The 221,148-nt window shown below is 42.0% G+C and overlaps 3 protein-coding genes and 2 long non-coding RNA genes across 10 annotated transcripts; 4 read left to right on the top strand and 1 right to left on the bottom strand.

Moving 5' to 3' along the window:
- Positions 1-4,298: 4,298 nt before the first annotated feature.
- Positions 4,299-15,482, bottom strand: LOC110491794. 3 transcript variants are annotated; one of them, XR_002468901.2, is made up of 7 exons: positions 15,238-15,482; positions 8,182-8,292; positions 7,526-7,633; positions 6,840-6,934; positions 5,059-5,230; positions 4,800-4,954; positions 4,299-4,681 (listed from the first exon to the last, which is right to left on the bottom strand). It is a non-coding gene; the product is annotated as an uncharacterized LOC110491794 (long non-coding RNA). The 3 variants fall into 3 exon arrangements; XR_002468903.2 differs by having other exon boundaries at positions 4,300-4,681; positions 4,804-4,954; XR_002468900.2 differs by having other exon boundaries at positions 4,299-4,954.
- Positions 15,483-16,169: 687 nt separating this feature from the next.
- On the top strand, positions 16,170-71,943 carry LOC110491795 (proline-rich protein 12). The gene is made up of 15 exons (XM_036946708.1): positions 16,170-17,048; positions 29,152-29,306; positions 43,140-43,304; positions 43,648-48,053; positions 48,288-48,518; positions 48,685-49,372; positions 53,922-54,433; positions 54,613-54,729; positions 55,273-55,403; positions 55,862-56,298; positions 57,003-57,122; positions 62,017-62,114; positions 69,708-69,839; positions 70,045-70,140; positions 70,596-71,943. The coding sequence occupies exons 1-15, from the start codon at positions 16,972-16,974 to the stop codon at positions 70,728-70,730; spliced, it is 7,500 nt and encodes a 2,499-aa protein (XP_036802603.1). The 5' UTR covers positions 16,170-16,971; the 3' UTR covers positions 70,731-71,943.
- A 1,529-nt stretch (positions 71,944-73,472) lies between these two features.
- irf3 (interferon regulatory factor 3) lies at positions 73,473-84,731 on the top strand. Of its 2 annotated transcripts, none has more exons than XM_021564413.2 (11): positions 73,473-73,703; positions 74,407-74,579; positions 74,781-74,949; positions 75,227-75,279; positions 75,384-75,444; positions 75,611-75,685; positions 76,032-76,277; positions 76,725-76,815; positions 76,926-77,227; positions 80,687-80,808; positions 83,605-84,731. In XM_021564413.2, the coding sequence occupies exons 2-11, from the start codon at positions 74,415-74,417 to the stop codon at positions 83,728-83,730; spliced, it is 1,410 nt and encodes a 469-aa protein (XP_021420088.2). In that variant the 5' UTR covers positions 73,473-73,703; positions 74,407-74,414; the 3' UTR covers positions 83,731-84,731.
- A 10,506-nt stretch (positions 84,732-95,237) lies between these two features.
- Positions 95,238-103,438, top strand: LOC110491796. 2 transcript variants are annotated; one of them, XR_005036501.1, is made up of 4 exons: positions 95,238-95,523; positions 100,841-100,969; positions 102,045-102,188; positions 103,230-103,438. It is a non-coding gene; the product is annotated as an uncharacterized LOC110491796 (long non-coding RNA). The 2 variants fall into 2 exon arrangements; XR_002468904.2 differs by lacking the exon at positions 95,238-95,523 and having other exon boundaries at positions 95,539-100,969.
- Positions 103,439-125,870: 22,432 nt separating this feature from the next.
- Positions 125,871-220,840, top strand: LOC110491797 (transient receptor potential cation channel subfamily M member 4). 2 transcript variants are annotated; one of them, XM_021565561.2, is made up of 27 exons: positions 125,871-126,129; positions 131,845-131,906; positions 132,116-132,293; positions 144,490-144,670; positions 147,182-147,351; positions 148,030-148,207; positions 150,336-150,400; positions 150,550-150,783; positions 151,043-151,145; positions 163,586-163,707; positions 165,414-165,710; positions 168,461-168,562; positions 168,807-169,065; positions 170,363-170,508; positions 170,741-170,853; positions 171,114-171,215; positions 173,214-173,260; positions 173,670-173,902; positions 178,210-178,325; positions 191,042-191,174; positions 200,009-200,183; positions 200,363-200,528; positions 200,766-200,947; positions 206,599-206,731; positions 208,785-208,857; positions 213,033-213,126; positions 220,537-220,840. In XM_021565561.2, exons 1-27 carry the CDS (start codon positions 126,073-126,075, stop codon positions 220,566-220,568), a joined length of 3,753 nt encoding a protein of 1,250 aa, XP_021421236.2. In that variant the 5' UTR covers positions 125,871-126,072; the 3' UTR covers positions 220,569-220,840. The 2 variants fall into 2 exon arrangements, 1 of the variants encoding a protein (XP_021421236.2); XR_005036502.1 differs by lacking the exons at positions 213,033-213,126; positions 220,537-220,840 and having other exon boundaries at positions 200,766-200,964.
- The last annotated feature ends 308 nt before the right edge of the window (positions 220,841-221,148 follow it).

Consider the following 221,148-nt stretch of genomic DNA (forward strand, 5'->3'; position numbering starts at 1 on the left):
TAGGCACACTTCAACTATGACAGACAAAATGAGGGAAAAGTATTCGGCCCCCTTGAACTTTGCGACCTTTTGCCACATTTCAGGCTTCAAACATAAAGATATAAAACTGTATTTTTTTGTGAAGAATCAACAACAAGTGGGACACAATCATGAAGTGGAACGACATTTATTGGATATTTCAAACTTTTTTCACAAATAAAAAAACTGAAAAATTGGGCGTGCAAAATTATTCAGCCCCTTTACTTTCAGTGCAGCAAACTCTCTCCAGAAGTTCAGTGAGGATCTCTGAATGATCCAATGTTGACCTAAATGACTAATGATGATAAATAAAATCCACCTGTGTGTAATCAAGTCTCCGTATAAATGCACCTGCACTGTGATAGTCTCAGAGGTCCGTTAAAGGCGCAGAGAGCATCATGAAGAACAAGGAACACACCAGGCAGGTCCAAGATACTGTTGTGAAGAAGTTTAAAGCCGGATTTGGATACAAAAAGATTTCCCAAGCTTTAAACATCCCAAGGAGCACTGTGCAAGCGATAATATTGAAATCGAAGGAGTATCAGACCACTGCAAATCTACCAAGACCTGGCCGTCCCTCTAAACTTTCAGCTCATACAAGGAGAAGACTGATCAGAGATGCAGCCAAGAGGCCCATGATCACTCTGGATGAACTGCAGAGATCTACAGCTGAGGTGGGAGACTCTGTCCATAGGACAACAATCAGTCGTATATTGCACAAATCTGGCCTTTATGGAAGAGTGGCAAGAAGAAAGCCATTTCTTAAAGATATCCATAAAAAGTGTCGTTTAAAGTTTGCCACAAGCCACCTGGGAGACACACCAAACATGTGGAAGAAGGTGCTCTGGTCAGATGAAACCAAAATTGAACTTTTTGGCAACAATGCAAAACGTTATGTTTGGCGTAAAAGCAACACAGCTCATCACCCTGAACACACCATCCCCACTGTCAAACATGGTGGTGGCAGCATCATGGTTTGGGCCTGCTTTTCTTCAGCAGGGACAGGGAAGATGGTTAAAATTGATGGGAAGACGGATGGAGCAAACTACAGGACCATTCTGGAAGAAAACCTGATGGAGTCTGCAAAAGACCTGAGACTGGGACGGAGATTTGTCTTCCAACAAGACAATGATCCAAAACATAAACCAAAATCTACAATGGAATGGTTCAAAAATAAACATATCCGGGTGTTAGAATGGCCAAGTCAAAGTCCAGACCTGAATCCAATCGAGAATCTGTGGAAAGAACTGAAAACTGCTGTTCACAAATGCTCTCCATCCAACCTCACTGAGCTCGAGCTGTTTTGCAAGGAGGAATGGGAAAAAAATTCAGTCTCTCGATGTGCAAAACTGATAGAGACATACCCCAAGCGACTTACAGCTGTAATCGCAGCAAAAGGTGGCGCTACAAAGTATTAACCTAAGGGGGCTGAATAATTTTGCACGCCCAATTTTTCAGTTTTTGATTTGTTAAAAAAGTTTGAAATATCCAATAAATGTTGTTCCACTTCATGATTGTGTCCCACTTGTTGATTCTTCACAAAAAAATACAGTTTTATATCTTTATGTTTGAAGCCTGAAATGTGGCAAAAGGTCGCAAAGTTCAAGGGGGCCGAATACGTTCGCAAGGCACTGTATTTGCAAATTATGGTGGAAAATAAGTACGTTATTGTCATTCATCAGCCAGTAAACTTTAGCATTAACAGGACACGTCTTACCATTTGAAATTAATGCACTGCTGAAATATGGGTTGGGCACCAGTACATTCAACTCAATATCAAATTAGAAAGATGATGTTGTACTTACAATGTTGCAAGGGGCAGCAATGGCTTACTGTGACGACCCTCCCACTCTGCCTGATGAATTATTTCTGGGTGGGTGGAGCCGGGAGGGTCGTCAGTGAAATGAGACACACCTGGGCTCGGGTGTGTCCCAGGATAAATGCACCTCTTCCCCTTTCATTGAGGAGACTCTCTCCATGCAGACACACAAATTTTGGTTGTGGCATTTTTTGTGGCTATTTGGTTTGTTTGCGTTGGCACCTTTCAACATCCCTCATTATCACATGTATACACGTGACCACTCACTTACACTACTGACTAAACACGCACCACTGTTAATTGTATTTACTTTACTTCAGTTAATAAACATATTTTGTTATTCTTTATCTCCACATTATCTCCCTTTTTGTTACGGGCTTCGAGCCGATTCGTGACACTTACAACATCAAATCAAATGTTATTTGTCACATACACGTGTTTATCAGATGTTATTGCAGGTATTGTGAAATGCTTGTGTTTCTAGCTCTAACAGTGCAGTAAAACCTAACAATTCCACAACAATACACACAAATCTTAAGTAAAGGAATTAAGAATATATAAATATTGGCCGAGCAATGTCAGATGAGTAATGCAAAATATGTAAAGATTATTAAAGTGTCCAGTGATTACAAGTCTAGGGCAGCAGCCTCTAATGTGATGGTTATTTAACATAATTTAAGTCTGAGAGCCTTGAGATAGAAGCTGTTTTTCAGTCTCTTGGTCCCAGCTTTGATGCACCTGTACTGACCTCACCTTCTGGATGATAGCGGGGTGAACAGGCAGTGGCTCGGGTGGTTGTTGTCCTTGATCTTTTTGACCTTCCTGTGACATCAGGTGCTGTAGGTGTCCTGTAGGACAGGTAGTTTGCCCCTGGTGAAGCTATGGGCAGACCGAACCACCCTCTGGAGAGCCCTGCGGTTGCGGGCGGTGCAGTTGCCTTACCAGGCGGAGATACAGCCTGACAGGATGCTCTCAATTGTGCATCTGTAAAAGTTTGTGGGTTTTAGGTGTCAAGCTACATTTCTTCAACCTCCTGAGATTGAAGAGGTGCTGTTGTGCTCTCTTCACCACACTGTCTGTGTGGGTGGACCATTTCAGTTCGTCGGGGATGTGTACGCCGAGGAACTTGAAGCTTTCCACCTGCTCCACTGTGGTCCCGTCGATGTGGACAGGTGGGTGCTCCCTCTGCTGTTTCCTAAAGTACACGATCAATTCCTTTTGACATTGGGAATTTGTCTTTTTTTGTTGTATTTTATTAGGATCCCCATTAGCTGTTGCAAAAGCAGCAGCTACTCTTCCTGGGGTCCACACAAAACATGAAACATAATACAGAATGACATAATACAGAATATCAATAGACAAGAACAGCTCAAAGACAGAAAATACATGTTTTTTAAAGGCACACGTAGCCTACATGTCAATGCATACACAAACTCTCTAGGTCAAATAGGGGAGAGGCGTTGTGCTGCGAGGTGAAGTCCAGGACCAAATTGCACAGGATGGGGTTCAGACCCAGGGCCTCAAGCTTGATAAGCTTGGAGATTACTATGGTGTTGAATGCTGAGCTATAGTCAATGAACAGCATTCTTACATAGGTATTCCTCTTGTCCAGATGAGATAGGGCAGTGTGATGGCAATTGCATCGTCTGTGGATATATTTGGGTAAGCTAATAGTCATTTAGTTCAGTTACCTTTGCTTTCTTGGGTACAGGAAGAATAGTGGACATCTTGAAGCATGTGGAGACAGTAGACTGAGATAGGGAGAGATTGAATATGTCCGTAAACACTCCAGCCAGCTGGTCTGTGCACGCTCTGAGGATGCGGATAGGGATGCCACCTGGGCCGGCGGCCTTGCGAGGGTTAACATGTTTAAATGTCTTATGGTGGCCATGGAGAAGGAGAGCCCACAGTCCTTGGTAAGGGGCCGCGTCGGTGACGCTGTATTATCCTCTGAGCGAGCGAAGATGTTTAACTTCCCGGAAGCAAGATGTCGTTGTCTGACATGGCTGGTTTCCCCTTTGTTGTCCGTGATTGTCTAAAGAACCTGCCACAAGTTGTGTCTGAGCCATTGAGTTGAGACTCCACTTTGTCTCCGATGTTTTGCCTGTTTGATTGCCTTATGGCGGGAATAACTACACTTTTTGGATTTGTCACCTTGCTATGGTTAAATGCGATGTTTGCGCTTTCAGTTCTGCGCGAATTCTGCCATTTTCATAGTCACAGTGGGTACAACATCTCCTATACACTTCCTGATAACCTTAAATCAGCGTATACACATTGATATTAATCTCGGCTACCCGGAAAATATCCCAGTCCAGGTGATCAAAACATTCTTGAAGCGTGAATTCCGATTGGTCAGACCAGAGTTGAATAATCCTTAGCACGGGTACTTCCTGAAGTGGGTCTGAACCAACACTTTATTACATCAAAATAACTTCATACTATGTAACTGATTGAAACACACACAGTGCTTAATGCATTTATTTATTTGTTAAGACCTTTATTTATTTTAGCAGTCCCATTGAGATCAAGGACTCTTTTGCAACTCACAAAAACCCCAATCATGGCAGCATAGAAAATACTTGAAGTAAATACAAATAAATAATAATGAAGAACCACATTCCTCAGTAAGAGGTCCTCAACCAACAGTATGAGTTGCAGATGATGTTGCCATAGTCTAGGACCGGAAGAGAGGTGGTGAGGAGAGGAAACATGACAGATTCCTTCTCCACTAGCACATCATCAGGCAAATTACATTTCCCTGGATGGGTTCAGAAGGTGAGGGGTCAACGTCAGGAGACCAGGCTGCTCCCAAGGGAGGTGGTTGGCGACCTTCTCCCTCTCCTGTGGGAGAAAGTGAGACAGAGAGAAAGAGGCAGGGGTGGTGTAGGATTTCAGAAAGTATAGCAGTTGTCATCTGAGCTCTCAGCAATAGAACTTCTATCTTCATCGGAGTTCTCACCTACATCAGTCATAAAAAAATATCCCCTTCTCCCAGAATCAGCTTGAGGTAGGTATTCCTGGTGTCAACTTGGTCTTGTGTCAGTTCACTCAATCTTTTCTTCAGGTGGCAGAGAAGGCCATTCTTCCCTCCCTCTGAAAACTCCACTGCATTACCTAAAAGTCACATGTAAAGCAGTACATTTACAATTCCATTACACAAAATAGTGTGGAGGGTATTTGTAAAGCAAGACAAAGTTCAGTCCAAAAATAGTATAAACCTCAACTCGCTTTCTGATCTTGTAGGTACAGTGCCGCCACAGTTCCCACTGCTCTTTGTAGGCTCCCCCAGTGCCTCTTCATCTCCCGGACCAGGATCCTCTCTTCCTCCTGCAGTCTGTTCACTAACATCAGTCTGTTGAAGATTGCCTTTTGATGGCAGGTGCCTGTGAGCTGTAAACCCAGAGGTATATAACAGAACAGCAATGATTGCAGCCTACGCTGAAGGTAAACATTCAATCACAAAAGATACTTTCTGCAATCATATATTTACTGGTGCCAAGTCTCTCCCATGGCCACACAAAGTTATCAGTATTGAGCAGCTCATCCACTGTGGGGAGCCTAAACTCTGCCTGCTGCTCGTGAAGTTGAACAATGGCAGCTGTCAAGGCTGCTTTGTCCTCAATTTCTCAGAATCAGATGCCGCCTCTTGTTGCCGTCAAAATAAAAAGGGTGATTAGATGGACTGTATATTCAGATATACAGTGCCTTGCGAAAGTATTCGGCCCCCTTGAACTTTGCGACCTTTTGCCACATTTCAGGCTTCAAACATAAAGATATAAAACTGTATTTTTTTTTGTGAAGAATCAACATCAAGTGGGACACAATCATGAAGTGGAACGACATTTATTGGATATTTCAAACTTTTTTAACAAATCAAAATGTGTGGAAGAAGGTACTCTGGTCAGATGAAACCAAAATTGAACTTTTTGGCAACAATGCAAAACGTTATGTTTGGCGTAAAAGCAACACAGCTGAACACACCATCCCCACTGTCAAACATGGTGGTGGCAGCATCATGGTTTGGGCCTGCTTTTCTTCAGCAGGGACAGGGAAGATGGTAAAAATTGATGTGAAGATGGATGGAGCCAAATACAGGACCATTCTGGAAGAAAACCTGATGGAGTCTGCAAAAGACCTGAGACTGGGACGGAGATTTGTCTTCCAACAAGACAATGATCCAAAACATAAAGCAAAATCTACAATGGAATGGTTCAAAAATAAACATATCCAGGTGTTAGAATGGCCAAGTCAAAGTCCAGACCTGAATCCAATCGAGAATCTGTGGAAAGAACTGAAAACTGCTGTTCACAAATGCTCTCCATCCAACCTCACTGAGCTCGAGCTGTTTTGCAAGGAGGAATGGGAAAACATTTCAGTCTCTCGATGTGCAAAACTGATAGAGACATACCCCAAGCGACTTACAGCTGTAATCGCAGCAAAAGGTGGCGCTACAAAGTATTAACTTAAAGGGGCTGAATAATTTTGCACGGCCAATTTTTCAGTTTTTGATTTGTTAAAAAAGTTTGAAATATCCAATAAATGTCGTTCCACTTCATGATTGTGTCCCACTTGTTGTTGATTCTTCACAAAAAATACAGTTTTATATCTTTATGTTTGAAGCCTGAAATGTGGCAAAAGTTCGCAAAGTTCAAGGGGGCCGAATACTTTCGCAAGGCACTGTATTACATGACTATAAGTTAGAGATACTATAGAGGCACAAACAAAGAATACAAAGAAAGCAACTCATTTCTAAAGCATTTGTCGTCATGTAGTTAACATTACACAAGGCATGCAGAGGTGTGGCTCACAAGAGGTTCATGGTCACATCATTTCTCAGTTTAATTACATGTTTTGCATTAGATCAATTAATAACATAGGTCATACCTACATTTGATCATTAACATGGTCTGATGTGAAAGAGAATGCATTAGTCATACACAACTCACTTTTACTGCTTGATTAATAATGTGTTTGAGGTCATACTGTTGTTGGGGCTTACCTGTCAAATGGTAGAGGTAGTTTCCTCTTTCACACTGTGGTAAAGCCCTTCAAGCTTCTTCTGGAGATGCCCCGTCTGACGATCCTGAAGTGTGTCTGTCAAACATGACTCCACTGACATTAATGCAATTATGAAGTTGAGACAGAAGCTGTCATTTTTCTACCTGTTGGATTCTGGCTTGACATACTTATTCCTGTCATCATATTAGAACGTATTGATTACTTTACATGTTAGGTGTCAATGAAGGGTGAATAGGAACTTTGGGTATGGAAAGTTACTGAGTGAGACAAGGGAAGTGCAGAAAGTTCATATTCTATTCAAACATGTTATTGCTGAATATTAATATTTCTAAGTAAGGAGGCAAAGGGTAGCAGTTAGGTTTCAGTTACTGATAAGGCAGGCCAGTTGCTGTGGAATTAGGACAATGAGGGATGTGGAACTCAATTCAAGATAAGGTCAGCAGTTGGAGAGAAGACACTGCTGGGGGGGGGGGGGGGGGCACCCCGAAAACCATCTGACTACAGTCCTATCCCATACACACTTCCACGCCCATGAGGTTCCTAGACTTAGGCAACTCCCACCTAGTCGGAAGGTATAAATATATGCTTGTGGCTAGAATAAACTTGGTTTGAGATTTCTGGTTGTCTGTTTCAGTTGTTGTTCTATTTGTTCAGAACCTAACATACCATCAGGCCACTGCTGGACCTCAGTAATCCACTCCTGTAGCACAGCGGTGTTGATATCTAGCTCTTCCCGCTTTTCGCAAAGCTGGTCTCCTCCAGTCTTTTGACATTCTGAAAAAATGCAATTCAATTAATGAACAACATGGGTGAAGGTATAGGTTCTACTTTTTCAAGTGAATTACACTAAGATATTTGACTTTAATGTATACAGTCATCTTGATGTTTTCATACATCAAGATGACTAATAAAATAAAACGCTGAGCAAGGGTTGAAGACATGTAGAAAAATAATGAGAAAGCAGATACAGGTAAAAAATAATAATAATGTTCACATCTTTGCCAACATGCGATGTCACGCCCTGACCTTAGAGAGCCTTTTTATGTCTCTATTTGGTTTGGTCAGGGTGTGATTTGGGTGGGCATTCTATGTTTTCTATTTCTTTGTGTTTGGCCGAGTGTGGTTCCCAATCAGAGGCAGCCGGCTATCGTTGTCTCTGATTGGGAGTCATACTTAGGTAGCCTTTTTTCCCCACCTATGTTGTGGGATCTTGTCCTTGTATTGTTGCTGTTGAGCCCTTCAAGGCTGTACGTTTCGTTGGTTCTCTCTCTCTCTCTCTCTCTTCTTTTTGTGGTTATCATTAAAGAATATGATTAACCTACCCCACGCTGCATCTTGGTCCACCTCTTCAGACGAGTATTACATGCGATCCATGTTGGTGAACTTCCTCTTATTCCAGTCCATTGACAGTAGTGTGATAATCTCTGTCCGTACTGTTGGAAAAACATCTTCAGTCAGTGATTCTAATAATTTACTACTGTGTGCCTAACCAATCAACATAAAGATTCATCATCATCAGTTATGCCCAAAAAGTAAATGTCCTTCACTGTCTGCTTCTCCCTTCAGCAGTAACATGTGTCCAAAAAAAATGTCCTGCTTTGGGACAATTTATTTGGTTTCCATTCGGCAATGTTTCTGTTTTTTTTCTGGGATGGGGTAGCATTCCCAGAAAGGCTTGACAGGAGCATCCTGGGGCCAACACCTTCATGTCTTCAAAAGACTTGAAGTGGTCCACTGTGAAGATGGTCTGGTGAGTCACGGAGCCTGGCCGGTAGCCACTCTTTACAAAATTCATCCAGCCCCACTGTCCAATGTCTCAGACACCCAGGTAACATTTTTCAGGAGAAGACCCAGATGCAAACAGTGTCAAAGTAACACAAGTTTACTAGAACAGGGGGCAGGCAAAATGACAGGTCAAGGGCAGGCAGAGGTCAGTAATCCAGATCAGAGTCCATACGGTACAGAACGGCTGGCAGTCTCGGGGTCAGCGCAGGGAGAGGTCAAAAATCCAGGCTGGTGTGACAAGGTACAGAATGGCAGGCAGGCTCAGGGAAGGTAGAATGGTCAAAACCGGGAAACAGGAACTAGAAAAAGACAGGCGCAAGGGCGAAACCGCTGGTAAGCTTGACGAACAAAATGAACTGGCAACAAACAAACAGAGAATACAGATATAAATACACTGAGGATAATGGGGAAGATGGGTGGCACCTGGAGGGGGGTGGAGACAAGCACAAAGACAGGTGAAACAGATCAGGGTGTGCCACCCGGAGCAGTTCAGAGCAGGAAGGGACAGGTTGTAGCACCCTGAATCAGGAGTAATTATTAGGAAGTAATTAATTACATTCTTTAAAAATGTGAATAGAAGTAAAGTCCTTAAAAAACACACACTTACCAATTATACCAATCAGGATGACCTGCTTGCCACTTGCCACTGTCAGGGTGCAACCACACAACTGTGGCACAGCCATGGGCAAAAGACAAAGTGGAAACCAAATTGTGACGCCAAAGAATCCCAAATAAATGTTTCTATATATTTGGACTGTAAATACTTGTGGGCGCAGGTAGCCTAGTGGTTACAGCGTTGGGCCACTAACCAAAAGGTTGCTGGATCGAATCCTCGAGCTGACAAGGTAAAAATATGTTGTTCTGCAACCTGACCAAGGCAATTAACCCACCGTTCCGGGGTAGGCCGTCATTGTAAATAAGAATTTGTTCTTAACTGACTTGCCTAGTTAAATGTGGTTCAATCAATACTGATGCATTGAAAATTGTGCAGCATGACTAAAAAGTTGGTATTGCAGGATGTACTATCAGATTTAATTTGAAACACCAAATCAATAAACACACCGTGCTCCTGGAAGGATGAGTTACGGTGGTTCGGGACAAGGGGCGATAAAACCATTCAAACCGAGACTCCCTGTTGTGCAAAACCTTGGTGCTATGGGTGGCCAAGTCACATGCGGAACAGAGAAGATGCCTGGGCAGGCAATCTCTCTACACCGCACAACCGCATCCTCACTGTTGTAATACTGACACTGGCCCAACACAGTACCTGTGAGAGCATGCCTCACTCTTTTCAACCACCCTTTTATGCACACAAGGTCTGCATCTCTGCCTAAGTCACCTTTGGGGTTACATGACAATCTGGTCCCGTGAAACTCCCCATCAGCTCCTGTAGGTCCTGCATCAGGGAGTCGTGTGGAGATAAAAAAAATAATGATACTAAAAAAACATGACAGAACTCATGAAAAGAATAGCTGTATGAACATTATTTAAGGTTGGCATGGTATTTGTTTGACATTCTAGGATACTGTAGCTGTATCTTGTGGGGATAGGTGCAGGAACATGGGTACTGCAGGAGGATGGGTACTGGTACTGGAAACTATTACCTAAAAAATGAGTTATATTTCTTCATCAATGCAACTTAAGTATAACTTACTATAACTGTGTTTTTTGGGTGAATAGATGAGAATCCACTCTGACAGATATGTCATAAAATTATGATATATATCTCAAATAATAACATACAGTATAAGTCAGAAGTTTACATACACCTTAGCCAAATACATTTAAACTCAGTTTTTCACAATTACTGACATTTAATCCTAGTACAAATCCCTGTCTTAGGTCAGTTAGGATCACTGCTTTATTTTAAGAATGTGAAATGACAGAATAATAGTAGAGAGAATGATTTATTTCAGCTTGTATTTCTTTCATCACATTCCCAGTAGGTCAGAAGTTTACATACACTCAATTAGTATTTGGTAGCATTGCTTTAAATAGTTTAACTTGGGTCAAACGTTTCGGGTAGCCTTCCACAAGTTTCCCACAATAAGTTGGGTGAATTTTGGCCCATTCGTCCTGACAGCACGAACCCCTCGGGATATAGCTCTCAAAAGTGCATCGAACTTATAAAGCAGCTGCTTCGTCTTGCTGTTCTTCTTTATCAAAGGCTACCGCGATGCTTTTCCATTTCAAACAAGTGTGCTCTTCCAACCAAAATACAAAATACATTTAGAAATCTATATTATTCAATTATTGCATCCACACTGCTCGTGCGCGCCAACGAGCATCTGCGTTGACAAGGGCTAAAATAGAAGTCAGTTCCATTTGTGACGCAGATCGCGCTGCAAGTCCTGCCTCCATCTCCTCATTGGTTTATAGAAGTAGGTACCAACGTGTCATCTCCTCATTGGTTATACCCACATGGGTGACTGAAGAGGAACGAGGTCAGTGGCGGTAATGCACCTAATTTATGAATGTTGCATTTCTGTATATATCAATGATGTTGCTCTTGCTGCGGGCAATTCCCTGATCCACCTCTACGCAGACGACACCATTCTGTATACTTCTGGCCCTTCCTTGGACACTGTGCTATCTAACCTCCAAATGAGCTTCAATGCCATACAACACTCCTTCCATGGCCTCCAACTGCTCTTAAACGCTAGTAAAACCAAATGCATGCTTTTCAACCCTTCGCTGCCTGCACCCGCACGCCCGACTAGCATCACCACCCTGGATGGTTCCGACCTAGAATATGTGGACATCTATAAGTACCTAGGTGTCTGGCTAGACTGTAAACTCTCCTTCCAGACTCATATCAAACATCTCCAATCTAAAATAAAATCTAGAGTCGGCTTTCTATTTCGCAACAAAGCCTCCTTCACTCACGCCGCCAAACTTACCCCAGTAAAACTGACTATCCTACCGATCCTCGACTTCAGCAATGTCATCTACAAAATAGCTTCCAATACTCTACTCAGCAAACTGGATGCAGTTTATTACAGTGCCATCCGTTTTGTTTCTAAAGCACCTTATACCACCCACCACTGCGACCTGTATGCTCTAGTTGGCTGGCCCAACGGTCCTCTACTCTGACAATTAATCCACACATAAAAACGGTCAACCAAGTCATTTCTAGTCATCTCTCCTCCTTCCAGGCTTTTTCATCGTTTAACTTATATGGTGATTGTCATCTAAACTTTCATAGTATTACCACGACAACCGGCAACAATTCGTCTGTCAATCACCCACGTGGGTATAACCAATGAGGAGATGGCACATGGGTACCTGCTTCTATAAACCAATGAGGAGATGGGAGAGGCAGGACTTGCAGTGCGATCTGCGTCAGAAATAGGAATTACTTCTATTCTCTTGGCTACACAGACGCTTGTTGGTGCACACGAGCAGTGTGGGTGCAATAATTGAATAACATAGATTTCTAAATATATTTTGCAAAACTTGTGCATGCGAGGGGTGTGGGCAGCCTATTAGACCACAGCCTGTCGTTTCCAATGGGAACAGATGAGCCATATTGGGCAGAACAAGCAAGCTGGGAGGGCAAAGCCAAGCATGAGCTAGCAAGATCCTATTGGTTCGTTCCTGTCTCATTGTTCTATCGGTGATAATACTGTTGGCCAGAGCGAAAAATCACTTCCTGTTTACAAGATTAGCCAATATACGTAACTGATTAAAATACAATACATTAGAATTATGGTGGCCGAAATACAGAAAATACTAGATTATGTGTCATTTCTTGTCCAATAACGTACCTCATTCTCACTGTAAAATAGCTCGCTAGCATCAACTAAATAAGCAGTTGTGTTTATTTGTACTAATAGCACAAACTCAGGGCGCATCCAGTTTAAATAGATTCAGAAGGGACGTGGCATCAGATGTATCTGGCGTTATTGAGTATGATTCGCCATACGTTTGTGCTATTAGTACATAAAAACATTGTGCTTATTTGTACATACTTAATAATGATAGACTGGGTTGAAAATAAGGACATTTTCCGCTATTACTTCAAAACTACGGCAAGCAGCAGGGGTACATGGTAACGTTATGAAACTGGGCTACATGGCGGATGCAATGAACTAGTTATCAGAAAAAAGCGTTGTTAAAAATGTGATGTGTCCAGCCTACCAAGAGGGCAGATAACTAATACGGTGCTTGGCTAAGTAATCTATTTTTCCTGCAAGCCACCTAGCTAGTTGACTTTAGTATATCTACTGAAACATATATTGCTAACATACTAATGTGTTACAATGTGGAGGGAAACCGAGTAATTGTTCTGTTTGCTAACTTATCTAGCGAACTAAGTTGGCTAAACAACTACCGCCCGGTAGTCATATCTATGACTAAAAATAAAATCGTTTTTATAATTTGAGATCTTCTGTTTCTCGATTGTAAAACCCATTCTCTTTTTAGTCATAGATATGGCTACTAAACAGCAAGCTATAACCAGCCACCTAAGCTAGGTTTACCAGGAAACATTACACATGAGTGATGGATGACTTGATTTTGCTAGCAAGTTAGCTTGTAAATGTAATATCTGTGCCTATGTATGCATGTAAACTAGTCTACCCTGATGTTGATGTTATGCTGGAACAGTTCAACTATCGTTCAAACTGTACAATAGACTAATTTATTACATAATGTTGTCTTACAGATAATAAGTACTGTGTGGTACCTTTCTGGAGTGGATTCCAGAGACAGAATTCCTTTGCCTGCATATGTCATTGTAGCAGAACTGTATTCCTGTCGAGGAATTAGACATTGTTTGATTTTAAGCAGATGACTCCTGAGCTGAATGGCAGTTTGATCATGACAACACTCCTCCCACAACTTTACAAGTATTCCCTGAACCATACTATATGTTTCTTTACAAGTACACTGACCATACTATATGTTTCTTTGTGAGTGGCATTTTAATCATGACCACCAGTTATCTTAACTACAGTACAAGTTGTTACCCCCAGATAATGTGATTTAACCAAAGATTTTTGGTATCCATTATTGGGAGTTACAGAATAGATCATGTTTGGTGTAGCGCAGAGAATTTGACCAACCTTAGCGAGGCGAAGAAAGAGGAGTCTCAAAATGTCTGTGTCCAGTTGCAAGGGTCAGTTTTTAAATTGAGAAAATGCTCCGTTATTAAAATAAAAACAGTTTTTGCATCATGAAGTAATACAACAATATGTGTGCCGCCATGTTGTCTATTTCAAGTCTTCTCTCACGGATCGAGACAGTTCTCTATCATCATGACATGCAGCACTTTGGGGTGGAAACCCACCTGTCTTGATCAATGAGAGAAGACTTGAAATAGACAAGATGTCAGCTAAAATCTTTGGGTAAATCACATCTGGTGTAACAATCTGTAGCTACAGTACTCTACACTTGGGTGTACACCTCCGACACACTGAACTTTACTACACTGTTCATGCTATATTTTTCTGTATGCTACTTTTACCATTAACATTTGCCTGCAAAACATAGTTTTGAGAATTCACAGAGAGAAGAATGAGTTGATTGTGTCATCACTGTTGTAGTCTTGATTTCATTATCCCTTGCTAGCTTTTGTCACACAATCTTGTTGTGCTCCATAACCACAATGTGCGTCCACTCCCTCTTGCTCGTGTACCCAAAATGCTGCCGCTTTGAGGTATTTTTCATAAGGGCACTACTTTCAGAAAGGGTAAAGCCAAAGCAGTGTCTGTATTCTTGGAACTTATATTTTAACATGTTGGGTGGGACAGACATTCAAAAATGAAATGTAGCTATTTATTTCCTACCTATAACATTTATTTACTATTTGGTATTATCAGAGTGGAAGAGGGGCCAAACTCGATGGAAAATATGTCTCCCTCCAGCAGGTGGCGGTTTTTCTTTGTTTTGCCCACCAAGCAAGGAGTTTTTGTATGGAGGTCAATGAGTGTTGAATTTGGCCAACAAAAACATATGGCTAATTTTCTGAGTGAGGTTTATTTGATCGAATAGAAGTTTCGTAATGCTACAGTTGTTACGAGTATGCTGATATAAGTAGGCCACGTGACATCTCGGCAACTTTGAGAAAAAACACTATATCAACATTGTCTCGAGATGGCTATGCATATTCATGTAATGAAGCAAGTAGCATAGCGTCACTCTCCATTGAATACCGACGGTTGATGTCAACAACCCTTATCGATATTAAAAAATATGACAATAATTAGATATATCCACTAATCCAAGTAAAGGATAGGCGGAGCTAGACAGCCCGCGGTGCCGCTTTGTGGACAACTACTAACATTGTTAGGGCACGGTCTTTCGTGTCATGGAATCAGTTGTCCTATATCCCATGGCATTTATGAGTGTGTTTGTAAATACAATTTGGAGTGCCAGAGTACGCTCTGGGAGTTCGTAAATTCAGTGTTGTCAGATTATCGTTTCGTAAATTCAGAGCGTTTCGCGTTCAGCGCGCACACGCGACGCTCTTGCAGAAAGTAGAGTTGATACGAGCGTTCTGACCTCACAACGACAGTCGAGCACCCAAGCTAATTGGCTAGCTACTTTCAGATACAAATAAGAGTCCACCTCACTCTGAACATTTTACTCACCCTGCCAAGTAGAGCTGATTAGGCTGTTTTCGTGTTATCCAGAGCGTTGGTGACTGTAACTGTGCTATTGGCAACAATATAATTACGCATTTTGCCAACGTTTACTGACACCGGCCATATTCAACTGGTGTTGAGCATTCTTAAATTCAGCAGTTATACTGTGGTCTGGCGAGAGTGCTCTGAAATCGGAGTAGATAGCCAGAGTGAATTTATGAACGCACCCTATGTCTCCCATTGTTCCAACCATAGGGTTCCAACAAATTTAGAGTACCATCTGCTGGTCTCATGTCAAAATGCAGGGAAGCTGTTGTACAATATTAAAATGGTAATATATATATATATATATATATATATATATATATATATATACACATTTGATTTCCAGGGCTATCTGACATGCAGGCTATTCAATTAATTAAATAAGTATCTATTTTCACAGGGTTAGTAGAGGAATTGGACATAACATTTAGCTGACAAGGTAAAAATCTGTCATTCTGCCCCTGAACAAGGCAGTTAACCCACTGTTCTTAGGCTGTCATTGAAAATAAGAATTTGTTCTTAACTGACTTGCCTAGTTAAATAAAGGTAAAATAAATACAATAAAAATTGTAAGTACAACACCGATGAGGCCTGGTAAAAAAATGACTTAATACATTTTAAGTTTGAGTAATAACATTATTGTTCACCTATAAAACAAAGGTTTTGAACAATATCTGCCCAACAGTCTGGGTGAATAGGTATCTGGATTTTTAGACTATACACATATTAAATTGTAGAGTTTGAATGGCAAGTATCAATTTTAAATCTATGAGCTTTGTTTTTTGTTTATTATGATATGTTCATTTGTAACGAACAAAACAGAAACAATATGGTTTGCTAGGCCGAAACAGAACCGGTGAATGGAGGACAGAAAAAAACAGATTGCGCGTGTGCTTGAGAGATGTGAGTGAGGGGAGGGAGAAAAGAGAGCGAGCCAGCCGCCTTCAAACATGGCGTCTTCATAGGAAAATAACAAAAAAATATAAAAAAGAGGCCTACTTCTACCGTCTTCATTGATTTTCGGAATGTAGATTATGGTTTCCAGACCTCGCGATATCGTCGTTATCACTATTTTCTAATGTAAAAAGAGAAGGCAGCATAGCAGGCTTTATAAATAGTAATTCCGTTTTATTTAGATGCGTCGACAGGGCTAGCTAGCATCTGCTAATGTAGCCCACAACAGTTTTAGGGTGGGAAGGTATTTTGCATGCTAAAAAAATTCACGATAATATGATCTCTTATCGTTTGATACATTTTGCAACAATCGTGAGATATCGATGGTAATTTTATAAATCTCGGAATATGTTCAGTAGATAAAATAAAGGGGTTGAGACACGGCAGGAAAGGACGCGTTTGATCAAATGTTTCTCTGCAACTTATCGATGATTGACAAATACAAAAGTGTTATCATGATCATGCATAACTTCGTTGCAAATTTGCAATTGTGGAAATGATATTTGGAGAAAGTGTAGGAAAGGACAGACTGATTTGAGGTGGTTAGAGTACACCCCCAGACCCCCCTTTTTTCATCCAGATTTCTTCTCCCCTTCATTTCTCTTTCAATATGCTGTTTTCCATGGCCAATGACTTGTTTATGACAAGGGGGGAAATAGTCTAAAGTCGATCACGGGAAGACGGATACCCCACTTCTGTCATAATTGCTTTCGTCCTTGTCACACACCTCGTAAATTCAAAATGGATAGAAATTACCCGGGAACAGGGTTCGGTGATTTGGGCGCAGGATGGAGTTACGAAAGATCCGCGAAAGCAAGGTAAGCCACTGATTTAGTCCATATAATGTTTACACACTAGCTAATATATTACATTATCGTTGCTTTTTTTGTAATTCATTGGGCGTTAATTTGGTACATTGACGTCGAAATGTATCCTGCCTATTGGCAGCATCGCGATGTTGTTACTATTGTAAACAGCAGGGAATGGAACAAGCGGGGTGGAAAGACTAGCAAGTAGAACTCTTAACAATGCGATTGACAGACAAGATGCGTGGTTTTAGGTATACAGAGAGGGAGGGAACGGGAGCAAAATGGGATGGGTTGGAACTAGCTGCTCTTAGCAACGCAGGTGTATTTACATACACTAGCGTTGCTTTCAATTATATTGGGTTGCACCAAACAGTCCACGAGAAGGCAGAAATGTAATACAATTCCATTTCAATTTACTGTGCCGGTGGGCAGGGAATTTGGTCATTATGACGGGGAAATCTGAGAAAATATCTTTGATCGTATTATTAAACAGACATTCCAAACGTGGATCTGTTGTAGGGTCACTTCCTATCTGATTACCTCATGTCAAAATAAAAGTCCTGTACGTGCGCAATGTGTACAAAAAAACAATAACTTGTGTGGGACGTTTATTTTGAATAGCTTGATGCCCAATTTGTATCTAACCAGTTTTCTCCTGTGACATTGCATGAGACCATGTTTCACATAGTAAGAGAGGTCCCTCAGCCTGTGAAGTATCAAAAGTTTACAATTAACATTTTTGAGTGGTAAGTAATTACCATTAGGGAGATTACCTAAAAACACACCACTTCGACACAGTTATGACCGGAAGTGACATTTTCATAGCAGATTAGAAGAGCATTTTTGCTAACCTTAACCTTTCCTAATTCTCCTAAAGTTAGCGAAAATGCTCTTCTAATCTGCTATGAAAAGTCACTTCTGGTCGTAGCTTGCTTTTAGGGAGTCACAGCACGAGGTGCCAGTGGTCGAATGTTGGCAACTCTTATGCTATGAAGTATGATAATGAGAGTCAACACATTGACTCCTTAAATAACACCACAAATTTAGGTTATTGTGGTTAAGTAAATTACAATGCATTACACACAGTCTTGCTAGTGACCAAAATACGTTAGTTAAGTCTTTATTTAAATTTCTCTTATCAGTGTTTTCAACATATTGCCATCAATCTGATAGACCATATGACTGGACAGGAAAAGGACAAAGCATCAACTGAATGTTAAATGTGTTTCCTGTCAGGTATTTTAATTGCCTGTACTGTCTACTTGTTGAATGTTTGTGAAGACTTGATTTGTGGTTGTTTGTAATGTCTTGTTAATTGGTGTTGGACCCCAGGAAGATTAGCTAGCGTTACAGTGTTATCTAATGGGGGTCCTAAATAAAAATTACCAAAAAATGATAATAATCCATAGGGATATCTACTATGATTTGGATTGCTAGCTAGGCTACCTAATGACTATGGCTGACCCCATTTAGTGGACTGGTCAATTGTTTGGTCGATAGGTTGTTGGTCGGCAGGGTAGCCTAGTGGTTAGAGCGTTGGACTAGCAGCCGAAAGGTTGCACGTTCAAATCCCCGAGCTGTCGTTCTGCCCCTGAACAGGCAGTTAACCCACTGTTCCTAGGTCGTCATTGAAAATAAGAATGTGTTCTTAACTGACTTGCCTAGTTAAATAAAGATAAAAAATATATATAGATTTCTTTAGTCGAGCAGTAGCAAAAAAGACACCTGTACAAGACATCTGTCTGATTTGTGCCTGTCTGTGCCTGTCTAAGTGGACCTTGGAGACCTTGGGGATGGCACAGTCCATCAGTTTAAGACATGTGCTACTGAAATTGTATATGATTATATTATGTAAGAACAATGGAGCAACACAAATACAAATATTATTTTATAACAAATGCGCTTTCTCCAGTTGGATAGTGGTCGCAGTTCTGAAACACATCAATGCACTGTTGTATTGGTGCCTTTTTCTAGACCATGTTGCTATGTGCATAATAGCAAAGTTAACCAGCATGTTGGTGTTGAGAACAATGTGGTGGAGGTGGCAGCAGCAGCGTTAGGCAATGAGAAAACAGCCCTTTGCTTAATTTTCTAAGAAAAGTGAGAAGAGAGGAAACCACAATTTAATTAGGTCTATAATCAATAGCCTAACTGTTAAATGTGCCTGATTTTATAAATCATCCAAATACACTACCGTTCAAAAGTTTGGGGTCAGTTCCTTGTTTTTTTTGAAAGAAAAGCAAAAAATGTTGTCCATTTAAAAGGACATCAAATTGATCAGAAAAGTTGATAGTCATCACGAGGTCTGTTGCGTTGACCATATTACCGGCAGTCATGACTGAAGTAAAATTCTACATGACCGCTGAGTCATGGTAGTCTCCTCTTATGCACTCTGGACAAACATTAGTAGCACCCAACTCGCCTGGTACTCAGGCCAGATTGTCTTTCTAACCAGTCTGACATCAATGCAAATGCAATTAAAAATCAAATCAAACACTTATCATCAAAACAGTATGTGTTTTTAAAACTCACCTCACTGTGATTGATCAATTTAAAGAAAGAAGTTAAACAACAGGTTGCAACTGAGTGGAAAACATGGTCGTTATGGATGTTGTTTCAAAGCCTAACACAAGAAATGGACAGCACTTTCTAAGGTGAAGGTTAATTCAAAACACCCATATGCATGCATATTAGAGCTGTTCTGAACAAAAAGAGTAAAAACTCAGGGACAACTAGAAAAAGCTCAAACCAAGTTTATTCACCCACTGGGTCATACAGCTACAATAACAGTTTTACACAAGCACATATATTTATACCCTCCTACTAGGTGCAGTCAACTCCTTACACATCTAGACAGCCAATAACCAACTCTGTTGCTAGTCAGGGACTTAATTGGTTCCTCTCACTAGCGACGTTAGTGCTGACTAGTTTCTATGGAGTGAAGCTGGCCCCTTTTCCCAACGAGGTGGATGTTTTTACTGACCCACATTGGCAAATGAAACAGTTGCCCTTGACAACAGTTTGCCCCGGCAACAAAACTGCTCACACAGACTGTGAACAAGCGATTCGGTGGCATTCTCTCTTTGTGTCGCCACCATGCTCGATGCTATGTACAAGGACCGCTACTTCGATGCAGACAAGAAAAAGGGTTTATGTGAAATGTTACATGCACAACTGGACAAGATGGAAACGGACACAGCGACAGTGCGCACCGAGGAAGAGGCCACGACATGACCATGGTGGTGGCAGCATCGTGCTGTTGGGATGTTTTTCAGGTGCAGGGACTGGGAGACCAGTCAGGATTGAGGGAAAGATTAACGGTGCAAAGTACAGAGATACTTGATAAACATCTGCTCAGGACCTCAGACTGGGGCGAAGGTTCACCTTCCAACAGGACAACGACCCTAAGCACACAGCCAAGACAACACAGGAGTGGCTTCGGGACAAGTCTCTGAATGTCCTTGAGTGGCCCAGCTATAGCCTGTAATTGAACCTGATCAAACATCTCTTGTGAGACCTCAAAATAGCTGTGCAATGACACTCCCCATCCAACCTGACGGAGCTTGGGGATCTACAAAGAAGAATGGGAGAAACTCCCCAAAATACAGGTGTGCAAAGCGTGTAGCGTCATACCCAAGAAGACTCGAGGTTGTAATCGCTGCCAACAGCCATTGAAATTGCAGGGCGCCAAATACAAATCAACAGAAATCTCAAAAAATCAAATTTCTCAAACATACAAGTATTAGGCACCATTTTAAAGATAATATTCTCGTTAATCCAGCCACAGTGTCTGATTTAAAAAATGCTTTACAGCAAAAGCTCCACAAACGATTGTTGGGTCACCACCAAGTCACAGAAAAACCCAGCCATTTTTCCAGCCAAAGAGAGGAGTCACAAAAAGCACAAATATAGATGCAATTAATCACTAACCTTTGATCTTCATCAGATGACACTCATAGGACTTCATGTTACACAATACATGTATGTTTTGTTCGATAAAGTTAATACTTGTATCCAAAAATCTCATTTTATGTTCAGTAGTTCAAAAACATGCTGTGATTTTGCAGAGAGCCACATCTATTCACAGAAATACTCATTATAAATGTTGATGAAAATTCAAGTTTTATGCATGGAACTTTAGATCCACTTCTCCTTAATGCAACCGCTGTGTCAGATTTCAAAAAAGCATTACGGAAAAAGCATAATCTGAGTACGCCGCTCAGAGCCCAAACCAGCCAAAGAAATATCCGCCATGTTGCGCAGTCAACGTTAGTCAGAAATAGCATTATAAATATTAACTTGCCTTTGATGATCTTCATCAGAATGCACTCCCAGGAATCGCAGTTCCACAATAAATGTTTGTTTTGTTCGATATTGTCCATCATTTATGTCCAAATAGCTTCTTTTGTTAGGGCGTTTTGAAAGCAAATCCAAACGCGCGTTCAGGTCCGGCCGAACGTCGGACAAAAGTTCAAAAAGTTATATTACAGGTCATAGAAACTTGTCAAACTAAGTACAGAATCAATCTTTAGGATGCTTTTAACATAAATCCTCAATGTTCCAACCGGAGAATTCCATTGTCTGTTGAAAAGCAATGGAACGAGCGCAACCTCATGTGAAATGCGTGTGACTGAGATCGAGGCTGCTCCACGACCCCTTAGTCAAACAGCTCTCATTCGCTCCCCCTTCGCTGTAGAAGCCTTAAACAACGTTCTAAAGACGGTTGACATATAGTGGAAGCCTTAGGAAGTGCAAAATGACCAATATCCCACTGTGTATTCGATAGGGGCCGAGTTCAAAAACTACACTTCCTGTTTTGATTTTTTTCTCAGGTTTTTGCCTGCCATATGAGTTCTGTTATACTCACAGACATCATTCAATCAGTTTTAGTGTTGCACGTCCTAAGGCTTCCACTAGATGTCAACCGTCTTTAGAAACATGTTTAAGGCTTCTACTGTAAAGGAGAGGCTCATAAGGGCTGTTTGAGTCAGTGGTCTGGCAGAGTGCCACAGGCTCGTGACGCGCGGTCATGAGAGAGTTAGCTCTCGTTCCATTGCTTTTCTACAGACAAAGGAATTGTCTGGTTGGAACATTATTGAAGATTTATGTTAAATTAATCTTCTGATGAACATCATCAAAGGTAAGTGAATATTTATAATGCTATTTCTGACTAATGTAGACTACACAACATGGCGGATCTTTCTTTGGCTGATTTGGGCTCTGAACGCCGTACTCAGATTATTGCATGGAGTGCTTTCAAATCAAATGTATTTATATAGCCCTTCGTACATCAGCTGATATCTCAAAGTGCTGTACAGAAACCCAGCCTAAAACCCCAAACAGCAAGCAATGCAGGTGTAGAAGCACGGTGGCTAGGAAAAACTCCCTAGAAAGGCCAAAACCTAGGAAGAAACCTAGAGAGGAACCAGGCTATGTGGGGTGGCCAGTCCTCTTCTGGCTGTGCCGGGTGGAGATTATAACAGAACATGGTCAAGATGTTCAAATGTTCATAAATGACCAGCATGGTCGAATAATAATAAGGCAGAACAGTTGAAACTGGAGCAGCAGCAAGGAGTCATCATGTCAGGTATTCCTGGGACATGGTCCTAGGGCTCAGGTCCTCCGAGAGAGAGAAAGAAAGAGAGAATTAGAGAGAGCATATGTGGGATGGCCAGTCCTCTTCTGGCTGTGCCGGGTGGAGATTATAACAGAACATGGCTAGCTAGCTAAACTTTCTCCGTAAAGTTTTTTTTTTAAATCTGACACAGCGGTTGCATTAAGGAGAAGTTTATCTAAAGTTCCATGTATAATAGTTGTATCTTTTATCAATGTTTATTATGAGTATTTCTGTGAATTGATGTCGCTCTCTGCAAAATCACTGCATGTTTTGGAACTATTGAACATAACACGCCAATGTAAAATGAGATTTTTGGATATAAATATGCACTTTATCGAACAAAACACATGTATTGTGTAACATGAAGTCCTATGAGTGTCATCTGATGAAGATCATCAAAGGTTAGTGATTCATTTTCTCTATTTGTGCTTTTTGTGACTCCTCTTTGGCTGGAAAAATGGCTGAGTTTTTCTTTGGCTGTAAAGCCTTTTTGAAATCAGACACTGTGGCTGGATTAATGATAATTGTATCTTTAAAATGGTGTAAAATACTTGTATGCTTGAGGAATTTTAATTATAAGATTTTTGTTGTTTTGAATTGGCGCCCTGCACTTTCACTGGCTGTTGGCGGGGTGGGACGCTACCGTCCCGAATATCCCAGAGAGGTTTCTAACACACACACATTGACGCAGCAGACTAAGGCACTGCATCTCAGTGCAAGAGACATCGCTACAGTCCCTGTTTTGAATCCAGGTTGTATCACATCCGGTCGTGATTGGGAGTCCCATAGGGCAGTGCACAATTGGCCCAGCGTCATCCGGGTTTGGCCGGGGTAGGCAGTCATTGTAAATAAGAAGAATTTGTTCTTAACTGACTTGCCTAGTTAATTAATGGTTACACACACACACACACTGAGCAAAAAGTTATTTTGTTGGCATTTACGTATGTCCCCATTACCAGTAAAACACAATCAAACCTATGTCTTTCACTTACTTGCTGTGCTCTTTCGTTGTTCATTTGTTCAGTTGTTTCATTATCAACCAGGATTTCTCATACTATGAAACGCCGTTTGGGTCTTTGTGTCAAAAAAGATACACGTCAAATGAGTATCTTTTTTGACCCTCAAATTATCTTGTTGACCAATCAGGACCTGAATATGACTGCACGTCACATAATTGAACACGTTCATACGTTTTTTTTAACGTAGTTATTACACATTGATTACACCATCACTCGTATTTAATATGTCACAACGATTCATCGATACGTATGCTATGACGCTGGTAAGGTTGTCTCACGCACCTACAGTGCTGGTCATAAAAAAAGCTAGCTAGCTCATGGATGCAAACATTGTTCTTCCCCAAAAACACATTAGCTAGCTAACTATATAGCTCGCAAATGACATCTGTTTTGCGAGCTATATAGTTAGCTAGCTAATGTGTCATTTAAAATAACCCTAATTTATGACAGTTCTTATTTGATTAATTGTGGTCGGAGCCATCTGTGATGCTAGCCACATTAAGGATTAGCCGAACAGTGGACTTTGCGGTTAGCCTTCAAAATTAAAGTACGTCATTGACAGTGATGCAAATGAATACAAATAGTAGAAGTATGCCATTGAATAGATCATGCTAAACAAGGTTGGAATGTTTTATATAAAATCAACAATTTGTCAATCTGTTGAAATCACACTGGATGTATTATACTTTAGAATTGCATTGGGGTCATACTTTTTTCACTGTACAGCCTTACCTACGGATTGTGGATCAATGACAAGGGGGTAAGTCTACTCAGTGACACCCAGAGAACATTAGGGTCGTAGCTCTTATTGCGGGACTCCGAAACAACTGTAAATTGAGCCACATTTGTCAACCTATATGTATTGAACACTATTCCCAAGGAAAAACAATACTGCGTGGATGTTTTAGAGTCTGATAACTCTGAGGAGGACGTTGGGAAAAAATATATATTGTGTATTGATTAGACCGTTACCACATTTCATTGATCCCTAATCCTTAGGTAAAGCTGTACAGTGCAATATGGATGTCAATACACACAATAGGCTGACTGGGGAGGTGATTTGTCACAGTCCCGCAATAAGAGCAACAACGCTAATATTTGTGTAAACTCTTCACAGTTGTCTTCTGTGGGTGTCACCGAGTAGACTCATACCCCATTTCATTGCATCACATTCCAACCTTGTTTAGTGTGTACCGGTGCTCGACCAGTCGGCGAAAGCCAACATCACCCACGACGGAGAATGGTTGATTGTCAAGGGCAATGAATTCCATTGTCTTGGCGTTAGTTTATTTCGCCTTTTGAGTTGTCTCGCTGAAATACTCTTACTCTTTCAAATGACTGCTCAACTTGTTGACTGCTCGATCCACACGGCAGACATTGTGGGATAGGTTAGGAATGCTGTGCAGCTCAATTTTACATGGCGTAATTACGTCATGTACCTACCTACACTACCATTCAAAAGTTTGGGATCAATTTCCTTGTTTTGTCCATTTGAAATAACATCAAATTGATCAGAAATACAGTGTAGACATTGTTAATGTTGTAAATTACTATTGAAGCTGAAATGATTTTTTTGTAGAATATATACAGTCGTACAGAGGTCCATTATCAGTAACCCTCACTCCTGTGTTCCAATGGCACGTTGTGTTAGTTAATCCAAGTTTATCATTTTAAAAGGATAATTGATCATTAGAAACCCTTTTGCAATTATGTTAGCACAGCTGAAAACTGTTGTTCTGATTAAAGAAGCAATACAACTGGCCTTCTTTCGACTAGTTGAGTATCAGGAGCATCAGCATTTGTGGGTTCGATTACAGGCTCAAAATGGCCAGAAACAAAGACCTTTCTTCTGAAACTCGTCAGTCTATTCTTGTTCTGAGAAATGAAGGCTATCCCATGCGAGAAATTGCAAAGAAACTGAAGATCTCGTACAACGCTGTGTACTACTCCCTTCACAGAACAGCGCAAACTGTCTCAAACCAGAATAGAAAGAGGAGTAGGAGGCCCCGGTGCACAACTGAGCAAGAGGACATTAGAGTGTCTAGTTTGAGAAACAGACTCCTCACAAGTCCTCAACAGGCAGCTTCATTAAATAGTACCCGTAAAACCCGTCTCAACGTCAGCAGTGAAGAGGTGACTCCAGGATGCTGGCCTTCTAGGTAGAGTTGCAAAGAAAAAGCCATATCTCAGACAGGCCAATAAAAATAAAAGATTAAGATGGGGAAAAGAACACAGACACTGGACAGACGAAGATGGGAAATGTTCGGATCACAAAGAAGAACATTCGTGAGACGCAGAACAAATTAAAAGATGCTGGAGGAGTGCTTGACGCCATCTGTCATGCATGGTGGAGGCAATGTAATGGTCTGGGGGTGCTTTGGTGGTGGTAAAGTGGAAGATTTGTACATGGTAGAAGGAATCTTGAAGAAGGGAGGCTATCACTCCATTATGCAACACCATGCCATACCTTGTGGACGGCGCTTAATTGCAGCCAATTTCCTCCTACAACAGGACAATGACCCAAATCACAGCTCCAAACTATGCAACAACTCTTCAGGGAAGAAGCAGTCAGCTGATATTCTGTCTATAATGGAGTGGCCAGCACAGTCACCGAATCTCAACCCTATTGAGCTGTTGTGGGAGCAGCTTGAACGTATGGTAAGAAGTGCCCATCAAGCCAATCCAACTTGTGGGAGGTGCTTCAGGAAGCATGGTGTGAAATCTCTTCAGATTACCTCAACAAATTGACAACTAGAATGTCAAAGGTCTGCAAGGCTGTAATTGCTGCAAATGGAGGATACTTTGACGAAAGAAAAGTTTGAAGGACACTTATTTCAGTTAAAAATCATTATAAATTTGTCGAACGTCTTGACTATTTCCTATTGATTTTGCAAATACTTTTATGTATGTTTTCATGGAAAACAAGGACATTTGTAAGTGACCCCCAAACTTTTTAACGATAGTGGGTGTCATTTACGTCATGTACCTGCGTTTATATGTATGCACGTCAGCTTTGACATTGGTTTTGCACGTAGGCATTAAACTAGACATCGGGCCAATACCGATGTTGGTATTTTTAGCTAATATCGGCTGATTACGATATGTTCACATATGTATTGTGTATCCCTAATTAATATGCAGTTGGTCCCCACTTTGCTTCTATAACAGCCTCCAATATTTTTGGAAGACTCTCCACTAGATGTTGGATCATTGCTGAAGGGACTTGCTTCCATTCAGCCATGAGCATTAGTGAGGTCGGCCACTGATGTTAGGCAGTCGGTGTAACAATTCATCCCAAAGGTGTTTGATGGGGTAGATGTCAGGGCTCTGTGCAGGCCAGTCAAGATCTTCCACGCCGATCCCTGCCAACCATTTCTGTATAGACCTCGCTTTGTGAATAGGGGTATTATCGTGCTGAAACAGGAAAGGGCCTTCTCCCAACTCTTGCCACAAAGTTGGAAGCACAGAATTGTCATTGTAGTGTTAATATTTCCCTTCACTGGAACTAAGGGGCCTAGCCTGAACGATGAAAAACAGTGCCAGACCATTATTCCTCCTCTACCAAACTTTACAGTTGGTACTATGCATTGGGGAAGGTAACGTTCTCCTGGCATCTGCCAAACCCAGATTTGTCAGTCAGACTGCCAGATAGTGAAGTGTGATTCATCACTCCAGAGAAGGCGTTTCCACTGTTCCAGAGTTCAACGGCAGCGAGCTTTACACCACTCCAGCCGACGTTTGGCATTGCGCATGGTGATCTTAAGCTTGTGTGCAGCTGCTCGGCCATGGAAACCCATTTCATGAAGCTCCCGACAAACCGTTGTGTTGACGTTGCTTCCAGAGGCAGTTTTGAACTCGGTAGTGAGTGTTGCAATCAAGGAGAGACGATTTTTAGGTGCTACACGCATCAGCACTCTGTGGTCCCATTCTGTGAGCTTGTGTGTGCCTACCACTTCGTGGCTGAGCCGTTGTTGCTCCTAGACATTTCCACTTGACAATAACAGCACTTACAGTTGACCGGGGCAGTATTAGCAGGGTGGAAATTTGACCAATTGACTTGTTGGAAAGGTGCCATCCTATGATGGTGCCATCATAGGAATGTCACTGATCTCTTCAGTAAAGCCATGGAGATTGCATGGCAGTGTGCTCGATTTTATACACCTGACAGCAACGGGTGTGCTGAAATAGCCAAATCCACAAATTTGAATGGGTGTCCACATACGTTTGTGTTAATATATAGTGTACATTTTATACACCAGACTCCAATATTGCTTGTTCTAATATTTCTTAATTCCATTCTTTTACTTTAAGATTTGTGTGTATTAGATATTACTGCACTGTTGGAGCTTGGAACAAGTGTTTCACCACACCCGCAATAACATCTGCTAAATATGTGTATGGGTCCAATAAAATTTGATTTGAATGCACAGAGATACTGTGACGTGCCATTCATCACTGCATGTTTCAGCATGACAATGCACAGCCCTGTTTCGCAAGGATCTGTATACAATTTCTGTAAGCTGAAAATGACCAATTCTTCCATGGCTTGCATTGCCACCAGACATGTCATGTCATGACCCCAGGAAGAGTAGCTGTTGCCTTGGCAGCAGCTAATGGGCATCCATAACAAATACAAATCAACAGCCTGATCAACTCTATGCGAAGGCGAATGGTGGTAACACCAGATACTGACTGGTTTAATGATCCACGTGCCTACCTTTTTTTTTTTAAAGGCATCTTTGACCAATAGATGCATATCTGTATTCCCAGTCATGTGAAATCCATAGATTACGGCCTAATGAATTTATTTCAACTGACTGATTTCCTTCTGTGAATAGTAACACAGTAAACATTTGAAATTGTGGCATGTTGCGTTTTTATATTTTTATGTTTGTTCTAGCTTATAGGCTTGGATGTTTTAACAAGAATGCGCCATTCTATCGATCTATTTTAATTCTTGAAATGTGCTTGTTTAGCCCACACTTAAAATTAGGTATTATGCGTCATAATAATAATTATAACATCCCTAGGAGGGGGTACAGGCATAAAGTAGTGTTGGTCAAATATCAAAGATAGGAATTGTGAATGAATAAAGAAGTCTACAACAGGCTTTAAGATCTTTTTGATGTTGTTGATTAAGCTAATTGATTATCTTGTTACTGATTTTGTATAATCCATAGCCACATTTTTTACAATGCCAAGAATGGTGACCTAAAGTAATTATGCCATATTCATTTTTATTAGGATGGAGATGCACTCTAAGTTGACTGATGTATTAAAAGTTATTCAGATACGATTGCAAGGTTTTCTGAACAGAGTGTTGTACTTTGTCATGACAAACAATCCACTTAGTATTTACATAGTCGTTGAATACATTTCAATTTCACAGCCTCTCCCTAAGGACACCCGTTGGAAAATTTTAATATGAAAATGGACTTGAACAGTTAAATTAATTACCTCTTCTCCTCTTCCCCAGTCTCGTCTATGGGAGCTCCAGATCATCACACCCTGAGTCGGAGCTTCTCCATCGACAAGCCTACGGCACTCCTCACCCTCTGCAGGGCTATGCCACCAATCACCACCCGGGCAGCTCTGGCCAAGGAGGTGCTTGGGGTGCAGGACGGAGTTTGGGTGAGAGACGTCACACACCTTACTATTTTGTCGCCACTTGCCACAGTACAGGGCTTTCGGAATGATATGACAGGCCATGCTTTTGGTAGTAAGGTTGCAGCCACTGACAAATGCATTTCACCAAATTCTATTGGAGGCAGTTTCTATGGAAGCCACTTGTGTGGGGGGAAAAAACTGTATTTGTTTTTACAGAGTAACATATAGGGCCACATTTTATTTATAACATCTGTTAGGCCTACGTATTATGGTGAAATGGACACTCCTTGACCTATTCAGTACAGTTATACAATTCTATAACATAGGTATATTAACATATTTTGTTAATGCCCTGTGCCCAGTTTCCTGATAGAGGTGGAACTTAGGCTTACAAGTGTTTTAACGATGCATCATTCCTACAATGTCTGAAGATGTAACATGCATTTCCCAAATCACCCCGCAGAGAGAACGTTCGCTAAGTACGTTGCTGGAGCATGTGTCGATACTGATAGGATCGAAAGAAGGCAGCACTGCTCTCGGATCAGCTTTCTCCATTCAAATCTTACCTTAAAGTGGCAGTGCATTTAATGAGATGTTCCTGTTTTTTTATATATTTTTAATGGTATTTCCAAACTGAGGTCAAAATAACACTGAAATTATGATAATACCCTTTTTGTGTCAGAGCTGTTTGCAAAAATGGCTTGGAATTTCTGTCTGTTCAGGTGGGATGAAGTTTTTGTGCTGCCACATAACATCATAAGCGATCTGATTCTAATAGACCAATTCATTTGTTATTTGCATATCCTCCTACACTGCTGTTGGCCCCGCCCGGTCATATTGACATTCCATTCCTCAATGTTGGCACCGTGTAGAGATAATTCCTACTTCAAAGCAATGAGCAAAAGGAAGAGAAATTGTGCAGTAGCTGGCTGCAAGGCAGCAAATGTTTCTTTGTACTGTCTTCCACCTGAAAAGTCAATTTGTCTGATTTGGCGAGAGAAGTTCAATCCATTGTTATGAGAACACTTTACATTGGACTGCATCATTGGGAAAGTATTCAAACCCCATGACTTTTTCCACATTTTGTTACGTTACAGCCGTATTCTAAAATGAATTATAATTTTTTTTCTCATCAATCTCCTCACCATACCCCATAATGACAAAACAAATACAGGTTTTTAGAAAATAAATGCAATCACATTTACATAAGTATTCAGACTTGGGGCTCCCAAGTGGCGCAGTGGTCTAAGATATTGCATCTCAGTGCTAGAGGCGTCACTACAGACAACCTGTATCACAATCCAGGCTGTATCACAACCGGCCGTGACTGGGAGTACCATAGGGCGGCGCACAATTGGCCCAGCGTCGTCCGAGTTTGGCCGGTGTAGGCCGTCATTGTAAATAAGTGACTTGCCTAGTTAAAAACAAAAATACCTTTTACTCTACTTTATTGAAGCACCCATGGCAGTGATTACAGCCTCAAGTTTTCTTTGGCACACCTGTATTTAGGGAGTCAAGCTGCCAGGTTGGATGGGGAGCGTCGCTGCACAGTTATTTTTAGGCCTCTCCAGAGATGTTCAATTGGGTTCAACTCCGGGCTCTGGCTGGGCCACTCAAGGGCACTCCTGTGTTGTTTTACAATGTGCGTAGGGTCGTTGTCCTGTTGGAAGGTGAACGTTCACCCCAGTCTTAGTTCCTGAGCGCTCTGGAGCAGGTTTTTATGAAGGATCTCTGTACTTTGCTCCATTCATCTTTGCCTCGATCCTGCCTAGTCTCCCAGTCCCTGCCGATGAAAACTATCCACACAGCATGATGCTGCTGCCACCATGCTTCACCATAGGGATGATGCCAGGTTTCCTCCAGACTCGACACTTGGCATTTAGGCCAAAGAGTTCTATCTTGGTTTCATCACACCAGAGAATCTTTTTTCTCATGGTCAGAATCCTTTAGGTGCCTTTTGGCAAACTCCAAGCGGGCTGTCATGTGCCTTTTACTAAGGAGTGGCTTCAGTCTGGCCACTTTCCAAATCGTGTCCAATCAATTGAATTTACCACAGGTGGACTCCAATGATGTTGTAGCAATATCTCAAGGATGATCAATGAAAACCGGATGCACCTGAGCTCAATTTCGAGTCTCATAGCAAAGGGTCTGAATACTTATTTAAATAATGTATTTCTCTGCAAACATTTCTGAAAACCTGTTTTCACTTTGTCATTATGGGGTATTGAGTGTAGATTGATGAGGTGAACAATTAATTTAATACATTTTAGAATAATGCTGTAACAACATAATGTGGGAAAGGTCAAGGGGTCTGAATACTTTTCGATTGCAATGTACACACATGGATTTGCCATCAGCTTGTTCCTCCACTCCCATGCATCTTGCACCTGGCAGCGGCAGCAACCATTCAAGAAGTGTCTAGATAGAAGACTAACTATTATTAAAAGGACATGCTAATCACGGATTGCACGTTTCGTTTTGAATGTTCTTTTGAAGACTGACTGAAAGCTAACTTTAGCATCGCTAACCTCAGCTTTTTTTTTACAAACTTGGCTAGTTAATGGTAACATTGTCATCTCTCTAAAGTAAATTTGATGACATCATAATGATGGAATAGTTGTTTCCTATTCATTATTTGACTACTTTAGCAATCTCATCCTGTTTCCAGGTCACTATAGTGTAATTTAGGCGAAACAGTCATTAGCTAGCAGCAGCAAAACGGGCTAGTTAGCTAGCTATGTTTTAGCAGCAGCATCATCAATGCTAAATTGACAACTTGATGAAAAGTTAATTTACAGTTGCTGTAACTTAGTTATAACTTGTTTACTACTTACAGTACCAGTCAGAAGTTTGACATACCTACTCATTCTGTTTTTTGTGTTTTTTTTTACTGTTTTCTACATTGTATAATAATAGTGAAGACATCAAAACTATGAAGTAACACATATTGAATCATGTAGTAACCAGAAAAGTGTTAAACAAATCAAAATATATTTGAGATTTGAGATTCTTCCAAGTAGCCCTTTGCGTTGATGACAGCTTTGCACAGTCTTGGCATTCTCTCAACCAGCTTCGTGAGGTAGTCACCTGGAATGCATTTCAATTAACAGGAGTGCCTTGTTAAAAATTAATTTGTGGGATTTTTTTCCTTAATGGGGTTGAGCCAACCAGTTGTGTTGTGACAAGATAGGGATGGTATACAGAAGATAGCCCTATTTGGTAAAAGACCAAGTCCATATTTTGGAAAGAACAGCTCAAATAGAGTTGAAGTCAGAAGTTTACATACATTTAGGTTGGAGTTATTAAAACTTGTTTTTCAACCACCCCACAAATTTCTTGTTAATAAACTATAGTTTTAACAAGTCGGTTAGGACATCTACTTTGTGCACGACACAAGTAATTGTTCCAACAACTGTTTACAGACTTGTTGGAATCTGTTTACAGATTATTTCACTTATAATTCACTGTACCGCAATTCCAGTGGGTCAGAAGGTTACATACTCTAAGTTGACTGTGCTTTTAAACAGCTTGGAAATTCCAGAAAATGTAATGGCTTTAGAAGCTAATTCACATAATTTGAGTCAATTGGAGGTGTACCTGTGGATGTATTTCAAGGCCTACATTTACCTTGCTTGACATCATGGGAAAATCAAAAGAATTCAGCCAAGACCTCAGAAAAAAATTGTAGACCTTCACAAGTCTGGTTCATCCTTGGAAGCAATTTCCAAATGCCTGAAGGTACCACGTTCATCTGTACAAACAATAGTACGCAAGTATAAACACCATGGGACCACGCAGCCGTCATACCGCTCAGGAAGGAGCGGAGTTCTGTCTCAATCCCAGAACAACAGCAAAGGACCTTGTGAAGATGCTGGAGGAAACAGGTACAGAAGTATCTAAATCCACAGTACAACGAGTCCTATATCAACATAACCTGAAAGGCCACTCAGCAAGGAAGAAGCCACTGCTCCAAAACCGCCATAAAAAAGCCAGACTACGGTTTGCAACTGCACATGGGGAGAAAGATTGTACTTTTTGGAGAAATGTCCTCTACTCTGATGAAAGAAAAATAGAACTGTTTGGCCATAATGACCATCGTTATGTTTGGAGGAAAAATGGGGGGGCTTGCAAGCCGAAGAACACCATCCCAGAACCAGGAACACATCGACAACAGCCACCCTCGAAGCATCGTTACCCATTGCTCCACAAAAGCCGCGGCCCTTGCTGAGCAAGGGGAACAACTACTCCAAGTCTCAAAGTGAGTGACTTTTGAAACTCTATTAGCGCGCACCCCGCTAACTAGCTAGCCATTTCACATTGGTTACAACAGCCTAATCTCGGGAGTTGATGGGCTTGAAGTCATAAACAGCTCAATGCTTGAAGCATTGCGAATAGCTGCTGGCAAACGCACAAAAGTGCTGTTTGAATGAATGCTTACGAGCCTGCTGGTGCCTACCATCGCTCAGTCAGACTGCTCTATCAAATCATAGACTTAATTATAACATAATAACACACAGAAATACGAGCTTTAGGTCATTAATATGGTCGAATCCGGGAAACTATCATCTCGAAAACAAAACGTTTATTTCAGTGAAATACGGAACCATTCCGTATTTTATCTAACGGGTGGCATCCATAAGTCTAAATATTCCTGTTACATTGCACAACCTTCAATGTTATGTGATAATTACGTAAAATTCTGCCAAACTGCTGCATATACCCGGACTCTGTTGCAAGAGAAGTGACACAATTTACCTAGTTAAGAGAAATTCATGTTAGCAGGCAATATTAACTAAATATGCAGGTTTAAAAATATGTACTTGTGTATTGATTTTAAGATAGGTAAGGTTGCAAGATTGAATCCCCGAGCTGACAAGGTAAAACCTCTAATTCCTACCGCAAGCTTTGAACCTTTTCACCTGGATCATCGCAGCTAGCTAGCTGCTAACCGAGTGGCCACTCCTGGCTAACGTCTCTGTCCCGGTGCAAGAACCAATTAGCCTGGAGCTAGCCCTGCTAGGCCCATCTCCCAGCTAGCCGAAGAGGTCCATCAGCCACTCCTTGGGGTATAATACCTATTTTGCCAATCGGCCTGGACCCCCGCCGACCCATCATAACTGGACTACCGAGGGGGGTTATCAACTGGCTCCTCCGTTGCGATGTCCCCTGAATACACATCTGCTAGCCGCGGCCCACTAGCTGTCTTGAGCATATCGGACTGTTAAGCTTAAGAGGCTCATAGGACAAATTCTATACCTATTCTGCCAATTGGCTTGGACCCTTTTACCACACAGAGCCCTGTTGATCCACAGCGACTGTTCTGCAGATGTAACAGCACGAGGGGGCTACAACAGACTTTCTTCCGTCGCGATGTCCCTCTAAGGCCCTTCTGCTAGCTTGCTAGCCCCGGCCCGCTAGCTGCCTGAATTGCCTTGTCTCCGGCCTGAGCCACTTACTGGACCCCTATGATGACTTGGCTACGCATGCCTCTCCCTCATATCAGTATGCCTTGTTCATTGCTGTCTTGGTTAGTAATTATTACCTTATTTCACTGTAGAGCCTCTAACCCTGCTCAATACGCCTTAATTAACCCTTTAGTTCCACCTCCCACACATGCAGTGACCTCACCTGGTTTTAATTATGTTTCTAGGGACATTATCCCTCTCATTGTCAGTCAGTGCATAGGTTTACCTCCACTATATTCACATCCTACCATAACTTTGTCTGTACATTATGCCTTGAATCTTTTCTACTGTGCCCAGAAACCTGCTCCTTTTACTCTCTGTTCCGAACGTACTAGACGAGCAGTTCTTATAGCCTTTAGCCGTACCCTTATCCTACTCCTCCTCTGATGATGTGGAGGTTGATCCAGGCCCTGCAGTGACAAGCTCCACTCCCATTCCCCAGGCGTTCTCATTTCTTGACTTCTGTAACCGTAAAAGCCTTGGTTTCATGCATGTTAACATTAGAAGCCTCCTCCCTAAGTTTGTTTTATTCATTGCCTTAGCACACTCTGCCAACCCAGATGTCCTAGCCGTGTCTGAATCCTGGCTTAGGAAGACCACCAAAACTCCTGAAATTTCCATCCCTAACTATAACATTTTCTGACAAGATAGAACTGCTAAAGGGGGAAGTGTTGCAATCTACTGCTGAGAGAGCCTGCAGAGTGCTGTCTTACTATCCAGGTCTGTGCCCAAATTCAAGCTCCTACTTTTAAAAATGCACCTTTCCAGAAACAAGTCTCTCACTCACCGTTACCGCTTGCTATAAACCACCCTCATATACAGTGCCTTGCGAAAGTATTCGGCCCCCTTGAACTTTGCGACCTTTTGCCACATTTCAGGCCTCAAACATAAAGATATAAAACTGTATTTTTTTTTGTGAAGAATCAACAACAAGTGGGACACAATCATGAAGTGGAACGACATTTATTGGATATTTCAAACATTTTTAACAAATCAAAAACTGAAATTGGGCGTGCAAAATTATTCAGCCCCTTTACTTCCAGTGCAGCAAACTCTCTCCAGACGTTCAGTGAGGATCTCTGAATGATCCAATGTTGACCTAAATGACTAATGATGATAAATACAATCCACCTGTGTGTAATCAAGTCTCCGTATAAATGCACCTGCACTGTGATAGTCTCAGAGGTCCGTTAAAAGCGCAGAGAGCATCATGAAGAACAAGGAACACACCAGGCAGGTCCGAGATACTGTTGTGAAGAAGTTTAAAGCCGGATTTGGATACAAAAAGATTTCCCAAGCTTTAAACATCCCAAGGAGCACTGTGCAAGCGATAATATTGAAATGGAAGGAGTATCAGACCACTGCAAATCTACCAAGACCTGGCCGTCCCTCTAAACTTTCAGCTCATACAAGGAGAAGACTGATCAGAGATGCATCCAAGAGGCCCATGATCACTCTGGATGAACTGCAGAGATCTACAGCTGAGGTGGGAGACTCTGTCCATAGGACAACAATCAGTCGTATATTGCACAAATCTGGCCTTTATGGAAGAGTGGCAAGAAGAAAGCCATTTCTTAAAGATATCCATAAAAAGTGTTGTTTAAAGTTTGCCACAAGCCACCTGGGAGACACACCAAACATGTGGAAGAAGGTGCTCTGGTCAGATGAAACCAAAATTGAACTTTTTGGCAACAATGCAAAACGTTATGTTTGGCGTAAAAGCAACACAGCTGAACACACCATCCCCACTGTCAAACATGGTGGTGGCAGCATCATGGTTTGGGCCTGCTTTTCTTCAGCAGGGACAGGGAAGATGGTTAAAATTGATGGGAAGATGGATGGAGCCAAATACAGGACCATTCTGGAAGAGAACCTGATGGAGTCTGCAAAAGACCTGAGACTGGGACGGAGATTTGTCTTCCAACAAGACAATGATCCAAAACATAAAGCAAAATCTACAATGGAATGGTTCAAAAATAAACATATCCAGGTGTTAGAATGGCCAAGTCAAAGTCCAGACCTGAATCCAATCGAGAATCTGTGGAAAGAACTGAAAACTGCTGTTCACAAATGCTCTCCATCCAACCTCACTGAGCTCGAGCTGTTTTGCAAGGAGGAATGGGAAAAAAATTCAAAATTCTCGATGTGCAAAACTGATAGAGACATACCCCAAGCGACTTACAGCTGTAATCGCAGCAAAAGGTGGCGCTACAAAGTATTAACTTAAGGGGGCTGTATAATTTTGCACGCCCAATTTTTCAGTTTTTGATTTGTTAAAAAAGTTTGAAATATCCTATAAATGTTGTTCCACTTCATGATTGTGTCCCACTTGTTGTTGATTCTTCACAAAAAAAATACAGTTTTATATCTTTGTTTGAAGCCTGAAATGTGGCAAAAGGTTGCAAAGTTCAAGGGGGCCGAATAATTTCGCAAGGCACTGTATATCATCCTAACCAACTTGCCCTCCAAATACCTCTGCTGTCTTCAACCAGGATCTCAGCAATCACTGCCTCATTGCCTGTGTCCGTAATGGGTCTGCGGTCAAATGACCACCGCTCATCGCTGTCAAGCGCTCCCTAAATCACTTCAGCGAGCAGGCCTTTCTAATCGACCTGGCCCGGGTATCCTGGAAGGACATTGACCTCATTCCATCAGTAGAGGATGCCTTGATATTCTTTAAAAGTGCTTTCCTCACCATCTTAAATAAGCTTTCCCCGTTCAAAAAATTTTGAACCAGAAACAGATATAGCCCCTGGTTCACTCCAGACCTGACCGTCCTAGACAAGCACAAAAATATTCTGTGGTGTACTGCATTAGCTTCAAATAGGCCCCGCAATATACAACTTTTCAGGGAAGTTAGGAACCAATATACACAGGCAGTTAGGATAGCGAAGGCTAGCTTTTTCAAACATAAATTTGTGTCTTGTAGCACAAACTCCAAAAAGTTCTGGGACACTGTAAAGTCTATGGAGAATAAGAGCACCTCCTCCCAGCTGGCCACTGCACTGAAGCTAGGAAACACTGTCACCACCGATAAATCCGCGATAATTGAGAAATTCAATAGACATGCTTTCCACCTAGCTACCCCTACACCGGTCAACAGCCCTGCACCCCCCCACAGCAACTTGCCCAAGCCGCCCCATTTCTCCTTTACCTTTATCCAGATAGCTGATGTTCTGAAAGAGATGCAAAAGCTGGACCCCCTACAAATCAGCCGGTCGCTGAAATTGTTGCAACCCCTATTACTAGCCTGTTCAACCTCTCTTTCATATCGTCTGAGATCCCCAAAGATAGGAAAGCTGCCGCGGTTATCCCCCTCTTCAAAGGGGGAGACACTCTAAACCCAAACTGCTACTGACCTATATCTATCCTTCCCTGCCTTTCTAAAATCTTTGAAATCCAAGTTAACAAACAGATCACTGACCATTTCGAATCCCACTGTACCTTCTCCGCTATGCAATCTGGTTTCCGAGCTGGTCAAGGGTGCACCTCAGCCACTCTCAAGGTCCTAAAAGATATCAAAACCGCCATTGATAAAAGACAATACTGTGCAGCCGTCTTTATCGACCTGGCCAAGGCTTTCGACTCTGTCAATCACCACATTCTTATCGGTAGACTCAACAGCCTTGGTTTCTTAAATGACTGCCTCGCCTGGTTCACCAACTACTTCTCAGACAGAGCTCAGTGTGTCAAATCGGAGGGCCTGTTGTCTGGACCTCTGGCAGTCTCTATGGGGGTGCCACAGGGTTCAATTCTCGGGCTGACTCTTTTCTCTGTATATATCAATGATGTTACTGCTGGTGATTCTCCGACCCACCTCTACGCAGACGACACCATTCTGTATACTTGTGTCCCTTCTTTTGACTCTGTGTTAACTCACCTCCAGACAATCTTCAATGCCATACAACTCTCCTTCCGTGGCCTCCAACTGCTCTTAAATGCAGGTAAAACTAAATGCATGCTCTTCAACCGATTGCTGCCCACACCTGCCTGCCCGCCCGCCCAGCATCACTACTCTAAACGGTTCTGACTTAGAATATGTGGACAACTACAAATACATAGGTGTCTGGTTAGACTTTAAACTCTCCTTCCAGACTCATATTAAGCATATCCAATCTAAAATTACATCTAGAATCAGCTTCCTATTTCGCAACAAAACATCCTTCACTCATGCTGCCAAACATACCCTCGTAAAACTGACTATGCTACCGATCCTTGACTTCGGCGATTTAATTTACAAAATAGTCTCCAACACTCTACTCAGACAATTGGATGCAGTGTATCACAGTGCCATCCGTTTTGTCACCAAAGCCCCATATACTACTCACCACTGCAACCTGTATGCTCTCGTTGGCTGGCCCTCGCTTCATATTCATCGCCAAAGACACTGGCTCCTGGTCATCTATAAGTCTTTGCTAGGTAAAGTCCCACCTTATCTCAGCTCACTGGTCACCATAGCAGCACCCACCTGTAGCACGCGCTCCAGCAGGTATGTTTCACTGGTCACCCCCAAAGCAAATTCCTCCTTTGGCCGCCTTTCATTCCAGTTCTCTGCTGCCAATGACTGGAAACCAACTGCTAAAATCACTGAAGCTGGAGTCTCATATCTCCCTCACTAGCTTTAAGCACCAGCTGTCAGAGCAGCTCACATATCACTGCACCTGTTCATATCCTATCTGTAAATAGCCCATCCAACTACCTCATCCCCATACTGTTATCTATTTTATTTATTTTTGCTCCTTTGCACCCCAGTATCTCTACTTGTACACTCATCTTCTGCACAGTTATCACTCCAGTGTTTAATTGCTATATTGTAATTATTTTACCACTATGGCCAATCTATGGCCTTTCCATCGGTATACTACCTCATTTGCACACACTGAATATAGACTTTTTTTCTACTGTATTATTGACTGCATGTTTGTTTATTCCATATGTAACTCCGTGTTGTTGTTTGTGCTGCGCTGATTTGCTTTATCCTGGCCAGGTCGCACTTGTTCTCAACTAGCCTTCCTGGTTCAATAAAGGTGAAATAAATAAATACATAATTAATTGGACATGATCTGGAAAGGCACTTCTGTCTATATAAGGTCCCACAGTTGACAGTGCATGTCAGAGAAAAAAAACAAGCCATGAGGTCGAAGGACTTGTCCGAAGAGCTCCGAGACAGGATAGTGTTGGTGCACAGATCTGGGGAAGGGTACCAAAACATTAATCACTCTGACAGAGCTTCAGAGTTCCTCTGTGGAGATGGGAGAACCTTCCAGAAGGACAACCATCTCTGCAGCACGCCACCAATCAGGCGTTTATTGTACAGTGGCCAGACTGAAGCCACTCTTCAGTGAACGGCACATGACTGCCCGCTTGGCACCTAAGGCACCTAAACGACTCTGACCATGAGAAACAAGATTCTCTGGTCTGATGAAACCAAGATTGAACACTTTGGCCTGAATGCCAAGCGTCATGTCTGGAGGAAACCTGGCACCATTCCTGCGGTGAAGCATGGTGGTGGCCGCATCATGCTATCGGGAGGTTTTTCAGCGGCATGGACTGGGAGACAAGTCAGGACCGGGGGAAAGATGAATGGAGCAAAGTACAGAGATCCTTCATATGAACCTGCTCCAGAGCGCTCAAGACCTCAGACTGGGGCGACGGTTCACCTTCCAACAGGACATCAACCCTAAGCACACAGCCAAGACAACGCAGGAGTGGCTTCGGGACAAGTCTTTGAATGTCCTTCCAGAGCCCAGACTTTAATCTGATCAATCTCTGGAGAGACCTGAAAATTGCTGTGCAGCGACTCTCCCCATCCAACCTGATAGAGTTTGAGAGGATCTGCAGAGAAAAAATGTGAGAAACTCTCCAAAAACAGGTGTGCCAATCTTGTAGCTACATACCCAATAAGACTTGTGGCTGTAATCATTCCCATAGGTGCTTCAACAAAGTACTGAGTAAAGGGTCTAAATACGTATGTAAATGTGTTATTTTTTTTAATGAATTTTCAAGAAAAATACATTTTAGAATAAGGCTATAATATAACAATGTGGAAAAAGTGAAGGGGCCCGACGACTTTCCAAATGCACTGTAAATTGGGGTAAAAATTAGACCGTAGCCTTCAATTAGCAAAATTGAACATGAAAGTGTTTTTATATGATTTTAAATATATAGGCCTATATGCCTAATGTATTTTATTATGCGGTCGTCTCGTTTTTTTATTTGAAGCATGTTTTTATCCTTTAACTTCATGCTCAAGTTATCAGCGGTGACAGAGAACATGTTGATCCTATGTTTTAGCGGAGATCTTCTTTGTATAAAGTGATGAGGAAAGGTGGCAAAAAAGCATCTAAACGACGCATTTCTACGAATGGTCTGTGGCAGTCGGTAAATAATAAACGTTTTCAACTCCAACTTCAGTCACAATGGTTTTGGGGAAACAGCTCTTTGTTTTAACGATGCTTCTTTGACAGTTCTAACGATATACTTACAGTGCCTTGCGAAAGTATTCGGCCCCCTTGAACTTTGCGACCTTTTGCCACATTTCAGGCTTCAAACATAAAGATATAAAAACTGTATATTTTTGTGAAGAATCAACAACAAGTGGGACACAATCATGAAGTGGAACGACATTTATTGGATATTTCAAACTTTTTTAACAAATCAAAAACTGAAAAATTGGACGTGCAAAATTATTCAGCCCCTTTACTTTCAGTGCAGCAAACTCTCTCCAGAAGTTCAGTGAGGATCTCTGAATGATCCAATGTTGACCTAAATGACTAATGATGATAAATACAATCCACCTGTGTGTAATCAAGTCTCCGTATAAATGCACCTGCACTGTGATAGTCTCAGAGGTCCGTTAAAAGCGCAGAGAGCATCATGAAGAACAAGGAACACACCAGGCAGGTCCGAGATACTGTTGTGAAGACGTTTAAAGCCGGATTTGGATACAAAAAGATTTCCCAAGCATTAAACAACCCAAGGAGCACTGTGCAAGCGATAATATTGAAATGGAAGGAGTATCAGACCACTGCAAATCTACCAAGACCTGGCCGTCCCTCTAAACTTTCAGCTCATACAAGGAGAAGACTGATCAGAGATGCAGCCAAGAGGCCCATGATCACTCTGGATGAACTATATTGCACAAATATTGCACAAGTCGTATATTGCACAAATCTGGCCTTTACGGAAGAGTGGCAAGAAAGCCATTTCTTAAAGATATCCATAAAAAGTGTCGTTTAAAGTTTTTTTATTTATTTATTTTTTATTTTACCTTTATTTAACTAGGCAAGTCAGTTAAGAACAAATTCTTATTTTCAATGATGGCCTAGGAACAGTGGGTTAACTGCCTGTTCAGGGCCAGAACGACAGATTTGTACCTTGTCAGCTCGGGGGGTTGAACTTGCAACCTTCCAGTTACTAGTCCAACGCTCTAACCACTAGGCTACCCTGCCGCCACAAGCCACCTGGGAGACACACCAAACATGTGGAAGAAGGTGCTCTGGTCAGATGAAACCAAAATTGAACTTTTTGGCAACAATGCAAAACGTTATGTTTGGCGTAAAAGCAACACAGCTCATCACCCTGAATACACCATCCCCACTGTCAAACATGGTGGTGGCAGCATCATGGTTTGGGCCTGCTTTTCTTCAGCAGGGACAGGGAAGATGGTTAAAATTGATGGGAAGATGGATGGAGCCAAATACAGGACCATTCTGGAAGAGAACCTGATGGAGTCTGCAAAAGACCTGAGACTGGGACGGAGATTTGTCTTCCAACAAGACAATGATCCAAAACATAAAGCAAAATCTACAATGGAATGGTTCAAAAATAAACATATCCAGGTGTTAGAATGGCCAAGTCAAAGTCCAGACCTGAATCCAATCGAGAATCTGTGGAAAGAACTGAAAACTGCTGTTCACAAATGCTCTCCATCCAACCTCACTGAGCTCGAGCTGTTTTGCAAGGAGGAATGGGAAAAAAATTCAAAATTCTCGATGTGCAAAACTGATAGAGACATACCCCAAGCGACTTACAGCTGTAATCGCAGCAAAAATTGGCGCTACAAAGTATTAACTTAAGGGGGCTGAATAATTTTGCACGCCCAATTTTTCAGTTTTTGATTTGTTAAAAAAGTTTGAAATATCCTATAAATGTTGTTCCACTTCATGATTGTGTCCCACTTGTTGTTGATTCTTCACAAAAAAATACAGTTTTATATCTTTATGTTTGAAGCCTGCAATGTGGCAAAAGGTCGCAAAGTTCAAGGGGGCCGAATACTTTCGCAAGGCACTGTAGCCTTAAGATGCTTTTGAGAAAGTGGGTCCTGTTGAGTTTGCTGTCAAATAAGGACATGGTCATCACGGTTTACTCATGGTTGTATTTGTCTCATCAGGTCTCTCTGGACTATTTGACACAGGTCTGCACCACGCCAGCCCCTCTGGCCCAGATGCCTCAGTCATGAATCTGATCTCTGCTCTTGAGTCCCAGCGGGGTCCCCAGCCTCAACCCTCCGCCTCCTCCCTGCTTTCCCAGTTCCGCACTCCGTCCTGGCAGACAGGTAGGCATGTGACCAGGCATGTGACCAGACCTGTGTTGTTAATGTGTTGACATTCAAAACGGGGTTGCAAAAAACAATATGACATTTCCAACGCCAAACAATGTCGAATTGTTATTCCTCTCTTATGTCGGCATTGTCGCGCCTCGCCTTATTATGAACGGTGAATACTGTCAGTGATTTGCATTGAGGTTATGCTGGTGTCATTTGGATATTGGTTTGTCTTATCTGTTTAAATTTTACAGGAGGGGAGTAGGTTACAATTTATTTACTCATGCTTGTCAGTTTTTTTCAGTTGACGGGTGTTGAATAATCGTCCTCTTGTCTCTTTATCTGACCCTGACAGCGATGCACACCCCTGCCCCTGCCGAGCTCTTCATCTCCGGCTCGGGCTCCTTCCCCTCTTCCTCTGCCCTCTCGGCCTATCAGCACCCAGCCTCCTTCTCCAGCCGCTCCTTCCCCACCCTCCAGGACACTCCCACGTTCAGCCCTACCTCCAATGGACTCCTCTCCCCCCACGACCCTCTGCTACACATTAAGGGTCCCGCCCAGTCCAGCCTGGGCTTCGACCGCCTCCTGTCCTCTCAGGGCGCCGCCGCAGCCTACCGTGGTGCCCAGGACTCCACAGGCGCCGCCTCCTCGGCCCAAGCTTCGTCGGCGCTACACATCCAGTCCCACCAGTTCAACCTGCTGTCCTCCCAGCTGCAGGACCAGTCCTCCCAGTTGTACAATGCCTCAGTGTTCTCCTCAGCCCAAGCTCAGGCTCAGGCCCAAGCTCAGGCCCAATCTAACTCGGTCCAGGAGAGGGCTGTGCCCCGGCAGGACAGCGTAATCAAGCACTACCAGCGGCCCACGCCGTCCCAGTCACAGCTCTCCTCCTCGGCAGCCCACTCCCTACAGCAGTACCTCAGCTGCGGAGGAGCCGGGTACCAGCAGATAGCCCACCCCCGGCATGCCGGCCTCTCCTGCAGCCCCCTGGGTGACCAGAGTCCCTCCTCGGACCACAAGGCCTCTTCCCGGACAGAACAGGTTTATCGGCCAATCATCCAGCCCCCTTACTCGTCCTCCTCCTCTTCAGCAGTGGGGAAGGGCGCCAAGAGCAACTCTAGCAGCGGCTACTCCTCGGCCAGCTCGGTGTCCTCCTCCCGCACCCCTCACACGCCCCCTTCTGCATCCTCCACTTCTTCGACCTCCTCTTCTTCTTCCTCCTCTGCCTCGGGAGCCCACCCCTCCAACTCCATTCCCCCCTCCAGCTCTAGCTCGGGCCCCTCTAGACAGCAGCCTCCCACCCAGAGCGCTCCCCCAGCTCCCCAGCAGCAACAGCCCCCTCCAACCTCATCCTCGTCTGCCCAGCAGCCCTTACCCAAGCACAGGCTCTCGAGCTACAGCTCACCCGCACCCCTTGTGAAACCCCCCACCGCTGCCCTCGCAGGCCAAACCCCGCCGCAACCGCAGACCCAGTCATACTCACCCAGTCAGCCCCCTCTCTCCCACCTCCCCCAGTCATATGGCGGCTTCAGCTCCCCTCAGGCCCAAGACCTGAGCTCATCCGGGGTAAGAAAAGGTTATGGGAGCCTTGGAGGGCAAAGCCAGTCGTACTCTGCGGATGTGGTATACGGGACTGACTCTGCTTACGGTTCCCTCCCCTCCTCTCTAGGCGGAGAGGGAAGTCCGTCAATAGGTTACGGCCCAGGCCACTCCCCCGCCCTGTTACGGTCGGGTGGGCCGTCTGGGGGTGGAACCTCAGGAGGCGGTGGTAGTAGCAGCTCAGGAGGTGGGACTTCTGGCTCAGGAGGAGGAGGAGGAGCCACGAGCAGTATGGTAAATGAGAGAGGAGGTGGCGGAGGAGGGTCTTACCATATCCCTGAGTCGATCCCCTCCCCGTCAGCCAACTCTGGGATCATCCGTCCAGGGTTGCACTCCCCTGCCCCTGCCTGCCCCACCAAGACCCCAGGAGGAACGGGCTCCAACAAATACATCTCCTCTGTCCTTTCCCCCACCTTCATGTCCTCCCCTCAGGGCTACCCTGACACCAGAGGCCCTCGGCCCCAGTCCTACCACCCCAACTCCAGCAAGACCAAATCTGACCCCAGCAGCATGCTAGGTGTGGGCTCTCAGAGGTCTCAAGAGGACGTGGATGACGACTTCTTGATCCAGCACCTTTTCCAAGCCCAGGCCAGTCCAGCGTCCCAGGAGTCCCATCACCACTCCCAGCAGCAACAATCTCAACAGACGGCCCAACAGCAGGCACCTCCACAGCCCGTCTCCTCCACCACAGATGGCGGCAAAGGGCTGTCTTCCTATGAGCTGGGAAAGAGCTCTGAGGAGAGGTGCCACCTCCAGAGCGTTATCCGCACTCACAGCGCCACCTCCAGCACCGAATCGGGCGGGGGGGTTACTGGCCTAGACAGGCAGCTGGAGATGTCTCTCAAGAAACAGCAACAACAACAACAGAGGAATGACAGACGAGGTGGTGGCAGGATTGGAGGAAGAGGAAGTGCTGAGCAAAGTCACCCCCTCCTCCACCACTCTCTGGGATCAGTGGTGCACTACGGCCGTGGCGACCCATACTCCCTGGGCCCCCAACACACCTCCCACCCGCAGCAACAGCACACCGCCTCCCATGCCCACCTTCAATCCCTCACTCACATGGACCCGCAGAAGAAGCCACAAGAGCGCTCGGAGCTGGTGTACCCACGCAAGACCCCCGAGGTCCAGCAGCAACAACACTCTCAGTCTCAAGCCTCAGCCACCCTCATGGATTCCCCCACACACCAGTCTCGCCAAACGCCCCACCTGCTCCAGTCTGTGCTGTCCCACACCACCCGCAACAAGATGGAACCCCATCAGCAGCAGCAGCATTCGGTGAGCCAACAACAAGGTATGATGGATGGAGCCGGAGGGCGAATGGGCCCGAATAAACACCAGACTCCGACCCAGCAGGCTTCCCAGCTTCAGCTACAACTCCAGTCCCAGGCTTTGGAGGCCGCAGTGGCGGCCACTCACTACAGCCACGGACCTCCTCAGCAGGACCAGAGCCAGTCCAAGCAACAACAGCAGAGCTCGGTGGTGTCCTCCCTGGACATGCTGGAGTGCTCGCTCTCCCAGACCTCCAGTACGGATGGAGGGGGAGTGGAGGGGAGGAGAGGAGGAGGGAGTGGTGGAGGGAGCGGTGGAGGGAGCGGAGAGTGCCGCATGCAACAAGAGCAGCAGAGGCTCTCGTCCCACCACCCTCAACACTCAGAGGTCCACTCATTACTCTCTGAGCCTGACATGGGCTTATCCGCCTCCTCGCAAGTGCACCACCTCCCCCAGCACCATCAACAACAGCAACACCCCAACTCACACCACCAGCAAAGCCACTCAGGGCACCACTCCCAAGGCCATGCTCACCCCCTGTCCAACCACTTGCCCCCTCCCTCAGCTTCCACCCACTCACAGCAACAGAAGTCCCAGTCCCACCCTTCCCAGCTCACCCTGGGCCAGCAGGTCCAATTGGACCAGCAACAGCGCTCTGAGCAGCACCCATTTGACACGGTCAGCCCTGTGGAGAAAAGCGGCGGCCAGAGCCAGAATCACTTCGTCCCACTCACCTCCATCTGCTTCCCGGACTCGCTCCTGCAAGACGAGGACCGCTCCTTCTTCCCTGGCATGGAGGACATGTTCTGCTCAGACGACTACTCCAAGTCGAGCTGCACCGGAGGAAGCGCAGGCCCAATGCAGGGGGAGATGAACAAAGAGGGACCAGGAGATGGCCATGAGGAGGCCATGAAGGCTAATTCAGGTGGAGGAAGTGGAGGGGGAAGCGGAAGAGCCAGCTACGACATGCATGGCCACCACGGCGGCGACCAGGGCTACGTGCAGTACTGCCACGGTCTCTCCGAGTCAGGCAGCAGCACCATGGACCTGGACTCCCTTAAGACCCACGAGCTGCCCTCCACCGTTAATACGGAGCAGCTGGGCCTGATCCAGTTGCAGGGCCCCGGAGGCGTGGGTGTCACTGGCCCGGGGAAATTGTCCTCGAGTCCAGGCGGGGGCGCTGGCGGTACTGGTGTCAGTCCTGGAGGCCTCACCTCACCCATCTTCTGCTCTTCGCGCCCCAAGAAGCTACTCAAGTCGAGCTCGTTCCATCTGCTCAAAGAGCGCCGGGACCCCAACACGCTGCCCAAGAAGAGCTACGCGCAGGAGTACGAGTTCGAGGATGACGAGGACAAGGACAACCAGCCGGCAGACATCCGCCTGAACAGCCGCCGGCTCCCCGACCTCCTCCCTGACCTGGTCTCCAGTTGCCGTAAGACAGGAGTTGGGGCTGGAGGAGGAGGCACGCTCAGCCCCCTCATGGGAGACCTTAACTTCTACCACACGACAGGCTACCCCCCCCTCGGCCCCCCTCCCCAGCTCATGTCGCAGGACATGGTCAAGAAGAGGGGCCGTAAGCCCACCAAGCAAAAGAGAGAGGGGCCTCCCAGGCCCAGGGGTAGGCCTCGCATTCGCCCGCAGCCAGAGCAGCACACGCCCTGCGAAATGTTGACCGGTGAGATGGGAGGAGGAACCGGAGTAGGAGGGGGTAATGGAGGAGGAATGGAGGGTAAACTGGGCAGGGATCGTGGTGGTGGATGCCGGGTGAGGAGAAATGACATGTTTATGGAGATGTCTAGGAAGGACCACATGCAGCAACACCACCATCAGCAACAACAGCATCAGCTCCACCACCAGGCTCCACAGCATCAGGAGCCCATACCACCTCTCAAGGTGAGTGATTGAATTGAACTTTATTAATCCCCAGGGGGAAATATAGATGTCATAGCAGGCCTATACTTAAAGGGACATTACACTTTCAAATCAAAGATTGTCAAACAGTTTCAGATCTCTAAAGTAGTCGAATGTCAAGATTTAACCACGTTTTACTTTACTCTGTACAGTTTACTGTACTCTGTACTCTATTGGCGTTTTAACAAAACTTTTCCCGTTTTTTTCCTGTCGTAGATCAAACTGCCCATCGGCTCCATGTCCTCTTCCGACGACCTGCTGAGGATAGACTCTCTGTCTGGTACAGACCCCGCTCTGTCGGACGGCTCTGTGGGCTCGGCACCCTCCCTTGGCCTGAGTCCCGGACCCCCGTGCGGAGGGACAGACTCCAACAGGACCCAGAACAAGAGCAAGCAGAACAGCCAGATGCTGAGTGATGGAGTGGATGGAGAGGGGATGGATGGAAGGGTAAAGGACTTTTACATTTGTTTGTCCACTGAATCAGTTTAAATTGTTTTATCCTTTGTGTTGTATGTGACAATATTACCCTTCTTAGTTGGTAAAATGAAGAGTGGAAAGCAGTATTTCCCCTCTAATCTATTCCCGACCCACTCTCTCTCTGTCTCTCTCTCAGGTGGATGAGAAGGATTCGGAATCCAAGGCGGGCTTCATGGCCTCCTTCATGGACTTCCTCAAGTCGGGAAAGAGACCTCAGGGCTTGGGAATGGAATCAGGACATGGTGACACCTCACCTCTCAAATGTGGCGGTCTCTGTCCCTTGTCCCCAGTGCCGCCTCCATTCGGGGAGGGTGAGGGCAACGGCGGCCTGGCCCTGGTTGGCTGCCCCAGCCCCTGCAAGCGCACCCTGGATGACGAGCTGAAGAGGAACCTGGAGACGCTGCCCTCGTTCTCCTCGGATGAGGAGGATTCGGTGGGCAAGAACCAGGACCTGCAGAAGAGCATCTCCTCAGCCATCTCGGCTCTCTATGATACACCGCAGCTGGCCTTCCAGCCGCCCCCTCCTCCTCCCCCACCCCAGTCCCAACCCCAACCCAGGCAGGCCCAGCACACATCGACCCCTCTGCAGCCCCCCACCCTCAGCCCCCAGACCCCCTCACACACCCCTCACACCCAGCTCCAGGCGGCCGAGCCGGCTGTACTACAGCGAGAGGACCGGGAGATGGAGGAGAATGATGATGATGATGATGATGATGATGATGAGGAAGAGAAGAAGATGGGAGGAGGGGGTAATGAGAGTGAAGTGAAGGTTATGGAAGAGGAGGCGCCAGAGTTTGAAACACTTGGTGCCCACAAATTAGAAGGTAAGGGAAATACCGGGCCGATACAGATCATATTGATGATATTTTGTTGTCGATGATTGCCAATGCCAGTATGGCAAGAGGAGAAAAAAAAAACATGATGTCCTTGCGAGGTGAGGGGATCAACTGAGATTGCAAACGAAAACTGTCATATTTGGATGTCAAGTTTTTAATAAAAGTTGCACAGTGCAGCATAAAATGTGGCAAGCGACCACTTAGTAGTAGTTTCCCACATATTTACTATTTTGGCTCAGATGTAATAGTATAAAATATTGTACCATAATATCTGAGCCCCTTGACTTTTTCCATATTTTGTTGTGTTCTAAATTGGATTAAATTGTTGTTTTTCTCAGCAATCTACACACAATACCTAATAATGACAAAGCCCCAGAATACCCCAGACATTTCTGCAAATGTATTGAAAATAAAAAACGATCACATTTACCTAATTATTCAGACCCTTTACTCAGTACTTTGTTGAAGCACCTTTGGCATCGATTACAGCCTTGAGTCTTCTTGCATGCTTGGCACAGCTGTATTTGGAGAGTTTCTCCCATTGTTCTCTGCAGATCCTCTCAAGCTCTGTCAGGTTGGATGGGGTGCGTCGCTGCACAGCTATGTTCAGGTCTCTCCAGAGATGTTCGATCGGGTTCAAGTCCGGGCTCTGGGTGGGCCACTCAAGGACATTCAGTGACTTGTCCCGTAGCTACTCCTGCATTGTCTGTGCTGTGTGCTTAGGGTCGTTGTCCTATTGGAAGATGAACCTTCGCCCCCAGTCTGAGGTCCTGAGTGCTTTGTGTACTTTGTGCTTTCTGTACTTTGCTCCGTTCATCTTTCCCTTAATCCTGACTAGTCTCCCAGTCCCTGCTGCTGAAAAACATCCCGACAGCATGATGCTGCCACAACCATGCTAAACATAGGGATTCAGGCCAGAGAGTTCAATCTTGGTTTCATCAAACCATAGAATGCAGTTTCTCATGGTTTGAGAGTCCTTTAGGTGCCTTTTGGGAAAACTCCAATCAGGCTGTCATGTGCCTCTTACTGAGGAGTGGCTTCCGTCTGGCCACTCTACCATAAAGGCCTGATTGGTGGAGTTCTGCAGAGATGGTTGTCCTTCTGGAAGGTTCTCCCATCTCCACAGATGACCTTTGGAGCTCTGATAGTGACCATTGGGTCTTGGTCACCTCCCTGACCCAAGGCCCTTCTCTCCCAATTGCTTAGTTTGGCCAGGCGGCCAGCCTTAGAAAGGGTTGGTTGTTCCGAACTTCTTCCATTTATGAATGATGGAGACCACTGTGTTCTTGGGAACCTTCAATGCTGCAGACATTTTTTTGGTACCCTTCCCCAGATCTGTGACTCGACACATTCCAGTCTCGGAGTGCAACAGACAATTCCTTCGTCCTCGTGGCTTGGTTTTTGCTCTGACATGCACTGTCAACTGTGGGACCTTATATAGACGGGTGTGCCTTTCCAAATCATGTCCAATCAATTGAATTTCCCACAGGTGGACTCCAATCAAGTGAAATGGAACAGGACATACTTGAGCTCAATTTCAAGTCTCATAATAAAGGGTCTGAATACCTACAGTTGAAGTCAGAAGTTTACATACACCTTAGCCAAATACATTTAAACTCAGTTTTTCACAATTCCTGACATTTAATCCTAGTAAAAATCCCTGTCTTAGGTCAGTTAGGATCACCAATTTATTTTAAGAATGTGAAATGTCAGAATAATAGTAGAGAGAATGATTTATTTCAGCTTTTATTTATTTCATTACATTCCCAGTGGGTCAGAAGTTTACATACATTCAATTAGTATTTGGTAGCATTGCCTTTAAATGGTTTAACTTGGGTGAACTGTTTTGGGTAGCCTTCCACAAGCTTCCCACAATAAGTTGGGTGAATTTTAGCCCATTCCTCCTGACAGAGCTGGTGTAACTGAGTCAGGTTTGTAGGCCTCCTTGCTCGCACACGCTTTTTCAGTTCTGCCCACAAATGTTTAATAGGACTGAGGTCAGGGCGTTGTGATGGCCACTCCAATACCTTGACTTTGTTGTCCTTAAGGAACCACAACATGATGCTGCCACCCCCGTGCTTCACAGTTGGGAAGGTGTTCTTCAACTTGCAAGCGTTCCCCTTTTCCCTCCAAATATAACGATGGTCATTATGACAAAACAGTTCTAGGACATTTCTCCAAAAGTACGATCTTTGTCCCCATGTCCAGTTGCAAACCATAGTCTGGCTTTTTTATGGCTGTTTTGAAGCAGTGGCTTCTTCCTTGCTGAGCGGCCATTCAGGTTATGTCAACATAGGACTCGTTTTACCCTGGATATAGATACTTTTGTACCTGTTTCGTCCAGCATCTTCACAAGGTAATTTGCTGTTGTTCTGGGATTGATTTGCACTATTCACACCAAAGTACATTCATCTCTAGGAGACTGCATGGTCCCATGGTGTTTATACTTGCGTACTATTGTTTGTACAGGCATTTGGAAATTGCTCCCAAGGATGAACCAGACTTGTGGAGGTCTACAATTTTTTTTCTGAGGTCTTGGCTGATTTCTTTTGATTTTCCCATGATGTCAAGCAAAGAGGCACTGAGTTTGAAGGTAGGCCTTGAAATACATCCACAGGTACACCTCCAATTGACTCAAATTATGTAAATTAGCCTGTCAGACGTTTCTAAAGCCATGACATAATTTTCTGGAATTTTCCAAGCTGTTTAAAGGCAAAGTCAACTTTAGTGTATGTAAACTTCTGACCCACTGGAATTGTGATACAGTGAAACAACCTGTCTGTAAACAATTGTTGGAAAATTTACTTGTGTCATGCACAAAGTAGATGTCCTAACCGACTTGACAAAGCTATAGTTTGTTAACAAACATTTGTGGAGTGGTTGAAAAACTAGTTTTAATGACTCCATCCTAAGTGTATGTAAACTTCTGACTTCAACTGTATAAGGATAAGGTATTTATTTTTATATTTAATAGATTTGCAAACAAGAACCTAAGAACCTGTTTTCACTGTGTCATTAAGGGGTATTGTGTGTAGATTGAGGAATAATAAAAAAATATATATATTTCAGAATAAGGCTGTAACGTAACAAAATGAGAAATGTCAAGGGGTCTGGATATTTTCCGAATGCACTGTATATAGTGAATATAAATACATTTCAAAGATTATACTGAATTACAATTCATCAGTCAATAAAAATAAATTCCTTAGTCCTTAATCTATGGATTTCTCATGACTGCGAGTACAGATCTGTTGGTCACAAATAACTTAAAAAGGTCGGGGTGTGGATCAGAAAACCAGTCAGTATTGGGTGTGACCACCATTTGCCTCATGCAGTGCGACACATCTCCTTCGGATAGAGTTAATCAGGCTGTTGATTGCGGCTTGTGGAATGTTGTCCCACTCTTCAATTGCTGTGCGAAGTTGCTGGGTATTGGCAGGAACTGGAATACGCTGTCGTACATGTCGATCCAGAGCATCCCAAACGTGCTCAATGGGTGACCTGTCTAGTGAGTATACAGTTCATGGAAGAACTGGGAAATTTTCAGCTTCCAGGAATTGTGTACAGATCCTTGCGACACGGCCGCACATTATCATGCTGAAAAATGAGGTGATGGTGGCGAGTGAATGGCAGGATCTCATCATGGTATCTCTGTGCGTTGAAATTGCCATTGATAAAATGCAATTGTGTTCATTGTCCGTAGCTTATGCTTGCCCACACCATAACCCCACCACCACCATGGGCACTCTGTTCACAACGTTGACATCAGCAAACCGCTCTCCCACACTACGCCATACATGGTCTGCAGTTTGAGGCCGGTTGGACGTACTGCTAAATTTCAAACGGCTTATGGTAGAGAAATTAACATTCAACAGCTCTTGTGGACATTCCTGCAGTCAGCATGCCAATTGCACTCTTCATCAAAACTTGAGATGTGGGGTTGTGTGACAAAATTGCACATTTTAGAGTGGCCTTTTATTGTCCCCAACACATGATGCACCTGTATAATCATCATGCTGTTTAATCAGATTCTTGAAATGCCACACCTTTTAGCTGAATGGATTATCTTGACAAAAGAGAAATGCTCACTAACATGGATGCAAACAAATTTGGGCACACTTTACATCTTGCGTTTATGTTTTTGTTCAGTGTAGATAATATATCTATTTTTGGAACCAGGAAAAAATGTTCCCCTTCTCATATCTTACAAGACTTTTCTTCATATTCTTGTTGGTTCAGCTCATGCCCCATTTTTCTTCAAATTTATTTTCAGGAGTTAGCTCATGGCAAATAATTATTTTAGCCTGTGGCTGTGCTGTTGCTGTAAAATTCTGTCCTTGAATCGATTTCCTATTGCACACAAAGTAAAGAACTGAGTAATAGAAACGTTATGATGATAGTTCTAAAAGTTTGAACTGAATGATATTAAAGGCCCACAACTGTGATCTTTACAGCTGTTTTGTTTCATTTAAATTAAACCGTATATACCTATTGATTCTTGAAGAAAATTACATGAGCACTTCTCTCCATTTTCCAGCTTCCCTCCCAGAGTCCCAGGAGGCACCAGTCGCACCCCCACCTCCCTCTGCCTCCCCCGCTCAATCCTTCTCTCCCTCTCCCCCGCCTTCCCCCTTACCTCCCCTCTCTCTCCCTTCATCACCCCTGCCGCCACAAGAAGCAGCACAACAGCAGAAGTCCCAACCTCTGAGCCCCCTCCCTCCTTTCAATCCCTCCCCTCTTCATCCTGTTCACGCAACCCTCCCTCTCTATCCCTCCCCTCTTCATCCTGCTTCTGCCACTCTCCCTCTCTCCTCCCCGCTTCCTCAGTCATCCCCGGCCACGGATATCCCCAAGTACTCACCGGAGCCCCGCGCGTCCCCGGAAGAAGCCCCTGCCTCTCAGGTCACCTCGCTGCACGTGGCTCAGAAGCAGGAGGATGCCGCCATCGCCGGAGAGAGCGAGGAGGATGAGAGCGAGAGCGGAGGTGAAGGCATTTTCCGAGAGAGGGACGAGTTTGTGGTGCGTGTGGAAGACATTGCAACTATGAAGGTATTTGTGTGTGTATGTGTGAGTAAAAAATACATTACTAATCAACAGTCGCTAGGTTTGATGGTTTGTCAAAATAGTCCATCTATTCTGTTAAGTGTGTGAGAGTATGTGTGTGTTCATATATGGTAGGTGAGTGTTCAGTATGTGATGTATTGACTCCCTCACCCCTCAAACCCTAGCTGGCCCTGAAGACCGGTCGAGAGCCTCCCCCCATCTGGAGGGTGCAGAAAGCCCTGCTGCAGAAGTTCAGCCCTGAGATCAAGGACGGAGAGAGGCAGTTCTGTGCCACCAGCAACGTGAGTCAGTCCGTCTGTCCACCAAACACATGACTGTCACTGCTCAATGTCAACACAGCATGTATGTTACTGTCTATCAACAGGGCACGCAACGGAAAAAGTTTTAAAACATTTTGTTAAAATGAAATAAAAATTCTCTACCTGATTCAGTACCTTTTCCTCCATTTAATGAACACGACCCTGATGATGTCTGTCTATGTGTGGTTGTTTGTTGCATTACAGGTCGTCTTAGTTCTCAGAAGAGTGCTTATATCATATTAATGTGATTCCTGAGATCTAAAATGCCCAAACTGTTTCTAGATCAGCACTCGTACTACTTTGCCTTTTTAGATTCTAACAAATGGACAGTGTGGTCCTGGTCCTAGATCAACACTTCTAAAGTGAGACACTTTATGACTGTGGAACCTGATAAACTGTGCAGCACAACTGCAATAAAGATTAACCTGGAACAGGCCCATTGATTTGTGTGGATCCCAAGATAGGTACTAATTGAACAGCTACTCATCAGGTATCCAAATAAACAAAATGGCTACTCTTCCTCAGTATCTGGGCTATTTTGGAGATGCCAAGAGGCGGTACCAGCGCCTGTACGTCAAGTTCCTGGAGAACGTTAACAAGAAGGACTACGTGAGAGTGTGCTCTCGACGACCCTGGCACAGACCATCTGGACTGAGGTACCCATTAGGGGATTTATTCAATTCTAATCTAGACATGTCCAGTGTTTTTTATGCCTTCACTTCTCAAAGTTATTCTTCCACCTTGTCATTGAACAATCCATAAGACAGTACTGTCCGAAAGATATGCTTGGAAGGTTTATTACTTGCACCTCTCAAATATACATTTCGGAGAGTGCTGTCCTGTTGAATGTCCATGGACAATGTTTAAGAGGAAAATACTAGCCTAAAGAGCTAACATGGTGTTTGCACTTTGATCTAGCCATCCAGAGTGTTCCAGAAAATCTGAAGTAGCCAGCATACTGAAAAATGTAGCAAGCTAGAGGGTGCGAGGGCATAACCCCCCACAAAATGAGGGTTAGTAGTCAGCTATTTTGCTGGCAGAGGGTGCTTATGGAACTGGCCATCTGAAATATTGTTCCGTTCTCTTTATTCAAATCTCCACTCGTCTTCAACAGGCGACAGGCCCTCCCCAAAATAGCGTCCCCGCCTCCCACCACCCTGACCCCGCCTCGAGCCGAGAGGGAACAGCGAGTAGCAACGCTGCGTGAGCCAGTGCAGCGCGAACCGAGGGAGAGAACAAGGGCAAAGAACGAACAGCGAGAAAAGGCGACCGCGGGGTTGAAAGAGAAGCAGAGGGAGAAGGAGAGGAGGGTGCAACTATCTCAGGAGAAGCCTGAGAAACGGGCCGCCGCGGTGGCAACGATGGAACGAGGGAAGGGGAAAGAGGAGAAGAAAGGAGGAGTGGAGAAAGAGAAGATGGAGTGCCCTCCCAAGTCAAAGCCAGCCAAGGTCAAGGCAGAGCCTCCTCTGAAAAAGAGGAAGAAGTGGCTGAAGGAGGTCCCCTCTTCATCTGATTCAGACTCGTCCGAGGAGGCAGCCAGTGAGGATGAGAGTGAGAAACCATTTTGTGCCTATAGGGCCAGTTTCCCAGACACGGATTAAGCCAAGTCCAGGACTAAAAAGCATTCTCAATGGAGATTCTCATTTGAAATAGCTTTTTAGTCAAAGACTAGGCATAAACTGTGTCCATGAAAGTAGCCCATAGTGTTTTTGATACTTTGTGAACCCATTTTGTACAGATTTATTGATAGCTACACCATACATACTATATAGTGCACTACTTTTGACCAGAGCCCCGTGTGCCCTGGTCAAAAAGTAGTGCACTATAAAGGGAATAGGGTGCCAATTGGAATGTAGACCATATCTGTTTAGCCTATACGTATGTGTTTGTGCATTCAAACTGGGTGGAGGGTTTATGAGATGTTCGGGGGAGTAATAGGTGTCTGTGTCTGCCCTCAATGAATGGAATAGAATGACCCAGGAGGGGAGACAAAAAGAAAATCTGTCAGGAATGTATTTGGCAATTAGGTACAGATGCTGTGTGTGTAGTGTTGTCACGATAGGAACACACAATGCAGACTACACAATTTTTTTTTTTTTTACTTTGAGTTACAACATAAGATAACATTATGCCCATCTTCCTCAGTTTCCATACCATTCCATACGCCTGAGTATTTTGATACAGGTGGTTTGCCAACCCTATGTATGTGTGTGTGTTGTGTCTAAACCCTGTATGTGTGTGTAACCTCTGTGCAGTGCCAGTGCGAGGTGGGGTGAACAACCGGGCCATGCGCGAGATGTTCAGGAGCTATGTGGAGATGCTGGTCAGCACGGCCCTGGACCCCGACATGATCCAAGCCCTGGAGGATACAGACGGTGAGAGCCCAGAACACACACACAAACACATGACCCGGGACCTCGACATGATCCAAACCCTGGAGGCCAGACATTGATTAAAGTGTGGCACTGACTCACCCATGGCTTGATGATTTACCATTGTCTCAATGAAGAGTTCGACGAGCTTGTGCGACATGCACATACAGATACAATTCAGCTAGAGTTAGCGGTTGGTGGTCAAGAAATATCCACCTCGTAGTACGGATGAAGCCTGAGCTGTAATGTACACCTAACTAAAGCTGACTAGCGTTAGAAAACCCTGAGTGTAGATCTAGCTTCCTTCGTTGTACTGCCCCTTCCCATTTCAGCCATTGAAGTTCAAGGCCGACCGCAGTACTACAGGCATTGTTTGCAGAAAACAGGATCTGCTTCGTGGTCAATCTTCGTGTAAATAAAATAAAAATTCAAAGATGATTTTTGTACCAAACATTGCTTCTAATACACAACCTGTATACTATGTCCTTGAACTGATTTATTTAAAAATGGCACCCAGAAGAAGTTAATAATAGTTGCTAATGGAAGCCTGCAGTACCCCAGTCAGCCTTCAACTTGAGTTACTCAAAGAGAAGGGGCAGCACTGAGCAAGTCTGCAACGTCACTTCCTGGAGTAGCTCAAACTGCGGATGTTATGTCTCCATGAGACGCCATCTTAACCGTCTTCATTTGGCTTCAATGCACGATTGAGTCTTCAAATAGGAATGAATGGTGTCACGTGATCGATGGTTTTGTCCATTCATATACTGAACAAAAATATAAATGCAACAATTTCAACGATTTTACTGAGCTACAGTTCATATAAGGAAATCAGTTGAAGAACCCGAATGCGGAGGTCGTGCACTGGCGTGGTTAGACTTGGTCTGTGTTTGTGAGGCCGGTTGGACGTACTGCAAAAATGGCCTGAAACTATGTTGGAGGCAGCTTATGGTAGAGAAATGGAATTCTCTGGCAACAACTCTGGTGGACATTCCTGCAGTCAGCATGCCAATTGCACGCTCCCTCAACTTGAGACATCTGTGGCATTGTGCAGTTTTGTCACACGACACATTTTAGTGGCCTTTTATTGTCCCCAGCACAAGGTGCACCTGTGTAATGACCATGCTGTTTACTCAGCTTCTTAATATGCCACACCTGTCAGGTGGATGGATTATCTTGGCAAAGGAGAAATGCTCACTAAAAGTGAAACAAATTTGTGCACAAAATTTGAGAGAAATAACCTTTTTTTGCATATGGACATTTCTGGGATCTTTTATTTAATCTCATGAAACATGGGATCAACATTTTATATATTTTTGTTCAGTGTTTGTGTATATATGTAATCATTGCAAGAGATGGCCTGTCTTTTGTTGACCAATAAGAAGGCTGCACCATTAGAATACAATTTTGTGTGGGCCCAATAAGCATTTTGGGGAAACAGTGTTTCACAGTACTATCATTCCACTATTACTGTAGACATATAAAGGATGTTTTCTGAAATTGCAATGCAAAAATATTACATAGCTCCTTTAATCAAATGTTATTTTGCGTTAAATAGTGATATTCTAATGCATATCACAGTACACATTTAGTAATGACAGGATGCATTTGAAACTTCACAAGCAGTAAAACTTTTCTATGACTTAATGCGTTTACATTTTTTGGATGGGAGTGGGGGAAAATGGCTTGTGCATTGATAAGCACACGAAAGACGACACTTCTAATAGCCTAGTTCCCACCATAGCCAGCTGTATTTGCAGGACAACCTTTTAATTTTGATTTCGGCAAAAATGTAAATGTGGCATGGATTACTATTTCAGCGTTGTCTCAATGAAGACTTTGGCGTTCGACTATCCACTTTCAACACGAATGCGCAGTTACAAGCTGGCTCGAGTTAATGGTGGTTGCATGATACATTTCCACCTTCGTAACATGGATGAAGCCTGAGCTGGAATTTTAAAGCTAACTGAAGCTGGCTAGGTTTAGAAAATCATGAAAAGATCTAACTATCGTCATAGAACACCCCTCTGGACCCAACATGACACAACACACACACGTACTCGGCCCTGGAGGACACTGACAGTGAGAGCAGAACACACTCACTCACACAGCCCTGGACCCCGACATGATCCAAACCCTGGAGGACACAGAAGTTGAGTGCAGAACACACTCATTCACAAACACACACACATACACACACTACCAATATTTTGTAAGAACAGCTGTATCTAACATACAATGCACACCAGTTGACCTGGGTCGTATTCATTAAACAGCAAATGGAAGAAATTGGACTGAAACAGGGTGGGACTCTTTGGAAGTTGTTCAATAGGAAATGCTGATTTGCATTTTCTGTTACAAAACATTTAACTTTTTCCATTATGTGTCCTAATGAACAGGGCCCTGATCAGGAGTGTGAAAAGTTACGGAATGTCCAGATAGACATATATTGTGTAGAACAGATAAGATTATCTATCATGATAAAATTGGGAATCATGTCTGATATATTCATAACATTCAGAATGTTTCACCTCACTGAATTATACCCCAGTAGCATCTAGGGAGTTGGAGTTTGTCTTTCTGCCTCCCTTAGGGACGAATCATAACTTACCCGCCATTCTTTGGGACAAATCATAACTTTACTGTGCCCCTTGGGGCAGAGAAATGTTCGCAAATCTGAAGGAATGGACATACAGTTGAAGTCGGAAGTTTACATTCACCTTAGCCAAATACATTTAAGCTGTTTTTCACAATTCCTGACATTTAATCCTAGTAAAAATTCCCTTTCTTTAGGTTAGTTAGGATCACCACTTTATTTTAAGAATGTGAAATGTCAGAACAATAGGAGAGTGATTTATTTCAGCTTTTATTTCTTTCATAACATTCCCAGTGGGTCAGAAGTTTACATGCACTCAATTAGTATTTTGTAGCATTGCCTTTAAATTGTTTAATTTGGGTCAAATGTTTTGGGAAGCCTTCCACAAGCTTCCCACAGTAAGTGAATGTTGGCCCATTTCTGCTGACAGAGCTGGTGTAACTGAGTCAGGTTTGTAGGCCTCCTTGCGCACACACACTTTTTCAGTTCTGCCCACAGGTTTTCTAAAGGACTGAGGTCAGGGCTTTGTGATGGCCACTCCAATACCTTGACTTTGTTGTCCTTAAGCCATTTTGCCACAACTTTGGAAGTATGCTTGGTGTCATTGTCCATTTGGAAGACCCATTTGCTTCAATATATCCATGTAATTTTCCTACCTCGTGATGCCATCTATTTTGTGAAGTGCACCAGTCCCTCCTGCAGCAAAGCACCCCCACAACATGATGCTGCCACCCCCGTGCTTCACAGTTTGGATGGTGTTCTTCGGCTTGCAAGTCTCCCCCTTTTTCCTCCAAACATAACGATGGTAATTATGGCCAAACAGTTCTATTTTTGTTTCATCAGACCAGAGGACATTTCTCCAAAAAGTACAATCTTTGCCCCCATGTGCAGTTGCAAACCGTAGTCTGGCTTTTCTATGGTGGTTTTGGAGCAGTGGCTTATTCCTTGCTGAGCGGCCATTCAAGTTATGTCGACATAGGACTCGTTTTACTGTGGATATAGATACTTTTGTACCTGTTTCGTCCAGCATCTTCACAATTTCCTTTTCTGTTCTGGGCTTGATTTGCACTTTTCGCACCAAAGTATGTCCCATGGTCCCATGGTGTTTGTACTTGCGTACTATTGTTTGTACAGATGAACGTGGTACCTTCAGGCATTTGGAAATTGCTCCCAATGATGAACCAGACTTGTGGAGGTCTACAATTTTTTTTCTGATGTCTTGGCTGATTTCTTTTGATTTTCCTATGATGTCAAGTAAAGAGGCACTGAGTTAGAAGGTAGGCCTTGAAATACATCCACAGGTACACCTCCAATTGACTCAAATTATGTCAATTAGCCTATCAGAAGCTTCTAAAACCGTGACGGAATTTTCTGGAATTTTCCAAGCTGTTTAAAGGCACAGTCAACTTAGTGTATGTAAACTTCTGACCCACTGGAATTGTGATACAATGAGAAATAATCTGCCTGTAAACAATTGTTGGAAAAATTACCTGTCATGCACAAAGTAGATGTCTTAACCGACTTGCCAAAACTATAGTTTGTCGACAAGAACTTGAGGAGTAGTTGAAAAATGGGTTTTAATGGCTCCCAACTTAAGTTTATGTAATTTTCCCAACTTCTGTAGGTCTTGCATTATGCCAATGCTTTGTGAGAAAGTACAAGTTGCCTCATGGTTATCCCAAGTTGAGGACTTGGCCCTAAATCATTCTGATTATGAGTTAGATGTATTTGATAGAAAGGGTCACTGTTGCATGATTTACACAATTGGTCCAGGCCGCGCTGAACTTGGTTGGCCTGGTTATGCATTCACCTTTAATTGCAGGAACAAGGTTATTAGAAAGTGTCTGATTCAGCAGTTGCTCTGTGCTCATTTGTGAAAAGCAGCTAGTGTGGTCATGTCAGCTGTAATATGTCAGTAAAGAGTTTTGTAAGGGCCCAACGCTTAACGTTAACTTGAACGTAAACTGTACTGTTCTGAATGACCAGTTGAAGAAAGTTGTGGTTATGGTGGCTGAGAGATCAATTGTTTGGTATTTTGAGATTGCAAATGGTCAAACCCCTATTGATCAGGCTACGCCATGCCACACACACCAAACAAGAGCAAACATACCTTTAGGAATGTTGAAGAGCAGTGCACACTGTTGTAGGAAAGTGTGTCGTTCAGTACAAACCTTTTGAGCATTGTATTAAAATATTTCATCAACTGAATATGCCCCTGGTTAGCCTCCCCAAGGTTTGGAATGATTGAGAGCCGTGTGAAACATATCCATTTAATAATGTTTTGCTCTCCATTGGTTCCCTCAGATGAGCTGTACCTCCCCGGGATGAGGAAGATTGACGGCATCATTGTGGAGCAGAAGAGGAGGCTGATGAGGAGAGTTAACATGGGTACTCAGCACCAGGTAACCTGCTTTGAATGTACTCTGTGTGTGTATATACAGTACCAGTCAAATGTTTGGACACACTTACTCATTTCAAGGTTTTTCTTTATTTTTACTATTTTTCTACATTGTAGAATAACATTGAAGACATCAAAACTATGAAATATCACATATGGAATCATGTAACCAAAAAAGCGTTAAACAAATCAAAATATATTTGAGATTCTTCAAGGTAGCCACCCTTAGCCTTTTTTTCCCACCTTTATTTAACCAGGTTGGCAAGTTGAGAACAAGTTCTCATTTACAGTTGCGACCTGGCCAAGATAAAGCAAAGCAGTTCGACACATACAACAACACAGAGTTACCCATGGAGTAAAACAAACATACAGTCAATAATACAGTAGAAAAATAAGTCTATATACAATGTGAGAAAATGAGGTGAGATAAGGCAGGTAAAGGCAAAAAAAAGGCCATGGTGGCGAAGTAAATACAATATAGCAAGTTAAACACTGGCTGACTTGATAGATTTGCAGTGGAAGAATGTGCAAAGTAGAGATAGAAATAATGGGGTGCAAAGGTGCCTTGATATCAGCTTTGTACACTCTTGGCATTCTCTCAACCAGCTTCACTTGGAATTCTTTTCCAACATTCTTGAAGAGTTCCCACATTTACAGAGTGCTTGTTGGCTGTTTTTCCTTCACTCTGCAGTCCAACTCATCCCAAACCATCTCAATTAGGGTGAGGTCGGGTGATTGTGGATGCCAGGTCATCTGATGTAGCACTCCATCACTCTCCTTATTGGTCAAATAGCCCTACCACAGCCTGGAGGTGTGTTGGGTCATTGTCCTGTTGAAAAACAAATGATAGTCCCACTAAGCGCAATCCAGACGGGTTGGCGTGTTTCTGCAGAATGCTGTGGTAGCCATACTGTTTAAGTGTGCCTTGAATTCTAAATAAATCACAGACTAAGCACCATCACACCACCACTTCCAAGCTTCATGGTTGGAACCACACATTCGGAGATCGTCCGTTAACCTACACAAAGACAAGTTGGTTGGAACCAAAAATCTCAAATTTGGACTCATCAGACCAAAAGACAGATTTCCACCAGTTTTATGTCCATTGCTTGTGCTTCTTGGCCCAAGCAAGTCTCTTCTTTTATTGTTGTCCTTTAGTAGTGGTTTCTTTGCAGAAATGTCACCATGAAGGCCTGATTCATGCAGTCTCCTCTGAACAGTTGATGTTGAGATGTGTCTGAACTCTGTGGAGCATTTACTTGGGCTGCAATCTGAGGTGCAATTAACTCTAATGAACTTTTCTGCAGCAGATGTAACTTTAGGTCTTCCTTTCCTGTGGCGGTCCTCATGTGAACCAATTTCATCATAGCACTTGGTTTTTTCAACTGCACTTGAAGAAACTTGTTAAAAGTTCTTGAAATTATCCGGATTGACGGACCTTCATGTCTTAATAAAGTAATGATGGACTATCGTTTCTCTTTGCTTATTTCAGCTGTTTTTGTCATAATATGGACTTAGACCTATTTGGTAAAAGACCATCTTCTGTATTAGAGGTTGACCGATTAATCAGCATGGCCGATTTCAAGTTTTCATAACAATCGGTCATCGGCATTTTTGGGCGCCGATTACATTGCATTCCACTAGGAAACTGCGTGGCATGCTTGACCACCTATTACACAAGTGCAGCAAGGAGCCAAGATAAGTTGCTAGCTAGCATTAAACTGATCTTATAAAAAACAATCAATCTTCATATAATCACTATTTAACTATACATAGTTGATGATATTACTAGTTTATCTAGCTTGTCCTGCGTTGCATATAATCAATGCGGTGCCTGTTAATTTATCATTCAATCACAGCCTACTTCGCCAAACGGGTGCCGATTTCACAAAAGCATATTTGATGCGGGAATGTACCTAACCATAAACATCAATGCCTCTCTTAAAATCAATACACAAGTATATCTTTTTTTAAACCTGCATATTTAGTTAAAAGAAATTCATGTTAGCAGGCAATATTAACTAGGGAAATTGTGTCGCTTCTCTTGCATTCATTTCACACAGAGTCAGGGTATATGAAACAGTTTGGGCTTGCTTGGCTCGTTGCAAACTAATTTGCCAGAATTTTACATAATTATGACCTAACATTGAAGGTTGTGCAATGTAGCAGCAATATTTAGACTTAGGGTTGCCACCCGTTCAATAAAATACGGAACAGTTCTGCATTTCACTGAAAGAATAAACGTTTTGTTTTAAAAATTAGATTTGACCATATTAATGACCAAAGGCTCGTATTTCTGTGTTTATTCTATTATAATTAAGCCTATGATTTGATAGAGCAGTCTGACTGAGCGGTGGTAGGCAGCTGCAGACTCGTAAGCATTCATTCCAACTTTCCTGCATTTGCCAGCAGCTCTTAGCAATGCTTGAGGCACAGCGCTGTTAATGACTTCAAGCCTTTCAACTCCTGAGATTAGGCTGGCAATACTAAAGTGGCTATAAGAACATCTAATAGTCAAAGGTATATGAAATACAAATGGTATAGAGAGAAATAGTCGATGCATCATGATTCCTATAGTAACTACAACCTAAAACTTCTTAACTGGGAATATTGAAGAACTGGGAATATTGAACCACCAGCTTTCATATGTTCTGAGCAAGGAACTTCAACATTAGCTTTCTTACATGACATATTGCACTTTTACTTTCTTCTCCAACACTGTGTTTTTGCATTATTTAAACCAAGTTCAGCATGTTTCATTATTTATTTGAGACTAAATAGATTTTTATTTATTATATTAAGTTAAAATAAGTGTATATTCAGTGTTGTAATTATCATTATTACAAATATATCAACCAATTTCTAAAGACTACTGACATCTTGTGGAAGTGATAGTAACTGCAAGCAAGTCCCTTAGAAATCTGGATTCCCAATGAAAACGCATTGAAAAGAGTGACCTAAAAAAAACTATCTGAATTGTTTGTCCTCGGGGTTTCGCCTGCCAAATAAGTTCTGTTATACTCACAGACATAATTCAAACCGTTTTAGAAACTTCAGAGTGTTTTCAATCCAAATCTACTAATAATATGCATATCTTCGCTTCTGGGCCTGAGGAAGCAGGCAGTTTACTTTGAACACGCTTTTCATCCGGATGTGAAAATACTGCCCACTATCCCAAATATTTTTTTTTAACTTGGGTCAAAACATTTCGGGTAGCTTCCCACAATAAGCTGGGGGAATTTCGGCCCATTCCTCCTGACAGAGCTGGTGTAACTGAATCAGGCTTGTAGGCCTCCTTGCTAGCACATGCTTTTTCAGTTCTGACAACAAATTTTCTATAAGTCTGAGGTCAGGGCTTTGTGATGGCCACTCCAATACCTTGACTTTGTTGTCCTTAAGGCATTTTGCCACCTCTTTGGAAGTATGCTTGGGGTCATTGTCCATTTGGAAGACCCATTTGCGACCAAGCTTTAACTTCCTGACTTTATGCCAGCAGCATATCAGCAGTGGTATGCAGTGGCATCCTAAAGACGGCACCCTCCACAGGGCAGTGTCCCCAATCACTGCCCTGGGGCATTGGGATATTTTTTAGACCAGAGGAAAGAGTGCCTCCTATTGGCTTGCTTCTGAAGCTAAGCAGGGTTGGTACTGGTCTGTTCCTGGATGGGAGACCAGAGGCTGCTGGAAGTGGTGTTGGAGGGCCAGTAGGAGGCACTCTTTCCTCTGGTCTAAAAAATATCCCAATGCCCCAGGGCAGTGATTGGGGACACTGCCCTGTGGAGGGTGCCGTCTTTCAGATGGGACGTTAAACGGATGTCCTGACTCTCTGAGGTCATTAAAGATCCCATGGCACTTATCGTAAGAGTAGGGGTGTTAACCCCGGTGTCCTGGCTAAATTCCCAATCTGGCCCTCAAACCATCACGGTCACCTAATGATCCCCAGTTTACAATTGGCTCATTAATCCCCCTCCTCTCCCCTGTAACTATTCCCCAGGTCGTTGCTGCTAATGAGAACGTGTTCTCAGTCAACTTACCTGGTAAAATAACAAATAAATAAATGTCTTGAGATGTTGCTTCAATATATCCACATAATTTTCCATCCTCATGATGCCATCTATTTTGTGAAGTGCACCAGTCCCTCCTGCAGCAAAGCACCCCTACAACATGATGCTGCCAACCCCGTGCTTCATGGTTGGGATGGTGTTCTTCGACTTGCAAGTCTCCCCCTTTTTCCTCCAAACATAACGATGGTCATTATGGCCAAACAGTTCTATTTTTTTTTTCATCAGACCAGGGGGCATTTCTCCAAAAAGTATGATCTTCGCCCCCATGTACAGTTGCATACCGTAGTCTGGCTTTTTTATGGCGGTTTTGGAGCAGTGGCTTCTTCCTTGCTGAGCGGCCTTTCAGGTTATGTCGATATAGGACTTTTTTTTACTGTGGATATAGATACTTTGTGAAGATGCTGGAGGAAACAGGTACAAGGTCCTTTTCTGTTGGTCTGGGATTGATTTAAACTTCACACCAAAGTACGTTCATCTCTAGGAGACAGAACTCGTCTCCTTCAGCAGCTGCTTGGTCCCATGGTGTTTTTACTTGCATACTATTGTTTGTTTGTTCGTTCAGATGAACATGGCGTTTGGAAATTGCTCCAAAGTACAAACCAGATTTGTGGAGGTCTACAATTTTTTTCTGAGGTGTTTGCTGATTTCTTTTGATTTTCCCAAGCAAAGATGCACAGAGTTTGAAGGTAGGCCTTCATACATCCACAGGTACACCTCCAATTGACTCAAATTATGTAAATTAGCCTATCAGACGTTTCTAAAGCCATGACATAATTTTCTGGAATTTTCCAAGCTGTTTAAAGGCACAGTCAACTTAGTGTATGTTAACTTCTGACCCACTGGAATTGTGATACAGTGAATTCTAAGTGAAATAATCTGTCTGTAAACAATTTTTGGAAACAAAATGAGTTTGTGACTCTTAACCTAAGTGTATGTGAACTTCTGTATAAAAATCGTCTGATTAAAATCGGTATCAGCTTTTTTTGTTCCTCCAATAATCGGTATCGGCGTTGAAAAATCACTATGTCCACCTCTATTCTGTATACCCACCCCTACCTTTTCACAACACAACTTATTGGCTCAAACACATTTAGAAGGAAAGAAATTCCACAAATTAACTTTTAACTGGGCACACCTGTTAATTAAAATGCATTCCAGGTTACCTTATGAAGCTGGTTGAGAGAATGCCAAGTGTGCAAAGCTGTCATCCAGGCAAAAGGTGGCTACTTTGAAGAATCTCAAATATGAAATACATTTTGATTTAACAATTTTTTGTTACATGACTCCATATGTGTTATTTCATAGTTTTGATGTCTTCACTTTTATTCTACAATGTAGAAAATTAAGAAAAACCCTGGAATGAGTTGTTTTCCAAACTTTTGACTGGTACTGTGTATATACAGTGCATTCGGAAAGTATTCAGACCCCTTGACTTTTTCTAAGTTTGGTTACGTTACAGCCGTCTTCTAAAATGTATTTAATCGTTTTCCCCCTAATCAATCTACACACAATACCCCATAATGACAAAGCATGAACAGGTTATTTTTTATATATTTTTTATTTTATAAAAAATAAACTGAAATCACGTAAGTATTCAGACCCTTTACTCAGTACTTTGTTGAAGCACCTTTGGCAGCGATTACAGCCTTGAGACTTTTTTTGAGACTTTTCTTCCTAACTCTGGCTGGGCCACTCAAGTGCATTCAGGGACTTGTCCCGAAGCCACTTCTGCATTTTTTTTATTGTGTGTGCTCAAGGTTGTTGTCCTGTTGGAAGCTAAACCTTCGCCCCAGTCTGAGATCCTGAGCTCTCTGGCGCAGGTTTTCGTCAAGGATCTATCTGTACTTTTCTCCGTTCATCTTTCCCTCTATCCTGACTAGTCTCCCAGTCCCTGCCGCTGAAAAACATTGGGCTGTCGTGCCTTTTTCTGAGCACTGGTTTCCGTCTGGCCGCTCTACCAAGACCTGATTGGTTGAGTGCTGCAGAGATGGTTGTCCTTCTGGAAAGTTCTCCCATCCCCACATAGGAACTCTGTCAGAGTGACCATTGGGTTCTTGGTCACCTCCCTAACCAAGGCCCATCTCTCCCGGTTGCTCAGTTTGGCCGGGTGGCCAGCTTTAGGAAGTCTCGATGGTCCCGAACTTCTTCCATTTTAGAATAATGGAGGCTACTGTGTTCTTGAGACCTTCAATGCTGCAGAAATGTTTTGGTACCCTTCCCCAGATCTGTGCCTCTACACAATCCTGTCTCGGAGCTCTATGGACAATCCCTTTTGACCTCATGGCTTGGTTTTTGCTCTGATATGCACTCTCAACTATGGGACCTTTATGTAAACTAGAGGTCGACCAATTATGATTTTTCAATGCCGATACCGATTTAGTGGAGGACCAAAAAAAGCCGATACCGATTAATCTGCCTATTTTTTTTAAAACTCGTAATAATGACAATTACAACAATACTGGATGAACACTTATTTTAACTTTTGACTGGACTCCAATCAACATTTTATTCATTTTAGAATAGTGTTTTTGTAAAATGGTTAAATTAAAATATCCATCTACACACAATACCCCATAAAGACAAAGCGAAAACAGGTTTTTGAAATGTTTGCAAATTTATTAAAAATCAAAAACTGAAATGTTATAAGTATTCAGACCTTTTGCTATGAGATTAGGTGTTTGCGCGTACAAAACATTAGGAACACCTAGTTGCACCCCAATTTCCCCTCAGAACAGCCTTAATTCGTAGCGCAAGCTGTTGAAAGCATTCCGCAGGGATGCTGGCCCATGTTGACTCCAATGCTTTCCGCAGTTGTCAAGTTGGCTGGATGTCCTTTTTGAGGGTGAAAAACCCAGCAGCGTTGCAGTTCTTGACACACCCTTATACCGGGTATGCCTGGCACCTACTACCATACCCCGTTCAAGGGCACTTAAATCGTTTTGCTTGCCCATTCACCCTCTGAATGGCACACATACACAATCAATGTCTCAATTGCCTAAATGCTTAAACATTATTCTTTAACCTGTCTCCTCCCTTTCATCAACACTGATTTTAAAGTAGATTAATTAAGTGACATCAATAATTATATTTGTATTTGACCTTTATTTAACTAGGCAAGTCAGTTAAGAACAAGTTCTTATTTTCAATGACGGCCTAGTGGGTTAACTATCTGTTCGGGGGCAGAACGACAGATTTGTACCTTGTCAGCTCGGCGGTTTGAACTTGCAACCTTCTGGTTACTAGTCCAACGCTCTAACCACTCGGCTACCCTGCCGCCCCAATAAGGGATCATAGCTTTCACCTGGTCAGTCTGTCATGGCAAGATCATGTGTTCCTAATGTATTCTTCACTCTGTGTATGCTTCTCTGGCCATCTGTTGTATGTATTTGTTTGCAGGATTCTCATGAATTTACATTTTATATTTGTTTATAGAATATTATGTTTCTATTTAACCTCAAACATTCTAGCCTTTTCAATATTCAAGGTCTACCTTTCATTCTGTCCTTCCTATTTTTCTCTCTCCACCCGTTTAGGATGCCCTGCACACGTACCCTCAGATGGCGGGGGACCCCCTGGACTCAGGAACTGTGAGGGTGCGGTTCAGTGGGGAGGGCTACAACCGCAAGACTCTCAACCGAGTCAAGAAGAGCCTGCCCAAACCACAGGTGTGTGTTTGTTGGTAATTCTGTGTGTGTGTTTGGAGGGAGGGGGGGGGGGTGGGGGGGGAGGGGTTGGTTGTCCATCTCTTATAAGTTGATAAAGTGTGTGTGTATTCCCATGTCGTGCTGTTGAACCTTGATTAGATGTGGGGGGGTGGGGGGGGTTCATATGTTTTTATACTATTAGAATAACCTCTCTGTCTTCCGCCAGGACCTTAAACTGTCAACAGAGTCATGTCGGATCTACAGCCTCTATCACTCCCTGCATCATTATAAATATCATACTTTCTTACATTGTAAGAAAGAGGTAAGGACATCCAACCTGTATTTTATACTATTGTAATAGGTATTTAAATATATTGTGATATTTAAAGAGCATCGAGAACAGTTCTTTAAAAAAAAAAAAATTTACCCAGCAGAAATATTAGTCCATCTTGTTTCATTCCCGAACCACTGCTTAAAGACACAAGCTTATATTGTTCCAATCAACACACAAGAGTTGTAATATATAGTGTTTTATATGTCCCATGCTGACATAGTCAACTAAATTAAATTCATACTTCATTGCCAATCAACAATAGTTGATAGGAATTCTAAATATTTTGTTTATATTAATATTGTGTTTCCCCAGCATACATCAAATATAGTTTATTCCTTGGGTAGATACGTCATAGCCTAGACATGAACTTCTATTTTTCAAATAGACATACTATTACCATAGTCAAAACATATATTGTGCTTATATTCTGTCTTCCCTGGCAGACCAACACTATAGAGCAGGCAGCTGAGGACCCTGGGCAGGAGGAGGTGGTGCAGCAGTGTATGGCCAACCATGGCTGGCTGGACACCCTCTTCAACTCCTTCATCGAGCTGCTCACACTCAGCACCAAGGCCTGAGGGACAGACCAAGGGGAAAGAATACAGAAAGAAAGAGGGAAAGCCAAAGAACATAAGGCACAAGAAACTAGGACCCCAGAAACAGAGGTTGGTGAACGAGTGGAAACGAGGGAATAGAGTTGTATAGAGGCCCCATCCCACCTGGAGTCGTGTGGGTCTGAGGGACAACTTGAAAGGCCACTCTAGGAACAAGAGGGTTGGTAGGTGTGACCTTGGAGAGTGACCTCTCCTTAGTTGCTCAATTACTAAAATATAGAATTACTTGACCTTGAGAATGGATGATGACCCCACAGGTGCTGGGGTCGTTCCTGATGGGCCAAGAGAGGAGACTGACCAATCAGGAGACAAAGACTGACATTAGGGTCACAGAGAAAAGACAAGGCAGATGGATGAGGTATTGCACCAAGTTACAGAGGATTGTCATACTGACATTGTAAAACGGTGTCAGTCCCAAACAGTTCAAAGAGAATCTATTACTGTTTCGTTTTTACATAAATTATCTTTTAAAGACTCTAACGGCTTTTAACGAGTGGACGTGGGCGAGAATGCTTTTTAAAACATTGTGTTAGAGGAGTGCAGTGAGCAGTGTGACTATATGGGAACGGATGCAACATAAAGGTGTTAATTCTCGCTCGCTCTATGCGACAGTAGTCGGCAGTACCGGCGCGCTATGTGGTAGTATATAAACACATTTGTATTATTTATGAGGTTTTTAATATAAACTCTCACAAGCGCTGGGATGCCGCCTTAGCATTTTAAGTAACATTTTTCACAGGATATACATAAAATCGTGCACCCACATATCCGAGCTGTCTTCCTTTTTTTTTCTATACAAAAGATTTGAGGAGGAGACGAAACCATGTTATCAACTATGTCTGTAAAAGGGGAGAATGGGAGAGTATATTTGAAATGTAGACATTGTAGTGCATTAGTTCATTCATCAGAATCATGCAGGTTAAAAATGAAAGAAACTAATAACCATATCCAGTTCCCTATACACGAGTGGTTATAAATAAGTAATATTTAAAAAGGAAATAGTAATTTCAATTTTATTAGTTTGATATTTGGGCATATTACTATGTTTCCAAAAAAAAGTCAATCAAATTTTCCTTCGAAAGAAAGTCTTTGTAAATATTGTACAGTTCTTGACACATTGTTTTCTTCTGTACATTAACCCTGTATTTGAAAAACAAATAAAACCGGCAAAGAACAATTTGTTGTTGAAATCAATGTATATGAAATGCAACAACTCCTCCACTATGCTGATCCTCAACACTGGAGCATAACAAGGGTGCCTGCTCAGCCCCCTCCTGTACTCCCTGTTCGCCCATGGCTGTGTGTCCACGCATGTCTCCAATTCAATCATCAAGATTGCAGACAACAACAGTGGTAGGCCTGTTTAACAACAACGATGAGACAGCCTACAGGGAGGAGGTGAAGGCCCTGGCAGAGTGGTGCCAGGAAATTAACCCCTCCATCAACATCAACAAAACGAAGGAGCTGATTGTGGACTTCAAGAGACAGCAGGGAGCAGGTGAACAGATTTAAGTTCCTCAGCGTACACGTCACTGACAGCCTGAAATAGTCCATCCACACAGACAGTGTGGTGAAGAAGTTGTAACAAGAGCACCTCTTCAACCTCAGGAGGCCTGTTCACCCCACTACCTTCTAGAACACAGGTGTCAAACCCTTTCTACGGAGGGCAGAGTGTCTGCGGGTTTTCGCTCCCTTGTACTTGATTGATTGAATTAAGTTCACTGATTAGTAAGGGAACTCCTTACCTGGTTGTCTAGGTCTTACTTGAAAGTAAAATACAAAAACCAGCAGACATTAAGCCCTGGTCTAGAAGGCAGAGATAGTACAGGTGCATCAAAGCTGGGACTTAGACTGAAAAGCAGCTTCTATGCGCTAACACTCAGACATCAGTTACAAAAGAAGCATGTGTTGAGTGAGTCCACCAGATCATAGGCAGTAGGGACGACCAGGGATGTTATCTTGTAAGTGTGTGAATTAGACAGTTTTCCTGTCCTGCTAAGTGTTCCAAATGTAATGAGTACTTTTCGATGTCAGGGAAAATGTATGGAGTAAAAAGTACATGATTGTCTTTAGAAATGTAGTGAAGTAAAAGTTGTCAAAAATATAAATAGTAAAGTACAGATACCCCCAAAAAATAATTAAGTAAAAATAGTTGAAAGTACTACTTGAAAATACTTTACAACCTGTAAATAGTCACCAATAGCCAGCCTACGCCCAGTACCCTGCCCTGAATTTAGTCACTGTTACTAGACAGTTACAACCTGGTACTCTACCCTGCACCTTTAGAGACTGCTGACCAATGTACTGCACATAGTCATTGAACACTGGTCACTTTAATGTTTACATACAGTTGTTTTACCCACTTCACATGTATTTTACTGTATTCTAGTCATGGCTCATCCTGTACAACTACTGCTGTACACACCTTTTAAATTCCTATACTGTCCATATACTCTATATACACACACACCATCATATATATTTATATTCCAGAATCATTGCTTGTTCAGGTATTTGCTTAAAATGTCTGATTTATTTTTTGGGATTTGTGTGTATTGTTCGGTATTACTGCACCTATGATAACATCTGCAAAATATGTTTAGGCGACCAATAAAATGTGATTTGATTTTGAAATAGTGTGACTACGCCACCTAGTGGCATTGGATAGATCACAAAAAGGAAGTTACCTCAGAGCTGTTTGTGACGTATAAACTGGAAAACGAAACTGAAGACACTGGATTTCCCAAGAAAGCATTCGCTTGATAGGACATACAGAGAGAGATACATCGGTTTTAATTTGATGCGAGTTTCTGTAGTCACGGTCGACACACTTTACATTTTTTGCATAATATATGTTAAGGATAATTACCAGACGGAGCTTTACTTTAATCCAGACAATACTGATTCGTGAACTTCGGCACACTGTCCGAAGACGAGGTAAGATAACCTTTAAATGTGCCATTCTTTGCTAGCACTATAGCGTTACTCAATCTAATGCAAATGTCAATTACCTGTGTGTGTGGGAAAGTGACACAATCAAATCCAAGTCTGTTATTACACACTACAATCTCTGGGAATGATTCATTGCGGTCCTGAACTAGCAAAGAGTATTTAGGATTACCCATAACATGCACAATTAATACATTTATGATACAGATACAGTGGAGTTGCATTTCTTTGAAATCCATAATCTACGATGATACACAGCCTAAACCAGAATCCTAACAGTTTTAAAATACATGGATAGATCCATAGATGTGTAATTTGTGTTGCATTGCTCAAATAATTTTTTTACACAAAGTATACTCAACCTGTTTTATCATTTCCAGTGTTTATGTACCGTCTAATCTGAATACTAGGCTATATTTTGATTATCTCTGATTTTAAAACGCGTGTATTTTTGTAATATGATGACCCCTATGACTGTTACTTTAACTTTTATTCATTCTATCGCTTTTATCATTTTGCAGTCTGTGAATGTAAATGCATGTCTGGTTTTTTCATCTTTTTTTAAAGGGAGTATTCAAAAATAAATCTGTGATTTACAGAAAGATATTGACTATACTGACCACAATTTATTTTATACATATTGTTCCCAGTTTACACAGGCTGTCACAATGCTCTTCTTTAACTCTTTTAGATTAAGACATGTCTCAATCCAAACCGCTCCTCATCCCATGGCTGCGCGAACAGATAAATAGTGGCCGGTATCCCGGGGTTACCTGGACCAATCAGGAGCAAACAGAGTTCTGCATCCCTTGGAAACATGCTTTGAGGCAGGATTCCTGCAGCGATGATGTACTTATTTTCAAGGTAAAGTCAATATCTCGCTCCTCACTTAAAAAATAAAGAAGAACAGTGTTCTTCTTTAAAAACTATATTTTGGTACAGTATTTGTTTCATTAGTCCATTGTTTATAGTCCCAAAATGTGTTGCATGTCAGCAATCAAGTTTTCAAGATAAATAACTTTCAAAAATACGATATGGTATGATACAGCCCCCACTTCTCCTTAGGCGTGGGCTGAGGTTAGCAATGGTAGGGTTCAAGGCGACCACTCCATTTGGAAGAGAAACTTCCGTTCTGCCCTCCGAGCCAAGGGGTTCAAAATGCTCCATGACAACAAAAATGATGCAGCCAACCCCAACAAACTGTTCCAGTGGCCAGATGAGGCACCCACAGGAGGTAAAGCACCAACCAAAAAAATACAAAGGAAAACAATTCAATGCTTGGTTTATTATTAAAACAATGACATATGGGTGTGACATAGGAGTTAAATATGAGTCAAATAGAACACGTTCTCTTTAATATACAGTAAATGGCCAAGAGATAAACATTTACTGAAAGTTGCAAAAATATTACATATCTAAATGGAGACATACGTTAGTAGCAGAACTTTAGTTCTGAAACAACATGAAATGACACTCAATCATTTTGTTTTCAAACTTGTGCATCTCTAAAGGATCTCAGCAACCAGAACATGATCTGTATCAAGATCCCAGTCCATTACAAGAAGTGAGTGTGCTTATAAGAATTCTCACTTGTGAATCGAATGCAGTACCTGTACTGTAAAATCTTTTTTAAACACCACTTCTTTTTCCCCAACTCTGCTCTTTTAGAGTCATGGTCTACCATGTTTTAATGACCTTTACCTTGCAGCAGAAGAAACTGTATACACAGGTAATGCAGATAAAAGTTTGTGACAATTTAACGACAATCTTTCAGGAAATGGATGATATTTAATGCAATCTAAAAGTAGGGTAAATGTACATTTATGAAATTTACTATGTCTCTTTTGTTATCTCATGTTATGTCTTCACTCATCTTTCCCACAACTACTCACCAGCGGAGGGGATCTCAACCACTATCAACCAGGATTTACTTCAGAAATGTCTGCAAGGGTTGAACATTGAACAAACAGGTGGGAACCACCGTTCCAATGTGGCACTCTTGACCAGCAACAGGTCAATCGCGAGCTACCAGTAGTTATGAAAAATATATTTCACAGCAGTTGCGTCGGTGCAACGATTCTATACACTATACCTGATTGTTTCGTCACCTAAACTGAAATTAGGTGAACTATTAGAATTTTATCAACCAGGAAATAACGGAGTGGTTTCAGCATAGTGCATCTTTTAAGCCTTTTTCTGGACTAGGAAGCCCTAGACCTAGGCTTAATCTGTGTCCGGGAAACCGGCCCATAATGATTATCATAATATAGGCTATTATCCAAGTCTTTCTCTTCACTCTTCCAACCTCTTCTGCAGAAGCTATTCGGGGTTATGAACTCCCCGTCGAGGAACTGCAATATCCAATGGAGGGCACGATTGGAGGGCATGGTTTGCTAGGGCAACAGCAGAATCCGGTTGTAATGGAGGATGCTGTGGGTGGAGCCGTGTTGCCCCCGCAACCGGTGTATCCAATGGATGGAGCCGTCGGTGGTGCCCATGAACAGCGGATGGTGGAGCAGTTAACAAATGAATTGTCCAGAACCATGGTGGACGAAAATTTTAGTAAGTTATGAATATTATTAGATTTCTACTTGTGGGTGCTAGGATTGAAGTTAATGCCAATTGGCTTCTCTTCACACAGTAGTTGGTGTCAATAGTCTGTCTTTGAAAAACATATAATTATAAATTATAATGTAGGCGTGCCAATGTTAATAGTTTAAATGCTTATAGGGCTGCTCAAGATTTTGTTCAGCTGGCATTGTTCATGTAGAACACAATCTGTGTTCTACATGAACAAGTTGAACATCCTTCTTCCCTCCATTTCAAAATGTTTTTTTTGCTACTGAAACAACCCTGTTTTGTTATGGGAGTGCCACTCTCGTTGGGTTACCCATGATTTCAATGTTGTATCTAGACAGTATATGGTCATGCACAGAACACTATCTTTCCCCAGGTTTAGTTGTTCCTCTCATCTTGACAACAATCTATTATTTTCCTTTCTTCCCCTAGAAACTCACTTCAGGGTTTCTGTGTACTACCGGGGAGTGAAGATGCCTGAGCAGCTGGTTGAGAACGAGGCAGGGTTCAGATTAGTCTACAGGTAAGATGGCATATAGCACAGCTAGGCTACATGTTTGTAATTTTTGTTGTTGTCTATTGTGTGTTTGGTTATGAACCCAGGACGATTAGCCCTGATGGAATAATTGGTAGCTCTGTCTCTACTAGACCTGAACTTACACAACCGCTTCTGGACCCAGATTCTGGCCTGAATCTGGTCTCTCTGCCCAGTCCACCGCCTGTCCGGGACGAAACTCAGGCCAAACTGACCCAAGATATCCTGGCTCTCCTGGGAGAGGGCCTGGAGGTGGGTGCCTCCGGGTCCATCATCTACGGACTCCGTAAGGGTGAAATTAAGGCCTTCTGGAGCCTTGACAAGTTTGACAATAGCAGGAGGCCCCAGGGAGTGTCCAAATGCCCGGAACCACTATATCAGGCCAAGGACTTCTATGGAGGTGAAAGAGGAAAATATATACTGAGACTGATAAATTTTTTTAGGAAGGTGGCATGATAAAATGTTTTAAAAAATCATTTCAGAGAAATGTATTAAAGGGGAAGTTTAGTATTTACTAAATGTAAGATGGTTCCTCAACCTTAAAGTAGTCTATGGGCCAGGAGAAAGTGTAGTCCGTGTTTTGGATTCACCCACTATAAACTTCAGCTAACTTTAGCCACCGCTAGCTAAAGATCAATGGGAGTGATGGGAGCAACCTTGCAATCTTCTAAACGGATTGGCTGCGTGACCAGATTATCTGGACACCTCTTCCAGATAGCTAAACAGCCGTCCCTACCTTCTGCGCATATGCTACTTCACAAACAATTTTTCTACGTAGCTCCTCTGCTCCCTCCGCTGCTGCTTCCGGCGCTCTTCCTGTTCTCATCCAATTATTTTCTCTGCTGTAACTATAAATTACATGATTGACATGTTGTAAAAACTCAACAGAGCACGCCACTAGGCAAAATATGTGCTTTGTTTGAAACAAAACACAGATAGGCAACAGTTTAACACCATCTGCTAAAAAAATTGGTCACGAAACAACACTACGTAATTCAAGAAGATCTAAATGCATATTCCCATAAAACTGAATGAGATTATATGGTTGCCATGCAGATGCTACATGGAGATTTCACTGGTAAAACGTAAATAATTATCGCTCACGATTGACAATGAGAAAGGGGAAGGGGGAGCAGCGACTATGTCGTTTTTGTTAGCCTAAAGTAACATGCGCAGAACGGGATACGGTTGTTTAGCTCTGGAAAAGTCATCCCCCCCCCCCCTGGGCGGGAAACCGTACCTGGTTGCTGCTATACATCGATCTTAAGTTAGCTGAAGTTTTCAGTGAAGAAAACCCAACCACGGATTAAGTCCAAATCACACGGGTAGTGTTTCATAAAAAATAATTATGCGCATGAATGAGTGTGTTTACGCTGGAAATAGAATGGATGGGAGTGAATAAGAGAAAACAAATAGCCGTGAGCATCAACTGCGTCACGAGCTGAATTGTGTTTCGGAATTATATATCACATTGTCAATGTCATTCCTTGTCGATATCACTGTTGCTGACAGACAAGTCGATTGATACATTTCAATGTGCATGGTTATTGAGTGCCTTGGTTCAAATTAATCATATCTGGTCTAGAGTTTGTGTGGGTCGTTTGTAGAAAGGGAATTCAAGGAATTGTTCCTACTTCCCTACTTAGCTACAGTTGAAGTCAGAAGTGTACATACACTTAGGTTGGAGTCATTAACTTGTTTTTCAACCACTGCACAAAATGATTGTTAACAAACTATAGTTTTGGCAATTCGGTTAGGACATGTACTTTGTGCATGACACACATTTTTCCAACAATTGTTTGAAGACAGATTAAATTATTTATAATTCACTGTATCACAATTCCAGTGGGTCAGAAGTTTACATACACTAAGTTGACTGTGCCTTTAAACAGCTTGGAAAATTCCAGAAAATGATGTCATGGCTTTACAAGCTTCTGATTAGGCTAATTGACATCATTTGAGTCAATTGGAGGTGTATCTGTGGATATATTTCAAGGCCTACCTTCAAACTCAGTGCCTCTTTGCTTGACATCATGGGAAAATCAAAAGAAATCAGCCAAGACCTCAGAAAAAAAATTGTAGACCTCCACAAGTCTGGTTCATCCTTGGGAGCAATTTCCAAATGCCTGTACAAACAATAGTACGCAAGTATAAACACCATGGGACCATGCAGCTGTCATACCGCTCAGGAAGGAGACGCATTCTGTCTCCTAGAGATGAATGTACTTTGGTGCGAAAAGTGCAAATCAATCCCAGAACAACAGCAAAGGACCTTGTGAAGATACTGGAGGAAACGGGTACAAAAGCATCTATATCCACAGTAAAACGAGTCCTATATCGACATAACCTGAAAGGCCACTCAGAAAGGAAGGAGCCACTGCTCCGAAACCACCATAAAAAAGCCAGACTACGGTTTGCAACTGCACATGGGGACAAAGATCTTAGTTTTTGGAGAAATGTCCTCTGGTCTGATGAAACAAAAATATAACTGTTTGGCCATAATGACCATCATTATGTTTGGAGGAAAAAGGGGGAGGCTTGCAAGCTGAAGAACCCCATCCCAACTGTGAAGCACGGTGGTAGCAGCATCATGTTGTGGGGGTGCTTTGCTGAAGGAGAGACTGGTGCACTTCACAAAATAGATGGTATCATGAGGATGGAAAATTATGTGGATATATTGAAGCAACATCTCACGACATCAGTCAGGATGTTAAAACTTGGTCGCAAATGGGTCTTCCAAAAGGACAATGACCCCAAGCATACTTCCAAAGTTGTGTCAAAATGGCTTAAGGACAACAAAGTCAAGGTATTGGAGTGGCCACCACAAATCCCTGACCTTAATCCCATAGAACATTTTTGGGAAGAACTGAAAAAGCATGTGCGAGCAAGGAGGCCTACAAACCTGACTCAGTTACACCAGCTCTGTCAGTAGGAATGGGCCAAAATTCACCCAACTTATTATGGGAAGCTTGTGGAAGGCTACCCAAAACGTTTGACCCAAGTTAAACAATTTCAAGGCAATGCTACCAAATACTAATTGAGTGTATGTAAACTTCTGACCCACTGTGAATGTGATGAAATAAATAAAAGCTGAAATAAATCATTCTCTACTATTATTCTGACATTTCACATGCTTAAAATAAAGTGATGATCCTGACCTAAGACAGGGAATTTTTACTCTGATTAATTGTCAGGAATTGTGAAGTACTGAGTTAAAATCTATTTGGCTAAGGACTTCAACGTTAAGTAAAGTTCTATGGTTAAAAAATATTTTGGTCTGTAGGCTGTGGTTTAGGCCTATCTGACAAATAGGCTACAGATTTGAAAACAATGCAGCAGCCTACCTATGTTAATTTTGATCATGGGGATGTATGTAGCCCAGGCTACTGCTGGAAAACTTGAGGAATGCGAGAGAGAGTACAACTGTTTAGAATTACTTTTCATGATAACGCAGGTGAACACAATGCTGTGTATTTGAATTAATGCTCGTGATTCTCTCACTTGCAAATTCACACGATCGACGGACGTCCCCTGTGTGATTTTGTCTTTACAGTTTCTCCTGGCCCATAGACAACTTTCAGGGTTGGAAACTTTTTTTGTTTTCATTTTTTTCGTTAACTTTTAATCAACTAGGCAAGTCAGTTAAGAACAAATTCTTATTTACAATGATGGCCTAACCCGGACTCTGTGCCTCTGCGTCACCCGGGAGCCCTGTTAGGAACATCTAACAATAAGTTGTAAAATACTGAACTTCCCCTTTTTATAGGTTTGAGAGGGAGTGATTCAGTCTTTCAGGTAGATGTGTAGTTCTCTGGCATAGACCTTCAAATCCCTTCACCCTCTTTCCTTCTTTCTCCAGGGCTGTTGAAGTTCATAAACAATGAAGGAAAATGTCCCCCCTTTTCTCTATTCTTCTGTCTGGGAGAGAAGTGGCCAGACCCGGACAACAGACCCTGGGAGAAGAAACTGGTCATGGTCGAGGTAAGACACACACAGTCATGAGCAGGCCTTGTGAACTTGGCATCATTTTGTTTAGTAATACATCATTTTTGTTATCTTGCCTTCTTCCTCTGCTCGAGGTTCACCTACGCTTGTTAGTTACCTACGATGTGCACTATTAGCGGTTGTGACAAGCAGAATGGTTTCTGTTTTCTCACAGACATGATTCAAACAGTTTTAGAAACTAGTGAAAACTAGTGTTTTCTATCCAAATCTATGAATAATATGCATATCTTATATTCTTGGCATGAGTAGCAGGAAGTTTAAATTGGGCACGCTATTTATCCAAAAGTGAAAATTCTTCCCCCTAGCCCCAAGAGGTTTTAACCAAGGTAGTCAGTCGTCTTGACTATTTGTCTTTTTCTCTCTTGCATCAAAGGTTAAGTCTCCTCCCTCTATATCTCACTGGGTTGGGGTTTTTTAGTCTTCAAATAGTCACTATTTCTAATGTGTCCATAATATTTGTGATTTCAGTAAGGGCACGGTGATGATAGTTTTTGGAGTGATTTCCTTTATGGTCCATTGAAGTACTTAGCACTGTGTTATAGACTCTTACCATAATGATTTGATCATTTGTTGCCTGTAAGTTCAATGAATTGGTATAAATATTTTAGATGAAGTATGGATCATCCTGATTTGGATCATATAGATTAATGAGCCAAATCTATTTTTCGTCCACTTTCGTATTCAAAAATATCCACCTTACTTGCAAATCATTCTTAATTATTTGTACATTCAGATCGACATTTTTGATAATTAATATCATCATACCTTTTGAGTTACTTTGTCCATGACAGAATATTATTTCACCACCCCATTCCTTTTTCCACACAACTTCATCTAAGGATGTGGCTAAAGGATTTTTCCTTTAGCCACGTTTATAACCTGCTAAACCATTACAATCATAACTGGCTATACTTATTTCACCCCTTACCATAACTCAATACTATTCTCAGTCTAAATTGACCATAATTAGTGCTTGTGAAGTTACTGCCATAAGAGGTATTTTGACGGTCAAAATTAGAGCTTTCAAATGTCTTATTTAGAATTCAAGAAATAGGTTCTAGCAATATTTGTTTTATTCCCTTGCCTGATGCCTTGCTCAAACAATTATTGCCTGATGGTCTTCCCTGATGTTTTCCCGAACTTACCAGTACCTTTTTGATGCAGTGTTTGTTTTTACACCTTTTAAAATATCCAAGTCATTTGACATCTTTTCTTAACATAGGGGCTGCAGGGTAGTCTAGTGGTTAGAGCGTTGGACTAGTAACTGGAAGGTTGCAAGTTCAAATCCCAGAGCTGACAAGGTACAAATCTGTCGTTCTGCCCCTGAACAGGCAGTTAAACCACTGTTCCTAGGCCGTCATTGAAAATAAGAATTTGTTCTTAACTGACTTGCCTAGTTAAAAAAAGGTAAAATAAATGTAAAAAATAAATAGAAACTTGGTTGCTGTTTGTATCTGCGCTAAGAAAGGTTAAAAAGGCAAAAAATATATCGGTATTGGTCGATATCGCAAATTGTTTTACTGATATACACTACATGACCAAAAGCTATGTTGACACTTGCTCGTCGGACATCTCATTCCAAAATCATGGGTTGCTGCAGGGACTTGCTTCCATTCAGCCAAAAGAGCATTACTGAGGTCGGGGCACTGATGTTGGGCAATTAGGCCTGGCTCGAGGCCAGCGTTCCAATTCATCCCAAAAGTATTCAGTGGGGTTGAGGTCAGTGCTCTGTGCAGGCCAGTCAAGTTCTTCCACACTAATTACGACAAACCATTTCTGTATGGCCCTCGCTTTGTGCATGGGGGGCATTGTCATGCTGAATAGAAAAGGGCCTTCTCCAAACTGTTGCAACAAATTTGGAACACAGAATTGTCTAGAATGTCATTGTATGCTGTATCGTTAAGATTTCCCTTCACTGGAACTAAAGGGCCCAGCCCTAGACCATTATTCCTCCTCCATCAAACTTTACCGTTGGCACTATGCATTCGGGCAGGTAGTGTTCTCCTGGCATCCGCCAAAACCAGATTCATCAGTCAGACTGCCAGATGGTGAAGTGTGATTCATCACTCCAAATAATGCTTTTCCACTGCTCCGAGTCCAATGGCGGTGAGCTTTACACCACTCCAGCCGACGCTTGGCATTGCGCATAGTGGTCTTAGGCTTGTGTGCGGATGCTCGGCCATGGAAACCCATTTCATAATGCTCTGCCGACGAACAGTTATTGTGATGAAGTTGCTTCCAGAGGCAGTTTGGAACTTGGTAGTGAGTGTTGCAACCAAGGACAGACTATTTTTACGCTGTTAGGTTCTAATTATTGTAGTAAGAACTCAACGGACACTGTGAAACCTTAAACCAACTTTATTCTTCCCAGAGGATCAAAGAGCTGAATCGACAAAGACGTGATTCCACCCGTGATAGTATACGTACCCCACTTTAGGTTGAGTCTCCTCCTTATCGCTAAACATTGCGTCATTATTGCTAGGCAGGGAGCTGAGTGACATGGGCAATAAACGGTTCCTCCCCTTATCAGTACTGCCACATGTGACCGTTTTCCCTGCACCCATCCCCTCCCAAGTTTAAGTACAGCACCTCTCATGTCTCTATTATCAGAAATAATAGAAATCCAAACTCATCAACGTGCTACACGTTTCAGCACTCGGCGGTCGCGTACTGTGAGTCCGCCTCTGCACACACTCCATTAGGTGTTTGGAAGTGAGATTCTGTTTGTTTTCCTCTGCATGTTTTTTTTAAAACTCATACTCTTTCTATCAGGTGGTGTTAACCTCTCTGGAGCTACTGAAGTCAATGGCGGTGGAAGGTGGTGCCTCCTCTCTGCAGTCTGTGGAACTGCAGCTGTCCTTGCAGGAGTATCTGCAGGAGATGATGGACTTGTGCTAAAGAGGGACTGATCCACCTACTGTAAAATACTGAGTATCCATTCTGTCATAACGTTTACTATTTTGTATGACCATATTTGATCAACTGTTCAGAACCAAAACAACAGTATGTGAGGGGGAATGGGTTAAATAAGCATTTAAGTTGAATGTCTAATAGGGAACCTCACTCTGTTTTGGGTTTTTTCAATGATACTGTAATCAACAAGGCATGCAGGGTTCTAAATTGCAACTATTTTGGTCACATATGCTCCTTAATATTTTGCTGTGCGACCTGGATTTTGTATTTGGGAGCACCAGTGTGCTGGTACTGATTGCACACGTTGACTACAGAAACACCGCTAACCAAACAACAATCTATGTATTGCTGTTGGTTGCTACACTCAAAATGTGCCCTCAAAGGTGCCGTCATGATGTGGTTTAATTTAGGACAAAACGGAATTAGCCAACAAAAATGCCCAAACTATGTAGAAGCCTAATATTCTACTCATGTAGTTTCAATGACAGGTATTTGTATCAATTTTAGCTTTTTATAATAAACAAATGTGTTTACAGGGTTACCTATTCGTTTCTAGGGCACAACATGTGCTTCAGAAGTTGTTTGAATTCATATAGGCTATATCCACTTTTCTGGTGCTCTTAAATGTTATGTTGTGCTCCTAACTTTTTCAAGTTGTGAGCACCAGTTCAGGATTATTAATTGAGGATAAATATCAAATCAAGCACAGTTATTATCCATCTAAACTGGAGAGGTAATGCATAGGCATGGCATCTATTTCACTTAAGTCTTAATAAATAATAACTGTAATATGGTACAATGGATTTCACACCTTTATTTAAAGGTCGACTGGCCAATAGCATGTATGTATGAGATTGAATGCATCACTCATCATAACTATCTCATCTCGTTTTCAAAACCACTCTTTCATAAGTCAAGACTTAACTGTATGCTGCGGTGAGACTAATTCAGACTACAATAAATAAAAAAAATACCTTTAAAATGTGTTTTAATCTACATCACTTTCTTCACTCTGTCATTGTAGCTGACCAAAAATACAATTTACGGAATATTGATATATTTGCACACAGCTTCCCTTCAGCATTTACTCCGTGCTGGATAATGTTGTCCCTGTGGACCAATGAGAAGAAACCATGATCGAGAACAGTTTTCAAAAACAGTAGTGCTTGTAGATTTGAGAGGATTGGTAAAGCATTATGATAAAAGGCTGGGTTGAGATGTCGCCATATTGCTTACACCTATCCAATCCTCTCAGATCTATAAGTGTGGTAGGGAGTAGGGTCAAGGGATCGATTTTGGGATTCAGAAAGTATGTCCAAGAAAAATGTGGCTGACTTGACTGAAAGGTAGACAAAATGAAGCTGCTGGGTAGGGTATAGACCTGTGTAATGGTGTACTACAGTGCCTTCATAAAGTATTCACACCCCTTGACTTTTTTTCACATTTTGTTGTTAGAAAGTGGGATTATAAAGTATGTCATTTTTTTGTCAAATATCTAGACAAAATATTCTGTCAAAGTGCAAGAAAATTCAAACATTTAAAAATGGAAAATAAAACTATCCTGATTTAGATAAGTATTCAACCCCTGAGTCAATACATGTTTGAATCACTCTGATAGCGATTACAGCTGTGAGTCTTTCTGTGTAAGTTTCTTCAAACTTTTGAACACCTAGATTGTTCAATATTTAGTTGTTGATCGTTGCTAGACAGCCATTTTCATGTCTTGCCATATATTTTCAAGCCAAATTTAAGTCAACTGTAGCCAGGCCACTCACGAACATTCAGTGTTGTCTTGGTAAGGAACTCCAGTGTATATTTGGCCTTGTGTTTTAGGACAAAAATGTGTTTCTTTGCAAATGTTTTGCAGTATTACTTTAGTGCCTTTTATTGCATTTTTTTGAATATTTTTATTTACAGGATTCCTTTTCACTCTGTCAATTAGTTTGTATTGTGGAGTAACTACAATTTTGTTGATCCATCTTCAGTTCTCTTATCACAGCCATTAACCCTCTAGAGATGCTACTCCTCTTGCACTGTTTAAACTAGAAAGGCCATTCAAACTTTAAAACATGTGAACTGATCTGGATTAGATTGCTTGCATACAACCTTTTGATACTATTTATACTTAAAAGTATTCAAAAGTATGAATACTTTCTGAAGGGATGTAAACACTTATTGCAAGCAGTGAGTCCATGCAACTTATTATGTAACTTATTAAGCACTCCTGAACTTATTTAGGCTTATTGAGTCAAGACATTTGTGTTTCATTTTAAATTTTTGAAAACATCATTCCACTTTGACATTATTGGGTACAGTGTGTAGATCAATGACACAAAATCACAACATCTCTATACTGTATCCAGTGAACCGTATATCTCTATGGGCCCACTCCTATTCTGTTCAGAATGCTTTGCTTATACGTGGAGCCAAGGGATGGTATTGGCCAGGTGATGAGCGGTGCATGGTTTCCTCCAGACGTGATGCTTGGCATCCAGTCAAATAGTTCAATCTTTCATAATTCCAGAAAATCTTGTATTTCATTGTGTGAGAGATAGGTGCCTTTTGGCAAACTTCAATTGGGCTGTCGTGCCTTTTACTGAGGAGTGGTTCCGCCTGGTCACTCTACCATAAAGGCCTGGTTGATGCAGAGATGGTTGTCCTTCTGGAACAGGCCTGGGCAATTATTTTCCATGGAGGGCCACATTAGAATATATTTTTGCCTTCGCTGGCCAGAATCATATTACAGGATTATACATCATATGTATGACTGTTGACAGATATATCTACCGTAAATCACATCCCGATATGCTACATATTGAACTTTAACATGCACAGAAAAAAACATAATGTTCTCCTTTTGGTATGTATTTTCATTATTAAACATGCAATGAACTACACGAAGGGGAATGTACACTGTGCATTCAGCACCATGGACAGAACTCTTGTTAATGGATATGCACAAAAACACAGAGAGAGAGCTCAACATTACATTTAAACTACTCAATCAGTGTGAGGACTGAAGTCTCATGTTATATTTCATCACTGAAAATGTCTGTTCAGATACATAGGTTAACCCAAACCATACAAACATCTTCTGAGCATGACTCCTAATCTTTGGAAATCCTCAAAGCAACGAGAAAACTAACCGTTCATGGCACGCAGCAAATTTAATCAAATCAAATGTTATTTGTCACATGCTGAATATAACAACCTTACAGTGAAATGCTTACTTACAAGCCCTTAACCAACAATGCAGTTAAGAAAAATACCAAAATAAGATAATAATTAAAGAGCAGCAAGCAGTAAGATAACAATAGCGAAGTTATATACAAGGGGTACCAGTACAGAGTTAATGTGTCGAGGTAATATGTACATGTAGGTAGAGTTATTAAAGTGACTATGCATAGATGATAACAGAGTAGCAGCAGCATAAAATAGGTGGTGGTGAGGGGGTAATGCAAATGCAAATAATTTGATTAGATGTTCGGGTGTTTTATGGCTTGGGGGTAGAAGCTGTTTAGAAGCCTCTTGGACCTAGACTTGGCACTCTGGTACTGTTTGTTGTGCGTTAGCAGAGAGAACAGTCTATGACTAGGGGGGGCTGAAGTCTTTGACAATTTTTAGATCCTTCCTCTGACACCGCCTGGTATAGAGGTCCTGGATGGCAGGAAGCTTGGCCCTGGTGATGTACTGGGCTGTACGCACTACCCTCTGTAGTGCCTTGCTGTCGGAGGCTGAGCAGTTGCCATACCAGACAGTGATGCAACCCGCCAGGATGCTCTCTGGTGCAACTGTAGAACCTTTTGAGGATCTGAGGACCCATGCCAAATCTTTTCACGCTCCAGCGATGTATACTTCTCCCTCTGGTCATCTGATAGGGAACAGACTAGTCGGACGGTGGGTAAGATTGTTGGCTTCTCAATTTCCCTTGAAGGCTTTGACAAGGCTGTTCATCTGATGTGCAAATTGGCCCTTCCCTTGTAGTTTGGAATTCAGTTCATTCATTAGGGCCATGATGTCCATGGTGAAGGCAAAATCAGCCAACCATTCTTTCTTGCAGTTGAGGGAAATCCACACACATTTCCTTTCATTTGCAAAAACTCGGCAATCTCTGACTTCAGGTCCCACACCCTTTTAAGCACCTTCCCCAAACTAATCTCACATGTGTGTGGTAGGGGAGATCTGTATGATCCGACTGCCTCTTCCAACAGTGAGACAAACGGCCTGTGGTTTAAAGATTTTGCTCTTATGAAGTTTACCAGTTCAGTGACTGTATCCACAACATGGCCAATTTTCAGAACACATTTACAGTGCACCTCTTGATGAATAATGCCATGCAGGAAAATCATTTTCTGATCTGGGTTCAGCTCAGCTACTTGATCTTGTGTCCTTTTCAAAAGGCCAACGTTTTTGCCTGTCAAGTTTGGGCACCATCAGTGGTCACACTGGGTAACTTCAAAACTCACTCCCAGCTTTGCCACACACTTATGAACCTCCTCCAATAAATATTTCCCTGTGGTTGTTCTCTTCATTGACTGCACTGAAGTTATCTCCTCTGTAATTTCAAAGCCAGACTTTAAATATCAACAACTGCGCCGTGTCATGTGCATCACTGCTCTCATCCAGGGCCAAGGAGAAATAGGTGAAATCCTTTACCTTGTCTTTCAACTGTTGTTCCATATTCTCTGCGATGTCCCCAACACGCCATGTCACTTCATCTTGACAGGGAAACATTTTCAAACAGATCTTTCTTGTCGGAGCAAAGTATTGCTGAAGAATCAGTTAAACATTCTTTAATGAATTCGCCCTCAGTGAATGGCTTGCTAAGTTTAGCAATTTTGTGGGACAGTAGATAGCTAGCTCTTACAATTCCGTTGTTTGCTGAATGCAGTTTTGTGAAAAGTCCTTGCTGCGTTTGCAACTGAGAAAAAAACTTTTGATGCACTTGCCCTCTTCTCAGCAGACATACATTCCTATATTTTTCTGCATGCTTCGTCTGGAAGTGTCGGGACAAGTTTTAGTCTTTCAAGACAGCGATGCTCTCTTTCCACACTAAGCACACATCTTTCCCTGATACCTCAATAAAGAAATATTTCGATGTCCACTCTTGCTGGAACACCCTATATTCGTTGCCTACTTTTCTTTGAAAAACGTATTTTTGCGCAATTTCTAGCTAGCTACTATTTGTGACTGTGACCAGCCTTTGCCCAGGCCTGTTCTGGGAGGTTCTCCCATCTCAACAGATGAGCTCTGTCAGAGTTACCTCCCTGACCAAGGCCCTTCTCCCTGTATTGCTCTGTTTGGCCGGGTGTTCCAAACTTCTTCCATTTAAGAATGATGTAGGCCAATGCTGCAGAATCTTTTAGTACTCTTCCCCAGATCTGTGCCTCGACACAATCCTGTCTCAGAGCTCTACGGACAATTCCTTTGACCTCATGGCTTGGTTTTTGCTCTGACATGCACATTCAACTGTGGGACCTTATTTAGACAGTTGTGTGCCTTTCCAAATAATGTCCAATCAATTAAATTTACCACAGGTGGACTCCAATCAAGTTGTAGAAACATCTCATGCATGATCTATGGAAACAGGATGCTAAATGTTGAGTCTCATAGCAAAGGGTCTGAATACTTATGTAAATAAAGTATTTCTGTTTTTATTTTTATAAATGTGCAATAATTTCTAAAAACCTGTTTACACATTGTCATTATGGGGTATTGTACAGTGCCTTGCGAAAGTATTCGGCCCCCTTGAACTTTGTGACCTTTCGCCACATTTCAGGCTTCAAACATAAAGATATAAAACTGTATTTTTTTGTGAAGAATCAACAACAAGTGGGACACAATCATGAAGTGGAACGACATTTATTGGATATTTCAAACTTTTTTAACAAATCAAAAACTGAAAAATTAGGCGTGCAAAATTATTCAGCCCCCTTAAATTAATACTTTGTAGCACCACCTTTTGCTGCGATTACAGCTGTAAGTCGCTTGGGGTATGTCTCTATCAGTTTTGCACATCGAGAGACTGACATTTTTTCCCATTCCTCCTTGCAAAACAGCTCGAGCTCAGTGACGTTGGATGGAGAGCATTCGTGAACAGCAGTTCAGTTCAGTTCTTTCCACAGATTCTTGATTGGATTCAGGTCTGGACTTTGACTTGGCCATTCTAACACCTGGATATGTTTATTTTTGAACCATTCCATTGTAGATTTTGCTTTATGTTTTGGATCATTGTCTTGTTGGAAGACAAATCTCTGTCCCAGTCTCAGGTCTTTTGCAGACTCCATCAGGTTTTCTTCCAGAATGGTCCTGTATTTGGCTCCATCCATCTTCCCATCAATTTTAACCATCTTCCCTGTCCCTGCTGAAGAAAAGCAGGCCCAAACCATGATGCTGCCACCACCATGTTTGACAGTGGGGATGGTGTGAGCTGTGTTGCTTTTACGCCAAACATAACGTTTTGCATTGTTGCCAAAAAGTTCAATTTTGGTTTCATCTGACCAGAGCACCTTCTTCCACATGTTTGGTGTGTCTCCCAGGTGGCTTGTGGCAAACTTTAAACAACACTTTTTATGGATATCTTTAAGAAATGGCTTTCTTCTTGCCACTCTTCCATAAAGTCAGTCTTCTCCTTGTATGAGCTGAAAGTTTAGAGGGACGGCAAGGTCTTGGTAGATTTGCAGTTGTCTGATACTCCTTCCATTTCAATATTATCGCTCCTTGGGATGTTTAAAGCTTGGGGAATCTTTTTGTATCCAAATCCGTCTTTAAACTTCTTCACAACAGTATCTCGGACCTGCCTGGTGTGTTCCTTGTTCTTCATGATGCTCTCTGCGCTTTTAACGGACCTCTGAGACTATCACAGTGCAGGTGCATTTATACGGAGACTTGAGTACACACAGGTGGATTGTATTTATCATCATTAGTCATTTAGGTAAACATTGGATCATTCAGAGATCCTCACTGAACTTCTGGAGAGAGTTTGCTGCACTGAAAGTAAAGGGGCTGAATAATTTTGCACGCCCAATTTTTCAGTTTTTGATTTGTTAAAAAAGTTTGAAATATCCAATAAATGTCGTTCCACTTCATGATTGTGTCCCACTTGTTGTTGATTCTTCACAAAAAAATACAGTTTTATATCTTTATGTTTGAAGCCTGAAATGTGGCAAAAGGTCGCAAAGTTCAAGGGGGCCGAATACTTTCGCAAGGCACTGTAGTTGCTGTCAGACTCTGAGCAAAACAAAGTGTGTTGAATTAAAATGATTAACAATTGAATCACCAAAACATATTGTAAAATAATTGATCTGTTTGGGGTAATTGTTCATTGGGGGGAAAAAACAGTTAATTGCAGCGGGTGCACAATGTTGCACCAGGCTCGTGTTACGTTTTCCACAGTGAAAGTGCTTTGGGTAAGACGGACAGACAAGTGTCAGAGAAAGTCTAGGAGACGTGAAAAGGAATTATGAAGAAACAAAACATGTGATCTGAGACCAGCACTGAAGCGTAGAGGTATTGGTGGCTCCATAACAGCAAACCACCCCTAGTCCACTTTAAAAAATGTAGGCCTACTTTTACCCTACAATGTTTTGTTGAATTGTAACAGGGAAATAAGTCAAGCTTTTTATATAGTCAATTTACTTTCAAATGCAGAGATATATAATGCACAAATCGCACATCTTCATAGCGAAGTTAATTTGTCTGTCTAGGCCTATACCGGTGAATAGGCTGATTTGACTTATGTCTAAACTCAGCAAAAAAGAAACATCTGCGCACTGTCAACTACGTTTATTTTCAGCAAACTTAACTTGTAAATATTTGTATGAACATAACAAGATTCAACAACTGAGACATAAACTGAACAAGTTCCACAGACATGTGACTAACATAAATGGAATAATGTGTCCCTGAACAAAGGAGGGGTCAAAATCAAAAGTAACAGGCGGTATCTGGTGTGGCCACCAGCTGCATTAAGTACTGCAGTGCATCTCCTCCTCATGGACTGCACCAGATTTGCCAGTTCTTGCTGTGAGATGTTACCCCACTCTTCCACCAAAGGCACCTGCAAGTTCCCAGACACTTCTGGGGGGAATGGCCCTCACCCTCCGATCCAAAAGGTCCCAGACGTGCTCAATGGGATTGAGATCGTTGCTGACCATGGCAGAACACTGACATTCCTGTCTTGCAGGAAATCACACACAGAACGAGCAGTATGGCTGGTGGCATTGTCATGCTGGAGGGTCATGTCAGGATGAGCCTGCAGGAAGGGTAACACATGAGGGAAGAGGATGTCTTCCCTGCAACGCAGTGTTGTGATTGCCTAAAATGACAACAAGCTGAGTCCGATGATGCTGTGACACACCGCCCCAGACCATGACGGACCCTCCACCTCCAAATTGATCCCGCTCCAGAGTACAGGCCTCTATGTAATGCTCATTCCTTTGACGATAAACACGAATCTGACCATCACCCCTGTTGAGACAAAACCGCAACTCATCAGTGAAGAGCTCTTTTTGCCAGTCCTGTCTGGTCCAGCGACGATGGGTTTGTGCCCATAGGCGACGGTGATATCTGGTGAGGACCTGCCTTTACAACAGGCCTACAAGCCCTCAATCCAGCTTCCCTCAGCCTATTGTGGACAGTCTGAGCGCTGATGGAGGGATTGTGCGTTCCTGGTGTAACTCGGGCAGTTGTTGCAATCCTGTACCACAGGTGTGATGTTCAGATGTACCGATCCTGTGCAGGTCTTGTTACGTGGTCTGCCACTGTGAGTATGATCAGCTGTCCTTCCTGTCTCCCTGTAGTGCGGTCTTAGGCGTCTCACAGTACAGACATTGCAATTTATTGCCCTGGCCACATCTTCAGTCCTCATGCCTCCTTGCAGCACGTTCACGCAGATGAGCAGGGACCCTTAACGATCGTTCCACAGGTGCATATTCATTAACTGGTTCATTGAACTAGCATGGGAAACAGTGTTTAAACACTTTACAATGAAGATCTGTGAAGTTATTTGGATTTTTACTAATTATCTTTGAAAGACAGGGTCCTGAAAAAGGGACATTTCTTTTTATGCTGAGTTTGTCAACATAGCCTATATAAAAACTATACAAATAAGTATATGAACTTACATTTATTCTCTCCGGTAGGCTTTTGTGTTTGCATCATATTGCAAGATTGACATATCATAACATAGCTGCACACAAAGGGACCCTTATAAAATATTGTATGCCCCACATTTCAAGCTTGTATATTAATGACCGGAAAACACCTTTTAGAAAAGTGCACCATTTAAAACTTTGAATTAGCATGTGCTGGTGCAGTATAGCTTTATTAGGGTTCCAATTAATGTACATATCCTTTTACAAGTCAATTACAGTGATATTGGGAAGTATATTTATCTATTAGAAACCAATTAGGCGTATTGAAGGGGAAAAAACTACTACATGGCGACATACTGTACCTGCAGTTAACTTTTACGGTTTAGGGAATGTAATTTAAATTATTATATTCACATTAATTATTTAATAGTTTCATTTGAATCACAGTTTCTAAGTGTTAAATCAATGAAAGTTAGACGGGGCAACAATAATGTATGAATATCAAAAATAAATAATACAATTCCGACTTCTGAGACATGAACTACACCACCCGGTTGCGCCGTACCCGGCCGGAAGACCACAGCACCAAATCAAGAGCTGTGTTCGAATACCCATACTAACATACTGTATACTACATACTTGAGTGTGTGTATATATATATATATATATATATATATATATATATATATATATATATATATATATATATATATATACACACACACTATAAGTTCAATTTAGTATACTGTAAATTAACGGTATTGTTTCAGTTGAGCGCACTAGTGCTTCGCCTGTCTAACGGAAGTTGATGCTGTTGCTTTGCAACCTCTTGCTAGCTTGTTAGCATAACAAATGACGAGAGACATTGATTTCGGGTGCGTTTGTAAATTCAAATCTGGATTGCCAGAGTACATTGTCAGATGTCAGATTGTCCGTTAGTAAATTCAATCTTACAACGCTCTGGATTTAGGAATGTCCAGAGTGCACTCTGGCACTCCTGAATTTAGAGCGATTCGCTCTCGGAGCGTTCAGAGCGCACACTGGACGCTCTGGACGAGGAGTAGGGTTGAGCCGAGCGTTCAACAGCAGTCAAGCACCCAAGTTAAAACCTGTTAAGGATATGGCAGACTTATGCCCCCTTTGGAGGAATTGGGTACCCCTAGTAAACTGAAAAAAAAATCTGTCAAAAATTGCTAATATATGCATATAATAATTATTATTGGATAGAAAACACTCTAAAGGTTCTAAAACCGTTGGAATTATGTCTGTAAGTATAGCAGAACTCACAGGGCAGGCATTCTTCCAAACTAGTTTTTGTGGTCATGAAAGTTGGAGCAACTTTGACGTCATCGCCCCCACCCTTCCCAACCAGTAATGATTCTGGGGAGACTTTCTATGTCTTCCACTAGATGTCCTCATTCAGTAGAGCTTTTAATCGTTCAAATCCCGCGAGAATTGGCCCTATGGGAGAAAATATGTTGTGCGTTGTGGCGCGAATTGGTCCCAGCCATTCCTTTGTTCCAGCACTCAAGAGAAGGACAGACGATGACCGATTGAATTGAAATTTGTTTTGTGTGTTTAAAACATCATAAAGCTTGCTTCTGCACTTAGTTTGACCTGTTTAGTCGACATATAATATGTAATTTTGAAGTTTTGATGCGCAACTTTTCCGGACCAGAGGACAGTTTGGGTGCATTTCAGCTGATGTTATTAGCAGTAGCTAATACAAAGACGCAAGACTTGAAACCAAACGATGTATTGGGTAAGTATGAAGCCTTCCAGAACATTCTGAACGAAGACCATCGAAGGTAAGGGAATATTTATGCTGAAATCTGTGTTTCTGTTGACTCCAACATTACGGAGAAATGTAGCTTGTATCTGAGCGCCGTCTCAGAATATTGAATAGTGTGCGATTTCTGTAACGTTAAAAATAATTGTAACAAAGCGATTGCATAAAGAAGCAGTGTATCTTTCTAACTATATGTAGAACATGTATATTTAGTCAACGTTTATGATGTCTATTTACGTTATCTTGCCGCGCTACCTAGATTTCCTGCGGACATTTTTGAGTAATTTCTGAACATGAACTCAATGTAAATGGACATTTATGGATATAAATGGCATATTATTGAGAAAAAAAAATGTACTGTGTAACATGTCCTCTTACTGTCATCTGATGAAGATTTTCAAAAGGTTAGTGAATGATTTATTTTTTAATCCTGCGTTTGTTGATTGCATGTTTTGGCTATTCAAATGAGCTGTGTCTGGTGGTGGTTTGACATATATATGTGCTATGTTTTCGCCGTAAAACATTTTAGAAATCTGACTTGCTGGCTAGATGAACAAGGTGTTTATCTTTCATTTGAGCTATTGGACTTGTTAATGTGTGGAGGTTAAATATTTCTAAGAATATTTTTGCGTTCCATGCGCCACCGTTCCATCTGAACGTGTGGGGGTAGAGTCCCAAATGGGAACCAATATCTTAGAAAGGTTAACTGGCTAACTTTGACTAGCTACTTCCAGACACAAACGAGAGAACACCTCACTCTGATAATTTTACTTGCCATAGCAGAGCTGGTTAGGCTGTTTTCCTGTTATCCAGAGTGTTGGTGACTGTAACTGTGCTGCTGGCAACAATTTATTGAAGCTTTTTTTTGCCAACGTTTTCTGACATATTCAACAGGTTCGTAAATTCATAAATTATTCTGTGCTCTGGCACTCAGATAAAGTGCTCTGAAATCGGAGTAGATAGTTAATTCTGGCTATGTCCATTGAAATACAAAATGACTATACCACTTAGCTAAGAATGATGTGAATAATCAAGTCAATAAACGTTGGGTAGTAAGTTAGATAGTTAATATACTGCCTGGTAAGTTCGATGTATTAGTAGTCAGCTAATGTTAGGTAACTAGCTAACATACTGGTACATAAATGCTGTAATGCTATGCTGTTCGTAAGGATAGCGTAGCCAACAAAATGTCAGCCAACATAACGTGTAACGTAACTTATTTGAGAAGTCATTACTTTATTACATTGCTAAACATTTGTCATAATTAGTGAAAGCAATGAATTTGTATCCGCTCTGGTCGGACTTCGGCTGCAAATTTTCCGCCATTTTCTTCAAATCTGAGAACTTTGAAGCCACGCTCATTTTCTGAAGAATTGCATTATGGGACCTAAAAATAACAAATAGTGTCAACTGCTTGTATACTTCATATTTTGTTGAATTTAGTACGACATCCGGGAACTTTTGGCATACTAACTATATCCATACTATGACCAATAAGCATACTATATACTCAATTGACGTCACAAATAGTGCAGTTAGTATGAGTATTCGAACACAGCTAAAGACATAAACCAAACACTGACACAACACAGAGGTGTCTGTTCAAAGTGCCTGTTGAACGTTCTCTCTCTTTATGTTGCTTTGGTTACATGCACAAGTGCCATTTGTTTCCTCTAATTGTAATACAAACAAATTAAAACAGGATCTACTGCCGCTAACAAACAGTCACATTAAACATACTTAATTTTCCTGTAAATGACTGATTTGGGACCGGGACCTGTTCAGGAGGAGATAACGTTCATATGAAAATGTTTTGTCGAGAGTGAACCGTGTCAGGTTTACTTATTACATAGAATTATTATTTTCCCCCTAATAAGAATAATGCTAAGATTTCCACATTTGCAGCATATAGTTTTTTTTCAATATGATTGTATGGGTCATTTTGAGGTCAGAATAATGCAATAATCCTGTGTCAATACTTTCGTTGATGAAGTGTGAGTGATTGCTGAAGGTAGGCAACGTTATTTTTCAAGTAACATTTAATCTGCAGCAAATGGCCCAAGCATTGCTGAGGCCTGGGTATGTATTTTACCACATATGTTATAGCAATCTGTCAGTTGATGGCACAGTCAATGACGTGGCACACATCGATTGGTTGATGCATGCAATGTCTGATGCGCTCGAGAAAATACGAGACCTGACTGAGAAAATTGTTTTGAATGAGCATCAAACTCTAAATTCTAATTTGGAAACTCTGGCATCATTCTAGCGCTCAAATTTTCTGACCTGAAGATCACTAACATCATGATTTGAACTTGTTTTTTCCCCAAGTTTCCAGTTGTCTTGAAAGCACCATTAGCAGGGGAACACCACCAAAATTAAATAAATGTTTATTGGTCGCATACACATATTTTGCAGAGGTTATTGCAGGTGTAGCTAAATGCTTGTGTTCCTAGCTCCAACAGTGCAGTAATATCTAACAATACACACATCTAAAGTAAAAGACTGGAATTAAGAAATATATACATTTTGGGACGAGCAGTGTAGGAGTCGAGTTTATACATGTGTAAATATGATCCTTAACGGTCCTCAAAGCACTTAATGATGACAGAAGTGAGTGCTACGGGGCGATAGTCATTTAGTTCAGTTACTTTCGCTTTCTTGGGTACAGGAACAATGGTGCACATTTGAAGTAAGTGGGGACAGCAGACTGGGATAGGGAGAGATTGAATATGTTCGTAAACACTCTAGCCAGCTGGTCTACGCATGCTCTGAGGACGTGGCTAAGGATGCCGTCTGGGATGGCAGCCTTACGAGGGTTAACACTCTTAAATATCTAACTCACGTCGGCCACGGATAACGAGAGCTCACAGTCCCCGGGAGTGGCCAGCGATGGTGGCACTGTGTTATCCTCAAAGTGGGCGAAGGTGGTGTTTAGCTTGTCTGGGATCAAGACGACAATCGTGGCTGGTTTTCCCTTTGTAATCCGTGAATGTCTCTGTACTGATGTGTTGCCTGTTTGATTGCCTTATGGAGGGCATGACTGGACTGTTTGTATTCAACCATATTCCCAGTCATTTTGTCGTGGTTAAATACGGTGGTTTGTGCTTTCAGTTTTGCACGAATGCTGCCATCTACCCATGGTTTTAGGTTTGGATAGGTTTTAAATCATCACAGTGGGAACAACATCCCCTATACACTTCCTGATAAACTCAGTCACCGTGTCAGTGTATACGTCAATTCTTAAAGGCAACCCGGAACATATCCCAGTCCGCGTGATCAAAACAATCCTGAAGCATGTATTCCGATTGATCAGATCAGCGTTGAATAGACCTTAGCTTGGGTACTATGGTGTCATCAGGTGCACCTACCTTTGACACTAAACTGTGCATATGGAGCCGTTTACCCTCTTTAATTCCATTGAAAGACAGACATCAGACACACCTAAATAGTGTACTATAATTAACTTGAAAGAAATCTGTGAATGCATAGTTCAAAACAGTAAAAGAAATGTCAAGCAATGTCAGTGTTATGTCATGCTTAGTGTTGGACTCTGGGGATCTCCGCATTATTCTTTATCCACGCTGTCATCTGCTCTTTGAGGGTGAATCTCTCTGGGTGAATCTGGAAGAGTGGTGCTTGTCCATTTAAAAAAAAAAAACGTGTTCCTCTGCTGAGACTTAGGGTTCTATTCAGTCTGTAAACTGAAGCGTAACAGATTCTGCGATTAGACATTTAAAGGTCATTTCTGGTTGAGCCGTCATATGCAGCTTTTACCATGAATGCAACCACCACTAATGCGGGAACATTTCCTTTACATTTCAATCACGCTGTAAAGCTGAACATCTGCAATGCGGAATGAATAGTGCCGTGAAGCTCACTGTAAAGTCTGGTATACAGTAGGTCTATTGACATGTCTGTAGAGAGTTGTCGCAATGACATCATGAACATTCTATTGTCGTCCGACATAAAAGTTGTCATTAGTATAATGTATTAACACAAAAACGACAGCCTGGTGGTCTAAAATAGCATAACTGCGGTATTTTAATATCAATAAACCCATCGGTTTTATGAATTTAGTATATGTCAATCTAGCAATCCAAGCAACTACTGTAAAAGCAACTTTCTAAACAATGTTTTTGTTCGTTTCTAGCTTATCTGGCTAGCCAGTTCAAATAATGACCATATCATAGCTTTAGCTCATTGTTATTCATTATTACAGGAAAAATGAACTCACAACAAGATAATTATTGAATTTTGATTCATTTTTTATTTAACCTTCCCTATCTGACTGAGTGCCTGGGGACAGTTCATGTCAGAACATGTTCATAGGCTTGAGCAGTGCATGCCTCACTCCAAGCCTTTTATGCAACTCCCTGACAGATCTCAGCCAGTGTTTCTTGGCTGTGCTCGCCTTTTCGGTCACACTTTATTTAGATGTTCCATCAGTAAATGCTCTACAGATGGTCATACTATACAAAATAATACAGTATATGGCATGTGTCCAAAAGCGATAATCTATTTTTTGTGTCACATGTCTATGCCCTTTTATGGACTTCCTGTCTGGATGTTCTCACGCTATCGAGTGAGTGCTTTTGGGTAAAGCAAATGTTTGCAATAAAAATGTCCTGGCTATTATGTGTAGTGACCTTGAACTGAAATAAAATGTGAAACAGTTGGGAAATGTTGTACTGAACCTATGGATCTGCTGTTTATGGAGCTTGTATATGAAAAAGTAATTTCCGGGGTAGATCTGCCTGAGTATAATTCATCTTACCTGTCCTGTGCCATGTCTAACACAGAAACCACAGAAGACCTGTATCCTAGACCAATTCTAGGTGTACTTCATGTCTTTGACACAATGACAAAACCATCTTAAGCCATTTTCTCCTGCGTTTCGCTTGAGAGAGTGGCTTAAGATAAGACTTGCTCCATGTTAGATCAAACAGGCCCTGAGTGGAACATCCCTGCCTGGGTACACATTGGAAGAGGAAGTCTGTGGGTGAGATGATTTGAAAGCCATAAGAATTTCTTCAGTGGTATATAGTCCAGACTCCAAAGTGACAATTTTAGGTTGTGCCGAATTCAATAGCTCAAATGCAACCAAATCTGTTTGTGCATGCTTTGGAAAATACATACGAACTGAGGTCAACTATTTTGTACCTGTCTTTAGCTTTAGGAGGGGAGATTATTTTCAAGTGCTTGCTTGATATGATAAAACAAGTACAGCAGTTTTTTCACCATTGTGAACATTTACAACGATGGGCTCTTCTGTCCTCAAGACATAATTTGGGTTTAAAGGCAAGAAGGAATAGAAAACATACGAAACCTGGAAGGCCCTGGAGATCCAGCGTGGAAGAGACATTGTCTGACGCGCTTACAGCTTGTAGATGGGGATTTAGACTAATGGGGGTGTTGGTTTACAATAGATCCTTGCCAAGGCCTTTTTCTCTAAGAAAGGAATTAAAGAATAATTTAAAATAAACATAAGGTATAGTTTCAGAATGCATAGTACACTTTTTAATAATTGTAACATGTAGGCATTCATGTATTAACATTTTAGACAAAAATAAAAGGATTTAAAAAGATAATTGTATTTACCTTCAATGAAATATCAGGCTCTGTCTCTCCGCAAGGTTGTGTGTGAGGCAAGGTGTTAGGTCACAAGCTATGGGTTTACACACAGAGGAAAATACTCAATGACTTTTTTCTATGAACAAAATACATTTAAAAGTAATTGTAATGTATGTTTAAATGTGGGTCATAACATTTTGAAGGAAAAAATAAAGGGTTTTAAAAAGCAGCGTGTATTTACATTAATGGAATTATATATATCTTCCTCTGGCCTTCTGTCTCTTGTCCTCGGGCCCTGAGAGAGAGAGAACCCTGATCAAGGAGCAAAGGCCTTATTTTCTATGAATACATTTTTAAAAAGTCTTTCCTAAAACAAAATTACTATACATAAACATTTAATGGGTATTAAATGTAGCATTGTTTAATAATATGTATGATTTATATACATTTAGTAAAAAAATGTTTTTTTAAAAAAGAGGTATAGTTTTATATTGTATAGTAAACTTTTAATAATATGTATATGTTTAAAGGTCTGTACTAAATATTTAGAATTAAATTAAGTGGTTTAAAAATGTATTTACCTTCATAGAGGTTTCATTGTCTGTCTGTCTCCCCAATCTGTTTCTCTCTACACAAGAGAAAGTTGTTCGTAGGGGTGTCTGTGTGTCTTTCAAAACAACTGTCCAGTGGGCCTCCGAGGATGTCCGGACCCCCAAACAGTTGTGACCATCCTGGGCGTCCGGATCTCTGTCTCTCACCGCAGCAGGTATGTACATAAGGGTACCCCCAAACAACTGTTGTTTATTCCCCTGAGGATGTCCGAGGATGTCCAAGGATGGAATGTACTTTGTATGTCTCTGTCAAGCACACCCTCTTTGAAATGGTTATTATTTTTAAAGATCGCCCCATTTCAATGCTGACCTAACAGATCCCCTGAATAACATTTTAGTGGGTTAAATCAGGGGCAGTTGGCAGTTGGTCTGTGCTACATGAGTGTTTCACTCAAGTTGAGCTATTAGACAATTCTTAGCTGCTGTTTGGTCGGTAAGACACGCGTATTTTACTCTGAAAAGAGAGCTGTTAGTATACAGTATTTAGCGGCAGGCAGGTCGATGCAACACATGTGTTTTACTCTAAACCGAGCACTGCTCTCTAGTAATTTGTGAATATTTGTGTTAATGCGATTTAAATTAACTTTTTTCTTGTCATCAAGGATGCAGGCTGTACACGTGAAATACAGGGATTGTCAGAAGTACATTTGTTATGAGGGGCAACTGACCTTCAAATCCTTTTTGGATTGTGATGAGTGAAAAGTTTCACATAATATCCTATGGAACAACATACTTACACTTTAAATATACTTTATGACATAACACTTTATATTTACTGTCAAATTGATTGCAGATTTCCTTGCTGATAATCAATACAAAGCAAACTTGCGCCTCCCCAAATCACAGATCAGTCAAAGATTGGTTTATGTTTGGGAGTTGTCTAATTATGCTCATCTGTAGCTGTGCTCAATGTATTTGCCGGTCAATTAATGGTTTTAAAGAATAGGTGATACTAACATTTGTATGTCACTTCAATCTGTTGATAGCTATCTGTGGTGTATTGCTATAATACTCAGACTGCTGTTATAATAATTCAGTATGTGGCAGTAGTAGACAGGTTGTAGACTGCATATAATTGGAATTGACATGGAAAGGAGCACTAAGTCAGTTTTGGTTCCGATGTTCACGTAAAGATGACCTTAATTTCTGTCTTCTGTTCTGTTTTTTTTCCTAAAAAATACACAACATATTTAATCAATAAGGTTGTGCAATCTTATTTTGTCTTCACAGTTGCCAATAAATTTGACATTCCAACCTTAAAAGTCTAAGTCCATGATGAATCGAAGACTGAAGTTGATGAGGTGTTTGAGTTTCTTCTTAAGAAACAAGACCTTGGTGTGCTGGAAATTTGTTTACACCAAGATAATCCTGATGGTGAGTTGCTTATTAGCTTAGAGCTTCACATTCATCCATACAGTCCTGGCTAGCCTAACACATGTTCTGAATATGTGAGACAAGCAGATATATCTACTGATTTCTTTTCTCATTTTGATATTTAAAAATTATTTGTTTCTGTGCTCACCTCTCCCACCCCTTTTAGAACAGTAGTGGGCCTAATCAATTCAAAATGTTACATTTTTGCATTCCGCTTGTCATTAGCAAAATTCCTCTAATCATGATAATGGATGTTTCCACCTAAATGTATTAGAATTAGTGTTAATCACACCAGTTAAATGTTAACATGATTGCTAGATTTGTTGAGCTCCTCCTGCAAGCAGCTCCTTATCAAAATACAGTAGAGACAATGAGGGGGACTCCAATGACACCATTATATTGCAGCAGAGTCCTGCTACAAGAAAGACAGCCGAGGATAATTGTCTCTCATAAGTACTGCAAATTTCCTGTTTAAACAAATGCCAAACTTGAAGATTGAGTGATAAAGGACATCAATGAAAGGGTGATCATGGTGTGTTTTATTATACTAGCTATGTCATTTGTTTTAAAAGTGTTAGTGTTCCTTTTTTAAATTACTCCAAGTTAGATGATTGAAGACATTCTGAAGAACAAACCTGGAGGAGAGAGGATCATGAATGAGTATGCTCGGACAAAAATCCTAACAGATAGCGGAAGACGTGATATGGTCAAGATATTGGTTGCACAAATGACAAGGGAACATGTGTCATATACTCATTACATACCTTACCACCTAACACAACATGCCAATATTTAAATTGTTTTTTACTGTTGGGTGATGTTATTTAAACTATAGATCTGTTAACATGTCTGTATGCCCACCATCTCTGCCATCTATCCTAAGCTCAACTCTGGTGTTCTAAAAGCCCAGTTAAGTTTTGGACTGCGAGGGTCAGACCTGTTGAATGAGCAAATCTTCATCTATGGGCGCATCTGTAGTTAAGGATAAAAATGAATATGAAGAAATTTTAACCTGCTCACTCAAACTGAATTATACTTTAGGAGCATTATTACAATGCAGAAGATGGGAGTGGATATCTAGCATGGAGACTGAAATCAGAGGGACGACAGAAGACCATTTGATTGTAGTTAGTCTCATTCATGACACATTCATTCACATAATTGTATGCAAACAATTGTATAAGCAAGTGTTTTAGTCTTTTAGTGTGAATTGCTGGAGTCAAATAAATCATACTTTTCACCTGGTGACATAACTGCATGCATGGTCATCCTTGCAGAGTTTCCGAGCCTTTTTTATATCTTATGACGCAATATTGTATACTTGTATAGAGCAGACAAACCCAGTAATCTGTAAAGGTTTCACCGTGTTACAGGTGGTCCAAAAGCTGATAGAGACCCCTTCAGAGAGGAAAACTGTCCAACAACAGAAAGCCTGTGTTGTGAGGCCAGACGAATGCTAATTCCTTGACAAAACACTTCAAGTTGGTCCACAGACATTGTCCAGGAAAGAAATCCGCATTTAAGAAGTCTTAAATGCGGTCAGGCTGGTTGTTCACAAGTTGATGGCACCTTTTTCTGGGTTCAGAAAGCATCTTAAAAAGCACATGAACCTTCTGATCATGAAGGCCCCTCTACAGCTGAATATGTAGCAGTAATTTTGATTCCTTGCCATCAACTAGTTCCCCTTCTGCCTCAGTCCTTGTCAATAAGAGTCTTGTAGACAGCTGAGCTGCAACCATAACTGAACTTAGTGGCAGGTGTAGGGGAAACAACCATTAACTCTTTGGTCATTTCCATGGGCGAGATAGTTGATGATATTCATAATCAAGCTAAAGAATCTGTGAAGAAGTGTATGTCTATACAGGAGCCTATTAAAAAGTGACATTGAGTGTAAAATGTATCAGTGTTTTGAAAAAATTGAAAATCCTTTTGGTGTATTAAATTCTGAAAGTAAGAGAAGGCAGTATTTTACAGAAAAGTGGGGAAGGGTAGACCCAGTGAATACGTTCTTGGGACAAGATTTGATACACAATGCAATCGGACTACTGGAGGCTATGATCAAATTGTTGTTACTGATAAATTTGTTAACATCCCAATTTTGAAAACATTAGTTTATTTACAAACAACCTAAAGGAGATGCAGACCTGATTCCAGTTCAAGAAAACGTTTACTTATGTGATGGAGATCTGTTCAAGAGCCATGATCTATTTTCAAAACAGAAGCATGCAATTCAGATACACCTTTTCTATGATGATTTTGAAACAGTAAATCCTCTTGGATCAAAACGGGGAATACATAAAATAGGAGCAATCTATTTCACCTTACAGAATTTCTCCAAAGTTCAACTAATTTCTGCTTAATATTCATTTGGTTGCTTTATTTCATGCCCAAGACGTTAAAACATATGGTATGGCTTTTCTAAAATACTTGATCCAATTGTGCAGGATATTCAAGTACTTGAGAGGGATGGAATTATGGTCCCCTTGTATGATCAACCAGTGTATGGAACTATTGTCCAAGTTACAGGTGACAACCTTGGTCTTCACTGTGTATTTGGTTTTGTTGAATCATTCAGTGCCACATATTGTTGCCGCGTTTGCCTTGCTGAGAAAGAGGACTCAGACTGAATTTGATGAAGATTCACCCAAGATAGTAATGTGAACTCGAGCACTTCATGCAGAACAATGCCAAAAAAAAAGACAAATCCCAGTCTTCTCTATGTGATTGCAAGAACGTTTAACACCAATCTAAACTCCTTGCAGTACTTCAATACATGTGAAAACTTGTCTGTCAATATTATGCATGATATCTTGGAGTGGCACAATATGAAATGAAACTGCTAATACTGCACTTGTCTATCAAGTACACAACATCGGGCCTCCCGGGTGGCGCAGTGGTTAAGGGCGCTGTACTGCAGCGCCAGCTGTGCCGTCAGAGTCCCTGGATTCGCGCCCAGGCTCTGTCGTAACCGGCCGCGACCGGGAGGTCCGTGGGGCGACGCACAATTGGCCTAGCGTCGTCCGGGTTAGGGAGGGATTGGTCGGTAGGGATCTCCTTGTCTCATCGTGCACCAGCGACTCCTGTGGCGGGCCGGGCGCAGTGCGCGCTAGCCAAGGTTGCGCCAGGTGCACTGTGTAACCTCCGACACATTGGTGCGGCTGGCTTCCGGGTTGGATGCGCGCTGTGTTAAGAAGCAGTACGGCTGGTTGGGTTGTGTATCGGAGGACGCATGACATTCAGCGTCTCTCCCGAGCCCGTACGGGAGTTGTAGCAATGAGACAAGATAGTAGCTACTACAACAATTGGATACCACGAAATTGGGGAGAAAAAGGGGTAAAATTCAACAACAAAAAAAAGTACACAACATCAAATGAAATAGACAGGAGAATAAAGAGCTTTAAACTATGGTTACATGGAGCAAAACAACAAGCCTCCTGCTGTGAAGTTAGGAAAGGACTAATGACTTGGGGTTAAATGCTATCCAGTCCTGGTGTTTACTTCGCAATCTACCACTTATCTTTGGAGACTTTGTTTGTCCAAATGATCTACACTGTAGTATGTACTGTTGCTTCAGATAATACACTGCTCAAAAAAATAAAGGGAACACTTAAACAACACAATGTAACTCCAAGTCAATCACACTTCTGTGAAATCAAACTGATTGACAATAAATTTCACATGCTGTTTGTTGTGCAAATGGAATAGACAACAGGTGGATATTATAGGCAATTAGCAAGACACTCCCAATAAAAAGGAGTGGTTCTACAGGTGGTGACCACAGACCACTTCTCAGTTCCTATGCTTCCTGGCTTTGGTCACTTTTGAATGCTGGCGGTGCTTTCACTCTAGTGGTAGCATGAGGTGGAGTCTACAACCCACACAAGTGGCTCAGGTAGTGCAGCTCATCCATGATGGCACATCAAAGCTGTGGCAAGAAGGTTTGCTGTGTCTGTCAGCGTAGTGTCCAGAGAGTGGAGGCGCTACCAGGAGACAGGCCAGTACATCAGGAGACGTGGAGGAGGCCGTAGGAGGGCAACAACCCAGCAGCAGGACCGCTACCTCCGCCTTTGTGCAAGGAGGAGCACTGCCAGAGCCCTGCAAAATGACCTCCAGCAGGCCACAAATGTGCATGTGTCTGCTCAAACGGTCAGAAACAGACTCCATGAGGGTGGTATGAGGGCCCGACGTCCACAGGTGGGGGTTGTGCTTACAGCCCAACATGCAGGACGTTAGGCATTTGCCAGAGAACACCAAGATTGGCAAATTCGCCACTGGAGCCCTGTGCTCTTCACAGATGAAAGCAGGTTCACACTGAGCACATGTGACAGAGTCTGGAGACGCCGTGGAGAACGTTCTGCTGCCTGCAACATCCTCCAGCATGACCGGTTTGGCGGTGGGTCAGTCATGGTGTGGGGAGGCATTTTTTGGGGGGCCGCCGCCATGTGCTCGCCAGAGGTAGCCTGACTGCCATTAGGTACCGAGATGAGATCCTCAGACCCCTTGTGAGACCATATGCTGGTGCGGTTGGCCCTGGGTTCCTCCTAATGCAAGACAATGCTAGACCTCATGTGGCTGGAGTGTGTCAGCAGTTCCTGCAAGAGGAAGGCATTGATGCTATGGACTAGCCCGCCCGTTCCCCAGACCTGAATCCAATTGAGCACATCTGGGACATCATGTCTCGCTCCATCCACCAACGCCACGTTGCACCACAGACTGTCCAGGAGTTGGCGGATGCTTTAGTCCAGGTCTGGGAGGAGATCCCTCCGGAGACCATCCGCCACCTCATGTCCAGGCGTTGTAGGGAGGTCATACAGGCACGTGGAGGCCACACACACACTACTGAGCCTCGTTTTGACTTGTTTTAAGGATATTACATAAAAGTTGGATCAGCCTGTAGTGTGGTTTTCCACTTTAATTTTGAGTGTGACTCCAAATCCAGACCTCCATGGGTTGATAAATTTGATTTCCATTGATAATTTGTGTGATTTTGTTGTCAGCACATTCAACTATGTAAAGAAAAAAGTATTTCATAATAATATTTCTTTCAGATCAAGGATGTGTTATTTTAGTGTTCCCTTTATTTTTTTGAGCAGTGTATATGATCCCATTTCAGATGCATTAGCTAGCTCCAACACATACTAGGTTGTTGTGTGGCTTGGTCTTGTGGGGTTAGTTAACCACCACACAGTTCAAATGTTTGCAACTGCACATGGGGACAAAGATTGTACTTTTTGGAGAAATGTCATCTGGTCTGATGAAACAAAAATATAACTGTTTGGCCATAATGACCATTTATGTTTGGAGGGTGAAGGGAGGCTTGCAAGCTGAAAAACACCATCCCAAACGTGAAGCACGAGGGTGGCAGCATCATGTTGTGTGGGTGCTTTGCAGCAGGAGGAACTGGTGCACATCACAAAATAAATGGCATCATGAGGTAGGAAAATTATGTGGATATATTGAAGCAACATATCTAGGCATCAGTCAGGAAGTTAAAGCTTGGTCAAAAATGAGTCTTCCAAATGGACAATGACCCCAAGCATACTTCCAAAGTTGTGTCAAAATGGCTTCAGGACAACAAAGTCAAGGTATTGGAGTGGCCATCAAAGCTCTGACCTCAATCCTATAGAATATTTTTGCGCAGAACTGAAAAAGCTTGTCCGAGCAAGGAGGCCTACAAACCTGACTCAGTTACACCAGCACTGTCAGGAGAAATGGGCCAAAATTCCCCCAACTTATTGTGGGAAGCTTGTGGAAGGCTACCCAAAAAACATTTGACCTATTTTAAACCATTTAAAGGCAATGCTACCAAATACTAATTGAGTGTATGTAAACTTCTGAACCACTGGGAATGTGATGAAAGAAATAGGAGCTGAAATACATTGTTCTGACATTTCACATTCTTAAAATAAAGTGGTGATCCTAACTAACCTAAAACAGGGAATTTTTACTAGGATTAAATGTCAGGAATTGTGAAAAACTGAGTTTAGATGTTTGGCTAAGGTGCATATAAACTTTGAGTATGAATCAAGTCGACCATAGGACAAACATTACACAAGTTGGAAATCGCAATTCAACAATAAGTGGTTTGAAAGGACTCAATGACAGTGGCTTTTATCAAGCATTTATCGAGCCACACAAAGCGATAACTAGCTGAGTCACTAGTTGACATGAATGTTTTCTAAAGTTATTGTGATCCTCATCTCCCTGACACACACGCAGAGAACACACATACCTGTTTTGTTAATGATAGTAAATGTGTGTGTATCAAAATTTCAGCTAGATACAACCAATGCCTACAACAGGTAAAAATGAAAACTTACCATGTCCATGGAGGATTAGCCATTGAGCTAACATTACCCAACTAAGTTAGCTGGCTAGCAAATTTTTCCTTGACGTTCTTCTCCCCAACAAACCACCTGTTACGCTCATCGTTGTAAGAATGGTCGGACCAAGATGCAGCGTGGGGTAGGTTAATCATATTTATTAATGCTAACCAGCAAGAAACCCACCGAACCGTACAGCCTTGTCGGGCTCAATAGCAACAATACAAAAACAAGATCCCACAAACAACAGGTGGGAAAGGCTGCCTAAATATGATCCTCAATCAGAGACAACAATAGACAGCTGCTTCTGATTGGGAACCATACCAGGCAAACAAAGAAATAGAAAACATAGATTGCCCACCCTAGTCACACCCTGACCTTACCAAATAGAGAATTAAAAGGCCTCTGTCCAAACTGCTTTTGAAATAACCACAGAGCATGTAAAGATCTATTACTGCGCTATGCACAGATTCCATTCCAAGTTTTAGCTGGAACTGATATGCCTACCTCCTCATTTAAAATAACATTATGTTTATTGTTTAAAAGCTCATCATGTATGCATAGTCACCTTAACCATACCCACATGTACATACTACCTCAATAAGCCTGACTAACCGGTGTCTGTATATAGCCTTGCTACTCTTATTTTTAAATGTATTTTTACTGTTGTCTTATTATTTCTTATTACTTCTTATTTCACACACACACACACACACACACACACACACACACACAATTGGTTAGTAAGTAAGCATTTTGGCGCACGTGACATATAAACTTTGATTTGACACTAATTATTCATAGAAATAAATGTGATGAAAATAGGGTTTTGTAAATCCTGGTGGATTTTAGTATGATATTGAAGTAAAAGACAGTGTTATTTATTACATTCTGAAAATGGTTTAGTTATTCATAATTGTCACGACTTCTGCCGAAGTCAGCCCCTCTCCTTGTTCGGGCGACGTTGCATGTAGAGGTCTGTAATTTTTGGTACACTTCAATTTCATAGGTACACTTCAACTGTGAGAGACGGAATCTAAAACAAAAATCCAGAAAATCACATTGTATGATTTTTAAGTAATGAATTAGCATTTTATTGCATGACATAAGTATTTGATACTTCAGGAAAGCAGAACTTAATATTTGGTACAGAAACCTTTGTTTGCAATTACAGAGATCATACGTTTCCTGTAGTTCTTGACCAGGTTTGCAGACACTGCAGCAGGGATTTGGCCCACTTCTCCATACAGACCTTCTCCAGATCCTTCAGGTTTCGGGGCTGTCGCTGGGCAATACGGACTTTCAGCTCCGTCCAAAGATTTTCTATTGGGTTCAGGTCTGGTCAAATTTCAACTAAATGTACCATCTTACTACCCCTTCTAATCTGTCTAAATAAAGCAGAGAAAAAAAACATTCTCCATAGGACCTTATCATCAATCAATATTTAGGCTATAAACCATTTGCATTTCTAAACCATTGATTGTGTGAGAAAAAAAGTTGTGTTTTGATCCCTTTTTCATGCACTGAAACCCCCAAAAGTGTTTTTACAACACTCTCAAAAACACCAATATTCAGGTTGAAGAACCACTTTGGGTGTTTCAGAGTACTTAATTTCTGTTTTAAAAAACATTCTGTTTATTAATACAATTACATTGAGTTACATTCAATCACCATCCAAACACCAGATCTCAGCATAAGTGCACTACTTTACATGATTTCAGTTCACAATCATGGTGTTCTGAGACTTTCTAGTTTTACTGTGTAGGGTAAATGAGATCAAATTAAATAGACAGAACAGAACTACTAGTTACTTTTGTACCTGCCGGCGGGGTGGGAATAATACAGCCTTGGACGAAAGTAACAGCTGTCAAGAAATGCACAATATCTGTCTTATTTCCATGTTACTGGTTTGTAATGCTTGTTACTTTCAACAAATGTACAATCAGCCATCATTTCATGATCGTGTCGATTTGAATAAGTCATGCTATAGGTTCTAATTGTAAATGAACTATGTGTCAACATCACGCAAACACAACATTTTGACTTACAATATTCATCGGACTAAAATGGATCACATAACCATATTTTTCAAATGTCATTTCAATTGGCATTTAGTCCGATGTTTTTCACAATTTTCAATTACTATTCATGCTTAGATCTACCAATCAGGTAAACTCTAGCTGTCCTCATCATGCACACTCCTCGTGTCTTGATAGAATAAACATTTTTATTCTCTTCACGAACGGCAAACTCATCATGCTTATCACATTTCCATGGCTTGACACAAGGTAATTTACCTCCAGATTCATAAAGATATATATTTTTAACCACTAACCTGTCAATAAAAGCTTATGTGACAACCTGATCCATCAAGTCTGTTGATTAAGGCATAATTCTAATGATGTCATAATTTTCAGACATTGTCACATAATTTTGCTAAGATTATAAAGCAATATGAATTAGAGGAGACACTGGCCTGTGCTTAAAAATTATGTAATTTTATTCTAGGTCATCAGTTACTTTCATTTAAAAAAATAATAATAATTTTACCCCTTTTTCTCCCCAATTTCGTGGTATCCAATTGTTGTAGTAGCTACTATCTTGTCTCATCGCTACAACTCCCATACGGGCTCCGATACACAACCCAGCCAGCCGTACTGCTTCTTAACACAGCGCGCATCCAACCCGGAAGCCAGCCGCACCAATGTGTCGGAGGCTACATTCCTTTTGTAGCAAGTATTTGATATAGCTTAAATTGAAACGAACGGATTGATGTGTCAATTGTTGTTTTCTACTGTGTGGAGGGCTGGCTGAGGCTTAGAGCTGGGGCAGAATGCTGTCCTTCAGGGGTGCAAAGCAGGCTGGGTGATGGAGACCGGTTGACTGGGTGACTGACTGTCCTTCTGGGGGGCAGAGCAGGGTCCCTGGGGTGGCCCCATTCCTCCCTGGCCCTTTCACTGGGGCAGAGAGCTGGCTAGACTGAGTGGTGTCCCCTGGCAGCCGTGTAGTGGGTAATATTTGATATATACACCTCGTAATAAGACTATGCAATTAGCCCATTAAATGAAACATAGAATAAATGGATGCAGTGGCGCCACCTGGAACCCCAGCCCTCACTGGCCCTCCGGAGCTCTCTCATTCAATTCAATAAAGTGCGGATAAAGGGAGGGAGTAACTGTAGATAGCCAAATGATGACACAGAGCTCTAAAATGGCCAGTGGACTCTGTAATTGTTTTATTCATATGGAAGTAATTAAAGTTAAGGAAGTATTTGTCATGTACAGTGCCTTGCGAAAGTATTCGGCCCCCTTGAACTTTGCGACCTTTTGCCACATTTCAGGCTTCAAACATAAAGATATAAAACTGTATTTTTTTGTGAAGAATCAACAACAAGTGGGACACAATCATGAAGTGGAACGACATTTATTGGATATTTCAAACTTTTTTAACAAATCAAAAACTGAAAAATTGGGCGTGCAAAATTATTCAGCCCCTTTACTTTCAGTGCAGCAAACTCTCTCCGGAAGTTCAATGAGGATCTCTGAATGATCCAATGTTGACCTAAATGACTGATGATAAATACAATCCACCTGTGTGTAATCAAGTCTCCATATAAATGCACCTGCACTGTGATAGTCTCAGAGGTCCGTTAAAAGCGCAGAGAGCATCATGAAGAACAAGGAACACACCAGGCAGGTCCGAGATACTGTTGTGAAGAAGTTTAAAGCCGGATTTGGATACAAAAAGATTTCCCAAGCTTTAAACATCCCAAGGAGCACTGTGCACGCGATAATATTGAAATGGAAGGAGTATCAGACCACTGCAAATCTACCAAGACCTGGCCATCCCTCTAAACTTTCAGCTCATACAAGGAGAAGACTGGCCCAGGGTCATGTTTTGGAGGAAGCATGACTCTACCGTTGCCTTTCCCGAGCCCGTTAGGGAGTTGAAGTTGTAGCGGTATTTATTAGAGAGAGGTAAAGAAAGCTTTTGTTCGGGCGCCAGGCAGGTATTAACCATGCCGAAAGGAAAAGAGTAGAATAGAGAGAACCACTACCAGACCCACACACATCAGCAGAAGAGACTGCCTAGAGTGTAGCCTGTTTACCAGATAGCCAGTGGAGAGAAAAGAGAATACACACCATATAAAACCCACATCACAGCACAGGGGTAACCCAAACAAGAATACCTCATACAATAATACTAATACTAATAATGGCAGAGCAATTCAACAGCAACTTCATACAAGAACGAACCCAGTCATCAACATAGGATTTGCAATAATCTGTATTATTTTCTAGTAGATGAGTGCAGAGGGTATGAATGTGGGGGGTGTTCATCGACACAACAAAGGCCTTAAAAATGTCCAGTCTTCTCGGCCACATGTCATTAGTACATCTCAATACAGTTCACATAACAATACACAATTGGCAAGCAAACTCCCTTTTAACTAAAATGTCCAAATACTTCAGGCAGGGCAATAATAGTCCAGCTCTAATGCACTTCAATGGGAAGTGCATTGGAAAAATAGAGAGTCTGTTTCAGGGTAAAGCACTGGAACGATAGAGGGAAGAGAAAAAGAGAAAGAGAACAAGAGAGATCTTAGCTGTGGTCTTCAGGCGTGCAGGTGTACTGTCTGACTGTCCGATGGTTTGTTGGTTTGTATGTTAAAGCTTCGCAACAATGTTGCTACTAATCCATGCGATCCATAACGGGCGTGGTTCCAAACTAAAACAACCACGACCTAGAGCGATTACACCGATGATTGAGTTAAATACTCTATAAACTACACACGCTGAACACAAACAAAACTTCTGCAGCACAGCACACACAATCAAACTGTCGCGCCACCAAAGAGCCCCTCCCCAAAGAGCTGAACGAGCTCTCTTTATATTCTTCTTCCTTACTGCTCATGCGCTCTTAAAGTGGCAGTGCACGGTGAAGGCTCTGTGCAGATTTCGCCACACTCCTCCCCCCATGAAAAAACAATGCCTGTAGAAACAGAGAGGATGCAGGCTTTGACAGGTTCATGTTCCTGCTACACAAAACCAGGGAAGTCCTCCTCATCAGAGTCCTCCACGAAGAGGTCCTGCAGGTGTTGCTTTTGCCTGCGATCCAGCTCTTCTGCCGTAGGGTAGCAGGGCTTTAGGTCAACAACATGCACTGTCCTGACATCTTCCCCAGTGTCCTCCAAACAGACCAAGTAGTTCACTGGTCCCAACTGCTGCACTACACGGTATGGACCTTTCCATCTCGAAGCTAGCTTGGCAGTGAACTTCTTAGATGCCTTTGACAGATGATGTGAACGTACCCAGACACGAGACTGGGGTGGAAAACACACGTCTCGTCTATGTTTGTCATAGTTTCTCAGCTGTCGTTGTTTGGCTTTGGTTTTGCTGGCCTCCACTCTGGCTAGCAAGGTGTGGTGGTGTTGTACGGCATCAAACGCTGGGCAGTCAGGTGAAACATTCAAACTTTGCAAGACCCTGTCCATCGGACCTTTTAGTGGTCTTCCCAGGTGGAGTTCGGCGGGAGTGACCCCAGAAGTCTCCTGCACGGCAGAGTTCAGTGCAAAGCGAAATTCTGGAAGATGCTGATCCCACCTTGTGTGCTGATCCCCCACGAATGAAGCAATCATCCCCTTCAGGGTTCGGTTTACCCTCTCGGTCAGGTTGGTCTGAGGATGGTAGGCTGTGGTCAGCTTGGCAATTACACCCCAGTAGGTACAGAGCTCTTTGTATATTCCTGATATGAACTGCGGACCTCGGTCAGAGAGGATTTGGTCCGGAATTCCGAATCTGGTAAAAACCTCCCTTCGCAGAATTAGAGCAATGGCTGATGCAGTGGCTTTGCGGAGTGGAAACAACTCCACCCAGTGTGTGTAGTAGTCCACTACCACCAATAAAAAATCATTCCGTGTCCCCCGGCTGGGAGGAAAAGGTCCCATGAGGTCAATTCCCAACATTTCATTTGGATGGTTCACCACGGTCTGCTGCATTTTCCCAGCAGGTCTGCCAATGTCTGGTTTGTATTTCTGGCAGACTTCACACTGCTGTACAAACTTCCGGGTATCAACCCACATGCCTGGCCAGTAAACCACCTCTTGTAGTCTTCGATAAGTTTTAAAAACTCCAAGATGGCCACTCATGGGATTGGCATGATAAGCTTGGATTATCTGGTCACACAATGTAGAGGGAATGAAGACGCGATAATGGGTGCTGTGTATTCCATCTCCTCTTGGAGTTTTTCGATACACTTTATCCTGAATTATGCTATACTTATCATTGAAGCGACTCTTGGAGTCTTCTTCAGACAGACTCTTGTGGATCACCATGATGGCAGCATCCTTCCGCTGTGCTCTCCATACACTCTCATCATCCAGAGGAAAGGAATCATCCAGACATTTAGCGGTAGTATAGGTACTGCACAAGGGAGGACAAACATTGGCAGTCTCTGTAATCCGAGAAAGGGCATCTGGTACAACGTTCAGTTTTCCTTTGCGATACTCAATGATGAAGTCAAACTTCTGCAGTCTGATAGACCAGCGAATAAGACGGCTGTTGGTCTTGCCTGATGCCAGAACCCACTGCAGAGCAGCATGGTCTGTGACAACGGTGAAGATCTTTGCCTCCAAGTAGTAGCTCCATTTCTCCAAAGCCCAGACCACAGCGAGGTATTCCCTTTCAGTCGTTGAATAATTCCTCTCGGCTGAATTAAGGGTGCGACTTGCATAGGCAAGAACTTCTTCTGTTCCAAGTCCTGTTTGTTGAGCCAAGACTGCTCCAAGTCCTGTTTGACTTGCATCCGTGTACACAATGAAATGAGCATTCAGGTTAGGATGTCCAAGCACTGGAGGAGTAATTAGACTGTTTTTGAGTGCTTCAAATGCACCTTGGCATGCAGGGGTCCATTGGAATTTCACACCTTTCTTCTTAAGGTGATTGAGGGGTTCGGCTACCTTTGAAAAGTCAGGCACAAACCTGTGGTACCATCCAGCCATACCCAGAAACCGCTGAACAGCCTTGAGGGATGTGGGAATTGGGAATTCCTGCACGGCTGCAACTTTGGCTGGATCTGCATGGATACCTTCAGCATTAACCACATGACCAAGGAACTTGAGTTCTGGCAGACAGAAACGACACTTCTTCAAGTTCAAGGTCAAACCTGCAGCCTTTAGTCTGTCGAAGACGGACTGAATGTCTTGCAGATGATCCGCAACAGAGGAGGAGTAGATTATGATGTCATCCAGATAAACAAGACAATTTTTACCCCTCAGATCTCCCAGGACAGTCTCCATCAACCTTTGGAAGGTTGCTGGAGCATTCTTCAAACCAAAAGGCATGACTTTGAAGGAGTACAAACCAGCAGGGGTGACAAAGGCCGTCTTGTCTTGACTAGCGTGATCCATTGACACCTGCCAATAGCCACTGTTCAGATCCAGATTACTAAAGATGGATGCTCCTGCCAGAGATTCCAGTATGTCATTTATGTTTGGTAGAGGGTAGGCATCGCTTTCTGTTATGGCATTCGGCTTCCTGTAGTCCACACAGAATCGATATCCACCATCTTTCTTAGGAATCAGGACAACCGGAGAAGCCCATCCGGAAAAAGAAGGTTCCACAATTCCATTCTCCAACATGCTTTTGAGCTGTTCATTGAGAATTGCCAGTTTGGCGGGGGACAGCCTGTAGGGACGCTGCTTAATGGGGACCTCATGCCGGGTATAGATTTTGTGTTTGAAGACGGTTGTACGGCCGAGTGTAAGAGTACAGACCTCACTGTTCACGTCCAACATCTGGGATAGCTGCCACCTTTCATCATCCGACAGACATGCCTGTTGCACCGCTTGTTTGATGTAGAAATCAGCATCAGGGTTGCTTTTGCTCTCTGATAGAAGGGGGGGTACGGCGGTAATCAGGGTGATAGTTGGGTTCTCAGACTTCACTGATGGAACATGTTTTTGTCTTTGTCTCTTTATATTTTCTCTGTCTCTGACTTGACCTTGTCCGGACTCTGCATAATGTAGCAGGCTCCAACCTGAAATCAGTGCATTACCAGGTTGAAATGGATGAGGCTGAGAATAGTCAGAGTGCAGCCGATAGGAGGGTTCGGACATCGAGATGGTCAGTCCACTGAAGAACAGGAAGTCTAGGCCAAGGACTACAGCAAATGCAAGGCTTGAATCTGCAAGAATTGCCACAGGAAGGTTAACAGTCTCACCATGCAGTTGTATTATTATACTAATCCAGCCCAAGGGAGTGGTAGGTTCTCCATTGGCCAAGTACAATGGTCCCTCCTCCCATGTTCGTAGCTCCTCATGAGGTAATGCCATGTTCTGCCACAGGGCCTCTTGCATCAGGGTGTAAGATGCCCCTGTGTCGATTATGGCCTTCCCTCTCCAGTTCCTAACAGTCAGAGGAACCAATAGTTGTTGCGGAATAGGAATAAGACCGCTAGCTGTGCTGTCTAAAGGCTTCATGGTGGGCATTAAGGCTGACCCAATTGTATGCAAGCCACCACGCCTGTCTAGACTTTCAGTCTTCGGTCCTTTCCGACCTTTTCCTGAATCCTGACGCTGGACAGAGCGGGCAAGAATCTGGAGGATGTTGGACTTTACACCTCCAACACATAACTGGACTTTTGTCCTGGATCTTGGGTACAAATATCTGAGACGGTTTAGCCCCAGGAGAGTTATTGGTATACTGGGATGAGGGAACCGGGTTTTTAGTTTGGAGGTGGCGCTTCCAGTCCTTCTCAAACTGAGTCCCAAGCCGCACCAGATCATCCACATTTTGCACACGTTCTCGAAGTTGACTAGCAAGGCGGGGAACCATGTTCTTAAGAAGGAGTTTGACCATCTCCTGCTCAGTAATGTCAGCCTTCCATCTTCTACATAGAACTCGATAGGAGAAGGCAAAGTCCCGTATTGGCTCTGCTTCACCCTGGACTCTGTTACGAACACGTTCCGCCAGTTCATCCCCATAGTCCTCTGAGAGGAAGGCTAAGAGGAATATTTTTTGAAACTCCTCCCAGGTTGACACATGTTCACGGGCTATCTCCCACCAGTCTCTTGCTGTACCATGGAGAACACTGCGGAGGGTGGCCAGAACCTCCAAGTCAGTAAGGGGCCGGATAGAAAGAAAATCATTACACTTAGATAAGAAAAACAGTGGATCAACATCATCTTCTGGGCTGCCAAAAGTGGGGAAAAGTAGTTTGATAGGGAGGGAGCGCTCTAGAGGAGGCATGACAGTGGCAGCGGGAGTTCTGTTGTTTAACAGTATCTTCAGAGGGGTTTTTGTAGTACTACCTGTTCCTATTACCTTACTGGCCAAGCCAGTGGCAGAGATAAAACCTGAGGGCGGTGCAGAAGATTTGTCCAGAAGGGAAAGCACTGCATTACCTCCTGGTGCAGCCCTTCCAGTTGAAGGTCTGTGGCCTTCTGTGCTTTTTCCATCTCATTAACGGTGTCCTTTTGAGTCTGTTCAATCAAAAATCGTAGTTCCCCTGTGAGAGAGTTCTTCATGTCCTCCATAACTTCCTTCAGATAAGAACACACTCCCTTCACAACAGAGGCTGACTCCTCTGCTCTCCGTTTTTGTTCGTCCTCAAGAAAGAGTATGACTTGATGATGGTTAGTTTCCATTTGTGTTTTGAACCGGTGCAGTTTTCCTTGAATATCCTGCTTCAGAGAATCTTGTAAATATTTCTGTCTCTGAACAATTTGTTGTTGGTTTTCCTCCATTTGACAGGGAAGGTAATCCAACCTCCTCTGCATATCTGTCTGATGAGCCTCCACACATTCACTGAGTTTGCGAATGGCATTCTCCTGCATTGTCAAACTATGATTGGTGTGTGTCCATTGATGTTCCAGTTGTCCAGGGATCACAGAGACACCTCTCCCAGTCTCTCTGGACAGGGTAACCGGAAGGGTTTGAGGGGAGGGTAATGGTGGAGATGTTATAGGTGAGCCAGAAACCTGGGAATTAGGGTCAGTGCTATCCAACTCCATTAGTTCATTAAGTCCTTCCACAATGAAAGAATCCCGAACATGATTACCATCAGGTGTGTCCACATTGACACAGTATGGGGTTCCAACAAAAGACATGATTCAACCTTGTGTGGATGGTGTCATGGGTGTTTCTCTTCAAGTCCCTGTTCGGGTGCCAATTCTGTAGCGGTATTTATTAGAGAGGGGTAAAGAAAGCTTTTGTTCGGGCGCCAGGCAGGTATTAACCATGCCGAAAGGAAAAGAGTAGAATAGAGAGAACCACTACCAGACCCACACACATCAGCAGAAGAGACTGCCTAGAGTGTAGCCTGTTTACCAGATAGCCAGTGGAGAGAAAAGAGAATACACACCATATAAAACCCACATCACAGCACAGGGGTAACCCAAACAAGAATACCTCATACAATAATACTAATACTAATAATGGCAGAGCAATTCAACAGCAACTTCATACAAGAACGAACCCAGTCATCAACATAGGATTTGCAATAATCTGTATTATTTTCTAGTAGATGAGTGCAGAGGGTATGAATGTGGGGGGTGTTCATCGACACAACAAAGGCCTTAAAAATGTCCAGTCTTCTCGGCCACATGTCATTAGTACATCTCAATACAGTTCACATAACAATACACAATTGGCAAGCAAACTCCCTTTTAACTAAAATGTCCAAATACTTCAGGCAGGGCAATAATAGTCCAGCTCTAATGCACTTCAATGGGAAGTGCATTGGAAAAATAGAGAGTCTGTTTCAGGGTAAAGCACTGGAACGATAGAGGGAAGAGAAAAAGAGAAAGAGAACAAGAGAGATCTTAGCTGTGGTCTTCAGGCGTGCAGGTGTACTGTCTGACTGTCCGATGGTTTGTTGGTTTGTATGTTAAAGCTTCGCAACAATGTTGCTACTAATCCATGCGATCCATAACGGGCGTGGTTCCAAACTAAAACAACCACGACCTAGAGCGATTACACCGATGATTGAGTTAAATACTCTATAAACTACACACGCTGAACACAAACAAAACTTCTGCAGCACAGCACACACAATCAAACTGTCGCGCCACCAAAGAGCCCCTCCCCAAAGAGCTGAACGAGCTCTCTTTATATTCTTCTTCCTTACTGCTCATGCGCTCTTAAAGTGGCAGTGCACGGTGAAGGCTCTGTGCAGATTTCGCCACAAAGTGATGAGACAAGACAGAAATTGTGGAGAAAAAGTGGGGTAAAATACATTTAAAAAATATATATATAATCCTCCGCCCCCATTGCTGTGAACGTCACAGAGCTCTAGCTTGACTTCCTGAACTCCTTAGGAACTCGCCTTTCATCGCATATTAATGTTGTCCGTCTATGACCAAAATAAATAAAGTTTTCATTTAAATTGAATTATTTTAGACGACTGGGTATAAATCTGAATGTGCTAAAGTGATTAAACCATTCTCCTGCTGCGCTACGATGTTAGGATTGCAGGCATGTGCTTTATCAGTGGCTTTGACATAGGGTTCAGCTAGGAGTTTGACAGTCGAAAGCGCAAATTAAGTGGTATTAGGGACATCCCGGCTTCAAGTGGTTACAGATTTCAAATCCTACATCAAACAGGCTCAGAAAATATTATACTGTGTCCATAGGAACCAGGGCTTTTGCTCAATGCAAGCCATTCCGATCTACGGTATTCACAGCGATTCATACGCAAACATGTCAGTCGAAATCGGTACCAGAACCACACAGGTCTCCTAAAAAGGGGACTTGGGTTGTGCCATGGCGGAGATCTTTGTGGGCTATGCTCGGCCTTGTCTCAGGATGGTAAATTGGTGGTTGAAGACATCCCTCTAGTGGTGTGGGGGCTGTGCTTTGGCAAAATGGGTGGGGTTATATCCTGCCTGTTTGGCCATGTCCGGGGGTATCGTCGGACGGGGCCACAGTGTCTCCCAACCCCTCCTGTCTCAGCCTCCAGTATTTATGCTGCAGTAGTTTATGTGTCGGGAGGCTAGGGTCAGTCTGTTATATCTGGAGTATTTCTCCTGTCTTATCTGGTGTCCTGTGTGAATTTAAGTATGCTCTCTCTAATTCTTTCTTTCTCTCAGAGGACCTGAGCCCTAGGACCATGCCTCAGGTCTACCTGGCCTGATAACTCCTTGCTGTCCCCAATCCACCTGGCCGTGCTGCTGCTCCAGTTTCAACTGTTCTGCCCGCGGCTATGGAACCCCTGACGTGCTACCTGTCCCAGACCTGCTGTTTTCAACTCTTTAGAGACAGTAGGAGCGGTAGAGATACTCTGAATGATCGGCTATGAAAAGCCAACTGATATTTACTCCTGAGGTGATGACCTGTTGCACCCTCAACACTGATTATTATTTGACCCTGCTGGTCATCTATGAACATTTGAACATCTTGGCCATGTTCTGTTATAATCTCCACCCGGCACAGCCAGAAAAGGACTGGCCACCCCTCATAGCCTGGTTCTTCTCTAGGTTTCTTCCTAGGTTCTGGACTTTCTAGGGAGTTGCCAAATTGCCATTTGTATTCACGCAAGTGATAAAGGGTTGAAGTTAAGTATTTGTTTTTTACATTTGAGCTATTTCATTTAAAAAAAAAAAAAGGTTATTGCCACAGTGTACAGAGAAGGTCTATGAGCCAATAATGTTTGGTAGTATACTGTGTTTTTAATTTAAAGTCCATTATTATTTTTATTCATGAAAGTCCTTAGTGGAAGATAGAAATTAAGCAATTATTGACAAAAAACACAAAAGTAAATGCTATAGCTCGGAAATGGCCGAGACCTCCGCAGTAGAGGCAGCAGCGTCAAAAAGGCGCTCACGCGTTCTGAGGCAGTTGTTGATCCTGATTGCCAGCATTAAAATCAGGGCCTCAAGGTCCTCTCCCAGTTCATCCATGGAGTTAGACAAACACTGGTGGAAAGCGGTGACCAGGACCTCCGTATTACACCCACACTCAGAGGCGAGGGTGCAGAACTCAGCCACTGGTCTGACCCCTTGGCGGATGTAGAACAGTTGGCTGGCTGCTTCTCATCTGCCGACTGGGTGTTAAAGGAATTTCATTCCTATATGTTCATCAACCAATTCAATTAAAACACTCTGCCCAGTTCTAAGAATTTGTAAGATACTTATTTGCATAAAATGGACAGAGACCAGTCTCAAAATCAATCAATAGCGTTTATTCGTGAGAGTACTGATCATAGTACAATATACATCAGGTTATATACTAAAAATGACATCATAGGTTTTAAAATTTCCTTCCTCCACTCCGATACAATGGCAGTATAATTCACAAGCCTTCCCATTGTCTACCACCTGTTAAATAATCTACTACTAGCCCAAGGTCTATCCCCTCCCTGGGTAGAGACAGGATGTCCTGTAAAGGAACACAATATTCCAGCCGGTCTGACGATAACTCCATTAGTTTCTAACAAGGAACAGACAGTCCTTGTTCTAATTACACACATAAATATAATACGATTCATACAGTAACAGTAGTATTCTGTTTAGTTATAGTTTTAAGCTAAATGTATACATAATTGAGTCATTATTCATCAAAATCCCATAACACTGGGTGGTCGAAGACTCGTTGCAGCTCGGCAGTGAAGGCTAATGTGGAGCTGCAGGATGGTGGCAGCTGTTCCCACATAGCCGTTGCCCACGCCAGGGCCTTGCTTGAGAGTAGAGAGATGTAGGTGATCATGGCCCAATCTGTGTAGAACGAGGAGGACTGTAGCCCGAACACCAGAGAACACTGAGTGAGGAACCCCTTGCATCCTCCCGGGTGGCCGTCATATCGCTCGGGGGCTGAGATCTTGGGTTCCCTGGAGGAACTACAGCGACATCTGTAGCACTGGGCGATGAGACTTGGCAGCTCCTGGTTTGAAGTTGGAGTGTGGTTGGAGGGAGTAGGTAAGTGCCCGGAGGGTCTCATATTTGTGAGAGTTGTTCTTGCTGTCGCCCCAGCAGTGCTCCTTGATCTGGGTGATCTCTGCTGGGTCCATGGTTTGGCAAAAGCTTGCTGTGACATGGTGAAGTTGGACCCAGGCACAGAGAAGAGACCAGACAAGGAATCAGTGGTTAAGGATAAACATAATACTTTACTGAGAAACAGTAAACAAAGGATCACAGTAACATTGTGAAACCACCAAATACTTAGTCTCAAAAACTCACTCAGGAGACACCCGCGCACACAGCAAACAATTCAAGCTTCTGCAAATGAAACCAGAACACAAACCTCTTTTAACAGGGAAATCATAATGAGTAGCAGGACACACCTGAGTGTCATTATTGTCTCTAGGACAGTCTCTGCCACCCACTGGTGACAGGTGGAACCATGACATCAGGAGGGAAGCAGTGAGTGACAGAGAGTGGGAGAGGGAAATGGGGAGGGATTGGGGTATTGTGAGAAACACTAAATTACAATATTGCCTCCCTGTGTAATTGGAGAGATTAAACGATAACCTCCAATAAGATTATTTTCTGCAAGACTGGGTTATACTATGACATGAAAATAATTCTGAAACTGAAATTAATCTCTTTATAATTATTATAAATTCTCTCCTTTCTCCTTTGGGATGTATTGAGGGGGAAATCTTGGGCAACTGGTCATGAGGGAGTTTTCTGGTGAGATGTGTTTGAAGGATATTTCAGAAATAAACATGGTAATGTAAAACTTGACTCAAGGGAAATATGGCATGAAAAATGGGATTATAAAGAAAGCGTGAGAGGAGACTGAGTTATTTTGAGCCGTTGGGATTCCTGCAGGTGAAGAAATTAAACAATGTTTTTGGGAACAATCGCTCCACTGCGAACGGGGCGGGGGGAGAGGAGGAGTAGGAAAGGGAGGAGGGAAGTGTATAAGAAGATGAGTGATTATAGCACAAACACATAAACAAAATAATATCCAATATAAACATTTATGATGTTGACTTGGCTACATTATAAGAAGTGTTTATATTTAAAATGTAGCTATTACTAAATGTACAATAATTGATTGATTATATTAATCATATTATAGGAGGAGAATTTGGCTTGTGAGTATAGTAACCCTTGGACACACCTCCCCTCATCCCATCTCTCCAGCTTATAAAAGAAGAGAGAAGGAGAAGAATATAACAAAAATAATTTCAGGATTAATGGTTTACCTAAAAAGGCATAACACGATTTTCAGTTTTCTTAGTGGTGAGTTTTTATTCATGTATCCACTTGTATTAATTCATTCAAAGTATGTTGCATTTGTATGTATAAATATGAGGGTGTATCAGTACTAAAAAACATTATTTTTTTTACATTTGTTTTATATAACCTCCCAAGAGAAATTATAAATGTATGAAAATATAAAAATGTATTCCATGTTATTCTAGTGATAGCATGGATAATCATGTCACGAAAGGTGCAATATATTACTCTATGCTATGTATGCAGTGTAATATTACAGTATATAATGCAATGTTATCGTCATTTCTATGTAACAATCATATCATCTTCCTTATAGGCAGTATTGAGATGGCTGTACTGCTGCTTTTGACTGTGCCTCTGACTGTAGCCTCACCTCTCAGATCAACACACAGGCGACTTATTGATCCCTTATAGACTGCATCTATGACCATAACCCTCAGACTTAACACGGGCAGAGCTACACTTTAAAAAAATGAGCAGGATAGGGTTATACTAAGAAACGTTTTCATCTGAAGAACCCTTTTTGGAAGAGAAGGGTATTTTGTAAGGCAAAGAGTTCTACCTAAAACCCTTTTCATTCTTTGATTGTTTGGAAGGCAAGAAGGGTTCTACAAAGAACCCTTCTGAATCTGAATGAGCTTTTTTACTGTATATTTTCTTATTTCTTTTAAATAGTGCCTGAGCATTAGTGTTGACTGCAGTGTTTAAACTTTAACTTCAGGAGTTAATCTGATAATCTGATACGTTTGAAAAGATATGTGTGAGAATGTTTTAAACTGTACCTATAATATTTGCGCATGTCACTTGTTAAATCCACTCAATCAGTGTAGATGAAGGGGAGGAGAAGGCAGTCATTCTGAATGCAATTTGTGTGTGATTGATAGTTCTAATTGTTGGATAAACACATTCTGGCTAAATTCCAATAAGAATTACACATCACTCTGCTAGTGATGGGAAACCGAGGCTTTCTGAAGGCGTTGGCGCTTTCATCATATTATACTGAAAAACGTTTCATTACTTTGCGCTTCATTATCTGTTCACAATGCACATTAGGGACCTCTGCCAGCCAGCAATACTTTTTTTTCTCCACTGTTTTTATCAGAACTCCGTGGCTCAGTGGTAAGTCGTTGGCTTCAGTAGCCTATAATCAGTTGGAATACCAGGTTTGAATTTTACATTTTGCTTACCTTTCTTGCCTTCCAGATGAATATTTTTTTTAAATAAAAAATAAAAAAATCTATGCATGGAAGCTTATACTATACCAAATAAAACAAATTATTTGAACAACAGTGCAGAAAGTGTCTCTGAATGTTCCATAGTTCCCTACTCTACCTGCTAAGTTACCAGTACAAAATCCAGTCGAGGTCGATGTTTGAAAGCAGCATGGGATCGAAGAAAGCACTGAAACCACAGCGAAATCAATGGGATCTCACATTTTGCAACACACGGTTTGAAAAAGCATGTGATCAAACGTGTGTTATGTGACAAAACAGCACATTTTAGAGTGGCCTTTTATTGTGCTTTAATTAATGCTAAATTGTATTTATTTTGGCTCTATGGCCTATTTATTGCCTTTACCTCCCTACTCTTCTACATTTGCACACACTGTATATAGATTTTTCTATTGTGTTATTGACTGTACGTTTGTTTATGTGTAACTCTGGGTTGTTGTTTGTGTCGCACTGCTTTGCTTTATCTTGGCCAGGTCGCAATTGTAAATGAGAACTTGTTCTCAACTGGCCTACCTGGTTAAATAAAGGTTAAATAAAATTGTCCCCAGCACAAGGTGCACCTGTGTAATGCTCATGCTGTTTAATGAGCTTCTTGATATGCCACACCTGTCAAGTGGATGGATTGTCTTGGCAACAGAGAAATGCTCACCAACAGGAATGTAAAAAAAAGTGTGCACAACATTTTAGAGAAATAAGCTTTTTGTGCATATGGAACATTTCTAGGATATTTTTTATTTCAGCTCAATAAACATGGGACCAACACTTTACATGTTGCATTTATATTTTTGTTCGTGTTATTATGAAATATTAAAGGTGGATAGTTTGGCGCATATTCAACGTTACTATCCGCATTATTAAGTCATGCCATGCCTCAATTGTCTGTCTAGACTTGACTTGTTATCCATATGCTGCATTGGTCTTACCCCATTTTCGCAATAAACTTTTTTCAGATTTCCTTCTACATACCCTTTCTTGATTCTAACCACACCTACCTAGCAGACGTGTCGCCGAATGTAACCACAACGAAACTGGATTTTCATACTCAATTCTGAACGCTCACGTCATGGCCAGTAATTTAGAAAAGGTTCAGACAAATGGATAATTTATCTGTTCATAGTTTTTCGGGAATAAAACAATAGGTATTTGAGATGAGCGATACGGAAGGAGAAGGCGGCGGCGAAATGTCAAAGACCGAGAAAGATCAGGTGGGAATGCTTCCAACAAAATTTGTGAGAAATTGTATTCCGTTGTAACCTAAAGTTGACTGTAATATACAGTATTGATTTTTCTGCATGTGGGGCTATTTATTATGTGGGGGCTAGACTACGATTAAAAAAGGCTGAGAGTACCGTTTGTGGCGCGGCAGCAACACGCTTTTAACACGGCTTCAATCAACATTTTGAAACTTGTCTTTCGAGTAGCCTAGTTATGCACTACTGTAGAATGTGGGATAACAACATACTTATGGTATTATTCGTTTGTAAAATAAATGTTGGCTATTCTTCCTGGTATCACATTATTTTACAATTGGTCAATTGTAAATCTGAGTGGTTTTTACGCATTGTGATATTGCATACACTGTGTTCCAAGCATCGCCAAAAGTATGCTGCATGACCATGAGTTTTTAAATACACAGCAAAGTCCCCTGTATTAAATCCACACAGTGTTACATCTACCACTGGTCTGATTTAACACCGGTCCAGTGTATAGGGGTGCACACTTTTCAGTGTTAAATTAACACACTGCTTAGTGTAAATTCCTTGAGTGCCTTGCCTTTCGAGCATAGCGGGTTGAAGTACCCCCTGATAAATCACATTTAAAAAAAAATAAAAATAAAAGTAATCCGTACCAAATTAGTGCACTAGGCCTAGTGCACTAGGCCTGTATTACTAGTTTAATAGTTTAAAGAGCTGAGAAAAATACTCAAATCAAATCAAATTTTATTTGTCACATACACATGGTTAGCAGATGTTAATGCGAGTGTAGCGAAATGCTTGTGCTTCTAGTTCTGACAATGCAGTAATAACCAACGAGTAATCTAGCTAACAATTCCAAAACTACTACCTTATACACACAAGTGTAAAGGGATAAAGAATATGTACATAAAGATATATGAATGAGTGATGGTACAGAGCGGCTTAGGCAAGATGCAGTAGATGGTATCGAGTACAGAATATACATATGAGATGAGTATGTAAACAAAGTGGCATAGTTTAAAGTGGCTAGTGATACATGTATTACATAAAGATGCAGTAGATGATATAGAGTACAGTATATATGTATACATATGAGATAAATAATGTAGGGTATGTAAACATTATATTAAGTAGCATGGTTTAAAGTGGCTAGTGATATATTTTACATCAATTCCCATCAATTCCCATTATTAAAGTGTCAGTCAGTGTGTTGGCAGCAGCCACTCAATCTTAGTGGTGGCTGTTTAACAGTCTGATGGCCTTGAGATAGAAGCTGTTTTTCAGTCTCGGTCCCCGCTTTGATGCACCTGTACTGACCTCGCCTTCTGGATAATAGCGGGGTGAACAGGCAGTGGCTCGGGTGGTGACAACAACATTGATGACCTTGATGATCTTTATGGCCTTCCAGTGACATCGGGTGGTGTAGGTGTCCTGGAGGGCAGGTAGTTTGCCCCCGGTGATGCGTTGTGCAGACCTCACTACCCTCTGGAGAGCCTTACGGTTGTGGGCGGAGCAGTTGCCGTACCAGGCGGTGATACAGCCCGACAGGATGCTCTCGATTGTGCATCTGTAGAAGTTTGTGAGTGCTTTTGGTGACAAGACAAATTTCTTCAGCCTCCTGAGGTTGAAGAGGCGCTGCTGCGCCTTCTTCACGATGCTGTCTGTGTGGTTGGACCAATTCAGTTTGTCTGTGATGTGTACGCAGAGGAACTTAAAACTTACTACCCTCTCCACTACTGTTCCATCGATGTGGATAGGGGGGTGTTCCCTCTGTTGTTTCCTGAAGTCCACAATCATCTCCTTAGTTTTGTTGACGTTGAGTGTGAGGTTATTTTCCTGACACCACACTCCGAGGGCCCTCACCTCCTCCCTGTAGGCCGTCTCGTCGTTGTTGGTAATCAAGCCTACCACTGTTGTGTCGTCCGCAAACTTGATGATTGAGTTGGAGGCGTGCGTGGCCACGCAGTCGTGGGTGAACAGGGAGTACAGGAGAGGGCTCAGAACGCACCCAGTGTTGAGGATCAGCGGGGTGGAGATGTTGTTACCTACCCTCACCACCTGGGGGTGGCCCGTCAGGAAGTCCAGTACCCAGTTGCACAGGGCGGGGTCGAGACCCAGGGTCTCGAGCTTGATGACGAGTTTGGAGGGTACTATGGTGTTAAATGCTGAGCTGTAGTCGATGAACAGCATTCTCACAAAGGTATTCCTCTTGTCCAGATGGGTTAGGGCAGTGTGCAGTGTGGTTGAGATTGCATCGTCTGTGGACCTATTTGGGCGGTAAGCAAATTTGATTTGGGCGAAGGGTGTCAGGTAGGGTGGAGGTGATATGGTCCTTGACTAGTCTCTCAAAGCACTTCATGATGACGGAAGTGGTAGTCGTTTAGCTCAATTACCTTAGCTTTCTTGGGAACAGGAACAATGGTGGCCCTCTTGAAGCATGTGGGAACAGCAGACTGGGATAGGGATCGACTGAATATGTCCGTAAACACACCAGCCAGCTGGTCTGCCAATGCTCTGAGGTCGCGGCTGGGGATGCCGTCTGGGCCTGCAGCCTTGCGAGGGTTATCACGTTTAAATGTTTTACTCACCTCGGCTGCAGTGAAGGAGAGTCTGCATGTTTTGGTTACGGGCCGTGTCAGTAGCACTGTATTGTCCTCAAAGCGGGCAAAAAAGTTATTTAGTCTGCCTGGGAGCAAGGCATCCTGGTCCGTGACTGGGCTGGTTTTCTTTTTGTAATCCCTGATTGACTGTAGACCCTGCCACATACCTCTTGTGTCTGAGCCGTTGAATTGTGATTCTACTTTGTCTCTATACTGACGCTTAGCTTGTTTGATTGCCTTGCGGAGGGAATAGCTACACTGTTTGTATTCGGTCATGTTTCCGGTCACCTTGCCCTGATTAAAAGCAGTGGTTCGCGCTTTCAGTTTCACGCGAATGCTGCCATCAATCAATCCACGGTGTCTGGTTTGGGAATGTTTTAATCGTTGCTATGGGAACGACATCTTCAACGCACGTTCTAATGAACTCGCTCACCGAATCAGCGTATTTGTCAATGTTGTTGTCTGACGCAATACGAAACATATCCCAGTCCACGTGATGGAAGCAGTCTTGGAGCGTGGAATCAGATTGGTCGGACCAACGTTCAACAGACCTCAGCGTGGGAGCTTCTTGTTTTAGCTTCTGTCTGTAGGCAGGGAGCAACAAAATGGAGTCGTGGTCAGTTTTTCCGAAGGGAGTGCGGGGGAGGGCCTTATATGCATCACGGAAGTTAGAATAGCAATGATCCAAAGTTTTACCAGCCCTGGTTGCGCAATCGATATGCTGATACAATTTAGGGAGTCTTGTTTTCAGGTTAACCTTGTTAAAATCAGCAGAGCATTGAGAAAAATACACATTTTCCATTTCAGTCCTGTGGCCTTCACCAAGCTAGATCCTAAGATAATATTATTTAATGTATAAAGTAAACTCACACCATTCCGTACAAATGTGCGCCACCGCAACATTCAAACGAGGCTACAAAGAAAACTAATGGGACTGTAGCGACTGTGTTGACTTCAAAATCGAGGGTGTGAACTAGGTTTCTATTCATGCGTTGATCGACATGGTGATGGCTCTATAGTATTGGAGAAAAGTTGAAAAAACGGACCCTCCGTTACATCATGGCGTGTCATGTCGTAACGTACAGCACGCATAAAGCAACTATTTCTGTCTTATAATCTCGGCGGGGGTAAGGGGGATACCAAGTCATTTTTTTGCGTCATCATTGCATGCGATCATCATTCTCAATGCCGCTGTTTACTTCAAAGATCACTTGAGCACTGCCCTAAAAAATAATTAAAATTCATACACAAACCTTCAAATAGGTATGTAATGACATATAAACTCTTTAAATTGTTTTATTAACATTTTAGAGGCGATATTGTGATAAGTTGGACAGATCGAGTGATCATTTATTTTGTTGGAAAGGGGAGAAATTGTGCTCTACAATGGTATTGACATTACAGTTGATCTGGAAGTATTACGTTTTGGGGCGCTAAAATAAGAGCAATTGTACGGACCAAGGCGATGTACGAGTTTATGTGAGTTTGTTATTCTTTAACACAATACCACACATATTTTATAAAGGGCCTAGCTTTACCCTAATACAGTGGCCTGAACTCATGGTTTTACAGGTAACAGGACTGCAAGTCACATTATGCAGGCTTGGGATTCAGCAAGAGTGGACTGAATTTTTATTCACCCACAATATGAGACTACCTAAACCATGGGCCCGTCGGGCACTTCAAGCCCGCGAGACAAAATATATATATATTTTTTTATTGTCCTTTTTTGTCCCCAATTTTGTGGTATCCAATTGGTAGTTACAGTCTTGTCCCATCGCAGCAACTCTCGTATTGACGCAGGAAAGGCGAAGGTCGAGAGCCTTGCGTCCTCCGAAACATGGCCCAGCAAAGCCGCACTGCTTCTAGACACAATGCCCGCTGCAGCAATGTGTCAGAGGAAACACCTGGCAACCGTGTCAGCGTGCATGCGCCCGGCCTGCCAAACCCTTTCCTAACCCAGTTGACCAGTTGACGCTGGGCCAATTGTGCACTGCCTCATAGGTCTCCCAGTCACAGCCAGCTGTGACACAGCCTGGGATCAAACCCGGTGACGCCTCAAGCACTGCAGTGCCTTAAAGCGCTACGCCAATCAAGAGGCACCCGCAAACTGCTAAAATAAATAAATAATTGGGTCTCCCAAAAAATGCGACCCTCTGTAGAATTTCAAAATCCCGTTTTGGCTCGAGAGCCAAAAATCTGCCCACCCCTGACCTAAACCATCTAAACTGGAACAACCATTTCAGTAATGGGTGCAATAAATCCAAGTAACAAATTGTATGTTATTTATATTTGAGTAGCACAAGATTAATGAATCAATCAATGTACATGCAAAGACATAGATATTAAAACAAACAATTCTAAAAATCAACCTGCAATAGAGCATGTTGGGAAATATGATAATGGTGGGCGTGGATTTTAATACTTGAATCAACACAAGAAATGTTACACTGAAGATCAACACTAGGTAAGACTGGCCTATTTGCTATGTAGGAGTAATAATATGGCAAACCGGTGGCAGAGTAATGCTTTTTTCATTAGCTATTTTCTCTTGAATAATATGGCTATCCACTATAAACTCATGACATGGACAATATGGACACAGATGTACATTTGAAGAAAAAAATGAATATATTAATACATTTTTTAAATATTATTTAAGTATAAATTACCACATTTTCCATAGATTACCTGTTAATTACAGAAACTTCAGGTAACTTAGGTAAATTACTGGTAGTTTTCCAACACTACATGGCACTTATTTCAAAGCACCTATTACTTTCAACCTTTGGGGGCATCGGTGAGGTTTCAAGGTGTCCCAGAAAAAGCTGGAGAAAAACTAGCAAACAGAAAACAGCAGCAAGATCAATATTTTTCACATGTAATGCATGAGCACAGTTTGACAGGGTTGAAATATAAAAAAACAGTGTCATAGTTTGGATTTAATATTACAGGAGGCCTAACAGTTAGGCCTACTCTTAATTTAGTGAGGCACCCTGAAAGTCTCAGGGTGGAAACCGAACACCTGCAATAACGCACCAAATCATGTGTATTTTGCTTCTTGAATCAATCAAATATCAGCAATCTTGATGGTTATAAACTAACCTTCTAATTATAATTTCAGAGCTGGATACCCAAAATTATCAAGAAACGAGTGTGCACAACTTTCGTAGAGGATTCTTTCAGGTAAAGTCTAATCGCATTCCCAGTTTCCCACATTCTCAAATTCAAATTTTTCACCTATTGCTCAAAATAATGCAAGCTCAGGAGGCCAATAACTGTGTAAAGCTTGAATATAGTAATGATGAATATGTTATTCTTATAATGTAAATGATCAAAGTAATAATGAATATTTTCGTATGCTGCTGCTGATTGTCCCATTTCCTCTCCTTTAGTAATGGCAGGCTGTGTCAGTGTGGGGGTACGCGGGACACCCATGAGTCAGTGGCTCTGGGGGACTATTTCAGCACAGCCATCGTCAGCCACTGGGACAGCTCCCAGCATTCCTCAGAGTACCCCACCGACGCCTTCGGAGAGCTGGAGTTCGCCGGTGCCAGCAAGAGACACAGCAAAGTAGGTGTCTGTCTTTCTCTCTGTCTGTATGCTTCTCCCTCTCTCTACAGTGTTTCCTCCTTTAAAAGTTGCGAGCTTACACCGCTGGACTTAGAGGTACCCAGCGTCACGGCTGCATTGCTCCAGACCACCGCAAGGGGGAGTGAAAACACTCATTATGTATTTGGGTCCCAAGGTTTTTATATGACCAATCACTCCGAGTGGTTCTAATGACGAATTTGACGCGAGCCACCCATCCCTGGTGACTTTCAAAGATGGCTGACAAAACACTATGGTGGAAGCAAATGTAAGTAATTATAACGTCATAACGAGTCAAGCAAAAAATGTACAATTGAGAGGAATATGTTAGTTAATGTAGAGACAAACGATTGTGCATATTGTTTTGTTATAGAGTACATTTATGAAAATCGCTATTTAGGATGTTTTTTTTCAGTCATATCCAATACCAGGTGTATCAAACTCCATTCTTTGAATGATGCTGTGTCTGCATGTATGTATTACAATTATACACTTCAACAGTGTTTACCACTCCTGCTCCTGGGACATCAATGATTACACATTGTAACTATGCAAAAAACTAGAAACCTTGGTTTAAGTAAAGGCTGATTTGTAATTCATATATACAGTGGGGCAAAAAAAGATTTAGTCAGCCACCAATTGTGCAAGTTCTCCCACTTAAAAAGATGAGAGGCATGTAATATCATCATAGGTACACTTCAACTATGACAGACAAAATTAGAAAAAAAATCCAGAAAATCACATTGTAGGATTTTTAATGAATTTATTTGCAAATTATGGTGGAAAATAAGTATTTGGTCACCTACAAACAAGCAATATTTCTGGCTCTCACAGACCTGTAACTTCTTTAAGAGGCTCATCTGTCCTCCACTTGTTACCTGTATTAATGGCACCTGTTTGAACTTGTTATCAGTATAAAAGACACCTGTCCACAACCTCAAACAGTCACACTCCAAACTCCACTATGGCCAAGACCAAAGAGCTGTCAAAGGACACCAGAAACAAAATTGTATACCTGCACCAGGCTGGGAAGACTGAATCTGAAATAGGTAAGCAGCTTGGTTTGAAGAAATCAACTGTGGGAGCAATTATTAGGAAATGGAAGACATACAATCCCAGAACCACACGGGGGGACCTAGTGAATGACCTGCAGAGAGCTGGGACCAAAGTAACAAAGCCTACCATCAGTAACACACTACGCCGCCAGGGACTCAAATCCTGCAGTGCCAGACGTGTCCCCCTGCTTAAGCCAGTACATGTCCAGGCCCGTCTGAAGTTTGCTAGAGAGCATTTGGATGATCCAGAAGAAGATTGGGAGAATGTCATATGGTCAGATGAAACCAAAATAGAACTTTTTGGTAAAAACTCAACTCGTCGTGTTTGGAGGACAAAGAATGCTGAGTTGCATCCAAAGAACACCATACCTACTGTGAAGCATGGGGGTGGAAACATCATGCTTTGGGGCTGTTTTTCTGCAAAGGGACCAGGATGACTGATCCGTGTAAAGGAAAGAATGAATGGGGCCATGTATCGTGAGATTTTGAGTGAAAACCTCCTTCCATCAGCAAGGGCATTGAAGATGAAACGTGGCTGGGTATTTCAGCATGACAACGATCCCAAACGAAGGAGTGGCTTCGTAAGTAGCATTTCAAGGTCCTGGAGTGGCCTAGCCAGTCTCCAGATCTCAACCCCTTAGAAAATCTTTGGAGGGAGTTGAAAGTCTGTGTTGCCCAGCAACAGCCCCACAACATCACTGCTCTAGAGGAGATCTGCATGGAGGAATGGGCCAAAATACCAGCAACAGTGTGTGAAATCCTTGTGAAGACTTACAGAAAATGTTTGACCTCTGTCATTGCCAACAAAGGGTATATAACAAAGCATTGAAACTTTTGTTATTGACCAAATAGGCCTCTCTCATCTTTTAAAGTGGGAGAACTTGCACAATTGGTGGCTGACTAAATACTCTTTTGCCCCACTGTATAGAATAAAACACAGTCCATCCTGCCAGCATGCCCACAAGAGAGCCACTCAGGAAAAGAATGACGCGAGGAACGAGATGGGAGTTTTTTTGCTCTGAGACCGGCATAATAATGTAATGAAACAAGGAGGGAGCAGGTTTTGAACCCTCAACATTTTGGCCCGAAGTCCAGCACGCTATCGCCTGTGCCCAAATGTATTAATTGGGGTTGGGGCCGATTGTGGCCAAAAACACTTTATCAACTGTAGTCTTCAACATGTCTTCAAAGGGGGAAAAGTATTATTATTAGTTTTTCACAAGCATAGTAGCAGGATGAGCTATTAGCTGAACAATAGTCTATTCAACCTTTACTAAAGAATTGTCTAATAGCCGAGCTAGGTGTGAAGCCCCTGCCCAACTTGAGCTAGGTGAAAATCCCCCCCCCCCAACTAATCATTTGTATCTATCGTTCCACATCTACAGTGGTTTCCGAAAGTATTCACCCCCCTTGGCATTTTTCCTATTTTGTTACTTTACAACCTGGAATTAAAATATATTTTGGGGGGGGTTTGTATTATTTTATTTACCAAACATGCCTACCACTTTGAAGATGCAAAATATATTTTTTGTGAAACAAGCAAGTAATAAAACAAACTATTCACCCCCCAGTCAATAATTTGTTGAGCCACCTTTTGCAGGAATTATAGCTGCAAGTCTCTTCGGGTATGTCTCTATAAGCTTGGCACATCTAGCCACTGGGATGTTTGCCCATTTTTCAAGGCAAAACTGCTCCAGCTCCTTCAAGTTGGATGGGTTCCACTGGTGTACAGCAAAACAGTCATACCACAGATTCTCAATTGGATTGAGGTCTGGTCTTTGACTAGGCCATTTCAAGACATTTAAATGTTTCCCAATAAACATCTCAATTGTTGCTTTAGCAGTATGCTTGGGATCATTGTCCTGCTCGAAGGTGAACCTCGGTCCCAGTCTCAAATCACTGGAAGACTGAAACAGGTTTCTCTCAAGAATTTCCCTGTATTTAGCACCATCCATCATTCCTTAAATTCTGACCAGTGACCACCTGCCAATGAAAAACATCCCTACAGCATGATGCTGCCACCACCATGCTTCACTGTGGGGATGATATTCTCAGGGTGATGAGAGGTGTTGGGTTTGCGCCAGACATAGTGTTTATCTTGATGGCCAAAAAGCTCAATTTATTCTCATCTGACCAGAATACCTTCTTCCATATGTTTGGGGAGTCTCCCACATGCCGTTTGGCTAACACTTTAAGCAATGGCTTTTTCCTGGCCACTCTTCTGTAAAGCCCAGCTCTGTGGAGTGTACGGCTTAAAGTGGTTCTATGGACAAATACTCCAATCTCCGCTGTGAAGCTTTGGAGCTCCTTCAGGGTTATCTCTGGTCTCTTTGTTGCCTCTCTGATTAATGCCCTCCTTGCCTGGTCCGTGAGTTTTGGTGGGCGGCCCTCTCTTGGCAGGTTTGTTGTGGTGACATTCTTTATTTAATGGTGCTCCGTGGAATGATCAAAGTTTCAGATATTTTTTTAATAACCCAACCCTGATCTGTACTTCTTTACAACTTTATCCCTGACCTGTTTGGAGCGCTCATTGGTCTTCATGGTGCCCCTTGCTGAGTGGTGTTGCAGACTCTGGGGCATTTCATAACAGGTGTATATATACTGAGATCACGTGACACTTAGATTGCACACAGGTGGAATTTATTGTACTAATTATGTGACTTCTGAAGGTAATTGGTTGCACCAGATCTTATTTAGGGGTTTCATAGCAAAGGGGGTGAATACATATGCACGCACCACTTTTCCGTTTGAATTTTTTTATCATTTTTTTGAAAGAAGTAATTATTTTCATTTCACTTCACCTATTTGGACTATTTTGTGTATGTCTATTACATGAAAAAAAATACAAATAATTACAGGTTGTAATGCAACAAAATAGGAAAAACGCCAAGGGGGATGAATACTTTTGCAAGGCAAAATACCTACATGTATCTACCTACACACAGTTAGTGTTCTGAAATAAATAAATAAATATGTATTTATTTATTGGTCATGGCTCCCGAGTGGTGCAGCAGTCTAAGTCATTGCATCTCGGTGCAAGAGGCTTTACTACAGTCCCTTGTTCGAATTCAGGCTGTATCACATCCGACCATGATTGGGAGTTCCATAGGGCGGCGCACAATTGGCCCAGCGTCATCCGGGTTTGGGCGGAGTAGGCCGCCATTTGTAAATACGTTTTTTTTCTTACCTGACTTGCCTAGTTAAATAAAGGTTCAATTTAAAAAACAACTGGCGGCAATCAATAGGAGGTGAACAGAGGCTGGTGCTGAAAATATAGCTAACTTGTTATGCAAGTGTTGCACACCAACAGATGGAGAGAACCTACACCAGTCAAGCAATTCATTTCAACAATAATATTCATTTTAATTTGACTTTACAAACAACAAGAGGGCTTAATTGGAGTCTATTTCTTCAGAGCCTAGACCTATATACAATTACTTAACTGGATGAGGTAGGCTATTAGGCTTAACAGCCTAATAGAAGTAGGATTTATTTTATTAGCCCTACTTACAATTGCAACTGGTCAGAAATGTAGCATACTACATAAAACAATAGTTTAAAGAAAAAAATGTCTGCACGTTCTAACTAAAACAATGTAACTAATATTGAAAAGTGCACATTTGTAAATCCCAAACTCTAAAAGTAATTGGAAAGTTAGATACAAATTATGTGTGACACAATAAAGAATGTAAACAAGATGTTATGTTTTTATTTACAGTAGTATGGACAACTGGAGGCATTTTGAAAACAGGTTTTCAAACTTGTTTTTCACAACTGTAGCAGGTGTAGCCCATCATGCAAATGTTTCCTATTAGCAGGACAATAGACTTTTTATAACCCGGCCACTGTTGTGAAAATCCCTCAACTTGCAATGTATTCGATGCTTAAGCACTCTAAAGTGTTACATTTCTAACTCAAAACAGCAGTACAGTATTTCTTCATCAACATCTTTATGCTTTCGTTAATAAAATAATGAGAAAAATGCATTCAAATGGGGATGTTTATATAAACTACATTTTAGTCGCACTTCCACCCAGCTCCACGACCACAGGTAAAACCTTGCTGAGATGAATGTATTTGTTGCATTGTTCTGTCGTCAATTTCTCTTGCCAAAACATCTTGATGGCCTTGACTAGTTCATCTTTGCTTGTCGGCTTGGCAGAGTTACGGATGAATGTTTTCAGTTGATGCCAAACAAGTTCGATCATGTTTAAATCAGGAAACCAACATGTATAGATTAATTATTATTATTGTTTTTTAAATTTTAGCCCTTTTTCTCCCCAATTTCGTGGTATCCAATTGTTTTTAGTATCTACTATCTTGTCTCATCGCTACAACTCCCGTACGGGCTCGGGAGAGACGAAGGTTGAAAGTCATGCGTCCTCCGATACACAACCCAATCAAGCCGCACTGCTTCTTAACACAGCGCGCATCCAACCTGGAAGCCAGCCGCACCAATGTGTCGGAGGAAACACCGTTCACCTGGCAACCTTGGTTAGCGTGCACTGCGCCCGGCCCGCCACAGGAGTCGCTGGCGCGCGGAGACAAGGATATCACTACCGGCAAAGCCCTCCCTAACCCGGACGACGCTGGGCCAATTGTGCGTCGCCCCACGGACCTCCCGGTTGCGACAGAGCCTGGGCACGAACCCAGAGTCTCTGGTGGCACAGCTGGCGCTGCAGTACAGAGCAATTTTTTTTTTTTTAAACATACCGTAGGCCTACCGAAGGTTTTGTAGGTCTTTTACTTATTTGTATTTAACCTTTATTTTACTACATAAAGGTCTACTTACTCTGCTGGCGTCTTGACCCAGTTTATGCCCTCATTTGCAATGCAAAACCTTGCGGCAGTGTGTTTTGGGTCATTGTCTGCATTTGGAGAAGAAAAAATACATTTAGGTACAATAATAGAAATATACAGGTAAATAGGCCTTAAACGTAACAAAATATTGCTATAATCCTACATAGAAATAAGTGATGTGTACCCAGAAACACCTCTCTGACAGGGTCCAGCATATCTCTGATTTCTTCATCGTTTTCATCAAGCCAGCTTCTTTCTATGGTGCTATCCGTTCCAGAGTTAGGACTGTAACCACCAGAGGACTTGAAAATGAGCCGGTGCTGAGAGGATACCCAAAACTAAAGGTATTTTGGTTTCAGAGCATTTTATATAAAAAAGAAGGTATATAGCCAATCAATGTGTAGGCATACTGTGTAATAAAATCGATAATTGTGTACTTTAAACCTGTTATCAAATAACCGTAAGGTATGCTTTCGCCGTAAAGCATTTCTTAAATCTGACATCGTGGTTGGATTCACAAGAAGTTAATCTTTAAACCTGTGTAAAATATGTTTTGTTTTCTGAATTTTTATAATGAGTATTTCTGTATTTGAATTTGGCGCTCTGCAATCTCACTGGCTGTTGGCCAGAATCTATAGCCTTAATCGCTATTTGTGATTTTATGAAGCCTGTGCTGGTTTAAAAATATGTTGATCTGGGACGCTGTCCTCAAAGAATCGCATGGCATGCTTTCGCTGTAAAGCCTATTGTAAATCGGACAATGCAGTAAGATTAACAAGAATTTAAGCTTTTAACTTCTGGATGCACCCATCCCTTTAGCGGGATCCTTTTCATCAACATCCGCTCAATTGCAGAGTGCCAAATTCAAATTAAATTACTAAAAATATACATTTATAATAATTTTCATGAAATCACACATGCAATATAGCAAAACACAGGTTGTTGATAATCCACCTGGCGTGTCAGATTTCAATAAAGCTTTTCGGCGAAAGCATAACAAGCGTTTATGTAAGAACATCTCTCTCAGTCGACAAAATATTACAAACAGCTAGCAGCCAAGTAGATTGGTCATGAAAGTAAGAAAAGCAATAAATTAAATCACTTACCTTTGATGATCTTCGGATGTTTGCACTCACGAGACTCCCAGTTACACAATAAATGTTCCTTTTGTTCCATAAAGATTATTTTTATATCCAAAATACCTCCATTTGTTTGGCGCGTTATGTTCAGAAATCCACAGGCTTGAGCGGTCACGACATCACAGACTAAAATTCCAAATAGTATCCGTAAAGTGCGTCGAAAGATGTTAAATGTTTTTTATAATCAATCCTCAGGTTGTTTTTACAGTATTTAATCGATAATATGTTAACCGGAATGTAGCTTCTTCCATAGGCGAAAGAGAGAAAATGGCTGTTGCGCATGAAAAACTCTGCTGGGACACAGCCATCGCTCATTATTCAAAATAAAAACCTGAAACTATGTCTAAAGACTTCCCAGCTTGAGGAAGCCATAGGAAAATGAATCTGCTTGATATCCCTTTAAATGGAGGCAAGGCTCCATTGGAACAGAGCGCTTTCAGCACCTCCTTGTTGGATTTTCCTCAGGTTTTTGCCTGCAATAGCAGTTCTGTTATACTCACAAGCAATATTTTGACAGTTTTGGAAACTTTGGAGTGTTTTCTATCCTAATCTGACAATTATATGCATATTCTATTTTCTGGGCCTGAGAAATAGGCTGTATGTTTTTTTTGTTGCCAAAAACGAAAATACTGCCCCCTACACTCAAGAAGTTAACCGATAAAAGACAATTGTATGTACCTAGATGTTTAATATCCATAATCTTTAAGATTATTTATTTGAATTACACGCCCTCCAATTTCACCAGAAATTGTTGACAGGTGTCCCGCTGACGGGACACCTAGCCCAAAGATTAAGCTAGATTCTTAAAATGTGTACGCCTCATTTGTATGTTGGAGTCACTTTTCATTCTCAATTGATCTACCGTTTCTATCACAGGTCACTGTAATCTATGGGGGCTCAGGGCGGTACCATTCTGCTCATCTGATGAAGGTGCTCATGGGCGAGGAACGAGATGGAGTCACAATCCATGCCATGCCATGCACACTTGTGAGCTCTGGAGCTCCACCTCCGACAGGCAGAGTCAACATACGTTGCGGGTTCGTCAGGTCATCGGTTCACCCTGACATTTCCATTCCTCTTCTGATAACATAACTTGACCAACTGCTCACCAGGCACAGCATGGGCTGCCCAGACCGTTATGCTGTTCTTGTTATGCTGTTCTTGTTATGCTGTTCTGCTATTCCAAGGATGTGTAACTGAAGAATATAGATTAAAAATACTCTTTCAAAATGCTGATGTTTATTTAGTTATGGATCCATAAGAAATTAATTTGTCAAATATTCCATGATATTCTTAAGATATGTGTTGACTGAATATAAGCTAGTGATGCCTGCTAAAAAATAATTCTAAATAACAAACTGGCTTTATTTACAAATTAGTGATGTTCAAGAATTGCCTTTTTCTCACTCACTCTAGGTTAAATAAAAACAAAATCTTCAAAATATTGTTACTTTTTAAACAAAGCGATTTATTATTAATTCCTTTAGAATTATAAAAGTATCTTATCTAATGGAAATGCCGCTTAGATATTAGTTTAGAGTCCTCCAATCCTCTAAATGTAATTATCGGCGGAGAGTTAAGTTATTGAAAAATATTTTTTTTTAGGCCTACCATAGGCGAAATGAGTGTCACTAGTGTTGAATAATGTTCTGTTAAAAATGGTGTAGGTCTTATTTATTTCAAGAGCAAATTGAAGTTAGAAGCAAAAGCCTGCAACTGTTTTAGTACTGTTTTACGCTGCTCTGAGGCAAGCATGGGGACTGGTCTTGATAAATCAATGAGTTTTTTTACTTTCACTTAATCTCTGTTTGGGTATTGGTTAGACAATAATTTTAAAATTCGGGTGCAGAAATGTTATGCTCTTAGTGCAAACTTTATTTAACTAGGCAAGTCAAGGACAGCCTACTCCTTCCTGTCGGGGAATTGAACCCCGGTCACGCACGTGCCCTGCGGGGATTCTTTAGCTAAATAGCCCAGTACTGTACTGCCAGCATATTTTCCGTTCCATCCTAATGGAAACCCAGAAGGTTTTTAGTTTTTCTTGGAATATAAAAAAATATAATATTAATCAAATGAATTAAGCAAGTACCAGTTAAAAGTTTGGACCCACCTACTAATTCCAGGATATTTCTTTATTTTTTACTATTTTCTACATTGTAGAATAATAGTGAAGACATCACAACTATGAAATAATACATATGGAATCAGTTAAAAACAAATTCTTATTTACAAGGACAGCTTACTCCTTCCTCCCCATCGGGGATTTGAATCCCGGTCTTCCGGGATGTAAGGAATTAGGCACGTTCCCATGTTTACTACAGTATGTATTGTAGACTGCACAGAAGCATAATAAACACATTTTGTTAATAATATAATGATAAAAATACTCTTTCAAATTGCAGATGTTGATTTAGTTATGGATCCATAACGAATTACTATGGAATAAATATCACTGATTTACAGAAATATTGGAAAAAAGTTGTCTAATGAAGGCAAACAATTTAGAATGCACCAATCCTGTAGCCTTCTCCTGACTGTCACATTGTACAGCGCCATATTTTCCATTCCATGAGGGTTTTGTTTTTTGTTTTTCTCTGAATAGAAACATCATAATATTAATCAAATTAATTAAGCCAAATTTCTTATCAATCCCATATACTATGTTATTACAAAAAGGTTTTAAATTCTCTGATAATGCCAATGCAGAAGACTATCAAATGCTTCTCAAAGATGTCCTCTGGTGGTCAAACTAGCAATAAGTTACATTAACCTCTCTGCGCACGGAAATTCGACAAAATACGGTGATCGCTTCATAAATAGTCATATATTAAACATTCATGAAAATACAAGTGTCACATGCTTTGAAAGCCTAGAATCTTGCTAATCCAACTGCGTTGTCAGATTTAAAAAAGGATTTATTGCGAAAGAATACGATGCGATTATCTGAGGATAGAGCCCCATAAAAAAACAACGATTTCAACCAGCACAGGTGTAACAAAATCACAAACTGCAATAAAATAAATAGTTTACCTTTGACGATCTTCCTCTGTTTGCAATCCCAATGCTCATTGTTTGATCAAATCCATTTTTATAGCCTAACACAAAACATTTTGTGAACCGCTTGTGTCGTGAATTCCGTCTCATTCCATTTTCGATGACACACTCGAGGTAAATACACACACAGAACGTGACTTTTCCAGTCATGTTTGGTTTCATTGCAATTAACTGGTTTGTTTGTAACACAACCAAACCTGATGGGTCATTTCGCGGGACGTATTGACTGTAAGAAACCGATTTGAAGACAACAAGTAATGACATCATTGTGCACCAATGATTTGCCCGCTGTTTCGTTGATTGACTGTATTTTAACCCAATGACCACTGATCGTCTTGAAATCTAGCTGGGTAGATAGCCAATGAGCTGAGGTAAACGGCAATATGTAATGTTTATGTGTTGGAAGACCAACCCATGGAGTAAACTCCGGCGTAAAGAGGGTCATTCGCCAATGAAGTTTCATTACGGAAAGAGCAACGCATGTTGCGCACAGCGGTGTTTTGGTAAAGCGCATATTCAGCTGTTTATATATCAATCAGTATGGTGACTAAGTCAGGGAAATCTAAGTCTAGATATACAGATGTACACACAATTTGGACTGGTAAGTTCTTCTCATGCTAATGCCGTTGTTTGAAATTAATAATATAAAATATTATTTGTGAAATGAAATTGCCTATTTGAGGCTGTTGAGGGGAGGGCAGGCCCACAACAATGGCCAAAGTGAAATGGAGACAGTAGATACAGCTGGTCTGTTGTAATATAATAAAGACAGTAGATCTAGCTAGTCTGTCATAATATAATGGAGACAGATCTAGCTGAAATGTCATAATATAAAATAGACAGTAGATCTAGCTGGTCTGTCATAATATAAATGAGACAGTAGATCTAGCAGGTCTATAATAATATATCCAACCTTATGTTCCCTGTACTCTATATATATCTGTTTATTATACCTGTTGATACAGGGCTCATATGTGAAACTATTCTAACTGGACATTTTCTTTCACAGTGACACTGACTCCGAATGGGAGCCCCCAGTGCCAAGGTGTCCATTCCCCACAGAAGCTGGTTCATCCAGCTCCTGCCACAAGTGGTGTTCATCTGCGCAAATGTATTTCTGCAGGCATGGATGTGCTATGGCACCTGGCATCAGCAGCATAATATTGTGTCGAGGACTGAGAAAGTGTTATTTTGTAAATGTATATCTTTTTTCTTCATGTTTTTTCTCTCTTTTGGGGGGGGGGGTGTTAGAATACCATTTTGGTATTTTGTATATAGTTATTCCATTTCAAAATGTATAACTTCACCAATTTGGCCATTTGGGTACATTTTGGCTACTTGAGTGGGACACCTGGGTCACTTCATGTCATGTAGCACACTCATTTTGGAAGTTATCATTCTGAAACTTTGCACAAGTACTGTTGCCCTCCAATGTTTTTCACTGAAATTGTCCCCATCATCCTATCTGAATGTTTGTTTTATCTTGTTCATTTTAAAGATAATAACAATATCAATAAAAAACATGTTTTTTTTCATTGTATTATCTAAACCAGATATATTGTGTTATATTCTCCTACATTCAATTCACATTTACACAAACTTCAGAGTGTTTTCTTTCAAATGGTACCAAGAATATGCATATCCTTGGTTCTGTGCCTGAGCTACAGGCTGTTAGATTTGGGTATGTCTTCAGGCGGGAATTGAAAAAAGTAGGGGGTAGCTCTAAGGATTTATTAACAGAAAAAATGGCTGACAAATAGATAACATGCCACAGAATGCTGCAGCAGCACCAGGGTGTGCCGCAGTATGACACAACTTTTAAAGGAGGAACCACTATAGATCTATTTGCTTTCTCTCACTATGTATGTGCTTGTCTGACTGTTTCCCTCTCTGCTGCTTCCATCTTTCATGCTGCTTTCTTTCTCCTGTCAACATTCATTTTGTTCTTGAATTGATTAATCATCATTACTATGGCTTTATGGTAGTAATGATAGAGCAGAGACACAGATCTTTTACATTAGTGCAGATGAAGGGAAGGAGATGAAGAGAGTATACTATACTATATACTTTATACAATATTATTGTATAGACTGTCTACTATTGGCATGTACTATTCTTTCTCTCCCCTAGTTCCTGCGTCTCTCGTGGGACACCCCTCCTTCCATCGTCTACACCCTGATGATGGCCCACTGGGGGCTACCTCCGCCCAACCTGGTGGTGTCAGTGGTGAGCGGGGAGGGGAGAGCAAAGGTCAAGACGTGGGTACGGGAGGTCCTGAGGCAGGGATTGGTCAAAGCCTCCCAGAGCACAGGTACTGATGGAACCGCCTCCTCTCCTTACTCAATGGCACTTTCTGAACACGCATGTGCATAAAGATGGCAGAATACAGATATGACGCAATAGTGCTAAAACAATCTACAGAGTTTTTAAACTATGGCGCACAACATTGTTCAATTGGGATCATGTATACTGGGCTAAATACAGATATAAAAAGAGGGTAACGTTGAGAAAGCTACAATACAGAAAACGTATTAAGTCCATGGAGGCCGCCACCTTTGTGCACATCCGCTTTTGCAAATCATAATGAGTAGGGGGAGATTTTTGATATACTGTGGTCAGTAGCGGCGATTTAAGATGACGGATGTCAGTTATTATAATTTTTTTATGAGCATACCTTATATTATTTTTATTATTTCTATTACATCATGTCATTTATATTCCATTCAGTCATGTCAATGTAACATTGACAGGTTTAAGCTACGACATGATACTCAAATTTTCCCTAACCCATCATGAGGTTGCTACAACCTAGCCTGTAACTGAAACTGTAACTGAAGACAATTCTCACATTACTGTATGACCTCTGCCTTGCACAACCGCTATACAACTCTCTCGCCGTGCAATACCACAGTGAGTGTGAGCATATTTATTGTTTTGTCTTGAACTCTTAGGCCTCAGAGGGACTTCTGAAGAACGACAAGTAGCTGGTGGCCTTGTCACTTCAGGAGAGAGGAAATGGTCATTGTACTCCAAATTAGTCCCATACCCCGAGGGGTGATAGGGAATCGTGGAAATCCACTACTGTTCTCAGCTGTCCCGCCCTCTACACTCTGACCCAGTGGTTACCAAAGTTGTACAAGCTGTGACCCACCTTTCTGATCCTTTTTGAATTTTCCCGTGACCCTTTGAATATACTAGGATGACTGAATATTTGGAAAACCTTGCTCTCAAACCTGTCATTATCATAAGAAGAAGAGGGGTCTTTCAAGACATACAATCGCATGAATTGTCTCCCCCCAAGGGGTTCATATCTCTAGGTATTCTGCTCCATCTAGCTTATTAGTAAGTGGGTTTATTATTATTTTTAAATTCACCTTTGCTGTGTTTCAGCCTCCTATGTTATGCAATATATAACGTTCCTTTAATATATATATATATATATTTTACATTTAACCTTTATTTAACTAGGCAAGTCAGTTAAGAACAAATTCTTATTTACAATGATGGCCTACACCGCCAAACCCGGACGACGCTGGGGATTTGTGCGCCACTCTATGGGACTCCCAATCACGGGCCAGTTGTGACACAGCCTGGATTCAAACCAGGGTGTCTGTAGTGACACCTCAACCTCTGAGATGCAGTGCCTTAGACTACTGCGCCACTCAGGAGCCCTTTATATGAGACGCTCTGGATTTTAGCACTTCATTGAGAAGCTCTACTCCCACTACTACCACTCCCACACTCCAGCTTCACATACGACACCCACCATTATCTTGGTTAAAAGCTACTGCTGATGCAAGCACAAATAACTTTGAACTTAAGAGTGGGAGGAAAGAGAGAGTAATTGGCTCAGTACGGAGAAGTACGAGGAGAGGACAGATGTATTTAGACAATCAATAATCCTGAATTAAATATTGAAAATTATGACTAAAGAACCAGTGATAATGAGTGAGTGAGTTGCCATGACTTGTTTTTTGTAACATTTGGTCTCTATAAAAGTTGCCTCACCGTTCTACAAAATTGTTAAAGGAATTATATTCCTATTTGTTCATCAACCAATTCAATTATAACACTCTGTGCATTTCTAAGAATTTGTAAGATACTTATTTGCATAAAATGGACAGAGACCAGTCTCAAAATCAATCAATAGCGTTTATTCTCGAGAGTACTGATCATAATACAATGTACATTGGTTTATATCACATTTCGTCATAGTGTTTTGAAGTCTGCTCCTCCTTCTCTCCGATATAATGGCGAAATAGTTCACAAGCCTTCCCACATTGTCTGCCACCTGTTAAACAATCTACTACAAGCCCAAAGTCTCTCCCCACCCTGGGTAGAGACAGGAAGTCCTGTAAGGAACACAGCATTCCAGCCAGTCTGACGATAGCTCCATTCGTTGCTAACAAGGAACAGATAGTCCTTCTAATTCTGGACGAAAACTACACACATTACATTCAGTATTATGATTATAATAAGATTCATACATCCATACAGTAACATAGTAGTATTCTGTTTAGTCATAGTTCTGATTTCTGATTGCATACATAATTTAGTCATTATTCATAAAAATCCCTTAACAAAAATCTACAACATTAGGCCTACTCAGTTGTTTTCCTAGAAAGCAACTGACAATGACAGAATCGTCTGCTAACTTTATTAGCTATTTCTCTTGAATCATATTTGCTCCAAGTAACCATCATTACTTGTCAATGTAATACCATCTTACCACTTTGAACTGGAAATATACTAGATCATGTAATAACATCCCATGATATTCTCCCCTCTCTTTCTTTCTCTCTCTCACACACACCTACTACAGGAGCGTGGATACTGACTGGAGGCCTGCGTGAGGGTGTAGGGAGGTGTGTAGGGGAAGCGGTAAGGGACCATGCCACCGCTGCCTCATCTGTCTCCCTGAACAAGGTGGTGGCTCTGGGCATCGCTCCATGGGGCCTGGTCCACAACCGCCAGCAGCTGGTCAATCCGCAGGTAATGCACGCTATCGTGCCGAACCAAACTGCTAACTCAGATATTTCCTTTTCACATTGTCTTTTTCAGCATAGTTTAAGAAACTATGGTGGAAATGATGGTGGATATCTTGGCTTGGCTCGGTTTTATTTTTTAATTTTTTTATTTCATCTTTATTTAACCAGGTAGGCCAGTTGAGAACAAGTTCTAATTTACAACTGCGAACTGGCCAAGATAAAGCAAAGCAGTGCGACACAAACAACAACACAGAGTTACACATGGAATAAACAAACGTACAGTCAATAACACAATAGGAAAAAAGTATATATACAGTGTGTGCAAATGGCATGAGGAGGTAAGGCAATAAATAGGCCATAGTATATAGGCCAAGTAATTACAATTCAGCAAATTAAGACTGGAGTGATAGATGTGCAGATGATGATGTGCAAGTAGAAATACTGGTGGGCAAAAGAGCAAAAAAGTCAATAAGAACAATATGGGGATGAGGTAGGTAGATTGGATGGACTATTTACAGATGGGCTGTGTACAGCTGCAGCGATCGGTTAGCTGCTCAGATAGCTGATGTTTAAAGTTAGTGAGGGAGATACGTCTCCAACTTCAGCAATTTTTGCAATTCGTTCCAGTCACAGTATGAAAAGCCCTCATGTTCTGACCATGTCTTGTTTCCCCCTCTTCCAGGGTAGCTTCCCTGCTAGGTACTACTTCCAGAACACGTCCCGTGACTCATGTTGCCTGGACAACAACTACCAGGCCTTTCTTCTGGTGGATGATGGGAGTGTAGGCCGCAGAGGGGGCGAGGCAAGCTTCAGGGCCCGGCTGGAGGATTATATTTCCCATCAGCGCACAGGCATCTGGGGTGAGAGACGTTGGATTCAAATACGTCAATTTAGTCTATGTAATTCAGGCTAAACAAAAGCACGTGCCTCAGGTAAACCATGTGAGAAATAAGGGCACTACTTCCGTTGGAGGGCATCTTTATTTGAATCCATACTAGTATATGGTTTTAGCTTGTTGTTGCCACCTGACTGCGTGGCTTCATCCTATCCAAAATTCATCCTTTCCTCCTCCTTTCTTGAAGTAATCACTCATCAGAATGACTGGACAATCATGTTAGATCAGTGATCACCTCATTGAAAGGGCCTCCTTTTGTCTCTGTTGGTTCTGGTTGAACTGGATAGGTTAAAGCCAGGCTGTCAGGTGGCAACACCAAGCTATTACCATATTACTTATACTAGTATTCATTTGAATTCTAGAGGATGATTAATCTTGCGTTACCACAGGGATTCTAAATACTTCTGGCCCTTCTTTGGACACTGTGTTAACTAACCTCCAGACGAGCTTCAATGCCATACAACTCTCCTTCCGTGGCCTCCAACTGCTCTTAAATGCAAGTAAAACTAAATGCATGCTCTTCAACCGATCGCTGCCCGCACCTGCCCGCCCGTCCAGCATCACTACTCTGGACGGTTCTGACTTAGAATATGTGGACAACTACAAATACCTAGGTGTCTGGTTAGACTTTAAACTCTCCTTCCAGACTAACATTAAGCATCTCCAATCCAAAATGAAATCTAGTATCGACTTCCTATTTTGCAACAAAGCATCCTTCACTCATGCTGCCAAACATACCCTCGTAAAACTGACTATCCTACCGATCCTTGACTTCGGCGATGTCATTTACAAAATAGCCTCCAACACTTTACTCAGCAAATTGGATGCAGTCTATCATAGTGCCATCCATTTTGTCACCAAAGCCCCATATACTACCCACCACTGCGACCTGTATGCTCTCGTTGGCTGGCTCTCGGTGGCTGGCCCTCGCTTCATATTCGTCGCCAAACCCATTGGCTCCAGGTCATCTGTAAGTCTTTGCTAGGTAAAGCCCCACCTTATCTCAGCTCACTGGTCACCATAGCAGCACCCACCCGTAGCACACGCTCCAGCAGGTATATTTCACTGGTCACCCCCAAAGCCAATTCGACTTTTGGCCGCCTTTCCTTTCAGTTCTCTGCTGCCAATGACTGGAACGAATTGCAAAAATCACTGAAGCTGGAGACTCATATCTCCCTCACTAACTTCTGCACATCTATCACTCCAGTGTTTAATTGCTAAATTGTAATTATTTTGCCACTATGGCCTATTTATTGCCTTACCTCCCTTATCTTACCTCATTTGCACACACTGTATATAGACTTTTTCTATTGTGTTATTGACTGTATTCCATGTGTAACTCTGTGTTATTGTTTGTGTCGCACTGCTTTGCATTATCTTGTCCAGGTCGCAGTTGTAAATGAGAACTTGTTCTCAACTGGCCTACCTGGTGAATTAAAATAAATAAATAAAAAGGTCCCCCCCAAAAAATGTATTGAAAAAGATATGTATATAGTAACTTAAAAAAATTAAATAATCAATGGCATTATAACCATTCAATGCTGTTATTATAGTCTATGACCTCTGACATCACCTAGTTGTCTACTGAAATGCCTAGAGTAGCTATTGCATTTTCAGGTTGACATCGTGAAAGTGCACACTATGCCATCCTGTGGTGATAGAACAGCACTGCATGCATGATAATACGATTTTACAACTATGGCATCTGTTGGACCTCAGCCATGGCATAGTCTAGTTCTTCTGCCAAGTGTAGGAGAGCATGCCGGGCTAGCCATTACATGTCACATCATGTCTTTTCAATGAGCTTATCAAAAAGTAAATGCAAGCACACAGAGTTGAAAAGGTCATCTTAGACGATTAATTCTTTGAGTGCAGTGACACACATTAACAAAACGCATTGCGCTAAAAACTTTGGTATTCTTAACATTATGTTTCTCTTATCTGTGTAGGAACCCTGTAATACACTAGTGCTTTCTTAGTTTACCTGCCACAAATAGTCATGTATAGCCAACAGAAACTTTTGAGAAATTTCAAGCTGTTACTCAGTTGTTTTTGTTGGAAGTTGTAATCATTTCTGAACGTCTGTCTGTCAGGCAGTGGAAGCATTGACATCCCCGTCCTGTGCATGCTGATATCAGGAGAGACAACCATGCTGGAGGTACAATCACATGACTTAATTTCTTATAGTCTGAGTAGTTTTATTTACAAACCCTTTTTGATGATCAATCTATTAGTTGCTCATTGCTATCTGTGTATATTGCAAGGCTTGTATATCACCCTCCCCTCTTCCCTCTCTCTCCTTCCCAGCGGTTGGATCTCTCTCTGAGGAACTCCATGCCCTGGCTGGTGCTGGCGGGGTCGGGTGGTGTGGCCGACCTCGTCAGTGACGTCCTGGAGAGCCTATCGTCTGCGCCCCCTGTCCTGTCCTCCACCGAGGGGGAGGGTGAGGCGGGACCTAGTGTGGACCTTAAAGACAGAGTGGCCGAGAGGGTTAGGAAGCACTTTCCGTCCGAAACAGAGATAGACAAACTGGTAGAACGGGTAAGAGCAGGGGAGAATGTGTGACAGTATTTTGCTGCACAGGGTAATTTTCTCAGCTAAGCATGGTCTTTCACGGCTTCCTCTCTTCATCTCCTTTCCCTCATTACCACAAACAGGTGAAAGGATTGGATAGGTTTTGAAAAGCCCGACCACAATAAAGAGCCTCTCAAATATTGCCCTTGAACAGTGTTTGCCAAACTGGTCATCATACTATTTTCACCTACACCTCAGCATCTCTCCTCCTATCCCATGTTCACAGGTTCTGAGCATCTACCTGAACAGGGATCTGATCACTGTCTACCATGGAGAGCAGGAGGGACCAGATGACTTTGACACGGTCTTGCTCAAAGCCTTGGTTAGAGGTATGATACACCGTATCACCCCTGTTTCGCGAATGCAAGCATTGCATGAGTGGAATAATTTGACTTCAGCCCATATGTATCCACAGTTCACACTGCTGATCCATACTGTATAAGCTGATGCAGGACATAATTCCAAATCAAATCAAATGTTATTTGTCACATGAACCGAATAAAACAGGTGTAGACCTTACAGTGAAATGCTTCCAAGCCCTTAACCAACAATCCAGTTTTAAGAAAAATACAAAAAAAGTAAGAAATAATAGAAACAAATTATTAAAGTGCAGCAGTAAAATACCAATAGCGAGGCTATATACCTGTATACCATCACGTGTACCGGTACAGAGTCAATGTGCTCCGGTTAGTCAAGTTAATAGAGGTAATATGTACATGTAGGTAGAATTATTAAAGTGACTATGCATAGATAATAACAGAGAGTATTTTTAGAGCATTCCTCTGACACTGTCTGGTATAGAGGTCCGGGATGGCAGGAAGCTTGGCCCCGGTGATGTACTGGGCCGTACACACTACCCTCTGTAGTGCCTTGCGGCCGGAAGCCAAGCAGTTGCCATACCAGAAAGTGATGCATCCTATCAGGATGCTCTTGATGGTGCAGCTGTAGAATATTTTGAGGATCTGAGGACCCATACCAAATCTTTTCAGTCTCCTGAGGGGGAATAGGTGTTGTTGTGCCCTCTTCACGACTGTCTTGGTGTGCTTGGACCATGTTAGTTTGTTGGTGATGTGGACCTGCTCTACTACAGCCCGTCGATGAGAATGGGGTCGTGCTCGGTCCTCCTTTTCCTGTAGTCCAATATCATCTCCTTTGTCTTGATCACGTTGAGGGAGAGGTTGTTGTCCTTGCACCACATGGTCAAGTCTCTGACCTGCTCACTATAGGCTGTCTCATCGTTGTCGGTGATCAGGCCTACAACTGTTGTGTCATCGGCAAATTTAATGATGGTGTTGGAGTCGTGCCTGGCCATGCAGTTATGAGTGAACAGGGTGTACAGGAGGGGACTGAGCCCGCACCCCTGAGGGGCCCCCGTGTTGAGGATCACCGTGGCGGATGTGTTGTTACCAACCCTTACCACCTGGGGGCGGCCTGTTAGGAAGTCCAGGGTCCAGTTGCAGAGGGAGGTGTTTAGTCCCAGGGTCCGTAGCGTAGTGATGAGCTTTGAGGGCACTATGGTGTTGGAATGCTGAGCTGTAGTCAATGAATAATATTCTCACATAGGTGTTCCTTTTGTCCAGGTGTGAAAGGACAGTGCAATAGAGATTGCATCATCTGTGGATCTGTTGGGGCGGTATGCAAATTTGAGTGGGTCTAGGGTTTCTGGGATAATGGTGTTGTGAGCCATGACCAGCCTTTCAATGCACTTCATGGCTACAGATGTGAGTGCTACGGGTTGGTAGTCATTTAGGCAGGGTACAGAGTGGCATAGGCAAGATGCAGTAGATGGTATCGAGTACAGTATATACATATGAGATGAGTATGTAAACAAAGTGGCATAGTTTAAAGTGGCTAGTGATACATGTATTACATAAAGATGCAGTAGATGATATAGAGTACAGTATATACGTATACATATGAGAAATAATGTAGGGTATGTAAACATGATATTAAGTAGCATTGTTTAAAGTGGCTAGTGATATATTTTACATCAATTCCCATCAATTCCCATTATTAAAGTGGCTGGAGTTGAGTCAGTGTTTTGGCAGCAGCAGCCACTCAATGTTAGTGTGGGCTGTTTAACAGTCTGATGGCCTTGAGATAGAAGCTGTTTTTCAGTCTCTCGGTCGCAGCTTTGATGCACCTGTACTGACCTCGCCTTCTGGATGATAGCGGGGTGAACAGGCAGTGGCTCGGGTGGTTGTTGTCCTTGATGATCTTTATGGCCTTCCTGTGACATCGGGTGGTGTAGGTGTCCTGGAGGGCAGGTAGTTTGTCCCCGGTGATGCGTTGTGCAGACCTCACTACCCTCTGGAGAGCCTTACGGTTGTGGGCGGAGCAGTTGCCGTACCAGGCGGTGATACAGCCCGACAGGATGCTCTCGATTGTGCATCTGTAGAAGTTTCTGAGTGCTTTTGGTGACAAGCCGAATTTCTTCAGCCTCCTGAGGTTGAAGAGGCGCTGCTGCGCCTTCTTCACGATGCTGTCTGTGTGGGTGGACCAATTCAGTTTGTCTGTGATGTGTACGCAGAGGAACTTAAAACTTACTACCCTCTCCACTACTGTTCCATCGATGTGGATAGGGGGGTGTTCCCTCTGCTGTTTCCTGAAGTCCACAATCATCTCCTTAGTTTTGTTGACGTTGAGTGTGAGGTTATTTTCCTGACACCACACTCTGAGGGCCCTCACCTCCTCCCTGTAGGCCGTCTCGTCGTTGTTGGTAATCAAGCCTACCACTGTTGTGTCGTCCGCAAACTTGATGATTGAGTTGGAGGCGTGCGTGGCCACGCAGTCGTGGGTGAACAGGGAGTACAGGAGAGGGCTCAGAACGCACCCTTGTGGGGACCCCAGTGTTGAGGATCAGCGGGGTGGAGATGTTGTTACCTACCCTCACCACCTGGGGGCGGCCCATCAGGAAGTCCAGTACCCAGTTGCACAGGGCGGGGTCGAGACCCAGGGTCTCGAGCTTGAGGACGAGTTTGGAGGGTACTATGGTGTTAAATGCTGAGCTGTAGTCGATGAACAGCATTCTCACATCGGTATTCCTCTTGTCCAGATGGGTTAGGGCAGTGTGCAGTGTGGTTGAGATTGCATCGTCTTTGGACCTATTTGGGCAGTAAGCAAATTGGAGTGGGTCTAGGGTGTCAGGTAGGGTGGAGGTGATATGGTCCTTGACTAGTCTCTCAAAGCACTTCATGATGACGGAAGTGAGTGCTACGGGGCGGTAGTCGTTTAGCTCAGTTACCTTAGCTTTCTTGGGAACAGGAACAATGGTGGCCCTCTTGAAGCATGTGGGAACAGCAGACTGGGATAGGGATTGATTGAATATGTCCGTAAACACACCAGCCAGCTGGTCTGCGCATGCTCTGAGGGCACGGCTGGGGATGCCGTCTGGGACTGCAGCCTTGCGAGGGTTAACACGTTTAAATGTTTTACTCACCTCGGCTGCAGTGAAGGAGAGTCCGCATGATTTGGTTGCGGGCCGTGTCAGTGGCACTGTATTGTCCTCAAAGCGGGCAAAAAAGTTATTTAGTCTGCCTGGGAGCAAGGCATCCTGGTCCGTGACTGGGCTGGTTTTCTTTTTGTAATCCGTGATTGACTGTAGACCCTGCCACATACCTCTTCTGTCTGAGCCGTTGAATTGCGATTCGACTTTGTCTCTATACTGACACTTAGCTTGTTTGATTGCCTTGCGGAGGGAATAGCTACACTGTTTGTGTTCGGTCATGTTTCCGGTCACCTTGCCCTGATTAAAAGCAGTGGTTCGCGCCTTCAGTTTCACGCGAATGCTGCCATCAATCCACGGTTTCTGGTTTGGGAATGTTTTAATCGTTGCTATAGGAACGACATCTTCAACGCACGTTCTAATGAACTCGCTCACCGAATCAGCGTATTCGTCAATGTTGTTGTTTGACGCAATACGAAACATATCCCAGTCCACGTGATGGAAGCAGTCTTGGAGCGTGGAATCAGATTGGTCGGACCAGCGTTGAACAGACCTCAGCGTGGGAGCTTCTTGTTTTAGCTTTTGTCTGTAGGCAGGGAGCAACAAAATGGAGTCGTGGTCAGCTTTTCCGAAAGGAGGGCGGGGCAGGGCCTTATATGCATCGCGGAAGTTAGAATAGCAATGATCCAAGGTTTTACCAGCCCTGGTTGCGCAATCGATATGCTGATACAATTTAGGGAGTCTTGTTTTCAGATTAGCACAGGTGTGCCAAACTTGTAGTGTCATACCCAAGAAAACTCAAGGCTGTAATCGCTGCCAAAGGTGCGTCAACAAAGTACTGAGTAAAGGATCTGAACATTTATGTAAATGTGATTTTTCAGTTTTTTATATTTAATACATTTGCAAAACTTCTAAAGAACAGTTTTTGCTTAGTCATAATGGGGTATTGTGTGTAAAAATATTTCATCCATTTTAGAATAAGACTGCAATGTAACAAAATGTGGAAAAAGTCTAGGGGTCTGAATACTTTCCGAATGCACTGTACATGTTTTGTGATATCAAAAAATAACTATAATGAGTAGGAAATGCTACAATAGCCTACTATCAATAAAATATATTCTGCTTGTTGTCCTACTACAAATTATGTGGTAGGCCTATCGGTAAAAAAAATTGCCTAAAGAAAGTTTGTGTGTCACGTGTACTCCCTCTCCGGCCTCTAGGTCACCAGGCTGCTCATTTATGGCGCACACCTGTCACCATCGTTAAGTGCATTTGCACATAATGAAACTCACCTGGACTCCATCACCTTGATTACCTGCCCTTATATGCCACTCCCTTTGTTTTCTTCCCCATTCATCAAATGAGCATATATCATGTTATAAAAAACGGAAAAGACCTTTGGTTGGGCAAATTCATTCATGCCTGTTTAGTAGGCTAAGTATAATTCATGGTTGTATTTGGTTATGGTGTAGTCTACAAGGCTTCACCATAGGCCCAACAATCAGTCCAAGATTTAAATGAGTAAATAACATACAGTATGTCTATGAATCCTATCATATTGTGATTATCTGTAATCACATTTTTGGTTGTCTCTTTAAATCTGCTAGGTAAATTAAGTAGCCTATCAAAATACCGTATCGTACCCACAAGCGAACCTTGTCCATCCTCCTGTGTCATCTTGTCATTAGCGGCAATTATTGTCTTTACTTGCTGCGCAGAGTTGGTTTGATGGAGTTGTTGTAATAGGCCTCTTCGTCTTGGGGGTTCAGAAAGGTTTTGGTAGCTCCTTGGGAGGTGATGATCAGTCTGGCAGGGTGAATTAGCCCGTGCTGGATCTCTGCCTCACATAGGTACACCCTGATATTGTTGTCAAGGCTCTCTTTTTGGTCATATCAGCAGTCATGTTGGGAAACATCTTTGCCTTCATCCCACAAAAGTTAATATCTAATTTCTTCCTTGACAACTGTATGATTGCGTGTTTGACCTGACAACGCTGCATCCTCACGATCATCACGCGGGGTCAGCATGCCAAGATGGTTTCGATCCAATTCCGATGTGTGTTCTCCACTGCTGGTTCACTGGACAGTTCCTCAGCCTGGAACAGTTCTGTGAAGAATGCTGTCATGTAAGCTGTTGGATTTCCCTGTTCAATGCCGTTATCAAATCCTGTGACACGAAGATTACATTTACGACTGCATTTCCAAAACTTCAAGCTTGTCAAGTTCAGTCACCCTGCCATCCACTTTAGGCATGGCTTCTTCAGCTATGGCTGTCTTCTCGTTTCATTCAGCAACTGATGTCCTAATTGTTTCCAGACTTGGTTGGAGCTTGTCTATTGCTGTGCCTATCTCTTCCTGTATGATAGAACAGATTCATTCAACTCATTTTCTCTCACTGCTGCTTGCGATCCCGATTCGGTGCCCACCATTGCGCCGACAGTGTGGTTTCTCGGTTTCTCTGAGGTGTCCGTGCTCACTCCATGCGACCGAAACAGGAAGTGATCTCTATTTGTATTTGAACTGTCATGACTCTCTCTCCTTGGTGAGGATCTAAGGCACAAGATTAGCTCGGCACAGGGCTGACAGCAGTGTAGGCTGGTGACTTGAAAAAATGAGGAGGATGGATGACCAATGGTATAGGCGCGGACCAAATGATAAAACGCGTTTGAAAAATCATCAAAGACAAATGATTTTAACCTAAAAGTTTAATAAAGACATTTATAGTAAAATATTATGGGGAAGGGAATGAGAAGGCTACAGTGTTGGGAAGGGCAGCAGTGATTGAATGAGGGTATTTGGCGTGAATAGAGGTGTTCAGAGGCTTCAGTGGCAAAAAAGTTTCATCATGGATGGATGGATGGTGCTGTAGAAGAGCCCAAATCCTCCACTAAGGGCAGGACAGGATTTGGCTGGGAAGACAAAAAAGCAATAAGACACAGTTAGACAAAAGAGCTAAGAATGAGTTAGACCAAGCAAGAAGTAAATCACACTTGTGTGATAATGTGATTGTGTTTGTGTATGGGATTGACTCTACATAGTAATGAAGAAAATGTATAGGTGTACTCTCAGTGCTTGGAGAGGAAACATTCAATGTGCCAGTGGATAAAAGAGCATATGGGGAATAACAGACAGCAGAGGACCAGGGGGTTCAGTTCTTCAGAGGGGCATAGACTGTTCAGTTCTTCAGAGAACTAAACACCCCTATGCCCTCTGAAGAACTAAACAGCCCTGTGCCCTCTGAAGAACTAAACAGCCCTGTGCCCTCTGAAGAACTAAACAGCCCTGTGTCCTCTGAAGAACTAAACAGCCCTGTGCCCTCTGAAGAACTAAACAGCCCCGTGCCCTCTGAAGAACTAAACAGCCCCGGCTGTCCATGGAGCGTGGGGGAGTTACTGTTGAAAACCAAATGTTCATGAAACATAATTTCATAAACAATTAAACTAATTAAAACCTTATTATAATGGGGAAAACATGTTAAAGCCTTACTTTAAAGTTGAAGTCCATTCTTCTCATAGTCTGGTTGGCAAACTGGTCGATGGCCTTATACCAGTAAGGATCTTTCTGCAGTGATTTAAGAATTCTCCTCTCTATGGATACAATTACAAGGTTCCTCAGTGTCTCTTGTCCCATAGTGTTCTGAGAGTTGCAGCCTCTTGAGGTAGGAGAAGCTTCGCTCCACCCCACCTGATGTTGCCCCCATAGTAGCAACTAGGCAGCCTGCACAGCTCAGGCATCGCTTAATCAAGTCCACTGCTCTTATAGTGCAGGATTGTGTCAGACAGCTTTGCAATGTTCCCTTGAATCTCCTCATCACAGTAAAACACTTGTTTTCAATCTTTCCTGATTACATTTTTTTTCCAATAGTCTGCAATAGGCTTGTCAGAGCATCATCTGGGTTTTTTCTCTTGAATTAATCAAATTTACTACCATCTAACAACTCCAGGAATCGCATGCAGTTCAGGCTTTTGTACCTCTGTGCTATCTGAGACTTCATGTTGTCATGAATTGAGTCATACAGTGCTTTGTAGGTGCCTTAGATCCTGAGTGCCCTGCCTACGCTTCCTCCTGTGCATGATGTCTGGATCCTCTTTCACGCTTGCTGTCTTCTCATATATGGCACTGAATGCTACATCAGACTTTTGCTCCTCCATTCTGCTTGTTCGATTCTCTATTATTTTACATTAGGCTACATCCATGGCTTTCTGCTGCACTATGTCAAACACAACATCTGTGTGAGCAAATATCTCCTCAAAAGTTAGAAGTTAAAAAAAAATCAACAAAAAAATCTTCCAGCTTTGCCTTGAACCCATCTGCACATGACACAGTATCATCATCCATGGTAGGGTGCTCTATAATATGGGTGAAGGTGTCCATCAGTTGGTCATAGTTTTTCGCCACAGTGTTAACAATTCTAGAAGTTCAATTCTAACGTGTTGGTGCGTTTTTTGGTCAGCATGCACATCCAGCCTGTTCAAGCAACATCACCATCTTGTTCTTTAAAAAAAAGTGGTGAAGCCGCCCAGTGTCGCAAAGAAAACCTTAACTTTGTGCTCTGACTCAGAACTAAATAGAGCCAGTATGCATAGCAGTGCACAAAAGTGGCACTCGGCGCTACTTCAGCAGCACCACCATTGGTTTGGGCAACAAGTTTCTTCTGAAGTTTAAACTCAGACATCTCAGAATTCACAAAGTCAAACACAGACCGCATCTCCCCCACATTACACTTAAAAAAGTATCCCAAGAAACGTTCCTAAAGCCCTGATCATCCACATACTTGACGATAACTGACAACTGCGAACGATATAAATGTGGGCAGTTATAATCTCCCTGCTTTTGTGATGCCGTATACCTGAACGATCAATGTTCTTCAGATCACAGTACCCCCTTTTCGCCCAAGACTGAGATTTTCCAAAAGGCAGGCAAGGCCAGCAATACAGGCGGCTTGATGAAAGGCTCCCTGTTAATCAGCTATACTTTTGACACCAATTGACATTGAATGCCCTCACCTTTTCATCCTTCTTCATGAAACTAATCTCAGGCAGAGGTCGACCCTCGTTTTTAATTCGTACCTTTTCCCGTGTACCCCGGAGAATGAAAGGGGTTCTTAAACAAAATGTCCACAACATTTTTGGTAGCGTTAGTCATTCTGTCGGAGAAACCTGCCTGCTCACGTTGCTAGCTACTGAAGATAGCAAGGCAAATTTAAATAAATTGCACTAACTGGACACAAAAATAAATTTATAAAACCAAGAAAACAAATTATAATATACCTCCTCCGTCTCCTGTAATTTGAAAAAGCTCATTTGAATTTAAGAATATCACAAAAATGCTCAACTATCACTCTTTACTCTTAACTCTATCCAACAATGTCACCAAGCTTCTCAACACATGCAGTTGAAGTCGGAAGTTAACATAAACTTAGGTTGGAGTCATTAAAACTTGTTTTTCAACCACTCCACAAATGTCTTGTTAACAAACTATAGTTTTGGCAAGTCGGTTAGGACATCTACTTTGTGCATGATACAAGTAATTTTTCCAACAATTGTTTACAGACAGATTATTTCACTTATAATTCACTGTATCTGGTTAACCTCACTAGGGTATGTGGGATGCTAGCCAGTGAAACTGCAGGGTGCCAAATTCAAAACAACAGAAATCCCATAATTAGTATTTTATACCAATTTAAAGATACACTTGTTGTAAATCCAGCCACAGTGTCCGATTTCAAAAAGGCTGTACGACAAAAGCACACCAAACGATTATGTTTGGTCAGAGCCAAGTCACAGAAAAACACAGCCATTTTTCCAGCCAAAGAGAGGAGTCACAAAAAGTAGAAATAGAGAGATAATTAATCACTAACCTTTGATGGTCTTCATCAGATGACACTCATAGGACTTCATGTTACACAATACATGTATGTTTAGTTCGGTAAAGTTCATATTTATATCCAAAAATCTGAGTTTACATTGGTGCGTTATGTTCAGTTGTTCCAAAAGTCTGGTGATTTTGCAGAGAGCCACGTCAATTTACAGAAATACTCATAATAAACATTGCTAAAAGATACAACTGGAATTTTAGATCCACTTCTCCTTAACTTATTATGGCTGCAATCCCGATATCGGGATAAGTGTCATCAACAACCGCTGAATAGCATAGCACTACATACAATAAATATTACTATAAATATTTATATTCATGAAATCACAAGTGCAATATAGGAAAACACAGCTTAGCCTTTTGTTAATCCACCTGTCGTGTCAGATTTTGAAATGATGCTTTACAGCGAAAGCAATCCAAGCGTTTGTGTAAGTTTATCGATCGCACAATAAAACATTAAGGTTACTTAGCATCAGGTGGCTCGGTCACGAAAATCAGAAAAGCAATCAAATTAATCGTTTACCTTTGATGATCTTCGGATGTTTTCACTCACGAGACTCCCAGTTACACAACAAATGTTCCTTTTGTTCCATAAAGATTATTTTTAGATCCAAAATACATCCGTTTGTTTGTCGCGTTATGTTCAGAAATCCACAGGAAAGAGCGGTCAAAACAACGCAGACAAATTCCAAATAGTTTCCAAAACGTCCACAGAAACATGTCAAACGTTTTTTATAATCAATCGTCAGGTTGATTTTAAAATATATAATTGATAATATATCAACCGCAAATGTCTTTCACAGTAGGAGAGGGAAAAGCAATACCTATCCAAACTCTGTTGCGCGAGCAAAACTCATATGACCACTTGACGCGATGTTATCGTTCTGGCTCATTTTTCAAAACAAAAGCCTCAAACTATGTCTGAAGACTGTTGACACCTTGATGAAGCGATAGGAAAGGGAATCTGGTTCATATCCCTTTAAATGGAGCAAAGGGAGGCTATGGAACATGGAATTTTCAAAATAGAAGCTACTTCCTGCTTTGATTTTCCTCAGGGTTTCGCCTGCAATATCAGTTCTGTTATACTCACAGACAATTTTTTTGTGTTTTTTGTTGTTGTTGAATTTTACCCCTTTTTCTCACCAATTTCGTGGTATCCAATTGTTTTAGTAGTTACTATCTTGTCTCATCGCTACAACTCCCGTACGGGCTCGGGAGAGACTAAGGTTGAAAGTCATGCGTCCTCCGATACACAACCCAGCCAAGCCGCACTGCTTCTTAACACAGCGCGCATCCAACCCGGAAGCCAGCCACACCAATGTGTCGGAGTAAAACACGGTGCACCTGGCAACCTTGGTTAGCACGCACTGCGCCCGCCCCACCACAGGATGTTAGTAAATAAATAATTAAGCCAATTTGTGCATCGATTCATCACTTAGGTTATGGTTCGTGCAGATTTACGAAATCAACGACGTTCAGAATGAGACTGATATGAGGAAATTATTGATTGATGACTGGTATGATATCGATATATTCTTGAGTTCATTCGGGAAATGGTAACTGATTGATTAAATGAATCAGTTAAATAAATCTCGTGGGCCCCAAATTCCTAATGAGTTAATGTTTACATGATTCATTTCATTGAGTAATAATTAAATGTAGTAATTATTCAATGAATTGCAGTCATAACATTAATGATAGTCATGTCATGACAGAACTAAAGATGTTAGGTGTTCAAGGTAATTATGTTGTTTTGACATTATAATAGACATCTTTGTCTGACATTATGGTGGATGTGATGTACAGTACCAGTCAAAAGTTTGGACACACCTACTCATTTGAAGGTTTTTCTATATTTTTACTGTTTTCTACATTGTAGAATAATAGTGAAGACATCAAAACTATGAAATAACACATATGAAATCACGTTGTAACCAAAAAAGTGTTAAAAAAATCTAAATATATTTTAGATTTGAGATTCTTCAAAGTTGCCACCCTTTGCCTTGATGACAGCTTTGCCCACTCTTGGCGTTCTCTCAAACATCTTCACCTGGAATGCTTTTCCAACATTCTTGAAGGAGTTCCCACACTTGTTGGCTGCTTTTCCTTCACTCTGCAGTCCAACTCATCCCAAACCATCTCAATTAGGTTGAACTCGGGTGATTGTGGAGGCCAGGTCATCTGATGCAGCACTCCATCACTCTCCTTGGTCAAATAGCCCTTACACAGCCTGGAGGTGTGTTGGGTCATTGTCCTGTTGACAAACGACTTATTGTCCCAATAAGCACAAACCAGATGGGATGACATATCTCTGCAGAATGCTGTGATAACCATGCTGGTTAAGTGTGCCTTGAATTCTAAATAAATCACTGACAGTGTCACCAGCAAAGCACCCCTACACCATCACACCTCCTCCTCCTTGCTTCACGGTGGGAACCACACTTGCGAAGATCATCTGTTCACCTACTCTGTGTCTCATAAAGACAGTGGTTAGAACCAAAAATCTTACATTTGGACTCATCATACTAAAGGACAGATTTCCACTGGCCTAATGTCCATTGCTGGTGTTTCTTGGCCCAAGTAAGTCTCTTATTCTTATTGGTGTCCTTTAGTAGTGGTTTCTTTGCAGCCATTCGACCATGAAGGCCTGATTCACTCAGTCTCCTCTGAACAGTTGATATTGAGATGTGTCTGTTACATGAACTCTGTGAAGCATTTATTTGGGCTACAATCTGAGGTGCAGTTAACTCTAATGAACGTATCCTCTGCAGCAGAGGTAACTCTTGGTCTTCCTTGCCTGTGGCGGTCCTCATGAGAGCCAGTTTCATCATAGCAGTTGATGGTTTTTGCAACTGCACTTGAAGAAACTTTCAAAGTACTTGAAATTTCCGCATTGACTGACCTTCCTTTCTTAAAGTAATGATGGACTGTCGTTTCTCTTTGTTATTTGAGCTGTTCTTGCCATAATATGGGCTTAGCCTTATTTGGTAAAATACCATCTTCTGTATACCACCCCAACCTTGTCACAACACAACTGATTGGCTCAAACGCATTAAGAAGGAAAGAAATTCCACTATATAACTTTTAACAAGGCACACCTGTTAATTGAAATGCATTCCACGTGACTACCTCTTGAAGCTGGTTGAGAGAATGCCTAGAGTCTGCAAAGCTGTCATTAAGGCAAAGGGTGGCTACTTTGAAGAATCTCAAATATAAAATATATTTTTTATATTTGTTTAACATGATTCTATTTGTGCTATTTCATAGTTTTGATGTCTTCACTATTATTCTACAATGTAGAAAATACTACAAATTAAGAAAAACCTTTGAATGAGTAGGTGTTTCCAAACTTTTGACTGGTACTGTATGTGTACAGTATCCTCAAGTCAAGATGTGTGTCTGTCTGTCTCTCTGTGTCTATGTGTGTCTCTACACGTGTGTGTGTCAGCGAGTAAGCAGCGTGTGTCAAGTGAAGCCAGCCCCTACACTGAGGAGCTGAAGCTGGCGGTTACCTGGAACAGAGTGGACATCGCCAAGAGTGAGCTCTTCAATGGAGACATCCACTGGAGGGTGAGACACTCATGTTCCCAATCAACCCCTAGACCCTAGGCCAGGATTCCCCAACTGGCTGCACGCGGTCTGAATTCCCAAAGTTTTTGGGGGGGACATAATAGACTCAAAACACCAGGAAATCAGCTCCAAGTGATATTAATTTAAGAAAGGTGTTCCCAAGTATTCCACACATAATGGAGAGAAACGTGATTGTATACAAATGTAAGCAAAGTTTGATATTATTATGTTGTAGTCAAACATTATATCTGTTTGGGCTTCTTGTGGTCAATTTGCCATCTACAAATTATTTATATTTATATTCTGGCCCCCTGACCATCTGCTCAAGAAAATAATTGTTGAATGGCTGAATCTAGTTGTTGATCCCTCGTTTAGGCCCAATGCACTATTGTGAAAATTCCACCAAGCCTATCAGAGGTCTAGGAGGATTGGGAAATGGAGGGGATCAAATCGGGACAGGGTTTCTCAATACTTTCACTTAAAAAATAAAAACAAATTATCCACAGAGAACTTAGTAGTAGATCATTTCTCTCTTCCAGCCACACAGCCACGAGAGATTAACAACTTTAAAATTGATGTGTGAATGCTGATCTTCTGTGCGCGAGCACTGTTTTACAAGTGGCGTGTGAGTCTGGATTGTCGAGAGAAATAATACACTACTTTAGCCACAAAGGCTTTGGGAGACCCAGCCTGTTCCATCTATACAGCAGCTGTCAAAGACCTGATCCATCAGATTCAAGTTTTATGTGCCATTTCATTGTAGGTTTGTACATACACTGAGTATACAAAACATTAATTAAGAACACCTACTCTTTCCATGACATAGACTGACCAGGTAAATCCAGGTGAAAGCTGTGATCCCTTATTGTCACTTGTTAAATCCACTTCCGTTAGTGTAGATGAAGGGAAGACAATTGAGACATGGATTGTGTATGTTTGCCATTCAGAGGATGAATTGGCAAGAGAAAAGATTTGTGTCTTTGAACAGGGTTTGATAGTAGGTGCCAGGCACATCGGTTTTTGTCAAGAACTGCAACGCTGCTGGGTTTTTCATGCTTAACAGTTTCCTGTGTGTATCAAGAATGGTCTACCACCCAAAGGATATCCAGCCAACTTGACACAACTGTGGGAAGCATTGGAGTCAACATGAGCAGCATCCCTGTGGAACTCTTTCGACATCTTGTAGATTACATGCCGGATTAATTAAGGCTGTTCTATGTGAGGGGGAGGGGGGGGGCAGTGTAGAGGTTATGATCATCTCATGCACAGTAAGGTAGCTCCCATGAAACTGTATTCGTAGACTGCAGTGCTCATTAGTCAATATAGGAGAGTGTTTACATTTTTTCCTATTTCACACATGCACAAGCGTGTATTAAATGTTTTTGTGGCATATCCCAAATCCTCCTGAGACACCCTCGGAATGTGGGGTCACAGCCAGGGCCTACCATTATCAACGGCAACCCTGGAGCAAACAGGGTTAAGGGCCTTGCTCAAAGGTACATCAACACATTCTTTACCTTGGTGATTCGAACTAGCAAGTTTTCGATTACTGGCCCAATGCTCTATCCACTAGGCTACCTGCCACCCATTGGTATCACATGGAAGAAAACAAGGGAGGGACTACCTGAAATTGTACAATAAGAAACACACATTTTTGTTCTGTTACCTCTCAATTTGACCTCTCAACCTCCCTAACCCCCCTGCAGTACCAGGACTTGGAGGACTCCATGACGGACGCGTTGGTCAACGACAAGCCACAATTTGTGCGCCTCTTCACCGAGAACGGACTCAACATCCTAGACTACCTGACCTATGGGCGGCTGGAGAGCCTCTACCGCTCGGTGGCCGACAGCTCTCTAGCCTACGTCCTGCTGCAGCGCCGCCTAGGGGAGCGCCAGGGTATGACAGGCTCGCAGGCCATGCTGCCGGATGTCTCTCCCACCAAAGGGTCTGGTGGGCCGCCAGGGGGGCGGCGGCCTGCGAATAAGTTCAGTTTATTTGAGGTAAGAGATGTTTTTAGTAAATTTTTATAAAATGTACTCATTTCAAGTACACTACATATACAGTGCATTCAGAAAGTATTTACTTTTTGCACATTTTGTTACAGCCTTATTCTAAAATGGATTCAATAGTTTTTTTCCCCCTCATCAATGTACACACAATACCCCATAATGAAAAAGCAAAAACAGATTAAGACATTTTTGCAAGTTTATTAAAAACAATAACATTGACATAAGTATTCAGACCCTTTAGTCAGTACTTTGCTGAAGCACCTTTAGCAGCGATTACAGCTTTGATTCTTCTTGGGTATGTCGCTTCAAGCTTGACACACCTTTATTGGGGGAGTTTCTCCCGTTCTTCTCTGCAGATCCTCTCAAGCTCTGTCAGGTTGGATGGGGAGCGTCGCTGCACAGCTATTTTCAGGTCTCTCTAGAGATGTTCGATCGGGTTCAAGTACGGGCTCTGGCTGTGCTCCTCAAGTACATTCAGAGACTTGTCCCGAAGCCACTCCTGTGTTGTTTTGGCTTTGTGCCAGTCGTTGTCCTGTTGGAAGGTGAATCTTCGCCCCAGTCTGAGGTCCTGAGCGCTCTGGAGCAGGTTTTCATCAAGGATCTCTCTGTACTTTGCTCCGTTCATCTTTCCCTCGATACTGCCTTGTCTCCTAGGCCCTGCCGCTGAAAAACATCCCCACAGCATGATGCTGCCACCACCATGCTTCACCGGTAGGGATGGTGCCAGGTTTCCTCCAGACGTGACGCTTGGCATTCAGGCCAAAGAGTTCCATCTTGGTTTCATCAGACCAGAGAATCTTGTTTCTCATGTTCTGTTAGTTTTTAGGTGCCTTTTGGCAAACTCCAAGCAGGCTGTCATGTGCCTTTTAGGAGTGGCTTCCGTCTGGCCACTCTTCCATAAAGGCCTGATTGGTGGAGTGCTGCAGAGATGGTTGTCCTTCTGGAAGTTTCTCCCATCTCCACAGAGGACCTCTGGAGCTTTGCCAGAGTTACTATCAGGTTGTTGTTAACCTCCTTAACCAAGGGCCTTCTCCCCCGATTTCTCAGTTTGGCTGGGCGGCCAAGTCTAGGAAAAGTATTGGTGGTTCCAAACTTCTTTCATTTAAAAATTATGTAGGCCACTGTGTTCTTGGGGACCTTCAATGCTGCAGACATTTTTTGGTACCCTTCCTCAGATCTGTGCCTCGACACAATCTTCTCTTAGAGCTCTATGGAGAATTCCTTCTACCTCATGGCTTGGTTTTTTCTCTAACGTGCACTGTCAACTGTGGGACCTTATATAGACAGGAGTGTGCCCTTCCAAATCATGTCCAATCAATTTAATTTACCACAGGTGGACTCCAATCAAGTTGTACAAACATCTCAAGGATGATCAATGGAAACAGGATGCACATGAGTTAAATTTTAAGTCTCATAGCAAAGGGTCTGAATACTTAAATAAGGTATTTCTGTTATTTTATTTCATGAATTTGCAGAAAATGTCTAAAATCCTAGTTTCACTTTGTCATTATGGGGTATTGCATGCAGATTGATGAGAAACATTTTAGATTAAGGCTGTAACCGAAAATTATTATTTCTGAATGCTCTGTATACAAAAGTATGTGGACACCCCTTCAAATTAGTGGATTCGGCTGTTTCAGCCACACCTGTTGATGACAGGTGTATAAAATTGAGCATACAGCCATGAAATCTCGATAGACAAACATTGGCAGTAGAATGGCCTCACTGAGGAGCTCAGTGACTTTTAAGATGCCAACGAGTCATATTGTCACATTTCTGCCCTACTAGAGATGCCCCGGTAAACTGTAAGTGCTGTTATTGTGAAGTGGAAACATCTAGTAGCAACAACGCCTCAGCCACGAAGTGGAAGGCCACACAAGCTCACAGAATGGGACCGCCGAGTGCTGACGCGTGCTGCACGTAAAAATTGTCTGTCCTCGGTTGCAACATTCACTACCAAGTTCCAAACTCACCTGGAGCTTAATGAAATGGGTTTCCATGGCCAAGCAGCCACACTCATGCCTAAGATCACCATGTGTAATGCCAAGAGTCCGCTGGAGTGATGTAAAGCTCGACTCTATTGGACTCAGGAGCAGTGGAAACGCGTGCTCTGGAGTGATGAATCACGCTTCACCATCTGGGAGTCTGACAGACATCTGGTTTTGGCGAATGCCAGGACAACACAACCTGACCCAATGCATAGTGCCAAATGTAAAGTTTGGTGGAGGAAGAATAATGGTCTGGGGCTGTTTTTCATGGTTCGGGCTAGGCCCCTTAGTTCCAGTGAAGGGAAATCTTAACGCTGCAGCATACATTGACATTCGATTATGTGCCTCCAACTTTGTGGCAACAGTTTGGGGAAGGCCCTTTCCTGTTTCAGCATGACAATGCCCTTGTGCACAAAGCTAGGTCCATACAGAAATGGTTTGTCGAGATCTGTGTGGAAGAAGTTGACTGGCCTGCACAGAGCCCTGACCTCAAGCCCATCAAACACCTTTGGTATGAATTGGAATGCTGACTGTGAGCCAGGGCTAATCGCCCAACATCAGTGCCCCGACCTCACTAATGCTCATGGCTGAATGGAAACCAGTCCCTGCATCAATATTCCAACATCTAGTGGAAAGCCTTCCCAGAAGAGTGGAGGCTGTTATAGCAGCAAAGGGGGGGGCAACTCCATATTAATGCCAATGATTCCCCCTCTATCTTCTCCACCACCATGTCCTCTCTCCCTTTCTTCTCAGGTGTCGAGAGTCCTGGAGGACTTGATGGGGGATGTGTGTCAGCCATTTTACCACTCACCACTGGAACTGGAGAACATCTCCTCCCAGAGAAAGGCTCTCAGGGTACTCTCAATAACATAGATTTTCCTTTGTCTTTCTTTCCTTTTTGCATAGTTTATTTTTCTTCATTTCCCTAAATTTTCTCCTTGTATTCACTCTTTGTGGGCTTTGTACTTTGATACGTGTAAATTAAATTGCATATTTGGTCCAAGATACTTAACTTCTTTATTGGAACTCACCCCAATCATCTCTCTCTCGCTCTCTCTCTCTCTCCCCCTCTCGCCATCCCCATCACCCTTTCTCTCAGCGTGTGAGTAAGCTGTTGCGGGGTGACTGTGTGTACCAGGACAGGCGCTGTCTCTTTCCCTGGGCTAGTCTCTTCGTCTGGGCTGTGCTGCAGAACCGCAAAGACATGGCCGTCTTCTTCTGGGAGATGGCAGGCGAGTCGGTCCTCAGTGCTCTGAGCGGCTGTAAGATCCTACGGGAGCTGTCCAAGCTGGAGAGCGAGACGGAGACCAAGCTGGCCATGAAGGAGCTAGCGCAGAGGTTCGAGAACCTGGCTCACGGTGAGACGAGAGGATACCTTTTTTTAATAGAAACATGAAAAGTGATAATGGAGAAGGTGTTATTTCATCATTTCATAAAGGTTGAAAAGCGGAAAACAGTGCAGAGACTGGTGAAGTGGTAACACTCCTCGCTCTCATCTCACATGCGACTCCCCGCCGGAGACCAGGGGCTCTATTTTAACAACCCTAACGCAATGGTAAATCTAAGCGCTGTTGGTAGCGCTTTACTGTAGGTTCGGGGCTATGCCAGAAATATTGTTGCTATTTTCACAATCATAATTCTGGACGCAGTTGCTGAAGGTGGCGCGAAAGGGCTGGGTTTTGATGAATAAACTATTTGTGGGTGTGTCGTGGCTTGGCCCCTCACTGGCCAATCAGAACCTGCTCCATGGCTAAATAATGTGGTTGCTTCAAGTTTGTATTTACGGTCTTTCATGTATTGCGTTGTCATCAACTCTAATTCGAATGTTAGTCTGTTATAGCCTAGTTCGTTAAATAGCCTGCCCCATATTTACAAAACATATTGAACATGTTTGCAGTCCACGTTGTAATTGCATTGCTTCAATTTGGAAATACATTGTTAAACATATGCTATAGCATTCGCACTGATATATGGGCTAGGCCAACTGTAAATTGCAGCCTAAAAAGACTATGTATAATTCAAATCAAATTCTAATAAAAACAAAATAAAAACTTGTTTTAAATAGGCTAAATACAGTTACAGACACCATAAATGTTCGCTGTGGGCGTATAACTCAGACAAGGCAACTTAGACTATGGAGGGTTTTACGTATATCCTAACTTTTCACAGGAGCTGGATAAAGATCCAATATAAAGAGAAAGGAGAAATGTCTACTCACAATAATTGTTCCCTATGGGCATATAATTCAGACAAGGCAACTTGCTCCCAAATATAATCTTTTATAAACATTGGAACCATCTTACAGATCGCATACACACTTCTCCAAAAGTTTTTGGGGGATTTTGATTTTTTTTAATCATGTTCGGTTTTAATAACATTTTAAAAACAACAAATGTCAAATCTATTGATATCATAAAATTGCTGTTGAACCAGCTTTCGTTATACTAGGCCTAAGGTAAAGATGGGATTGGATTTTGAACATATGAAATGGAAAACAATCTGATATTTTGGTTCACCAATATTCACAGAGGTTCTCATCTCTTGTCATGATGGGCATGGACACATGTAGCCTATATCATGGAGGGGATTTCACACATGTCCAAAACCGGATCTGCATCGCTAAAATAATGTAGACCTTTAAATCCGTCTCTGTAGATGTATTCAGTAAGTGTTACCAGAGCAGTGAGAGTCGCTCCTTCACCCTGCTGATCAGGAAGTCTCCCGTATGGGGAGGGACCACCTGTCTAAAGATGGGCATGGCCGCCGACGCCCGCCTCTTCTTCAGCCACGATGGAGTACAGGTCTGTCTGTCTGGCTGGCTGGCCTATTCTGCCTTCTAATTAAACAAAACATTTCAACTAGTGTATTCTTTTCACCGTCTGTAATCATATTTCACTGCGTCTTGGATGCTCCAGTGCATAGGATGTAACCATGTACATTTGAAGTTGTATACAGGAGCATAACATGACATCATAGGCTACAATAGATTGAATAAATTGCAAACCTCGACATCTCTATGTGCCTCCCCCCCAGTCTCTCCTGTCTCAGATCTGGTGGGGGGATATGAAGAGGAGCACGGAGGTGTGGAAACTCCTCCTCACCTTCTTCTGTCCCGTTCTGATGTACACCCAGCTCATCTCCTTCAGGTACCTTTAGTACCTCCTCCACATCCACCTCTGTCTGGGAGTGTCTGTTTTCTAGTCCTTGATTAAAAGTGAATATCAATTTGTGTATGGAAACTCTTTCTTTCTGTGTGCTTTTCTTTCTGCTTCTCCCTCTTATCACTAGCAATGTGTGGGATTAAGTCGCTGATTACGTAAATCATGTATTGATGTCAAAGGTTAGGATTTGGCCCTCAGTACCTTAGTTTCAATGTTATTTATACTTTAAACTTTGTCTTTCACAGGGAATTGGAGGAGCCGGGGAAGCCTGATGAGGTTGCACAGGGTAGAGACAATGACAGCCTTTATGGAGAAACAATTTTCTCCTTCTCTGACATCAAGCACATGTAACTCTCCCTCTAAAAACGCATTTACATTGTAGTGTGTGTGTGTTAAATTGTGTACATACTATATGTCTCACCACATTTGAGTACTTGTCTGTGTTGTGTGCACCTGTTATGTGTTTGCATGTAAATATACCTACTATAACATTTGGTAATATGCAAGTATGCAGTGTTTTCCACTAGTGCCGGTTGTTGGCTATACAGCTGATTAGACTAATTTTCAGCCGGCTACTTTTTCCACTTAAATTAATTAGGCTACTTTTCAATTCACTAGTCAGAAAAAGTTTTGCGGAGCCCTCTCCCGCTAGAATGAACAATATGTGTCTAATAGCTCCCGAGTGGTGCAGTGGCACTGCATCGTAGTGCAAGAGGTGTCACTACAGTCCCTGGGTCAAATCCAGGCTGTATCACATCCGGACGTGATTGGGAGTCCCATAGGGCAGTGCACAATTGGCCCAGCGTCGTCCGGGTTTGGGCGGGGTAGGCCGTCATTGTAAATAAGAATTTGTTCTTAACTGACTTGCCTAGTTAAATAAATAACAAAATTGCGATCTATTGATAGGACAGGTGCCTGTCCGTCACAAAGTGAGCGATTACAGGGAAACACTACTGGTTTGACAGTCTGCTCTCACTGGGCACACACTGCTTTAATCAACTTTGTTGCCATCAACTTTGAACCAACATGGAATAGACGTTGAATTGATGTCTGTGCCCAGTATGCTGTCTGTCCCGCCTCCCGGTACCTGGTAACCTGTTGTGTGTGCTGTGGTTGCAGTCAAAATTATTTACATGGAGGGAGAGAGCATGAATTTGCACGTCCCATATAATTTGAGTGAATTTGTATGTCCCATATAATGTGGTAACGATGAGCCTACTGGCCCGACCGGCCAATTGATAAAAAAGTTAACATTGAACCCTGGCGTGTTTCATATGCAGCCATGGAGGGGTGGCACATATGCTCTTTACACTGCTTTGATTGACGAACAGCAAGCTTGACTCATTTCTTCTAAATGTTGTCGAACTGACTGAATAAAGTCGATCTCATCCTTGCCATTCATAAATCATACAACGCAGTTATATGTCCATGGTATCGCATCAGGACAAGTGAACTAAGATGTAGTTTGTATTTTTGATATACAGTGCCTATAGAAAGTCTACACCCCTTTAATTTTTTCAAAACATTTTGCTGCCTTAAAATATTTTTTTTCTCTACAAATCTACACAACCTGAAAGAAAGTTATAGAACCCCGCCCCCCTGAAATATCAATAATTCTCCACCCCTCTGAGTTAACATTTGGTGAAAGCACCTTTGGCATCCAGTACAGCTGTGAATCATTTTCATTAAGATTCTACCAACTTTACACAAGTCTTAGGGTAATATATCCAACGTTTTTGTCAAAAAATTGCTCAGCCTCAGTAAATTTGTATGGGGATCAAGTCAAACTTGATTTATTTGTCACATGTGTAGACTGAGACCACACCCCTCAGGAACACTCAACACCTCTTGGAAAGCCATTCTGGTGTGTATTTTACATAACAACTTGTGTAATTGTACCGAAGAAAAATAAAACCCTTCTGAGAGTTAGGTTTTCAGAATATTGTCCTCTAACATTTTACCTGGGCTTTGCTCCTTTCATATTTATTTTATCCTATCAAACTCCCAAGTCCCTGTCGGTGACAAGCAAACTCAATAACATGATGCTTCCACCACAGCTGTTTTTTATCCAAAACTAACAATACACTGTATTAATATAGTTTCATTAATTTAAAAACAGTACCACAACAAATTCAATAAAGTATTTCAATATTTTCGCTGTGAGTTTCGGATGGAAGCAAGGCATTAGAATGTACCAAAGGATAGCAAAATACAACTTGTTCTGTAAAAATCAAATGGGCACATTTTTCTATTTGGCTGGCTACTCCATGTGCTTGTGGAAAACACTGAGTATGTGAATGGACATCAATGTAATGCCTCATTGCAATATTATATTTTTACTTCAGTGAACATCATACACAGGGTCCTAATAGTCCCAGATATCATCTAAAAGGTGAGTAAAATAATACGTTCCCTCATATCTCCTTTTCCCTATTTTCTCCAATGTCCCTCACTTCTTTTTAGTTGAAGATAGAGCTCCATACACTGCAAATCTACCAAGCCATACAAACCCATCAAGTCATAGGTTCTTAATTGCCACATTTCATCAGCATACTTCAGTTCAGAATGTTGTCTAGCAGGTTTCAACATTCTGCATCATGCTATTATCGATTTTGTGCTTCATGAATGTTTCAAGTTTATCTAAAGTTCTAGTCTTAAAGAGTCTGTTATATGCCAGAAACAGGTCTATTGGTTTTGTAATGGTACAGTACAGGATATAAATGTATGTGTACATTATTACTTTATGTAAATTAGTGTGCAGTAGTTCGTGTTTATATGTACATCTTTCTCTGTTTCTTCAGGCACGCCCGACACCCTACCTAAACGGCCTTTTGTGGTATCCCGATGGCGGCAGTTTTGGTTCGCACCCGTCACTTCCTTTTTAGGCAACGTTCTGATGTACTTCCTGTTCCTTCTGCTGTTTGCCTACGTGCTATTGGTGGACTTTAAGCCGCCACCCCCGCGAGGCCCCGCTTTCGCCGAGTGTGTGTTGTACTTCTGGGTGTTCACCATCGTCTGTGAGGAGATCCGAGAGGTGGGAAGAGAAAGATAATTGAAGGAAGTGTTTCTCAATCCTGGTCTTGGGAGACCCAAAGGGGAGCACATTTTTGTTTTTGCCCTTGCAGCACTATCACACTTGTTTCAACAAATCAACTCATCATCAAGCCTATAGTTGAATCAGGTGTCTTAGTGCTAGGGCAAAAACTAAAATGTGCACCCCTTTCAGTCACCAGGACCAGGATTGGGTCCCTAGGACCAGGATATACTTCATTCATATTGCCCCTACATAACAAAATAGCCTGCAGTTGGCGCCAAAGGCAAAACCCTAACTTATGTAGTGTAATGTGTACAGTGTCTACATATGTAATGTTTATACATTATTAACTCTTTATGGCACTTTTAATTCTTGTAAGACTTCATTTAGCTAACTAGCTAAATCGATTAGCAATTAGCTATCTAAAGCTGAAGAACATACGCACATCCAGATTACTTTCCGCAGGTGCTGGAGTTCTAGGCAAACTCATGAAAAACAGAAAGGAAAACGCTGTACACTGCTGCTCATACTCCCAGGTGAAATTTATTAACAACGTTTGGACCCTTGGGTCTTCATCATGTATCCAAATCCCAGGTGGGGGTGGAAGGTCCTATATGTAGGGGCAGTGACATCACCTCTGGAAACAGGAGGTAAAAAAAAAAAAAAATGAATAACATCGGGTTGGTGTAAATGAGTTGCATTTGTACGTAAAGCTGTATTGAGCACATTGGCCACATTTCTAATTACCCTCCGGAGCCTTGTCCAAAAAAGTTTCCCTTTTCTCTGGTGGGTAATCAGATTTAACCACAATATCTCTCACATTTGGGGGTCTTTTAAAAACCATAAGTGGGAGATATTTAAAAATGGGTTTCCATTGTGGGTCAGTATCAATAATGTACCAGTGTTTCCTGATAATGTCCTTAAATGTCTTCCCCAATGGTGAGTATTGGGTAAAGCATGATGGGACATGGTCTGCTTTTTCTTTAAGGCTTTCCAACTGTGTTAAACCTTCGAAACGGACATTGGCATGTTTTCCCCAATTGTCTTTGTACCCCCTTTCGTTAAATCTTTGTGTGAGGTCCGTGGTCTGTTTCTGATAAGAAGCATCAGAGCTGCATATTCTTCTGATACAACTGAATTGACTTATAGGGAGACTTTTAAAAAGTGGACGTGGATGAAAGCTGTTACCTCTAAGGAGGGTATTTCTGTCCGTAGGTTTCCTATAGAGATCTGTAGAGGGAGGGTTCGTCCTTAATAACCATCACATCAAGAAAACTGATTTGTGATTGGTCATCGTTAAGGGTGAAGTGAAGGTGTTCATTCATAGAGTTTAGATAAGCATGGAAATCCAAAAGTTCTTCCTAGGTGCCTGTATAGATCATGAAAATGTCATCCAAATATCTCAGAATTAGGAGAATATTGGAGAGAAAAGGGTCAAGGTCTAGATTCAATTTACAATTTATCATGAATCAGAGACTTGAATTGATTAGTAGGGTCCTTTGGGAGTCTTTTGTAAAATTCATAATCACTAAGTTGTTTCAGAATTTCCTTTTCATAGTCTGCTGTGCTGCATTTAGTATCACAATTTGCACCTCCTTTGTCGGCAGGTTTTATAATGATACTGGAGTCATTTTTCAGTTCCAAAAGAGATTATTTCTCTGCTTTGGACAAATTGTGAAATACCTTGTATTCTTTTTTTTCTTATCCAGGAGATTATGTACATCTTTCTCAACTAGGCGGCAATATGTTTCATTAGAGGGATTTCTTTTAGGTGGTAAAAATGTGTTTTTCCTCTTAAAATGTGTATTTTCCCTTGTCATGTCCTCAGGGCAAGAGTCAGGTTCATTGTCTTTCAGGTTATCAATTGGAAAAACATTAGCTCTATTTCCTGTCTGGCTACTAATATAGTTCAATAGATTAACATTGGCAGGTGCATAGGGAGCAACCCCATTACCAAAAAACTCAGTCAATCTCAAACTGTAAAAAAAACAACTTCTGAAAGTCTATAACTGTTTCAAAGTCCTTGGCCTGTGATGTTGAGACAAATGATAGTCCCTTACCTAGGGCAGATGAACATGTATCAGACATAGACCTGTTGGACAGGTTTATTACTGTGTCTTGCTCCGTGTGTGGGGCGGGAATTTTGGGTGTTGCCGTCTTCGTACGTAGTCCATTTCTGCATTTCTTGTGGGGACGCAGGGAGGGCGGTGGTCGTGATGATGGCCTATTCGATGACGTGGCCCATTGACCATAATGAGGAGTTTGACTTGAAACCGTTTTTATACAGTGCCTTGCGAAAGTATTCGGCCCCCTAGGAACTTTGCGACCTTTTGCCTCATTTCATGCTTCAAACATAAAGATATAAAACTGTATTTTTTTGTGAAGAATCAACAACAAGTGGGACACAATCATGAAGTGGAACGACATTTATTGGATATTTCAAACTTTTTTAACAAATCAAAAACTGAAAAATTGGGCGTGCAAAATTATTCAGCCCCTTTACTTTCAGTGCAGCAAACTCTCTCCAGAAGTTCAGTGAGGATCTCTGAATGATCCAATGTTGACCTAAATGACTAATGATGATAAATACAATCCACCTGTGTGTAATCAAGTCTCCGTATAAATGCACCTGCACTGTGATAGTCTCAGAGGTCCGTTAAAAGCGCAGAGAGCATCATGAAGAACAAGGAACAAACCAGGCAGGTCCGAGATACTGTTGTGAAGAAGTTTAAAGCCGGATTTGGATACAAAAAGATTTCCCAAGCTTTAAACATCCCAAGGAGCACTGTGCAAGCGATAATATTGAAATGGAAGGAGTATCAGACCACTGCAAATCTACCAAGACCTGGCCGTCCCTCTAAACTTTCAGCTCATACAAGGAGAAGACTGATCAGAGATGCAGCCAAGAGGCCCATGATCACTCTGGATGAACTGCAGAGATCTACAGCTGAGGTGGGAGACTCTGTCCATAGGACAACAATCAGTCGTATATTGCACAAATCTGGCCTTTATGGAAGAGTGGCAAGAAGAAAGCCATTTCTTAAAGATATCCATAAAAAGTGTCGTTTAAAGTTTGCCACAAGCCACCTGGGAGACACACCAAACATGTGGAAGAAGGTGCTCTGGTCAGATGAAACCAAAATTGAACTTTTTGGCAACAATGCAAAACGTTATGTTTGGCGTAAAAGCAACACAGCTCATCACCCTGAACACACCATCCCCACTGTCAAACATGGTGGTGGCAGCATCATGGTTTGGGCCTGCTTTTCTTCAGCAGGGACAGGGAAGATGGTTAAAATTGATGGGAAGATGGATGGAGCCAAATACAGGACCATTCTGGAAGAAAACCTGATGGAGTCTGCAAAAGACCTGAGACTGGGATGGAGATTTGTCTTCCAACAAGACAATGATCCAAAACATAAAGCAAAGTCTACAATGGAATGGTTCAAAAATAAACATATCCAGGTGTTAGAATGGCCAAGTCAAAGTCCAGACCTGAATCCAATCGAGAATCTGTGGAAAGAACTGAAAACTGCTGTTCACAAATGCTCTCCATCCAACCTCACTGAGCTCGAGCTGTTTTGCAAGGAGGAATGGGAAAAATGTTCAGTCTCTCGATGTGCAAAACTGATAGAGACATACCGTAAGCGACTTACAGCTGTAATCGCAGCAAAAATTGGCGCTACAAAGTATTAACTTAAAGGGGCTGAATAATTTTGCACGCCCAATTTTTCAGTTTTTGATTTGTTAAAAAAGTTTGAAATATCCAATAAATGGCATTCCACTTCATGATTGTGTCCCACTTGTTGTTGATTCTTCACAAAAAAATACAGTTTTATATCTTTATGTTCGAAGCCTGAAATGTGGCAAAAGGTCGCAAAGTTCAAGGGGGCCGAATACTTTCGCAAGGCACTGTAGTTTCAATAGGTCTAAATTGTGTTTATTTTTTTTATCCTAATTGAATATTATAAGCATATTACTGTGAATATTGATCACATTCCTGTGTATGATGATATATTTTGATACATTGAATGTTAATATTGTGAAACTATGTTAGAATTTTTTTTACCTCCTTTTTCAGGAGGTGATGTCACTGAGTACTGCCCCTATATATAGGACCTTCCACCCCCACCTGGGATATGGATAAATATCACCTGGGATCATGCGCAGCAGTGTGCAGAGTTTTCCTTTCTGTTTTTCAATTAGCTATCTACGCTCACCCTGGATGACTGGGACTTACTTACAGTAACATATGTTCTGACTGAAGGTAACAGTGTTTAATTGACCCATGTCTTCTCTTATCCCAGACGTTCTTAGTGGGCAGCATGATGTGGCGTCAGAGGATGAGGAAGTACATCCAGGACGTTTGGAACAAGTGTGACCTCACCGCCATCATACTCTTCATCATAGGCCTCACCTGCAGGTGGGCAACAAGATTTCACAGTAGCCTCTTATGTCATAAGTGCATGGTCCAGAGATACAGTTGAAGTCGGAAGTTTACATACACTTAGGTTGGAGTCATTAAAACTAGTTTTTCAACCACTCCACAAATTCCAGTGGGTCAGACTTACATACAGTAAGTTGACTGTGCCTTTAAACAGCTTGGACAATTCCAGAAAATGATGTCATGGCTTTAGAAGCTTATGATAGGCTAATTGACATCATTTGGGTCTATTTGAGGTGTACCTGTGGTTGTATTTCAAGGCCTACTTTCAAACTCAGTGCCTCTTTGCTTGACATCATGGGAAAATCAAAATAAATCAGCCAGGACCTCAGAAAAAAATTGTGGACCTCCACAAGTCGCCTGAAGGTACCACACTCATCTGTACAAACAATAGTACGCTAGAATAAACATCATGGGACAACGCAGCCATCATACCGCTCAGGAAGGAGATGGGTTCTGTCTCCTAGAGATGAACGTACTTTGGTGGTAAAAGTGCAAAGCAATCCCAGAACAACAGCAAAAACCTTGTGAAGATGCTGGAGGAAACAGGTACAAAAGTATCTATATCCACAGTAAAACGAGTCCTTTATAGACATAACCTGAAAGACCGCTTAGCAAGGAAAAAGCCACTGCTCCAAAACCGCCATAAAAAAATCAGACTATGATTTGCAACTGCACATGGGGACAAAGATCGTACTTTTTGGAGAAATGTCCACTGTTCTGATGAAACAAAAATAGAACTGTTTGGCCATAATGACCATCGCTATGTTTGGAGGAAAAAGAGGGAGGCTTGCAAGCCAAAGAACACCATCCCAACCATGAAGCATGGGGGTGGCAGCATCATGTTTTGGGGGTGCTTTACTGCAGGAGGGACTGATGCACTTCACAAAATAGATGGCTTCATGAGGATTTGAAAATTACGTGGATATATTGAAGAAACATCTCAAGATATCAGTTAAAGCTTGGTCGCAAATGGGTCTTCCAAATGGACAATGACCCCAAGCATACTTCCAAAGTTGTGGCAAAATGGCTTAAGGACAGCAAAATCAAGGTATTGGAGTGGCCATCACAAAGCCCTGACTTTAATCCTATAGAAAATGTGTGGGCAGAACTGAAAAAGCGTGTGCAAAGAGGCCTACAAACCTGACTCAGTTACACCAGCTCTGTCAGGAGGAATGGGACGAAATTCCCCCAACTTATTGTGGGAAGCTTGTGGAAGGCTACCCAAAACGTTTGACCCAATTTAAAGGCAATGCTACCAAATCCTAATTGAGTGTATGTAAACTTCTGACCCACTGGGAATGTGATGAAATAAATAAAAGCTGAAATAAATCATTCCCTCTACTATTATTTCACATTCTTAAAATAAAGTGGTGATCCTAACTGACCTAAAATAGGGAATATTTACTAGGATTAAATGTCAGGAATTGTGAAAAACTGAGTTCAAATGTATTTGGCTATGGTGTATGGAAACTTCCGACTTCAACTGTATAGGCCCTGTTTGAATACTTAAAAACTACACCCATCTTTCCTTGAGCAAATCGCTGATCTCATGCAGTAAGTTTGGTAGAAGCAATGGGATGGACACCATATTTGAACTTATCATCTTATAGGTCAGGTTCCCTAAAGGAAAAGACGAAGGAACGATTCATGTTTAAGGTATACAAACAGGGCCAATGTCTAACAACATCAACTGGGAGTTGTCAGTTTGTTGTCATCTGTCATGGTATCATTCTATGATCATCGGGGGAAAAAAATACAAAGGGAGCCACACAATTATTCCTCTCTTATTCATAATGCACATAAACAGGCCTGTATTCACAAGTGTTGCTGATTATAGTATCAATTTTGCCTTTCAGACCATAATGATTAAGATTATATGGACAGAGTGGACCTGATCCTTAATCAGCACTCCTTACCCTAAAACAGGAATGTTTCTTCATATGGACATTGATGGACAATAGAGGGTTATTTTGTCCTTGGGACCAAATTATACTCCCACATGGTTCAGTATGCTATGAATGCTGAATTCCAAATCAAGCTAACACTCCCTAGACACTCCTGCAGATATTAGAGAAATGGTTAGGTTAAAGCAATATAATAATTGCTTCACCTTCTCCTTTGATAGGCTAAGTGGAATTTCCACCATATTGCTTACACCTATCCATTATTTTCTGCTCTACAGGAGTGCCTTGGTGTATTTGGAATTAAGCCCCACTCTTTTTGTCTGAACAGGGTCATATTAATTTGTTCACACCATAGGAACACTTAACTTATTTGACAAGTTCAGGTCTGTGTCTTCCATTTGGTGCCTAATGAATACGACCCAGGGGTCAAACTGATTTCTTATGTTAATAATGTGGTGGCAAGACCCGTTTTAGCCTTTGACTTAATTTCTTTATCAGCACTATCATGTGTGATTTACATGTAAGCATATGATGTATAATTAATATTATAGCAACGTATCAAAGATGCAGACAGTGTCGAAGTAACAGAAGTGTATTACTAGAACAGGGGACAGGCAAAACGACAGGTCAAGTGCAGGCAAAGGTCGGTATCCAGATCAGAGTCCAAAAGGTACAGAACGGCAGGCAGTCTCAGGATCAGGGCAGGCAGAAGTCAATAATCCAGTGTAATGTGACAAGGTACAGAACGGCAGGCAGGCTCAGGGTCAGGGCAGGCAGAATGTTCAAAACCGGGAAAACTAGAAGACAGGAACTAGAAACAGACAGGATCAAGGGGAAAAACATTGGTAGGCTTAACGAACAAAACGAACTCACAACAGACAAACAGAACACCTGTATAAATACACTGGGGATAATTGGGAAGATGGGCGACACATGGAGGTGGGTGGAGACGAGCACAAAGACAGGTGAAACAGATCAGGGTGTGACAGTACCCCCCCTCTAGGGGCGCCACCTGGCGTCCTACCTGGGTGCATACCTGGTCATCAGCGATGAGGCCTGGGTGTCCCTAGCGGGTAACCAGCACCTCTCCTCCGGGCCATAACCCGCCCAGTCAACCAAGTACTGGAGTCCCCTGCCCAGAGGTCAAACCTTCAGGAGACACCTCACAGTGTACACCGGTTGTCCATCAATGTGACGGGGGAGAGGGTTGAGCCTGGAAACAGGAGACAAAGGGCTGTGAGACATGGGTTTGATTCTAGACACATGAAAAGTGGGGCAACAGAAGATGAACAGCAGAGGGGCAAATTAAATGATGGGGAAAGGGCAGATTTGTGGGACTCCACCTGGAGGGTGTGGTGGTTAATTTCTTTACTATCAAATGAGGAGAGACAAACTTATCACACAAGTCAGAGTTATACTTAAACTAAATCTTTAATAGTGAGAGCTTTGCAATGGCTTGTCGACGAATCACAGTTTCTGATGATCCGTTGAGATCGCCAAGACAAAAGTACAAAGGTCTTTTATAGCCAAGATACACCCCTTTCAACCTACATGACGAACAACAGATGTATAGAATGCGTCACAAGGTTAAGATGTGTATGAAAGATGCCTATAATACATAGCAGACAGTATCTGCTGTGTCAACAGTTTCCATTGTATAGACCAGTGTCTGGCCCTCCGACTCCAAACTGGAACCATCTCTCCCTGGCACGGTATAGAACAGAAACATTAACTCATGCTCTGGAATGCTCTTCAGGTTTTATCACCCAAAGACATCATAAATCTCCCGTCAGTGTTATCTCCCAGAGGCCCATCCTCAGTAGAACACACACACAATAGTTAACAGAATACTATTTTCTGTTGAATAAAACAACCATTTGATGCAATAAAAGCATTATAACATAATCTTGCAATTTTGCCACCATTAGTGGCAGATACCAGGGGGACAGCCATACCTTTTGCCCGACACGATACCGAGGAGCCAGCGTCCGGTGGCAGTCCGCTTGTCGATACCCGGAGGGGGTCTTGAGAAAGGCTGACTGGTTTCTCTACCAGGTACTACAACAAACATCATCTGGGCCGAAGGTATGCTCAGGGAAGAGCGGGGCCTGATAACCCAGGGAACACTCAAAGGGCGAGAGACCCATGGCAGAGCAAAGAAGGGTGTTGCGAGCGCATTCGACCCACACTAGTTGCTGGCTCCAGGTGGTGGGGATGGAGGAAACCAGGCCGCGAAGAGTCGTCTCCAGGTCCTGGTTGGCTCGCTCCGACTGTTCGTTGGACTGGGGGTGGAACCCGGAGGACAGGCTGGCTGACGACCCAATTATTGTGTAGAACGCCTTCCAGAACCAGGAGGAGAGCGAAGGACCCCGGTCGGAGACCACGTCCACTGGGAGGCCATGGATCCGGAAGATGTGCTGCACCATGAGCTGGGACGTCTCTTTGGCAAAGGGTAGCTTAGGGAGAGGAATGAAGTGGGCGGCTTTGGAAAACCGGTCCACTACTGTCAGAATGGTGGTGTTGCATCAGATGGGGGAGACCTGTGATGGCGTAGCAGTAAAGACGTGTTTTGTTCGTCCTCTCGTGTACTTTTGTATTTTTTGTATATATATTTCAATTTTATTTTCAATCTCTTTTTCGATTTTTAATTCGATTTTACCTTCCGGTAACCTGCCTCACCCAATGTGATACGGAATCGCTATTATTTTTTTATTTTAGAACACATTCAAGAACCTCCAGAAGCTAACCAGCTAGTTAGCTACAAGCTATTTAGTCATTGTTAGCCACTGCTAGCGGCTTTTACCTTCTGCACAGATACCAGCCCTGTTTTTAGCCTGGATAATACTTGCCAGTCTACCAGTATCGGACTGTCTCTCCACAACAACGCCGGATTCCTGCCGTAATCCCTGGACCACTACTTCTGATCCTCACAGCTAGCTTGCACCCAGTACCGAAGCTATCCCTGAGGCCCAACTCCCGGCCTACTCAGCTGCTCACCCGAACCCCACTCATACACGGCTAGAGCCCAATACTCCACCGGATCCTTGCTGTAAACTCTGGACCTTGGCACCGGATCACCGCTGCTACCCATTGGCTATAGTGGCTAACGCCACTGCCACGAAGCTAGCACCAGTTAGCCGTGAGGAAGGCACATCTCCCGGCTAGCAAACTAAATTCTGCAATACCTCTTTTGCCATCTGGCTTGGATTCTCTATCGAAACGGCGCCTGGTCTCCCGACGAATACTCTCCTACTAGCCCCGGGCTACTAACTTTAAACTCTGTGTCGCCCGCGTGCTAGGCTTCCCTGTTCCTTCTACTGCTGCCCCCTGGACACTATGATGACTTGGCTACATAGCTGATGCCCGCTGGACTGTCCATTAATCACGGTACTCCATTCTGTTTATTTTATTTTTTATCTGTCAGCCCCAGCCGCGAACTCAGGCTCTGTGTGTAGTTAATCCGACCCTCTCTGCCTAGTCATCGCCATTTTACCTGCTGCTGTTGTGTTAGCTGATTAGATGTTGTTGTCTCACCTGTTGTTTTAGCTAGCTCTCCCAATCAACACCTGCGATTACTTTATGCCTCGCTGTATGTCTCTCTCAAATATCAATATGCCTTGTATACTGTTGTTCAGGTTAGTTATCATTGTTTTAGTTTACAATGGAGCTCCTAGTTCCACTCCTCATACCTCTGATACACCACACATGCGGTGACCTCACCCATTATAACCAGCATGTCCAGAGATACAACCTCTCTTATCATCACCCAGTGCCTGGGCTTACCTCCGCTGTACCCGCACCCCACCATACCCCTGTCTGCACATTATGCCCTGAATATATTCTACCATGCCCAGAAATCTGCTCCTTTTATTCCTTGTCCCCAACGCTCTAGGCGACCAGTTTTGATAGCCTACTCCTTCTCTGTTCCTCGGGTGATGTGAAGGTAAACCCAGGCCCTGCATGTCCCCAGGCACCCTCATTTGTTGACTTCTGTGATCGCAAAAGCCTTGGTTTCATGCATGTCAACATCAGAAGCCTCCTCCCTAAGTTTGTTTTACTCACTGCTTTAACACACTCTGCCAACCCTGATGTCCTTGCCGTGTCTGAATCCTGGCTTAGGAAGGCCACCAAAAATTCTGAGATTTCCATACCCAACTATAACATTTTCCGTCAAGATAGAACTGCCAAAGGGGGAGGAGTTGCAATCTACTGCAGAGACAGCCTGCAAAGTAATGTCATACTTTCCAGGTCCATACCCAAACAGTTCGAACTTCTAATTTAAAAAAATTATCTCTCCAGAAATAAGTCTCTCACTGTTGCCGCTTGCTACCGACATCCCTCAGCTCCTAGCTGTGCCCTGGACACCATCTGTGAATTGATCGCCCCCCATCTAGCTTCAGAGTTTGTTCTGTTAGGTGACCTAAACTGGGATATGCTTAACACCCCGGCAGTCTTACAATCTAAGCTAGATGCCTTCAATCTCACACAAATCATCAAGGAACCCACCAGGTACAACCCTAAATCCGTAAACATGGGCACCCTAATAGACATCATCCTGACCAACTTGCCCTCCAAATACACCTCCGCTGTCTTCAATCAGGATCTCAGCGATCACTGCCTCATTGCTTGTATGCGCTACGGCCCCGCGGTCAAACGACCACCCCTCATCACTGTCAAACGCTCCCTAAAACACTTCTGCGAGCAGGCCTTTCTAATCGACCTGGCCCGGGTATCCTGGAAGGATATTGACCTCATCCCGTCAGTTGAGGATGCCTGGTCATTCTTTGAAAGTAACTACCTCACCATCTTAGATAAGCATGCTCCGATCAAAAAATGCAGAACTAAGAACAGATATAGCCCTTGATTCACTCCAAACCTGACCAGCACAAAAACATCCTGTGGCGGACTGCAATAGCATCGAATAGCCCCCGCGATATTCAGCTGTTCAGGGAAGTCAGGAACCAATACACGCAGTCAGTCAGGAAAGCAAAGGCCAGCTTTTTCAAGCAGAAATTTGCAACCGGTAGCTCTAACTCCAAAAGGTTCTGGGACACTGTAAAGTCCATGGAGAACAAGAGCTCCTCCTCCCAGCTGCCCACTGCACTGAGGCTAGGTAACACGGTCACCACCGATAAATCCATGATAATCGAAACTTCTCAATTTCTCCTCTCCTTCCTTCGTTCCCATAGTCACCCATCGAGCTGAATGGTCAAGGCGATGAGCGAGTCGAGATCCGTCGGTAGTTTCCGGGCTGCAAGCTTGTCCTTCCTCCGAAACTCTGTGCAGGAACATGTCAAACAGCGCTTCCAGGTTCCAGGCACTCTCAGCTGGCAACGTGCAGAAATCCACCGCAAAGTCTGCCACACTGTGGGAGTCTTGACGAAGCTGGAGTAACTTCCCTGCAGCCTATCTCCCGGGCAATGGAGCATCGAAAACATTCCTTACCTCCGCCATAAACTCCTCCAGACTGAAGCATTCGGCCGACTGTTGTTTCCATACTGCCATTGCCCAGGTGAGAGCCCTCCCGGACATTAGCATGATGAGGTACGCTATCTTAGAGCAGTCAGAGAGGAAGGAGTTGGGCTGCAGCTCGATAATGAGGGAATAATGAGCGAGAAATGCCGACAGGTGCCCGACGAATCGGTCCAGGGTTGGTAAGCGTGGTTCCTGGGAAACCGGGGTGGCCGGGGAGGCGGTACTGCTATCTGCCGGGTTACTGAGGGACTGGGAGGTTGCCGTTGTGGTAGGCTGCCTAACAAACAACCCGCAGAATTGCTCCAGAAATGTGTTCAATGCTCGGTCATGGCATTCGGCTAATGTCTGGAACCCTTCCATCAGACCACGAAGCAACTGCTCGTGGCTCCTTGGGAGGAGATTGTGATGCAAAGCTGGTCCAAGTCTGCTGGGTCAGTCATGGCCAGTTTGTACTATCAAGTTTTAGGGAAGACCCAGATGCAGACAGTGTCAAAGTAACAAAAGTTTATTACTAGAACAGGGGCAGGCAAAACTACAGATTAAGGGAAGGCAGATGTCGGTAATCCAGATCAGAGTCCAAAAGGTATAGAACGGCAGGCAGGCTCAGGGTCAGGGCAGGCAGAATGGTCAAAACCGGGAAAACTAGAAACAGACGGGCGCAAGGGAAAAACACTGGTAGGCTTGACGAACAAAACGAACTGGCAACAGTAAAACCGAGAACACAGTTATAATTACACTGGAGATAATGGGGAGGATGAGTGACACCTTGAGGGGGGTGGAGACAAGCCCAAAGACAGGTGAAACAGATCAGGGTCTTTTTATAAACTATGGTACCAGTGAAGATTTCCCACACTGGACAACTTGTTACAGCTGTCATCGATAATAATCAGATTTTTTTATGGCAGTGTAAGTTGTCGTTATATCATATATTAAGCATTAATTAGTTAAATAATACATTGTACTTAACGCTGTAAGAATCCTGGATCTAACTGTCAGACAGTTTTTTTGTATAAGAGATCTCAGAAATGCAGTGTAACTACGTAACATTTCGTGTCTCCTTATGTTACGGGGGTGAAAAAAGTTTTAATGGGTTTTAAGTCCAAAATAAAAAATGTGATTGCAAAATCGAATGCTTCTAACAGAAAGAGTCAACAAACCTTGATACTGAAAACCTAAATAGATACTGTCATTACCATGGTTCTTCAATAATTATGAATAATCCATGTTGGATCCAGCTGATATATTACCTTTGGTATGGTTACATAAGACAGCCTGGTCAACCTGGTCTCAGAGCATTTCATATGATTCTGTATGTAAATCCGAGACACTCCGTTTAGTATGATATGATATGTTACATTTCATATAATATGTATTCATTTGTAGATCTCCACCCTTTTCGTATGTTATATTAAGAATTCCAATTCGTTATGAATTAGCAAAACGTACAATATGTTACAAATTTGCCAAACAGAAAATATGATATGATTTTGCAGAGCATATGATATGTTACGAATTCTAGCTAGCTGGCTAAGGTTAGCTAGGATAAGGGTTAGGGTTAAGGTTAGAATTTAGATTAAAGAGTTAAGGTTAGGGGAAGGGTTAGTTAAAACACTTAAAGTTAGGGTTAGCTAACATGCTAAGTAGTTGCAGAGTTGCTAAAAAGTAGTAATTAGTTAAAGTCATAATTAGCTAAAAAGTCATAATTAGCTAAAATGCTAAAGTTATCTGCGTTGAGATTCAAACTTGCATCCTTTTGGGTTTGTGTTACACACCCACCCATCTACCCCAACCAACCACCCTACAAGTAACCATCTGTCCAGCCTGGTCTCATAGACTAGACATAACATAGTAAACGTGACACTCAAATTAGTAGGATATGTTAAGTTTGTTATGGTTACATAAGACAGTTACTGAAACGACTTCTTAGGGCTGCAATCCCGTTAACAGGATGATATGACAACAGCCAGTGAAAATGCAGGGTGCCAAATTCAAAACAACAGAAATCTCATAATTAACATTCCTCAAACATACATGTATCTTATAACGTTTTAAAGGTAATCTTGTTGTTAATCCCACCACAATGTCCGATTTCAAATAGGCTTTACAGCGAAAGCACCACAAACGATTATGTTAGGTCACCACCAAGCCAATGAAAAACTCAGCCATTTTTCCAGCCAAAAAGAGGAGTCACAAAAAGCACAAATAGAGATAAAATTAATCACTAACCTTTGATATTCATCAGATGACACTCATAGGACTTCATTTTACACAATACATGTATGTTTTGAAGTTCATAAAGTTCATATTTATATAAAAAGATCTGAGTTTACATTGGCGCGTTACGTTCACTAGTTCCAAAACATCATAGCCACATTGATTCAGCAGAAATACTCATCATAAATGTAGATGATAATACAAGTTATATACATGGAATTATATATATACCTCTCCTTAATAATGCAACCGCTGTGTCAGATTTCAAAAAAACTTTACGGAAAAAGCAAACCATGCAATAATATGAGACGGCGCTCAGAAAATAAATACAATTTTCTGCCATGTTGGAGTCAACAGAAACCAGAAATCACATTATAAATATTCCCTTACCTTTTGATGATCTTCATCAGAATGCACTCCTAGGAATCCTAGTTCCACAATAAATGCTTGATTTGTTAGATAATGTCCATTATTTATGTCCAAGTAGCTATTTTTGTTAGCGCGTTAGGTATACATATCCAAACGCTCGTGCAGGTCCCGCATAACTTCGGACAAAAACTTTAAAAAGTTATATTACAGGTCGAAGAAACATTTCAAACTAAGTATAGAATCAATCTTTAGGGTGTTGTTATCATAAATCTTCAAGAATTCCTTTGTGTCTAGAGAAGCAATGGAACGCAGGTCGATATCATGTGGAATGCTCATGACCAGGAAATGTCTCTCTGCCAGTAACCTGACTCGTTCAGCTCTTATTCAGGCCCACAACACAGTAGAAGCCTCATTCAAGTTTCTAAAGGCGGTTGACATCTAGTGGAAGCCCTAGGAAGTGCAACTTCATCCATATCCCACTGTGAATTCAATAGGGCCTGGGTTGAAAATCGACCAACCTCAGATTTCTCACTTCCTGTATGGATTTATTCTCAGGTTTTTGCCTGCCATAGGAGTTCTGTTATACTCACAGACATAATTCAAACAGTTTTAGAAACTTCAGAGTGTTTTCAATCCAATACTACTAATAATATGCATATATTAGCAACTGAGATTGAGGAGCAGGCCATTTACTCTGGGCACCTCTGGGCAACTTTCATCCAAGCTACTCAATACTGCCCCTGCAGCCATAAGAAGGCAAAAAGGGAAGTAGGGTGGATGGGTGGGCGTATAACGTGAACGTCTAGCAAACCAAAGGTTGCAAATTCAAATCTCCTCACGGACAACTTTGCAAATACTTACTACCGTTTGGCTACTTTGCAACTACGTACTTAGCATGTTAGCTAACCCTTCCCCAAACCCTAACCTTAACCCTTTAACCTCTTAAACTTAACCCTGACCTTAATCCTAACCCCTAGCGTAGCTAACCTTAGCTAACTAGCTAGATTTCGCAACACATAATACACTAGGCAAATTCATAACATATTGAACTTTTAGCAAATTTGTTACATATAATATGAATTGTAATTCGTAAGATATACGAAATGGGTGATGAACCTCCACAAATTAATACATACCATACTAAACGTAGTATATACTATTGTAAATGGAGTGTCCGGTTTATGTACAGAATAATACGGAATGCTCTCATTTTCACACATCATCTGATCCAGCAAATAATTTTCTAAATGACAGTCAAGTGAAGAACAGATGTTGTGATAGAGCATGCAATGCAACAGCCCGAGTGCTGGAAAAGGGCATATTTTGGTGTCTCATTTGTTGGATCTAATATCCCTAGTGAATTGATGTTGGTCATCTGATGTTGTCTACTTGATTTACAGCAAGGTCACATTAGATTTAACAGAGAAAGAAAGCATCAAGGTATTGTGTTCATGTTTTCATATGTTTTTGTGCCTCGGCTTGGACACCAAGTCTAGTGCACACAATTGTGTAGATAGAATATTGCGCAACACCCAATGCTATTCCTACAAATGATTTAGGATGTAATTACAACAAATTTCATAGCCTAGTGGCCTTATTCACAGTATCATCTGGTAATGAAATAACATGACACATTTAAACAATACAAAGGGCATGCAATTTTAAACAATACAAGGTGCTTGAAGTTGCCAACTTGAATTTGGAGCTTAGAAATGCAAGTACTGGAATAGGCCTACCTGCGTGAAAAGACTGTAATTATTGTAGGCAGTTTATAAATTCTGCTGCTCCCTTATAATTATCTGTGATTTGGCCACTTTCATTTGATTTGATTTGCCGCTTCAATTGAAAGGTGTCATGCTACTCTGTTGCTTAAAACCACATGCTGTTATTATGAGGTTGACAACATCTAATGTTGGCTTCAACTTTGCTTTCCAATACAAATCCTTCCTCTGAAAAAGTAACCTGGTCTTTCTTCACTTTATCATTATATAAACAGTGTAGGTGAGATTCAAATGGTGCGATTTAATGCTACCGATATTCATGGCTTTATTATGTATGCCTGCGCCTGCCACATAGGCTACAGAAAAATCGTCATGCATGCAGCTATTTAGTCAGGCAATGTCCACATTATTCTTACATATTTTAGAATGTAATAATAAATCAATACATTGGCAAGCCCCTCCCCCAAAAACCAAAGATTCTTAGTGGTAATGGGCAACTTTTTTTTTTACACTTTTTGCATGCTTTTTTGGGGGAGGGTTTCTATTTTAGGCCCTATATGTACAAGTATATAAATTATACAAATGTATAACATTGAAATACTTGAAAATTACAATTAAGTGCTTGAAAAAGTCCCTGAAAGTCTTTGATTTTGACTTGCCAATGTCTGTATGAACCCTGCTTTAACGGATGTTAAAGGCCTTTGCTGTTGTATAGGTGGAGTTATGGGTCGATTTGCGAATATTCACTTTTATTCCTCTAAGTACACATGTGGAACTGCATGAAAATCCTTTTTATTTTATTGTTCAAATTATTCAGAAATGTTGATCCCAATGTCACACATTGGCCCCATTATTTATAGAAAGACCCTAATATACTTACATTTGCTCTACTGTGTGTGCGTTTGTGTGCATGTGCATACTTAACGTAATGTTTGTTTGTGTGTGTCACTGTCTGTCTTTATATGTGTATTTGTGTGTATGTGTGCATGTGTGTGCATGTGTGGGTCAGAATGTTCCAGTGGTCCTATGAGTTTGGCCGAGCAGTCCTGTGTGTGGACTACATGGTCTTCACACTTCATCTCATCCACATCTTCGCCATTCACAAACAACTGGGGCCAAAGATCATCATCGTCGGCAAGATGGTGAGACTTACTGAAGCAACAAAATGAGACATGACTATGGCTGGGTTGTGTTTAGTTATTTGAAAAAACGCTTTGGAATGGAAAGGTAACGTGTCCAATTAGTGGTTTGAGGTGTGAAGATAAGCACATCCATAAAATCCTATCTCAGGTGTTTGATCTGAGAAGATAACATGCACCAAAAAAATATAAATCTGCACACTGGTATGATGCTCCCGAAGTGTTTACTGGTCTTAGCAAAGACCATTTTTGGGTAGAAACGTTGCCCTTTTCTCATTTAACACTGTGGGACCATCATACCAACGTGTCCAATAGGAACACAGATTTAGATTTTCCGTCGCAAAACGTTTACCTACTGCGTGCCCTTCTGAACATCTGTTAACCTAACCAGGAAAACTCTGGACCCTATAATGTATGACAATGATTAATCAGTTGTAAAAGGTTTTATAAGGGCTATGATGGGACCAGTTTTTCCTAATCAGGTCACATTGTTTTAAAAAAACTGAACAAAAACTTCTGGCCCTGGGGGCAGAAAAAAACTTGTCAAACTGCAGCAACCTTATACTTGTTTATATTAATTATATTTAGATTAGGAGGGGGATTTCCTCTACCCAGACACAGACAACTGATAGACAATAGAACTCACAGGGCTGCACTTTCTTTATGCATGTTTGCAACTGTAGACCTTATAAAAAAATTGTCATCACTATTATGTTGATAGAGCAATTACAGTTAATCATTTTGGATTGAAAACGTATAGGCAGCCTAATATGCACCAAATTTGATAAAATTCAAATTTTCTGCTGAAAAAAATGGACTATAACATTACCAATTAGTTACCCTGACCAAATGGACAGTGCACATAGACTGTATGCAGCTGTTCTTATTAGGAGGCTACAGTTGATCAGACTGAAAAATTGTCTTGTTTTCATCCCATACAGCATGTCAGATCTCTAATGTTTAGGTGTAGCCAAGGCTGCTGCAACATTTACAGTTGAAGTCGGGAGTTTACATACACTTACAGTGAGGGGGAAAAGTATTAGAAATAGGACAATGAATATACTGTACACGCAAGCACCAATCTTATTCCACTAAATTATGCAAATTAACCTATAGACTGATAAGCATGACGAGTCAAATGTATTTCTATATAAAATTAAATATCCATATTAAACACAAAGGTTTACCTCTCCATGTGCTGTTGTCTCCTCATTGGGGCCTATATAGACTGTCGTCTCCTCATGGGGCCTATACAAACCCTGCTGATTTTGTACATTTGCCCACTGACAAAGAAATTATCAGTCTATAATTTTAATGGTAGGTTTATTTGAACAGTGAGAGACAGAATAACAACAAAAATGTCAAACAAAATGCACGTGAAAAATGTTATAAATTGATTTGCATTTTAATGAGGGAAATAAGTATTTGACCCCTCTGCAAAACAGGACTTAGTACTTGGGAGCAAAACACTTATTGGCAATCACAGAGGTCAGACGTTTCTTGAAGTCGGCCACCAGGTTTGCACACATCTCAGGAGGGATTTTGTCCCACTCGTCTTTGCAGATCTTCTCCAAGTCATTAAGGTTTCGAGGCTGACGTTTGGCAACTTGAACCTTCAGCTCCATCCACAGATTTTCTATGGAAATAAGGTCTGGAGACTGGCTAGGCGACTCCAGGACCTTAATGTGCTTCTTCTTGAGCCACTCCTTTGTTTCCTTGGCCGTGTGTTTTGGGTCATTGTCATGCTGGAATACTGTTACGAATCCCTTTTGGCCCGACAGTCTAGGGGGGATGGTAACGAGACCCGTAACATAACTCATGCAATTTATAATAGTGACAAAGTACAAGTGAGAACTAAATAACCACAGACAACTAAATTACCGTCAAACACATGGTTTATTAGAAAACACACAGTAATGGGGGGGGGGGGGGGGGGGGCAGGAAAAGGGGCTAAGCTGGACCCAAGGAAAGAAACAATAAGCATCCAAAACATCCCTAAGCTAGACTAGCCTATTTCAACAACAGCTAACTAACTAACCAAAAATACAGTGGGTGGTCCACCCAGTTCTAACTAGTGTTTTTAACCTCTTGAACCTCTGGGGGCAGTATTTCATTTTTGGATGAAAAACGTTCCCGTTTTAAACAAGATATTTTGTCACGAAAAGATGCTCGACTATGCATATAATTGACAGCTTTGGAAAGAAAACACTGATGTTTCCAAAACTGCAAAGATATTGTCTGTGAGTGCCACAGAACTAATGCTACAGGCGAAACCAAGATGAAATTTCATAGAGGAAGTGAGCCAGATTTCGAATGCGCGCTGTGTTCCAATGTCTCCTTATATGGCTGTGAATGCGCAAGGAATGAGCCTACACTTTCTGTCGTTTCCCCAAGGTGTTTGCAGCATTGTGACGTATTTGTAGGCATATCATTGGAAAATTGACCATAAGAGACTACATTTACCAGGTGTCCGCTCGGTGTCCTCCGTCGAAACTATTGCATAATCTCCAGGTGCGTGCATTTTTCCATTTTGAACAGAGGAGAAACAAAACTTCCACGAGTGATTTATCATCGAATAGATATGTGAAAAACACCTTGAGGATTGATTCTAAACAACGTTTGCCATGTGTCTGTCGATATTATGGAGTTAATTTGGAAAAAAGTTTGCGTTGTAATGACTGAATTTACAAGTTTTTTTCTTAGGTTGAACAAAACGGAGCGATTTCTCCTACACAAATAATATTTTTGGAAAAACTGAACATTTGCTATCTAACTGAGAGTCTCCTCATTGAAAACATCTGAAGTTCTTCAAAGGTAAATGATTTTATTTGAATGCTTTTCTTGTTTTTGTGAAAATGTTGCCTGCTGAATGCTAGGCTTAATGCTATGCTAGCTATCAATACCCTTACACAAATGCTTGTGTAGCTATGGTTGAAAAGCATTTTTTGAAAATCTGAGATGACAGTGTTGTTAACAAAAGGCTAAGCTTGTGAGCCAATATATTTATTTCATTTCATTTGCGATTTTCATGAATAGTTAACGTTGCGTTATGGTAATGAGCTTGAGGCTATAATTATGCTCCCGGATACGGGATTGCCCGTCGCAACAGGTTAACAAAGTTTACCTACGGGTAGTGTATGCCCATGGGCGACTTGTCTTGGTTCCCCCTTTTCCCACCAGCAAACAAACACATACACCATAACCAAAATCAATACTCACAGGTGAGGACAAAGTGATATGGAGGTGCTCAAACAAAAGATAGGTCAATACATAAAGAGCGATAGAGAGACATAGAAGGAGAGGGTGAACCAGAGCGATCTACAGACAAACAACTGACAGGGTTTTTAAACCAAGGGAAAGGAACTGTGATTGGGTAGGAAACAGGAGGAGGTGTGTCTTCTGATTGATGAGTGACTGATTGGGGAGTGATGATTTTCACCTGTGAGGGGAGAAGGAGAGAAAAGAACACAGGATACACACACCCACACAGGATACCTGTATCCGTAACAAATACCCATCCACGACCCATTTTCAATGCCCTGGCTGAGGGAAGGAGGTTCTCACCCAAGATTTGACGGTACATGGCCCCGTCCATCTTCCCTTTGATGCGGTGAAGTTGTCCTGTCCCCTTAGCAGAAAAACACCCCCAAAGCATACTTTTTCCACCTCCATGTTTGACGGTGGGGATGATGTTCTTGGGGCCATAGGCAGCATTCCTCCTCCTCCAAACACGGCGAGTTGAGTTGATGCCAAAGAGCTCCATTTTGGTCTCATCTGACCACAACACTTTCACCCAGCTGTCCTCTGAATCATTCAGATGTTCATTGGCAAACTTTAGACGGGCATGTATATGTGCTTTCTTGAGCAGAGGGAGCAGAGCAGGATTTCAGTCCTTCACAGCGTAGTGTGTTACCAATTGTTTTCTTGGTGACTATGGTCCCAGCTGCTTTGAGATCATTGACAAGATCCTCCCGTGTAGTTCTGGGCTGATTCCTCACCGTTCTCATGATCATTGCAACTCCACGAGGTGAGATCTTGCATGGAGCCCCAGGCCGAGGGAGTTTGACAGTTCTTTTGTGTTTCTTCCATTTGCGAATAATCGCACCAACTGTTGTCACCTTCACACCAAGCTGCTTGGCGATGGTCTTGTAACCCATTCCAGCCTTGTGTAGGTCTACAATCTTGTCCCTGACATCCTTGGAGAGCTCTTTGGTCTTGGCCATGGTGGAGAGTTTGGAATCTGATTGATTGATTGCTTCTGTGGACAGGTGTCTTTTATACAGGTAACAAACTGAGATTAGGACCACTCCCTTTAAGAATGTGCTCCTAATCTCAGCTCGTTACCTGTATAAAAGAATACCTGGGAGACAGAAATCTTTCTGATTGAGAGGGGGTAAAATACTTATTTCCCTCATTAAAATACAAATCAATTTATAACATTTTTGACATGCATTTTTCTGGATTTTTTGTTGTTATTCTGTCTCTCACTGTTCAAATAAACCTACCATTAAAATTATAGACTGATCATTTCTTTGTCAGTGGGCAAACGTACAAAATCAGCAGGGGATCAAATACTTTTTTCCCTCAATGTAGGTTGGAGTCATAAAAACTCGTCTTTCAACCAGTCCACACATTTCTTGTTAACAAACTATAGTTTTGGCAAGTCGGTTAGGACTTTGTGCATGACACAAGTCATTTTTCCAACAATTGTTTACAAACAGATTATTTCACTTATAATTCACTGTATCACAATTCCAGTGGGTCAGAAGTTTACATACAGTAAGTTAAACAGCTTGGAAAATTCCAGAAAATGACGTCATTTCTTTAGAAGCTTATGATAGGCTAATTGACATAATTTGAGTCAACTGGAGGTGTACTTGTGGATGTATTTGAAGTCCTACCTTCAAACACAGTGCCTCTTTGCTTGACATCATGGGAAAATCAAAAGAAATCAGCCAGGAACTCAGAAAAAAAATTGTAGACCTCCACAAGTCTGGTTCATCCTTGGGAGCAATTTCCGAACGCCTGAAGGTACCACGTTCATCTGTACAAACAATAGTACGCAAGTATAAACACCATGGGACAATTCAGCCGTCATACTGCTCGGGAAGGAGACGCGCTCTGTCTCCTAGAGATGAACGTCCTTTGTGGGAAAAGTGCAAAGCAATCCCAGAACAAAAGTAAAAAACCTTGTGAAGATGCTGGAGGAAACAGGTATAAAAGTATCTATATCCACAGTAAAACGAGCCCTGAAAGGCCGCTCAGCAAGGAAGTAGTCACTGCTCCAAAACCGCCATAAAAAAGCCAGACTACGGTTTTTAACTGCACATGGGGACAAAGATCGTACTTTTTGAAGAAATGTCCTCTGGTCTGATGAAACAATAATATAACTGTTTGGTCATAATGACTATCGTTATGTTTGGAGGAAAAAGCGGGGAGCTTGCAAGGCGAAGAACACCATCCCAAACATGAAGCACAGGGTTGGCAGCCTCGTGTTGTGGGGGTGCTTTGCTGCAGGAGGGACTGATGCGCTTCACAAAATAGATGGCATCATGAGGTAGGAAAATTATGTGGATATACAGTGCCTTGCGAAAGTATTCGGCCCCCTTGAACTTTGCGACCTTTTGCAACATTTCAGGCTTCAAACATAAAGATATAAAACTGTATTGTTTTGTGAAGAATCAACAACAAGTGGGACACAATCATGAAGTGGAACGACATTTATTGGATATTTCTAACTTTTTTAACAAATCAAAAACTGAAAAATTGGGCGTGCAAAATTATTCAGCCTCTTTACTTTCAGTGCAGCAAACTCTCTCCAGAAGTTCAGTGAGGATCTCTGAATGATCCAATGTTGACCTAAATGACTAATGATGATAAATACAATCCACCTGTGTGTAATCAAGTCTCCGTATAAATGCACCTGCACTGTGATAGTCTCAGAGGTCCGTTAAAAGCGCAGAGAGCATCATGAAGAACAAGGAACACACCAGGCAGGTCCGAGATACTGTTGTGAAGATGTTTAAAACCGGATTTGGATACAAAAAGATTTCCCAAGCTTTAAACATCCCAAGGAGCACTGTGCAAGCGATAATATTGAAATGGAAGGAGTATCAGACCACTGCAAATCTACCAAGATCTGGCCGTCCCTCTAAACTTTCAGCTCATACAAGGAGAAGACTGATTAGAGATGCAGCCAAGAGGCCCATGATCACTCTGGATGAACTGCAGAGAGCTACATCTGAGGTGGGAGACTCTGTCCATAGGACAACAATCAGTCGTAAATTGCACAAATCTGGCCTTTATGGAAGAGTGACAAGAAGAAAGCCATTTCTTAAAGATATCCATAAAAAGTGGCGTTTAAAGTTTGCCACAAGCCACCTGGGAGACACACCAAACATGTGGAAGAAGGTGCTCTGGTCAGATGAAACCAAAATTGAACTTTTTGGCAACAATGCAAAACGTTATGTTTGGCGTAAAAGCAACACCGCTCACACCATCCCCACTGTCAAACATGGTGGTAGCAGCATCATGGTTTGGGCCTGCTTTTCTTCAGCAAGGACAGGGAAGATGGTTAAAATTGATGGGAAGATGGATGGAGCCAAATACAGGACCATTCTGGAAGAAAACCTGATGGAGTCTGCAAAAGACCTGAGACTGGGACGGAGATTTGTCTTCCAACAAGACAATGATCCAAAACATAAAGCAAAATCTACAATGGAATGGTTCAAAAATAAACATATCCAGGTGTTAGAATGGCCAAGTCAAAGTCCAGACCTGAATCCAATCGAGAATCTGTGGGAAGAACTGAAAACTGCTGTTCACAAATGCTCTCCATCCAACCTCACTGAGCTCGAGCTGTTTTGCAATGAGGAATGGGAAAAAATGTCAGTCTCTCGATGTGCAAAACTGATAGAGACATACCCCAAGCGACTTACAGCTGTAATCACAGCAAAAGGTGGTGCTACAAAGTATTAACTTAAGGGGGCTGAATAATTGTGCACGCCCAATTTTTCAGTTTTTGATTTGTTAAAAAAGTTTGAAATATCCAATAAATGGCATTCCACTTCATGATTGTGTCCCACTTGTTGTTGATTCTTCACAAAAAAATACAGTTTTATATCTTTATGTTTGAAGCCTGAAATGTGGCAAAAGGTCGCAAAGTTCAAGAGGGCCGAATACTTTCGCAAGGCACTGTATTGAAGAATCATCTCCAGACATCAGTCAGGAAGTTAACACTTGGTTGCAAATGGGTCTTCCAAATGGACAATGACCCCAAGCATACTTCCAAAGTTGTGGCAAAATAGCTTAAGGTCAACAAAGTCAAGGTATTGGAGTGACCATGACAAAGCCCTGATCTAAATCCTATAGAAAATTTGTGGGCAAAACTGAAAAAGCATGTGCGAGCAAGGAGGCCTACAAACCTGACTCCGTTACACATTAGCTCTGTCAGGAGGAATGGGCCACAATTCACCCAACTTATTATGGGAAACTTGTGGAAGGCTACCCAAAACGTTTGACCCAAGGTAAACTATTTAAAGCAATGCTACCAAATACTAACTGAGTGTATGTAAACTTCTGACCCACTGGGAATGTGATGAAATAAGTAAAAGCTGAAATAAATCATTCTCTCTACTATTATTCTGACATTTCACATTCTTAAAATAAAGTGGTGATCCTAACTGACAGGGAATTATTACTCGGATTAAATGTCAGGATTTGTGAAATACTGAGTTTAAATTAATTTGACTAAGGTGTATGTAAACTTCCGACTTCAACTGTATGTAATCAGTTTTTGCTGTTGTCTGTCCGGGGTGATTATGTGTTATCATCTTTGCTAAATAAATACCGGAGGAAAGTGGAAAGCCTACTTGAGCCTGTGCAAAGAAATATGCAGAGTCAACCTTTCTCTTTAATCTAACTTTTAATGGATGATGGGATGCAAGCTATCAAGTAGTTTTGAATTGATTTCGAGATCCCGGAAAAGACAGTTGAAAGTTCCATATGTTCAGCAAGTAACACATCATAACCTGCTATTACCTCTGCAAGCTCCTTGTCGTTGCCCTTGTTAGTGGAACTGTCCTCGTCGTGTCCTCTAAAAGCCAAATCTTGCATGCCCAAAAATGCAGTGGTGTTGATAAGCCTCTTGAGAACATCCCTGTTTCTTCTTACTTTCTTGTTGTATTACGCAGTTTGAATACGCAGACCATTGTCATGTTCGATGCAGCTTTTTCCCAGAAGCATGAATCTGATGTCAGCATTAATATGCTCCCTCCTTTTGTTTTTTCCGTTTAGCTGAATGATTGATGTTCTTCGGGTCACTGACCCCCCTTTCGCACAAGACTTTCTAAAAAGCAGGCAAGGCCAGCAATGCAGGCAGCTTGGTTAAAGGCTCCCTGTTAACCAACTATACTTTTGATACAAATTGGTAATGAACTCCCTCACCTTTTCACCCTTCTTCATGAAACTGATCTCAGGCAGAGGTCGACCCTCGGTTTTAATTCACACCTTTTCCGTGCACCCCAGAGAATGAAAGGGGTGTTCATAAGTGTTCATAATTACCATGTAGGTCTATGGAAGGGGGTGAGGTCTACGAGCCTCCTAAATGTTGTATTGAAGTCAGTGTACCCAGAGGAGGACAGAAGCTAGCTGTCCTGCGGCTATACCATGGTGCTACCCCAGAGAGTGCTATTGAAGTTGTTTTAATCAATTATTTGGTGACGTGATTATATTTAGTATAGTCTTATCTTAAAATTTTACTGAGGAGGATGGTCCTCCCCTTCCTCCTCTGAGGAGCCTCCACTGTAATCCATGTTAAATGTTGTGCTCTCCTATAGATGAAGGATATCTTCTTCTTCCTCTTCTTCCTTGGTGTGTGGCTTATGGCATATGGGGTGGCCAATCAAGCACTGCTGTACTCCTATGACCCTCGCCCCGCCTGGATCTTCCGACGCGTGTTCTACAGGCCGTACCTGCACATATTTGGACAGGTCCCAGTGGAGGAAATAGATGGTATTGTGTGTGTGTGTGTGTGTGTGTGTGTGTGTGTGTGTGTGTGTGTGTGTGTGTGTGTAAGACCCGTACAAATTATGTGATGCTTTCCAACTCAAAGCTGCCAAACTTTTCGACAAGATCAGTGTGGAAAAGTCTCTGTTACTCATGTCCTCCATATTGTGTCTGTCTGTCTGTAGTGAGGAAGGAGTGGGACACGGAGTGCACTGACAATGTGACGCTGATCGAGGGAGGCGCGGAGCCCTGCAGGAGCCATTATGCTAACTGGCTAGTGATTGTCTTACTGGTCATCTACCTACTGGTCACCAACATCCTGCTCATCAACCTACTCATCGCCATGTTCAGGTAAAGGACAGACACTCTCTTTTCCTCCTTTCTCTATCTTTCTTCTCTCCTTTATTTCTCTCTCGCTCCCTCTCACCTCCCTGAATCTTCAGTCTCCTATAAATCTATTCTGTCAATATAATTTTTACTGACATTTTTACTATAATTTTCAGCTAAATAGAATGCCTCGTCTTTTGTCAATTGTGTACCACATTATGTTAATTATGAATCCTTTCTCTTCATCCCCTCTTCACACAGTTACACATTCTCCAAGGTGCAGGGCCAAAGCGACACCTACTGGAAGTTCCAGCGCTACAACCTGATTGTGGAGTACCACTCCCGGCCCTCCCTTGCTCCCCCCTTCATTATCCTCTCCCACGTTCACCTATTTATCAAGAGATACATCCGCAAGGTACCCTCGGTCAAGATCCTCCATTTTGGTGAGAATTTAACCCAGGTATTCATTGAAAAGGACATTTTATATCCTTACAATCACTATAAGAACTCTATTGCTTAAAGGGGCAATTAGCAATTGCTACATCCATTTTTGGACTTAAACATTTATGATATGATACATTGATTCTTGAAGAAGATAACTTATAAATGCCCCATGAGCTTAGTTTAACAGTCGTAACCCATCAGAACAAAAAATATGTTTGTTTTACGCCAATGTTTATGAAAAACGTAAATGTAAACAAACACTGTATAGCTTTAAAACATGGTTAACATGATAATTTTGATATCATGGATGGTCAGTCCTTGAATCCTTAAAGTATGTGATTGTGTGTGTGTGTGTGTGTGTGTGTGTATGAATGTGTCTGTGCCTATGTTAGTGTTGCTTCACAGTCCCCTCTGTTCCATAAGGTGTCATTTTTATCTGTTTTTTTAAACAAATTTTTCTGCTTGAATCAGTTACTTGATGTGGAATAGAGTTCCATGTAGTCCCATAGTCTGTGGACTTGGGGACTGTGAAGAGACCTCTTGTGGCATGTCTTGAGGCGTATGCATGGGTATCTGAGCTGTGCGCCAGTAGTTCAAATAGACAGTTCGGTGCATTCCACATGTCAACACCTCTCATAAATACAAGCAGTGATGAAGTCACTCTCTCCTCCACTTTGAGCCAGGAGAGATTGACATGCATATTATTAATCTTAGCTCTCTGTAGACATCCAAGGGCCAGCCGTGCTGCCCCGTTCTGAGCCAATTGCAATTTTCCTAAGTCCTTTTTTGTGGCACTTGACCACACGACTGAACAGTAATTCAGGTGTGACAAAACTTGGGCCTGTAGGACCTGTCTTGGCATACATAGCCATTCTGGCTTTACTCAAAGCCAGATTTTAAAAAGTAAGGGGCCTAAACAGCTACCCTGGGGAATTCCTGCTTCTACCTGGATTATGTTTGAGAGGCTTCCATTAAAGAACACCCTCTCCCTCTGTGTTCTGTTAGACAAGTAACTCTTTATCCACAGTATAGCAGGGGGTGTAAAGCCATAACACATACGTTTTTCCGGCAGCATTATGTCAAAAGCCGCACTGAAATCTAACAAAACAGCCCCCACAATATTTTTATCATCAATTTCTCTCAGCCAATAATCACTCATTTTTGTAAGGGAATACCCCCCTGAAATGGGCAAAAATGAATGGCAAAACATTGGCATTGGACAAACCATATACACGGTGTCCAATACCACCCAATGTGGCGTTGATTCGTGTAAAGTTGATTGCAAATGCCATATGGCAAATGCCAGTTGTAACACTTCAAAAATCCAACAGGTGGCGAGTACGCTCCACCTTGGTTTTTCATATTGGAAATGCAACCCAAGTCAACATCCAAAAGCAAAATTTTGAAAAAATGTTTTTTTTTTTTGTCAAAAACGTATCACCCCTTAAAAAAAGTGCTTTCTGGACCGTTTTTTCGAAATTCTTTCGAATTTTGTGTCAATTACACACGTATAAGAACCGTATCAACATACTTTAGTCGTATTTTATTATCATAATTATTTATTTATTTTTTTACTTCTGCATAAGGCATATGTTTTGTCCATTTGCAATGTGATTTCATAGGAAGTCAAAAGTTGAAAATGTGAACTTTAAAAAAAAAACTTATCACCCTCGTAAAAAAGTGCTTTCTGGACCGTTTTTCGAAATTGTTTCGATTTTATGTCAAGTAATCATGTGTAAGAACTGTATGAATATACTTTTGTAAAATTTTATTATCATAATTATAATTTTTTTGCTTGTGGATATGATTTGTCCATTTGCAATATGATTTCATAGGAAGTCAAAAGTCAAAGTCAAAAGTCACTCTTTTTGGGGCCAAATGCAATAAGAAATTTGACATGCTCAAAAATCCTGCAGAAATGCACGTGCATTTGCAATATGTTTCAATGGGCATTTACCATCACGAATTTGGCATGCTCAAAAGTCAAACTATACTTTGCTCAAACTATACTTTTGTCAACTTTTATTATCATATTTTTTTTTATATTGTGCATAAGGCATATGTTTTGTCCATTTGCAATATGATTTCATAGGAAGTCAAAGTCAAAAGTCACTTTTTCTTTGGCCAAATGCCAAAAGAAATTTGACATGCTCAAAAATACTGCAGAATTGCAAAATTGACTGACCTGATGAACACAGGATTTCACTATAGAATCATATTGCAAGTGCACGTGCATTTGCAATATGTTTCAATGGGCATGTACCATCACGAATTTGGCATGGTCAAAAATCCTGCAGAAATGCAAAATTGACTGGCCTGATGAACACAGGATGGCCGGGCAGTGATAGTTGTTCCTTTCCATCACTCGTTGTGTTGATTTCATCATGTCCATTTGGTGATGTTTTTTTCACTATTGAATCATATTGCAAATGCACGTGCATTGTTGTGCAACTGGTGATTGAAAATAGGCACCTGGTAACCCAAAAATAAAAATATGGTAGTAGGGTGCTCACATAGCGGGCATGGACAATAGGGGCCGTCCTGGGGGCCGTGGGGGCCGTCCTGAGTACTTTATGGACAGTTTAAAATATTCTGATGGATACGCATTGTTGTGCAACTGGTGATTGAAAATAGGCACCTGGTAACCCAAAAATAAAAATATGGTTGTAAATGCATTTACCGGGACTCCTATTGTCCATGCCCGCTATGGGAGTACCCTACTACGGCCATCTATCCGTGGTGGCCGTCCTGAGTGCTTTATGGACAGTTTAAAATATTCTGATGGATACGCATTGTTGTGCAACTGGTGATTGAAAATAGGCACCTGGTAACCCAAAAATAAAAATATGGTTGTAAATGCATTTACCGGTCATTCTGATATTAATGCCCGCTATGGGAACACAGGATGGCCGGGCAGTGATAGTTGTTCCTTTCCATCGCTCGTTGTGTTGATTTCATTATGTCCATTTGTTTATGTTTTCTCACTTTTGCTAAGTCACTGTGCATTTGCAATATGGTTCAATGGGCATTTACCATCACAAATTTGTCATGCTATAAAAATCCTGCAGGAATGTGAAATTGACTGGCCCGATGAACTCGGGATGGCTGGGAAGTGATTCTGGTTCATCTCAATCGCTCGTTAGGGTTGATTTCAGAATGTCACTTTGGTGATGGTACCTCACTGTTTAAACATATTGCAAATGGACAAGAGTCACCAGCAAGTCACCGTCCATCAGTCAATTAGAAATCATTCTGACACCAAACTGATACAAACTGACACCAAACCCACTTTTTCCAACTCGTTTAGTAGCCAACTATCACATACTTCAGAGCTGGCTCAAAATTCACAACGCCTTCGGTTCAAACCATAAAAAAACCATGAAACACGTAGTTACGTTCTAGCTGCGGGTCCATTTCTTGTGTTATGTGTAGGCCTAGCTGAGGCGACCCCGAATCCCAAGTTTTGGCTCGATAGGTCATTTGGTGTCCGAGCAAATTGATTGGTGCTGAAAATCCACTTTTTTCCATGACTTGCTACGGGGTCCTTGAATGAGCTATCGGACAGAAACGTTGGGGTCTGTCTCTATGGGCCGAGACGGTCGCAATGCACCTAGTCTTGTGACTCTGGGACATTTCTAAATGTCGTCATTTTCGTGATGCAAAAATGAATTGAAGTCATTGCAAATGTACGAGGCTGTTTCTCGGTCCGAGAACCTTCTAGAGCCACCTAACTCACCACACACTATCGACCTGAGGTATAGAACAGGTTTCTAAAGTTTCGGGAACTCTAGGTCTGACGGTTCTTTAAAAGTTCCAACAAGGTTAACTAATGCAGGCAGTGTATGTCTCTACGCACCCCAATGGGTCCCTCCTTCCAAGCTGTGTGTGTGTGTGTGATTTAGTTTTCCTTTGAAATTTTATGCGAAAAATGACTGATTTACAGTTCATGGGGGTTGCCTAATCACATATATGAAGTTTTGGACAGATCTGACTTTTTTAACCCTTCGAAACAACCCCTGGGACACCAATTATGGCACTTCCGGTTGGCACAGGAAGCTAAAAGTCAACACACATCCTCATTGGGGTATGCTTTTACAGTATGCTGAGTTTTAAGTCTTTACGTTAAGAACTGACTGATTTACACAGGGTTGAATACACTATGTCTATCAAACTGCAGGCAGGGTATGGATATACACTTTTAGGGTGATTTTAACCACTTCCGGTTGCTCCAGGAAGCTTAGAATCGACACAGGTAGACCTCATAGTGGCCTGATGGACTGTTATCGAAGACAGGTTCATAAGGCATTCATAACCCACATAGGCTTCAGGTTGAAATTAGGGGTGCAGGCAATGTATTCCTATGGGGAGAGATGTCATTGTAATCTGTGAGATCAAAAAACCCTGTTTTACTGTTAAGGGTTAATGCCACACGGTCAAGGTTAGGCTTGCACGGATCAGAAGGACCTTAGGAACGTACTTGAGGTCGATTTTTCTTCTCACCCTAACGGTTCTCTCACTGTCACCCAAAAGCAAATGACGTTGTGGGGCAGGCTTCATTTTGGGCCTACTTTTCTAATGGTCGCTGCGCTTAGACCGAGCGAGCTACGGTCAAGCGGGTTATCTCGTTGAACTCGGCACAGTCTGGACACTATGGTGATGCCGTTTTTTGTGTTGATTTCAGAATGCCATTTTGGTGATGGTCCCTCTCCGTTTAAACACATTGCAAATGTACAAAAGTCAACTAGCAAGTCAGTGTCCATCAGTCAATTAGATGTCATTCTGACACCAAACTGATACCAATTGGTTTTCCTAGATATGGTTACTATACTGTGACCACTACATCTGATGGATCTGAATACTGCTTGCAAGCTTATTTCTGCAACATTAATAAAGTTGTGATCAATACATGTTGATGTGCTGTTTGTAACTGCCCTGGTAGGTTGACTGATAACCTGAACCAGGTTGCAGGCACTGGTTACAGTTTGAAGCTTCTTCTTGAGTGGCAGCTTGATGAAAGCCAGACAATATTTAAATCACCCAGAAAATATACCTCTCTGTTGATATCACATACATTATCAAGTATTTCACACATTATCCAGATAATGACTGTTAGCGCTTGGTGGTCTATAGCAGCTTCCCACAATAATGTGATTTAGGTGAGGCAGATGAACCTGTAGCCATATTACTTCAACAGTATTTAGGCAAAGACTAGAAGGAGTTTCCATATGCCAGTAATTTCCTTTGAAATCCGTGAAGGTAAGTGAACAAGTGCACCCTTCGGGAGGCCATGTCTTCAGATGAGAGGCCATGTCAGTGGCATATCTACCCATTCCAGTCCCAAAATAAACCTTAGATATGAAAGGAGAGATTATTGGGACACAACCTCTGTCTGACAGTGAGGTTAACATGCTAACTACTGGTTTCCTACTACAGGAGGTTGGTGGCACCTTAAATGAGGAGGACGGACCCATGGTAATGGCTGAAGAAGAATCAATGGAATGGTATCAAATACATCAAACCATGTGTTTGATGCCCTTTCATTCGCTCTGTTCCAGCCATTATTATGAGCCATTCTCTTCTCAGCAGCCTCCTGTGCTTCCTACCTCACGCTAAGCATCAGCACGACTAATACATTTTCCACCTCTGTTAGTATTGGAACTGACGGGGAAAGCAGCTAACAGGTTAATGACATGGGAGGCCATTCAGAAGGAAAACTTCCTGACAGCCCAGAGCAAGATCCAGAGAGGGAGCGACTCAGAGAGGCTCAAACGGATGTCAGTCAAGTGAGTAAACCTTTACACCCGCCCTCCAGTTAGCATCCATCTCTCTTTCAGCATTTTTCTCTACCAATTTAACTACAGCCTTTTCTAGATAATGTGGATATTTATGGATATTATGAATATATTTATGTTTACATGTTACAGTAGCCTACATATACATGTATTGTATACATTTAAATATTTATATATTTTTGTCCAAATAATATATTTTATATACTTTAATATACAATATGTACTGTACTGTAATATTTTTATTATGTGATGTTGTACGATCAGGTCCAAAATGATTGGCACCCTTGATAAAGATGAGCAAAAAAGACTATAAAATAGATAATACAAAATACTGAGGCTGAAACTTGGCCGCAAGTAGATCTTCCAGTAAGACAATAACCCCAATGTACACATCAAAATCCACGAAGAAATTGTTAACTTACCACAAAATCAACATTTTGCAAATGACCCTCTCATGCTCCGGTCTTGAACCCCATTAAAAATCATTGTTTTGAATTGAAGAGGGCAGTCGATAAGTGCAGATGAAGGATATCAAAGATCTGTAAAGTTTCTGTATGGAGGAATGGTCTAAGATCCCTTCCAATGTGTTCTCCAATCTCATAAAACATTTTAGAAAAAGGCTCAGTGACATTATCCAAGTTTCAAGTTTTATTACTCGTATGTGCGGGATATACATGGTATACATCATCCAACTAAATGCTTATTTGCAGGTTCCTTCTCGACAATGCCACAACAATAAGAAATAATAAAATATAAGAATAAAAACAAAGTTCATGACTCAGTAGAATAAACATTTTTAGGGTGGTATAATATTTCATTTGTAGTCCAATATCTACACTTGTTTTGGGGAAGTGGGGGTTTGGGGGTCAAGTGTTTAAATTGTGCACTATTTAGCAATCATAATAAAAGTCTGGTAGCAGCAGTTGTGATGTGTGTGTAGCATGAATTTGTGTGTGTGCGAGTGCATGTGTGCTATGGTGTGGAGAATCAGAGCAGGTGTTCAGTCCAGTTCAAGTGTTCAGCAGTTCAGCGATGTGAATCGGGGCATGTTACCTTATCTGCTTGCTGAAGTCAACAATCAACTCCTTTGTTTTGTTGATGGTGACGGAGAGGTTGTTGTCCTGGCACCACAATGCCAATTATTTTACCTCCTCCTTATAGGCTGACTCATCATTGCAGGTTAACCATGGTGTCATCAGCAAACTTGATGATGGATTTGGTGTCATACAAAGCCACGCAGTTGTGGGTGAATAGGGAGTACAGCAGAGGGTTGAGGACACACCCCTTGAGGGCCCCTGTGTTAACAGTCAGTGTGGAGGTGTTGTTGCCAATCCTCACAGCCTGTGGTCTGCCTGTCAGGAAGTCCAGTTGCAGAGGGTGGTGTCCAGACCCAGGGCTCTGAGCTTGGTGTCGAGCTTGGAGGGGAAAATTGTGTTGAATGCTGAACTGTAGTCAATGAACAGCGTTCTCACATAGGTATTCCTCTTGTCCTGATGTGTTATGGAAATGGCATCTTCCGTGGATCTGTTGGAGGCCTTGCAAGGTGAGGTACAGATGTAGAATCTTAATTTAAGACAGTTTGCTACAGAAGGAAAATAATCCTTCAGCAACAGCAAATGTAAATTATTATGTGGATTATAATTTAATTAACATTTTTGTAGTGGTGGATATGTTTTTCGTTAGGACAAATCAAATCCAATTTCTACATAGAAATTAAACTTTAGAAGCCTTTTTAAACCTCAAATACATTACAAGTTTGCATTTCCCGCTGTGCAGGAAAATTCACAGCAACCAAAGTGATCAAATTAAGATCCTACATCTGTATTGAAAACAGGGGTTCCAATAATTTTGAACCCTATATTTTAGAGCAAAACAAATCATTTTTTATTAAACAAAATCTCTTTCTCTGAGTAATTGTATTAGTGTAAATTTCTGCAGGCAATATAGCTCTGTATTTGTGTTCTTTATCTTATAGTCTTTTTTGCTTATCTTTATCAAGGGTGCCAATAATTCTGGACCTGACTATGTGTTTACTGTGTGACAGGGTGGACAGTGTGCTGAAACAGATGGCTGAGACAAGGGATCATGATCGCAGACTGAGGGCTCTGGAATCGGAGGTCAGGCTTACATTTTGTTCCGACATTCTATTTATGTGTTTGTGTGTGTGATTTAGATTTTGTACATACTGTATGTCTCACAGTCCCAACATGTTTGTGTGTGTGCTTGAGTGTTTCCACCAGCAGACGAAGATTGAGAAAGGGCAGGGTTGCTCCAGCTCCCTTGGCATGTGATTGTTGCTTGTGATGCCAATTGAGTCATTCGTTATATCAAATTGAGGTGTGTGTGTGTTTTCAAGTTTTATGAATCGAATGTACAGGATACACATGATACACCGTCCAACGAAATGCTTACTTGCAGGTCCTTTCCTGACAATGCAATTAAATGGCTCAGGGCATCAACAAAGGAACTCCATTTCTGTCTGTCTCTGGCCATCTTCTCCACCGTGCCTCAGCTGTGCTGATTTTGTTGGAGCTTGGTCTCCATTGTTCTACGCCACGTTGCCTTGGGCCTCCCCCTCTTACATCTGCCCTCTGAAAGCCAATAGACAGCTATTCTTGGGATAGAGTCTGTACTCTTTCTCAGGACGTGTCCAATCCAGCTCCAGCAGCGTCTCTTGAGTATGGCATCGATGGCTTCCTGCTTAGTTTGTCTAAGGAGGTCGGTCTTTGATATTGTGTTTGGCCTGAAGATGTCCATGATTCTCCAGAGACAAGTTGTGTGGAAGGTAGATCGTTTTTTCGGGTCTTCTGTAATTTTCCAGAGGAGGAGAGTTGGCAGTACACAGCTCTGGTATATTTTGAGTTTGTATTTGTGCTATATTGTCCCAATTTCCAGAATTCGTGGAACTTCATAAAGATTGCTCTTGCTTTATTGATTCTGGTGCAGATGTCTTTGCTGGTGCTTCCATCATGGCATATGGTTAATCAATCAATGGTATTTATAAAGCCCTTTTTACCTCAGCAGATGTCAAAGTGCTATACAGAAACCCAGCCTAAAACCCAGGTCAGGGGAAACTGTTGCCCTGTCCGACGATACCCCCGGACAGGGCCAACCAGGCACGATATATCCCCACCCACGTTGCCAAAGCACAGCCTCCACAACACTAGAGGGATATCAACAGACCACCAACTTACTACCTTGAGACAAGGCTGAGTATAGCCCACAAAGATGTCCTCCATCACACAAGCCTGATGGGGGCGCAAAACCGGACAAGAAGATCTGTGACTCAACCCACTCAAGTGACGCACCCCTCCTAGGGACGGCATGGAAGAGCACTAGTAAGCCAGACACAGCCCCCATAATACGGTCAAAGGCAGAGAATCCCAGTGGAGAGAGGGGAACCGGCCAGGCAGAGACAGCAAGGGCGGTTCGTCGCTCCAGTACTTTGCCGTTCACCTTTGCACCCATTGCCCAGACTACAATCAATCACAGTACCCACTGAAGCGACTTGAGTAAAGACTTAAAGGTTGATACCGAGTCTGTGTCTCTCACATGGACAGGTAGACCATTCCAAAAAATTGAGCTCTATAGAAGAAAGCCCTGCCTCTAGCTGTTTGCTTAAAAATGGGGACAATAAGGAGGCCTGCATCTTCTGACCGTATTGTACGTGTAGGTATGTATGGCAGCACCAAATCAGAGCACACCCATGTAATGCTTTGTAGGTTATCAGTAAAACCTTGAAATCAACCCTAGCCTTAACAGGAAGCCAGTGTAGAGAGGCAAGCACTGGAGTAGTATGATCACATTTTTTGGTTCTAGTCAAGATTCTAGCAGCTGTATTTATCACTTACTGAAGTTTATATGATCCTCCCAAGGTAAGTAAAACTGTGGGTTAACGCCCCTGTTCCTTGATTTTGGCTGCTTTTGCTGTGTTGATGTTGATGGGCATGACCTTTGTCTTGCTGTAGTTGATAACCAGGCTGGCTGACTTGCTGGCCAAAGGACTGGACTCTGTCAGTTTTATCTTGTAGATGTTGGTGTGTGTGTGTGTGATAAAAAGAGAAAGGTCATCGGTGAAGTCAAGGTCTTCTAGAGAAGAGTACAAGGTCCATCATATTCCTCTTGCCTGATCTTCTGTTGTTCGCCACATGAACCTGTCTATTGCCTGGTTGAAGAGTATGTCTGACATCACACAACCTTGACAAACTCCAGACTTCACAGCAAAGCTCATGTTTCTCATTCCCACAGTGCATGAAAAGTTGCTTGTAGAACTGTTTTATGATATTAACAACATGGGTGGGGATTCAATAAATTCTTAAGATCTTTCATAGGCTTTCGCGGTGAATGCTGTCAACAGCCTTCTAGAAGTCAATAAAGTTGAGTAGAGTTTCCATCTGTATATCTCCTTCCTACCCTGAAACCTGCTTGTTCATTCCTAAACACTTTGTCTATAGCTCAAGACATCCATTGTATGATAATCTTGCAAAAGATCTAGCTGGGAACGGATGTGTCACCCCTCCAGTTGTTGCAATCGGATACCCTGCCCTTCTTAGACCTGTATGATGACCCCCTTGGTCCAATCTGAAGGTATATTTCCTTTCATCCAGATGTCAGTGAAGAGTGGAAGACGGATGATTGCATCCAATACTGGATCGATTTTGAATAGCTCTGCATTGAGGTTATAGGGATCTGGAACTTTCCCATTCTTTAGTGACTTGATTGTATGGATTTTTTATTTTTGGGTTGGTGGGGCAGTGTTTATGTCTAGGTCTTCTGGAGCAGCTTCAGGTGTGTTAATTGAACCTCTCTGAAATGTTCTGTCAATCTTGCTTCATGTTCATTTTTCTGTAGTCAGGAGATTGCCTTGTATGTCTTTGATGTGAATATTTGACTTGAATTTTCTGCCACAGATTAGGTTAGTGATTTTGTATACTTTTCCTTGCCAGCTGCTTGCTGCTACTTTTTCAGTTGCACTTGCCAGCTCCTCTAGGTACTGCTCCTCCAATTTCTGTTTTGACCTTTGCGATTTAGCATCTGTTGTTTTCTTTTTCAGGTCCCTTCTTTCCGCAATCATTTCCCATGTTTCTGGGGTGATCAATTCATTGCGTTGCCTTCTTCTGTGTTCTATGGTTTTCTTGCTGCTTTCACTGTAAGCTTTAACCACTTTCTCCCACTATCTGACTATATTTCCTTCAGTCACCTCATCTTCTTCACCTGTGTTCTTTGAAAGGGCTTGATACTTGTTGCGAACTTGCATTATGAAGGTTTTCTTGACGGTTTAATCCCTCAGCATGCCAACTTCAAATTTTGTTGTTCCTTTCGTCGGTGGTCTTGAACAGTTCAGCTTTAGTTGATGTCGGCAGTCACAAGACGTCCCTCCCGCACCTTGACGTCCCTCAGCGAGATAATCCACTTGCTATTGATCATCAGGTGGTCAATTTGGTTCTTCTCTCTTCCATTAGGCGAGTACATTGTCAGCTTGGATATTCTTGTGGGGAAACAAGCTGCCACCAACCACCAGGTTATTTGTGACACAGAATGTTGCCAGTCTCTCACCGTTGTCATTCATCTCTCCACAGCTGTACTTCCCCATTGTTCTCTCGTAGTTGGCGTTGTCGGTGCCAACCTTTGCATTCAGGTATCCGATGACGAAGAGCAGGTGTTGAACAGGTGCCTTCTAAACTTCAGATTGGAGGGTGTTATAGAACATACATTTTTCTTCATCTTTGACATAGTTTGTGGGATGTTTACTCTACCCCTTTCTGTAGGATGATGGAGACACCTTCACAATGTTGTCCGTGCTGTTTCTCCAGTGCTGGTTATTGTGGAACCAGAGCAAGTCCACCTGGCTTTACTCGCTCCCAGGATCTGTAGCTTGTATCTTCTTATTTCGTTGGTAACCTGTGCCAGCTTTCCGGACTCAAACATTGTTTTAACATTCCATAAGCCAATGTGCAGTTTGTTTTTGGTGTTCGGTCCTCCCATCTTCACATAACCAGTTTCCCATAGGCTTTCACTGATGGCGGTCATACAAGTCTGGGACTCTGGGAGATCTTAGCATCCAGTTGAAGGATTGTCATTTGTTCATGTAGCACAAAGGTTTTACGGTATGATGTTGCTAGCCCCATGCCCAACCATGCACCATGTTAGATTCTTGAAAATGTATCGAGAATGTCTTGGAAGGGTGTTCATAATGGTAGCTACATTTAGCTGTGAGAGAACAAGCTTGCACTGGAATATATTTAATTGGACTTGACTCTCAAACTAACATTTTTTAACCATTCTTTCCCAGTTGGAGTATTGCTCCAGTGCACTCAGCTGGATAATGGAAGCACTCTCACAGAGCAACATGGTCAAACCCACTCGACCACCGCCAACACTTAGAGGTACCTCCCAATATACAGTGCATACTGAAAGTATTCAGACCTCTTGACTTTTTCCACATTTTGTTACATTACAGCCTTATTTTAAAATGTATTAAATTGTTTTTTTACCCCCTCAATCTACACACAATACCCCATAATAACAAAGCAAAAACAGGTTTTTAGAAATGTTAGCAAATGTATCAAATAAAACTGAAATCAAATCTAATTTTATTTGTCACATGCGCCAAATACAACCTTAGTGTGAAATGCTTACTTTACAAGCCCTTAACCAACAATGCAGTTCAAGAAAGAGTTAATAAACTATTTTCTTCAACCAAATAAACTAAAGTAAAACATTTTAAAAAGTAACACAATAAAATAACAATAACGAGGCTTTATACAGGGGGTACCGAGTCAATGTGTGGGGGTACAGAATAGTCAATGTCATTTGTACATGTAGGTAGGGGTAAAGTGAGAATGCATAGATAATAAACAGCGAGTAGCAGCAGTGTAAAAAACAAATGGGGGGGTTGTCAATGTAAATAGTCCGGGTGGCCATTTGATTTATTGTTCTGCAGTATTATGGCTTGGGGGTTGAAGCTGTTCAGGAGCCATTTGGTTCTAGACTTGGTGCTTCGGTACCACTTGCCATGCGGTAGCAGAGAAAACAGTCTATGACCTGGGTGACTGGAGTCTTTGACAATTTTTTGGTCATTCCTCTGACTCCTCCTAGTATATAGGTCCTAGATGGCAGGAAGCTTGGCCCCAACGGTGATGCAACCAGTTAGGATGCTCTCTATGGTGCAGCTGTAGAATTTTGAGGATCTGGTGACCCATGCCAAATCTTTTCAGTCTCCTAAGAGGGAAAGGTGGTGTTGTGCCCTCTTCACGACTGTCTTGGTGTGTTTGGACCATGATAGTTTGTTGGTGATGTGGACACCAAGTAACTTGAAACTCTAAACTGCTTCACTACAGCCCCATCAATGTTAATGGGCACCTGTTCGGCCCACCTTTTTCTTTAGTCCACGATCACCTCCTTTGTCTTGTTCAGATTGAGGTTGTTGTCCTGGCACCACACTGCCAGGTCTCTGACCTCCTCCCTATAGGCTGTCTCATCGTTATCAGTAATCAGGCTTACCACTTTTGTGTCATCAGCAAACTGAATGGTGTTGGAGTCGTGTTTGGCCACGCAGTCGTGGGTGAACAGGGAGTACAGGAGGGGACTAAGAACGCACCTCTGAGGGGCCTCGGTGTTGTTGATTAGTGTGGCAGACGTGTTTTTGCCTACCCTTACCACCTGGGGGGCGGCCCATCAAGAAGTCCAGGATCCAGTTGCAGAGTGTTTAGTCCCAGGGTCCTTAGCTTCGTGATGAGCTTTGTGGGCACTGTGGTGTTGAACGCTGAGCTGTAGTCAATGAATAGCATTCTCATATAAGTGTTTATTTTGTCCAGGTGTGAAAGGGCAGTGTGGAGTGCAATAGAGATTGGGTCATCTGTGGATCTGTTGGGGCAGTATGCGAATTGGAGTGGGTCTAGGGTACCGGGATGATGCTGTTGATGTGAACCATGACCAGCCGTTCAAAGCACCTAATGCCTACTGATGTGAAATATCAAATTTACATAAGTATTCAGACCCTTTACACAGTTCTTTGTTGTTGCACCTTTTGCAGTGATTACAGCCTTGTTCATCTTTTCCTTGATCCTGACTAGTCTCCCAGTCCCTGCCACTGAAAAACATCCCCACAGCATGATGCTGCCACCACCATTATTTACCATAGGGATGGTGCCAGGTTTCCTCCAGACGTGACGCTTTGCATTCAGGCCAAAGAGTTCAATCTTGGTTTGATCAGACCAGATAATCTTGTTTCTCATGGTTGAGAGTTATTTAGGTGCCTTTTGGCAAACTCCAAGCAGGCTGCCATGTGCCTTTTACTGAGGAGTGGCTTCCGTCTGGCCATAAAGGCCTGATTGGTGGAGTGCTGCAGAGGTGGTTATCCTTCTGGAAGGTTCTCCCATCTCCACAGAAAAACTCTGGAGTTCACTGTCAGAGTGACCATGGGGTTCTTGGTCACTTCCCTGACCAAGGCGCTTCCCCCCCGATTGCTCATTTTGGCCGAACGGCCAGCTCTAGGAAGAATCTTGGTGGTTCCAAATTTCTTCCATTTAAGAATGATTTTGTTTTGGTCTCGGCGCTCTACGGACAATTCCTTTGACCTCATAGCTAGGTTTTTGCTCTGACATGCACTGTCAACTGTGGGACCTTACATAGACAGGTTTGTGCCTTTCCAAATCATGCCCAATCAATTGAAATTACCACAGGTGGAGTCGAATCAAGTTGTAGAAACATCTCAAGAATGATCAATGGAATTAGGATGCACCTGAGCTCAATTTCGAGTCTCATAGCAAAGGGTCTGAGTACTTATGTAAATAAGGCATTTGTTTTTTATTTTTAATACATTTGCAAAAATGTCTAAAAACCTGTTTTTGCTTTGTCATTATGGGATTGATGAGGAACATTTTTTAGTTGATCCATTTCAGAATAAGGCTGTAACATAACAAAATGTGGGAAAAGTCAAGGGGTCTGAATTCTTTCTGAATGCACTGTATGTCCCCACAACCTTAATGCTGAGACCACGGTTAATAAACACATTTCAGTCAGTCATTCATTCATTCGTTCATTCATTCATCTCCCAAATCTCTTCTCCAGAGTTTTTAACCAACATAACAATGATGTACAGTGGTTCTTCCTTTAAAAGTTACGAGCTTATGCCGCGACCGTTTGTGGTATAATGGTGGCATTCTGTCATTGCACCACACTATCACAAGGGGGAGTTAGAACGCTGATCTATCGGTAGTCTTAACTGTGGCAATTAATGGAGGCGTTTTCAGTCTTTGAGTCTCTCCTCTGGCAATAGAGTTCTGCATCAATCAACAACAACTGTCTGTGGTCCTGGAGATAAGATGGAACTTGGGTAAATACAATGGGGGAATTTCACTTGATATGTGGACTGACAATTTCCCCCCAAAAAGGCACGGTGTGCTTTTGGTATCTCTCCCTCTAAAAACAGAAATGCATCATTCTAAGTAACAAACTGGCTTTATTTACAAATTAGTAAGAATGTCTCATCCAAAGTTCAAGAATGGCCTTTTCTCTTCATTCAGATTACAATCGCTCACTTTCAGTTATTTGAAACAAAATCATCTCCAAAATATAATTATTTTTTAAACAAGCCATAGAATGTTGGTTGCAATTTCAGTTAAAAAAAAATTTAAAGTAAGGAACTTGTCTGTTGGCCCTGCAATCAAGATCAAAATTGGTTAAAGAAAATTGTGATGAATAAAAATATATACTACCGTCTCTTGCGCATTTAATTTTCCTTTCATAATGCATCCTTATTTACAAAGCGATTATTATTGTCAACCCTGCATTATAATTATATAAAATCCCCTTAGATATTCTCACAGACCAGATTTGCCCTAACGAAAAATGCCCCTTAGATATTAATTTGGAATTATCCAAACCTCTCAATTGTATTATTGGCGGAGAGTCACATCATTGGCAGAGTGTCAGGCGGAATTGGTGGAATTGAAGATGGCGAGGAACGAGATGGAGTCACAATCCATGCCAGGCAAACATGCAGATGTTTATTTGAACTACATTTTAGTTGCAACACGTTCGATCAGGTTTAAATCAGGTGACCTACGTAAATACTTGAGTCTCACTAGCGACATGAGTCTCACTAGTGTTGAGTAATGTGCTGTTAAGTGTTGTAGGTCTTAAAAAAATATATGTTATTTAACCTTTATTTTACTATATAAAGGTCTACTTAGTCTGCTGGCGTCTTGACCCAGTTTATGCCCTCATTTTCAATGCAAACCATAACGAATTACTATGGGAATAAATGGAAGAGGCAAGTGGAAGGGGGGGGAAGTAAGGAACCTTTCTGTCGGCTCTGTCGGCCCTGTTTTCACAAGGGCTATTAGCAGGACAATAGACACAATGTGGTCCCAAAAATTCCTCTCTGACATAGGGTCCAGCATATCTCTTGAAGATGTCATTGAATGTCTCGTCAGCTTGGATCCATGCCTGGGCCTGCAGTATGCAAAGTTTTTTGTTTGTCGAAACTACAGAACAGTACAAAACAATGTTAATGTTTTGGAGAAAAAACTATATATATAATAATAATTACAATGTCTTACAGAGCCTTTCCATAAGTCCTCTCAAGTTTCTTCAACTGTCTTCTGACTGTGATTTAGAGCACTGTTGATTGCCTTTGCCGATCGCTCATCATTCATCCATAAAAAATTATTATAGGAATAGATTTCACTGAAATACAGAAATTTTGGAGTAAAGTAGGCTAATGAAGGCAACAAATTGTTGCTTACTGGAACACCCAAAGTGATCCAATTGTTATAATAGGATTTGAAGCAATAGCTTACCTGTGTGTGGTCAACTATTTCAGCACCATTTCGCACTGCTGTGAGACAAGCATGGGGACTGGTCTTGATAAATCAATGAGATGTTTATTTTCACTGAATCTACGTTTGGGTATTGGTTAGTCTCCAATTAAGGTGTGGAAATGTTAGGAGTATTTTGCTCTTAGTAGCCTACTTCCGACCGTCACTTTGTACAGCACTATATTTTCCTAATGGAAACCCTGAGGGTTTTGTTTTTCTTGGAATAGAAACACCATAATATTTATCAAATTAAGCTGAGTTTCTTAAAATCAATCCCACATACTGTGTTCTTACAAACAAAAACAAAAAAGTATCTAGTACAATCAATATTAAATACTGTCAAATGCCATCTGGTGGTCAAACTAGCACTAACTAGCGTTAATGGCAACAATGGCTGACTCTTAAATAACGTGCCATAGAATTCTGTGGCAGCCCGCAAGGTGTGCTGCAGTATGACAACTTTTAAGCTGCAGTATGACAACTTTTAAAGGAAGAACCACTGTATATAAACCCTGGATTGCTGATGCTTTGTATTGGCCAATGAGATGCTTTGAAGCCACCAGTCGGCCATATTGGCACTCCTCAGAAAAGCAGTCCTCCATAGGAATGAATGGAATTCTACAGTATTTAATTTAAATGTTGAGGACAAAATTACATGCATTTATTTTTTTGTTGTCGTGGCGACAGTAACATTAGTACTTTCTAAAAATAGACACTACCATTCAGAAGTTTTGGGTCACTTAGATGTCCTTGTTTTTGAAAGAAATGCATTTGTTTTTGACACATATATTGTCCTAGAGACATCATAATGCATACTTTTAAATTATGTTATGGGAGCCAAACATAAAATATATACACTACTGTTCAAAAGTTTGGGGTCACTTAGAAATGTCCTTGTTTTCGAAAGAGAACCACATTTTTTACCATTAAAATAACATCAAATTGATCAGAAATACAGTGTAGACATTGTTAATGTTGTAAATGACGATGACTGCCTAGAAGGCCAGCATCCCGGAGTTGCCTCTGGCGTTGAGACTGGTGTTTTGCGGTTACTAATTAATGAAGCTGCCAATTGAGGACTTGTGAGGCATCTGTTTCTCAAAGTATACACTCTAATGTGTCCTCTTGCTCAGTTGTGCACCAGGGCCTCCCACTCCTCGTTCTATTCTGGTTAGAGATGGGTTACTCTGTTCTGTGAAGGGAGTAGTACACAGCGCTGTACGAGATCTTCAGTTTCTTGGCAATTTCTCACATGGAATAGCCCTCATTTCTCAGAACAAGAATAGACTGATGAGTTTCAGAAGAAAGTTCTTTGTTTCTGGCCATTTTGAGCCTGTAATCGAACCCACAAATGCTGATGCTCCAGATACTCAACTAGTCTAAAGAAGTCTTCTTTAATCAGAACAACCGTTTTCAGCTGTGCTAACATAATTGTAAAAGGGTTTTTCTAATGATAAATTAGCCTTTTAAAATGATAAACTTGGATTAGCTAACACAACGTGCCATTGGAACAAAGGAGTGATGGTTGTTGTAAATGGGCCTCTGTGCGCCTATGTAGATATTCAATAAAAAATCTACCGTTTCCAGCTACAATAGTCATTTACAACATAACAATGTCTACACTGTATTTCTGATCAATTTGATGTTATTTTAATGGACAAAAAATATGGTTTTCTTTCAAAAACAAGGACATTTCTAAATGACCCCACATTTTTGAACGGTAGTGTATATATTTTATGTTTAGCTCACATAATATCATTTAAAAGTATGCATTAATGTGTCAAAAACAAATGCATTTCTAGAGCTTCCCACATTTTTTTTTACATCGATGGGGGAGTGCCAAGATGGATGTGAGGTGGTTTCAAAACAGCACCCCCTGTAAGTCTAGTGTATATATGTAAATCGTTGGTAGATACAGCCAAATGATACTATACAAAACAACAGGGTACACTTAAAACTGACAGGTTTAAGCATGATACTGTTATAATGCATATTAAGATTAATATGTACACTGAACAAAAATATAAACGCAACATGAAAAATGATGGTCCTATTTTTCATGAGTTGAAATAAAGTACCCAGAAATGTTCCATATGCACAAAAAACATACTTCTCTACAATGTTGTGCACATTTGCTTACAACCCTGTTATTGAGCATTTCTCCTTTGCCAAGATAATCCATCCACCTGACAGGTGTGGCATATCAAGAAACTGATTAAACAGCATGCAGGTGCACCTTGTGTTGGGGGCAATAAAAGGCCACTCTAAAATGTGTAGTTTTGTCACACAGCACAATGCCACAGATGTCTCAAGGTTTGAGGGAGCGTGCAATTAGCGTGCTGACTGCAGGAATGTCCACCAGAGCTGTTGGCAGAGAATTGAATGTTCATGTATCTACCATAAGCTGCCTTCAACATTGTTTTATAGAAGTTTGCTGTAGGTCCTACCGGCCTCACAACCACAGACCACGTGCATGGCATTGTGTGGGCGAGCAGTTTCCTGATGTCAACATTGTGAACAGAGTGCCACATGGTGGTGGGGTTATGGTATGGGCAGGTATAAGCTACGGACAACAAACCCAATTGCATTTTTATCAATGGCAATTTGAATGCACAAAAATACTGTGACGTGATCCTGAGGCCTAATGTGAGGCCCATTTAAAAAAAAAAGTTATCTGTGACCAACAGATGCGTCTCTGTATTCCCGGTCATGTGAAATCCATAGATTAGGGCCTAATTAATTAATTTAAATTGAATGATTTCCTCATTTAAACTGTAACTCAGTCAAATCAATGAAATTGTTGCATGATGCGTTTATATTTTTGTTCAATATATGTATATTGTTTTGTCCTTTTTGATTTTGATAATTGTTTTGTATTTTATCTGATTGTGATTGACCGGTTTGCACAATGTCAGTGTCTGTAGAAATTTGAGCCAAAAGTCAAATGTCTTCTGTTTTTCTCTCGTTCTCCAGAGCCATTCCCTGCCCCCTCCTCTTCCATCTGATCCTGTCTTTGTTTACATGCCAAGCCATTCAGGGTCACTAAAAGGAAAAGTTGAAACGCTGTTTCTTTCCACTTCGGCTGCTTCTTTATCAACAAGGGACCACTGCTGCCAATTGTTTTTGTTGGCATTTTAAATTGTCTTTATTCGTTAAGGTTGTGTATTTCATTTTTAAAAGTTTCCTGAAAGACAACAGTTGGAACCAGGGGAAAGGGCTGTTGAAGAACTGTTTTTTTATGAGGGCTATGTTTTTTTTAAAGGGGTAATGTGATATACTATGTATTTGTCAAATACTTTTTTGCTGCACTCTCTTATGAATTTTACAAAAAACAATTGCACAATTTCTTTTACTTTTTGAAGTTTACATGTTTTATATTGGGTATTTGTCACTGCATCTAGACCAGTACTAGGTTCATAATGTACATTTTGTGTTAGAGGTATCGGACATATTTTAGGACATACAGTTGAAGTCTAAGTTTACATACGCCTTAGCCAAATACATTTAAACTCAGTTTTTCACAATTCTTTACATTTAATCCTAGTAAAAATCCCTGTCTAGGTCAGTTAGGATCACCACTTTATT

The sequence above is a fragment of the Oncorhynchus mykiss genome, chromosome 16 (assembly GCF_013265735.2).
Source record: "Oncorhynchus mykiss isolate Arlee chromosome 16, USDA_OmykA_1.1, whole genome shotgun sequence".
NCBI classification, from domain to species: Eukaryota; Metazoa; Chordata; class Actinopteri; order Salmoniformes; family Salmonidae; genus Oncorhynchus; species Oncorhynchus mykiss.

Bases quoted from the DNA above. Each gene is read 5' to 3' on its own strand.
- LOC110491795 (XM_036946708.1), top strand. From the start codon at position 16,972: ATGGATAGAAATTACCCGGGAACAGGGTTCGGTGATTTGGGCGCAGGA. The intron at 17,049-29,151 runs GTAAGCCACTGA...CCTCTTCCCCAG, and splicing joins GAAAGATCCGCGAAAGCAAG to TCTCGTCTATGGGAGCTCCA. The intron at 48,054-48,287 runs GTGAGTGATTGA...TTCCTGTCGTAG, and splicing joins AGCCCATACCACCTCTCAAG to ATCAAACTGCCCATCGGCTC.
- LOC110491797 (XM_021565561.2), top strand. From the start codon at position 126,073: ATGAGCGATACGGAAGGAGAAGGCGGCGGCGAAATGTCAAAGACCGAG. The intron at 168,563-168,806 runs GTACTCTCAATA...CCTTTCTCTCAG, and splicing joins CCCAGAGAAAGGCTCTCAGG to CGTGTGAGTAAGCTGTTGCG. The intron at 170,509-170,740 runs GTCTGTCTGTCT...CCTCCCCCCCAG, and splicing joins TCAGCCACGATGGAGTACAG to TCTCTCCTGTCTCAGATCTG.
- irf3 (XM_021564413.2), top strand. From the start codon at position 74,415: ATGTCTCAATCCAAACCGCTCCTCATCCCATGGCTGCGCGAACAGATA. The intron at 75,445-75,610 runs GTAATGCAGATA...ACTACTCACCAG, and splicing joins AGAAGAAACTGTATACACAG to CGGAGGGGATCTCAACCACT. The intron at 76,816-76,925 runs GTAAGATGGCAT...AATAATTGGTAG, and splicing joins GGGTTCAGATTAGTCTACAG to CTCTGTCTCTACTAGACCTG.